General features: G+C 40.0%; 2 protein-coding genes and 2 long non-coding RNA genes across 5 annotated transcripts; 3 read left to right on the top strand and 1 right to left on the bottom strand.

The window, feature by feature from the left end:
- The first annotated feature begins 18,814 nt into the window (after positions 1–18,814).
- CHN2 (chimerin 2) lies at positions 18,815–184,610 on the top strand. The gene is made up of 13 exons (XM_083823554.1): positions 18,815–19,248; positions 85,350–85,388; positions 92,046–92,101; positions 110,453–110,484; positions 113,600–113,713; positions 116,681–116,966; positions 159,175–159,252; positions 165,880–165,964; positions 168,824–168,997; positions 170,843–170,920; positions 177,530–177,667; positions 178,917–179,022; positions 182,746–184,610. The coding sequence occupies exons 1-13, from the start codon at positions 19,200–19,202 to the stop codon at positions 182,915–182,917; spliced, it is 1,407 nt and encodes a 468-aa protein (XP_083679680.1). The 5' UTR covers positions 18,815–19,199; the 3' UTR covers positions 182,918–184,610.
- On the bottom strand, positions 183,966–191,368 carry LOC310893959. The gene is made up of 2 exons (XR_014579430.1): positions 191,235–191,368; positions 183,966–187,207 (listed from the first exon to the last, which is right to left on the bottom strand). It is a non-coding gene; the product is annotated as an uncharacterized lncRNA (long non-coding RNA).
- A 257-nt stretch (positions 191,369–191,625) lies between these two features.
- On the top strand, positions 191,626–196,172 carry PRR15 (proline rich 15). 2 transcript variants are annotated; one of them, XM_083823556.1, is made up of 2 exons: positions 191,626–191,766; positions 191,920–196,172. In XM_083823556.1, exon 2 carries the CDS (start codon positions 191,933–191,935, stop codon positions 192,284–192,286), a length of 354 nt encoding a protein of 117 aa, XP_083679682.1. In that variant the 5' UTR covers positions 191,626–191,766; positions 191,920–191,932; the 3' UTR covers positions 192,287–196,172. The 2 variants fall into 2 exon arrangements, with proteins under 2 accessions (XP_083679682.1, XP_083679681.1); XM_083823555.1 differs by having other exon boundaries at positions 191,632–191,766; positions 191,917–196,172.
- Positions 196,173–220,891: 24,719 nt separating this feature from the next.
- Positions 220,892–222,729, top strand: LOC310893487. Its single transcript, XR_014579010.1, has 3 exons — positions 220,892–221,273; positions 221,592–221,664; positions 222,209–222,729. It is a non-coding gene; the product is annotated as an uncharacterized lncRNA (long non-coding RNA).
- Positions 222,730–227,384: the final 4,655 nt, after the last annotated feature.

Here is a 227,384-nt window from a genome sequence, read left to right as displayed (position 1 = left end):
ACACAGCTAATAATGTCACAGGTGAACGGAAGGTTAAAAGCACACTTTGTTTTCAAAGTTCAAGTGAGTGGTTAAAAGTCTATTTTCTCTTTTGACAGATCCAAGTAAAAATACACTGAATATGATGGAGTAAAATACTTAATATGGGAATGTGGGAAGGGCAGGATTCTAGCTCCCCAGAGCTCTCTGAACACCTTTCCCTCCCCCACTGCATCAAGGAATGCAGGACAGGGAGCAGAAGACCTGGTAAAGCTGTGCTTCCCATTACTTTGAGCACACATGGTGAGCCACGTGCTGCATTACTCTGCTGCACATCAGGATCTGGCTATTGCTTTTCATAATTTGTCTGTCAGAAAGACCAAATTTGGCTATCTTATAGTGGCAATGTAAAATTCATTTGTTGTGCTGACTTCAGTTAGAATTCATCACTCTTTCAGTACAGTTGCCAACACTCAGTCATTCTTACTGTATGAGTTTCCCAAAGGTTTGCTTTTAAACTGCATGTATGTGTATCCAGTGCTTATTTTTGTTCTTCTAGGCATTTATTACATTCTCCCCCAGTTCAGCACTGTAACACCTGATGAAAAGCAGGTGGGCAGAAGGCTGTTCAAACACCCCTTGCACAGCTGTGCAACAAGGCTGTGCTACTTGTAGTCTTCTGCACATAAAGGAGATGAAACAGAAAATAATGCTAAACTGTGCTTTTGCAACAAAATGAGAATCACATTTGTTCCACTCAGATAAAACCAGTTGACCTTCATTGAACAGACTGCCCATCACTGAGAGATTTAAAATGGATTTAAAGAAGGAAACAGTTAGCAGGAAGGCTAAGGTTTGAAAACACAGATTAGTGAGTAGACAACCAGGGCAGCCCAAGGCCACTTCCAATATCCAATACCAGTGACTCACTTCTTGAATTTCTTGACTTCATTTTATATGGTGCAATACAGTCACTATATTTCACTCAGCTAATCACTCACTATGCATTGTGCTGGGCATAGTGCTCCCAAAAGCCTAGGATGGTTTTGTTTAATGGCCTTTGCTTGGAGACTTTGCTTCTGGGAGGGTCAGAATTGTGCCTTGCACCACCATCCCAGAGGCACACATCTGTGGAAGGACTCACCAAAACCACAGCAGCATGCTGAGGAGGGAATGAATGAACCAAAACAGCAATTAGGGGCAGTACCTTGCTCGATCAATGCAAATGTGAGAGCTACTTCCTTTTAGTCCATTTGATGCTACTGCCACTTTTTGACTTGGGGAAAAAGGATGCAGGAAGTTGTTTCTGCTGAAGTTGTTAATTTTTATGAAGTTAAGACTCTGATGCAAAGTCAGGGAAATAAGTGGAACTTACTTCAAAATGGGATCTTTTGGTTCAGTCTGTCTAAAGATAATCTTAGTGACATGAGTAAAACCTGTGTCTAATATGTCAGCTTAATATTTTGACAGTGTAGTGTTTATGTGTTTCTTGGTAAGCTCTATTGTAGCCATCTGGTAAGCACATTAATTCTTCCAGAGAAGGGAGAGTGACAAACACGGCACAAATTTGCTCAGTTCACATGAAGGCTTTAGACCCCACTGTGAGGTCACAGCACCCTGCCTCTGGAGCAGTGCTCAGCAGCAAATACCTTCACATCTGAGAATGCCAGCCACAGCCCTTGCACTCACAGGGACTGTGTGCCTTCCTTTCAGTGGCTGACTTCCATTTCTGGGAAGTACAAATACAAGGAAAGTAACCCCTAGCAGACTGCCTGTGGGACGTGCCATCAAGCCTCTTGGAAGTGCTACTGCAGCACTCCACTATGTGCCATTCCGGTGCCATCACTGTTTCCACAACATAGCAGGAGCAAGTCACAGAAAATTGTGTTAAAGGAGTAACAGCATGCAGAGGACACCAAAAAACAGCTACAACTTGGATTAGTAGAAAACAATTGAAATAAAAGCTGGCAGGCTGTATCCAGCAGGGTAGAAAACAGGCAGGAAAGGTGTGAGGGAACATGACTTCCTTTCACAATTGTTGGTTCCCCTACCTTGGCACAAAAAGAAAGCACACAGATTTTGTGTTCTTCAAGGTCACTGGAACAAAGTACTTCCTTTCATTTTAAACAGAACTGCTAAGCCGAATTCTGCTACTCCTTCCATAGGTGCTAGTAGATGGGCTTTCCCATTGCCAGCTCTGAGATGTTCAAAGAGGAATAATACATCAGGCAGCACAGCTGGGGATGACAAAATCTCCACCTCTTTTTTTTTGGCAATAAATATTTCTGTCATCCCCTGCTATCCTCATTTAAGATTTTGTATGAAGCAAAAGGATCAGTCCTCTGACTATTGTCATCCTTATCTCCTTATTCTCTTCCATGCAGGTAAGACACTTCAAGTCTAGAGTTGTTAAGCAGGTCAAACAGGCTCAGGTGTAAAGGAATGTGCTTCTCACCATGGTTTGTCATCACTTCCAGCTAAGGCAATGGTTGTTTTTGGCAGTGTCCCTTTAAGTCATCAGAAATTTCACCCCATTTCAGCAAAAGCAGACTTTTTTTTTTTTTTTTTTTTTAAGGTGCTTCAAGATGACTAAACTGTTAATATTCAGGTTTCCACATCTAGGAGTGCAGGTGCCAGATGGTCATTAAAGAAGGATCTTTTAACTGACTTTCAGAAAAAAATGTTTGGATGTTTCCTATTGCCATTAAGTGAAGTGTAAATGCTCTGAAGCTTGGGTGGGCAGCAAGCTACAGTTTAAGAAAAGGATAAAATTCCTCTAACACAGGTCTTTCAGATGAGTGAAAAACAAACCACTTATTAAGATAGTAGGTAAAAGGGCCATCATCACCTGTCCAAAGTGACCGTGCTAGCATTTGTATTCCCAAAACTTTACATTTAAAAACTGTTGTTTTCATTGTTGTTATGTTGCTATATAGAGGGATGGGAAAACAGCCTTGGGGTGAGTGACATGTCTCATGAGCATTTCTGTGAAGGTGAAGAGGGTAAGAATTTGGCATCCAAGGCTGTTCTAACTTTACAGCATATTGCAAGATAAGGACAAGCCAAGACACTTCTTATTTATGTTGAAGTTGTTTCTCAGGAAATAACTAAAGGCAGAGGTCTTGCTGGTTTAAGGAAGTTCAGATTTTCTATATCTTTCGTCTACAAATAATAAGCTCACAGAGAAATCCTCTTTTTTTCATGTGAATGACGGACTGTTAATTTTTAAAATGAAAGGTCAGTTTGGAGTGGATCTGACACAGAAAAAAAAAAAGAGAGAGATAAGGACTTCACCTTGCCATCAATTCACAGCTCTGGCGTCAGTGCTATTCCATTCACTTTCACTCACAGTCCTAAATAATACAGAGAATCCAGCTTGCAGAAACTAAATCTGTACTTAGTTAAATCCGCAGCCATGGAGTTTGACATTACACTCAAAAATGATTTACTTCCTTTGGGTAAAAGCAAAATATGGAAGTTTCATCATACATGTTTGTCCCTGCAAATGAACTACTATAATTAAGGAAGGAGCTTGTGGTTAAGACATGTGACTAAAAGGCAGCAGTGACACAGGCTGTTTACAGCAGCACTACAGTTTACATAAGTTGTGTTTTGCATCTGTAGAATAAGGATAATTTAGCCATAACATAAAATAGTCAAGATAATGTTTATTAAAATCCTTCTGCAGAAATAATTCATAGGCGTGCTTTATACCATATGCAAACACAGTCATAGTGAGAAACCATATTTTAATTCATTGAAAATGCATTTTGCACATTTTAATGAATACTAAAAACATCAAGAAGTTCAAGTTACTTACACTTGATCTTCAAACTTTCCTCTAATATTGAGAGTACTTGATTTAAAAAGGAGTTTTGTTATGCAATAGGCTAAAAAAGTTTATAGCACCACTGATAGTAATTAATACATTCAGATTGTGGAAACCTCAGGTTTCAACACATGCTCAATAATCAGAAGGGCAATATCACTTCTGAACATCTTTCATCTGCCCTCACAGTAAATCATCAGGTTTTAGAAGAACAGAGGTCAAACTCAAGATTTGGTTATCAAACAAAGCATACCTGGTAGACAAAGAAGAAGTATAGATTAATTCACAATTCACAAAAGGAAAAATGCTAATCCTGTCCTGCATAATGTACTCGGCCCATAGGCCTTTCCTTTGAACAGCTTTAGCCAGAGGAATTCTGTATTACTCCCATACATATCAACTGTAGAGAATCAAGACTTGCAAATTAGAATTTTATTAGCCCTAACAAAGTTAAGAAAATAATCTTTCAGTATATTTAAGCATCATTTATTCTTCCATTTTATCTGACAAGAGCTCTTGGTGGCTTCAGGAAAGACTAAAGTAAGAAATTAATCACTGCTAGTGGTCACTATCACCAAACGTGGCCAATTATTATTTTTGAATGAGGAAGTCACAGTAGCCAAAAAAAATTATTCATAAACACAACAGCACAGCTTTGTGTCCTCAGCATAAACCTGAAAGACTTAACCAATGAAATTATTGTATATATTTTCAGCAAAATCTCCTTCCTGATTAGTTTTGAATGAAAGTCTCAATAACTAAATAATTCACCCCTCAAGGACAACTGATGATATCATGTTCTTATCTGCTAATCTGAGAAGATTTCTCATTTAAAAGGTCAGAAAAGTACATAGAAACTTGCTTGTAGGGGCTGCAGCTACAACTGGGGTTGTTATCAGTGCGGAAAAAAAAAAAAAAAAACAACAAAAAAAACAGTGACAGTTCCAAACAAAATAGATAATCAGTGACTAAGCCAGGTGCTTGAAAGATACCAATACAAGTGTTTGGTCTTAGAGCATAGAACAGGCTGGCAGAACAGCTTCAGCTCCTGTGGAAATCTCTCATTCTCTACACTGAGCTTGTACCCACTTTCCTTTAAGAAACTTAAAAAGTCATTTTGGACGGCACGCTTTGACAGAAAAGACCTTATCAATGAGTGGTTTATTTTAAGGTCATCAATTTTCTACAAATTCCAGTATTCTTTCCTGAAAAGTGTCTTGAAAGTGACATTGACAGAGAGATACCACTCTAGCACCAGCTTAACTGGTGTTTTTTCTTCTAGACTTATTCCAGCATATCTTTCTGGTAAACTCATTTGCTGGCTCTTTTTGCCAGGGGAGACTGAGACAATACTCTCCCCTTCAGACTGTAATAGATTTGCATTATGGGATTTATTTGCAAAGCTAATTCCAGCACAACTTTGGTTAGGATTCATTTGTCTTCTATTTTGCTTTGAATGCTAAAAGTAAAATTTAAGATTCGTTAATTTATTGTTTCAGTTTGGATGGTAGAAAAATAAAATAAAAAATCTCAGGGAGCCAGGACTAGAACAACAGTGTGGCCAGAACTAAAGTGGAGGAAAGGAAGTGCCTTCTCTTACCACACGTCTAAGTGAGAGAACTCGTTGACCCAGGGAGCTTCACAAAACCTAGAGAATACATTAGAAAGTCTTTTGCAATGTCTCTGTTGCAATGACATTGAACTAGACAAGGCTGTCTTACTTCCTCTAGTCTAATGATCTCAGCCACTGTAGGATCCCATTTCAATGTATGTAATATCAATCCTTATATTCACAGACTTAAATAGATTAGGATTATTCTCAAACATGCAAAAGGCTCAAGTAGGGGCAATAAGACTGAATAGAATAGATATTACCTCTGTGATGCTGAAACCATCGCAATGCTCTTGCCTGAAACAAGAAACATGATTAGTAAAGAGAATAGATTGTCTTGCTAAAACAAATTCCTCATTCTAATCCCTGAAAACCGAGTGGACAAAAATCAGTAAGGCAGATGTAATCTCTCTGCACTAGAAAATCTGACCTTTATTTAGGTGAAAGATTTAGTAGAACATCCAATTTATGGAAACTCCAGGTGGGATTCATTTAATGGTTGGATTCAGTTCCAGCAGAACAGAATCTGTTCCTCACCCTAAAATAGACACCTATGACCTGGTCAGCTGAATGGCTTTTTAAGCTCTGTTGATGATACTGACAAAATCTTGACTGACTATAAAGGGATCTAAATAACTAAAGTATCTAGGTGCCTAAAAGTAGATGTATTGATATAGTAGATCCCACCCTCTATGGGGTGACTTAAATAGTTCTTCTTAGTCATATTCTCACAGACAAGAACATCAAGGACCCAAGAAGGTATCTTGACCTTTGTAAAGCCTGAAAGAAAATCAGAAGTCAAACCAAGAAGCAAAAAGTAAAAATTAAATATCAGTTTTCCATATCTGCTTATTCACAAGCTATAGTTTTGACTTTTCAAGATATATTGAGATAAATTACAGCAATTAGAGAGAAAAATTGAAAAAAGTTCTGAAATATAAGTACAACTAGGCATCAAATAGATTGTATCTTGTTTCAAGGTCATAAGGACATTCTGAAGCATATTGAGTTTAGAACAAATATCTACAGCTTGGGAGAGCAAACTGTAGTTTTAAGAAAAAAAAATGTTTAAACAGTTTATGAATTGCAGTGAAAAACTGCTGCTCATGTTAATAACACTAAAAGAATTAACACTAAAAAAGAAACTGATTCTGGATTTTGGTAAAATCATTTACTGTTTTGACACCAGTTCTTCTCTGATGATTTGATCATAATTTATTTTCTCTGAAAATAGCGGCTTGATTCCTGGGTTTACTAACTTCAGTGACCTCATCCCTTGACTCCATCCATTACACAGGTACAAGTTCTTCTGGCTTCTTTACTCTTCTTAAAGACAAGTTCACACAGATTTTATCCAATACCCTTCTTCCAAAGTATTTTCCAAGAGCTTATCTACAACAAGAGTTTTCTTATACTGTGGTATCTTCCAGTTTCTCATGTTGTAGGGATTCACCCATCTTGCATCACTTCTAGAACAGGTAGGCAGACATTGCCAACACAGTATTCCTCTTCCATTTGCAGTGGTAGCTGCATCTCTAGTTACGTCCTATGAAGTTATAATGCTTAATCATTCTCTGCTACTGCAAGATCCATAGGAAGTGCAGTTTCTAAGAAGATAGTCCAATTTTTTTGATGTCATAGTCCCTCAGGGAACTGCATTTACGACTGAGTTGAATGTTAATGTTCAGCATTCCATATTCTAAAAATGTCAAAAGGTCCACTGAATAATCTCTGCTGCTATTTCTTTGATGCAATGTCAAGGATAAATATTAATAGGTCTGCTATAAATATAAGCTTTTGTCCTACAAAAAAACACTTCAAAGAGTATAAAATCCGCCCCAGAATCTTACATATACCAAATCATGTACAATAATGATTCGTTGTATAATGATGACATTAAAGTGCAGCACAGAGTCTTGTCAGTAAAAATTCATTTAGCATTTTTTACTTACAGGCATCAGAGGGAAATGAGTTAAGACAGTCCCAATACAGGCTGTGACAGAAGCATTTGTCTTCCAATGCTTGCAAATAAGAAAAAAAGGAAATAGGAACTGATTGAGAAAAATTTCACCGGATTAGTATGAAGCAACTGTAACTCATAATCTCTATAATACACCATACTTGGTAGAAAGATTTTCCATCCAGCCTAAGAATGAAATCAATAGTCATAAAAGCACAAAAAAACTGATGTTCAGCTATGCACTCAAGCTCTGACTGAAGCTTTTGGCAACTAGTTTCTGGTTCTAGAAGTAGGGTAAGGTATTTTATTAAGAGGGAAAATAATTTAAGATTCATTTAGTGACTAATGTTCTCTATTTCCAATGCTATGAGAACAACAGTGTGTGAGCTAATTTTAACATGTGGAAAGAACATTTAATTTTATCAGAAGGAAACAAAGAAGAATCTAATTTATTCTCCACATGTGTGCATAACCCCCATTGATATTAATAAGAGTTAAGCAGCCTATGGAGAGGAGAATGGGCCCCCAGATGTGGCAAAATGTTTAAAGAAAATTATTTGCAGCTTTCTAATGACCACAGAAATGATTTCTTCTTCGGTACCAGTGGAGAGAGAAAACGGGCTTCATATCCAGCCAGTTATGAAAGGTTTCTGGATTTCCCAAGGCTAGATATATGCAAGCAGCAGTATACAAATACACACAGACAATCACAGATGTGTATGCGGGTGGTTTCTCACATTTTCATACAAATGCATCCTTCTCAATCATTGCCACTTTCCAACCAGGCTGGTCTATGGCATGTGATGTCTGAAATTCTGCCGTTCTTCCCACTTGCTGTTGTCTCCCAGTTAGGGATGAAAGGAGATAAATTTCACTTAGTTAATTTGTTCTTTGAATCTGAGTGTTCTACACGCTGTCAGAGGTAGCTGACAGGACCAAGAAAGGCTGGTAAACAATTTTATTTGCCTTGTGCCCCATTGGGCCCTAATTCTACTGAGTAGCATCATTTTGGAGGGTTGAGCTTAGTCAGCAGCAAATTTCCTCAGCTGCCCAGTAGCACTTCTGCAAAGGGATGTGCTTTGACTTTGTCCTTCACATTTTTACCAGACATTTCAATTTTGTTTTCTGGATGAGCTTGGTTTTAACAGACAGATTTTAACTGAATGACTCACAACTTTCTTTTCACAATACTGAAATACTGCATTGCAGGTTTCTTGTATAGCCAAGAACTTAAGATCTTGAACCAAATCATCCTCAACACCTTCCATTCTACCCAGCTAGGCTCATGATGGGCCAATATTTTTGCACACATATGCTTATTTACAGCTCTTTCACGTACCCTTCCCCTAGTTTAATGTTTAATTTGATGTGCAATTCTAGAATCATATGATTTGTGGCACTTGCTTCTTAAAAAATTCTCTAGAATTTGCATTTCAATGTGTTTGCATGTTTCCAAATGTCAACATAATAATGAGAGCAGGACTTCTGAGCTTTATTATTATTTTTATTATTATTATTGATTTCTGTGGGAGAAAAGGCAGATTGGCCACGGACACCTCTGTTTGCTTTACTTTTGAGTTATGTATGACAGGACTTTCAGTCACTGAGGAAAGCTCATTTGTAATCTGGATGTTTTTCTGCCCTCTTCAGCTAGTTTTATGTATCATACAAAATGTTTATTCAACATTCAGCCAATCAGGCATCAAAGGGAGGAAGCTAAAGAACTAGCTTATCCAAGCATTTTTTTTTTCCCTAAAACAAATAAACAAACAAATAAACAACAACAACCATTTAAAAATAAGTAAAAAGCTATTACAGGTATTAAAGGTAGGTTCCCTCCCGCCTTGGCTGTCAGGAGAAATTGGTTCTCTTCCTGGTATCGTGGTATCATTGTTTACCTCTGATGTTGATTTTCAGTTGGAAACTTCACTTCTCCTTGGTTTTCTTTGTCAGCCATTCCCATTGTCATCCTTACATATTTATTTATCAAATTTATGGTATAGACCATGTACATATTTATGGCAAACTATTTATGGTATAGATGTATTCTTTACTACATTTATTAAAATATTCCCTCAGTGGTGCTTTTATCTTTGCAGACCCAATGTGCCCTCCTATATTACAAATAACAGGTTTTGAGATACAGATTTACTCAAGGTATTACTGTGAGTTTCAAGGGAGAGGTTTTGATGGCAGTGCATTTGACGAAGGTTTGGTTTTAAGTGCACTGGAACCAAGACCTTCGGAATCAATGGGAAAACAAAAACCACCACCACGGCAACAAAAAGCACAGGTCAAATTCTGAATAGCTGGAATAGCCATCAGAGGTGCCTACAGTGTCAAGGAATGCCTTGAGATCAAGAAAAAATCAAGTAATGTCTAGAGTTGAAAAGCCTCAGCTCCAAGAGAAGGGAGTCACAGGCACTCTGTGTGGAGGGGAATGAGCTCTTGTCTTCCCTGTTTCACCAGAGCTGTTTCCCTTCAGGGTCAGGGCTGTCTAATACTTCAAACAGACATGACTCAGGAAATGAAAGGGGCCCAGCAGCCCAAAATGTTAAGAATTCCCATCCCTGTTGCTTGGTGTCTGTGTACTCTTTAGTGTCTACACACTAGATAATTATACACATTTCAAAATGTGAGGTGAAGCTTGCCTTTTTTTCCTGGAAGCTTAAGCAACAATTGGTTGGAGCATACAAGCAGTTTTATCATTAACGTCTTGGTAGAACTCCATCGTATCACCACTTATTCATTGATTTATCTTTTTGACTGGATGCTTAGAGCTACAGCAAGGGATCTCAGGCTTAGGATAGATGCTTGGGAAAACTGAATTAGATTAACAAGGTACTCCATGATGTTGTGATGTCTTAGAATAAAATTGAGGTCTGGGATTCCCAGCACCTAAGAAATGCAGAGCTTCTTTGGTATTGATCCCTTTCTTACAAACCCATTACTGCTCAAAATCTCATTTCTAAGCTTTTTTTTGTAGTTGAGAAATGATAAAAGTAGATTTGTTGGTAACTGTGCTTACTTGACAGCTGCCTTTTGTGTAATGGTACTAAGCAGGAATTGGGGGTTTTTATTACTCAAAAGGATGTATTTTCATTTATAAATACAGCAAAGCTCTGATCTGGGTGAGCAGGAACATTTTTCTCTCCTAGTTTATTTTCTCCTCCCACTGCTACATAAGAATATATAGAGATGTTGCCTTTTGGCATTACAATTTTTACTGTGGTGTATTAGAGTTTCCAAAGCACATTGTTTTTTATGATACATGGTAGCTTGAAGGAAAAAAAACAGTATCCAGCAGGGAAATGAAGGGTGAAACACTGGCCTCTTTGAAGTCAGTGAGAAAAACTATTACTGCCTTCAGCAGAGGCAAGGTTTCATTCCAAGCATTAAGGGACAAACGTGGAGCCATATATTGATTTTATCTCTTAGGTAAAACTGTAGAGAGAGAAATGCCTTCATCTGGAATCTAGGATGCTTAATATCAGTAGGCCTTCAGGAAATTGCATTATATAGCTGAATGGTACATTGGTCCAATGAAAAATCCAAAATCTCTGCATTTGACCTCTCATTCTATAAATGAAAAATAAATAAATAAATAAGAAAGAAAAAGAAAAGAAAAAAAAAAAAGAAGAAAAATGAAAAAAAAAAGAAGAAAAAGAAAAAAGAAACTAACAACTACAAAACCATCATAGTCTGTTAGATTTCTGTTTATTTATATAATACAGAGTATCCAAATCTGAACATATCTGAGAATAAAACAGCTGAGCTTGTGGTTTATATTAGTAAATTGCAAAGTGCACAAAAATACATCTAGACAGAATTGTAATAGAGGCAGAAAACACTTATTAAATCAAAAATGCATTAATATGGGATATCTCCTCTAGTAGCTGCCCCCTATCATTTAAAATCTTTTTTTTTTTTTTTTTTTGCTAATTAGGAGAATTTGGTATCGTAGTTAAACAGGGAAAATAGAGAGATAAATAATTCATGAACATCTGAAGTAAATAACTTCTAAATAGATATTTTGACTAATTTACTTTTAACAAATAAAAGAGCAAAGCTTTGTTTTTGCAAGAGTCTGATGAATGCGATTTTCAGTTCTGTAGCTGAAATAAAATTTATTTTGGGTAACTGCCCATTTAGTTTCTACCGGCTCGTAGCACATGACTTTTAGATAATAAATCAAATAGCTCCACCACTATTAATGAATTTTGAGTATCATAATACATATGTGCATTAAACAGTTGTCAAACAAATGCATTAGCCAAAATTTGTCAGTATAAAGAAATGCAGTAAGGATGCTGGAATGGCAAATTAATTATTTAATTAAATCTTTATGGGTTTGCATACAATTCATACATGAGAAAAAAATGACAGACCAGTAAAAACTGTTCTGCTCTGAGCCTCATTCTTTTCTCCATCCTAATGAAAGAATAAAGCTGGAGCTTTGATATCACTGCATTGTCATGGTAATTGTGAAGCTGTGAATTCAACATGATGACTTTACTATAGGTTCAAGAAAGAAGAAATTTTGAACTATGAGAAAAGAATTTATTTAAATGTCAGTCTGGATAAAAGGACAATGTTTAATAGAAACTAAGCATTGCACATCATAGAGCTTCATTTTATTTTTAAGTATAATCTACTTGAAACAATTCCAAAAGAAAATCTGAGCTAGTAGCAGTACATCTGTATTTCATGTTGAGTTGGTTAGCACATAGTAACATGAGATCCAGAGTATTCAGCAAAGTGGACTGACTGTTAAGTTCTTCAACATCATTTCTGTTCTTCTTGTTCCACCTCTCCACCTACATCAGAGTCTGTCACAGTGATACCATTTTCAGTAATTACAGAAAAGAGGTTGAGAATAGCTTATATACAGGCCTGACCTTCACACTAAAATGTGATTCATTTTATTCAGAGAGAGGCACTGCAGAAACATGGAGAAAAATCCTCTTTCCCTATCTATGTGATACTTGTCTGATACCTGTTACCTGGAACAATAAAAAGCTTCACTAATGAGTTCAAAATTATGAGTATTTATGGTTCATTAAAAAAGAGAAAAAAAAAACACCTTAGATACAATTTAAGTATGATCTCTATAACAGATTTTTACTTTTTAAAATTGCATGAATTATATAAAAAATTAGATATCTACTTAAATATTTAGTAGCCTCAGGTTCCATTGCTGGAAGAATTTAAAGAAAATGCTGTCATGCTCCAAACTACGAGTAATTTATTACTCTGTAAATGATAATTAGTTTGGACTTTTAAATTCTCTTCTCCAAGGCAAAAAGGATTTGAAAATTGCTGCTTATTATTAAGAAAGGACAAGCCCACTAAAGTTCAATTTCACTAGAATTTTTTTCTGTACACTTTTTTTTTTTTCTGATCAGGTCTAATGGCAGTTATGTAGTTGACTCTAGTAATTTCAGAATCTTCATCTGCTTCCAATTACAGTTTAGAGCTTCTCTGTATAGAAAAACTTTGAAAACAACATAATAAGGAAATTCTCTGCCCCAGTGAACTCTCAATCTGAGATTTAATTAAAATAGGATGTATGAGACAGGAAGAAAGATGAAAGGACAAATAGGATGAACATTCATAAATTAGTCATGGCAGCAGGTTTAGCATTCACGAGTGATGACCAGGTTATTTGCTACTTTTTTTTTTTTTTGGCAGAGCTAATAAAATTCGATAGTTGTCTCTAGTTTGTTCACCTATTAAAGATGCAGAGCTAAAAATTGCACTAGGTCTCAGGGGTCTCAAACCTTACTCTTTGGAGTACGAGGAAAAAAGTGAGAAATCACAGAGAGTTTTGAGCTACATCACCACCTGCTGTTGCAACCATTATGGCTCACATAATTTATTCATACAAAAATGCAGTGTGCATCTGCTATTTACTGATATTTTGGTTTATGTTTCTTATTATGGCTTCTGCTTATATTGAGTAAAATTTTCAAGTACCATGGAAAGTATATAAATATGGATTATATATTGCTTATAAAGGTCTTTCACTTTTGTAATATCAAATAATGAATAATGCATTTCCTCCTATTCCAGCTAAGTAACATAAACATCAAAAGAAGGATTAGCGTTTTAGGTCTTTAACAACACTAAATCTTTGTGTCAAATGTCTTGCTGTCTTGTGCAGAACATTTATATTTCTATACCTATTACATAATCAAAGCAGTGGGCCAAACATCTTTACTTTCCTCTAATTTACATAATTAATTAAAAGCCAACATTTCTTGCCAATATATCTACACTCACACTGAAATAATAAATGCCAGTTTTCATCCTGGAATACATTTGCTAACTAGGTTTCAAACTCCCATCCTCCCCAGAAGGCGAAAGTTTATCATGCAGTGTAAGTCATTGCTGCTTTCTGATAATAACCCAGCCTTCAGATACAGTGGATTATGCAAGATGCCATAAACGTAATCCGAGATGCCATGACTGCAAAGCTCGAAAGGCTGTATGGATCCTACTGTGGTGGTCTACAGAGGCTTGGCTGCCAGGAGTCAACATGAAGCTTGTCTGTTAGCATTGGATGAGGGGGGACTCATGACTAAGGAGACTCAAGGTGCACCGATTGCAGGCCAGATTCTTTTAGAACTCTTATGAAATGGCTCCTGTGTAATGGAGACTTCAGCAAGTAGAAGATAGTGATATAAATGTTTGTTATAGATGAACTTATTTCAGACTGACTAAGCCAGGCTGATGCAGAGCTTCATGTCTCTACAGGCCCCATCTAGTGACCTACCTAATCAAAAAAAAAATTTTTGTCTATACTTGTATTTCAGACCTCTTTCTCTGCAGCTAAGCAGGAAGCACTCTGCCAAGTCATTAAAATGAAGGAAGTTCTAAGCGGAGGTCTTTGCCTCCCCAGTGAAAGTGCCTACTTTGTATAAAGTTGAATGAGAGGAAACCAGGATGTTAAATATGTGTGAATACTTAGATATGCAATATGCAATTTAGTTAAAAGGGAAAAATCTCTGGAGTCTGGAAGGAAAGCAGCATAGTTCTGCCCACTTTCCTTTATTTGTTATTTTTAGGTTTTCATCCTGCTGTTTGGGGGAAGGGTGATATTCTGTTTGCTTTTCTCTTATGGAAGCATAGAAAACTATCAGGTAGAATTTGCCTTCTCAACTCCACAAAGTCATTGTAATGAGTTACCTGTGATACTAATGACTCTGTGTGGTAGGCAGGTGGTCTGTCTGCAGAGCCTTTGGAAATAAGGACACTAACCAGGCTGTACCAGTTGTCTGAGGAGCCAAGGCCACTTCTGAGGCCACCTGATAGCATGAAAGAAATATAGACATACCCTCATCTGTCAAAGTCACAATGGTTTATATTGATGGATCTCCAAATGTAGGCCCTTATCCTGCTCATACCTATAATTTTACTAAAATATGCCATTCCACCAGATATAATGGGAAAATGAAATTATGTGCATACTTGCACACTTACAGATTCAGGACTGTACCATGAAAGATAATTCTTTCTAAATGTATCACTTAGGTTTTTGCTGGGATCAATAGGTCTTGTGCTACTTGCTGCAGTTCTATAGTATTTACTCATTATTGGTTATTTGAGAACAAAATGTGCATAAACTCTGGTTTGAACAGGAATCCTACCCTGAAAAAGTAAGACAGTGGATAATTAAAGAAAGGTACAGAAATAACATAATGCACTGACAGTTTGGAGAAACTTTTTAGATATTTTCATAGATTTCTTTGGAAACAGCAGCAATACTTCAGGGTTCCTGCAATATTCCAACTATTACTTTGGGCTTCCCATGTCTACTAGCTTTTGGAATATGTTTCAACAGCAAGTTTAATGTTATTTTAAATATTATATTGCTAGCTCAGGCAGACGGTCACTTCTTCGGAATTTAAGTAGAGTCCAAGAGCTGATTTGGTAAGCTTTCTAATCCCTAGGTAAGCGCTCTCTCTCTCTCGCGCGCTCTCCCTCTCCCTCCCTCCCTCCCTCCCTCCCTCCCTCTCTCTCTCTCTCCCCCTCTCTCTCTCTCTCTCTCTCTCTCTCTCTCTCTCTGTATATGTTGAAACTCTGTCATTAAAAATTGCATTGAATGATTCTAGAAGCAAGGCTACCTTCAAGAAATCTTCCCCAGGAATGAAAACAGAGAAGCCTACAGATCGTTCTCACTTGTAATACAAAGCATAGATTTGTATTTCCCCCCTGCAAGTCACTGTTAATGTCAATGGCAATGTCCATACATGTGGGGTTTCTAAGATCATATATAGGGAAAAGTCATTTTACTGAGTCACCCAAAACTTCTGGATTATGGGGCTTCTCATGAAAGTTCAGATATGCAAGCAGACAGTATAATCAAATGCCATCAGGAGTGTAAAGAGAGAGATTTTTATCAGATTTTTATGAAGCATACAGGTGCAGAAAGCCTGTGGACAGTCTACATCAAAGAGAGTATCCAGTCTACAGTTTATAGTTTATTCCTGTTATCTGAGTATTCCCACTTCTAGCAATGGATAAAGCCAGGCTCTGCACTAATTAGATGAGGACAGAATCTGTTCACAACTTCTGCAAAATAAAACTGGGATTAAACTACACTGCTTTAACTTTGCACTTGTATACTTAACAAGGCTACTTTTGTTTCTTTCAGATTTGCTTTCCCTTTCATCTAGTAATTTCCCTCTAATTTCATGGCTTTTCTTGTTCTTTGCTGCTCCCAAGGAAAAGGCCATCCTATCTTGAAATGTAAAAGTTTCTTCTAATCTACAGGACATTTCACTTAACTTTATTAATTTACCTCTAAATGTTGCAGAAATTGAGGTTACCTAACCTTATGCCTGCTATTATCACAAAGATACCAACATTTGCCTATCCTTCAAAGGTATTCAGGTTTGTAACCACACAGTTCCATACTCAAGGACTTTGCACAGCAAATACTTCATTTGTATTTATTGGAATACCCGGAGTAGTCATTTTCTGGCAAAATTTCTCTGTTGCTTTGTTCAGATTTATGGCTGGAAAGATCATTTAAAATTAATCATGAAAATTCTTTTCTCTCTACAAAATCTCAGCAGAATGATTTTTTCTCTTTTTTTTAAATATTATTTACCAAATTACTTAAATATTATTTACCAAATATTTCTGGTCTAATATTTAGCAATATGATTAAATTTGGGGATCAAAATTCACTTTATTCTGAGTGAATAGATAGGTTCCCCTGTAAGGATAAAAGCATTATCTAGAATCAGATCTCTAGTGTAAGTGATCAAAACCAGGAGCATGAATATTCAACTAATATTCTCTAACACCTGCTATTTACTATTGCCAGGAACAGTCCACTAAATTTTATCACCAGAACATTGACAATAAGCAAACTCTTAAGCACTATACATTCAGATGGTACAAATGGAATATAGTTTTGGAGGTAGTATGCAGGTAGGTTTATTTTTGCAATATTCATTCAAAGTAAATGTATACATGTATAAATATAAAATCACTTGTTGAGGTCCTTCAATATCTACTTAGCTAGCATGCTCCAGTTAAGAGGTTAGGGAGAACCCTCTTTCTTTTTGTCTGTGGTATCTTTCCCACAGATTCTATTAGTTTTGTTAACAACTCTGTATGTCCCCAATCCTATGACAGTTTTCTGACTGTTTGTGGAAACAGATGAGGGCAGGATTATGAAGAAGAAAAATGAAGACATGTAACAGACTATGAGGAGGCAAATTAGAAAGAAAGATACAGCAGGAGGAGCAGAAAAAAATAAACATGTAGGAGACGAGTGAATACTACTTCATAACATGATGTACTGTATGAGTGAACAATTTACTATTACAGTCTTGACATTTACCATATTGCATAGCATACTACAATATTTTTCTACATCCCAGGTTTCAGCCAGCTTTTATGACCTAATCCAGAAGACAAAAGAACCCTCTGCCTTTCTCGTTTTTTTCTCAGCATTTAATCTTTAAAACGCATGACACTAAATATTTGGCCAAGGACCAAAAAGCAGCGACGCGCCTGTAGTGTTTTTCTGTACGTCAGGTGGTAATTTACAGATTAATAAGAGTTAGCGCCAAAGCTGGTTGTAAAGGTTTCTGCATCTCACATGGAGTGAACTATCATTACAAAAGCAAACCTGGAAAAGCAAGTTGCACCAGACACGCCCCCGAGCTCCGTGCGGGACTCCCGATGGGGTCGGAGCCCCGCACCGCTGCCGGCCGGGGCGGCGGGGATGGCGGGCACCGGCTGCGCGCTGGCCGCTAGAGGGGGTCTCGACACCTTTTTTCCCGAGGAGACAGGGGACCCGGCTGCCTGGTGCAGCGAGCACGGGTTTTATTTTGGCACGAGAAGGAGGGGAAGGGGCTGGCTGCGGGTTACAGCGAGGACACGCCGTTTGCACGATCGTTCGAAAGCTGTGCGGCTGGGTGGATAGGGCTTAGCTTGCCGGAGAAACTTGAATGCGATTCCTCGCTCGTCCCGAAGTAACTTTATTTTATAGCTTCTCTGTTATGAAACATGGAAGGCTTTCATAAATCATCATCAAGGCAAATGGGTTAGAGGCTTCTTGCAGATCACATGCCAACAAGACTTGCCATGCCGCTCAGCTTTTGACAACCATCTGACAGCTGACCACCTTCCTGCTGCCTTTTTGCCCTCATTTAATAAAATGAGATGGAAGCTTTGGCTGGTAATAAAGCGCTATGAAGGAAACATAAAGAGCGGTCAGCAGAGAGGAGCTTTCAACTGATGCTTTCTTGGCTCGTCCTCTTTGGAAGTCGCCCATTAAGAGGCAGGCCAGTGCCCTCGGCACGGCTGCCAGGCACCTCCGTGGGGGGCCCCACGGCCCCCACCCGAGCCGCCGGGCCCCAGCTGCGGCCGGGCCCCCCCACCGCACCACCTGCGGCCCCTGCTGGGCTCAGGGAGAGCCCAGGAGTGGCAGGGAGAGCCGGGGAGCTGCAGGGAGAGCCCGGGAGCGGGAGGGTGTTGGCTTCTTTTTTAAGAAAGCGGAAGCCATGTGCGGAAAAATAATTTAAAAAAAAAAAAAAAGGGGGGGAAGAAATGTGAGGGTGAGAGGTGCCAGGCGGAGGAGGAAAGCAGCAGGCAGACAAAGGGCTGACACATGCCCTGCCCCAGGTGCGCAGCCCCGCTGATGGGGGCGCGGAGCCCCCTCGGCGGCAGAGCCGTGCCGAGTCGCTCAACAGGCTCCGGCGGGGGCACGGGCACCGGTACCGGGCAGGAGCCGCTCTGGCCACCAGCCCCGTGCAGGACTGGGGCTCGGCAGCCACTCGGTGGGGCCACCGGGGCTCACCGGAGCGGGACCCCCCCTGCCCGCCGCCGCTTTCTTTGTGTGCGCGGGGGGAGCGGCGGCGGCGGCGGGTCCCCCCCGGCGGGCTGTCAGCGCTGCCCGCCAGGAGGCGGGGAAGGGAAGGGACGGGAAGGGAAGGGAAGGGAGGAGGAGGAGGAGGAGGGAAGGCGAGGCAAGGCAAGGCGCAGGCAGGCAGGGCGGCTCTCCCGTCCCCGCCGCGAGGTGACCCCGCTCCCCGTGCGGAGAGGGGCGCTGGAAGCACCGCGGGGCCTTTTGCCGGCCCCTCTGAGCAGCTTCGCCCAGCCCAGCCCCGCGGCGCGGCCGGCAGCGCCCCGGCGGGGCTCCGCCGCCTGCCGCTCCCCGGCGGCGCAGGAAGCGGGGCGCGGGCGGTGGCATTTGGCCATGGGCTGGCGGCAGCAGCGGCCGGGCGGCAGCGGGGCACCGCGCGGGGCTCGCAGCTAAGGGGCGAGGAGGAGGAGGAGGAGGAGGAGGAGGAGGGACCATGGCAGCATCCAGTAACTCCAGTCTGTCCGGCTCGTCCGTTTCCTCCGGTAAGTTTCGCCAGCGGTGTCTCCCCTCCCTCCATTTTTACCTGTCCGCAGCTCGCCGTCCCGCCTGCCCCGAGCTCCTCCGCGGTGCCCCCCCTGTTCTCCCCGATACCCCTGCGGGGGCGGCGGGGCTCGGCTCGCCCCCAGCTCCAACCCTTCCCCTCTGCCTTTGTGTGGGGTCAAGGAGGGGGGTGTCAGCCACCCTCTCGGCAGGTTACCGGGAGAGCCCTCCGGCTCCCACGGGCACGTTTTGGGGGGGCGGGGGACATTCGGGGACCGCCTCACCCGCCTGCGCTCCCCCCGGGCACAGCGCACCCCTCTCAGGGCACTGCCGCCGGGAGTGCCCCTGGCTGCGGGTCGCGGCACCCAGGGCGTTTTGAAACACTTTAGAATACCCGCAACTGGTTCCCGGTTGAAAACGAACTCAGTAATTAACTAAAAACGTTCCGGGTCAAAATATAAAATAAATTACACGCGCGGGGGCCGTGCGGGTGGCTGAGGATGCGCTGCTTGCCCTGGGGATCGGTGGTGGTGGCATGGGGCTGGCATCCCGCCTAACGCCGGGAAACAGAAAAGTTGCGTCTGTGAGCGAGGCGGTCTGAAATGGAAAGCCGTGGTATAATAGTACCGCCGTCTGCTTCTTACCTCATTGAGTTGTTATTTTAATGCGTGAGTGATAGTAGACCAGAAGGAATTGGCAGGGAGCGTATCCTCAGCGTTATCCTGGTGTTTATTGGGCTGAAGAAGTAAATAGAGGGATGAACAACTTTGGGGTTCAAAGGACTTGTGACTCAGTGTTTTATGTGAGGTGCCAGACTGAGAATTTGTAAAAGCTCTTTTTAAACATAGCAATATGTGCTGTGAAAAGCAGACAAGCTCCTTTGGCTATCAATACAACTGTAGAAAATATAAATAAATTTAAAAAGCAACGAGCAAATGTTTCTTTTAAAGATGGTGTATGACTTACACAACTTACTATATGTGTCCCTGTTCCAGTATGTGCCACTTACAGCCAGATCCAAAGAAGGAACTGGCTCCTTAAAATACATATTTATTCCAAACCTTTTAATAGCAAACACTAACACTGCAAGCCCTGACTGCCTAAACTAGAAAGCACCTAAAAGAAGTAGGCATGAGAAATTGTGTTGTGTTCACATTCATGATGCAAGAGTCGCAAGACTGGAATGAAAACAAGCAAGAGTCTACCCAACTCAGTAGCCTACTAGTTAAGGTCCTCATCCAGGCAATGTGACTTTTATTTGATGGATTGTGTATATGATTTTTACATCTCAGTTATGTGAAAAACACAGAAATAACCCTAAAAAGCTGGACTGGAACCCATGATTCTCCTCCTTGGTGATCTAAGCATTAAGCTGCAGAAGCATGTTCCCTGTGTGCTTAGCTTCTGTACTCTGTGAGTCTCCAAGACTTTCTGGCACGTTGTGCCAGCCTCTGAGAAACATTGCTCAGCACAGGCTTCTGAATCCCCTCAGGCTGTACTGAGTCAGGCCCCAGGATTCATCCGACACTGAACCCTTGCAGTCTGGGTTCAAATGCCTGATCTGAAAAGAAGAGTGGGAGTTCAGAAACATGATAAGTGTGGGCATTTGGTATTGGCTAACTCGAGGTGGCTTCACCTGCAGTTAGGTGAATCCAGCGCCAAGCTTAGCGTCTAGCCTGGGAACTGAGCTCTGAGCAGATGCACATATTTGAAAGTTAGGGGGGCTGGCTCTTGACAGCTCTCTGCTTTGTATGAAGCCCTTTGCTACAGCCTTCAGCAGTTTGTGGTCTATATTTTGGTTTGTATTTTTTTGCAAGGACAAGAACAGCTGAGCCTTGGCCCACGCTTGGGGCTCTTAGATGCCACAGTAATGCAACTAATAAATATTGTCAAGTGCTTCATAAAATAACAGAGTGCCCTTCACTTTCATACTTTACAATGTTGGAGTGCTTTTTTTTTTTTCTTCCCAGTGCATTCAGTCTGTGGTGTGTTTTTTTTTTCTTTATATGTACTAATCAGAAGTTAAATTTGCTGCAGCATGCTGAAGTTTCCAATATTAGCAGACACACCATATCTGACTATGTGCAGCTGTATTTTGGCTGTCTGTGGTTTCAGTTCTCAGAACTCAGCAAGTCTTAGAGCATACTTTTTTACATAATCTAACCAAACAGTCTTGCTTTTAAATTTAATTTGGTAGAATTTATGTGTATGTTTAACTTACCAGTATGAAGACTTCCAAATGACATAATTATTTCTACTCAGGAGAAGAGGGAAGATTATAGCACTACGCTACACTTTACTAATAGAAATAAAGTTCATGGCTGATGGCAGAACACCAAGTTGCAGTACTCAGCTGTACCACTGACTTGATGCTTGGCCTTGATCAAGCTACATAATGTGCTGCTGGATCATTTGTCCATTTCTAGGAGCAGTGTAGTGTTTGTCCACCTCAAACAGAACTTCTGAAGCCAAATTAAAACATTGCTCATATAATTCAGATCTTGAAATAATCTAGGAACAATTTGAACTATACTATTAGACTATACTTGCAAATGCATTTTTAGCTTCAGCAAAAAAAATATATATATATATGTGTGCATATATATGTATCTTAAGATACACCCATACACAAACATTCTGAAAATAAATAGGACTGTTCTTCTTGAGAGCATATAAATAATTCAAATTTGAGAGCACTGCCAGAGTTTGCTCTTGTTTTGAGGTAACAACAGAAGTCCAGAAAGTAGTGTCTATAACATCCAAATATGTGGTTAGTTTTGAGCACTACAATGTGATAGTTAACAACCAAGTCTTCCTTAATTTCTTCTGGGTACTTGTCAGGGTACTAGCTAGTAGGAAGGGGGCATATGCGTGAGTACATGTTGAGCTGATTGATAGCCAGATTCTGGTCCATCTGAACACAGTGTGGTGCTGAGCATCTTAAGGTTCTTTCTAAGATTTCGTTTAGGCTCTACTACCTGTATGGAAAGGCAAGGGTTAGCTAGAATCTGTCTTCTAAGAAGTAAAAGGTTTTATTGACTGAGTGATAATAGTGGGAATTAGCGTTTGAATGGCAGATGGGAATTTTCATTCCCCTTTTTTTTAAAGGGATGATTTCTTCCATCTCTTACATACCTTTCTGAAAATACAGATAGTTCTCCATTCTTTAATGTTCATCTCTACTCTCCTTTTTTAAAAACAGACATTCATTATTCTGGTAAGCACAGCTGTATTGTAGGAACAAAGTAGCCCCATGAAGCCCTGGGCAGGGTGAAAAAAGTTAGCTCATGAACACTGGTGCTGAAACATGGGAATTTGTTTCTGCAAATGACCATTTGCCTTGTCATGTTTCTGTTTTGATTCCTGCCAGTTCATGTCAATGAGAATGTTCAACAAGTCAAAATGCTAAACAATTCAAGAACATGTCATGTGAGAAAGCTGGCCAAGAATTTTATGGTGTAGATATTTTGCCTTCCCACCTACACTTCTGTAAAGGTGCAAGTGGGATTTATAGCCTTCACTTGAACTTGTGTCTGTGTAAAGACCAGAATTTCGTTCTGTCCTGGAGCAGTCATTTGTAAGTACTGCCTGCAAAGTGGCGTGTCAGGGTGGCTCATTGTAACTGTAGCAAATGGGCTGCTGACATGTCTGAAGACCTATGAGATATAAACTAATGTTAATGCAAGTATTAGTACTTAGGGATGTGTTACTCCTTTGCTTTCACAGCTTGATACCCTGTCTCTTCTTCAGTTAGTGGTTTTGGTGTTGGTCCCAAGAACAGCTATGAGGAGGCTAATCGTAGTTCAGGAGCACTAGGTACTCATCATGGGGCCCATCTGACTGGAATCTATGATGTTTTTTTTTTTTCAGTAAGCTAGCAGTTGGTGACAACAAAATCTACAGGAGAGAGCAGTGGATATTTGTGTTGCATTTCTCCATATATAACTCTCTGCTTTTGGAGACAGAACCTATGCTGCTCTTTGGTTACTAACACTTGCATTTAAATGTGTCTGGGGGAGAAAAGGATATACCGTGCCAAGGGAAGAAGGTGGATCTGCTAAGCAGTTAAATTAAGTACTCTTCTTTGGACCTTGGGTAAATCTGCAAAGCATACGAACTGCTCAAATTATAATTACTTTCACTGGGAATTCCACTTCATTTTCCCACAATCTCTTCTATAGCAAATGCCCAGGTGGTCTGTTAGCTTTATGCCTTGCAAGCCCCTTAAATTTTGTGATTTTCTCTAGCTGAAGTGCTGATTCAACCACAAGTGGCATCTTTTTTTGCTATCCTGTCCTTGAAAGAGGACTGTACATGTTTCTGTGCTTTCCTTCATGCTGCTTTCTCCTTAAGACAGACCTATTCCCTTGCTGCTCCCCATCTTAGTACTGACCCTTATTCTCACTCATTTTGATCTTTTTTATTTTATTTTATTTTTATTTATCTATTTTTGAAACTTCTCATCTTCTCCTGTCAAACCTTTTACTTCTCGCCCTTCATCACCAGCTGTCTCCAGTTTACCCAGCAGCCAAATACTGATTGTTCATGACTGATGAACTTCAGGCTCCACTTTGTGGAATTTGAATTCAGTCTTGCTTGAAGATACCTCTGTACCTCTCCTCTGCTTTTCTGAGGAACAAAAAAATCCAGCATGCTTCCCAACCTGTCTCCATTTATGGGTGTCAGATGTCTCAGCCTCCTCACTGTTGTGCCATCCTAAGCTAGCAAAATGGCTGGAAATCCCAGCTGCCTTCAAGACTTTGAGTTCTTCTGAAAAAGAGCTCTGTGTGAGAAGCCTTCTGCCAGATAGCCTCCCTGTAGTGGGCAGGAAGGTTAGAGAGCTTGGATCTGTCAGGTAAGAGAGATAGTTGCATCCACACCAAAGGCAAGTATAAATGCAAGTCTGCTAGAGGGTAGCGTGCCATTAGGCTTTCTCTTCCAGCAGGACTCAGACTGTGCCAAAATCTTTGCCTTTACAAGGCAAATATAAAAATATGTTGTTGGTGTACCCAGAGCTCCACAGATAAATTTTCAGGTGCCAGAGAAGCCATGGATGCTGAAGGGATAGCTGTGCACCTTTCCACTTCCCACCTGAGCCGATGCTTCTTCACGTGCTGTTTGTGTCCCAGGTAATAGCTGTCACTAGGCCATATGACTGAGTTGGAAACGCATAGGTGAGCTTTCTGCTGCAGGCCTGGAGATGGGCTTGTGTGTCTTGTCTACATATTTTTACTTTTCAGCTGTATAGAATAATTAGCTGCTCTAAGATGCCTATTCTCCCTACAAACCTCCAGCTTTTGTAAACTCTGATATCTATATAAAAGATGACTGTTATAAATTCTTCTTTTAAAATCGCCAGTTATTGGTGATTTTTTTTTAAATTGAAAATCGAAAACTATAATTTTCTGTCCCGAAGCTCACGGAAAAAGGCATTTAAGTATCATTTAACCAGTGATCCTAAATTAATAATGAAGTTTATGGTTTGAAAACTCATTCTTGTCATAAATTGAAAAACGACAAATTGCTTTTTTTCATAAATGAACAGAGGTATGTTGTTCAAAGGCAGCATAGTTCTCAACTATGTATTTTCACACATACTGTGCATTTCAGGATAAAAAATGGCTTACTGAGGGAAGAAGAAAAATCTTTGATGGTTCTGGTAACTTAACAAGGTCAAAATAAAATATTAAAGGCTCATGACTCTCTAGGGGTCATGAAGGTGCTATGATGTGAAATAGGCAGATATATTGTAAAAATGAAAGTCAACACAAGCTGATTTTAATTAAGATGCTAGCAAGTGAGAAGAAATGAAATTACTGTTGTACACAGATTCAGAGAGATTCTAATTGGGGAAAAAGATTAGTAAATGAAAACAGATGTTTATTCTCAATGATCTAATAGAAATAGTGTTGTGAAAATGGTACATGAAAGCTATTTAAATAACGCTGCCATTATGCTGATAAGGTGTTACTTCTGATTTTTAAAAGGGCAATAAGAGTGGTTTTTTTTATTCCTTTTTTTTTTTTTCTTCCTGTTCCTTATGCCAAGCTTCTGCTGGCCAGGGTGTTCTTGCTCTAAATTAAAGCTGAAGTCTTTTGTATTTGGTGATTATAAAAAAACTCACCATTCTTATTAAAAATAATGAAAATTCAAAAGGGAATAATGGCAAAGTACCCCATCCTGATGTAATGATTGATCCAACAGTTAGCTACTGAATATGTAGGCTGTGATTACTGAGAATAAAACATACTGGAAACTGGTATAATACATCTCTGCTTCACAATTTAGCTTATATTTATACTTGGTGAAGCAAAAGTCTTATTTCTCTTATGGATATGCTTGTTTCAGAGGCATATGTGTAGGATCAGACAAACAGTCTTTCATGCTGTCATGATGACCTTTTTGGATACCAGTTCAGTTGACTAGTCCTTGCCTTCTGTTTGATGGTTTTAAGAAGGTTTAGCTATGCCAAACACTGAGCAATGATAGGAAGGAATATTTTAAAATATGCACAATCCTCCTGTACGGCTGCACCCATAGTGTTTCACAAGGCACTTTTCAAATTATAATCATTTGGCTACTATTGTGTGTAGGTAAGTTTTTAACCTGCTGTTTTAGGTGAAGAAATACGGGTTTTTTGAGTCACTTTGTTTATATATACAACCAAAGCATCCCTTTGGCTAAAGGGCAGCCATAGCAGGGTTTGCCTCGCTTGCAAGGCTGAGTGCTGGCAGAAGGCATTCCCATGCTGGGGAGCCAGTCTGTTGTCGTTTGCTCTTCTCTCCTACAAAACAAAGAGGTACTTCAGAGATTAAATATTTGGAGAACTGTGTGTTAAGGAATGGCACATTAATATTGCATGAAGAAGCTTTTGTTGCAGGGAAATGTAGCAGGATTTATACAAGAAGCTACAAATCTGTAGTTCTGTGTATGTCACATTCTTCACAGGTGTAGTCACAGTTTGTCTAAGAATTACATACAGTAGCTTGTGTAAACATATAGCTTTAACTGCTAGGAATAATAACCCATTCTTGCTGTCTTTTTCTGACCTTTGATTATGAGAATGTAAATTCGAGTTTTATATTTGGAGGTAGTTATTACAAACTATGAATCATGCACAGTTCAGCAATAATAGTTTTATCACCCTGTTTTACTCAGCAATAATCCAAATCCCGGGGCTGGAAAGTGACTGTAGTTCTGGTACCAGAAAACTGATGCTGCAATAGTGTCCTTGCAACACTGATGTGCTTTAAAGTTTGCTGGTGATGGGGATGAAACTAGGTCTCATGCATTTGGTGAGGTAAGGACAAGTTAAGGGGCTTTTAAAATGCAGAAGAATGTGCAAGTGTCCCTTGCTTCACTCCTGTTGTTATTGGTCAAGGTCATCACAAAACAATTAGTTCAGTAAATAAGACATCTCTTCTGAGGATATCATTATCTAGCAGTCTGATTCCCCCGAGACAAGGTGTCTCAGTTATAGTGTTGGTACTGACAGTATGGAAAGTACTATGTGGGCCCTTTCTTACCGTCAGGAAATCACACGTCACCTACCATGACCTACGTGTCAAGTCATATTTCTGAATTTGTTCTTACAAGCTTGTCATGTAGCTTTTCCTCTCCTTTCTTCTCACCTTCTTGTGTTTAAACATTGCTCTTAGCTTTAAAAAAAAAAAAAATAAAGTTATGAAGTGTCTTTGTGGTGGAAGTGTGTTTGTGGTGTTATGGTTTTTTATTTCATCAAAGAAGAAAATCAAATGCTAGAGTTAGAGAACTTAGTTTGTAAATGAGATTGAGCTTGTTGAGCAGATGTTTAATTGCTAAAAATTTGTCTTATCTTGACAGATCAATTGGTTAAATGTTTGGCTTCATTTTATGTCAAGAAAGAAAAATGAAAAACACGTGTCATCGGTGTGCATACTGGGAATGGCCATTGCAAGGGCAGGCAGAAGTTCCTGGGAGAATATGGTTCTCTACCAGCAATATTCTGGAGGGCCTATGCTCTATTCAAAAGCAAAAGGAATCCACCAGCTCTTTAAACATTAAATTTTCCATCAAAAGACACTGAATCTACATTGTAATATTTTCCTGCTGTGTGGAGCTGCACTGAATCCACCTTAATTCCCTAATAAACTAGATCAGTGTGCCCCAAAGCAATGAGGAGAGGATGAGGGAATCATCCCTCAGGCCCAGGCAAATCCTCCATTTTCAACTTTTCCAAGGAATATACATGGTTGCTGTTAAAGGCAGTAGTATTTTTGTGTGTGGCTGAAGTACTGCCTCGTTCAGAATGAAATATATTTAACCCTGCCTCTTGAGGGTGGCTGGTCCTGCATCACCTTGTGGAAAAATGTGTACAGTGAAACCTGAGGAGTGCTGGATATCAATTCAGGTTGAATACGGAGTAGGTAGTGTCTACATATCGTGTGTGAGAATGTGTAGATTAATAGTAAACATCCCAACCCGCATTTGGGAGTTCAGGGTTGGGTACTGCCTAGCATAGAGGCATATATAATCCATGAAACTCTTTAACACATAAAAATAGAGATGCTCATGACTGATGTGGGCTTTCAGCATGTTTAGATGACTTTATAGGCCATTCATCCAGTGCTGTTAAGCACAATGGTGTATCATTTCTGTCTAAAGTCCCTGAGCTGTATGTAGGCTGGGAAACTGCACTGGTGAGGTATATACACTATATGCTTGCCATATCCTCTTACTCTTCTTTAGGTATCCACTGATAGTCACTGTGGGAGATAATCTACCCATCTGACCTACTGTTGCTGTTCTTACAAATATAGCGGGTAGAGTTACTGCTGAATCAACACTTCTAGGTCATGCTTTCTACAGCCAACAGCTTCTGAAAGATAGGAGAAATTTGAGGGTTGAAATATGGGGTGCTGACATTCATTGCTCCAGATTTAACAAACAAACGGAAAAAAAAAGAAAAACAAGAAAAAAAAAAAAGAAGAAAAAAAAACACCAAAACCCCCACACCTATGTTGCAAAGAGTTCTGATGGGAAGATCTTATTAAGGGTGTGTACTACATAGAGCCGTGTATAGAGTTAATGACACATGGAGCATTCACCTGTTTCTGCCTTGGCAACTCAGAGTAGATCAGGGAGAAAGTTGTCTAACTTCTCTGTGCTATGTTGTTAACTCGGTGCACAAAAATCAGTCAAAGAAGTCAAAACAATCAGACTTGTCTAAAATCCTCTTTCTTCTTCAGAATGAAAAGCTTTTCCATTCTTCTTCATTGCTCTATGAACATACAACCCAGCTGGATTTATGATCCAGCTCTAGTTTGATCACATTTCAGTCTCTTTGATTCATTTATTAAGGCTAGCAATTAATGAACCTCTAAGAGCTAGAGCAGAGTTTTTCATATAAGGTTCCAAGATTTAGGGCTTTACAAAAAAAAAAAAAAAAAAGTGAATGTTGCAATCAAATTTCTGTAAAATCCAGGACTTTTTTTATTATTCTTCAGTGCATGGAAGTGTCATAAAGCTGAATTAATTGTTTGTAAATGATTTTGTTTTTCAATGAAAACCCCTTTATGAGCACAAGGTATTCAGTCCTGACCCTTCAAGCTGCTTGGTACCTTCTGTTCCCACTGCACTGAGGTACTAAATCAGCAGCTTGCTGGATTGGGTGGTTGCTTATCTGAGTATTTTTATGCATTTTCCATTAAAGCAGCATCTGCTGTTATGATGGGGCAAATTATTATAGGCTGCACAGGAAACCTCCCCTCCTCCAAGTACTGGTACATAACATATTTAATATTTGGTGCATTTATATCATAGATATATAATATGTCAATTCATCGATGACGAATTTCCAAGGATTATGTACAAGACTTAAATTATACATAATTTGTATAAATACCTGTTTCTCGAGAGAGCATGCTCTCCATAACTCCTGATCTCTTGCCAGGCAAACCAAGATGATGGACAGCTTTTGGCTTCATGCTGTGATAGCTCTCTGTTTTATTTAGCAATCTGAAACACACAGTTAGGTTGTTCTGTGTTGACAAAATTATTTACTGAAAGAATATTGACCTTTTTGATGTCTTAACAAAACAGAAGGACAAATTTCAATTTTAAGCTTCCTCTGACCATATCCTCTAACCTCTATCCTCCTTCCTCTAACATATCAATATGTGTTGGAAATTTTGCTTAAGTTCAGAGAATAAAAATAAGTGATGACTTAAATAGGAGTGGCTGTCGTGAATGAAACTGCAACATTCATGGGTGAGTGTCTGGGGCTCGGAGACAAATTAAAGCTATGGAAATGGTGATTGACAAGCATGTTTTTTTTTCCTCTTCAGTTATGACACTAACAGCACTAAACCTGTAAACCCCTGAGAAATAAAACTGATGAACTGGAGAAGGACTGAGGCATATAGATGTCCAACTAATTAGGTTTTTTGAAATTATGCAGACGGGAGAAGGGGATATTTTGACTTAGGTTGTGTAGACTGAAAAGTAGAGATTTCTGGATTCTCTTTACAAAGTGGGCTGCTGTGTCAGACCAAGGCATTGAGCAAGGAAGAAATCTATAGGTTTTTAACGTAGGAAGTCCAGGCATTTTGGTAGTAGATAAGTACATCTCAGCATGTTAAAGAGAGAAGCCCTAGGTGCACTGATGGTGTGTTAACAAACATTGTGTCATTAGTCCACATTGGGTTCAGGCCATATCAAGCATTTCTGAGGGAGCAGACAAGCAGAGGAGGTCTAAGATATATCCAAAAGCGTCACTTATTGGTTGTGGAAAAACTAGATAATACCTATTCTTCCTGTGATTGAACTAAAAGTTGACCCTCAAATTGAAGAAGCATCCTATGCAACAGCAGCATTTTAGGTACATATATGATAGATAGAATGGGATGTCAAGGATAGGAGGTTTAAGGTGGAACTCCAAGAGCTGCGTTTCCATCGGTGCAGCTCCTGGTGTGATAGCCATAGTGGATTTCTGTATTGCAGTTTGTGATTTCTCATGCAGTGTGAAAAAGTATCACGAACACAAAAGGAAAGTGTTTTCTGTGCATGCTGTTGGGTAATGCTATGTCACATTGCTAAACAGTTGTTTTATTTCCTTTCAGAAGTGATGGATTATTTGATTTGATCAAGAAAAAAAAATCTCCCAAATCCATTACATTGCTTTATACCATTGGTTTTAAAAATAAAGCTAAAAAAATAAATTTTAAGTGCAACCACAAAGGGTTAAAGGTATTATTTTTAATGATTAATGTAACAGTAAAGCTTTAAGCACTGGAGACTTAAGAAGTCAATGCATACTGTGCAATTTCTGCTAGAACTACAAAATTTGGCAGGTATGTACAGTTTATATATGGGTTTATTTGCACGTTAAAATTATTTGAACATACGGTCTTAAGAGCTGTAATGACAAAATAGTGTTCAGACACAGAAATATTCTGGAATAACTATCCCTGACCACTATTCTGTTAAGTTACAGTAATGTAGATCATCAGCTTGAAAGGTGTAGAAATATAGCATTAATTATACTCATTTGTCAAGTAACACTAAGCTTCCTTTTTTATTCTTTTTGCCTTTCTGCTGAACATATTCTTGAAGGCTGGTTGCTCCCTCCTTTCAGAGAAAGAATACATTTCTGTCATCAGAGACTTAAACCTGAATCTGAATTTTCAAGTTTTTTTTTCTTCTTTTATTTAGTTTGGTGTTGTTTAGCACAGGACCCGAACGTGTTGTGGTTAAACAAAGAAAACAAATAATAAAAGGGTAAAACAGCATGAAGATAAGCTGATTCATTTCAGTAAAACTTTGTGAAACAAAACAGCTTGTTATTAGTTAGAAGAATTCCTACCATGCATGTAAAAAGTACACTCAGGGCTGGAGGTCTACATTGCTGAATGTTGTTAAAACATATATATAATAATTACTGCATTTTTATTTATGCTGAGATATTTATAAGGAGACAGTGGCTTTTCCATGAAAACAGGTTGGTGACTGTGTAAATGCAGACTAGATAACAATTTGGGGTCCAAAGTCTTGTAACTTGAAGAATACTGGAAGCATTATCATAGTTGGTGTAAACTCCAGTCAAAAGGGTGAAGAATTGACACTGTTATTAATTACATGTATTGAGTGAATGCATGTGTAAGTTTAAGAAAATATCAGCAGGAATGTTTAGGAAAATAGCAGGAATGCGCCCCCCACTCCTTCCAGCCATTTCTTCTTTAATTCTGTTAACTAAGGAGGAGGCACGTTGCCTTCAAAGAGCTGCTGTAGAGGGCTTTGACTCATGAAAGCCTTCTCTGTCTTGTATTTGTTTCACTTCCTTTGATCTCTTTTGGCTTGATGAGTACGTGTCATCGCTTGGTTTTGCAATTGCTTCCTCTTGTGCAGATATGACAGTAATAAATATATTCACTGAAGGGTGTAATTTAAAATTTATATTATTCACAGTTATTGGCAAGTACTTTAGCCTAAATGGTGAAAATGAGGGGCAGTTTGGTTCAGTTCAAGTTTTTAAAATAATTGATCAGTCTTATCAATATGCATAATAAGCTTATCAAAACAGACTTCTCAAAAATTAAAGATGAAAAAACTCAATATAAAATGATTGTAAGTGTAATTGAGTAGTGTAATTTACATTCCTTTTACAGGAAAAGGCTTTCAGCTTCATCTCTTAAGCAGCTTTAGAAAACTGCATGCTGACTCCTGGCAGTAGTGTATTGATTGAAAGCTTCCAGAGTGTCTAGAAAACAGAAATGTACACAAATTAGTCTGAAAGTGATGTGTCTTACAGAAAGTCCATCACTGTCTATGGTTTGTAAGAAATATGTTAACTTCAGAAGTACTGGATTTACTGCTCTTATGTAATAATCAAGAGTTTATTATCAGCAGGATTTTTTTAATCTTTTTTTTTTTTTTTTGCATCATTCTGTAAATCCTTAACTAAGCCTCACAGTGCCTGTTTCATAACTGGGGGACAAAAATGACAGAAAAATGAAACCACTTATTTACTACCAGGGGCTATAACTAAAATCAACATGGAGTTTAAAAAAGAGATTTTTCAATAAATATTCACAATTTTTTAGACGGTAACTTGGGGTGTTTTGCCCATATAAGAGACATATTTAGAACATTTTTTCCCTTTTGTTTGGTAAAATACAGTGTCACAAATTTCCTATATGTTGTGGTTCCCTTCATAAAAGTAGTTTAGGGAATGCTTTGTCCCACTACAGTTGAATTACATTTCTCTTTGCTTTTCCCTCCTTTCTCATATATACTCATTCCCTCCAAATGTAGATATGTGCTACGTTCAGGCTTGGGGTTAGAATAGAACTATGCTTAAACCAGTGAAGTGACTCCAAGTAACGTCAGTGATGGGAGCAATTTTATCCTGCATTTGTGTTCCAACAGTTATTTAGTCTGATACTGACTTTCCCCATCCTTGATGATCAGACTCTTCACTAGTAAACATTTCAGAACAGATTTATTCATTGATACATACTTGAAGAAGTTGATGCTGTTCATTTCTGAGGCTGTTGAGTACCATTTGGAATAGCAGCTGCTGAGGTAGTGATTTGGACGTGTCCCCTACTACCATTGAAAGGAGAAACATCGTGGGCGCACAAAACCTTTCCAAAGTATCAACGACATGCAAGTCTGAAAGCATTTGCATATTTTAACAGATTTTTTTCCCCACCATGAATGTATTTATCTTGCTTGCAGATACAAGTCTGATAGTTTGATGTCAAGCAGAAATGACTTCAGAATTTTTTTGTATATCCAAGCCTCTGTAAGCCTATGAGTAAGGGCATTTTCTTTCTGATCATCTGCCAGGCAATGACAAACTTAAGGAAATGCGATCTTATGGGTAGGACTCCATAGTCAGCTCAGTTTACTGTATCCTGTGATTTAGCAGATCCTGCAGTCCATGTAATGGGAGATGCCAGCTCCCATTTGAGGGAACTTTAAGAAGGAATGAGGAGCTTACCTCCAGGTCTGCAACAGCTTTCTGAAATACTAAGAAAAAAGAGTTTTGTAGTGGGGTTATTATTTGAAAACAAACAAATTTTAGACCAAATTTTCAAGCTTCCACAAGTCAACAAGCTGTGCTGACTAGCCTATATATCATATTATCTGTGTGTCTGGTAGTATTGTTCGTTTTAATAGTTTCTACCAATTTACCAAGTGCAGTTGTCAGGTAACTGGGAGTTTTTTGTGGAGCCCTTTATAAAACTGACAATGTTAGCCCTCTTCCTGTCCTCTGATAATGAGGCAATTTTAAGAGACAGTCAAAATGCTGTTTCACCTCTAAGTTTCTTATGAAGTCTTTGATAAACGTCTTCTGATCCGTACCATTTGTTACTCTTCATGTGTTTGTTCCGTAAATTACACAGAAACCTCAGTGTGAAATGTATGTAGTCCCTCCTAAAGAAGTGTTCTGTTCTGGGGGCTTCCCTGGGCCCTGTGTTCTCTATGTGCACATCTCAAAATACTCAATTATTTTCTGCTGTGGCCTGTGAGAGCTCCTTTTATGCCTTGATCATCTATTGGCCAGAGTGGTAGGCTATGAATTCAAACATGAAAAAGGGGTTGTTGTTAATTCTCATGTCTTCTGCAAGTCATTTCTCAGGCTGTATTTTGGCTTGCTGTATTACGTTTTGAGTTTGCTTTGGATTTATGGTTGTTGGTTTTTGTTTTGTTTTGTTTTTCATCTAACCTGCTGTAGTTGATGAGTCTTTCTACTTCCTTCATTTGGACATGACTCCAGCTTCCAGAAGGATGTTTCCTTGCTTCCAATAACCCCTTGTGTACTGCAGTTTAGCTCTGCTGTCTTCCTTTTCCACTTTTTGAAATCTTTTTTTGATAGGTGACATATATTTGCTCTGGGCTCCAGTATGGTATCTCTGTTTACCATTCAGCCTGGAAGGGTTTAACTACGTTAGCTTCCCCATTTAGCTTCCTTTTAGCAAGATTTAATGTATCCTCCAGGGTGACTTATAAATCAGATTTCAAAGGTTTTATCAGTCCTGTCAAAATTTCATAGTACATGTATCAACACTACCTACAGTTACAAATCCATTAAAAATGTCCAAACTGTAAAAACCATGTGTGAATGTGTAAGCACGCATGTCTGCGCATCATAGATAGGGAACAGATAATAGTTCCTGACAGGAAAAATAATTTTAAATGTAGAATCTGGGCAGTCAAATCTGTTTTCTGTTTGTTTTTATCAAGTTCTAAAACAGCAGAAAGTGTTACTTAAGGTGTAACATCGCCTTCGTCAGCTGACACCGCCTTAGGGATAGCCCAGCTTCTCCTGCGTCTAAGGAGTCTGGGAAGTAAGGTTTCGGTTGTGAGTTATTGCAGTCTGGAATTGGGATCAAGATGGTTTAGCATGACAACCTGTACAATTATAAATCTCATTTGGAGCCAAAGTACTCAAACATTTATTCCTATAAGCATTTGGAGCACTCCCCCCAGCATCTCATTGTCACAACTGACTATGGCAGAGCTAGTGGGTGGTGAGTATGCATCAATGGGCCATAATAAGTATGGACTGAAGTGGTCTAAACAAGCTTAATAAAGTCCTGACACTTAAATGTTTTTTTTTGTTGTTGTTGTTTATTTGTTTGTTTTCTATGAAAAAGCTTTTTAGAGACAAAAAAAATAAGGGCGGGGGGGAGGGTAATTAGATCACATCATTGTTGACAGTCTGATCAAAGGGAGGGAGGAGCAGGGTTAGTCATTTTAAAATATTGTAATAGAAGAAGGTAAAAGACTTCAGAAACAGTGAAACAAAGAGCAGACACATGTTCTTTAAATAAAAATGATGCATTTTGCTTAAATTTAATAGTAGAGTGGATATACATGTATTCAAAAGCTCTCATGTTGATTCTGGCCTATTCCAGGCAAGGAACAGAGTCAGTGAACTTTTTTCCTTAACCTTCAGACATAAGCTCCATTTATGACAATACGGTATTTTCCACGCTGTTTCTGAATCTTTCTGTATGTGTTTGCTCTTCCGACACTGACTGAGCTTTACCCAAAAGTGAATTTATTTTTAGAGCTTGCAAGAGGAATGGCTCGGTGGCGTGAGTGAGGTTCAGAGGCAGAGCAGCCTGGTGGTGCACCTTGCTGAGAAGCTCCTCTCCTTGCCTGGCCAAGCCTGAGCAGAGCCAGCAGCTTGTTGCTACCTCAAGGAGGGCTCTCAGCCCACTGCCCACACCCAGTCCCTGCTCTGGTGGTTCTCATTGCCTGCTCCTGTGAGCTGGTGGAGGGCATGGGTTTAGAAACAGGGCTGACAGTGAAAAGCAGAAATATCCTTCTATAGCATGTGCTGGGCAGGGCGCTCTGCTCATTATTCCAGTACCTAAATCTGTTTTTTCCTTCTCATGGCATGTCAGTCACTTGTAACAGCTGTTACCCTCAGGCTTTACGAAGTGCCAGTTCCCTCACCAACCGCTCATTTTCTGAGGGGAAAGTGTGTCCAAAGCTTCTTTTCAGTCCCTCTTCTTGTCCCCATTTGCGTATATGTTCTCATTAATGCCTTTAAAGTCTCTTGATGCCTGTAACAAGCCATGGCTTTCATGTAAAAAGAAATATTAGTTGTATGTGCATTTTGCTGATTCCTTATTGTTTGAGGCATTCTTAGGTTTTGATAGAGCACTTCTTTTTTTCTTTTTCTTTTTTTTTTTTTTTTTTCTGAATTTTAGCACAGCAAACCATACCGGGAGTTTTCTAATAAAGAAGGACAATATTTGGTATTAAAAAAAAAAAAAGAAAAGAAAAAAAAGTAAAATGAAAAAATTTGTACTAATAAGAGCCTATTACCAAGTGATAAGAAGCCACAAAGTTCCAAAGTTGAGAGCTTTGAAGATGTACACCTGTACATCTGAGAGTTGAGATGTACACCTGTACCTCTTCACAGGCCACTGTCAGCATCAACATTTAAATGTTATTGTCAGCCAATGAAACACTTTTTCAAAAAGCAAAATGTAACATAGTTTGTGCTTACAATATTGGCACCTCTCTGAAACACTGTTTTGTAAGGTGTGTGAGCTGGAATTCAAGAAAGCTATTTAGATGAAACATTCTTATCAGACAGAGGTGGCAATACCTCTGTAACACCAAAGAATTAGGAGAAAAAGGGTTGGGCAGGGCAGAAGTGCACTTGTGCATGAACATTTTAGAGACCTGTTTTGCCATCTGAATGAGAACACTTGATTTATTTTTATTTTTTTTTGCTTATGATGCAACCTTTTTTTATATATATATATCTTATTTTTCCCATTCCTTTGAAGCAGCAAACTGGAGACTGCAGTGTCGTGTGACCCCTTGTATTAACTTGGACAAATTCCAAGAAAACTTTTCTGCTGGGAGAAGTAGTGCCAATTTTCAGGTTCAATATTTCCTATTACCTGGGTTATAAAGATACTGTGAATTTCTGTGCGGCTGACAGTTTGTCTTTCCGATTCAATAAAGCAAATACTTGCAACTTGTTAATTATTAATCCTTGAATTCAAAGTTTTCTAATCCTTTCACTTTCTGTTTTCTAATCTAAACTGTCCTCTTGCGCCACTCTAGATAAATAACACCTGCAAGATATTATAGTTTACAGTGAGAATTTTTAAACTGCAGTTTTCAGGTGAAGAATTAATTTAACTTTCATGTGTAAACTATTTTACAATTGAGACTAAGAGAATTTTAAAAGCAGAACAGTTACCAGAGTCATGTTCTTTTAGGAAGTGTATTCTAATTTAAACACGCTCCACAAACATTTTTTTAACCTGTCAGTAACTTGACAAGTTTAAATTTTCAGATTCACAATGATCTTAAGTGACATAATAGATTAAAGTGAGGAAAATAAAACCTTTATTTACATGAAACACTTTGGTTCCATTGAGATTTGGGAAAAAACTCGTTATACATCAAATAGCCTCATAGAGAATTCCAGAGATTACATATATGTCAATTATACTTTTTGGAAATATATAAAAGTGTTTGAAAAACATAAACTTTTATATCTTTTTAGCAGGAAGTAAATGCCCTTTATACTTAATTTTCTGGAACCTCTTAGGTGGAAGAGTAAAAATGCTGTGGAGAATGGCAAAATGGAATTGGCTCCATATTTCAGCATATTTGATCCCTGCAAATGTTCAATAACATATAATGAGGGTAAGTGAGAAATCCAACCAGGAGTATAAAGAGAGGCTCATTCTTGCAATGAGCACCATATGGATAGACGTTTCTGCATTTGCAGAGCATCACTGCTATCAGCGGGTCCCTGCATAGTCCATGGGTCAACAGCATAGAGCTGACTGCATCATCAAAATGAAGTGACAGCATGTCTCAATTGGTTGGCTAAATGTTGTGTGATATTCTTGATAATGAGGATGAAGCCTGTGATTATTTTGTTTCCATTAGCTGTTTCAGCTGTGTGCTTCATGCAGCTATTCTGACAGTCTTTATTTACTGTCTGGGATAGCACAGGCATAGGCTTGGATTTGGATTGAAACCGCCTAGTCCTAGCAGCAATTAAGGAATGTCTGGTGGACAGCTCGGGGGAGGGAGGGCTACAATAAGGAAATCTGTGACTAGAGGGGCATCTTAATCCCCTTTCCTTTATCTTGAGTCCTCTGAACTATCCATATCCAAAACATCAGGTCCCAGTTACATCCTGCATGAGACTCTACCTGTAACATTCCAGGTACTGTCCCTATCTGCCTTTTCCATGCATTTGCTCCTATCTTCCTTTCTACCATGACTTCCTGCAACACTCCCTAGTTTCTTCCACTTCTTCACAAATCTGTAAGCTCCCTGTTGCAATACCTTTGATATTTATTTGCTTTCTTGGTTGTCCAAAAGCCACACTGTCTTTTGGTTACTTTGTAGTTATACATGTGCTTACTGGCAAGTAAATGTGTGCTTGCTGAGCAGGTGGGGTGTTTGCAGGGTGATATCCCCTGTAGGGATTTCCCATTGAAACCCATCAGTAGCGTTGTAGCTTTGGCTTTTGAGTTCTCCCTGTCTATTCCTCTACACTGAGTCTCTGTCCAGCTGTGGGATTCCACCAAACCTGCAGGAACTTAATGACTTTCAGATCTCTTTTGAATGGAACTGGGCAGCAAGATCAGAAGTTACAGTAAGCCCTATTTGCCTAAGGGAAAAGCTAAATCTGCCATTTCAGAACATATGCTAAGTGAAACTCAACTTTCCAGAGATCTAAAAGCTAGTTTATTGTTTCTGTTTGAGTGACAGAATGTTATGCCTTTCAGTTTGACTAGCTACATACTTCCAAATAAAAGGGGGGGGGGGGGGGGGAGGGGAAGTATTTATTAGAATTTGAAGCATGTCTATGGATGAAACAGTATCAGTATTAATGAACTTTCTGATTAATTAGAACACTGAGAAAATTCGTCTTCCTGTGACTTCAAGTCAGAATTTTTCCCTTTCATCTTGGAGCCTATCCTAGCAATAATTGCTGTATCTTTAAATTATATCTGTTTAGTAAAGAGATTGCTGTTAAATCCTTCCATTCATTTCCAAGATGGTGCCTGTTCTAGGGCCAAGTCATGTACCACCGCACGGTTTGATTGATGGCACTAATACCTTATGCTCATGGAAGGCACAGAAAATTAAGGAATACACTATAAAAAGGGTTTGGGGGGTTAACTCCTGCTGCAGCCTTGCAGCACAGAGCAAGGTGAACAGGTTGGCAGGGGAAGCTGGGAAGTATTTGCTGCTGCAAGGGGGATTTGTAGGTAAGGGGGCTGTAAGTGCCCCAAGAGGAGCTTGGCGATGATGCTGGAGTCATTGCTGCATCTGCTGTAAAATAGGTCATGAAATGAAACCAGTGTGCTAGTTTACATCTTCTTCTAAAAACTGACACTACAGACAACATGTCTTTCCACGCTGTGCTGGGAGATCAGTGCAAATCCAAGGGAATATCTTATGGTCCCCTTCAACCCAAATGACAAACCGGCTCCTCCTTCAACCCAAATGACAAGCTGACTTCTGAATGATCACTTCTCAACTCTAGCTGTTTTGTGAGCAGCTGTACTACCATTAAAGTCTATCATACAGTAGCTACATTTTAAGAGTCCAGAATGCGTTGATTCATGCAGTGGAAGTTGAATCTACTTTATTCTGTCTAGACGTGCTTTTAGCTGCAGTGTCTTGAAATAACAGAATGTAGTTTTGTAAAAATAGAAATATGGCAAGTAGTGTCTGGATATAAGTGTGGGAAGGGACTACATTACTGTTTGATTGTGATGGTTACACGTGAAATCAGAACTTGTTGGCTGATGATAATGAATGGACTAACACCTTCCCCCGCAGTAAAGCTGTGATTTTGAAAAAAATACTTCTTGCATGTAGCATGCATTTGAATGATACACATGGACACGGAAGCTCCCAGTTGCTCTTTTTACATACATTTCTGAACACTTCACAAATACACTTGAAGTGCGATGTAATAGATTTCAGAGAGGTATTATTTATTCTGAAAAGGATTTGGCATGTATCAGTTGGGGGGTAGGGAGATGAGGGGGTCCTTTTTTTTTTTTTTTTTTTTTGCTGCTCTGTAAAGTACTAAGTTTTCACTAACAATTTCTGCCTTCGTAACCGACATGTGGAAAAGCCACAATGTTGGCATGAAGTTATCTCCCAGTAATAGTGCCAGCGGGGTGTTACTTCGCTGTGTTGTTTAATGCAGGAAACTACTTTGTGTTCTGTCTGTAATTTCGGCTTTTCTGAATGTTTATTTTTGGATTCATAATGCTAATATTGACATTTTCTTCTGCATTTTGAAATGCCTAATATAAGGGATAATGATATCATGTAATATTTCCTATTGATCTTGTGTTTTTCTTTTTGTTTTTAGTTCTGTCTCCTTTATGTATCTGTGATAAGTTTTTTGTGGCAGATATTTAAGAATAACTATTCTAGGAAAAGTTGCAATACAGAAATGCCACATTTTTATGTCTGAAAGTCCTCATTTGTATTTTTCAGATAGAATTCCTTGAAGTTTTGTATTAGTGTTAACATTAAGATACATCTTAGCTGTGTAACAATGAACCTGGTGCTTCTCTGTTACCACAGAAAGCAAAGCTGTCAGTTAAGGTCAAATACTAATTCTCTACTAAAGGCAGTGATAGGCAAGATGGGAAGAATGGAGTGGGATTTTCACATCCCACTTTGTTTCCTGGCTTACTGACTGAGCAAATTTGATTTGGGAAGTAACTGAGATGAAGTATAAAGGCTTCAAAGTCTTTTTAAATAATAATAGCCAACATTTTTCTAGCTTATTGTAGATAAAATCCTGGCTGTGTTGAAGTCAGCATTAAAAGTCCCACTGACTTAGGCAGAGCCAGGATTTTATAGACAGTGCTGGTAGCACTGTCAGGATGTTCATTGATTCTTCATGGCCTTGTCTAAGAGATGGGTAAGTTTTGTTACCTCTAGCTTGCAGACCAAGATAGCAGGATGAAATAACTTGCTCCTGGCCTTGCTGAGAGTTGGTCAGCACTGGGACAGTCATTTTGGGTTTCACAGGTCTCAATAGTTGTCAGTTCGTGCCTGACACCATCTTTTACACGGAGCATTTTTTGCACTGTGTCCCTACATATTAATTAGATATTCCATTCTTTGGCCTTGTTTTTTTGCTTGCCCATCTTTCTACTAATGTTTTCATTTATCTTATACTTCAGCAGTTTTTTCCACTCACTAATTTACCGTGGTTCTATTTCTGGCTATGAGATTTCCTCTCCTCCTTTTATGGCCATAACAGAGCCCACTTGTAAATCATCCCTCGTACTGCACTGGCTGCCTTCTTTCTGCAAAACGTGAGCAACTCTATCCTGTCACTGTTATGTACTGACATTTAGCAGATGTATTTTCATTGTTCGAGAAGTACTATTTTCTTAACATTTAAAAATGATTTTGTTATTGTTAGGTGCTTAACTTCTGAAAATAAGTTTACTAGCCTTCAATGTCTCTTCATAAGCTTAGTAGATGTATTCTAATATATGTAAATATTTGTTCTGTTTTCCCTTCATATGGAAATAAACTGTACAAGCTTAATTTTTATATTGCTGCCAGTTGAAGACAATTCAGTTGGGTGATGTGAAATTCATTTATATCTGTCCTGGTTGTATATTGTATTCTACACAAAGCCTTAAATTACTTTCATAACAAAGACATCATCTGAACAAAGGTGGACAAGCCTGGTATATCCAACATCTTACACTGTGCTTCTGCTATCTTTCTAAATTTCCAATTCATTTCCCCAGTCTGTTACTTGTTGTGCTTGTTCCCAGTGTAATGCTGGCTTCTTTCCTCTATCAAATTAGATCTGTTGGAGTACCGTGGCATGTATTGTGATTTAATAGTCATTAACTGGTTTTCTCAGTGGACAAAGGAAGGCTGGCACATCCGAACCACAGGATCCCTCTCCTTTCTCTTCTCCCCATGTGCTCTCCTTCAGCCTCAGGCTTTTCACCAGCTGGGGTCTCATCCGCGTTCCCTGTGATTTGGCACGCAGTTTTGTCACTCAGTAAAAGAAGGTATCCATTTCTTCCACAACTGTGGTGATTTTGTAACGGTGTCAGATGGCTTGGGGTAAGTGTTCTGAATCAGAGTTTGAACACAATTTGTCAATATAAAGCACCCTTTCTATGTCTGTTAGTCCTTGATGTCTTGTTTTTCATGTACACAGCAAAGTTATGCTGAAATTTGCAAGTTTAATTTCTTTTAAGAAAACGCTAAAATGTGCCAACTTGCTAAGTAAATTGTCACTTGCTTTTTTCTAAGCATTATAACCAGTTCTGGTCCCAAGCTGGAGCCTTGTGCCCAAGTACTCCTGTGTTTTTGTCTGGGAAAAATCCAAAATCCAAGTAGTGTATCTCTCTTGGTCCCGGTTGGGAAATCATCGATCTTTCCTCAGAGCAGTTCCTTTTTACCCAATTTCAACAAAAAAGGTAAAAAAAAATCTTTGGAACAAATAATTCTCTGTGATTTCTGCTAATATGGTGGCAGCTGTTTTTTGGAATTGCTGCCTTTGCTAGCACTTTGGGTTGTTCTTGTTTCCAAAGCAGCTGCTTGGCCCATCCCTAAGCTCCAGTCTAAAACTCACCAAAATCTGTACCCAAACTGTGTGTACCTTTGCCTGTGTCATCACATCACTGTTGATCTCATATATTTCCAGAGAGGAAGGGAGGGAAAGACAGAGGAGGTACTGCCATATGTCTGACCAGCTTAATTTAGTATACGTTCAGTGGCTGTCCCGGGCTATTCATTTTAAATGCTATTATCTACTGTTCATGGAGGCATAGCTGACGTACTAGCACTGGATCACATATATTTAAATGCTAATAGTTGCTAAAAAGTACTCATGAGCTGTGTAGTTTATTACCGGAAGGATCACATGGATTAGCACTATTTCCTTACCTGTATGAATAATCTATAGGTTGCTTCAAATAAAAAATGTGAATATACTCTTGTAACCTAAATATGCCTAGGGGAATACCAGTCATGCATTCATCCAGAAATTTTGGAAATGCATCCAGATAGGTACAAACCATAGTATTCATTGATTCCTCAGGTCCCTGAAATATTGACTAATACGTAACAGAAGGTGATAGTAGGGTTCATTCAAGATTTTTGAGTATTCCAAGGTGCTTGATTCTGTGAGTCATCACTGAAATCCAAGGGTACTTTCTTTTTATGGAGGAATTCAGTATTACTGGAAAACCATTTCCATCAGCTCTCACTCTTCCTGCATTGTGTCTGCATTATGAACAGGCCAGATGGTGCCTTGCTGCATGTGAGCAAAGCAATAATTGCAGTTCTCAAAGTGAATGACTACATTTTGCAGCATGACACCAATTTTATATGAAAATGAGGCCCCATTTATTGACAGACACCAGTGTAGTGAAGCCGTGGCCCACAGAGTGGGAGTGGACTTGCATTCTGGCTATTCCCTCTTATTATTACTTATGTCCATTAACAAATGTCTATGTAAATTAGGGCCGTTTGAGGAGATGTTGGCTTTCGGTGATGTTTCAGAAATTATTCCCCTTCCCCTCCAAGGTTGCACATTTTAGGATTCTGACAACTTGCTTACAGTGTTATGAAAAGGCATTAAGTTTAGTAGGTATTATTCTGTGTTTTGAAATAAAAATATATATATATATTGGTGAAGCTGGAGAGGATTTTCCTGCCATTTACCCTTTATCATCTATTCCAAAACATTTGCTTCTGAACTCTACACAAAGTTGTTTCCAGCTCCCAAATAATTTTACCAGGTTTATTGTTAAGTACATTCTTGCTCCCCACATTCCCCTCAACAGCTCTTCTGACAGAAGTCTCATTACAGATCTGTTTAGAAATGATTAAGCAGCTGTCCTCTTCTCACTTTCCTTGCTCTTCTCTTTTCACTTTGCACTTCTTGTCCTCTTTTTCTACTCTTGCCCTTCTCTCTGAAATCACGGTGTTCAGCTACATGTTCTCTCTGCCACCATCTCCCCGCACTTTCCTTCCCCAGGTCTCGCTTTCTTGAAGTCCAAGCCCTTGAACTTTCATCAAGGGGGAGGAAATGGGGAAGCAGGTTGTCAGCTCCAGCAGGTCTTAATAGGAGAGGGATGGAAACTGGGGAGGGGAAAAGGGCTAGGGGGGAGAAGGTTGCTAGGGATTAGGTTTCCATCTGCCACTCTCTCATCTGCCCTTACTCAGGTCCTGTGCTGCCAGTGCTCCCTTCCTTTTCTGATGTAGTCCTGCTGTTGAAAAGAAGGAAGAAAGGGTGGGCTTTCGTTTGTTTAAAAGCATAAAAGCAAGAGGGAATTAAACTAATTAGTCCATCCTTATTAGGCACCATTGACTGTAGGGAGTAAGCCTGAGTAAATTGGAGCTAGCTAAAAATCATTCTATAGCTACATTTACATCCAGGGGAAGCTGAAGGTCCATTTTTCCATTTTGCAAATTCGAAAAATACAAAGAGATGTTTTTACCTCAGTGTCAAAATTGAAATCTGTCATGTGAACAAATAATTGTATCACCAGTTGCTTTCTTCCCCCCTCCCTGATTTTCCAAAGAATGTGAAGACTTCTTAAACAATAATTTTGATTCATGCTTGGCTCTGCTTTGCAGTGTGTGTTACAGGTTGGGTTGCATGTTGGAGTATGACTTCTAAGAGAAAACTTGTTACTGTATGTAAGTTTTCTGTTACTAACAGAATATCACCTCAAGAAAACAGTAATTAGTACATTTATAGTGTATTTACGTGTTTTATGAATATGACTGGTTTAGAAACAAGAGTGATGACCATGCTGGGAACATTGATAATATTACTAATGGATTGGAAATTGAGGCACAGGAGTAGTCCGTGGTCTGCACATTGCTGAGACCAGAGTCAAAGTGAATTCTTGTAAGCCTCCACCTCCCGCTTCGCTAGGACATGGCTGGACAGAAGGGGATGTGTCCATATTGTAAGTGATGCCAGACGCTTATGGAAGTACACATATATACCACTTTCTCCAAATACTTCAGAGCATGACAGCCACACACTCTCAAGCATGACAGCAAGCCCAGGAGCATTTGGAGGGTTGGGAACATCTTCCAGACCATAATCCCTCCACTTGCCCTGCCTGTTAGACTAGAAAAGCAATCATGCAACTTGATTCTGTTGTTCTGTGACTGGTGGTGTCTTCCAAGCTGCTGGCAGGCTTTTTCTCTGGTGTGTGTATGTGGGAAGCCAATTTGCATCAAAAAATGCTGTTAACTTCAGACAGCAGCAGATGCAGGTGTTCTCTTGCATGTAGGGCACATAGAAAAGAAAAATGTGCACTAGATTTCGTTCCATGGACAGCACTGCAGTTTTTCTCTCCTTTTGTTTTGAAAGTAATCAGTTTGAAAAATTTATTATAAATGAGGTAATTGCTCCTGACATTCTCTGAAATTATGAGCATGTATCATTAGTATGTTTCTCTCCGTGAGCTTTACCATATTTTTAGATGATTTGCTAGCTCTTGAAGAAACCAGTTTCGGTGAAGACATTTTCACACAGGACAGATAAGAAAAAACAGTTGTTTACAGTACTTGTAATAACACCTTCACTGATACATCTCATTTTTGAGTATCCTTTTATCTACATGTCTAAAATTAAATTAGATCTCCATTACTAAAATTACACAGAAGAGTCATTGGATTAGAAGTGCTTTCTTTCTGATCCTTAACTGAATGAAAGGAGCTTCTTTTGATAGAACTGTAATAGAATTAAATGTTCTATGTTTCATCTCCTGAAATCTTATGGATGGAATATTAACTTTATTATATCCACCATACTAACAACACCTTAAAAGGTGGGTTGGAATTTTCTGGACAGGGAAATAAGGTTAATGTGAATAAGAGAGATTAGTCATTCAGCCTCACATTACCCTCACATACTGGATTTTTGTTCAAGGTAGCCCTTCATTTCCGCCTTACACAGACAGAGCCCCTATTGTATTCAGCACAAGTTTTGCTTGTTTCAGGCAGCATGCTTGCCCTAAGCTTCAGTGGATGACGCTGATACTTAATACAAAGCTTGTGCATAAGTATTTTTGCTAACTTGGCCCCATTGCATTCAGCATCACTCACCTCAGGCATCTGAAGAGCTTCAGGATTAAATCTACTTTTTGGCACTACTACGCAATGTATGTGTTTTGTATGCTTAAGTATTTGTATGTTGCTAAAATGATTTCTTTTCCACTCCAGAAATCATCCATAGCTGAATCCCAGCCAGGTTCTCCTCTGCTGATGTCTCTGGCTCTGAAGTGTTGACTGAATCCTCAGTAGAAATTATACAAGGGAAGGGCAACAATCCCAAGAGCATCTATACTTTTAACACATCTGAGCTTGAGCATTGAACAGAAACATCAGAAAATAGAATACAAGACTTACATTTCACAGTGAGATATATCCTGTTGCTGGCAAATTATTATTCTAGTATTAAAAAACCAATTTCTTCTTTCTTAGAACCATAAAAAATGGCTATGTTTTCCCACAATTAAAAAAATAAAAAGATCAAATGCCTTTAGAGCAGTTCAGGATAGCTTGCAGTTGGGAAAATTTGGACCCTTCGGGGTTGTTGCAGACGGCAGATTCATTTGGTGTGAAGCCAGCTCTCCACAAGGGCTTTCCCAAACTGCTGAGGCTACTGGGAGGTCCTGGCCAAAGGATTGAGATGTGATTGAAAAGTGGCTTTTTTCAAGCAGCTTGATTCACTGCCTATGCCAGTCCCATGCTCTGAGGTTACCTGTGGCCTGCAGGGGTGCAGCAGGATATAGGATGGGAAGGAGTTCTCTCCAGAAACAATTTACTTATGGCTCAGGACCACTGTTGGGCACAAATGAATTTCATCTGAACAGGGTCTGATCAATTTTCTGTGTATCCTAACATTCAAAGATTAAAAATAAAAGAGAATAAAATGTCATTTCTTTGCCACCATTTTAATAGTTGTGTTTTTGTTGGGGAATGATATTTACACCTCTTTGAATTTATCTGTGAATTTATCTTTGATATATACAAGCATAAACAGCCTTTGCACTTCTTTGGAGAAACTAAGTGGCATAGCAGAGCAAGCTGGTGTTTAAATTTCTTTCCCCATTTTCACCAAGAAATTTTCCAACTGCACTGAGGTTGTTTTAACATGATGCAATGTATTCTGTAATGTGAGCAATTCTCTTTCATGTCTTATGTGTCATTTTTAGAAACACAACTGTAGAGAAGTATCTTTAAAAATGTTAAGATATTTGCAGTTTTCGTGACCTTTTGTCAGTGGCTGTTCAGGCTGTTACATCTTTTATGTCAGCAGTTCCCAAACTTCTTTGGACTTTTTCCTTCCTTCAAGCCTTGAAGCACAGTTTTCAGCGGCAAGTTTAAGTGCTGTTCTTGAGTACAACAGCCCTTGTAACCCTGTTTTTGAGTATCAAGATCTCATGTGAGCTTGTGCACCCATATTCAGACCTGGTACCCTGTGCAGCCTGGCCTTGCTTTTAGCTGTCTTTCATAAAATGTGAAAAACATGAGGTTTACCTAGCATTAAAAGGTTCAGGCCTGCATGAAGGTGGCAATTTGTTTTCAGAGAGACAACGGATATCTGCTAGGAAGATGGAGGGTCTCCAGGGTTCATGGGGAGGCATTGACTGTGCAACACTGTCGGTCTCTTATGGGAGAAGCCTAGAAGAGAGCATGGATCAGGAGCTTTGAGGTAAAAGCCTCACCTACAGCAAGATAAATGAACTATGGACCAAAGATGAGGAACTAGCGAAGTTGTAGAAGTCTTGCTTCACCAACTAAATAAAAGAAGTCTTCAGAAGGGTTCATATGAAAACACTTGTGGTGGGGAATAGGCTTAACTAGGGAAAGAGGAGGCATGTAGAAAGCAGGCAGACCTAAACATAGATCAAGTAAGGTGTCCTGGTTTCAGCTGGGATAGAGTTAATTTTCTTCCTAGTAGCTGGTAAACTGTCTTTGTCTCAACCCATGACTTTTACCTTTTTTTTTTGTTCTTCTCCTGATTCTTTCCCCCATCCCACTGGTGGTGAGAGAGTGAGCAAAGAGCTGTGTGATGCTTAGCTGCCTGCTGGGTTAAACCACAGCATAAAGGTAGTATGCAGGTTATGTAGGTGGAGCGTAATATTAGATTTAATCTGTCTTAATTTGAATTTTATATTTGGTTTTAAGAAATAAGATCTTGGACAAACTGTTAATTACTGAAAGCGAAATTGTTCCTATCATCTCTTTTTAGGTTGTAAGAGACTTGAAATGGTAAAGGATAGTGAAGTTCACAGAGAGACAGGATGTGACTGGAAACATTTCCTTGTGCACAGTGAAGCACTGATCTAAAAAGGAAGTGTTTGAAGGGTGGATAAATGTCTGCATGTATATTTAGCCAAAAGCTCCCATTACAAAGGGAAGCAGTGACTGGAAGGATCGCCAGGATCTGGACGCGCAGCAGTGCCAGCGGAGAAGCCAGCTACCTGCAAAGGGGGAACACCCAGCCTTCTGTCTAGGCTGAGCACAGGCAAGGGTGGTCTGGCCCGAAAACATTTCTCTTATTTGCCTGGGGTCATTTCAACATCAATATAAATCATCACTTCAGATAATTCTATTTTTCACATGCTTCAATGAAAGTTTTCAAAGTATTTTGCAAATAGTGTTTTAATGGAATTGTGTAATCTGTGAGGTCTGTACATATACACCTATTTTAAAGATAAAGTTACTGAAGCTTATAGATGTGATCACTATTTGAAAGAAATGAGTGGTGGAACTGTAGGAGAAATTTAAAGACCAAACACAGTTTTGTTAATCTGGGTATATAAATAGGGCATCCCAAGAGAAAGGGTTAAAATTCACAGTAGCCTGTGAATTAAAAACTCTTTTTACAAATATAATTTTCTGCTTTTTATATATGAGATGTATTAAAAAATATATTTTCTGACTTTCTGGGTTTTTATTTGAGGGCAAGAAGGTAACTTCATCTTTTTAGAAAATGCAGTGTTTTCCGGAATGCTTGATCCAGAATATATATATATATTTTTGTGACGTTGACTCCACTTAACTCCATTAAAAGAAATTTGTGCATCTGACATTGTAATAATAAAAATCTGTACTGCATTTCTCTTCAGAATGCAGCTGAACATATTCTTTCTCTTGATATTTCTGATTAGTATGTAATAGCTGTATCAGTATTTCTGTGTTACTTATTTTGACGTATTAACTTTTTGATGGGAATTTTCTATTGAGTGAATATTTTTGTAAACAAATAATAAATTAAAAGTTTACTATCAGGCAGTGATGACTAAATTACAGTGTAGGAAATATTATTCTGACAATAATTCAGGTATCTTAAGAGTGATTTGAGATTGTGGTCTCTTTACACAGCAAACCGGCTGAAGAACAAACAATCCATCTCCTCAGTGTGTTTTTGCCAGTTTACAAAATAAGTAATGCCAAGTGAAGAACAGACTTCTGGTTTCTAAAAGCAGCTTTTCCCTCCCATAGAGAAAAAACATTTTTGGAAAAAAATAAAAAATAAACCAACCTTTAATGTAACTAGTATATCACAAAAGAAAAGAAAAAAATATATATATCCATCAGTATTTCTACTAGTTTGGGTTTGGGTCTTTAGTCATTTGTTGTCTTTCAAGTGTCATTTTCCCCATATCAATGGAGATCATTTCACTTCTCAGAGCACCAAGAATGTGTATATGCTGAAGGCAATATCTGACATATAAAATTCAAGTGAGGAGAAAGGAGAGAAAAAAAAAAAAAAGGCAAATGAAACCAGGGCTTAGAAATGCTGAGGAATGGTAATGTTTCGTTACACTTTCAAAACAAAAAGAGTTGTGTTGTTTATTAATAACAAGCATATGTCAGACAAGGCTTTTTTCCCAGTTAAAACCTACAGCAGGACTGACAGAACAGGTAGTGCTGTTCAAGCAGCGTATATGCTAATTTCTCAATGCTTGAAGTTTATCCCTTTTCCTGCTTGTTAAATCTTCTAAGTTGATTAGTAATAAATCACTTTTAAGCCAGGGCACAGGGGAGTATGGTACAGAAGAAAATGCAAGGATGACAAGTTCATTTATTGGCTTAGCACACCAACATCTTGGGCATATTGCCATTAGTCATCTTGAGTTTGGAGTTCGGTTCAAAGAGATGCTTGTCAATGAATTTCCAAAAGGATGTGTTATTCATTTACATAACGATGCTTGTGGTGACTGCACACTCCATAGAAGCTATGAAGAAACTGGAACTTCTTCTTTGTTCTTGCTCTGACATGGGAAATATGGTGTATACAAAGTAGCTGCTTTGGTATTAAAATTAATGAATAATTGTACATTGTTGTCTGTCAAGAAAAAAGTTGAAAGCACACTTTTAAAAACTCCCAGACTTTGCCAGGTGTCTTTCTGTGCGAACAGTTGTTCTGCAGTTCTGAGGAGAACGTGCCCTGATTTGTTGGGTGGGACAGTCTCATATGAATGGACTTTCTGGGGCTACAGCAGCTCAGAATAAAAAGAAAAGCAAGGCTGAGGAAGTCCTGGGCCCTAACAGATAGCACACACCCTGACATGTCTGAAGTGTGTTCACATCTGTCCACCACCATCCTTAGTGCTCTCCTTTGAAAGAAGGGCGGTGTCAATGAACTGTCATTGAATAATAGCTCTTAATAAGCCTTTACTGGATGACAGTTTTAATGGCTGTCTGTATTTAAATGCTTCTTCTCACCCTGTTATTTAAATGGAAATTATGTCCATTTACCAAGTATTTTAGAACATTAAGAACAGCAATAGTGAAACAAATATTACCTTAAGCTGTAGCCAGGAGGAGGAAGAACTGCAATCTTCACACGTGAATGTATCAGCAGATAAATGCTGTGGCTTGTCTCTTGAGATGTGGAGTAGCTTTCTCTATGCAGATACTGATTTTTTAACACAATTTAGAAAATGGGTTGGTGGCCATTCCTGTCTCTTGTAGGAGTAAGGCCAGAAGGTGCCTTCTCAATGTCCAGGGCTTCCTATTTTGGTTGAGTATGATGGAGACATGGTTGTTGTGAGAGTCTAGCTATGGATGAATCCAAGGAAGTCTTTAAGGATGTTGGCAAAGCCCCTTGACTGGACTGTAGGTTAAACGGAGGGAAGAAATGCTCTAGAAGGATATCTGAAGTAAATGTAAATGCACGTCATAGAAAAAGAAAGTGAAAGCCCCAGAATATGAATTTAATCCTATCACCTGGGAGAAAATCTTCTATTTACTTTTCTACCCCACTTGGCAGCATAAAGTATTCTGATCATCCTGCAGGAGGTGGATAAATCTGCCTTTTAAAGAGCTATTATGGTCAATGACAGGTAACAGTGATGTCATCAGAAAGCATTTAGAAAATATTCTTTCAGAAAAAAACACATCTTTAATTTCTTAGAAGGAAGATCCTTGCCAGTGGAGAGGAAGGAGCGGCTATTGACTGAGTAGACATGGAGGAAAAATCCTCATGAAATCCCCACTGTGTTTTGGACATTTTAATAGGTCTTATTCAACAGCTTCTCAGGTTGCTGTCTTGCATGGCCATAATACCCGTTGGAAATTTGGCCTTGGTGCCCCGAGTATTGCTGTGTGTTGGAAGTGAGCAAGCCTGTATATGCATTTTACATGACCTGCATTGCATAGATTCTACTTTAACAGTTCTACTATATTTGCAAGAAGTCTTGCTAGATGAAGTAAACTTTCTATTACTTTTCAAGAATGTCAGTAAAACTAACTCTGTCAAAAACAATTTCTTTTTAGATAAGATTCTCTGAAGTCTTTTTTTTTTCCAAAGTAATTGAAAATCAGAAAATGGTAGCAAATGCTATCTTAATCTTTATACTTAACACTTTGTATTTTACTTTATGTTTTGAAATCAACTTTTTAATACCAATGAGTCCAGAAGCATTTGTAACTTCCCTAGCAAAACTGATTTCTCCTTCTGATAAAGCAGAACTGTTTTCTTTTTTTTTCTTTCTCTTTCTTTTTTTTTTTTTTCCTGTAGAAGCACTTAATCAAAAATTGATTATACCAAACCAACTAAAAATGTCCAGGGGAACTTGAATCTGAAGAATTCCCAATACAGAGAATGAAAATCAAGTGCAGCTGGATCAATGTGATTCCTGTTCTTAGTTATTTATACAAGTAAAAGGAACTAGGCTATGCTAATAAGCAAGTAAGCCTTTGAAGTACAAAGCATATGCAAATGTGTAAGCCAAAATTTGGAGTTTGGAACATAATTAAATGAGCAGAAGAAATACTGAGGATGGAGAAAAGTTACTTAGTGGACCACTTTCCAAGTGGAATTTACTGCATTTTTTGAGTCTGTCTTCAGGTCCCAAATCGTTTTCATAGTTCTGATTGTAATTTCTGTTGTTAAGCAATACTGTAAGCTATTTCAGTTCATGGATAGACCTTTTACGTGTTAGCATTTATACTTCTTACCTGCCGTTTATGTAAATAAGGGACTTTTACACTTAGCTTTGCAATACTCAGATTTTAACAAGCACAGCAGTTTTAGGAATGCCTAAACTTATGTAATTTTGCTTCTTAATTTTTCATAGATTCTTTCTAGAAGCAGCACTGAGCCAATATACTCACCAGCATTAAGGGAAAATTAAGGATTAAGGGGAAAGGCTGGCACAGACCTAGAGGTATGGAAAAGTGAACAATGAGCACATGGAGTTAGAAGATCAGGAAAATGGGAAGAAAAAAAAAAAAAGAAAAAAAAGGACTTGTGAATAGATATAACTATTTGAAGAAGCCAATAGAAAGGGTATAGAAAAAGGAAAAATTGCAGGGCAAGAAGGAATATTTTAAACACTTGAGTGGTACAAGAAATGAGTAAATGAAATTAAAGAAGAAACCTATAATTTTAATATGTAAAGTACAGGTATGTACCTTCAAAGCATCCGAGGCCCATGCTGGCTTTTTTTGTTTGGTTGGATGGGTGTTTTACATTTTAGCTGTCCTTTGAAATCTGCAGGTGCTTTAGCTGAACGTTTTGTGTGCTTCCTAGTACCCTATTATGAATTTTTAGGGAGCATGCTCCAAGAAGTAGTTACCAAATGGCTCCGCTCTCATAAATAATGAAAGTTAATGAATGAAGGTGAGTGCTCTGTAATGTGGGATAGAGCACATCCCACATTATCCAGAACATGAGAGAAGTTGTTCTGGGAAAATGGTGTTTGTAATATGCAGTCCCACTAATGGTATTGCTCACCTGGACAGGTGTTGCAGCATTAGACTGTATAAATATAAAATCTAAGTATTAGGTCTTAAGGAGTAGTATTAGAGTGGTACCAGAGTATGTGCTTGGATGCTGATATACCACTAGATTTCTTTAGTGCATTCACCAACACACCACAAGAGTTTAGTGACAGATTTTGAAGGCAGCACCTGATTGCAGTGAAAGGAATGTCTGGGGAGAAGTATGTTTTCCATATATTAGTCATTGTTTTGCAAGACTGTTGGTGACAAAATATTAGCTTTTTGGTTTACACTATAAAGTTTCTTATATGACAGATGGAACTAAGAACAACAACAATAACAACAACAAAAGCAGAAAGTGCACTTTATCTTAGAGGAAAAAGCTATGTAGAATACCTTGATACTTCCCAATATGTGTGCTCTTCTGCATCTTGTTTTCTTGAAAAAACTGTCAAAAGAAAGTTGAAACATGGATTAGAATGTATGTCTCATTTATATGTGTCCAACTTTTTAAATAGGAGAATATGCAATAGTTGTAACAGTATATACAGTAGTAATTGTGCAATGTTAATCTATAGATTGTTTCAAAAGGGAAAATCCTCCATAATGAAAAGAGTCTTCAGAAACATGTCTGGTTTACTGAAATTTAATTTTCAGATCAAATTCTTTTTTACCTCCAGAGGAGTCAAATGCTCCAAATTCATAATTTTTAGAACAACTTCAACAAGTATAGAAAACATCCAAACCTAGAAATCTCAGATAGTAGAAAAGCATTGATTTTGAATAATATTGAGGGCAACTTAGAAAATACTGGTATCCAAAATAAATACATTGTTTTTTGTGTACATTATTAAAAATATGCTTTGAATTCTACATGTCACAGCTCTTACAAATATTTCCTACTTCTGATTCCTGCTTAGCACAGGTCACAGAAGTAGTTGATAAAGACTGAAAGGAAATGATTTTTCAGCGCTGCACACTTGCAGTCTTCTTATAAACTTCGTTTGCATCCTGTTTTTTAAACATGTAATGACTGAATGTTTCACATCAAAAACAGAACTTTGAAGATGTGATATTTTAGATTCTCTTTTCTGGGACTGGCAAATGTTTTGACTAGACATGTCTTTTATAGTCAAATTTTCTTATTGCCATGCTGCCCATAATACTTGAGCTCATGAGGTAATCACTGCACAAACAAGCATTTGCCACTTCAGAAAGCTTTTTCATTCTTATTCTATGTCCTACGTAGTATAGGATACTTTTGCTGCCAGAAGTAAATGTGTTTAAAGATTACCCTTTTTATGAAATTTCTTACTTTCATTTACTCTCTGCTCAAAAAAGTCATCTGGGTGTGCATTGTACAGTGTGGCTTCAGTCATAATTCTTCTGCTGAGGAAATTTACCAAAAGGTGCAGGTTTTTCAAGAATGCAGCTAAATACGTTGAGATTTCAGCTCACATGCACAAGTTATATATTATTCCCCCTTGGAAAATGAGATTTTTGCATGTTAAGATGCTGTTTAGAAATGGCTTCTGTGTTTCCTGAGTTCCAGGAGTAACTGCTGGCTCAGGCAAGCTATCTAGTCCACGTGGTTGGTATTTAGATGGTATTTAGTTTTTGTTTTGTTTTGTTTTGTTTTTTTTTTCCCCAGATATGGTCTCTTGGGGGGAAAAACGTTAGTTCGGCTTGATGTTGTCAGATAATTTGAGATTTAACAGAAATACAATTATTTCTGAGAATGTTTACCTGTGTCAACATCTCATAGCAATAGTTAAAATGCTGTTAGAGGATGAAGGGCCAAGATGAGTTATTATAATTGTCCAGCAAGAGGTTGCTTGAACATTGGATACCCCAGGGCACTCCAGAAAGCTTTATGCCATGGCAGCCATGCTCATATAATCTAGGTAGACCTACAGTTGTCAAATAGATCAGTAACAGAGATGGGAGCTGGTGGGATCTGGAGAATGATTTTTATCTTTTGTTGAACTAGAGATGTTATGAAGAACAGCAGTGCATGAAAACTGTTTGAACAGGGGAAGACATAGAAATTGCCTCCACCTTTCTGAACTTAAGTGATAGATAAGGTAGTGGGTAACACTGGGAAATGACAAAAGATACAGAACAAAGAGAGTTTAAGAGACATGAGTTTTACATTTCAGAACAGAAAGGTCCTTTCTGAATATTAATTGTCTTTTGGGACCTGTTAGAACTGGATGCGTTAAAGAGTCTATCTTTCTTTTAATGAATTAAGACCTGAATGTTTTATACAATAACATATATTTGCATGATGTGGAAAGTGATTTTTTTTAATGTTACATGTATTTATTCTGTAAGTTCAGACAAATGCCTTAAGGAATGAGGCTGGTATAATCAACTTCAATATTAACAAATTTTTCAGCAGGGAGAGGCTGTTAATACAAAATTAAAATGACAGTTTAGAATTCTTTTTCATAAGAATTCATCACATATTGCACTGCACATGTTGCTAGAAAGTTACATAATCTGGATAATCTATATTATAATAATTTACAAAAACTAAGTCACGCAAATTCTGGTTTACCCCTTTGCATAGTGTTACTGCAGGAGTGAAGTTTTGATTTCCCACCCATCTTTCTATGCAGTGAGGGGAATGCTTTTTATAATGGATTGACCTCTAGTTCCATGCCCCTGTGCAATAATCATTTACATTTAAGTCTATAATTTGTTTTCTGATGTCTGTTACAAGGAAGCAAGGCATGACTATATGACTGTGAGAGATCAGAAGTGTACAGTATTGTGAAATAACCAACCCAGCACTATTGATTGCATTTCTTTCTGTCATGCTTCCTATGTTTTTGGTTTGTGCTATGCATGAGGATTTTCTAATAGGAAGCTTGATTCTGAAAGCAGTGGAGCATATCAACAATGAAATAATTGTATCAAGGCTGATAGCCAAAATTTTACCTACATGGTTTTTGTTTACTTTATGGGCTTGATGCTAGTCTAGACCTGCCTCTAATGCTACTAGCTTCAAAGCTTCTTAGGTACAAGAGGAGCCTCCCTCTGCCTTTTTTTCCTCCGGCAGCGTGGTTGTTTGAAGCTGCTCTTTGTTTTCAGTCTGTAACATCATAATGTTAGTCTGTGTATACCACAGCCATTCAAGTTCTTTCAACTGTATGTAGTAATCGCATTTACGAGAAAGCTGATGGGTTATAGAAAAAATGTTCATTGATGGTGTAAAAAAAAGGTGTTACCTTATCAGTAACTTTCAAATCACCTCTTGAAGAGTCTTGAATGGTGGAGAATGTCCCTAGTAATTCAAAATATTTGAAATGCAAAGTTGAAAAAAAAAAAATCAAAGCCAAATACAGAATACATTTTGAAGACTAATTAACTATACTTTGATAGTGTGGAGCATCCAAAATGAGGCATTTGGTGACCCTGCAGAAATCCTGTTGCATGGGTGTTTAGAATAAGTAGGCAATTGAACTTCTAGGAACATCACCATGCAACAAAACCTCAGTGCACAGAACTGAATGTATGTGAAGACTTTCTTTTGACAAAAAGGAGATAAAGATTTGAGATAGAGCAGTGACATAACTAACAACTGGTGAATAAGATGTGCTGGTTTTAGTTGAGCAGCTCTGAGAGCAGCTGGTTGCACCTTTTTAGAGATGAAAACTCTAGAGATGAAAAAAAGTTGCAACATTCTAGAGACGAAAAGTTAGGATTCAGAGTCTACTCTTTTGAAAACATGGCCAGAGTGCCAGCTTTGCCACAGTGCAAAGTCCTTAGCATTTGAGAAGTGTAAACAGTTAACATTGTGCTGATGAAGACAGAACTGGGAGAAAAGACAACCTCATTTTAAATACTTGATACTTGAACACAAGCATTTACATGTATTTTGCTAAGTAAATGCACATTCTTTATAACACAAGCTTTTTGTTGAATGATTTGCATGTTGCTTTTCCTTTTATTTGGTTCCAAGTTTTAATTAATTCTTAAATGTCTTATAGTATCTGATTCAGATACCCTGTTCTGTCATAGGATGTTGACTTAGTATCTGAGTGTGATAAGAGTCACTCTTAATTATCAGGTGTAGGGTAAAGAGTATTTGGAATACCATTTGAATTTAAATATATGTTCTGTATGTATCTTCATTGCCTGAACAAAAATAAATAAATAATAAGAAAGGAACACGGCAATTTCTAACAATGAGTAACATGGCTGGCAGGTTAATTGCAGGCTTAGGCATGAATATGCAAAGCTTGAGATGATTCACATTTGCAGGAATAAAGGGACAATGAATGAAGTCTTTGGCTAGATGTACAGTTATGCCAGTAAGGCCTGGCACCAGAGAGGATGAATATAATACTTCCTTGATAGGGCAGTCACCATGATCAAGAACAAGTTTTTCTATGAGCAGAACTGAGTTTCCTATGGGTTTATAACACACTCTCTGTACTGCACAACTTTGCCTCCTCACCATGTTCTTCACCACAATATCTGCAGCTGCAGTTCCCATGGTCTTCTGTGGTCTCTTGCCTCAAAGCAGTCTCCTGTGCTTGCCCCAGCCATAACACTGCCTCTTCCCCTTGTGGTCCCTTAACTGCCAGCTGGGCAAGGTGCAGTATATATTGCTCTTAAATTCACCAAACCAAACTCTTAAATCCCTACTGTGGCCATTCTCACATTGGTAAGTCACAAATTTTATTTTCCATCTTGAGAAAGCAGCTGATCAAATATAAAGGTAACCTTAAGGCATTGTTTAATTGAAAACAATATTGAGGTGTTCAAAGCTGGAATTCAAATGGAAATTTTGCAGCTTGAAACCATATTCGATCTCTGTTGGACTGTAGGATCACAATGGCTTTTAATGGTTTTTTCTAGTCCTTAGGATGCAGAGAGGCTTTTGACTAACTCTCAGTTAACTCTCACCAACTGAAGAGAAAACTGAACAACTACCAGTTCCATCTGTTACATATTTACAGACGAGCATTTGAGTTTTACCACTTCTTCAACAGAGGAGTAGCCAGCAGGTTGAGGGATGTGATTGTCCCCCTCTACTCTACCCTTATGAGGCCCCAACTGGAGTGCTGTATCCAGGTCTGGGACCCCAGCAGAAGGCTGTGGACCTGATAGAGTGGGTCCAGAGGAGGGCCACGAAGTTGATCAGAGGGCTGGAGCACCTCTCCTGTGAAGAAAAGCTGAGAGAGCTGGGGATGTTCAACCTGAAGAAGAGAAGGCTCTGGGGAGATCTCATTGCACCTTTTCAGTACTTAAAGGTGCCTTAAAAATAGATGGAGAGCAACTTTTTGCTCAAGCAGATAATGACAGGACAAGGGGGAATGGCTTTAAATTAAAAGAGGAGAGATTTAGATTAGAGGTTAGGAGGAAATTCTTTGCTCAGAGGGTGGTGAGGCACTGGAACAGGTTGCCCAGAAAAGCTGTGGATGCCCCATCCCTGGAGGTGTTCCAAGGCCAGGTTGGACGAGACCCTGGGCAACCTGGTCTAGTGGGAGATGTCCCTGCCCATGGCAGTGGGGTTGGAACTAGATAATCTTTAAGGTCCCTTCCAACCCAAGCCATTCTATGATCCTACGATTCCTTTGCTGCGTCCTGGATTAGGAAAGTGTGTTTAATATATCCATGCTGAATAATGGGAATGGTGCTCTGTTGTGGTTTTACAACCAAAAGGATCTGCAAAATTTGCAAGGTGACATAGGGTACTAAGATGTATCTGAACAGCCTTCCAGTACAATGTGTTTTTAGCTGCAGCAGCACTTCACAGCAAACGCATAATGAAAGGTAAAGTACTGACTGTATTTGTTGATTCAGAGCACTACAGTTGCACTAGTGTTTCCCCCTGGTTTTGCTTTATGCTCTGTGACAGCTGAGTCACTTGGTGAGTGTTGATTAGCTCTGCTTATTTTGTGTGGCTTTTTCAAATAGCCAGAGTGATGAAAAGAGTTGGAATGAAAAGGAGCACTGGCAATAGTTTTGTTTCTTTGCTGGTTTTAAATGCTGTAGGATTTTTTCTGTTTGGTTGTGGTTTTGTTTGTTTTGGTTTGGTTTTGGTTTTGGTTTGGTTTTTAGTTTTCTGGACAAGCAGGGCCAATTCAAAAAACCACTTAAAGTAGTTTCTTCTTTAAAGGGTGGCTACCAACTGACTGTGTCGGAATGGGGTTACAGTGTCTCAGAAAGCAGTGGCAGGTATTTTTTTGAAGGGCCACAGTGAGAAAGCAACTCAGGAGGGGCCTCCCCAAAGTGAGCCCCCGAGCTCTGAGAAGACCAGGCGCTAAGGGTTGAGAGCAGACCAAAGACTTTGTGCTGTGTGTGTCACCAGTGAAACTGAGACTAGATTGCAGTGGCCATCATGTTAATCTCCTTGGAAAAGGAAGTTGTAAAACTGAACAACAAACCAAACAGCCTGAGTAATGCCCTTTGTACAAAGAAATGTAAAGAACTCATCAGGCTTATTTTATCAAAAATGAGTTTGAGAGAGATCTTGATTACAGTGTAGAAATTCCTTCACAGAGAGGAAATGGGGTGTGCTAAAGACTTTGTTCAGTTAGTGGAAAATGAATAATAGAAAGAGAAACAAGATAAAGTCGAAGTAGGAACAAGGTACTCATTTTAAAGTGAAAGGATGAATTTGTGATGGACTGGTGCAGTCCTTATGCCTTGATTTCTTCTACTCAGCACTGAATGCTTTTCAAAAAGGTATGTTTCCATCAAACAATAGTAAAAATAATGGTGTGATATATAGGACTTTGTAAGTCTCAGGCCTGGTGTTCTGTGAAACTTAATAAAATGCCCAGATCACTTGGATTGAAGCCACTAGTGTAGCTGTTAATACACCAGAAGAAAGTGTATTTCAGGTGCCTATTATACATGCTGACGCATTTCAGTGCAAGTACTTCAATGGTTAAGCTCTCGGTGTGAATTAGACACAAACTTATTTCAATATAATGATTTCTGTTTGTCTTTTAAGCCTCTTATCACCTCACAACACTTTTATTTGTAGAACAGCATTACTAATTAGTATACACATACTACTGAAAACAGTGGTAGGCAAACAGTGATGGAGAGCCAAGAGAGGAAGGGTAAAATATTGTTTTATAGGCAATTCACAATAACTGCTTGTTTTTCCTGAGTTGAATGAATGGCATTGACCTTGTGGATATAGAACAAAGTATATGATGCCATTTTTCTATAAGTTTATTGCTTTAGCAGTATCTCAGTTGGAGAAGGGGAAGTAGGAGGGAGATGGGATTTTCAAAAGCATTAGGAAAAGACATTTGAAAAGGTATGCTAGAGTTAGACAATGATAGAATTAATCACTGGTGGTTGTTGAGACAACTGTAAGAACTTTTAAAATTATCAGTATTTATTCAGAGCTTATTTTCTTCTGAAGAAAGTTTTTAGGAAGGATTGCAGAACTTTGGGTTGTAACTTGATGAAAGGTTCCTATACTATTTTAGAAGTTAAGAAGCCTTTTTGTTAGCTATGCAGTCTTCCAAGTGATTTATAAAATATAGTTTAACTTTATGTTGTTGGTGGTTTCTTTTGGCTTAGCTGTATGGCCTTTTTCTTTCTTGAAAAGGAGCTGCATGGAAAGGTCAATGAATACAGCTGATGCCTGCTGGGAGGGGAAGTAGCTTGGCATACAAATCACCTGGTGATTAGGACCCTTCTCAGAAGGATCTGAGTGCTGTAATTGAAAGCAGTTTTGTATTTTGTACACAGCTTCAGTTCTGGTAAGCACTAAGTACCCTCAATTTTAACTGTACTCAGATCTGAAAATGTTCATCTGGGGGTGCAGTTCATGATCTTATACATTCTAGACCCTGAATCTTGTCGATCTCTTAATGAAATCTTGTCTTCCTCTTGACCTGTACCCCTTGCACACTGGTCTATACAAAAAGGACTGAAAGTCTGTCCTATTTAATAGAAAGGACAGCAAGAAACCGAGGATGAGTCTGAAAGAAGAGAACTGTCAGTAATACATGGGATTTGATTCAAGATTAGGTACAGGGCTCTAGTATTTGATTTTCTCTTTTTTTTTTCTTTTTTTTTCTTTCTCCAGCTGTTCTACTGTGCCAAATGAAGCTACACATCATTGTTCTTATTTTTGCCATCCTACCATTTAAAGCTAAGTTTGGGTCAGGCGTGAGAATGATGTTCTGTTTCCTTCCCTGTCATTAGAGGGGCTTTGGGAGCTGAATGGCTTTTCAAGAGAGTTATGCATTTCCTTTTGTTTTTCTCCCCAGCGCAGCAGGATAAGCTGCAAGCTGGTGAATTTTATTTCTCTGAAGCATTCCCCTTGGAAACTAAAATGAAGATTGTGCCACAAATCCAGCTCCATGTACCAAGTCTGGGGAAGGGATACCATCCGATAATGCCCTTACGGGATCTGATGGGTGGTACGGCAGTTACCGTCTGCTGGAGCCATCTCCGTGATGGTAGCCTGACCCTTTGCAGACCTGGGAACTGAGATGAGAAAATCTGCACGGAATGGGTATCACAGGAGAGGAAAAAGCAAAACTTCAGTGTTGTCACAGTTCTGTTCATTTGAGGAAAAAACATGTTTTAGTATCAAAATCAGTATTGCTAACCAATATCTAGTGTCACCTTTTTGAACTTCCTCTGCTGAAGCACGTGCCCACTAAGGAATGTTGATTTTTATTCTGTCTCTTGATGGAAATCTTAGGAAAATAGTGAGAGCTTGCATGTGTGTGTGCATGTAGAAATAGAATCCGCTCTTAACAGGGAAATCCGTCATCCATGTCTTATTAAAGTTAGATATGGCAAACATTGCTTCAGGAGCCCTAGTGTCTTCCATAAACTCTGATGTCTAACTTTCATTGTGTTACTATTTCCCTACTAATGGTTGTAATAATACAAGCCCAGAATAAATAATAGATAGATAGATAGATAGACAGACAGACAGACAGACAGAGTTAGAAAAAAGGTGAGCAGATCAAATAAAAGAAATAGTGTTTTGCATTCAAAGTTGAAGGTGAATCCTCACTTCATTCAAAGCCTTCAAAGAAGTCATTAGGAAAGACTAGACATATTTTACAGAGGAAGAAAAAACTTAGCAGATCATGAAAATGCATGTGCTCCTGAGGCTAAAAGTATTTTTTGACAGTATTGAGCTTCATACAGTATCATCCCTAACAATAGATCTAAGCTGAACAGGTGATGTTCCTGAAAAGACCTACAAGAAGGAGAATAAAATCCTTATTATTTAAAGGATATAAGTATGTATTAAAAAAGGAATGAAGATTACAAACTATTAAATGTGATTTATTCAGTTGGAGATTATCTGGAATGCACAGTGACATTAGAAGCTTCAGCCCTTGCAGGTTTCCATAACTGCACAACAGCTAGAACTCTCTGTATACTTGATAAAAACAGGTCTACTTGCCAGCTAAGCACAACTGATGTTTGTGGTCTGCAGAGAGGTTTCAAGTAAATAAACTTTGAATTTTGAAGTTATGTTAACATGGTTCAAATGGATGTAACAGAACATGTGGAAGATGTTTCTAAATAATAGCACAGGAATTTTCATCGCCCTTCGATGTTCATTTTTGGAAAACTTGACCCTCACAATCTAACTGCAATAGGAAAACAACAGCAACAACAAAAGCCACAAACCTACATTAGGAACTGAAATTTTAAACTGCAGATTCTCCGTTGTGCTATTGTAACCTATAATTTAAAAGTGTATATTTTTATTGCATGCCTGCAAGAGAGTAAATCATATTAATGCTGGTGTTTAAATAGCAGTTTCCTGGGGTTTGTTGCAAAAAAAAATACCTAACAGTTAAGCAGATCTTCACTTTTCACTTAACATTTGTTTAACGTATGCAGATGCCTTTGGAATGAGCCAAGACAATGCCTCTCAAATGTTCCTTATGAAGGAAACTTCTTAAACTCAGGATTTAGAAACTAAAACAGCGATTTCCTGTCTCTGTGTCAAAAGAAATCATTTTAATTACTTACAATTCTGTTACCATTTCCTACCTTTGTTTTAAAAAGTTTGGAAGTATTCTTAGTTGAAATAAGTACAGTTACAGCTACTTTTTGAGCAGAACTGCAAAACAGCCAACATCTTATTTATAAAAGACAGAGAGTGGGGCTGGGTTATAGAAGGCTTTGGGAGTTTTTCCTTATGATAGACACTTAACATTTTAAGGTTAAATTCCTCTGTCAGGAAAAAGTGGTACAATACTTCTTCACATTTTGTACAGCCCTTAATAACAATAGGAACTTTGTCTATGTAGCAGCAAAGTTTGTAGCAAAAATTTATGCTGTGGATTGGAAATTAGTTCTCCTGTGGTGACTTCATGTAAATAAAAACTCTTGAGGGGCAAATTTTGCACTCTGCTGAAATCAGTTTGATGTGTGTGTTTTCACCCAGGGATTGAAATTGATCCCATGAGATCTTTTCTCTAACAGCATTCTCTTAATTCATTTCAGCAGTAGTATTTCAATTTTAGGCAATTGGAAGTACAGCCTAGCTCTGAGCTATAGAGATGAAGTCTGTGCATATGCATGCATGTGTTGTACGTCTCCTTTGTGCACAGACACATTCAGGACCTCTTCATAACCTCAGATGAGGAATTCTTAACTTCAGATTAATTGCCCTCCCAAAAGTCTGAAAAATATAGTGATCAGGTTAAACAATATTTTTATCTGGTATTTCTCTGCTCTTTTCTTCGAGCGCATAATCACATAGCAGATGCTGTGCTGCAGAGGTAAAGAGGAAAATCCTCTCAAAATCTCCACCATGATAGACTACTTTTGTTATACTGTTCTGAAGTGTCTTCTTTGTGGTAGGAGTGTAGAAATGTAGCTGCCTTGGTGGGAGGGCAATGGAGCACAAGAGGGTTTTTATTCCATCCATCATACAGAGCACTCAGGCTCTCTGGGAAGCATCTCTGTAGACTGACTACTAAAGTAGCATAAATGACTAGCTAAGGTTAGATCCACAATTTCTAGAAGGTTAACATGAGAGAAATTCCTAGAAATATAGTCCCTCTATACAAGCTTTGGACAATCTTAGCTCTGATGGAGGGACCAAACCAGTTTGTCTCAGCAGCTTTCCAGTATTTATTGGGTTGTGCCCAGCTACCCCAATGCACAAGCATGTCTTAAATGTGGTAGAGATTGGATCAGATTAATATAATCTGTTTTAAGTATAAATTACATGCAAGTCTGGCCCATCATTTCTGTGGCAGATTCATGCAGAAGAAGACAACCCTGATTTTATCTTCTCTGAAAAGAATACGTCAAGTAATTCAACCTGTGGTAGCCCTGACTTATTCTTTGTGGCTTTTTAAAGGCTTTCTCCCACTGGAGTATCTCTGCCAGTGCCATGCCACCAGAAGCTGATTAAAAGTTTAGGTTGTACTTAGCTCTTCATCCACCATCGTGACACCATTTTATTAGCTTCACACTCTGTATATCTGTGTGCACTGGATCTTGACTAATCAGCTAATTGGCTGGATCTTGATAATCAGCTTCTAATAAGCTTTTATTGGAGACTTTTGGCTGAGATTTTAAGACTATGTTCAGCATGGCTGGCATTTCTGTTTGGGTGTAGCATGATAAACTTTGAAGTCTAAATCCGACGAGTTTCACTGTTTGAAAAAAACACCATGTCAGTGGGCTAGACCTGCCCATCTGGTTGGAAATCAGGATAAAAAGAGAACAAGACATAAAACTTTTTGCAATTGTTCATAGAGTCAGTGCTGGGAAGTGAGGAAGGTAAAGAGTTCTTGGTGTGCTCAAGGAGCTATCCTGGCAGAAGCTAAGAAGCATGCAGCTACTTACATAGCAGCTATTGCCAACACCAAAATGTGTCATTGCAGCTTTTTCCCAGCCCATCCTCAGTTGCTTATCATTGCTGTCTTGCTGTTCTCTAAGATTTTCCCACAGATATGCTTGTATAAGTTATTTTCTGACCTTGTTCTGATCAAGATGAGCTTGGTTACTTTACACAGCCTTAAAAAACAGGACTTTGATTAACCCTACTTGCTACATTTCTGCGAGGTGGGACATCTGGCAAGGGGGCTGTGCAGGGAAGCTGAGCAATAATCTTTTCACAGAAAAGTTGGTCGGAAGGGACCTTTGGAGGTCTTGAATCAAAGCCATAGCCAGCAGCACATCTGGTGAACCATGGCTTTATCCAGCTCAGTCTTGAACACCTTCAAGAACAGGGATTGCACCAACTCTCTGGGCAGCCTGCTCTGCTGCTGCCCTGCTGTTGAGTTTTGTTTAATCATGTCCAATCTGAATAATCCATGCTGTAGTTTGTGGTCATTGCCGCTTGTTGCATCGTCTGCCACTCCCCAGCAGAGCTTGACTCTGTCACCACTCCAACTGCTCTTTAAGCAATTGTAGGCTGCTGTTAGACTGCCTCTTGGCCTCCTGTTTGCCACATTAACAAAGCTCCCTTAAGCTCTTATGTGGTTAATGTGCCCTCTGTATTATTCATGAAGAAAACAACATGAACATTATTCATGTTGTTAGTTCATGTTCAGTCTGGAGTCCACCATGACCCCCAGGACCTTTCAGCAAGGCTGCTACGCAACCAGTCAATACCAGTATGGAGTTAGCCTGCCGCAGGCAGAAAACCTTGTACTTCTTGTTGAACTTGATGAAATTTCAGTTGCCCCAACCCTCAGTTTATCAAGGTCTTTCTGAACTGAATCTCTCAGGGAGAAGTTAAGCCAAACAGTAATTTCCTATTGTCCAAAAAGTTGCTGAGGAGTCTGTCTTATCACTCAAGTAGTTGATGAAGATACTGAACAATATCAGCCCACTGTTGATGTTGGGGTACTCTGCTTAGTACCAGCTGTGAACCAGTTGTAAAGTCATTGATTTTCACCCTTCAGGAAAGGCAGTATGACCAATTTTCAACTGACCTAAAAGTTTGTTTCCAGCCTTTACCTCTTCAGCTCCCAAATGAGTATGAGGGGGGACACAGTGTCAAAAGCCTTAATAAATCAAAGTATATTGCATCTACCTTTCTCTCTTCATCCACAGAGGAGGTCATTTTGTCACAGAAAGCAATCAGCTCAATTGAGCATGCTCTGCCTGTGTTGACTGTTTTTGATTGTCTTCTTGTCCTTCATGTGCCTGGAAGCGGACTCCAAGGAACACATTCCCTGTCCTGTCCAGGGAGTGGGGCGAGACTGACCAGCCAGTTGTTCTCTTGGTTCTCCTTCTTGCCTTTCTTAAAACACATAATATCCGTATTTTTTGGCAGTTGTGAACCTACCCCAACCGTGCATTTTTGCATAGAAAGTGGTCACACAGTCACATCAGCCAACTCTTTTGGCACCCTTGAATGTTCCCCATGCAGTCGCAGCTATTTGAACAAATACACCTTGTTTTGCTGGTGGGTCTCTAACCATTTACTTCCCCACTGCCAATTGCCCATCTCTTTCCCAAACTGCAGTGGTACATGCAGAGGTCTGGAAGCAGGTTTTTCTGTATTTCCTGTCAGTGGGCTGCCTACCCCATTCATCAGTGAACCCACATTTTCCCTGAACTTCCTTTTGTACTGGCATTATTTGTAGAAGCCCTTCTTGTTTCCCTTCACGTATCTGGCTAATTTAGCTGTAGCTGGCTTTTGACCTTCCTGATGTTAACCCCTAGTGACCAAGCAATGCATTTATACGTCTTCTCTCTTGCCTTTTTAACCAGCAAACTGCTACTTGGAGAGGATGTGTATCTGCAGGTTGGGTGTTCATTAAAGCACACGGAAGCTGGAAGCGCTCAGGCAGTGTTCCTGTTGTTCTCCCTCCAGGGCAGAGGAGTGTCTGTTAATGATACCATCTTAATATTTACACCATTTCAGTCACCTGCTTTTGTACACATGTAGTAGGTCATGAGAAGCTATTACTTTCCATATCCCTAATGGCTATTTACAGTATGACTAATTTATCTCACCAGGCACTCTGTTACAAAATATCTATTATATTAAGATACTAGCATAAGTGGCCATGTTGTTCAAAAGAATTGCTATGGTTCAACATAATACTTTTCCAGTTATGCTACAGTGTTACTGCTCTTGATTTCAGCTGAGTTAAAGTGCCATAAAATTGAAATATAGAAAGTGAGCCTGCCTACAGTTTGTGTATTTTTTACTTCAGAGACAAAATAATAGCAGCCAGCGATACTCTGTATTTTAGAGTTCAGAAAAAGTAATGCATCCATATATTTTCCTTTGGTTATTCATTGTGGGTACTGATGTATGTTGTGGGATTGTGTATATCCAAAGCATGCTAGAGTGGGTTAGCATGCAGCTCTGGTGCTGTAATTTGGGAAGGAGCCTCCTCCAGTTCAACTGACCTGCTCTCATGCTCTTTCACTGGGCAAATGTTGCTGGCCTTTAGTAGAAATAGCATGTGGCCTTAGACAGACATCTGATCTTCCTCTGGTTTTGACACTTCTTTTTGTTTTTACAACTTTTTAGAGGTGATACTTTCAGCTTTCTCTCATTCATAGGTAGTTGAAGTGAAATTGGTTACATTTTATTAGTAACTAGAATTTTTTGATGGTGTCACTAAATAATGTTATGGAAGCTTTTTTGAGTCAAACTTTTGGCATATCTGTTTGTTTCATTATGCAGCATTAATAGCACAAATATGCATAGTTTCATTAATTGTATTTCTTATTTAAGCTGAGTGTTTTATCCATGGGCTAGTTTCTACTCCCAGAGTGTAACAAAAGAGCAGTTGACCTTGACCTTAATTCAGTTTAGCCAGTGTGACATCAGTGTGTAAGGTCTGCTGCACAATTGTATTTCAGAATTATGTTTCTTTTAAGAAGACATCCCAAAGGTCACCAGAGACACTTCTCAAAAGATTTTCAATAACAGCTTGTTTGCAAGGTGAAATACCAAATCCATAAATGAATAATGAATAGAGATGGAATTGGATATATAACAATAACTTTTAGAAGAAGGCAAGGGAAAAATGGCCTTTTCCAACTTTAACAGGAAAAAAAAAAAAGTACACTACTTGAAACAGAAGAGACACCTGGACTATGCAACTATTTGAGATTTGGTTTTTTGTTTGTTTTGTTTTTCTGCATAATTTTATCTGTTCCATTCTGCTTGGATTTTTCATTTTTGTTTGCTGAGAACTTTTGTCTCAGTACTTCAGTTTCTTCCTGTGCTTATCTGTTCCTTCGTGGAGTTAGGGAGTACTCAGTTATTCATGAGGAACTAAATCAATCATCACTTTCTCATGTCATCTTGCATTGCATCAACTTCCTTTTTCAGATGAAATGGATGGGTGTAACACGCTATGGCGTCTAGCAGTGCTCTTTGCTGGCCTGTTTTTTCAGTGGTGGTTGCTCAATAGTGGTTTAAACACTTAAACATTGCAGTTAATTTATGTTTATCCATGCCAGTGCAAGGCTTGGATTTTAAGCACCACTGAGGTAAAGGGGCATTTTTACTGCAGTGATGTTTCACCATTATCCCTACAGTCATAATTGGAAAGATTTGCATTTTTAGTGGAGTTGAGTAAGGATTAAGAGCATAAGCAGGAAAGAGGTGGGTTGTAGAGATATAACTGAGAGCATAATTTGTCCTTCCAGCATCCCATAATTGGTAATGATGCCTTAGAAGAAGTAAAGAACTAGGGATTTTTGTCTGCAGGACTGCCAATTAATTCATTTACTAGGGGGTTGAAATAATATTTTATGGTGTTTGAGAGCTACCACCTAGCAAAAAAACAAAAACAACTTATCATTTAAAGTTTACTTTTCAGTCTGGAGCTGCACTCAGGTTTGAGTACAATTGAGATTCTATTGAAACAGAAAACAGAGACTGCCTCCAGTGCCTGGCTGCGTGTGCTCTTCCACCCTGATTTAGTTCCCCGATGGCATAAGACTCTGCTACCTAAGTTAGTACATTAATATTCATTGGGTAGATCAGTATTGCACTGTTGGAGCCAATAAATTTTGGTTTAGTTTAAAATCAGAGATGATATTTTATACATTATGTTAGCATACAATTTTTATTAGCATATCAGACTTTGAAAGAGTGATGCATTGCAGCAAAAAGCCAAGTATTTCAAGTAATTGCTATTCCATTAAGTAGAAGTGGCGGTTTCAGCTTAAAAGAGCGGGGAGAAATGTTTGGCTAATGAAAAGAGCGCTCAGAGTGATAATAGCCTTTTGATGTAGTGAAGACACCGGTTGAAAATATCCACCTCCGTGGTCAGGATGCAAGGCCCTGAGCAGCAGGCAGGGACATGCGAACAGGCTGGTCTGCAGAAGCACCTACAGAAGGAGATTGGGAGGCCGTGGTGCCCTCTAAGGCCCAGTCCCACTGCAGAAAGTAAATAAATAAATAAGCAGCAACCAAGATAAACACTTAGCAGCAGGTTTGTCTGACCTGACCTGCTCTTTTTGTGTTTTTTTTTTTGTTTTTTTTTTGTTTTTTTTTGTCCAGAACAGGTAGTGCGAGAGAGCAGAAACCACATGAAAGCCTTGGGTTGGAGGGTTGCTGGTAGGTAGAGACGTGATCCAGCAAATTCTTCTTCTGCTGCTGCGGCTCTGCTCAGCTGGAGCGGTGCCGACGAGTGAAGACGAGAGGCTCTTCTCACAGGAGCCATGCCGAGGGCAGGGAATTTGCTTTCCTCGTCTGCTCCACCTCCTGTGGTGCTTTGAGCAGGTACAGAGCCGCTGCTTTCTGGGCCAAGCACAGCCACCCAAGTTCTTTCTTGATTTCCTTCCACTTTCACACTCTGCAACTTCTTCCTTCCTCTGCCACGGTATAGGAGCAGCTGCAGGCTGAAAGCAGAGGGGAGACGAAAGAGATGTCTCCCCTGTGAGGCTGGGGGAAGCCGGCTGGAAGCCTGCCTCCCTGCTGCCAGTGCCACCGCCTGCTGCAAACATTGCACTTCGGAAGCGTTGAAGAAAAGCTCCTGAGACGCATTTCAAGTCATAATGCAACAGCAGTTTTCTTGCCTGTATCACTCTCCAGTGATGCTCTCAGCAGCTATGATTGATTTCTGTGCCCCAGATGGAGCACTGCAACAGTACCGTGCTATTTTTGTTGGATTAGAAATATTTACTCCACTGAACTTTGCCATGAAGATTGGATTTGCTTGTTTCTGTGTCCCTCTTTCTATCCTACCCCTGCTTTGTGCTGGTGTAGAATGGCTTTTTTTTTTTTTTTTTAATGTGCTCTAGTATTTGTGGTAGCACAAGTATTTGTTGCTCATTTTACTGCAATGTCTAAAAGCCAGGTTTGAAGTGGTGTTCTGCTGCTGCACGGGGCTCAGGGCAAGGTAGCTCAGATGGATGCAAAGCTGTCTGCCCCAGAGAGGCTGGAGGAAAGACTGTGTTGGTCTTCTCTGTCTTATAGGGATGGAGAGTAACACAGGGAGTATTTGGAAGAGACTTGTACATTTGTATATGCTGGTTAATGTATATGAACATATTCAGAAAAAAAAAAAGAAAGATGGACCTCAGTGAAATTTTTTATCTAAATTAGGATATATCCACTAGAACTCATCCATTTTTAAATCTGATTACTGGTCTTTGGTCAGGGATGCTGTGTTTTACTTTTGTAATAAGTAAAGATACAGGTTTCAGTTTTGAAATAAGATTGTCTTCACAATGTTTATGGGTAAAGGAATTGGATTTAAACAGGATTTGAATTAGTGTTTCATACTGCCTCTAGCCTGGGATTTTGGCATTTTTTAGCTTAATTTTTAAAGAGACAGGATTTTTTCATCAAATTAGATATTTATCTCAGTGATCAGCAAAACCTGTGTTCAGCTGGTGGATAGTTTGAAGAGCATACTTCTGTATTTCTGATACGTTAATCCTGACTACTTGAGCAGTTCATGTAAACTTTGATGAAGGAGAAAGCTTCTGTAGTTATGGATAGGGATGCAAAAGTCAAGTGCCTTTTCAGTGGCAAGAGTTCTGGTCTTTAAGGGATAAATCAGAGGGTGGTTGGTTATGGCTACTGTTACATCCTGCATGAACAAAAATATTATAATTGATAAATATAAGTTCTTGTTCCTTCAGTGTGGAGTAGAGTACATTCCAGTCATTGATACTGAGCTTACTGAGAGGAACCTGAGAACCATCTGCTAAGTTAACCCCATAACCACTGGGACATCTGAGCCTAGGATGCTTATATATAATTCTGGGCAGCTTTTTCACTGTAATAAATCACTCCCACCCTACTGAAATCCATGGAGCAATGATAAGTTTTACAAGCCAAAGTTTGGCACACTGATACTGAATTTTTTGCAAAATTGTAGTGTCATGGGGTATTAGTCAGTTGTAGCTTGTATTCATTTTTACCTCCTAGAAGATTTGCCCTTAGCAGTGGTTGTGTTGCTTTATTCCCACTTACATTCATTTTCTGATAATCTTAAAGCTAATACATATTTTGTAGTACCTTTTAAGTAAAGCATGTAAGCATTTTTCAGCTGTTGTACAGAGGACAATAGTGACAGTAGTTTGGATGCAGAACAAGTGGTGTGGGAATGTAGTACACTGGTCTAGGATATTCAAAAAGCATGCCTGCTAGGCTAATACTGCTGTACAGCAGCAGCAGCAGTCAGGGCAGAGCTCTGAAATCACAGTTTTGATTTTGAAGGATGTAGCAACTTAAAGTTGAATCTGTTTTAAGAGAAATTATAAGGGCTACAAAGGCTTTCTTCAGAGCTGGCATCAAACCACTTTGGCACCTAATCAGTCATTTCTTCCATTGTTCTAATACCATTGGAGCATTTTCAAGTGAGTCTTTTGAGATTATCATTGGCATCTCCTGCTATATTAAAGATGCCTGTAATACATTTCTTGAGGAGGTGTGCTTTGCAGCTAATGATCATAAAGCACAACCTCACCTTGATTTTTTCCTTAGTGCTTTTTCGCAAGACCAGTAGGTCTTGTAGCTGGAAGCCCACATTTTACATCTCTTTTTAGCAAACTGTTAGGTCATCATAAATTGTCTGTGGCAGGACTTGGCGTTCTCCTGAATCTCACAGTCTAATGGCACCAACAGTGTGCCTTGTCTACCTCATCAGATATACATGACTGCTTTCAAATCTGGCCTGATCATTCCAGTGGGGACTGATTTTTGGACCTAATGAGTGAGAAACTGGGAAGAAATGTAGTTCTTCTAGACAATAAATTAGTTTTCAGAATACATAAAAGAAAGAAGCATTTCTCAGTTGAAAATGTTTACTGTTTGGGGACTCTGAACTAGACTTTGCACAGCAGCAGCTTGAGTAAATTGACTGGCATCAGATAAAATGATGCACTGAAATCCAACTGCCAAGTAATAGGGAGGGTACAGGCATGTCTTTTAAAGTATGGTAAAGTCAGGTGCTATTCTCTGGTGCACCTTAAACAGGGAAGGATATGCTCACAGTGAGATGCAGTTTGCTTTTGAATAATTCACTCTTCAGGAGAAATAAGTTATTACAGAACTTTGATCCAGAATAATTGTATTATTTATGTGATGCGTCACTTCAATAAAAATGTATCATGAATGCATTGAGGTTGTTTTTTCTCAGGCTCTCAGAAGGAACTAAATCTCCACCATTTTTCTTAATGTTTATACGCAAAGCTTCCTACTGTAATAATAAATCAACTGAAGTTATCCCTAGTGTGTTTGTTTGATGCTCCATGGTTCTTAATTTTTTATTTTTGGTTTTAACACCATCTTCTTCTGTTTTCTAGCTATCTCAGTGTTGTAGTCAGATTAAACTCTTTTCTTAATAGTTAGGGGAGGATGCACTGCTTTGACATGGGTAACCCTCCTGTTACCCTTTTGCTTTTCCATCCCTTTTCCTTTTATCTGTTGGATGCTTGCTGCACACTATAATCACAAGCACTTTTAGGTCATCAGCTGCTGTGTTTTGTTTTCAGACTGCACTTGTTAGCAGTTGGACATAACACCAAACCTGATTTGGGGCTCTAAATGCTACCATAATGGGAATATTTAATGATAATAAAATGCTTTTCTTTTTGTCTCATATGGAGTTCCACTTAATCTGACTAAGCAGTCAGCAGTTTCTAGGCAGATCTAAATTAAATATTATTACTCTATAAAACCATTTAAATTTGAACAGCCTTTTATTTAAGATGCATAAACATTTCTCAAATATTCCATCTGTTACACAAATTATATGCTGTAAAAGAAGCATTTACTGCTTACTTGTAAAAATAAAATATAATATTGGTAAGTCAGCTGGAAGCTTGTAGATATTCTAAAAAGATGACAAAGCAGATAAGCAGTAAAGCTAAGCCGAAATTACTGTAGAGGTCTTTCTGAATAGCTGTCAGTTTTATGTTCTCCTAACACAATAATGGGCACTCCCAGGAGGTGTGAGTCTCATGGGATAATTATTCTTCTGAGGTTTAGATGGGTTTTGCTATGCCTTTTCCACAGATGGGTAAGATTGCCGTATAATTATTCTCCTCCTCTTTCAGTAGATTTTTCTAATGTAGAAATTAATAGAATTAATTCTGTATACATGCACTATACTTACATTACCTAGCATATTAATGAATTTCAAGCAATATTGAATGATGCTATCAGATGGCAATAGTAAGTGGTCTGTTTAGCCTTTATCTTACAAATTGGTTTTAAGTCTCACTGTACTTGCCTTTTGAGAGGTGTTTCTTTTTAATATTCAGGTCTATTTTCTGCCGTCATCTACTCTCAGGATGGTTTATTTTTAACTATCCTTTAAAATAAAAAAACAAAGAAGTAAAAGTTTAAAATAAATGTATATTCTATAATAGTAGAATATTTTTATGGTGCCTGGTGCACAAAGCTGACACGGTTTCTCAATCTCTCTCTCTAAGCATCAAATAATGTTGATGAAAGGAAGCAAAAATCTTAGCTTCATTGGGGTAGCTTGTAGGGCAGCACACTGTCAGTCATTAGATACAAACCTCTGGTGTTGCCAAATAAACCTGCAGACGACCAGCAGCCTCAGCCACTGGATTCTCAAGAAGGTCTGCATTTGGGGAGGTTTAGTTGCTAGGATGATCTGACAAGCTCTGACAGGCTTTCCTGTATGATATAACAAACACAGAGGAAAACCAAGAAAATCTTTAAAAATGATCTTTCTCATTCATTGGTGTCTTTACAAGATTACATATCCACAGTAGCTGTAGGGGTGTCAGAGATGAGAGCACTTGCTCATCCTTCACCCAGATTTCCTGTCTCCTAAATGGGAGCAGGTCTGCAGGACAGCAGGCACTAGTAAGACTTGGAGCTCCTGCTCAGCACAAACCATTCGCTTCAAAAAATAATAAAAAATGCATAATATCACTTTGGAGATTTACCAGATTTTCAAAGGACTGACTGGAATTTGTTTTGTTATTCCTTCTCTGAGCTCCTGAGTACTACTGGTCTAACTAAGCTGACAGTTTTGAGTCTTTGAGCATGTATACACACGTTTGTTTTATGTGAATAAAAGTATTAATAATTGAATCTTGTTCTGCTAGATGAAGACCAATATGTTATAAGAGGAACAAACCTCTCTTTAGTTACATGGTTAGGAAGCAATTGATATAAAGCATCTTTTGTGTGTCCATAGCTATTGATCTGGTGGCCTACTGATACCTCTGTACATGCTCTGGGAGTTGGGGCACAGAGACATGGCATCTCCAGTAATTCTGCAGTACATTTCGCTGGGTTTCAGAGTTAAAAGGCTGTGATTATAGCAGAGCATTTAAAGGAATTCTGACTCATTTGCTGTTCAAAGGAAAGGCCATGCTGGTTCAGAAAGATCCTCTACCAATTTTGGTCCATGGGAAAAAAAAATAAAAGAAAAAAAAAAGGATATGAGGATATGTGACTTCTGAACTTCATCATCTGGGGGGTATAAATCACAGTATGAAGTATTCTTGATTACTGATACTGGATTGAATATTGGTTATTGCTTAACTGCTGTAAGCTTATGGCAAATATATGTTCTAAACCTTTGATTAATATTGCTTCTTTTCCCTCTGCTGTAAAATATTATGCATTTTTGTGCCAAAACCATAACCTTATTTATAATTAATTGACATTACACAAACTGTTTTAGTGGGACAAGCTAGAGGATTTGTTTGTGGTACCTGTGCATATCTTTAAAAATAGCTTAGAGGAAGAGGATTTTTTTACTTACTGTCCTGATTTTAGGATCATGGATCTAATGGATGAGCTTTCAAGTACTGGCTTGACTGTCCTCTGAGTGTATCTGTAAGATAAGTGGGGTATACAGGAGTGAGAAACAAATTTTCTTTTTGATTTCTAGAAGGGCGAAAAACAATTCCAAAGAAGTTATTGAGAAAAATTGTGGATTCTACTTCCTTTGCAAAGATAACCAGCCTATCTCAGATGATACAGAAATAAAATCCATTTTTATACTGGGAATTCTTTCTTTCAAAGTATATAATTTACTTATCACACACAAAGAAGCTTCATGTGTTCTAAGATACTTAAATGAAGTATTTTTTTGTTTTATGCATCTTCCAAATTTGCAGAATAGGAGATCTGGATGTTAATCAGACTACAGTTGCATTTTCCTTTGTACATCACATGTGGCTGAATTCTGTCCTCCCACTCAATGCTGCTGCAGGCACTGGTAAAACCAAGGCCCCCATCTGCCCTCTGAGCACTGATGTGGATATGTTCTGGTTTGATGATTGAAACATTATAGAAACTGGGGGTTTGCCTCATACAACACACCATTAACCACAGTGCTTCTATAGAGAAAGTGCAGCCAAAGTTGCCAGTTGCAAAGCAAAACTCCTCTATGCCCAGGGTGTTTTGTAGTGCCCTGGTGGTTGGTTTGATCAAACTTATGGAAGACCTAAGCATATTTTAAATTTTATAGCGTTTCATACAATGTATTTGGAACCACATGATACTGTAAGAACTCATTATCAATTGTGAAAGTGCCAGGCAGTAGTAAAAAGCTCCTGGAAGAATTACAGACTTCCACAAAGCAATTAAAATTCCTCCTGAGTTAGGAAACAATACATAAATCGTATTCATCTGAGGGGGAAAAAAAGGTCTGTAATAGTTTTCTAGCAATTTTAAATATTGGTACTAACTGTTTTATTGCTAAGATTGCAGGAGAAAAGTGGAGCTTTTATGACATAAGAACCTTGTCAACATAAGCGTATTATTATGGAACTTAATTTAAAGAAGATAAACCTTTCACTATTAATCAGATCAAAATTAATAACTGTGAGAACAGCAGTACTGGGGTTTTAGTTAAATTGTGGGTGGCGGTATTACATAAAGTCTTGTGAAGTATTTGCCTGTTTGTACATATTTGAAAAGGAGGTGGGTACTGCAGGAATATCTGACATCGATTAATCAAAGCTATTTTTAAAAAAAAAGTTGAACATCCGGAAAGTAATTTCACATATTTCACATAGAATAATTCTATTGGTCTTGAATGTAACTGACAAACTTGAACAAAACTACCCACCAAGGAATGCAATTAAAAGGAAAATGTTTTTGTTTTTTTTTTTTTCTAACAAAGTACACAGCTATAGCATTGCTTCTTATCCTAGGAGTGGTGATTGTTCAGAGTTTTATCAGAAAGTTGTGGGAATGATTAATATGCTTTGCAGGTGGGTGGTGTTTTTCCTGTTTTTCATGCTCTAATATAGTATAGAAGCAAATATTGCAGCAAATGCTGCAGGAACTATAAAGGAAGCCAAAGAAAGGTCTATTTGCTAACCTGTTATTCTTCTGCAGGTCCTTACGTGTGCAGGGTAGTTCCCGTCTCTGATGTTCAAGGCCTGAAATTGCATGTAGAGACCAGAGTTCAGCAAGGTCCCCAGTATCTGAATAAACCTTGTGCTGAGTACAATGTATTCTGAGATTTTTGTACGTTACCAACTTAAATTCTCTAAATCACACGGCTTTCCTGAGCGATATGAATTACTAGGTTTCCACTTGTTTCTGAATCTGCAGTGTTTGTCTTTAAAAATACTTGTATTTCTACATCCAGAGAGGTGTGAATGCAGGTGGGAAAGACAGATGAGTGCTGGGAAGCTGTTGAATAGCATCCACAGTCAACTGCAGGGCTAGAACCACTGGTGCCCTTGAATAGTCAAAAGCAAACATTTGTGCCCTTGGTCAGAGAGATGATAAAAAGACACATGTCAAAAATAACAGAGTTACCAAAAGCAATGATTTGGATTTTGCTAAAGGTTAATAACTTTTCAGGGAATGTATTGGCTCCTTTGACAAGCCAGATAAATGGGCATCGTGTCAATTTATGAGTGCATTTCTGGAACAGGGAATGTGCTGACACTATTTCAACATAAATGTTCTAATTGAAATACCTCGCCGTGATTACAGTGACCCTTTTAATGCCATTTTTTGGCATTATTGTGGTTATTTCAGTCACATGCTTTTTCATATAATGCATGGATTGCTTTGCTGAATCCAGGGATCATTGACTGAGAGCTGGGGAGAGGGTTGTTGGTTCTGTTGTATTTGTTGGTTTTTTTTTTAGATTGCAATAAGTAAATGACAGGAAATACACTGGCACATTCTGCACAGTGATAAAACTACTTCAGTGGAGCTATTCTTATATATGCCAACTGATGATCTGGTCTTGATTTTTAGCCAGGAACTAACTGGTCATTATTTAGACACTAAAATATATCTGAGTAAGATACGAGTTCTGCTAATGTGATGTGATTTAACTTATGTCATGTGTTTATTCCTACCAAAGAGATGCCAGTCTCTCAGTCAGGCACAGCCCCAGTTGTGCCATTTTCATTTGTGGATACCTCTGGTTTCTTGATTAAACACATGAAAATGTGAAAATAACTATTACATGTTAATTACATTGGCTTTAAATTGAATAATGGTAACAAGCACTGGAGCTTAATTTTTAGTGACCAGATTAAATTTAATGGCAGCCATTAACTAAAACAGATTTTTGGCAGTCAAGCATGAAGGAGATATTTTGTGACTTTTTCTTTTTTTCTCAGCATCTTCCTTCTTAGTTTTTAGACACAATGCTGTGATGACTTGAATGAGGAAATTCTTAATTGTTGCTCTGTGAACAAAGTGCTTCAAAGCACCTCAGTCATGGAGGCTTTTAACTGGCATCTGAAGTCAAATAGTTTAAATGTGATTCAGCATGAAAACAGACCTACCTGCCTAAGATTAGCTAGTCTGGATACTGTGCTACACAATTAAGTCATATAGATTTCCCAGAAAATATTTAAATCATTCAGAATATTCACATCAGCTAATTTAGACCCCTCTAGGTTCTTTGATTTGCCATCTGGAGGAATGTCTTTAATTGTATTTCTTGGGCCTCACACAGTATCCCTGAAAGACTGGTCTCCTCGAGGGACTTCTAAAAGTGGAGTTGTACAAATACTCCTTCCTCTTACAGTTTTCCTATTGCTGTTGGGAACTGTATATATTCCTTCTGTCTATTTTGAAATTTTGAAAGATAGAATTCTAACTTTCTGACTTGTTCTGGCACGTTCAGTTATAATTTTCTTTAAAACATGCAGAACAGAAAGGCAGATGTTTTAATTGAACAAAATATTGCTACAGTTGGATGGTCATAGCTGTCTGAATACTATTGACCAATTGAAGAAGATGTCTCTTCAAGCTTTTATTTCTTCATGTTTAGCTGTGGGTTCAAATAATTCATATCCCTTGTGATTTGTTGGAGCAGGTCCCTCACAATGCTCTTATGTCACCATAGTATTTCCTTTGATACTTGATAACTCTTCTAAATTATTACATTTGCCTATTTGGGGGATCTTTTACCTGCATTTTAGGAAGGCAGATAGGTGCATGAAACAATTTTTTCCATGGACTGACCACCTGCCTACCAGTGAAAAGATACTGTTTTGAAGTCTGATGCAAAAGCAAGAGAGAGCACAATTTAGGAAGACTCTGATTTGTAGAATGGACTAAATGAGCTACATTTATAGCAGTGGTTTCTGATAATAAGTTTATGATAGGCAAAAGAAGAAGATACAAAATAGCTGTCAATTTATATTGTGCTAATTAAAAGCTTACTGTTTCAGCCTAATTGCTGTGCAGGATAGAACTCCACCCCTTTTGTGAGCATTTTTTGACATTTTAAATTACACACTATCACTGATTTTTTTAAAAAGAGAATAGCACAGCAGGAAGCACCCACAATCTGGATGAATATACCAATTATAAAGTATGTTGCAAATAAACAATTTGATCATTTCTGTTGCTGTGCCTTACACTGGAAGTTGAAGTGTCTCATTAAGGCAAAAGTTGAAGTATGTTTCCATATTCTAGTTGTCCATGTGCTGGCAAAGAGAAAGTTCAGCAATAAAGCTGGCAACTACTGGCTGCTTCTGCAGGCAAATGTGTGTTCTGAATGAAACATTAAACAAAGCTTTTGACACACTGAAGTGTTTCAGGAGCTACATCACTAATTATTAACTGCAGGAGAATTAATTTTGCTCTTCAAAGGAACATTGACTTTTTAGGAGTCAAAGAGGTGCTCGTTTGACAGTATGATTATTTGCAACTTAGAAAATAAGAATATTCTTTCTCAAAGTGCAGTCAGGCATGCTTGTAAAGGCAGTTCCTGTATGGAATAGAAGTAACCATAACACCCAAATGTATTTGCTAAATGACAGTCAAACATAAAAGTGTCTATTCAAAATAGCCAAAATTGCTGCAATGTGAGATAGTTGTGTATGCATATATATTAATTTACAAGAGGGTAAAACAAATGAAAATAGCTATTCACCATCTAGTATATTGGTCATTAGGGGACCAGATAAGATGAAAATGAGCCTCTATAATTGTTAAGTTTTAAGCACATAGTGGAAATTAAATAATGCAGTGATGTTTTACATGTTGAAGAACTGGCCTTAGCAAAGAAGCTCCCTTACTACGCTTTTCACTTTAATCTCCATCCAGCCATAGATGCTGGCCACCAGCCAGCTGAAAGCAGCTCTAAAGAAAAGGAGCTGGGAGTCCTGATGGACACCAAGTTGAACATGAGCCTTCCTTGAAGATAGCCAAAAGCCATCTGGATCTGGTCCTAGACAAGCAGTTCTAAGCCCCCTGTTTGATCAGGGGGCTTGGACAAGGTGACTTGCAGAGGTCTCTTCCCACCTCAGCCATTCTAGTCAATTGTATAATACAATCTTAACTGTATGAAGAAAAATATAAGAAACATACACGTGCCTTTAAGAATATAAATACTGTTAATCTTTCACATGGCATTTTACTCAACAATTACATGTTATTGTTATAAAATTACATATATATATAAATAAGAAAAACATATTTAATAACATGCTAACAATGTATTGGAAACAAAGCTATCAAAATGGAAATGTGGTATATGGTAAAAATGTGCAAAATCTTTTAAAGGGAAATATACAAAAGCCATTAAAATACTAGTAGTTTTTAGTTCTGGTCCTGAAAATAAAAATAGAAGATGAAAAAATTAGCAAATAGACTTGTAGTCCAGTGAATCATTTACCTGTACACTGTCAATAAGCCAGTCCCTTCCAAACTGGCTCTTCCTCATGCATAAGGGTATTTTCTTGCACACACAAGTCATAGTTTTAAAATTAGTTGTTACTGGAAAGGAAGTCTGAAATTCAGACAATAATAGCAGAAAATCCAAGCTTAGGCAGTGCTTCCAAAGTGAAGTACAGATTTTTTTTTTTTTGATTTTTTTTTTGGTAATATTATAGTAAGAACAAAGGCAATAAATAAATAAATAAATAAATAGTTTTACTCCTATTTTGTACTGCTTCGAAGACACTAGCATAGTAATGGTGACCCTTTGATAGTTGTCTTTTGCTACTAGTCTTTGTAACTCTTTAGCACTACAGAGGTTCCAAAAAGTACTGATTCCTAAACTGGGCATGGCACATAGCTACAGTTTGGAGGTTTGTTACTGTTCCCCTTATAATTAGAAATTCCACTTATAAGTCAGAAATGTTTGAATTGTGTGATGTAATTTCTGATCTTTCCTGTAAAACAGTTTCCTCTTTCCAGTGTATTATCCGTCTTAGTAATCAAAAGAATTGGAGTTTTTGCTTAATTAGTGTCTTAGTAAAGCTACTTTTTCTAGGTCAGTCCCAGTGTTCGTAGTATAAAAACACAACTGTTGGCATTACTGGCATTACATTGTCATCCTCACAAAGTACAAGGAAGTAGTAAAAAGCAATTCAGACATTCCAGTATCTTCACAGCTACTTCCAGAAAGGTGGCACCTTTGGTACAGAGCCAGGCGTAGAGAATAACAAGGCTTGAAGTACATGGATAACTTTACTTACTATGTAATTACCGTAAGCCTCATTTCTCAGAAATTGCTTAAGAACAGCTCTAAGTAAAGTATTAACCATTTATCATGCATCAGTTACAGAAATAGTCTTCTACTGTCATGTTTCTTAAAAAAAAAAAAAAAAAGTCTTGTGTAGTTTTACTTTTTATTTGACTGCTTAAACTTTGCCAACGTTTCAGTACTAACTTTACGGTACTCTCTCCACACTTACTCAGCTCTACGGTGCTCCATCAGATTTATGAAATAAAATTTATTCCTAAAAGCCTTTCCATTTTCTTTTTACAATGGGAAGAGTAAAGCAAACTAAGTGAAGAATTGATTTGCCTTTCCTTATTCCTACTTTCCAATTCCACAGTGTTATTTTTGGTTTGACACTTTTCTGTAGTATCTTCTCCTGTCCAATATAACTGTATTAGCGTGCAGTGAGAAACATTTTGGTAGCTGTCATATTCCACAAGTGTCAGCTTTCACCATTCCTTTTGCCTTTCTGTTTACAAATTAACCAACTATTAGTTATTTTTTTAGTCCTAATAACCTTCTTGACTGTTATGTTTCAAAGTGTTTAGCTAATGGTATTACCTGTAAGACTTCATGTAAATCTTTCATGCCTTTTTTGCCTGTTTGAGTTTTTCCGGTTTAGGAGAGGTGTGAGGACACCTTGGTTTTCTATTTTTTTAAATTTTTTTTTTCATTTCTGTTACGGTAATGATATTAAGACTTGAAATAACAAAAATAACATAAAGTTTTGGGTATTGTGTAGTTTTAGTGAGGCACTGGAACAAGTTGCCCAGAGAAATTTTGGATGCCCCACCCCTGGAGGTGTTCAAGACCAGGTTGGATGGGGCCCTGGCCAACCTGATCTAGTGGGTGGTGTCCCTGACTGTGGCAGTGGGGTTGGAACAAGATAATCTTTAAGGTCCCTTTCAACCCAAGCTGCCTATGATTCTATGAAAGTCTCTCTAAAGTCAGGCGTATAATAGCTGACCCTGTGACATTTTTTCAGAACTAATACTCATTTTGTGCTTTTGGTTTCTCCTGTCGTGACTGCTTTCAACTTTGCTTTTAGCTATCTTACTTTCTGAATTTAGACCTGTCACTGTTGAAAGCTTGAAACCCTCAAGAAAACAGCAGTAGGAGAGATCCTGTCTTATCACCTAAGAATATGTCAGTGAAGCCCTTTTTCACACTCTGCCTATCACAGTTATGTTAAGCACTATGATCAAAGTTCACATTAGGAATATAATTTAACGAGATAGATATCAACTTGGAGCACTTGTCATTTGTGCTGAGTGAGATACATTTATTGACTGATCTTGGCCAAGAAGATCAAAATTGAGGTCTGTGGTCCTTGCAGAGATTGTTACCATGTGCAGAACTGAAGACAAAAGCTATGGGAGCTGAAGTGTCATATACTAATGGAGTCAACCACCCAAACAAACTATTAATGGCAACTTCAGTGAACATGCTGTATTAAGCCTAATGATAGAGAGTGAAGTACAGTTGAATTAGTAGAGCTACCTTAGAATAAAAGAGGAATAATATATATTAAAAAAAAAAAAAAACAACAAACAAAAAACATGGCCCATGCTTGCAGAGGGGCCCAATGGCCTCTATCCATAGAGGGAGCAAGACATTGATAACTGGGCTCCATTAAACATTTCTCTGATCCTTAGACACAACCTCTCTTTCCAGGTTGTATTTAAGGTAATTGTTCTTTATTTCCCTGCATATGGATGCCATCAAATGTCAGGCACAATAGCCTGACAATAAACAGTGATAATAATACCACATGTATAGTGTTTTGTTCTCTACACTTTAAGAAGATGTTATCAGCTGTTGGCATCACAGAGGATGCTGTGGTAGGTAAAGGAGAACATGGAGTCGGTGACCTGTGTTTTTCCTGAGAGTGCTGCTCTTAAGAATTATTTTAGCTATTGAGGAATGGTTTTGTCCGCTCTTTCCTGGGCCAACAGATTCATAACCGTGACTAATATAACATAATTATCAAGAGTTTTGTTTTATGAGTATCTCCAAGATGATTGTTCTCCACCTAGACTACAGTATTTCCGCACCATCGGTCTGTCTAAAGCTAATGAAGCACTTTATGGCCACTTGTAGATCAGCTTTCCTTGTTCAATTTACTGTGCTCTTTCTAATTAATTTGGAAGATTATAACAACAACTGAAACTTGTTTTTTCATTGTTTTTCCGACAGTTATTTCCTTTTCTGAAGTCACAAGTACAGATAATCTAACATTTGCATTATTTCAATGTTTCTCCTATTGGAAGAAAGCTATTAAGTTAACAAGCAAATTCAGAAATCCCGTTGCAGTAGTACAGAAGTATGGCAGAGGAATATAATACACAATATTATGGTTTTATGGTAAACTATATAGAGAGCAACAGATGCATAGAAAAAAAAAATGAGTAATATATTACCATTATAGTGTGAGAGGAGAAAAAATTAGCCTGCTTTTGCATGAATAAATTTCACTGGTCTCATGAATAGCTTCATATAATTTAAAATAATCCTTCTGTATAATGAACTTGCAAGCTAATTACTCTTGGATTGCCACAGTACTGTATGACTCTGTCAGTCTGGAAGCGTTTTAAATTTTGCCAAAGTTATGAAGTGGATCCAGCTGAAACCGAAATTGAATGGGTTTCCCAATCAATATATCCGCAAATTGTTGCAGCATATTATTCCAGGCAGTAACTGTGATAATTGCTAGGTTTTATCCTTTTTTAAAAACAATGGAGTTAAAAGTGGCAGATGGTAGTTTAATGATTAACATTCCTAGTAAACAAACTTTTGCATGGATATGTTTAAAGTGGTTGTGTGTATATAAATAGACAGAGAGCGTGAGCCATGCAACTATAATTGAATTGCATTAGCATAACTTAAGTAGAAGTTTGGTAAATACCAAACACCTTAATTAACTTGCACAGTATTAGGAGATTAATGATATACCCCCTATAAATGCCTCTTCAAAGTGTTTGGCAACATGGCAGTTCAGAGCCAAACTAGTTCTTGGTACCCCAACCCTTTGTGGTTGATGTATGGCAGCTTAGTTAACTCCTGCACTTCAAGCTTGGCCTCTGCTGGGATTTGTGGATGTGTAACAACAGCCTTTTTTACCAAGAGCTGGAAAGCTACCTGTGGTGTGAGGTTTGTGGGCTCATGTACTCAGCATGGCCCTCAAGTGGTGCCAGTCTCCTTTCCAGCCTAGAGAGCCTTCTGCACCCTGAGCTTTCAACATGGTTTTATTTTAGCTCAGGCTCTACAAGCTTACACTTTTAGATAGAACCTCTGTTCCCTCTGCCAAACATTTACCTAGTATTGTTGTATAACTCTTCCACTGAGAGAAGATATCAACTCTTTTTATGCCCTGTCAATTGATAAGGGCAGTAGCCATCTGTTTGCAGTTTTTGCAGTCTCTTTCTAACTTTTTTATTATTATTTTTGCTGATGCAGTTTCTGAAAAATATGCAAATTACATATTATAGACAGTTCAAGAAGTGTAATTGAATCTCATTGTTGGAACTGTCAGACCAGTGCATTGGAGTCCAATCTGAGCTGTGCATCTTTTTAGCTAAGGCCTATATTAGTCACTGATACTTATTCTAAATTCTTAATAGTGGGGTTAGAAACCTGATTGAAAACCAGTAGTGATTTGTCTCTTTATCATGCCAAATAAAGTAAATAAAGAATGTAGTTACCAGTCTAGTTAATTATTATAGAATACTGGTGAGTCAGGAAACTATGCAAATTGGTAAGAAATTAATTCCTGATGTATTTGAATGATTTGGAAAGAACGCATTGGATCTACAAGTGGCTGAAATTTATATTCTTCTCTCACATAGAAAACTGTACTGTAAATGAGCTAGTATCTCTCTTGGGAAAGAAATGTGAATTTTGCTGACAAGCTGAGGACTCTCAACGGAAAAATGCATGCTGACAGGTTGAACCAGTGGCCAATTGACTGATGTCTTTCTCCCTTTTTACTTCTATTTCAGATGCTGAAGAATACCAGCCTCCAATATGGAAATCATATTGTGAGTATACTAGAAATAGGAGTAATCTTAGTACTTTGCCATGGTGTCACAGTTACTTCTTTTCTCTTTCTTTGTTAAAAATAAATAAATAAATAAATAAATAAATAGATAAATAAAAGACATAAATGTACTAGGTTAGGTGCCTGTAGAAATTACTAAATTGGACAACAGTGAAACTTGAACTGTTCTGGGTCTCTACAGAGCAAGACTCAGCAGTGTTAAGAGTCACAGCTGGGTTGCCTCACTAATGTGGAAATCCTGGGTTTCATGGCTCCTACATTGAGATTTTCAAGAAGGGCTCCAAAGGTAGAGGTTAATGTTTCATGTGTTTACTAAAGGTCAGACTTGAGTATACTTGTCTTCTTATATGGGTCACCAGCTCACTTTAAAACAATAATATTTTTGATCCTTAGCAATATAAGCTGATTTTTGAAGTGGTAGTTTAGAAGTTGGAGACACCATTATCAGTTCTTAGAACCTTCCTGTCTGCCATTAGAAAAGTGATTTGGAGTGCAGAGCGGAAGTGCATGTTTTATGGTTTGGGTTTTTTTTGGTGTTGTTTCAGATGTATTTTCTAATAAAATAGCACAGATCTAAGACAAAATACTGCCTTTTAAACCCTTGATCTTTTTATTTCAAACACTTACTGAAGCTTCAATGAAACTGTAGCTTTGAATATTTTTCCCACTGTTTTTGGATACAGAACTATCCCAAGCAAAAGCTGAACCTTTTATTATGGCAACTTCAAATACAGTACAGTACCATTACAAAAATGGAAGTACAAAAAGACAAGGATCACAGTAGTTACATGTGTGTACATGTATAACTTTAAAGACTTGAGTAAACTTGTTGGCTTCACTTATATGCACATTAAACTACCTTGATGGCTTCAAAAACATCTACATGAGAATGGCAATCTGCCTCAGAATGGACTAGGATTCTTTCATCCAAAATTTGAGTACAAAACTAATTATCGATTGCTTCTTAGAACAGTTTTCTAGAGACTTATTTTTGTTGATGCAGTATTTTAAATATATGGTCAACAGGAATGTATTTCTTTTAGATGGACAATTCCAGTGTACTTTTTAGAGCACTTGGAGAAAAGTAGACACTTGAGTGTATTCTTTTAGAAGAGAAACCAGGCTTAAATCAAAATCAGTGGAAAATATCCTGTTGACTCTGACAAGACTAGGATTTGAAATAACAGATGTTTCCTTTAAGGAAGTTTTCATTTAAAAAAAAAAGGGGGGGGGGGGGAATATGCACATGCCTTTACTTACCTTCTCTTAGTCACCTCACTAGTGCAACAGGCAGGTCAGTGCATGCAGTGAAAAAGTTTGGTTAATTTTGCCCAAGAGCACACACAGTTCCAGGAAACTTAAATAAATAAATAAATAAACTAATAGAATATGAATATATAATTTTCTATTCACATGTATGTAGGATGCCAATATTGTGGTAGTGACAACATCATAGCATCAACATCTCAACCCCATGCATGAATGACCTTGGAAAAAGTTACACAGCTCCAAAAAGCAGATAGCAGTTTAAGGCTACAGCTAGCAGTTTAAGGCTACTGCTGAGACTGCTTAGCCACAGACATATGTTTTTCATTGCAGTGTTTGGTAAAATATGCTTCTTTACCCTGCTAAAAAGATCACAATCTGGTAAATTAATTATAGAAATTATGTCTAATGATAGCATTCATCTATGATACAATCTACTCCTGTATCTCATCAGTTTTAAATTAGTTTGTATATTTTACTATTGGCAATTTATGTTTACTGCCTATTTAACAACTGTTTTAAATGTATTTTAGCTAGTAACTTTTTATTTTTTTAACATTTTCTAACTTACTTTTAAGATATTTTGCATACAGTTTTGACTTCTTTTTAAACTGATGCATAAATTTAGATGCTCTTTGTGGTATTTTATTGACATAGTAATCAATGCTTCAAACCTAGCTTTTCAACAGAGGCAAATTTTCCTGGTTTTGCAGGTGAAGTATTCAATTAAACAGTATTCCGCAAATCCATGGGCAAATGCTGGTCAAAGTGGAACAACTTTCAGAATCCACATGTTATACTTGGCATAATTCACAGGGTTATTTCAGCTGGATTTGGAAAAGATGGATTCTAATGTCAAAGACCTTCACTTGCTTATCAAGGCCTGTTAGAAGGCACATAGGTTTCACAGATCCATATTCTGGAATGAAGCAGTGTGGTATCAGTTGATGCCATGGTTCAGCTCCTTGTAAAGTTCCCTTGCTTTCTTCCTTCTTCAAATAATATGCACAATGCGTGAGACTCACTTTTGTTAGAAATTAAGGCCTTATTTCAGCCATGCACTTAGGTTCCTAATTAAGCTATGTGAGTAATTCTGCAGAAATAGGACAGTTCATATTGTTCAAGCTGGGCACATGGATAAATGCCTGAATAAGATGAGGACAAACAGGTAAGACTAAGGAACTCTATGAAACACTCTCAGGCAGAAGGCAGTGTATTTCTTTGCTGCTTTATAAAAGCAATGATAGGATTTTTTCCTCTCCATTGGAGCATCACTGAGCAGTAGTCACAGATGAGTTAAAATAGAAAGCTCATGTTCCTGGCACACTGCAGATTGAAAAAACAGTATGAAGACAGTGGTGATAGTCCTTCTTCCCTGGCAGAAGAGGAGTAAGTGTTGACTTTCACGTCACCCCTTTGTTACCTACACAGAGCAGATTTCATAATTAGACAGTTCTCTCTAAAATATATTGTATAATTTGTCTTATTCATTCTGGTACACAAGTCTCATCCTGTAGCTGGAACAAAAGAGAGAGAGAGAGATTCCAACTAGTTACTTTACATCTCAAAGAAATATTCCCCTAGAAATTCTATAATCAATTAAAGTTTTGTTACCTTTATATGCTCCTCGGTGATTATGATGCTATGAACATTGGCAAGATATTTGAATTATTAAACTGATAAAGATTGTTTAAGGGACATTTAAAAGATGCTTGTTTTTTTCCATTGCACTGCTACATTTTGGTCCAAAATTCTGTCTGTATTATTACTGTGCATTTGCTTCTGATGCAGGATTGAAAAGCTAATCCTGGTCTGGTGCTGTTCTCGAAGCAGTAATAATACATTTTCTTTTTGCATGCAGTTGATTTTTTATGAAGTTAATTTTCTCAGGGCTAAAATAATAGTGCATCATTTCATTCAAGTGTAATCTTTTTTCATAACCAAAGTGAGTTTGTCTCTAACCTGCCTCTCAGTTCTACATGCTGAGATAGACTGGATCAGATGTCAATTGCTGCTTACCGCTGTATTAAATAAGTATGTTTTTGTATTATTTCAGTCAACCATATCCTTATAAATTGGATTCTGTTTTAAGACTTTCAGCATCAATGAGGGGAAAATGAGGCAGAAAGTTAAGGCTTGTTGTCATTGGAGCAAGTGAGTAAGTAAGGGTCAACTGCTTTCTGAACTTCTGACCATCCACTGGACTCGGCTGAGGTCTCAGCAGCATCAGCCTGAGTGGTGAGCGCCCAGCACATATAATGAAATCAGGCAGAGCTCCAGGATGTTCAGCACTTCTGAAAATGAGGTCACTTAATGAGGTGTCTATGCTCATTGGAACTTAGCTGTAGGGCACATTTTTTTTTGAGTCACCTTAGCCATAATATTTCACTTGTATTCGTACTCATCTGCAGACTTTCTTATAGCAATCATTAGAAGCAGAAACAGGAGAGAACCTTTCTAGAGAAGAACACAGCTTTCGGTAGCATCATACTTGCTTTCCTCCATAATACCTCAGTCTGTGAGATACTGTCTGTTCCTAGTTCTTCGCTTATGTGGCTTTTCACTGCTCTTTTACCTTCCCCATCCTTTCCCTGCTGTGTGTCTTTTCCAGGTATTCTTGTCTGCCTGTCTGTCCCTGCTGTTTCTCTCCCATTGAACCGCTTGCCTTCTCTCACCATCATGTCAGTGGTGATTCTCAGCCCTTTCTTTCTGTTCCCAGTCTGTCTTTTCTCCCTCAGTCTAATGGTTCTGCATCTCTCTGTAGCAGTTCCACTGGGCTGTCTGTTTGATGTCTTTCCATTCAAAGCTAATATGGCCAAATCTGAATGTTTTATCTTTTCCAGGAAATCATTTCCCATTCATGATGTTTTCTGTGATTACCACCATTCACAAGCTCAGACATGCTTGTTACCTGGGGCCATTTTATCATCCTGCACATTTAAGGCAGCATGTAGAGTATTATTATTATTATTATTATTATTATTATTTATTTGTATGGTAATAATCTTATTTTATTTTCCTGTGATGTATTTCTAAATCAGATGTCTTTCTCGATGCAGATTATTGTGCAGATTAATTACTCGTGCCTCTCTGAGAATGACAGCAACCTTCTATAGTCTATTCAAAACACAGTTGTTAAGATGATTTGTCCTTCTAGTACTCATCATGAATCCCTGCACTGATTCATCCCACTGCATCCTATCAACATACAGTTTTCTGTTTTTGCTTTCAAGTCTTTCATATAAATGCCCTCTCTTGTTAGTCATTTCCTCCTTTGTTTTGTGAAATGCTGACTCTTCTCCCCACCCTTGCTTCTGCAGTGATATCGGCCTCACTGATCCTTTTGGTCATTTCAAAGAGCTCTTTACTTTTTTCATTTCTTTTAAATGCAACCTATCACAAGATATAGGCATCATATGTGTTTGTCAGACTAATTTCTTTTACACAGCAGCTATCGAGGTTGTTTTAGAAACAGCTTTGTTAACTTAATTTGCTACGTCAGTTAATGGTTTTGATTATTGAAAAACAGGATTTTTATGAAGTATATTTTTTCAATTAAAATTTAAATGAATAAATAGGGGAAATAGATCTTTCGCTTTAAATGGTGAGGAAGCAATCATATTCTTACAATATTTTGAATCCATAGAGTTCCTTTTCTCTACTGGAAATGCATGGGGGAAGAAAAAAGTTACTATTTTCTCCTTTAGTATATTTAGCATTAAGCATCAGTACCTTGCTGAATTAGACATTATGCTGAATTTCAAACATTCAGAAACGGCCTCTTAAAATCCTGATACTGGGCTGCAGAACAGATAGAGTTTTAAGAAACAGTCTCTGATTTTTGAAGCAAAGTTTTCATGCTTTGCTTGACAACTCTTTTGGATGCACATTTCATTCGATCAGAAAAGTGTAGAAGGAAAGTTTTGAATCTTACTCCATGACACAAGTGAAAGAGGTAAGAAAGACCACTAGTTATCATAAATCTTGAGCAAAAGTAGTGGTAGGTCTGGCAGTGCTGAGTGAAGCAGGTTAAATCCAAATTCTTAGTACAGATTCTGAGCTGGAATACGTCCATATGCATTAAAACTGACAGGGGATATGAGGAATTATGAATTCTCTTGATATGTCCCTCTTACGAACCAGGCATAAAGATTGGCTTGGGAAAGGGAGAGGATATGGGTTTTTCCCTTGATATTAGCCTTTTTCCTTGATATTAGCCTGGTCCCCAAAGCTTTTGTATTCCCTAAGAGACAAACTTGGGTGCAAGCTGAGGACTTCCATGCTTCTCAGCTTTCATTGCAGCTTCTCCTAGCCCCATTTGAAGAGAAGGTGCTGAAGGGAAGAGAAGGTGCTGAAGAGTAATACCTAGTATTTCCATTCCCTTTCTGGAACAGGGCTCCAGCATTTATCAAACCAACCAGCATTTATTTTCCTCCCATAATCTACCAACTTTCAAGACTAAGCTTCACAAGCATAATTCTGAGCTTCACAAGCATTATGAAGAACCCTGTCCTAGAAACTTGGTCTTCAAAAAAAAAAAAGAAAAAAGAAAAAAAAATCATAGACACAACATGATCTTTCCAAATACAGCATACAGAAGGCCTTCCTCAAGGGAAGCAATCCAAACCTTTGGGATTTTTACTGGAGTTATGGAGAGACAGTCTGTCTGCGCTGGAATTGATTACTGTCACTGTATGTCAGCTCCCTCTCATGACTTTTGAGTGGAAAGGAAGGAAAGGATCTCATTAAATACAAGAAGTGAAGAGGCTGGGGGCCAGGGTTCAGCGGCTACCCCTGGCCTCATCTCTCTCTCCTGAAGTCCTCAGAAGATTCACAAAATTGATCCAGGGCCATTTGAATGTGGCGTAATTGCTCTGAAAGGAATGTTCGCTTGCTCATAAGTAGTTGCCAGCAAATTTTAAAAAGAAATAAATTATGAGATTGTGGTGAGGTCTTTCAAATAGGCTGAACTTTTTCTTGGCCTATCCAAAAAAAAAAAAAAAGAAAAGTGCGTTGCTAGTAAGCATTCAACCACTCTGTTCTTCAACCACAGTATATGCAAAAGTGAGATTTAATCTTGAGAAACACCTAACAAATTCTTCAAGCTATTTTTCCCCAGTATAGACACAGAGTAACAAGTATAAAAGGAGATAAGGATTCTAAGGGTTAAAACAATAATCAGTTTTACTAGTTTGCAGGTCAGCACCCAATTTTCATGTAAATGACTTACATAAACCTAAATACCTCAGTTTGCTGTCTTTTCCTTTGCATTTGCATTTTTCTCTGCAGCCTCTGGCTAAAAGACACATCTGAATAAAAGTTTGTGTATGTTGCAGTCTTCTAATTATCTGTACATTTTTGTCTTTGACAGTGTATCAGTTACAACAAGAAGCACCACGTCCCAAGAGAATCATCTGTCCTCGGGAGGTCAGTTCCTCTTTCATTGCACCTTGTTAAATCTGATGAATTGTCAGCAGAGTATTATTACTGAAAATCTTTTGTACGGTCTGGGTGTAGTATTCACTTTAACTTTTTCTAAGCCATTATTTTAAATAATCATTTTCCTTAAAGTTCATTAATTGAAGCAGTTTAATATTTGCTAATTAGGCATGGAGGCCTGATTCTACCACTAGGAGCACCTTCATTAAAGAAATACTCATTAATCATTGCTTACTGTGGTTTTCTGTATACTACCTCAAGTTTTGTATTTCTTTGTCAAAATGGAGCAGCAGAAGGTGTATTTTCCTCCTGCATCTGCATATTAAAGTATGCACGATGTGTTTCAACACAATTCATGTAGTTCCAGTTTGTAGAATACATTTTGCCAAAAATTAAGTTCAAGTTAAAGTGAAAAATAAGTTCAAGTTAAAATAGATAGCTGGAGAATTTGGTTCTGTCACAGAAGCTTTAAAGATTGAAAAATAATAAAAAATACATAGGAACAAACATTTTGCTGGGTCATCTTGTCTCCCTGTTTTCTTTTACTGTATTTCTCCATCTCTACTTAGTTAAATATGTTAGCTCCTCAAACTGCCCTGCGTAATAGTAATTGAAAACATATGTAGGCTTCTCTGCTCAAACAATAAAACTGTGATAGCCTTATCTTCTATAATGTCAGGGGCAAATTTTGTGCAGATAGAAATGTAATGCTAGTAATAGAAATACTGAACGCATGAAGTGATTACACGAGGTATAAAAGATTATGTGAAAGGAGATAGAAACTGACGATCATGGGTATGATATATAGCTCTTTTCTCAAATATAATCCTGAGCTTTGACCTGCTTCCCACACTGTGTACCCACTGAAGTAGAGCCCTAGAAAAATGCCCGTCAAATATCAACAGATGCAGAATGAGAGCAGTTTTGTGTGGAGCAGGAAATTTTGTACCAAGGCAAGGGTAGATTAAGTGAGTTGCCCAGGGTCATGAAGAAGAGACATTGCAAAGCCAGAAAATGAATCCAGTTTTCCTGAGTCCACCCAGTACCTTCACTAAAAGGGCATTGCATTCTTTTCTCAAGTGCCATTTACTAATTGTTTCAGAGTAGGGTGAGAAGGATCTTGGCCTCAGACTAAAAGCCTTCAAACTCTGTCAGTTCTGGATGTTCCCAAGACACGTGTGCAGGATGGTCAGAAGGGAAAGCAAAACATGTGAGTGGGTGAACCCTCGTGTAATTCTTTCTCCCTGTCAAAAACAAAGATTGGAAAGAAGGAGCAAACTGTAGCCCTGTGGGACTTCAGCACACGTGTGCTGCACAGTTGTAACAAGACTTTCCTCTCCAACATTCTCGTGCAAAGCAAATGATAGGTAGGTCTCCATGGCCATGGTATTTTCAAAAGGAAAGAGTGTTAAAATTTTTGCTGAGTATCGCATAATAGGTATTAAACTATTAGTGGTACAGCTGAAAATAATTAAGGCGAATTATTTATTTATTTCCAATGCAGCCATAGAGGAGTTTCTCACTTTGTATGAGATAATAGTTTATCCGTTATCTTACTTATCTTTTTCATACTGGAAGTACTTTGAGGAAGAATTTGTCTTCAGAAAATCTGAATGATAAGCATTGACTGCTGAGGAACCTTGCCTACTACTTCAATTCATCTTCGTGGGAATACAAATGACTTAGTCTGAATTAATTTAAGCTAAAATTTGTTATGCTAACTCTAATTAAAACATTTTTAGCTTGCCTACATGAATGAAAATTTGGATGAAGGTAGAATGTGATTTTAAAGTGGAACAGCAATTATATTTTTGTTCTAGAAAGAGGAGTATCTACATAAATAAGTGGAATAGATGTGCAGTTGTGAAGTTCTCACCATCATACTATATTGAAATTTAGTTTGAAATCTAAGTTTCCTTAGATAAAAAAACATGTTATATACAGCTGAAGTTACCCTTTGCTTCCTTTTCCTGATGTTTAAATACCATACATTATTTAGTTCCTGTTCAGGACATTTCTAAAGTTCTGCAAAAGAAAGCTTAGATCATATTGTATTAGCCAAACAAATAAATAGTTGTCAAAGCACTGCATAACAAAAAAGTAAAAAAGATGTCTGATTCATATAATTTGGGTTTGTTTGTGACTAATGAGCCATTTTAGTGGCTCACTTTGTAGACTGAAGACAGTCCTATTTTGATTTGTTTTGATTGTTTGTTTGTTTGTTTTAATTTAGTTAAACAACTGAAAATAAGAAGCTTCATTCTAAAGCAGTATGAATTCCCACAAATGTGATCTTTGATTGATTTCTATTTATTTGGATTTTGAATATTTGTATAGGTCAACTGTATGAGTTCATAGACCCGACTGATAGAAACAGATTCACTAGCCCTAAAGCCCCCCCAAAAATCATATTAGAGCACTGATGATTTGCTTCATTTTTCCGTATTTATTTATATGCTGGGGTGGCATCGTGATGTTTAGATTGTTCCATGAGGTTCTTATTATTCACTCTATATAAAGTAAAGCTACATATTGGTGTTACAGAGCATCACAGATTATTTTAAAGGGAAAATTCAGCACTGTATTCTCATAGCAACAGTTAGCTTCTCCTTAATATACAGATTGTAGGGTGGGTAGTTTTAGAGTTTTTCTTCGTTTTAGTTTGACTTTAGTGTATTCTAATGAATGTATAGGCTTGCTTCACTAAAGGCTGTGTCTTATTAATGTTGGATTTTGGTCGGTTACATAGGAAAATCTGAAAATCTAGTTTATTGTCATCAGTGGGAAAATATAGTAATTGGCAATATGATAGATATTTAGTATGCAACATAATGCTCATCCAACATCTGCAGAGCAGGACATCTGCAGAGCAGGTGTCAGCAGGATGTGTGAATGACAGTGAAAAGATTTCTCTCTCCATGTGAATATAGGAGCTGGACTTTTTGAGGGTGTTCTCTTGTGTAATTTAGGATTCAAATTACTTCAGGCAAATGTGGTAAAAATTGCAAATTATTTTAAATCCTTCATGCTCATGGGAAGATGTCTTTCATTCATAATTGCTGAATTCTGCATGTTCTCAAGGAAATTCAAGCATTTTCTGAAAACAAAATCTGTAGCACCAAGAGATAAACTCATGAAGGGTTGGTTGTTTTTGCTTTCATCACTTGGCACTTTCATCATTCCTCTATTTTTTCTACTGCTGTCTTCCACATTGTCTGCATTCATTTGCTACTCCGTTACCTCTCCGTTGCTCCGTAGTCACAAAGGTTTTAGGCTCAGATCTCTGCATTTCTACCACCTGATTTGTGTGGGTTTCCTGATTAACTATACTGTGGAGACAGAAATCACCTCTCCCTGATATACAACCACACAGAATAAAAAGTGGGACTGTAAATAAAACATGAACATTTATATCTTTGTGTTTTTGAGCTCTGCTACCATGACTTTCTTTTTCTTTTCTGCCTGCATAAATATATTGTCAGCAAAAGCAGGTCGTTCCTGCAATGGGAATCATATTGAATGAACTGTTAAGGCTTCAGGTATCTAACGGCTTTTAATTAATCACCACTGGCAGCATGAGTAGTGTGAATATCTACCTTCCCAATAACATTGGATTTCTGCCAATATCCTCATTTGTAGCCATATTCCTTCCAGCAATGTTTTAATGATTTATTTTTTAAATAGAAAAATTTTAGTTTAAAAGCACCATTCAGGTGGAAAGTAGCTCTTAAATATTGTGCTTGCAGATGCAAGTGTGATGATAGGTGCCAATGAATCAGATTCATTTTATGAGGAAGCCATATTATAAAGCATCTTTTAGGACTTTGTCTACAGAAATGATCATCAAAAATGGCATTCACAGAAAATAATTCAATTGTTCGACTTCCTGTTTTTATTCTGAAGTACCATTTAAAAAATAGTTTTAAGAAATAGTTTAGTAGTATTGTATTCAAAGTTAAAATATCTTTTAAAGAAATTGAAGCTTCAACAAAGTAAATGAATGAAGGAAGGATGGTGACATTATATGAAACATATTTGGTAACTACTGGTAAACAATAGGCTTGGATTACATGTGTAGCATCATTCAGGTATTCATACCTGTGAATGCAACTCCTTTTCCAAGCAAGTTTTAGTTGCTGACAGCAGTTTTTGAGACAAGTGAGTTTGTCTGCTTTAGACCTTTCATGTTCCTAGCAGTGCTTTGGCCAAGCCAGTGTCAGCAACAGTGAGAAACTTGTCTGAATTTCCCTAGTGTAGGCAAAGCCTCAGAGCCTTAACTTATATTATTATGTAGAAAAATGTCAGTTAATTGCCTTCCTCCTTGTTCTGAATTCCAAATAGGTTGTGTCAGAAGCAGAAGTGATTTTCTCTGCCTTTAAAGCATCAAAATTATGGTTCCTTGATTAAAAGAAAATATGATTACAAAAGGGGAGTCTTTCCTTGAGAAAATAAAAATAAAATACCTTTTTCTTTGCTTACATGATTCTAAGAAACAAAATACTGATGACATATTTAGACTGTGAATCTGAGAATCTTTCACTCTAACCATCCAGAGGGTCAGAGCTGTTTTGACCCTTTGGATATCCATTACCCAGATTCATCAAAACAAGTATTTAGTTAGTGTCATTTCATAGAGCATTACTGTTGAAATGGTCACTAACAGGTTTATAATTATATTGCCACCTTGTACGGTGCTAGCAGAGAATATACAGGATCATTACACATCTCCAAAATTGACCCACTGAAAATTGTTCTTTACACAGTTATCCTCAAAGAGTCTTCTGAAGCATGGGACCTTCAAGCTAATAATAATACAATTAGCAGACTATCATTTAAATAATAGCAATATTGAAAAGTTCTTTAAAAGATGCTAGTTGCTTTTTCTAACTCCTACTTTCAGGTACAAGAATATCTTATAATTGTACGAAAGAAAAAAAGCTTTTAAACAACCAGTTCCAGAATCAGGTAAGCTTGAGCAAGGTCATTGAATTTAAGCCTTAGTAAGATGTTTGCAGAGCATATCTGACTGGATAATAAGTATTTAATTATTGCAATAAGTCTTTCATGAATTCCCTTATTCTGCTCACTTAATGACCTTTACAAGCTGAATATTTTCTTTTTTCCTCTGCCCTCATATTTCTAAGAACAATGTCCATACTGCAGTAAAGTACTAGTGAGCTGTAATAGGCATTGAAATTGGCCATAAAATTGGTGGTAAATAATGAGAGTAAACGGGAATTTTCATGGCACTTGTTCAAATCACTCTACTGCAAAAAGTCAGGCAGCTTAAGACTACAGTATCATGAGAAGGTGTCTCTTACTGTCAGTCCTGAGTGCTTATCTAGAATTATTCATAATATTATATTATCTTTTTCTTAGAAATAAACCTCAGAACACACACAGTGACACACCAAGAGACCCCATTAGCCAGCAATTAAATGAAAATGAGCATAGTTTTTCCAAAACCTATTTTCATTAATGAAAATGTTTGTACATATAAGACTTAATGGAGCCTATATCTTCAAATTCTTATAGTATTGCTGCTGCTTTAATTGTGTTTTTATAATCCTATCTTTATGACAGAAACAAAAATTAACAAGGAGGACACAGCAGTAGTCTGTGGGTTGCAAGTGGAGCTTAAGAGCAGTTTTGAATAGACGTTGATTGTGGGGAAAGTTTGTCAGCTGAAATCTGTTGTTAAAGTAGAAAGCCTGGCTGTGCTAGAAGGGACTGAAAACAGTTGAAGGCCACGAAATGTGTTTGGTTAAACTGGGGTGGAGAACCCAGAGAATCATTAAATGTATTGTAACCAACTTCTCTCCAGAATGACCACATGTAGGTTTTCCTACTATGTATAAATTGTGGGATTTCACCCAACTGTATTTTTCTATGGTATCTTCATAGTAGGTTTTGTCCCACAGAATGCCTGTGATTTGCAGTATTGGATGAAAGAAAGAAGGGAGGCTAGACTATTGCTTGCCCAAAATTCACTTGTATTCATCACATCAGAGAAAGTTGCCTTTCTTTTTTTTTCAGGACACTTTACAGACTGACAGGAAATCTCTTCTCTCCTAGAGTATATCAGGTCTCCCCCCATAGCAGTAGTAGGGTTGTGGAACATTCAGATGAAGGCACATCATCTTGACTTCAACAGTCAACTGATTACTGAGCAGAGGAAAGTTTGCTAAGTGTTCTGCAGATGTGATAATTAATTTTCATTGAAACATAGCTAAAACTTATAGAATAGGTTTGTCTATTCCAACTGAATTTCTTCAGGCTTGATTTACAAATGTTCTAGGTTACAACTTGCAAATTAGTCTGATGTTCCTCTTTGCCAGAGAAATACAGTATGAATCAGTTGGTGTGGTTTTTGACCATTATGAAATAGAATAGGTAAAGCCATCTTTTTGAAAGACAAGGTGGCAACTACTGCTTAATGAGCAAAAGCTATATCTAGCTGTCTTTATGGACTGATGAACTTTCTAATTGTCCCTCTTGTTTTGATTGAACATTTCCTTGGGAAGTTTCTCCCTCCTCTTCATTTCTCCTTGACAGTGTGTGATGCATGTGTGGGTTTGTGATTTTGCTATTCTCCTTTTTACTTTTTTATTTCCTTTTATCTTTGTTATATATTAATCTTTTCATCTGGTTTTTTTAGTTTGGCACGATGTCAAATTTAAGTAGTTTTCAAATAAAAATAAATGAAAGTTTGTTCCATAGCTCAACTTAGATAAAGTTTATCAATAAGCCTATGTGTAGGAGAAAATTCTGTGTGCTTGTATAGATTTACATATCTGTTCCAATTTAGGCCAGTATTCCTTGTGTCTGGTTAAAATAATATGTAGTAGGGGTTTCACTGTGTCTGCTCTGACTGATACTTTGTGAGATGTCTGATGTCTTTTTCTAGATTCAAGATTAGGACACAGAAAACTGAGCAGCTGGTGAATTCTTATTTCTTCATATGAATGAATACAGAAAATTTACTTATTGTCTGTATTCATCTGTGTATCTTACTTCCTATCCTGCCACACGTGTATATATATATACATTGTAGGGAGAAAATTTGTGTGGCCAAAGTCCAACTCGAGTTGAAGCTGGCCATGTCTGTGGGAGACAATAAAAAAGGTTTTTTTAGATATGTGAACAGAAAAAGGAGAACCAAAGAAAACGTAGGTCCGCTACTAGATGGAGAGGGTCTCCTCACAGACAATAACATAGGCAAAGCAGAGACGTTTAACGCCTTCTTTGCCTCTGTCTTCAACACTGATGATGGGCTTCGGGACCCAGGGTACCCTGAGCTGGAGGACCATGACAGTGGGAATGACAAACTCCCAACTGACCCTGAACGTGTGCGGGATTTGCTGCTCCACCTGGATCCATATAAGTCCATGGGTCCAGATGGGATTCATCCCAGGGTGCTTAAAGAACTGGCTGATGTCATCGCGGGACCTCTCTCAATTATTTTTCAACGATCTTGAGAATCTGGAGAGGTCCCATTGGACTGGAAGCTGGCAAATGTTGTGCCAATTTTCAAGAAGGGTAAGAAAGAAGACCCTAGCAATTACAGGCCTGTCAGTCTCACATCAGTGCCTGGTAAAATTATGGAGAGGATGATCCTTGAAGTTATTGAAGCGCACCTGGGGGACAATGCAGTCATTGGTCCCAGCCAACATGGGTTCATGAGGGGTAGGTCCTGCCTAACAAATTTGATTTCTTTTTATGATAAGATCACCCATCTAGTCGATCAAGGAAAACCAGCCGATGTAATCTTTTTGGACTTCAGCAAAGCTTTTGACATGGTTTCCCATAGGATCCTACTGGACAAAATGTCCAGCATACAGCTAAACAAAAACATCATACGATGGGTGAGCAATTGGCTGACGGGCAGGGCTCAAAGGGTTGTGGTAAATGGGGCCACATCTGGCTGGCAGATGGTCACTAGTGGGGTCCCTCAAGGCTCCATTTTAGGGCCAGTCTTCTTCAATGTTTTTATAAATGATTTGGATGTAGGACTAGAAGGTGTTTTGAGCAAATTTGCCAACGACACCAAACTTGGAGGAGTTGTGGGCTCGGATGAGGGTAGAAAGGCCTTGCAGAGAGATCCGGGCAGATTGGAGAGCTGGGCGATCACCAACCACATGAAGTTTAACAAAAGCAAGTGCCAGGTCCTGCACCTGGGACGGAGCAACCCTGGCTATACGTACAGACTGGGTGACGAGAAACTGGAGAGCAGCCCCGCAGAGAGGGATCTGGGGGTTGTGGTTGACAGCAAGTTGAATATGAGCCAGCATTGTGCCCTGGCAGCCAGGAGGGCCAACCGTATCCTGGGATGCATCAAGCACGGCATTGCTAGTCAGTTGAGGGAAGTGATTGTCCCGCTCTACTCTGCACTGGTGCAGCCTCACCTCGAGTACTGTGTGCAGTTCTGGGCACCACAGTACAAAAAGGACATTAAACTGTTGGAGAGTGTCCAGAGGAGGGTGACGAAGATGGTGAAGGGCCTAGAGGGGAAGATGTATGAGGAGCAGCTGAGGTCACTGGGCCTGTTCAGCCTGGAAAAGAGGAGGCTGAGGGGGGACCTCATCGCAGTCTACAACTTCCTCGCGAGGGGGAGTGGAGAGGCAGGTGACCTATTCTCCGTTATCACCAGTGATAGGACCCATGGGAACGGTGTTAAGCTGAGGCAGGGGAAGTTTAGGCTAGACATCAGGAAGAGCTTCACCGAAAGGGTGGTCGCACACTGGAACAGGCTCCCCAGTGAAGTAGTCACTGCACCAAGCCTGTCTGAATTTAAGAAGAGATTGGACTGTGCACTTAGTCGCATGGTCTAAACTTTTGGGCAGACCTGTGCGGTGCCAGGATTTGGACTTGATGATCCTTATGGGTCCCTTCCAACTCGGGATATTCTATGATTCTATAAATATATATACATACACAGAGAATGATCATATCAGCCAGTTACACACTTCTATTGTAGGTATGATCGTAGTGAAGTTTGTATTGATTTCAAACAACGAATCCTGAATTTCCAGGGTTCAAAATGGAAATTCAGAAGGTTTGCAATGTAAATTTATATGTACCCTTTGTTTCCAAGATATTTGCATATCTAATTGAAATACCATCATGACAAAATAATATGTATTTCAACTAAGTAACGTGTGTGTCTGTGAGAGAGAGGTGTTTTTTCCGAACACTATATCTGATGGTTATCGAACTATTCAGCTTTGTTGAAGTGAAAGCATCTCTAAATTGCCCGATTGCTCATCATTTGGGAAATACTCTCCCACTTAGTATTTGGCAGATCTAATAAGATCTCCACCTTTTTCAGAATTGGGAAAAGTAGCTAGCAGTAGCTGAACTCCTTTATTACTGTTCAGATTTTGTACGTAGCCTGACTTAAGAGTGGTGTCAGCTGTTCCCAAGTACAGAGCAGAAGTATTCATGAAGTCAGTGACAGGAGATTAACTGAATGAATATTCTTCTTTCTCCCTGGATTTTTGCTTTCATCCTTCCAGTGTCCCCATGGACAGATGTTCTCCTGGTGTAATGACGTAGCAGTACATATCACACCCCAAGATGCTAAACAGGGGCTTAATCAAGGCCCTCTCTTCCTACCCCACTCTCAGTTTTGATGTCCCGTTTCCTGATTTTCCTTCTGCATCCCCTCTCCACACTTGAGTTTCTAATCAGTCTGCAGCAGATTGGTTACAAATGCTCCTTTGGTAATTTGCAATTACATTCTCTAGGCCCCTTGCTGGAGGGACGTATTTTTACATCAAATACTAACAGTGGCCTGGTTAAAAAACATGGCTTTTGGGGATGCATCAGGGCAGGTGACATAACACAGTGTGTTTGTGCAGATGTACTGTGGACTGTTTTGGCATGTGTCATGAAGGTTTTTAGTGCTTCTTACTGGTTACAGAAGTGCAAGCAGCATTTATAGCACTGATGGATTGCTGCATTTATCTGCTGCTGTTGGGGACATTTTGCCTCCCATTTAAATGACTCAACATATCAGTCTTGGAAAAAGGGAGCATAGTTTAAATACTATATTTAAATTTTTCATCTAACATTCAAGGTAACATTGATCTTCCTTTTTACATTTAATGATGCCCTTACTGTGTAAGTGGAAACTGCATAACAAAATAGATGACTCCTGCTTTTGCTATGGAAGTTGTTTGAACCTGACCCTGTCTCTCCTGACTGTTTAGCAGCAGCTTCCTTGATTAAAATTTATTTCAATTTATTTTAGCTCATATTCAGGAGCACATTATTTTATTAGGTCACAAAATATTTGTGTTGTTGTTTTTTTTTCTTGTTCAATTATGCTTTTCCCTGTTAGAGCTGACTGTATACAGAAATGTATTCTGTTTTACTGACTATAGCAGATGTCAGTGTTGGGGAAATTTTTATAACCTTCTGGAGTTTAAAGTGTTTTGTCTGCTGTATTGATTATTGTATGCTGGACTGAGGGAGCTTGCTCAAGGTCATAGATAGGAAACTAACTCAAGTTAAAAATACCCTCATACGAGATGCCTTAGAGCAGCTCTTTTGAAAGTTTCGCAAGCAAGCAAACAAGCCAACCCGATCCTTGTTAAATTCTTTGTCTTCAAAAATGATAGAAATAACCTTGATAGAATGGAAATCAGCGTTCAGTAAGTGCCACAGAAAGAATCAGAGCTGCTGAGCTTCCTGCATTTCTTTGTGATGCAATGTCCTTCCGAGGAAGGATCATTATGCATCTTACCTTCTCCGTAGGTTACAGCAAGCCATCAGACCAGAGAAGCTGTGCAGCTTTGAACAGCAGTTAATAAAAACATTCTTTTGAGTTCTTCACTTCTGTCATTCCTTTTGCATTCTCCCTCACAGTGAAGCATTCCAGTCCTGTATCCTCCCCAGCTGTGTAAGTTTTACAGCAGAATGTTTCGTTTGAAGATATCCAGCACAATTTGGCCCTTCACTGTGCTTGACAGATCTAAACTGTTTTATGCTATTTAGGTTAGGGGTGACATCACCTGACGGCCTGGCCTTCTCCTCTAGAGCACTCCCTTCAGTCCCCTGCCTTCTCCCTGCTGTCCTGAGAGCCTCACAGAGGTGGGCACAGACATTGTCTTGCGGTGGTTTTATGTGGGATTTATATAACCTATTCAGTCTGCTCCTTGTTAATCTCGATTTCCTGAGAGCAGGCAGAGATGAGGAACAGGCTATATCTCATATCTTGTCCCGAGCAGACTCGAGAGTTTGTCATCCAAAAATCAAGAGGAGGTGTTTGCATATGTTCTTCTTAGAGCCTTCCACAGTTGAAGATTTAATGATCACCTCTGATTATTTTTTTAGTGCTTAATTATTTTTAACACTTTCCTAAGATCTAGGCTCAATCATCCTTCTTGCAGCTTTACTTCTTGCCATGTCTAGCAAGCATACACAGAGCAGATTATTTTATTTCCCCTTAAAGGCTGCCTTTCTCATACCTGTCTGCTACAGCCCCTCTCTGTCTTCTCTTCCTTAAGCTAGTCTCTTTTCATGTCTTTCACATTCGCTGAATCCCTGCTCGTCCGGTTATTTGCTCCAGTCTTTCTTGAGATGTGGTGCCCAAAACTACACTCAGGGTTCCAGCTAGAGGCTTTCTGAGTGGAAATTGCAAGGAGAGGATTACTCCAAGGTGTCTTGTTGGCTGCACTCTTGTTTTCATATCCCAATGCTTTGAGTGGCATTCTGGTTTTGGTGTTTTTTGGAACAGACGCATCACTGATTCATGTTCACGTTATGATTTGTAATGATGCCAGGATGCTTTTGTGTGGAAACCTGTCTAGTTGTTGTCCCTCTGGTATTCTGAATGTTTTTGACATATTTCTCCCAGCTACTCTCTTGTCTCAGAGGCTCCACAGTCCCTCACCATCATGTGGCTGTATGTGTTTCCATCGATTGGCCATAACGCGGCTATGTGACTAAATGACAAAAGAAGCTGCAGACTTCCAAAACTGTTCATGTGATTTTTCTTTCTGGAAAGCCTCTGAAACATGGACAGTGCACGCATAATATGTTCTGGTGCCTTATGCAGAGTTGATTTCTTTCTGAGGAATGTCTTTGTTCCTCCCTCATTATGTAGTCAAAATATATGAACATACTCGTGAAGTTATGTGGCCCAGAGAGGCTAGTCGTATGAAGCCTGTCCCATCAGTCATACTGAATGCCGTTGACTGGAAATCTTTGGGGAAAAGACCAGCTTTTCATTAGGTATGCACATACTAACTGCCTATAATTGGCCTGTCCTTGGTTGGGGAGTACAGATGTTAGTTACACTGCTGCTACTTCTACTGGCAAAATTATCAACAGGCTGTATGATGTGAGGCTTTTCGCAAGGACAAGAGTTGCTTCTCTTTGAAAACATTGATGGCAGCAAGCCTGAAAATGTAATAGCAAGAAAGTAGGCAAAAGGTAATAAAAAGGGGTGAGTAAACGTTTCCTTGCAAAAAGAAATGTTTCCCAAGTTAAATTTCTTAAGAGGCATTGAAGTAAAATAATTTGTCCTATTTGGAGGGAAAGTTAGACATGTAAATTGATCTAAACAGAGATTTCTTTTAGAAAGATGGGGAGGCAAAAAAAATGTTTTAAAGAAGTAATAAAATACGGCATAGTTTCTACTCCAATACTGTTTTTACTGTTAATGAGTGCTTACAATTTTCTGTAATCCTTTTCTGTTATTGATTCTGAGGCAATAGTTTGCACATGGTTCGTGACAATTATGCCAAAAGCTGAACAATTCAGTCTATGTTTTCTTTATAGTCTGGGCTTCTTTTGAAGACTTCTCTTCCAGTTCTTCTATTTCTATTTTACTGAGCTGAAAATGGTATTTATGGCTAGTTAACTAGAATTACTGAAAAATAAATAACATTGTTCCAAACAGAAAAATGTTTAGATTAAACTTCCTTTGGGTAAATGCCTCACTGCCTGCAATAAAGTGACCACACTGACATTTTAAACTCTTGGATCTTGTGTCTCTGCTCATTCTGTACAATGGGGAGATGAACAAAAAGCTATACATGCACCTTATTGTTTCCTTTTCATATTCTCCATATAGTTGTACTGAAGCAGTGGTTGAAATAGGTAGACCTACAATGCTATGGCGTGCTGGCCCTTCTGAATTACAGACAGATTGCTGTCCCAGAGAGGGATTTTGGATTTCTTAGTTTTCATTCCAACATTTCCATATTTCAGCTTTGGCCACTGGATAAAGAAATATGTCTTGTGCAATGAAGCTGAAGAGAAATTAAATTTTTTTGGAAATTAGAGTTATCTTATTTCTGTGATAGTACTTTGGCAGAAAGAATTCTTCAGGGCATCTTCAAATCTTCAGTGCAGTGTGGCTTGGATGTGGATGCTTGCAATGAAAATCTATCACATTAGGGCATACTTACCTCCTGCCTGCATGATTCCCAGTAGTTTTGTGATGAGTTATCTTGCAGAGTGGTGTAGGATTTTAATACAATAATCTGTACATTAGCAGGAGTATGTCATTCCAGGGTGAAACCATCCTGGCCAAAAGAGGAGCCACAAATCCCAGGGCATTACAATTCAGTAAACTTCAAAATTATGTAAAGGTAATATATTGGATTAGCTTAGATAGCTAGTGTGTTTTTATGAAGAAGGCTTACTTCCTTCTCATTGTTGTGTTTAAACCCCAGTACAACTGATTCCACACCTTGAATATGCTGTAATATCGTAAAAAAAAAAAAAAAAAAAAAAAAAAAAAAAAAAAAAAAACTTATAAAACTAGACTAAGTGTACAGGTGAGTCTGTTTTCTGGGATGGGGAGAGGCAGGCTGGTTTGGCAGGCTGGGAGTCAAGGGAAGACTATGCAGAGCCTCTCAAACATGCTCCTAAATGCTTTTGGAGAGAGCTGGCAGAGCTGTGCCGGGTTTCATTTTTCTTTGAGCATGCTTCAGGATTAGATGTCTTTGAATGTTGCTGGTTTTGTAGAAGTACTGAACTCCTTACTGAAATTAATGATTTAAGGCTGTTTTACCATACTGTACGCTTCCTGATCAATATGACTATAGTTTTAAACAATTTTGGCATTCACTGATAATTCATAATTCATACAACTATACATTTCAGTAGTAATTTTGAGTGTTTTCCACTGAGTTTTTGGAGCAATTGCCATAAAGGCTTGCTCTGCAGCAACATTTTTGGTTTGAGATTGGCAATAATACCTTTTTCTAAGCCTGAAAATTGCCAACTCACATTTAAGTTGAAAGTTGTCACTTACTTTTAGTGGAGACAGAGAATCCATTTTATTTGCTCTCTCTATGGGAGTAGTAAAAGCGCGCTGCAGAGCTCTTTAAGGCAAATATATGTTTTCACAAGTTAAGGCCTATTATTTGCCTTACATAATTTTCTTCGGGTTTGTATTTTGTTTGCGTCTATCTGTGTAAGAATCCAAAATGATTCAACCCCTCACAGTTCTTCCAGTGCTGAATATCTAGAGAGACTGGCCAGGATGATGTATAAAACCACCTGGGAAATGTGGTCATTTTTCAACAAGGAAACTGTGAGATTGTGAGGGCTATATGAAAAGTGATAAAAGTGTTCTTCATCACCCATTATCTATTAAAAAAGGAAAAAGAAAAAAAAATGCACATGTCCTCAGAATAAATTTGCTTATTCTGGGCTCGTGCCACAGGGAAGCAGTCACTTGTCTACCTGTGGATTCCCTGTTCTGTCCCCAATGAAGGATTCTCTGCATCTGATCTGTCTGACTTTGTGTGCGTGCATGAGAGCCCATTTATAGCAGGAGAGGAAAAGCTAATCCCAGCTGAATTTCAGTCACCTTTGCCTTCTGGGATATATAGGCTTTCCCTTGAAGTCTGTACAGAGTCTGCAGTTGGTGCAAAGCAGAACTACTGGCTGCTTTGATACTTTTAAGCTTCTGCTCCATCAATTGTGTAGGCTTTTGGTTTATTTCCAAGTTCAGTCCAACATTCTGGTTTTGATCTAGAGACCCTGATGTTATTTTGATCTTTTATCTTGCTGTAACTTTGTTTCCTCGTGTTTGTTCCTAGCAGTGAAGTTGGTTAGGAGCTTAATGATTATTTCAGGCTAAAGGTTGCAGTGAGCAGAGAAGAGAGGTTTTCGATTGTGGTACACCGTAGCTTGCATTTATTTTCCTGGATGCTCAGGCAGATCTGGAGCTTCACTTCACAAAATACTGCAATATCTTTCTTGCCTAAAACAAGGCACTGACATTTGTGGCCATTTTAGACACCTGGGTACTAAAAAGGAGTTGAAGAAAAGGAGTCTGTTTTATGGAGAGGGCAAGAAGATAGGATTTGGTGGGCTTTGTGTGGATATTCAGAAAAGCAAATCTTTTAACTCATGAACAGCAGGAAAAACAGAAATCACAGTGTGCAGGGCATTCCAGTTGGTTGCTTGCTAAATGACAAAAATGTCACAGACAAATCTGGATTTTTGCATAAATGGTGTTGTGAGAGGGATTCAGAATGTACCTCCATTTGCTCAGGGAGGTATTTCCAGAATTCTTTTAAACTGTTACTACATATTTTTTTGTATTTGTGAGGGAACTTGTGCTTACAGGCAATTTTGAGGGTGGGTGCTAGTACTGCTAACTCATCTCTGTATTTCTGTAACTCACCTCTTTGTATTTCTGATGTAGATGGAAAGTGGTGGGGTTTACTCTGTGTACAGAATCAAAGCAAATGTATTTTTAAAAAAGAAGCAGATTCCAAATCCAAATGAAAGTCACACTTTACCTTATGTGCTGTGAAGGTTTTATTTGGCTTACTGTGGGAATGAAGGTTCCTCTGTTTGTTCCTTGTCACCATTTTCAATGTATTAAATGGCCTTTTTTTCCCATCATGGAGAGGATTACATGTGGTGGTCTCATGTAAACCTAACTCAGCTTCTGATGCCCATTTTTTAATTAAGTTCCCAACTAAATATATACTTCGGAGGGTCACAAAGGTCTAATAAGGGTGACAGGTCCAAGATAATAAGGTCAGGTCAAGCTACGCAGGATGAACATATCAACAACATCCTCATTCTGTGGTAAAACAGCTTTTTTTTTTCTTGAGTTCTTTTACTAGTGAAAATATGGCGGTGTTCAGGAGTATGACTAGGCTGGTTTAAATAGTGACACTTTTAACAAAAGACCTCTCTAATCTCTTATAATTTCTGTGTGATGCAGATGACTTTTACATGAAACCTTAACACTCCTTTCAAATTTCCAATGTTCATATGAAAAGTGAGCTAGGAAAGTTTAAAAAAGAAATTGAATTCATATGCTGTCATTTCTGCGTTGCCGTGTATGCACACAGAAACACAGCACCTGTAGGAACTGGCAATTCCTCTGATTTTGCTCTCTCTTCTCTTCTGTGTTTGCTTTTTCCTTTTATTCCTGCCCCTCAGAGCTCCAAAATGTTTGCATCAAGGTATTATTCCCGGGCAGGAGTTTCAAGCGTTTGATACTGCTATTGTTAGTGCTGTGCTAGGAAAGAAATGCCGAGCTGGAAAAGAAGCACAGTAAGGACTTGATTGAACTCCCATAGGACTTCCATTGAAGATTCTCATTATCTTGTACAGACTTTAGCTCATTTTGCACTGTATTGGTGCCTTAGTGACTGCAGGGTACAAAGGCGGCTGCTTCAATTTAGTGCATGGTGTATGGATGATTGAATCAAAAAAAGTGACGTTTATGCATTTGTTATTGAGAAGTAAAAGGCCTTCATCAATTCGAAGTTTTTATGAGTGAAATAATGAGATTTAATCAAAACAAGAACAAAGGTCCTTATTGATTCTATGATTCTAGTGAGATAAAGTGGTGAAAATTCAGTGGTTTTATCCTAAATAATAAAATAGTCCTGAAACCACAATTTTTTTTCATGTGTGTGTTGCTATGTATGAAGGAGTAACTCCATTTACATGGGCAGCTTTACTCAGGTATGCACTCACTCGGTTTATTTTAATAATTGGGAGACTTTATATATATATATCTTTTATTGAGTCCTGCTGCACTTGCACATGACGATGCTGGCTGAAGTTGCAGTCAGGTGGATGACATTATTGTTAAGCTGAAGGGAGACTAGAGAGAAAAAGCATCTCCTTATAACAACACTCGAATGAATATATATATCTGAATGCTTTAAAATCTGAAAATGAATACGTAGCAATAAATTACGTACTAATTGAATCGGTTTTTGCACGTGGTAAGGTACCAGTGCCCCAGCCCCTGTGTGAAAGCTGGGGAAGACGTGCCCCCTGCTGGCATCCTCCTCCTCCTGCTGAACAGCTGCCGGCCTCCCCGCCGGCCTCCGCCAAGATGCAGAGATGCAGATTGTAGTTCTGCTCCCTGATTTACCTGTCAGCCCTCTCCAGGAGCTATGAATTTCTTGGAAATATCCTCACTTAGCATCTTCGCTACATTCAGTAAGTTAGGGCACGCCACAGCAGTGTATGCACTGCATCGGGGAGGTTATTTGTCGATGACAGCATATGCAGCAATGTAAATCTTCATCCAGAAAGTCACGGTGTGGTTGTCCATGGGTTGGTTGTATGCAGAAGGTGCGACTGTTGAGACCAAGTAGACAATCTAGCAATCAAGGCAAACTGAAGTCAGAGGCTGTAGAAGAAATAAGGGGTTATGAGGCTGGGGAGCTTGGTTTTTTAAGAATTTACCAAAAGTGCTTGAGTAAATTGGTGCTTGAGAAATGAATCAAAGAGTCAGACTATCCCAAGATTCTGTATAAAAACATTACATTCCCAGAACTTGGTTCCAAGCTCTTTAAAATAATTGGGAGTTCTTCCAGCAACTTCAGTATACTTTGGATGAGGCCCTCAAGTTCTTGAGACTTCAAGGAATTTAAGACTACATCTAAATCCAAAAACCCAGTTTTTCTCAAGGATAGTAATTTTTTTTATCTTTGGTTGGTTGCCATATATAGGCAAAAAATGTTTTTAGGAAGCTAAAGGATGTATAACAAAAACAGTCTTATTTTATTATATAAATGTTAGAGTGGCAAAAAATACAGTAAACTAGCCTTTATCTATTTGATCAGATTTTATGCAATTACGTGTAGTTCCATAGGTTTTTTTCACCATTGATACATGCTATTCTCTCCAGAAATACATCAATAAAAACACCTCTTCTTGTTTCATTTTTCTGCTCTTCTGTGGTGTCATGTTCCAGTCACAGTTTTGAATCTGCAGAATTTCAGCACTTAGATGGGTGCAGTAGTATTCAATAACGAAGCACAGTTTATGTTTATGTTTCTTATTTAAAACCAAGTGTGTTTAAAATATTTTTTCTTTTCTTTCAAAATTTAGGTGGAAAACAGACCAAAGTATTACGGAAGAGAGTAAGTATCTTTCTCTTTTAAGTATCTGTTAGCTGTATCTGGAAGTTGTAGTACTAGAATTAGAAGCAAGCAAACACACAAATAAAAAACACCACCACAATGGCATTCTGAAAAAATATTTTCAAAATATTTCATTTTGCTTTTTACTTCAGCTGAAAGCTAAATACCGTGAATGCCAACTATTTTAGGGGTGTTACTGTCCAGTACTGCTGATCACAATCCTTGAACTGTGCCATTATTGCAGCCTGCGTGTTTGTGTTGCTTTTCTTAGGACAGTTTGGGAAGGAAAAAAAAATGTTGTCTTGAGTGTTTTTTTCCTTTTATTTTGGTTGTCATTTTAATCTACCTGTGGTCCTGCATTGGGCTGGGGAGGAGAGAAGCATCTTGTCTCTGTCCCTGCCTTATGAAGTGTGTTCCTGTGCTTTCTCCACCCTAACACCCAGCCCTGGTTATGGAAGTATGCAAGTATGCTGCTGTGTGACAAAATGCTATTCTCCCTGGTAAAGTCACAAGGTCCAAAATACCCTGAGAGCTGGTGCATTTTCTATTCTAAGACAGATAAAGGAATCACTAAAGTACAATTCCTTCATGCTCAGCAGTTTTCTTGCCTATGAGTAGGTTTAAAGGGGCTGGATTAGGTTTAAAAGGCACTGGCAAGGAGCTCTGAGCAGGTAGAGCTGAAGGGAAAAGCCACTACAGCGGGCACCCAGATCTCCTGGTTACACACCATTTGCAGAGCTGGCATTTGGCCTTTACTGCTGAGGCTTAACCCCTTATTGCTGGAGAAATTGCTTAGATCCTGTGTTCTATTTTTCTTCCATCCCAGACACATCATCTGTGTTTAATGATCCTTTCCTACTGTCAAAAAGCTCAAGAGCCAGCAGCTTGCCCCTAATTACTGTAGTTTCATTTTTTAATGTTATCTTAAACAATTGGGAACTCAGATCTAGCCACCAAAGTACAACTGAGTCAAAGATAGTAAGTACCCAGCTAAGTAACCCATCATGCTGTCTTAGGCAGGATTTTAAAACTATTACCACAATCTTTTACCGAGGCAGCTCCCATCCTGTTGGCATGCTGTAGGTGTGTGGAGCAGTAGCGCTGGCAGGAATTGCAAGAAATCACCTTTGTGAGATCACATCAGTTATTGCCACTCAGAAAGAAGATTTCAGAACAGCTGACAAGTAATTGACTCAGTGTTCAGTAGTGCTTGGAAAGAGAGTCAGGAATTTCTAGGTACAGAAACAGAAAATAATAATAATTAAAAAAAATATTACTGTATAAATCCATGGGGTGGCTTCATTTTAGGTAGCGCAGGTTGTTCCGGTTCCTCTATCCTTCCTCCCTCCTTTTTACAGAGGGTATAGAAAAAATGAAAGGCAGAGCAAAGTGATGGGCAGCAGCACCTGCCATATGAGGAAAATAAACAGGCCTTCCTCAGTGGATGTCCAAGAGAGGGACATTCAAGGTGTCCCTCTCATGCTCATTGCACAGGATGCTGTGGATGCCAAAAGCATAGCAATATTGAAGGGTTTCCAAGTGAGGTTCTCCGATTCATGAAGGGTAAGGTCACAGCTGATCAGACACAACTTCTGGCTGAAGCAGTGATGGACAGACAGGGATGAGAAGTGAAAGAAGTATTTCACTGCTTCCTGCACTCTTTCTGTGAGCATTTATTGTCTGCTGCTGTCAGAGGCAGGAGACTGAGTTCAGGCGATCTTGTACAATGTACAGCTGGTTTATGCCCTTGCATACATATACAAAAACATCTACAAGAAAGCATGGATTACCCAATATTTAATATCCATGGTTAAAGAAATTTCAAGGTGCTTCAAGTATCCTGTCCCAGTGGTTTCTTATACTGAGCACCAGGTGAGCTCTTTTACTGATATCTAACCTTTATTTCATAATGAGCTTCTGGTGACAAATAGCCTGTGCTCATTACTTTTAGCTAGGCATATGAATTGCCGTGAGTTTACTGGTAAAGACCTGCTTAAACTATTTCATCTAGGGGATGCTTGTTTTAATTTGTGTGTGGCAGAAAATGAATGTGTCCCTACCAGTACAGAAAGTATGAATCAGTTTACATCTATTTTAGTTTAAAGTCACTATGGAAAGATCACCTAAACCTAATACTTCCAACATGTATTAGTTGTGAAAAGGCGACTTAAGAGAACAGAGCAATTGCATTTACATCCAATGTGGTTTTTTTTCTCTTTCACTACCATACCAGAGACAGTGTTAGAAACATGCCACTTCATATGTATTGTCAGGAAAGAGAAAGTGCTTAAGGCCAGTACGTCTTAGTGCTGTTTTTCAGAGACAGCATCAAAAATAGAAACTTTGAAAACCTCTGAGGAGACCCTCAGAGAATTATCAGCCAATAAAATGTGTGTAGGAGTTAAGACTTGAACTGCTGTAAAGCCTACATTTATACTTAAGGAAAGATCACAGTTAAATATTGATTATTGTAAGGTTAATTGGGCATCCTAGGGCCTCTTTCTTTCTTAAAATAACAATGGCAAAATACCATTTTGCTTTTTTCCAACACTGAATGAGGAACTGAAATAAAGAAAACAGAATTGTTCTCAAGGATATTCTATATCTTCTTCTACTTCAATATGTACATAATAGAATTTTGAGTAATTGTTGCCATTTTTCTGCTCAGTTTCAGCTACAAAATTAGGTAAGCAATGTTAATATAAGACCTAAAGCAAACCAGTAATAAGAATGACCTCTTATTTTAATTTTGCCTTCTCCATTTTCAATAAAAATGATACCATTATTGCCCAATTTTCTACTCTGTCATAAAGCCTCTAGAAAGGAAACAAGGAAGAGACACATAGACTGGTAGAGGATAAAAGTTGTGAAAAGATGGGGCATTTATGGAAAAAAGATCTCTGGGGGACACCAAGCTGTTCTTTGCTCTTCCCTCTTCACTTGCCCAGTCCTTGCATTGGAAGCAGGGGTCTGGTGTGAGGCTCAAATTATCACAAAGGTGTGAGACAGTGGTGTGTCCTGTTGCATGATCTCAGTTTTCCAATGGTTTCTGGGGTAGAGGGAGAGGCATTTCTGGTTGGATTGTTTTGAAAGTCACGGCAATGTCTTTTCTTAGGTTTCATGGCATCATTTCTCGGGAGCAAGCAGATGAGATACTTGCTGGCGTAGAAGGAGCATACATTCTTAGAGAAAGCCAGCGGCAACCCGGCTGCTATACACTTGCTCTCAGGTAAATGCTGTTTTAATAGAGGCTTATAGTTCAACTGTAAATGTATTTAATGCAGGAGGTTTTGTGTCAGTCCCTTTTGAGTGATGGCTGTGTCCATGCCCACTGGACACTTCATGGTGTCGGGTTGGTTTTGCACCCTCTTGTCAGCAGTCTGACTATTGCAGCACTGCTATTATTCAGTCTGTGCTTTAGCACTTGTCTAGGAAATCCCTTTTCAGAAGCAGACTATTCCCTTTTTCAACATTTTTGTTACCTAGAGTTGAGTGTTGCAGTGAGATAAACATGGAGCTTCTCCTTGAGAATTTTATGAGCTGGAGGTGAGGACAGAAGGGGGAATGTCCTGGCAGGGGACACAGACAGGTTGTTATCCAAGCTCTGTGATGTGTTTTACACAAACACCAGCAACAATAGGTGATATTTAAATAATCAGACCCTGGAAAATCCTCAAGTCCAGCAGCTGACCAGCTGTCAAAGGCAGCATACCAGACTTGAGTTTTCTTCCCCTAAGTGGAATTCAAGCTTGCTGTAGAAATACAGTGTGAACCATGGGATGCTTTTGCTCAAAGGTGGAAGACACTGCTACTCACCTGAGCTCAAAATTCAGGGAGATCCCAAGCTACAACCTCACTGCCCTTCACAGGTGCCTTTCCTTGAAAATACAGCTGCTCCTGATGTAGCTGTACCATTCAAAGCCTGCCTACATGACAATCTTAAAGCTGCTATGAGTTGGTAGGAAAAGGACTAGATATCCTGTTATGTTTTAGAATCATAGAATCCTAGAATGGTTTGATTTGGAAGGGACCTTAAGGATCACCTAGTTCCAGCCCCCCACCATGGACAGGGACACCTACCACTAGACCAGGTTGCCCAAAGCCCCATCTAGCCTGGCCTTGAACACTTCCAAGGATGGGGCATCCACAGCTTCTCTGGGCACCCTGTTCTGGTGCCTCACAGCCATCAGAGTAAAGAATTTCTTCCTAATATCTAATCTAAATTTTCCCTCTTTTAGTTTAAAGCCATTCCCCTTCGTCCTATTGCTACACCCCTTGACAAAGAGTCCCTCCCCAGCTGTCCTGTAGGCCCCCCTTAGGTACTGGAATGCCACTGGAGGGTTTCCCCAGAGCCTTTTCTTCTCCATGCTGACCAACCCCAAATCCTCCAGCCTGTCTTTGTAGGAGAGATGCTCCAGCCCCTTGATCTATCTTTGTGGCCCTCCTCTGGGCTCGTTCTAATAGGTCCATGTCCTTCTTATATCGGGGGCCCCAGAGCTGAACACAGCACTCCAGGTGGGGTCTCATGAGAGCAGAGCAGAGGGGGAGAATCACCTCCATTGCCATGCTGGCCACGCTTCTTTTGATGGAGGCCAGGATACGGGTGGCTTTCTGGGCTGCAAGCACTCATTGCTGGCTCATATTGAGCTTCTTGTCAACCAACACCCCCAGGTCCTTCACCTCAGGACTGCTTCAATCCATTCTGATCCCAGCCCTTGTTTGTGCTTGGGATTGCCTGACCCAGGTGCAGGACTTTGCACTTGGCCTTGTTGAACCTCATGAGGTTCACAAAGACCCACCTCTCAAGCCTGTCCAGGTCCCTCTGGATGGCATCCCTTCCCTCCAGCATGTCAACTGCTCCACGCAGCTTGGTGTCATTGGCAAACTTGCTGAGGGTGCTCTCAATACTTGCTGAGGGTTTGACAAAACAAACTCCTTAGCAATATGTTACAATGCTTATAGCATTATTCTTTCTGTGGGACATACACAAAATAAAACTGTTCATTTTCACCCTCCTGACGGTAAGCCAGTAGCAAAGATGCTCTAGGGAGTTATCCCAAGTGATACGGTGCTGACATCTTCCTCAGAGTTCATATTGATGTGCAGATGGTAGAGCTGGAAAAGCTGGTGAGTCATGCCAATTACAAAGTGTTGTAAATTAAAAGCAACTTTTGTCAGCTGAAAAAGAACAAATGTAATTTTTTAGGGTTTTTCAAAGAGATTTCAAAATAAAGAATAAAAAGATCTACAAAAGGATGGGGATTATGGCAAATTCCCTGCTGTTTTGACACAGCAGCATGATTTCTAAGTCCATTGGGATAGTTATTTGTAGACTCAAAAACTGAATTTGATTATAAATTGGGAATTCATATGAAAAATGTGGCTAAAAAGTAAGAGACTTAAACAGTTTGATTTGAATGCACAACAAAGTATGCAGAAATATGCACATTTGATGCAATATAAGGACCATTTAACCTAACGTCATATCTTTGAATCCTTTAGTCAAGAGTAGGATTCCACCTTGGTGTTGTAGCAGAATGTGCTACTATATCACTTTGCCTTTTAATCCATTTTTTTTAAAAAACATAGTTTGCACCTGCCATAAATAGCTATGTAGGGCTAGCGTTACCCCACAGAACTTGAGGCATCTAATTGTGCCTGTGATTTAGGAGCTCAGTCTCCCTGCCTTCCTGTCAGAGGGTGGTTCAGACCCCAGGGGTTTTAAGTTCTTTGTTAGAGGTGTCCACCTCTCTTCAATGAGAGATGTAAATACACCCATGGTGATTAAGATTTTCCAGTTTCTGCACCTCAGAAACATTTCAGGATGGAACAGCCCTTAACACAATTATGCATCCCCGTGTAAGGTCATGTCAGTGACAAGACGCCTTTCTGTTTGCTGTGGTAGTCCCTTTAGAATTTAGATTAAACCCTGTTTAAACCCTGTCATGTGCGTCATGTGGCTTGTTGCAGACAAATTGGCCTCAGGTCTGTAGCCCACTCCATGTGATGTAGTTAGGTTCGGGTGTGAATTTTGGTTGGGATACCACAATGATGCAGTTGCACCATGTGCATATTCCATATGCAATCTAGATACGTAGACTCGTCATCAAAATTACCTCCTGTGTGTTTTGCCAGTGTGAATTATTTCTTACACTTCTTTCTTCTCTCCCTCCTTTTTTTTTTCTGGTATATGCAGATTTGGCAATCAGACCTTAAACTACAGGTTGTTCTATGATGGGAAGCATTTCGTTGGGGAGAAAAGATTTGAATCAATCCATGATCTGGTAACAGATGGCTTGATAACACTGTATATAGAAACAAAGGCTTCGGAGTATATTTCCAAAATGACAACCAACCCCATCTATGAACACATTGGATATGCCACTTTGCTTAGAGAGAAAGTGTCCCGGAGGTTGAGCAGAACAAAAAACGAATCAAGAAAAGCAAGTGTAACAAGTGAAGAAAATACCCCAGTTGAAAAGGTATGTATTCAGTTTAACATTTTGGCAGTCAGTCATTCTATCAAATGTAAAAGAAAAAGTCTTTTGTCTAAAGACAATTTAATATATATTTTTCTATACTTCATCAAGTATTACTATCCCACTGAAATGTTTATATCCTGGTAATGTGATCTTGGCTCCCAACTAATATTTGACTGGAGCCTATGATGAAAGCTTTCTAACAAGTACCAAATGCAAATGTTTTCATTGTGTATATAAATATATATGCATATAGATATATATACTGGCTAACTGCAAATGAAACTGTTCACAAGTTACATTTCTTCGTCCATGTATACTCAAGCATATTCCACAGTAGGTCTCTGATTATGAACCTGGTTCCCATCAACCGTTCACCATAGCTCAAGTTTGTTATCTTTCCATTCACAGTGCAAAGCTCCTCTCTTCTGCCAAGGCCTTGGTGTGTGGGTCTGAAATTGGGGTGTCACGTGTCTTCCTCCTCCTCTCACTTTTCTCATTTGAAGTGGGCTTTCTTTGATATCCTTCTCTCATGCGCTCATATTCCATAGCATTGTATGGACTAGGACTTACTTATATAATAATATATTGGGAATCTCATGCAGTTAGCATCCAGCTGAAGATGTAAAATTAGAAGTTCTTTTACATATGAGAAATAGTCTTCTGTCTACACACAAGACATGGATATTTTCATTGCCCATGTGGCAGGGCAGTAAGAACTCTCAAACAAAACTTTTTTGGAGGCAAGCGTTCATGGTGGATTAACTTATTGATGTTTGTGAATATATTCCTCCTGTATGACTGATGATTTTAGTGTTCTGTGTGTTGGCTAGCTAGCTGGGAACTAGAGCTGGATTGTATTTGGGAATCAAGGGAGGAATTTGCTGTCATATATTAATACTGATAAAAAAAATCTGCTTTTTTTTTGTGTGTGTGTGTGTATCCTCATCATTCTAGGACATTTGTAGCATAGTTATTATCTGTTGGGTTCATGTATCGGCACTGACTGATGATATACTGGGTTGGATTTCTCAGTGGTAGCAATCGCTCCAGTAACTGACCTGGCATGTAAACCTATTCATCCTCTGTAAGAAATTAATTCCATTAATAATGACATTTTTAAAGAAAGGTGTACTGCCTCAGGGAAATCCTTTGGAGAATGGACAGTACGTTTTAGATTCAATGGCATTGCAATTTGCAAGGGGAGTGGATACTATACAGGGACAGGTTTCCAGTTTATTTGGTTGACTCCTGCATTTGAACACTGGTTGTGAATGCTCTAACATGCACAAGAAATTGAATTTTGACTTTTAAATGACTAGCATAATAAAACAATTGTGACCGTTAACAATCATGCTATGTTCTCCAGGAAATTTTTGCACAAAGAAAAACAAAAGCAAAGATATTCAAAATTTCAACATTTTCTTAGTTTTACTTACAGTTCTTGCAGTTGAGGACTAATGGTCTTTTATGTACTGCATTGCTCTCAAAGACTTCAGAAGGAAGTTTTAGTAGCTTGTATTTCATAACTGATTATGTGGGGGGTTTTTGTGCTGGGAGTAGGATGTTGTTTTTCTGGTTAGGCAGTTTGGGGTAAGTACTGTAAAAACACTTCTAAAACAACAGTGTGCTAGCTGTTGTGAAAGAGCCCCTTCCCTCTCTCTTTCACCACCTCCTTTTTGCTGACATATAGTTTTATGTAGCTACACAGTAGGTGACACTAGAAAACTGCTCCAGATTAGAAGTAACTGAGCTGTAAGGTGAATTTTCAGCCAGATTTGATACCCAGTCTACCTCATGTGAGTGGAAATGCAGCACAAAGGACAGGACGATACTTTCATCTGATACCAGCTCAAAAAAAAAAAATTAATAATAATAATAATGGCTTACAGTGACTAGAAAGCTCCATCCTTATTTCTGGGCACCTGTGCTCAAAAATACCACATTTGGACCTGATGTAGCTTCCACTGTTGATTATAGTGGAAATACACCTCTGGATCTCATTAGTGGTTGGATTAGGTCTTTTCGTCTGTACTTCAGCTGAATGAAATTAAAATGTTTAAAGTATTAGTTACCTCGGAGGTGATTTGTGGTGCAAATGGCAGTGCCTCAGGTCCTTATCCTACAAGCACTTATCTGGATTTTTGAACAGTCAGGCAGTGGCAGCCTGCAAGCCTGCACTCATGTAAAAATAGCTGGCTTCAGTGAAGCCATTGCATTGCTGGCAACTGTCTCTGCCTTCCTCCCACTGAGGGAAAGCAGCAGAAGGAGAAATAGCAGCTGTTTCTAACACACTTTCCTTGCCAAGAGGAGTAGGAGCCATCACAGCTACAAGAGGAGCAGGGCTAAGTAGGCAGGGTGGTGTGCTCACATGCCACATCAGCTAGGGCCTCAGCACTGATAAGTTAAGAATCCCAAGGCTCTTCTTCACTGGTACCTGTAGTTTTCCATCATCTTGTGGAAATCCATGTGAGAAAATGCTGCTTTAGCTAATTTATTAGCAGCTGAAAGAAAGTTACAGAAGTCTTTACAGTTCCTACCATGTTTGCTTTTGCTTTATATGTTCCTAGAAGCTCAGGAGAGGTTTGGAGAGCAGGCAAAGATGCAGGGATATTCCATTCCCCTTTCTTCCCCACGGTAACCTCAGATGGAATATATCATTGAAATACTGATTGTTTGTTAGTAATAGCACAAAGAGACAGAGGAAGCTAAAGGGAGTCTGATTCTTGTTTTCACACAAACTTTAGATGTCTTCTAACATACAGTAATAAAACTGGGAAAGTGGTAGTTCAGAGGTATTAGTATCAGATTTTTGCTTGTGGTTGTCATGTGTTGTATAGCATTTCAGACAAAAGGTGTGCTTTGCCCCCAGATCAAAGCTTTTGCCTACAACAACTACTCCAATAAAACTCATTCCACTAGAACTAAATGTATATTCATGATGTATATTCAATGAATATTCAGTCTGACATATTTCTGCAAAGTAACTTATTTGTTGCATGTGTGAAAACATAATTGAATTCCTTGTAAGCTGTGTTTTCTTTGGCTACTTGAACAGGTAAAAGGTAATTTTTCAGTAATTGACCTGGTTTATTTGAAAGTGCTGCCTGGAGTATTTTGAATGTTTCAGAAATGATGGGGGGTAAGCCTTACACGCAGGACAGAAACTTGCATTATTTCTCAAAAGGAACAGGAGAATTTAGCACTCTGAGGTTAAGCATCAGCGCTTCTGTTACAGATTAGGCTTTTACAAGTGAAATTTTGTTTTATACTGAAACCAATTCCAGAGTGTGAAACTGCATCTGAAGGCATTCATCCCCTTAGCAGATTTGTTACACCATGCCGGGAATCAGTCCCTTTCATCGTGTCCCATGTTGACAGCGGAAATTACTAAATGTCTCAGTCATTGCGGAGCTGCGGCTCCCCTTTGGGTAGGTCGGGGGAAGGTTGTCACCAAGGCACGGGCTGGCAGGGGAAGCACGCATTTGAATGAAATGTCTTGGTGCTGCCTGGGGTATCTGTCTGTTCCCATAATTACAATTTCTTGGAGGTTGTAATTAGTGGAGTCATGCCCATTCCAGAAGGGAGGTGTGATACGAGGGCTGGATTAAGCTGTTGTTGTTCCTGCTTTTTTACCCAACATCTTTTGTAATAGGCCAAAGAAAATGTTTGTTTTAAGATACCTAACGCTGATGTCTCATCCAAAAGTTATTTCTGTCTAACTTTGAAGAGGTGCTAAATTCATAGATACAGACTCCACATTTTAGTCTGAATTGTTTAAAAGATCTTTAATCTAAAAGGAGCCACAAGGACTTTTAGGAATAAAGTGTTGCAGGAGAAGAGCATGCTGCAAATATTTTCTTAGCAGTGCAGGCAATTGTCCTTATAACACGGTCCAACATTAAAAAGGATTTTGGATAGGGAAACATTTTTTTGTACGTTTGAGCACTGTATGTTGCCTGGTTAGGGCTGTGACTGAGGCTTGGGCAGGCCGTGATCCCCTGCTTCGTGCTCCGTTCGTGGAACACCGTACTTGGGGAAAATCAACATGCAGTGGAAGGTTTAGGGCAGATAAGGACCTGATGCTATGAAGGTAGAAGTGTAACTCGCTGCGAGCAATTAATCCTTGTGTAGGAGAGAAAAAATTGCCATAGTCACTCAGTAAAATACGTCATTTCTGAAGCGTTTATCGCTACCGTATATCACTTTATCATGAAACTGCTGCCATTACTGCGTCAGCTGTCTTTATATCTCTGGCAAGGAGAAAAAAAATCTTTCTCTTTAATCCTACAGCAGCAAGTGAAATTTGGGAAAATATATTCAAAAAATTGAAATAATGGAAGTAAATGCAGCTGGAGTTTTGGGACTGTTCTAGGCAGGTAAAAGCTGTTGTTGAAAATAAACCATCCTGGCTTTCTCTCTCTCTCTTTTTTGTTTTTGTTTTTTTCGAGTCTGGTCTTATGGAAGAGCATTTCATCCGTTTGGTTTGCCTTGTAGCTTCTCAAATATTTATGGTAGCATGGGGAGAGAAATGAGAATGGAACAGTGGAGTTCAAGAAAATCATTGAGAGTGGTTGAGCTGCAAGTATTTGCAAAAGGGTTGGTCTTAACCTATCTGAGGGAGGACAAACTGCTGGTAAACGCAGTGAAAATTAAGGAAGGTTTTGTCAGTGCCAGGTCTCCACTCACTCACATCCTGGCAGAGCTCCCGTCGAATTCTCTCCAAGGAGGATCTGGCTCAGTCAGTTCAAGCATACCACTTGCACATGAAATATGGGCGTGCTTGGAGCCGGGTCTGGAGTGCCTGTTCTGCTTTCTGGTTGTGAGAGCATGCCAGGAGCAGCAAGAGGCCTGTAACAATGACAGCCTAGGAAGAATCGTGTAGCATTTTGAGCTCACCCAAGAAAGAGCTGCATGCGGAGACTTGGCTTAGCAGCAGGACAGTGCAGACCACTGTGTATTGCTGCTTGGCATGGTGACCTCCCAGTCAGTTGTGCTGGAGCTCCTTACTTTACGTGCATTTATGTTCAAATGACAAATCCCATTGTTAATACCATGGCTAGAACTAAGGAACTGGAAAGATAAGCATATTACAGAGTCTGGAAGGTTGTAGATTTCCTCGGCAGAAAATCCCACGCAAATAATAGATAAGAAAGCTATTCCTATTAAGGCAAAGGTGACAGAAAAGGAAGAATAACTTTGCTAGAAGTAGAAATTGGTATTACTGTCCTCATTAATCATGCTGCTCACACACAGTTTCCCACAGAATGAATTGCAGGACTTCCAGGAAAGACTGTTTTCCAACATCCCTTAATTGTAGATGTAATCTGGTTATGGAACTAAATTTTGTTAGGGGCACTACAGTTTTCCTTACATCAAAACTGCGCAGGAGATAGCCAATTTTAAGAGAATCTGGTTTGGTTCAGTTTTTATAAGTATTTGCACTTCTGCATTTTTATTCACACCACGTTCCTTTTCGAAGGCCTTTCAGCCTCATCCTACCTCTCCATCTTTTGTCTCTTCCCTGAATTTTCTCCAGGTGCTGCTGTTAGCCAGTGATAAAGAAATCTTTTAAGTCTTTCACTTATTCATTATTCTTTCCATTCTGCAGCTCCTCTAAACCTCTAATGATCCCATTACAGGTTACTAGCTAGTATTTAACTCTCTGCTGAGATGTCTACCCAGATGTTGAGCATTTCCTTTCAGGTGAGGGCTGCAGGGTACAGCAATGTGCTGGCAGCAGATCAGGGGGTTAAGGGGAGAGTGAGCAGAAACATCTGTTCATGCAGGCTCTGGGCTAGAACCGCACTGATAATTTGAGCTGGTGTGTTTTACATTGCTTAGTGAGAGCAAATTAAAATGCTCTCTTCTATGGGGACATTAACACCCCCCCACCACCACGTTCTTTTATTAGGGGTTAAGGTCTCACTCCTGTATGAACATCCACACAGTTCACAGGGGATTCTCCATGGCAGTACTGATTTTGTGTGGAAGATGTTTAGACACCACGCTGATAAGCAGCACCATAAAGCCTGCACATGAAGATGGCCGCCTTCTGCAGATTCCAGTAAGACACGCAGTGATAAAAGGCATGTGGCATTTTTGCTTCTACAAGCAACAAGCTTACACATCAAAATGTCTTTGGAAGTAATTAATTCCTTTCATCAATCACTCTGGCTTGTCCTGAACAGCAGTATTCTGTACACACAATACCCCATGTACGTACTGAACTGTGGCATGCCCTGACACAAGTACTTAGCTACATACCCCACTGTCTTCTTTAAATAACTGTTAGCATTTAGTATTGATTTAACCCAGAACACTCCTTGGTATTATACTACAGTGAGGAGGAGCTTATAAAAATACAGTAGATCTGGTGGTAAGCAGATTTATATTTGGAATGACAAATACCATCTTCCCGAAAATTTAGCTGCTTGATGATTTTCTTTTGCCTTTTAATGTTGGCATTCTTTTGTATTATCCAATGTGTTTCATTGTGCCTCTTTGCAGCTTCTTTTTTTCTTTAAAGCATCATAAATATGAAATAGGTAATATACAAGGGATAAAAATAAAAGCTACCAAAGTACAATCATGGAAAATATCTTTTTCTATTCTTCCCTCTGACTATCTATATTCGTGCACGGGAGAAGGAACATTTCTTTGTGGCACACCTAACCAGACTAATACCTAATGTTTTGCCTGATTAGGAAAGGTTTTTTGAGAAGAATAATTTGGGCTCATTTTAACAGTAATGAAAATTGGTAGAATCAAGAGAAAGAGAGATTCCATTGCAAAGTGTTTGCTTACATTGCTACTCTGAGCTGGTAACATCTCTCTAGGTTACTGTGATTTGTTACATTAATACCATCAGCTGAGGATTCATGACTTTTGCCTTAAGCGTAATCAGTGATACAATTATGCCTGAAGAGAGCTCGTAAGTTGTAGGCAACACTAATTTACACAGACGACATGATGTGACAGATATGATCTGATCCAATTGCTACTGACATTAACGGGAAGACCCCCAGTGATTTCACTGGGTCTTGGAGCAGTTCAGGGCACTACAAAGTATATGTAGCAAAGGTGAATATGACGTTTGTTACAGCTGAAGGATTTCCTTATGCAGTATTTTGTAAGGGTAGCCTAGTGGAAACCGTGCGAAAACTTCATGCCTGAATCTACAACTCCAGGTGCAGATTCTATCTACAGCTGTAGATAGATTTTCTCAAATGAGAATGTCAGATTAGTACCAGAAATGATTAAATGCACCAGAAGTGTTTATAGTAGTGCTAAAGCAAATGCGATTTGGTTCTGTATTTCTTCAAGTGCAGTACTGTATCTGCAGCTAGGCTCTGCTGAATACATAAATTAATCTTTTCCTCTTGGGTATTTTCCTATTATGAACTAATTAGTAATTTTCATAAAGCTAGATGTTTGTTGCATAAAAACATGCCTTATTTGATATATTACGAATAAAATGTTTATATGAGGGTGTTTTTTTTTGTCTTGACTTTTATACTCTTTAAATAGTTTGATGGTATTAAGTTAGTATAAACAAGCTTCCATAGGGATTGGGTTGGAGCCTTCAGTACAAACATTGCATTTGTCTAATCACTGGAAAATAAAATTCAATTTTTAAAGTAAAAATCCATACTTGATTAAATCACACAAATCTTGGAACAGGGTGTAGGAATTGGCAATAAATTCTTACAGGTGCCTGTAAACTGCAGTCATTTGATCTTGGAAGACAAGAGTTTAACTTCTTAACAATAAGAAAGATACTGATTTCTGTTAGTGGAGGATTTGGAATTCATGTCAAAAGGGAAATGTTTAAATAGTGACTGGTATTTATTATAATAAGTATTTATTATAATTAGTTATAATTTATTAAAATAAAAAATAAAAAATAAAAATATTAAAATTTATTATAATAAGTACTCATAATAAGTATTTTAGTTATATTGTTGTTTGTTTAGGTCATGCATTTTTTTGGCTAATTCGAAGGAAAACAATAATTTGTCCTCTGTGTTCATGCTGGACATGAAAAGAGATGACAGGCCTAAAATACAGTGAGGAACATTGCAGGTTAGATAGTAAGGGAGAAAAAATAAAAGAACATTGAAATGCTGTCATGGAGTGCCTGAGGGTATAACAAAATCTCCCTTGTCTGATGGCATAGAAACACATTAGAAAATATCTTTGAGAAATGGCATAGATATCACTGATACCTGAGGTATGAGGAAAACCTGTTAAGGTAACTTTTAGTCTTACTTCTCTGTGGGTTTCTGTGCATGAAAAAAAATATGTTATTTAGGTTCTGATTCATCCTATCTAGATGAACACTTCTTACAAACCTAGCTAAGGAACGCAGTGATTTGGTTCTTCCCTGTGTCACTCAGAGGAGGGTATATTCCACCTTGCCTTCTGAATTCCCACTTCATTAGTGAGGAATTGAGTGTAGCTGCGATTGTGATGTCCAGCAAAATGCTTAACACTAGCCAAGATATGCTAAGCTCTTCCTCTTCCATATCCTGTATGGTCTGCAGATCTTCAGCCAAGGAATGTCTTGCCTGCCTTTTGGCTTTCTGTCCTCACATGCTGCTTGGCACTTGTCCCATCACATTCTAGATATTAGCTTTTCTGATCATACAAAGTATGTCCAGGCCATCAAGTCCACTGAGTGTTGTCCTCTGTGCCCGGGGTGCAGGAGGTCTCACCACCAAGCCCTGTGCACACTCAAGTGAAGACAGTTGCAGAGGCCAAGCTGATACCTTATCTTTCATCTGGGTTCTCACCATGGGAAGCCAGTGTAGCAGCGCACACCCTCGCCCCAGAGATGGGAATACTGGGAACCCAGTTGGGGGATGTGCCTGCTCACCCTTGGGCTGAGCCAGCAGCTATCAGGTAGCCGCAGTGTCAGCCACAGGGCTGGTGGAGCTCACGGGAGCTGCCATGCAATGTAAAGCAGCAGATTTGGCAGGCGTGGGCAGGATGGCAACTAGTAAATGGGAACAGCAAAGGACCCGCTATTCAAAGTCTTCTCAGTTGAGGCTTGACGACAAAGATCAGGGACCCAAGCTTTTTATAGCTGTTAATATTTGGAAAAGAAGACACTGTGGTGTGAAAAGTACAAGTTGTAACAATGGGCTCTTTTTTGTAATATATTCTCAGCCCTGTAGAACAGTGAGACTATGCACAGTCGTCAGCATGGGTTATAAAGAATGAATACCGCCAGTTAGACTTGATTGCCTTTTTGATAGATTTACAAAAGTATTGAATGAAAAGAATGCAGCAGATGCAGAATAATTGGATTTTTACCAAAGTAGTACAATGTCTCTTGAAAGCATACTCTTGACATTAATTCAAATTGGTTGGTGCATGAATGTGGTCACATGGACTGAAAATAGGTAGAAGAGTTTCAAGCAGATTCTAGATAGGCAGCAACTTCATACGCTGGGGAAAGGTAGCTGATGAAGTACTTCAGGGACTGCAGTTTCGTTTAAGATTTTTATTGATTGGGAAAATGTGTAAACAAGACATTACCAAAAACTCAGGATGGTTTGTGCTGTGATGCTGCTCAGTGTACAAACCTAATCCCTAGAAACATAATGAGTGGCCATGGCAGAAACATCGAGAGAATTTAAGAAGACAATTTGGCATGTTTTGTGCACATGAGAAGGAGTCAAGCCACATCCATACATAGAGTATCTCTTCTGTCAAGAGTCGAGGGGGTTGTGTGCATTTAAGCCACATGTGCCACTATCCAGCCAGTGCTAGAGGCGAGGAAGAACATTATCATAACCTCAGGAGGAGTTCTGTATCTACTAAATGTCAAGAGAAATAGTAGTTGTTACACTTCGAAAGCCTCTTTGCATGATTTTCTGCTGGTTCATCCATCTATCTAAAACAATACCTATTGATGTGGTAACATATTGTCCCCAGCAAGCTATTAGCTGGGGACAGTGCTTCAGCTTCTCAGAACAATTGTACCCAGTGCCTGTAGGCAGGGAGATGCAGGAAGCCCTGCTTCCTTCACTCTGCTCATGTGCTGGACCAGGTGCCATTTGGCTGGTGGTACAAGTCGGCTTTTCCTACATCCATCAGACTGGTTTGGGATCTTAGCACTGGGAGAGATCCCCAGGTCAGCTCCCAGTGCTGCCTGGATTGCTCACTGCAGTCTGAGGAGCAGGCTTCTCCAAAGGGCAAGATGGGCTGGAAACTGAGTTTGCCCATTTGGCAGAGTCTATCAGGAGCTAAACAGTCCCAGGGGATGAAGATACTTCTTTCACAGGACTGCTGTACAGTGGCTTTTTGTTTTTTTTGGAGGGGGGTAGGCAGCGAGGGAGAAGACTCCTCAAGATATCTCTGCTAGACTCTATACCATGTAGACTTGAAGGAAACAGCTTTGGAGGCATCAATTAAGATGATTTATGAATGAAATTGTCCCAATTAAACACTAGGTGGCATATTTACTTAAGAGTTTCCAGGGACCATATTACAGCGTCTTCCACAGCTGACACCCATTTGTGCTGGTGTGACGGGAGGAATACCCTGGTGCAGTTTCCTGGGAACAGGACTGCCAGATGCCTTTTTTAAACAGGCATTCAGCATGTTCTTAAAAAATGAGACACAAAGACACAATTGCTTACTTCAGCCTCAAAGTTATTCTTTAGCTGGAAAAGTCACTTGTATATCAATGCTTAGATTATTAAATGTAGTGTGATAAGGTGTAGATGTACATGGCAATGGTCCTATGGAAGGCTCTAGTCTTAGAGAAATTGTATCAATAGTGATGGGTTAAAATGCAAACATGTTTGGGTATGACTTACTTATTTTACTTGTCTGAAAGGCTGAATGTAGGAATAATTAATATGTTTTTAAAAATCATATGAAGGAAACCTAATATTTCTCCTCATGTAAAGGCAGAGAACAGTTTTTTATCTCAGAGATGGCATTTTAAGGTAATAGTGTCCTGTGGTTAGGGCAAAATAGTCAAAGGCAGAACATATGCCTTTCTTCTGTGTCTGTGTGGCACCTGTTAGCTCAGCCAGGCTGCAGTTTTCCATATGCTGCTGCTTCTCCATCTGTGGGAAAATAAACACAGCGAGCTCTCAGAAATGCCTTTTCACACAGTTCATCTTTGAGAAACCCCAGTACCACAGCCATTGCTGGGGCAGAACACTTAGCCTCTTCCAAAAATGCCATATTTACCACGTCTGTTCTAAAAATTCTTCATTCTTACTCTCAATATTTTAAGAAGACAGCTATAACCTTTGGAGTAGCTGCAAATGCCCTGGCGTAAAGGTAAAGTTCTTCAGAAGTGCAGGAGTTACCGCAGTGCTTTTTGCACAGGTTGTTGCAGCTTTCCCTGGAAGGAAGGGCATTGTAGGTCTCCAGCTTGCATCCATCACCAGCCGGGTGTCTGAGACCAATGCTGTCTTCCATCAGTCTGCCCTGTTGTAACTCGTATTGACCTCTGATTCAGCACAGCTATTTATAGATATTCAATTCTAGCTCTTACAAACAAAATGGGACATATACGAAGGGAGCTAAATATGTAGGTCTGAACTGGGTTGTGTTCGTTTTGCCAGTGCTGAGAAGTTTGGAAAACAGATCTTGCTATGAGAGCAGGATTACAGGGGCAAATCCTTTCCCGTCATTCTGCCTGATATTGGCCATGCCCCAGACAGACCAGTCCTCTTCACAGGGAAAGGAAAGTCCCATTCCCCATCCCTTTCCTGTCCTCTTCTCACCCACACGAAGCAGGCTGTAGCTATGGCATCATTTGATGCCAGGGGATGCGGTGGGGCAAAAGCTGAATGTCCTAATAGCCTTAGGACATGGAAAATTGTGTTCAGAGCATCTGTGCTCTGGCATTAGGAGAATCTGTTCAGGTTTGTTTCAGAGATGAATTTATGCATATTTTAATTTTCAATAGAGTATCTTGATGCCCATATTCTGTAAGTTTTTTATATCTGTTATTTTCCCAGCTTGCAGGAAAATACTAGTAGACCAGGACATCACTTGGACAGTGAAGTGACATCTGCCCCCCTGCACACAATGGCTAGGTCCCTAACCACAGCTGGGCTGTATTTACACGGCTGTGTTTTAAAATATAAGTAGAGAGAGGCCTGGGCAACTCCAACTGCCTCAAATAAATTAGTGTTATTAATTTATATTTTTTTAGGAAGTAGGGGAAAAATAATTTCCTTTGATTCCCCTCTTCCCCTCCCTTTGATTTGATTAATTCAATCAGTGCAGTTTCCTAAGTCCATCTGGTCTATAATGCATTGTCAAATATATCAGGCCAAGTGAATTTACAGGCAGAGCTCAAGGCACTTCTAGAAGGGATGAAAATGAGGTATACTGGCGGAGATTGGAATAAAGAGAGTGTATCTTCAAGGACATTGTTCACATTACTTGGTTTCTTGTAGACCTCAAAGTACTAGGAAGTTAAAGAAAAAGGCTGGATTGTGGTTTCTTTGTGGGCTGGCAGAATCCAGATTGAATAAAGTCAAGTCATCATTTGATATAACTTGCTTCTTATGGGACATTGCGTGCAATGTGGGATTTGTATAACTTCCATATGACACTTTGTGTAGAGAATTTTTGCAAGTGTGGTTTTTGAATAAGCTCTCAATTCAGTGGCCTGTTCATTCTCCACATGTGAGCTGTGTATAAGCTCTGTACCATCCAACTGTAGACACTGAATTCCATGAGAAAACACAAAAGCTTCTGTACTTCCCCTTGTCCTATTCCTCAGCAATTTTTATGTTGCAAACTGGAAAGGGAAGGGGAAGGAAGGAAGGAAGGAAGGAAGGAAGGAAGGAAGGAAGGAAGGAAGGAAGGAAGGAAGGAAGGAAGGAAGGAAGGAAGGAAGGAAGGAAGGCAGGAAAGTTACACTGTTAGGGTATATATGTAGCACTTGCTTCCTTTGCTGTATGCAGTGGGCAGGTGACAATGTATCATCTACCACAAAGAGCAAGCCTGCATAGCCATGGGTTGAGGCATGTTGGGGTCCTTGTTAGGGCTGCCCAGAACTAGAAATGTGGATAAGTACTATGTGAACCGGCGCAGCATGGGCAGCTTGTACAGCAGTATTTGGGCTGCTTGTTTAATACAACAGATCAATGAAGTACGGTTCACAGTGCATGGGCTACAGCTCTGACCAGGTTACCTGGAGATCTTGGTACAGGCATCTCACTAGATAACAGTAAAGGGGAGACTAAAGCACCACACAGTGGAGCACTGCTGGAGTTGAGACATCTACCTGCTCGGTATCTTTTAAGTAGAATTTTGTGATGGGAATAAATAAGTCCAGTTAGTTCAATTTAGTATCTAGAGTTTCTACAACACAAGAAGAATCCCTGGAGCAAAATTCAAGATCAGACTTGGGAATGGAGTACTGTATCAGACAGTGCCAGAACTATCCATAGAGTAATAAGTGTTCGTAACTTCTCAAATTCAGAACCACCTTCTTTGGTGCAAACAAATGAGGATAGCAAATTTGATTCTTCTGCAAATTATGTTTAAGGTAGAAGAATGCAAATAAAGGGACAGTGACTGAAATGTTAATGCTTTCTCATTATATTGCCTTTCTCAAATTCTTGAATAAAGATAAGAATCATGACATTAATAAGAAAGAGGAGGCTAAGTATTTCAGCCATTGGCAGCCTTTCTGATTGCATGTAGATTGGGTTAACAGTTGTGCAGGTTTGCATGTAATAACAACACCTATTTTTATCTTGCCAGGTGTTGCTAAGAATAATTTAGTATTTTGAGTAGTTATGTTTTTATAGACATATACAAGAATTGAGGACAAGTCACTGAATATTTAATATTCCAATAATCAGATTTTAATAAACAAGACAATTCAGTATTAGATAGCACTTCCAATCCAACATAATATAAACAGAACTAATTGAGAGAATAATATATTCTTATAAACTTTGGATGTTTTTTCTTTCTGTATAAAATCAGCAGCTAAATTTGTGCATAGAAAACAAGTCACAGTATTCCCAACCTCATACTACTTCAAAAAATGCTAGTGCTCAACACTAAGTTCTGCATCTTAGGGAGAAAAACAAAATAAAGCAAAACAACAACAACAGATACAACAGAATTCAGTACCACTATAATAGAATATTCATTTCAACGGGGGAATGTATTTTTCACAAGACTTCCAGTATCAAAATTATATTACAAATGGGGGTTGTCCCTGCAAAGCAGAGATTGGCAAGTAGTAAACTGTTCTATAATAATCCGTGTGGGACTGTGGAACATTTTGGATTAGCTATGTACCACAGGTAATACTAGTTTATCTTTTTATTATTGTTGTTGCTCGGCTTACAGTTCAGTGTATTTTAAGATGCTGTCTGTGGCCTTTTGTGGTATAATTACATTTTTTGCTTGATCTGTAATTTAGTAGCTGGAACAACAAGACAAAAGGTTATTTGGAATCAGAGCTGACAGCCAGGAGGCTGAAGTGCTGACATTAGTCTGCCTCCTGACAGGTCTATACCTCACAATTCGTCTGTGCGTGTGTCTGTGATATATTTAAAAAGCGAGAAACCTGGCAGAAAGGATTCTCAGCCCACACAGAGGTGCAGGCAAATGGCACAATAATGAGCCTCAAACTGCCTGTTTTATTTTCAGTATGATGCCTTTTTTTCTTGGCTCTGCACCTAATGAAAATAGTTGTCACACACAGCATAAGAGGATTTTTTAAAATTTTTTTTTACTGCTGGAAAGGATGTCATTGCTCTCTGTCCTTCTCAGTTTTCATGCCATTAGTAGTACATACTCTGTTGAACTTGAGCCCGTGTTGCTGAGCTGATGGTCTGTATCACCATTTTACATAGAGCAGTTGGTTCTACAGTGATCTCATTGTCTGGTGTACTGAGAACCTGAGAGTTGCTGTTGTGTTCTGCACTTACTAGCCAAAAACACTGTATGTTCCTCTCTATCTGCCATTCACCACCATAGGGGTAGATGCCGTGCCCAGTTGAATTAGCCTTTGTATTCCAGAAGTTGGTGAAGTCCTTTCTTTGGGCTTCCACCAGGCCCACATCTCAGCTTCCACTGCACATGAAATGTTTTGCACGAGTGGCTTTACTTGGGGGTACAACCTTGCTTTGATTCACAGATGGGAAGGCTGGAAAGTATATATGTGCAAAGATGCAGAAACAGGGAAAGTAGGACACGAACGCCTCTCTCCTCCATAGAATAATGCATGCCTGCCACACCTGTGGTAATTAAGGTTGTTTTGTAAAGACGTTATCATGATGGTCTATTTACAATAATAATACTGAGGCACAATGTATTTTCTATACCTAAATTCCCTCAGAAGTCAAGTTTTTAAAAGTAGAGGGTCTGGCAGGGGTGATGTTAAGGACTGGCTATGGCTGAGTTTAAGGCCCATTTGTGCTAGTGGAACTGTCAGTGAAGGTCGGGGTGGTACTCGAGCATGTGTCCGTGTGCAGGAAGATGAGACTAGGCAAGATTTAGCATTGTGGTCACAGCCAGTGTGGTATTGCAGCCAGAGCCTGGGTTAAATCCCAAACAGAAGAGTAAGACCTCCAATGTGTTTTCTTTTAATCAGCATCTCCTTATCGATTTCAGTGGCAAACGCAGAAAAGACAGCTACTGTGAAGAAACTACAGAGCCATGAGTGACAGAAACAGCAGAAACAGCATTAAAACATTAAAAAAATGTTTACTCTTTTAGTCATAAGTCCTTTTCCTTGAAGATTCTTCTGATCTACAATATCAAAGACAAAACACTTTGCCTTAACAGCACTTTTATAGACGATGTCTTGACAGTTGAGTATATCTGTTCTAAAAATTGCAGAATTTTTAATGCATTTATATAGCTAGTATTAAATACAGAAATTATACTTCTAGAAATATCATCAGTCTTCAAAGTCTGAATTTTCAAATACCATAACTTTAATGAATCTACTCAGATGGGTAGATAAGCATATGGCTTGGATCTAACCATAGCAACATGGGCCTAGGATGAGCTATTAAGTGAATTGACAGTCAGCAGTGAAGTAGAGGCAAAGGTTAGGTTTGAACATAGCAGGTTTTGGCTCTTAGTTCACCCCTCAGTTCCATAGGTGCCACTGCCTCGCTTTGCAACTCCAAGTTGGACTTCACAGTGTGTGTTTAGAAGAGACTTCCTAAGCAGGGTGCCCTTTTCTCAATTAAACACTTCGCAGCTCTCTCACCTATGACTTTTTTAACCCCTCATGGGTGTTTTTCCAGTAATGGTGTTTCAAGCTTTACCTTCCTTAGCTTTGGGCCCTTCCATTCAAACTAATTTTTTGTTTTTACAGGACTCTACTTTTTCTCTCAAAATCAAGCTTGAGAACTTTTGGTGACGGAATAAAGGAGTCCAGGGACCTTGTTTTGGCAAAGGAGACCATCCAAGCCAGAAGCTGATGAGAGAGGTGTTAAAATAGAGCCTCTAAAAAAAAAAAAAAAAAAAAATGTTAGCATGGTTAAATCCAACAGCTTCTGAAGCAGGCACTTCAAAGCAAGGAAGCACTGCTGAATCTGACCCTGTAGTTCTGTAAAAAAGTGTATGCCCCATCCCAGTAATCATTTTTTTTCTCTATTTTAGATCTGTATCACTGACTTTTTAAAAATCCAGGTGCTGTGGTGTCACTTCAGTAGAGGTTCAAGGAGAGCTCAGCTCAACTCAGCCCAAGGGGAGCAACAATAAAATTTGACATTGTTGCCCAATACTGCAGTCTCCTCCAGCTACACCGCAGCCTCTTTCCCTTCCACCAGACAGGAGGGATGTAGGAGTCGGTGGTTTGTAACTAGCCTGCCTCCACTCCTAAGCCGGTGAGCAACAGGAATGTGCAACCAACAGGTCTTTAGAAAGCCCTGTGCATTGGCTGCTCCAAACAGTCACCACCAGTTTGCCCCAGGGTAAGAGACAATGAGTTACTGCTTTCCCTGAAGGGAAAAGTAGCAGTGTGCCCTTGGAAGCTGCTATTGCTACCCTTCAGCAGAGGGATACTCCAGCAGCAGGCCATTGCTGATAGAAGAAATTGAAGCCTCTTGGGAAGAGGCAACACTAAGCTCTGTTGTATGATCTCATCCTTTGCTTGTCCATGGGATGACCAAAATCGATCAAGATCATTGCTGTGTTGTTGTATCTATCCTAATCCTGGGGAAGGAAGAAGCTGTAGCATCAGCTCTTATTTATAGCTCTTCCAATTGGATATTTGTAAATCTTTCCCACCACTTGTATACCACCCTGAAGGGCAGGAGGTCAGCTGCTGTCCCAGTTCTGCACCTGGGGTGAAATAACAAATAATTTTTGCAAGAATGGAAATGTAGATTTACCCAGATTCTCTTGCAAAAAGTAGCACATGACAGGAAATTTAGGTTCCTAATACTACTACTGAGAAACACAGCATTAATAATTTCCTTTGACAAGTGACATCACTTCCAGAGAAGCAGTAAGGGGAGAAGTAAACATCAAAAAAACAAAACAAAGATCTACGCATTGGCCACACTTAGTTCTGTTGACTTTGTTTTTCACTTAAACAACACAGACATGTTTCTAAATAAACAAGTGAAGTTGTGAATTATTGAGGATTTACAAATGGTGAACAAAGAAATTCTTTTTATCTGCTGAAGTCAAAGCAAAGAGTGAAAAGAAGTCTTCCAATGTCACAGCAAAATGCCCATACCTTACAGATATCCCCTATAGGTTAAATATACATAATATGTAATAAAGGCCTGGGCCCAGCTAACATGTAATACTGAGCTGCAGTATTCATTTTCAGGAACAGGAATTTAGATTTGGAAACATTATTTTAAGGTCATGGTAAATATATATATATATATATTCTTATTACAATACTTTTTAAGGAATTCCACCTCCCTAATATTTTTCTTTTTTTCTAGAAAAACAACCATTTTTTTCAAGCATATATTCAGGTACACAAACGTGCAAGGAAAAATATTAAGCTATCATCCTGAAAACCACCCTACACCACCTTTATTTTTCCTCATTATTTCCCCTCTTGCCTTCCCAGGACAAGAAAAAGTCTTTCTTTTGGCTTGTTCCCACTTTATGCTTCAGAAACCCCAACACAGATACCCTGGTTTCTACCTATGGAGCATCGGCACAGCAAAGGAAAACAGTCACCTTCTGCCACAGCACAGAAGATGCGAGAAGGACCAGCAGCAAAGGGGTTAAAGGGAGTCCCATAGCAAAGATTTGCAATGCCTTCAAATTCTAAGCACTAAAATCCATGAATCCCTAAGAGAATAAATCTTTGTAAGTCCAGATATTTCTGGTTGACACAAAGCACTTGGGGCCAGTTACATGGGTTAGTTGTTTTTTTTTTTTCTGTGAAGAGTGGAAATGGTGATGCCTGGCTCCTTATTGATTTCTGCTCTATCTTTCTGCACTCCTTACTTCGTTAAGCCCAGCAATCCCTCCAGATCTCTGGCTCATCCCTCCCTCACCCCATTCCTCCTGCCTTCTTCTCCCTTTGACACCTCCTTTTCGCTACCTGCCAAGGAGGCAGCAGCGTTGCAGCTCCTCAACTCCACTGCCAGGCCAGCCAGGAGAGCTCAGGAGCTCAGGCTGCAGGCTGCATTTCTTGCCTCCGTCCAGCTACCAAATTTCATGGAACTCAGACATCTGTTCCTCTACCAGCTTCAGCTGGAGTCTGGTCAGGGGAATCAGCGTGACAGATTGGCACATGCTGCAATTCTGTGATTTCAGGCTAATTTGAAGCCAACATTGCCTTTTTAAAAATAATATATTTTCTAAGTTCCACGGGTGCAGTTTCTCACAGCCATGGTTTTTTACCTCAGTGTAAGTGTAGATGTAGTAATAAGACCCACCTCATTGCAAACATGCCTTCTCTGCAGCATGCCTGGCTGCAGTGGTTCTGCTGCTTTCCACCACTGCCATGTAGATGGCTTCTGGGGATTTTACAAAAAGGTACATTGGTACATTGCAACATGCCAGCTTATTATATCCCACAGATTTGATTCAAGTAGTTTTTAAAATAAAATCCCAAATTTTGCCTTCCCCTGAATGACATAGCTATAGCTGACAGCAATTTCCACTGCTTCCTGGCTGCTAGGAGAAGATGTGGCTGTAGGTGAGTTGAGCATCTCACTGACAGAATCTAAGACCTACATGTTTGAAACTGGGAGATGGGTGACTACTGCCTCTGAAGAAAGTGGCTGGTGTTTTTGTATGGGATGGAAGAAAAACAAGTTTACTATTCTGTAAATATTCTTCATGCTTGAGAAACATGTAGCTCCCAGCCTTCTCATCCCTTTTTAGATGGACGGAAGCAAGGAGAGCAATTGCTGCTATCTTGAGCACCTGAGAATAGCAGTTTTGGAAGTGTCAAAGTGCCCTTATCTGTAGCTAGATAGGATAAAATGGAGGGAATCTCCTTCCTTGTCCTCCTCTAGCAGAGATGCCTGAGAAACTGTCCATTTTTACCTCCATCCCAAAAAATGAGAGCTCTGGGCAGTGGACAAGGGGCATCACCCTTCCACCATCTAGTTAGGTCCCTGGCTAGGGCCTCCAGAGTGGGTCCTGTGTCTTTACTTGAGTAGACACTGTACCATTCAGGACAATATGCTTTGAACCCTTTTGCACCGTCTAGTTTCCATGACTTTGCTTGGGATTATGTGTGCTCAGCAATACTAAAACATTATCTTGCAAAAATGCATATTGAGTGGTCTCCTCTCGTTTGGTTTGCTTTAACTCTCCAAGTAGGCAAGTTCTCAAACATGTTCTCCAATTTTCTGACTGCTCTGGTTCCAAGAGAGATTGAATTTCCTTCACTTCTTTAATGAGACTCTTCCTAGTGAATTTGTCTTGGGTGTACTGAGGGATAAATGCCTGATTTTCTCCCTTTGGAAAAGGAAAAAAAAAAAAAAAAAAAAAAGCTTGCAGCTCTGCTCATCCTCAGCCATTTGGCTGGGAGGTTTCCATATCATATGTCACGCAGGCTTTTCTTCTCCAACTGCAGAAAACTGCACAGATGAAGTTGAAGGAAAGTACAAGGCTTTTTGACAGCATTTAAAAGGTTCCAGCTAATTGAGTTCACTGGGAATTTCTCTACGCAGCATTTTTTCTGATGAAAAATGCCAGCTCCTTGTGGAGGAGGGTCAGTTCCAACAAATTACTCACTTCAACAGAGACAGCCTGAAGGAGCCAGAGGTAGAAGAGGCCAAGCTCCATCTGGGCCTAGAGGGGTGGTGTTTGTACCCTGTAACATTATAGGGCTCAAAAAGTCTGTGTGGGAAGTCTCATCATTGTCCTGTTGTCAGCAAATAATTATGAAAATCCAATTGTCTCATGCGCTTCCCTTGACTGACCCACACACAGCATTATGACCTGCTTCATGTGCTTTGGTTTGTAAGCTTTGGTCTGGAAATTGGGGAACGCCAGAGGGTTGTCAGCACAACCCCAGCTGTATGTTTACATGATGGTACAATCTTTAGTTAAGTGATCCCATTTCTTTTCCGTGGGGCTCCAAGCCTCACTCAGTGCACCACAGAAGCATTGCACAGCTGAAGAAGCGTGGTTACACAGTTGAATGTGATGTTGTCCATTGATTACATTCAAGTGGTTTAAAAACAAAAAAAGTATTTCTGACTTTTTCCTTTCCCCAAATGCCACAGTTATAGCTAACTACAATTTCTGCTATTTCAATTTCTTGATGACTGTTAAGTGATGTCTGCAAGTGAGTGGGTGGCTGTGGTTGAGTATCTTTTCCTTGCTATTTATGGAAGTGAAAGGCATGTGACAAAAAGGGAAAAAAAAAAAGAAAAAGAAAAAAAAAAGGCCACTGCAGTGATGAGACTGGTTGAAAGTTGCACAATGGGCTAGATTACGTCCCTGCCCAGAGCTCTCATTTGGTTTGGTGTTGGCAAGTAGCTCAAACATGTTCAGAGACTAATGAGGCTACTTCTGCTGCTGAGGGCACAGATTAGATTCTGCACAAGTATTGAGTAAATGCAGGTGAAACTAATGGGATCTGTTCTCTGAGTATAGAAAATAATATGGCGTATTAAATGTTATTAAAAAAATGCAAGCTGCCACTCCAATTAGGTACCAAAAAGGAGAAAAGATTAATATAATGAGTCAGCCTCTTGTCAATGAAATGGTAATAATACCAGCCTTTCCTCTAGCTGTGATTTGGGGAAAATTGTTGTGCAGCATCCAGACTCTGCTGCATCCCACTTCCCCGGCGAGCCAGGGGGTGAGGGAGTGGAGTTAATATTCAGGATTCAGCAAAGAACTTGAGAGGAATGTGCATTAGAGAAAAAGAGTCTGCGCTCATGTAAACACAGACAGAATCATAAGACTTAAAGGGTCAGAGCTCAGCCTGAATTAAGAGAGCTCTCTTTTTTAACTTTTAGCGTTCAGAAGATGCCCTAGAAAAATCAGTTTTAAAATTCTGCTAGATGCTGGGATTTCTCTTTAGAAGTAAATTGGGACATTCTTTTCTTTTACTTTCTTTGCATTTCAAAGATTTACATGCATAGGCAGTGAGTAATCATCTTTTCACTGCGTGCAAGTCAGCACAATGGAAAAAGAGCCACCAGCTTGCTCCATAAAGTCATGGGAAGAAACAAGTAAAACAAATGGCGCAGAGAGGGTTTGACTTCCCGAGAGCACAGTGTGGCTGAATAGAGCATTTCTTACCACAACGGGTAAGGCAGTGGTCTGCCAGCTTGTGGTTGGTACAAGCAAACCTTTTAGTCACAATGTTGTAACAGAAAGGAAAGGAAAGCAAATTAATCAGACATCTTTTCCAGAAAATGCTTCAGAGGCTTTCTCCCAAGACCACGCTTAATCCTTCAATTGTCACTTGCTTTCTGTCACCCAGAAGCAAGTCTCTGCTCATCTCACAGATACCCTGAGGAATGCTATTAATATTTTCTATTCTTACTACTATCTGTTCTCCATAAAAGCACCAATGTGTACTAGGCACTTTAAGGACAAATAAGGAAGTGAGTTACTTTTCCTAGAAACTTGCAATCAGTAGGGCTTTGCCTGAAGTAGTGTAAAATGAATATCTCTAGGCTGTATTTATTTATGTGTTATTTGTAATGATTTATCTCGCATGCCTGGCTATGACAGCTCCTGTTTTACAAAACCCAGGAGTACAGTAGGTGATCCACAGCAGAACTTAAGCAGGACCTGCAGCTGGAACGGTACTCCAAGAAAAAAAAGATAATAAAAATTAAAAAGAGCAGGTTTGTGGATCAGCCTTGCCTGGTGCTTTTTCTTCAGTTTCGCTCTCCAAAATCTATCCATCTCAGAAACTGAGCCAAGTAGTTGTTCCCATATACTGCCAAACCTGTATGTTAGAAGGAAATGGGAGAAGCCAAGTTCCCAGCGCTGATGGAAAGTCACTGGGCAGAAGAGAATGCTGTCCAGTTGGAGTTCCAGCCCAAAACTAGGGTCAGAATATTATAGGTGGTTTTCTTACGCAAAGCATCAGCACACTCGGAAAGTGAGTGGGGACAGTGCAGGAAGGTGCAGCAACAGGGACTGCAGCATGATGCTGGGTGCTCCTAGCATCCCAGGAACCTGGTGGCTGCAGCCTATGTCATGCAGAGCCCCTGGAGACTTTGACCCTAAACAAAGGATGTAGTAGTACTTCATCCTGTAGGCAGTCAAGCAAGACTCCTGCAAAGTCTACATGAGAAAGAAAAAATTCATGTGTTGTCTTCTTATGTGATGTAAGGCGCTGTAATCTTGTCCCTGATGGCTGGGAAGGAACGTTGGCCCAAATAACTTCTGCTAGTTGCTGGTATCATGTTAGGGAAAGGTGATTTACCTTCCCTTAGTAAATAGTTCAGGTTCTTACTTACCCACCACACTCACTGACAGTTCCAGATAGAAAGCTATTTCAATTGTATACTTTCTAGCACAATCTTTTTTCAGCAATAACGTTTGAAAGGCATGCAGGAAGATGGACAGGTGATACTTTTTGCTTGAAATAAAAGCTTTCTTATCTTGATTATGCTCTGAACAGAGGTCCATGTTAAAAAAATAAATAAATTTTTTCACTCCTTCTAACTACTGTACTTATTCCCTATATGTCAACTACTACAAAATTCAGTAGGGTGGGACTGTAATACCCAAAACTGTGATTCTGAAATTCCAAATATTTGCATATTTCTAATGAAACATCCTGATAATTATATTTTACCTGTAAGCAATTTATTTTCTGTGGTTTAGAGACAGACTTTTGGTACATGAGTGTGGTGTTTACTGTGCATGGCTCCACTTGGCATGCCAAGTATTTCTTTTGCCTGTAACACATTTTTCAAATACAGCCAGCTAATTAAATTTAAATATAGAGATGCTTATATATTGATATACATATTATAAGCTTATATATTATATGTGAATAGCATATCAAAAAATATATACATATGCAGATATACTGAAGATAAATACAGTAATGTTGTAGTATGTGAGTATAATAGATTCATAAATATGAAATACTCCCACTATTCTTTGGTTTCCATGCAAAGTTATTGTCTATCAAATGGATTAAAGCCTGTGGCTGCTGCATAGTGAAGCAGGCAGCTGCTCAATATTTATTTTTATCTTCGTTGCTGAAAAAGTAGATCCACTGCTCATTAAATTAGTCCTGGTTCTTCCAGTTAGCACAGTCTATCTTCTTCGGCAGAAGGCCAGGTTAGAGACATTTGGAACTTCTCCAGCAATGCCTAGTTTTTATCCTTTTTATTTTTCAGAAAATGTACATTTAGGCTTGGAAATATTTCATTAAAAAAAAATTAATAAAAATACTTTACTAAATACATATTCACACATCACACCTACATCCTCAGCACTCACACCTTGGCACTTCCTTGGATTTTTTGGGGTGTCCTCAGCCTTGATATAATCTGCCTGATAAATTGGCCAATTATGTTGGAATTTAATCATCCTTGGCCCTTAGGCAGTCTGCCATTGAGCTGGAAAGCCGAAACACAGTCCCCTGTCTGGCTCGCAGATCCTCCCCAGACACTGCAGATCTGAAACACTGTCATTTTCCCCAGAAAACTACTCTCACCAAATGCCTACCATTCCCCTGCATTTTAAAATTTGGGAGAAAAGACAAGAAATTTTAGAGAACAAAAGCCTTGCTTTTTGGATACATCTAGTCCACTTACACTCTTTGATAAATCACCATATTAATCCACAACACCTTGTTCATAATATTTGCCTCTTTCCTATTATGTCCATGGAATGGCAGACTCTATAAATACAAACACATACGCACACACACATATATATAGAATTAGACAAAATATATTGCCTGTAAGTAGGTAGGTTCTTGTTGTGCCCAGAAGGGCAGTGCTGGAATTTTTCAGATAGTTCTTAACTTTGGTATTTCTTGGCTCCCAAGCATTTTAGTTTGCAGTCTATTTATAAACTTAGGAAGTTATTTTAAAGATGTATTTTAAATGGAAAGTCTAACAGAGGCTCGTTTAGAGCTAAAATGTTTTTAATTTTTCAGTAGATGTTCTAAAAATATTTCCTCTGTGTACAAATCGTTTTAGTTGTGTATGTGTTGTGGACTTAAGACTTTTACTATAGCAAAGGTTGGTTCTCAGGCAGACCGGGGCTTGTTGGAAATTACAAAATGGAGTATCTGGTTGTAAAACAATCTAAATCCCAATATAATAATAATATCCTATATATTAAAATAATTAAAATAATAATATCCTTGGATATTGGTAATATCCAAGGAAAAATCTAGGTTCTGATAAGTATTGAACAATTTTGTCCTTTGTACTACACATTTCTCTTTTGAACTTGTGCCAGTTTGTTCTCTGAAGAAGCAGGGGAGCTGGTTATTCTGGGCAAAACAGGGACAGCAAGGAGAAAAACCTGTAAAAGGTGTGTTCTTAGCGAACTGGAAGGAGGCTTCCACTTCTCTCTTCCTCTTTGTTTGCATGTTAATCACTAATTCAGCATTTAACCAAAGGAGAGCCAGGAGCTTTAGTACTTCAGGTATTATATGTAGTGCACTTTTAAAACACTCAGGCAATTTACTGTTGGGTCCTTGCTCCATTATTTGTGAAATCTTCACAGCCTTAAAAATGAGTGTCTTTTTCTGTTGCGGTTATGTTCCATTTCATAAATATGAAAGAAAAAGGAATTGTTATGAAGGTGGGGCAGCTTTCTAGACTGTAAGCTCTTCAGGGCAGGGAACAATCTTTTCCTCTGTGTTTGTACAGCATCACTGTTGTCTTGAGCTGGCCGAAGGCTCAAACTCCTGTGCACTATTGCAATGCAAATAATAAACACTACTGAAAGCAAGGAGTCTGTCCAGTCAATGGGAGTCTTCACCCGAGTACGAACACAGGGAAATGAGGTGCCAAAGTCAATGCTCTCTATTATGTGCTATTTAGCTCATAGTAACAACTAATTAAAACATTAATTAATTTTATAAATTAGCCATGCAGCTCATTGATACTTTGCAGACTTTGAAGATTTGCTGATGATAAATACAGTATTTCTTATTAACAATAAATAGTGATACTGTGCAGATTTACCAAAGAGAAATTCTTATTTTGTGACTTTACTGGTTTTAAAAAAAAAAAAAAAAGAATCCTAAAAGGTTCCTGCAAATATAAATCACTGTAAACTGCAGAATTCCTAAGGCACACAAGAAAGTACTTCTGCAAATCTAGAATGTCTGATCATTCAGTTCACTACATGAACTACAATATAGTTAACTGTAGAGGACATTTCATTAAAAAAATAAAATAAGAAAAAATATGTTTCTCTAGGCAATGAGTTAATATATATTAGTGATTCAAGACATCTTATGAAATAAAAATGAAACTTTACCCGTGGAGTTAATTTAGGAAATATTTTTTCTTATTCGATGCTGCATACAGTTATGAGAGTCATCTCAGCTGAATATGAACAGGAAATGACTGGAATATTGATAATATGGATGGCTGAAGCAAAACTGCACTGAAAACAGTAGCCCAAGTGCATTCAGTAGGATGGTTGGCCCACTTCTAGCATCAGACAGGCAATTACACAAGGGCAGGAAACAGGTGAATAATACACAGGGTGAAAGGCCGTCATTGTGAGAAAGCAGAGATCCCTGCTTGGAGCTGGTGCCCACCTACAGAAGAATCTGGAGAGGCAGAATTTTCACTGAATTCTTCAAGGGGAGCTTTTTATTGTTCAACAATAAGTAATAAAAGTACTACAGCTATAAGTTGTCTTTGATGTCGTACCTTTGGAGGAGGAGTGCTCTAAACAGATTGCTCTGGCTCCTCAGAAGAGTTTCCTCATTGCCCAGCTGTTGTTTTTCTCATACGTTGCTGTAAATCCTGCCAGATTCTGCACAAGTCTTTCTCACCTGTAGTATTAACTTCCCCTGACATTGTTCTGTGCTAAACTACAAAGTTAATCTCCTTATTCTGGATTGATCTCTAAGGCCCTTTTGACCTCATTTGGTGCTAAACACCTCGTATGGTTTTTAAGAAGTGATGCTCCCACCATCCCATTCCTTGGCAGACAATGTGCCACAGCCAGGTTACATGGCCCTTACTGGCTGGGTCTACGTAGCTGGCACCTGGATGGTTCCTAACTCTTCCCCCTGTCAGTGAGCACGTATGTTATCTCGTGCTGCTGAGACCATCCTTGATCAGTATGAACAGCTGGGAAGACAGCTATAATTACTTTTTAGTGGCCATGTCATTAGCTGAGAGACACCACTTGTTCATTTCCAGTTGCTGCTTCTTTGTCCCAAGGGCTCCCTGGGACAGATGTTCCCCATGCCTCCTCCCTGCAGAGTCCATGCGAGTGCAGTTACAGGGAGGTGTAGGACACTTTATCTTGCCAGCTCCCATGGATTTGCTTCCTGGGGGTAGCAGCAGCGATGTGGAAATCAACGGCTTAGTCACCACCTAACCTTGCCAAGCAGCTCGGAAGAGGACTCTGTTGCCTTCGCTGAAGCCCTGGTTCCCAGCAGCCTGGCTGAAGCTCTCGATCAGCTGGAGCCGAAGCTGGGTGACTTGATGAAGCAGCCTGCAAGTCTACTGGATCACAGCTGCTCCTTCAGGCCAGGGTGTTTGCCTGGAGTTTGTTACTGGAGCCAGGGGTGTTGCTGCTCTCTGGCATTTACATGCAGTTGTATCTAGTAAGGGCTTTATTACTGTTATTTATTTCTTAACCCGCATCTACCTGGGGCCTGTAGTGATTTTCTTTAGAAGCAGACGTTGCTGATCTGTCCCATTGCTGTTACTTAGCTGCATGTAGGGATACTCCTAAAGAGCAAGCTAGAAACTGGTGCTAGAGCAACAGACTCTTCAGTGGATCATAAGGCATGTTTTATCTATTAGTTTGCAAACAAATTTAAGATGTTGCGTTCTGACCTGCAAAGCTCTATGGGATTTGTGAACTATCACTTGTGGAGATAATCTTTCTCATCACAACATATTGCCACTGCTGAAGTTAATGAAGATTAGTAAGGAAGGAAAAAAGTCCCCTAGTGGGAAGGGCTCATCCTAAACATCACAAAAGCATCCAAATCTGTTGATCTGCGGAGTATCATCACTTCACCATGCAGTAGTGAAGGCTGTGAAACCGGCGTGTGAATGAAATGTGGAGCACAGGGAAAATAAAAGCAGCTGAATTTCTTTCTATGCCGATCTTGTAATTATGTTAAATTACAAAGAGTCCATGTTGGCAAGTTGCAAAAAATTGCTATAAATTAAAATAAAACAAGGGCAGGATGCAATCATGATGATGCTGATAGAAGATGGCAGTTCATTTAATGAAGTCTCTCTGTATCACAGCAATAGTAAGCTGACTTGTTAAACCTCTTAAAGCAAATTAGATGATTTTAAAATGAAGTGAAAATGCATTTAAGTGATAAATTAACTTACTTTGTCTGAATCTGCAATACAAACAGTGCTCAGCCTGTTTTTTCAAAATGTAGAGCCCAGGAGCTGTTATTCTTTATGTTACAATTTTAAAATAAGTTAAAAGTTTTCTCCTAATTTGGAAATTAACTTAGTATAAATGGAAGAAATTAGTGTGGTGTGAAAATGTACTACCCAAAATGATATACATGGAGCTATGGTTTTCTTTCAGTGCAGTGAGGCCTGATTTTAGCTTTTGTCTTGTGCTCTGGAAAGTAATTTGTATAAAATGGGGTTTAAATCGCGTCATTGTGTGCTTCTTGCTGAGTAAATCCTTCATTAATGCCATCTGTATTAAGCATGTCTCTCCGCTCCACCAGGTCTGAAGTGCGATACTTTGCAAAGAGCTAAGTCTTTCCAAGGCATTCCTTCAGGGGCGCTTCTCTTGAATCGGCCTTTGCAAGGGCATGGCTGTGGCATGGCTCCTTTTTTGTGCTGCCGAGGTTACGTCTGTCTTTCACTTCAAGTCCTGAGAGAGCAAAAATAAAAGTAGAAAACAGCAGTGATTCACACCAGACTGCTGAAGACATGATTTTCCTGTTATTCCTCACTTCAACCATGAGAATTAGGTTCTTTTCTGCTTTAAATTATAAAGTATTTAGAGATGTGCCTTTTGTTTTAGTAGCAGAAGAGCCATTCTCAGTGGGGTTGAAGCTGTCACTGCAGATTAACGGAGCTCTGGGGACCAACAGATAAACAGAAAGAAAAAGAATGCAAAGCCCCCGTGTCTCTGCAGTGAGATTGTCCAGGGGAATACAACTCTGCTCTCATAGAGCATCTCCTTTGAAACACACGTTTTATCAAAGCAACGTAGCGGAGGGGTGTAGTAGCAGTGGGAAAATTCTACACTTTTATTTTGACTTCATTCTGAATTGTGATAAAAGTAAAACACTCAACTATTTATGAACTAACACTGAGGAAACAGGATAAAATGCAGAACAAATTTTGAGTTAGAGTGGCTGAACCTGTTCCAACTGCTTTTCATGTGTTATTAACTGTTTTTAACAAAACATTTCCAACTGGAAACAGAAGATTCCTCGCTAAGGTATTTCAAACTTCAATGTTTCCACAGGTTAAAAAAAAAAAAAAAAAAAAAGGAATGAAAAAGGGAACGTGGGTCTTGGTCAGAACTTCCTTGTGCAAAGTTCCCAGCCTGATGAGTCACATATTCTCCAAAATGCTGCTTCCCTGAAAATCCCCCCCACAAGTTCAAACATGCTGACTAATGCACAGTTCTACTCCTCAGATTAGTGAAATAAAACCCGATGATATTTGATGAAGCAAATGTGTCCTCCCCCTGTTCTGTCACAACCCCTGGCCCAACTCCACGGTGTGCTGGAAGCCTGCAGCTCCAGCCAAATTAATGGCAGTGGAAGATGTGCAGTACAGCACCAGTTTGGGCCCTTCCAGTATGTGCAGTTGTTACCATCAGCATTGCTGAGACAGTGAAAATCAGAGTGAGTTTGATGGCGTCTGTTATGTCTCTTGTCTCATCAGCATAATGGTTTTCTGCATTCCCATCCACTGGTCACAGCTGTGCAAATCCACTGAAAGCCGTGGGTTTATTCGAGAAGTCTCGCAGATAGAGCTGGTTTGTACAGCTGTGCCGGAGGGAATAATTTGAACCTTATTTTGTGTGGTTATATGCAAGAAGAAAAGGCTTAACTTGGTTCTTGGGGCAAAACCACACAGAGACAGTGACGTCTCCCATGGAACCTGATCTTTTTATCAGCAAAAACATCCTCCTGGCTCAGGAGCTGGGGCATGAGCTGCCATGGGGCACTGTGGGTCCCAGCCTCAGCTTGGGCCATGCACAGAAGTGGGTCTGTGGTGTCCTCAGTCACTCAAGGAAAGAAGAAAGACCTCGATGACAGAAAGTGCTGGGGGCTTTCTTGATCCTGGCAATGCTCCAGTGTAGAAGATGCTCAATACCTTCCCTGAAGGAGCCTTTTATTCGTGGTGGAATGGTTTAATCTTCACACGTGTCTGTCAGTTGTTGCATAGGGAAGGTGAAATAAAGCAGATTGGAAAAATCATTTCTGATCCTTTTGGTAATGTTTAGTGGTGGTAACATAAACATCACAGCTGGTGATAGCAGCTGTGAGGCCACTTTGATGATCATCTTCAATGAAACACACCTGAGTGCAGTGTAATCACTTCAGTGCAATAACACACTTAACACAGTGCATCAAAATGAACATTAGCATTTGCCTGTTTGAGCTTTATTTTACAAATGTTACCAAAATATTACTATTCCTTATAAAACAGTACTTCTGTTTCTCGTGCTATTCCCTCTAAACCCTAACAGAGGCTCATGAGTACTTACATCTTACAGAAGCCCGAATACCATAGGCAGGCTTTTATTTTGTCAGTTTTACAGCTGGAAAAATGGAGGCAGAGAAAGGTTAATTATTTCATCCCAGTCTGTGTGGTCAACAGTGTAACAAGCAGAAATCAGAAATCCTGCTCTGGTTGCCAGGGACATAATACATATCCATGACAGTTATTTTTTAAAAAATCACACTTTATGTATACTTCTAGCTTGTTTCAGGGATCTTTCCACACTTTGGAAAGATCACACTATTACTTCCATGTTGGGACTTTCATTATTTTTATATGATTTTGCTAGGAACCTCATCTGTTGCAAAGCAAAAATCTGTGCTCTGCAGAAAAACATGATGGTAGCAAGCACCACATGCATTCAGAGGCCAAGTTTCCCTGATCTAAACAGTAATCAGATAATCAGGTGATGTACAACTTCAGGTAAATACTAGCCAGGTACACCGCAGAAAATACTTTAGCTGGATGAGATCACTGTACATGCAGTCTAGTTTGGGTGTTCTCCTGAGTGTCTGTCCTGGACCACCACAACTGCTGCCATCCTTTGGTATCCAGTGATCAGAAAGGGAAAAATGAGAGTGATTTCATAGATCTGGAGCTACATTCATGGCAGAAAAGTGACTACAAAACTAACTACTTCCAGAACTACAGTGTTGTGCTATTTAATTCCTTTGACTTAAGTGGGGCTATGAAATATGGATGAAATCCTTTACAGAGAAAAAATATTCTTTATAACAGCAAAGCTAATTTATTCTGTGTTTCCCCAACCATTTCTTATGAACTCCTCATCACAAGCAAAACAAAATAAATAAGCTGTAAGCCAAGTTGCTGCAGTTGAGCTACAGGCATTGAGAGAGATAGAATACAGCATCAGTCTTGCTTTTTGAGAACTTTAAAAGTGCTGCTGCTGATAGGACAGTATCTATTCAGATTAATTAAACAGCTGTAAAAGGATATAAATACAGAAGTGCTGGCAACTGCACATTTCAAAAGAAATGCATTTTGTGCTGCGAAATACAGACTTTTTCCTTTGAGTGGGCAGGCTCAACTGCATTTAGAGTTTATGCTGGTGGTAGCCCCATGGGTCCCATGGAGTAAACCCCAGGCTGGGCAGTGATGTCATTCCCTCCGCTCTTTTTTAATCTCCTTTTTGTGTTGAGAGCAGCCATCTGTCCCCCTCCAAACAATGACGGAAGCAGCTGTGCAAGTTGTGCCATCGACAACAAAAGCTGCCATTTCATACCAGAGGGCAGCGGGCCGGGGGTCACAGGGAGCTGTAAGGATATCAGGGTCAGGTGACACCTGATGCTGCGCCGTACAGGAAAATAAAACTGGGATTATACAGCCTTTGTGTTCTCATTCACTAGCAGAGAAGTAGGGTCAGTCTTTGTCTGAGTTTCTGTTTAATGGCCATGGGAATGAAAATGTGGTTTCAAAGGTAGGAGTACCGCTACTTGCCCACAGAGTAAAAGTGGAACAAAAACAGCTTCAAGCAACAGGCAAAGCAAACATGGCACGAAACAATGCTTTTGAAGGGAAAATAAAACAACTCAAATACATTCTGGTACTTTATACAAGTTCAAAGTGTAGGATCTCAAGTGGTTTGAGTATCCTATAACACGCCCTTAGAAAAGCCCAGTGAACCGTGCTTTTTCATGTCTGGTCTGCAGCATACAGTAGCTCCTTGCTTCTGTGTGGGAAAGGAGAAGCTGATCAAGGACCTGGTGCAGATCAGAAGCTGCATTCAGGAAAAGAAGAAGCTGGTGATGCACCGAGCTGCTTTTTTCTGCAGAGTGGGCTGGAAGGAGCCAAAGCAGGCTGCCTGCTCTCCAGAATGCAATTGCCCGTTCCTGCAGGCAGCTTTCCACTTTCCAACAAATGGATGAATTCCTACCACAACAACTTTATTTCCATGTGTCCAAGTGGAGAACAGAAACTAATGCAGGCTTAAGCTCTAGAAATCTTTCTCCCACACCAAGGAGGAGTGCAATGTACAGGGTAAACTTCATGCATATAATGAAATAGGTAAAAATTCACATCTGAGAGCAGAGCTTCCTGTCTCTTCTTTAACCCCACGTCGCTTTTCTCTGCATGGATTCCTGCTCTGTTTCCAAGCAAAAATGCATTTTAGAGCCATTAGTGAGAAAAATACCAAAGGTTATACAGCCATGCCACTAGTTTTGGGATGACAGTCAAGGATTTGACCCTGTCTCTCATGAGTGACATTCCTTGAAGCTTGATGGGACGGAAGCACATATATCACAATCGGATAAGCTGTAAACACCATATGCTCCCACCTCAGGGGAACTCATGTTGGGATGTGGAAGCATTCATGGATGTACAGCTCAGCTCAGACTAGCCGCAGCTGGCCCAGCACCAAACCCAATGATTCCTTCCATGCCCCAGTTCCACTTACTCATGTAGGTAGTGGGTTCTTATTGCCCCCTTTTTTCTTTTTTTTTTTTCTCCATGCCATCCATGAAGGATACTGGAATACAAGCTTGCAGTCGTAAAGCACAACATTTTCATAAAACTAATATTTCTCTCCCTCTCTTTTTTTTTTTTTTTTTTGGCTTTCTTGTAAAATGCAATGGCTTAGGATTAGGATTGCTAAAGCATTCTTTCAACCTGAAAACATACTGTTTTCTTATTTGCTAATTGCCTTCTTTGTGTCCTAAATGGCATAAATCATTATTTTCACCTTACATTGCCTGCCCAGTTTATGCGTTATTACAGGAAGAAGTCACAAGATATGGCAGTAAAACAGGGCAGAAGTATTACTGATGATAGAAAAACAGATTAGTCCATTTCTAGTTCACTGCACTGTATATTTTACCTGACAGTGTCGTGACTGCTGAACAGAATTATAGCTCTGTCACGCTCTTTGTAAGTTTGAGACTGAAGCTTTAGAGTTCCTTCACAACACCCAGAAACTGTCAAAACGGGAGAAAAATCCTGTTTGCTGCTTATTGCTGATATTGGCACTGTCTTCCCTGCAAATTGCCTATCATCTCCATCTCCCCGTGAGCTCTGAACGAACAGAGCATCACACTGTTGAGGATCAAGTCCCGAACTGTTACTTTCCAGGAACAATTATGTTTTAGAGATTGCCAGCTTGTTAGACAAGATGATCACTGGTTCGCAAATCACTGATTCACGAATTATTTGTTCCATTTCGCTTATGCACATCTCTTCTTCAACACGCATTAAAGTCTCTTGTTTTAAGCTGCCTTAAGCTAGGGCAAAGCTCGTGGTGATGCTGCTAGCTCCTGAGACTGCCACAGCATACTTTACATTCTGGCAGCTCTCTCGGCATTGCTCTGCAGTCCCTCTAGAGATCAGCTGGCTCTGCTGAGCGGTTAGTGGCTCAGAACATAAATGCCATTTCTGTCTGATTCTGTGGTTTCTGGGAAACTTTCCTGAAAACTATTTTGCTCTTTGTTTTGTCATGATCCCAGGGGACTAGAGTTTTGCTCCTCTATATGAACAGAAGCTCTGACTGTGGTCCTTAGGATTCAGCCCAGAGCATATGCAGCTAGGTATCCCCCTGAAAGAAGTTTACTTCCAACATCATACAGTATCCAAACTCCAAGTGAGAAGCAGAAGCAATTTCTGTATTTTATTTTTTGAATTTTATTTATTTTTGTACATTTGGTTTCATTGTATTTGGAGCAGATAGCTTGTTACTCTATTGCTTTGAGATAGCACCTGCTTATAGGGCATAGTACTGTTTGAGACACAGAAATGAGAATTAACCTAAAAGTGAGTAGGTAGGCATGTTTTTATCGTGCTATCTACATGTTTGGGTGTATGGTGGGGCATATGGCCAAACATACAGGCCTTATGCCCACTGGCTATAAAAGACAGTAGCTATACCGCACTGGGATTTTCTATCAAGTTGACTCATTTAATGTCCTGACATTAAACAGACTTAACAACATCTCACAAAACATCGTTCTCGGTTTAACCCTGTGATTTAGAACGGCACCCAAGCAGCTCCTGCAGTGCAGCAGCAGCTACGCTCAACAACTGCACTAGAGCAAGACCAGGGCCCCAAGGAGAGGATATCTGTGCTCATGGCACCTCCATCCTTGTTCCTGTCCCTCCACAGGCACTGTGGCACACTCACATACATTGCCTTACTCAGGAGGGGAAATTCTTGCCTTCTTTTCCGTCCAGACTGGGAAGTAGACGTGTTAACTTCTCCACTTCATTATGGTAGCTCAGCAGGCTTGGCTTTCGTTCAAGCTCTGCAGTCTCCTTGCAGGGAAATGACTGTTTTAATCGATGGCAAGCTGGCTTTCCTAAACAAAGTGCTATTTCTTCAGAAAGGAAGAGCTTCATAGCGAAAACATAAAAATATGGACAGGTCAAGTACGTGTATAACTTATATGCTCTGAAGCCAGTATCCACTGAAGGTCTGGATAAAAAACTATGATGTTTATGATATTTTTTTAAATCTCTGTCTCTTGACTAATAGCCCCATATCTTGCAGACAGCATGAGTCACTTCCCTCGCAATTCAGAGAGGCCATTTTATATCATATTAAGTTCATTATGTTGCTAGGCTATTTCCTCTGTGGGTGAAATGTCAAAATGCTGGCTACCTGTATAGTCAGCATTAGAAATTTGTATTAATTGCATACTGACTCCTCCATAGTTATACTTTCTGAAAAAAACTTCATCCAATGAGTCCAGATAAACTTATACATGTAGCTGAGTAACAAATGATACAGTAAACTGTGTAGCCCCTGGATTCAGAGCATCTTAGCCATCGCTAAAGTATGGGAAGTATTAATATCCAAAACAAAGTTCAGTTATTATTCTATAATTACTCATAGATTCAGGCCGATAAAACAAAGGGTACCTTATTCAATTTATTCTAAAATTGAATAGATAGTAGAAAAAATAGAAATAGAAAAGAGCTAAAAGAGAGATTAATCTTATGTAATTTTAGGTAGCTTAAAGTAAGCTGTCTTTCTATCTCAGTCATCTAATTTCCTTATATCATCCATAAAAGATCTGCAAGCACAACCATTTGAAACTTGGTGTGTCTTAGAAGAGGATGAATCATTGTCTGGAGGTTTCTGTTTTTCTCCTTTGATTATGGAGAGAGCCCAGATAACTGTTTTAGATTAGATACCTGCCATCCATCCCTCCAGTCCATCCTTAAATGTCTGTTCTTTAGAAAAATACTGTGTTAGTTTTGTTATCTGAAGAACATTATTGATAGAATAACAAGATCACTGCAGATTTTTGACAAAGATTGGGATAAATATTATGTTTAATTTTGATCTGACTACAGACTGGATCTTATCATAGATACTCTTTATGATTTATAGGTGTGATAACAGTACTTATTCACATACATTGCAGTCAATCATATGTGTTGCGTTCACAAAGAGAACAAGAAGTAATTCAAAAATAAATTCAGCGCAGTTTCCCTTAGAAAGCCATCTTTGCAAATGAAGTGGTTCCTGCCAGCCCCACTGTGGGGGCCTTGGTGCTCCTCTTCCTCCATGGTGACAGCAGTGGCATCGGTGTCTGGTTCTCCTCTCATTTGCCTCACTTAGCCTTCACCCCCTGCCCTTTCATCCCTTTACTTCCATTTGGGTCATGAATACTAAGCACAGAGGAGAGGCTCATGAACTTGGCCAGGAAGACGTCATTAATAACCTTGACAAGTATGGAGATGGATTGGAAAGGATAAAGGAGAGAGTGGGAGGAAAGGAAGTCGAGGCAATAAATAGGCCAGACCTGCTGTTACCATGATAATCTCTACAGGGTTATTTGGGGGAAGAACTGAATTAGCTCATCCTATACCTAGAGCCTTGCTTTATTTCTGGACTTATTTCTTCCTTGATACCCATCGACTTAAAATACAGTATATATTTATAATAGTTTACAAAAATGAGAAACATAAGAACTATTTTAGACATATTAGGTATAATGGTGGGCATGGAATGCACAACTTAGCACGTTGTGATCCAGTGGCCTGTATACAATAAAAGGTTTTAGCCCACCCATTATTTTTAATTGGAGATGAATATGTAATTGCATGCCACTTAATGTAACCTCCAGTTGTTGTTCCAAAACAGACAATAGTTTAGTATATTAATACTCCATAAGAGGCTTTCATCAACTATTATTTTTAGTAACAGTCTCTGTTGCCTTGCTGAATCTACAGCATTTCACCTCTGGTTTGCTACATTGTTTTGAGAAAAATAATCATGATATGTACAGAAAAATCTGCTTGAGAAGGATTTAAAAGGGGGATCTGAAGTTTCAAAGAGATTATATTTCCATTTGCTGTAGGTAAATTATGTCTTTAATCTCCTTTATCTGCAGGGGAAGGGACTGAGTACCCTGTCAGAAAAAGGTGGATATAAATGACAATTGGTCACTGTGATGCTAATAAACAATCACATTATTTTAGGAGAGGTGTAAAGATTTCAGTTCAGAACTTCAGAGCATTTACTGCAGTAGTCCTTGTAAATGAGAACTTCTCTTTTCTCTGAACTGTGTTGTCTTCAAAAGAAAAGGCTATCAGTGGGGGCACTCTCTCCAGTACGGTGACTTTAGGTTCACCAAAGCAAATGGCACCAGCAGGGAATTGCTCTTACCTTGTCCTTAGTTCATGTTGAGGATTCTTGGGGCTGCTTTGACTTGCAGATCCTCAAGAGACCTTCCAAATATCTATCCATGAGTCAACAACATACCTCTCTTCTCACTTCAGTGGTGAGGAGCACATATAAACCTAGTTAGTACAATGCTACATGGTGGGATTTAGTGGTGATGGAAGTGCATCCAGGCTCTCCAGAATAGTAGCCCAATGTCAAACATCTGCTGCTATAAACATCTACAGAACACCGTTGACAGTTCTTCAGACTTAGGATGTACAGAGGGACTGGTTGTCATTAAAAAAAAAAAAAAAGTGCAACTGAGGAATAAAAAGCAAAATGATAGATATATCTTGATCCTTTAAAACAAAACAAAACAAAACAAATACTATTGTGTTTGTTGTTTTGTTTTGTTTTGTTTTGTATTGTATTTTTTAATGGGGCCAGACCTTGACAATGTTCACTTTACTGAGCTGTGGCTCACCTGAAAGGAAGTCGGTGGTGGAGACAAGAGACTTGGGTTTTTATTGGTAAAACTACTTCCTCGATGGACCTGTGTTCAGGGAAAGCTGTCGCTCTTGCAGCTGCAGCTGTGTGGAACAGAAAGTAGCAGACATCTAATGTCAATTATTTTGTGTGTGTTCACTTCCTGAGAGCGTGTGGACTGTGTTCCCCTCAAAAGCAAAACTGAGAGCAGCATCAGACCCATTTCTGTGTGGTCTGGTTCCTTCCTTAATGGTGAGGTGTGTGTTGCAGAACTTCATGGTCCTGCACACCTTTGTCATCTGTGTTCACCTGATACACATCAAGAAACTTGCCATGAGCAGGGTTAATTTCTTAGGAAAGTGTTTTTTGCAAGAGCAGGTTTGCAAGTGCCACTCTGCAATCGTTGTGCTCTGCTTTTTGTTTAATACATCTTCTGCAGGGATCTTATTTCCTCCCACTGTTTCAACAGTAGAGAAGCCTTTTGGTGTCAGCTCCTGCTGCTGTGGCAAAGGGAGGCAAGGCACAGGCTGGACACAGTGCTGTCACACAAAGGCCTTTCACAGATCGACCTCTATGCCCGTAATCCTCCCATGCCATGTGTTTTGCTAAGGGTGCACTTAGACTGCAGCATTACTCACTGGCTTCTTTGGAGTTGCCTCCTGCGTGCACCGTGAGAAGAGCTTGGTGGGAGAAAACCAGGAAAAAGTCAATAGCTGCAAGATTCCTGCACCGTGTGTCATCTCCATGTTGTGCTTGCAGTTGAGCAAGCGCAGTCTGTCTGGCAGATTACTCAGTGTGCCGTGCCTGTGAGGAAACAGGCCTCCCTTTGACCTATAACTGTATTTATGTGTGGCGTTAGATGTATTTAGTTAGGGATCAGCCACTGGTTCGTCACAATTCCTCATCACGCAGCAGGCTTCCTTTCGATGGTGGTCTTGTCCAGGAAAATGTGCTAAGCGGCTCCTCTGCTCGTTGTAGTTGTGTCATTGCCTCATCCCCACCAGACACACGCGTGTGGGTGGCAGCAGCTGGAGGAGGCAAGCCATGGCTCTCCACCACACCTTTCCCATGTGCGTTGGAAGGCCTGCTGAGGAGTAGGCCGCCATTTGCTCCCCCGCACGCACATGCAGGACGAGACGCATCTTTCTTTCAGCCAGTCCTCAGTGCTGCCCACAGGATTAAAACTGAAATCATGCAACATGTACAAAAATGAAAGCTTTTCATGCTAAAATTTATTCTTTCTTGCCCCCGAGGCCTTTGTTAGCAAACAAGATGGCAGTGTTTTAGGGAAGAGACAATTGTGCAGTTCAGCTCGTTCTACAGAGGCGTGCTGGAAATGTCACAGCAGCTGAGTTGCACTCTCCCCCCACTTTTAATTTTATTATTCTAGTTCAGTGACATTTATTTTGCTGTAAATGCTCAATTTGCTATACAGTACTTGTGTTTTACAGAGAGACTGACAAACTGAAATCATATGTTACGCAGAAATCCTTTGGTCTGAAAACGCAGACAGACTGTATTTGCCTTTCAGTCTTTACTAGTTCAGACATTTGGTCACAACCAGCAATAATATTTTTAGCCACTGGCACCTCTTCCTTAGCTGCTGGCTGACTTGTTAACTTGATCAAGAGATACTCTTTAAATGAGCTGACACCATGTTCTGTGCAGTAAATTTGCATTACGAGAAAGAAAATAGATAAAAGAAAACACTTCAGCTACTGGGGCTGGCCTAGGGTATCGGTGCCTTAGAACTGGTTGCTGGTGAGAATTTGATGTTGCTGCAGTTTGATTTTGATTTAGAGAGGAAGGGGTTGTATTGCAGTCCAGCTCATCTCAGTTTCACAGCATCATTTTAGACACCCAACCTGGTCGGGCTTTGTATGACTAAGCTTCTTAAGAGGATGCACTCATGGCTGGCCTTCTGTACACATCCCGTGTTTGCAAGGGATCCCATTAAACCATCAAAACAGGGCCCAAGCAGGGCAGATTAAGTAACCTAGTGGATAAAAAAAAATAAAAATAAATCATATATGATAAACAGTAAATACTCATCTGCCTTAGTCATATGAACTAGTTTGGCTGTTTTCCGCCTCCAAGTCAATTAAGTTTAATGCTTCTATGCAAACAGTCAGAGTTTCCATTAAATACAGTACTGCGTGTTTGATCCCAAGATGACACTCTGATATTCCAAAAATAGTGTAATTCTAAGACGTATCATCATAAGCCTGATGCTTGAGTATCCAATCTGCAATGTTATGTAAAAAATATTGGTTATATAATGGGATTTTTATCAGTTCAGTGACATAAATACAAATATTAGAGCATTATTAGGCAACCGACCTCTCTGTGACTTTGGATCTGTTATTCTGGAAGTCAGAGCAAAAGTCATATATTTTGGGGGATTTAGGTGCTGTAGCTCCAGAGGTGTCTGGAAACTCAGAGCTAGTTGGCTTTTCTTTGTTACAGATGAACATAAATACATTTAAAATGGTACTGAGAACAAAAACAGTGGTGTGATGAGAACTTCAAGCTGCTCTGAAGTTTCTTTCCTGATAACCCATACTGAAGCCATTACCTCTGGGGATGGGGGGTTGTCAGGGATGTCCCTCAAACCAGAGCTCTTCATGTCTTGAAGCACATTGAAAGGAATCTGGGGGAGAATAGTCTGTCTTCATCTGCTAGAAAGCAGATAAAGGTCCTGAGCTGGCAGAAATCAGGACTTACTAGCGGGAGGACATATGGAAGAGCAGCAGGGATTTCCTCCAGGCAGAGCAATATTAATACATACATCACTGCCGCTTGTCGCTGGTGGTCAGATAACAGTGCCATGTGCTGGGGAAAGGCTGGGCAAGCAGCAACTGCTCCAGGAGTAGCAAGGCTGTCTGGAAATCCCACCTATGGGGCAGCAGAAGCTTTGCAATATGATAGCTCATAAAAAGGAGTGCTATGAGTTACCCAGCAAAGAAAGGAATTATGTTGTACGTAGAAATAGGTGCATCATTTTGTAGCTGAAAATCTGATTTTGCTGGTTGCAGAACTCCTTGAAAACCCTAAGTAGGGCACTATATGAAGTTGCACAGCCTGATGTTACCAACAGCCGACCATCTGTCCCTACGGACTTTCAAATCAAGAAAGCATCCTTTCTACTAAGAGTAGGCAATCTATAGTGTGGACGTTTTAGTGAATTAGATGAACCTTCTGACTTTTCAGCCTGGGGTAAGAGCAGACTGGAAAAAGAAAAAAAAAAAAAAAGAGGCAAGTTCAACTTCACAAGTTAACATGAGTAAATTAAATACTTTAATTTCACGTGATTTTTGGGTAGGTTGAAGTGAGGCAGACTGTGAAAGGCTGATGTGGTCTTTGGTGTCTCTAGCTCAGGGAGGCAGTTTTCCCAGGAGCACTGGCAAACCCTGGTTTGCTCTGCCTCACCTTATCAAACATTAGACACACCTCAGAGAATTACATCTCCCCTTAAATGCTGTCCTTCTCTCATGGTTGGAGGGTGGGCACGTTCACTAAAGGAGCAGAAGAGAGGAGATGGAGAGAGGGAAAGGGAGGGCTGAAATTGCTGCCCAGGGGATGCTTGATATCACACGTCTTCTGTGTCCTGGGGAGGGGACATACCTGCCCGTAAAGAAATAATGCAGGTGCCTAAAGTAGCACTGCAAACTCTAGTGCAGGCTGGTTAGTCTTCAGATATCTGCTGTCGCAGGGCTGTAAAGTCCCTTCCCCTCCCCGTTCTATATATGTATGCAAGCAGAGTAAAGGACAACAGCTCTTTCTACCTTGCAGGTACTGTTCTGCAAACAGGGTTGTGTCCATGGGCTTTCTACAGCTGCCTGAATTCGCCTGTCCACACTTAAACACCGAATGGGGTTTCAGGGCTTCCTAGCCTGCATCCCCCCCAGCTGAATTTCCAACTTTCTCTGACAGTGAGATCGCTCCATACTACTAAGCACACTCTCACAAAATATTCTGATTTAAAACATGACATCAAAGTGCTTGGAGTGCTGCTGGATTTCCCCCTATGTAGAGGATATGAAAGAAAGGAGAGATTTTTAGCCCTGTAAGATTAAACAATCATCATGGTTTTAAGGGCTTAATCTGCTGGCATGCAGGCTGCTGGCTTATAAATCTCAGAGTGTAATTGGATGCAGCATCGGATTCAGTTGTGTGGGCTTCTCCGGGGCTTTTTTGTTTGTTTGTTCATTTCCAACAGGCTGCGGAGCAGCAGCTATTTTCCCCTTGGAAGGCGTTTGGGCGTGAAGCCATAAAGCCGTGCCCCCGGCCGGTATTTCAGCAGCACCTCTCTGGATCCCACTGCCTGGGGAGGGAGGGAAGGGGGGGGCTCGGTGCATGAATTCAAGCTATTGTTTCAGGCGCACATCTGCCTTCAGAAATAGCACGGCACAGGCCGTTACTTATTCAGATGCAGAAGCTCCTTCCGTCCCACAAGCCGGCCCATTCGAGTCACATGCCAGAGGTCTCGGCAGAATGGGCTGCAGCTGCTTCAAATCTGCTGTCTAACATCAGAAGCAGTTGGACAAACTGTGCTGTACTGACGGCAGCGAGCCTACCAGGCACCAGGGAAGACAGGGAAAAGATCTGGGACCCGAGCACGATGTTCTCGGAGGATCTGTGGCTGGAAAATGAGAAAAGCTGCGCTGTTGTTCACAAGTCGAAGCGAGGAAGGAAACGCCAAGAGCTCCTGGCTGTGGCCCTGGGGGTGAAGGTGGGAGTCAAGGGGGCACTTCTGTGGCAACCTCTGAAACTCTTTGCCTATTCGCAGATCACCTCCTTGGTCAGGAGAGCAGCCTTAACTCAAAATGACAACCATTTCAACTATGAAAAAGCACACAATTTTAAGGTAAGCATGACTTCCTATTATTTTCGGCTGAAAAGTTCTGTTTCAATGCCTTGTGTTTTATTTTTTGCTGCGACTGTGGATTTGCAGGCACCCATTTGTACTAGCTCTGAGAATAACTTGGAAAAAAAAATTGTTTCTACTCTAAGTTCCACTGACTGCATTCCTAATGTGTCTCTACATAAATACTTAATCCAAATAATGTTTTTGCTACTTGCTAGACTACTTAATTGGTATTTTAGTTCTTTTTGCCCAGATTCAGTTCTTTTTTGTTGTTGTTCAGAAAAAAAAAAAAAGGTACTCCATATTAATTGTCTTTACCTTAAAGTGTATCCATTTTTAAATGACAAAAAGGCCGCTTTCCAAAATCCAACTATTATCAGAAGCCACTAGCACCAGCATAGCCACAGCAAACATTTTGTACCCTTTCTGCTTTCAAGAAGTTGAGAGCGCTCCGGTGCTCACCAACAATACGGCAGAGTGCAGCGGTAGTTTTGTCTCCTAGCTTTTGTTCCAGCACCATATGCTATGGAAATGCTCTTAAGAATCCCCCCCAGCCATAGGACCTAAGCTTATACTTGCTTGTCAAACTAAAGCAAATAGCTGGACAAGCCCAGGGATGTTTAAATGGATCATTTTATTGCTGTCTTATACATGCAAAATCAGATTTTTAGTTTTTTTTTCCAAGTGCTGTGTCTGGCATGCTGGATAAGGGAAGTGACTCAGCTTTGGAAATGGACCTTTCAGGCACCTTGGGCTGAAATGTGTTGCCAAAAGGACAGTGCTCGTTCCGGGGTTTGCCAGCCAGTTACCGTATCTAATCTTGTCAATTTGTGATTTGATGGTTATCAGGGTGGATACAGAGGGAATAAGAGGCGGTAACATGACAAGAAAGGAAAGCATCTCAGCTTTGAAAACTCAGTTTGCTTAATACTCCTTGAAGATGCTGATCTGGGTCACTGTCAGAATATTTCAACTCATTAGCAGAGAATTTTCTGATATTCATCTCTGGCGTGTGAAAAAAAGGAGAAGCACTGATGAAAATGATTTCACTGATTTTGTGGTTTAGTAGAAAAAAACTCTACTTCTGTTTTTTCTATATATTCTTCCATGAAGACATTGCTCTCCTCTACAATGCTTCTTCTGCAGCTGGTAGATCGATAATTTAATATTAGTGAGCAAAGCAAATAATAGCATCCCTCTTCTCGTTCCTCCTCCTTGACCCTGTGTACAGAACAATCAATATTTATCTCACTGATCAGCACTGAAGGATATAGGGGAAATATGCTGTGTTTTCTTGCTTGATTAAAACATCTTTCATTCTTTCTGGGTTTTGCCCTCATTATCATTTTAATATCAAAACTATTTTAGTTTAACAAGAAAATATTTTCTCATGACTGAGACTTTTTTCCACTTTGACCCATGCATTCTTTCCTCTTCAAAATTCCCCTTGTTTTGGCTTTGATTTATATTTGGAAATGTGCCCAGTTAACTTTGCGTTTGCACAATCTAGCTGTTGTACAGCCTCTGTTCCTTTCTGTTTCAAAAGAGTCATAGTTTTAACTGGAAAATCACATGATTAAAGTATGTATGTATTTAAAAGCTTGACAGCAGAAAATCATTTTATTCTAGTAAAGGAAATAAAAAACTTAAGAAAGAAACATAAAAAAACTATGTTGTCCATAAGGAAAGGTTAGTCAAAAGTGTAACATTTACTTAATGAACAAAAATCTTCACTATGAAAATGTAGTTAGTTTTCTAAAGGAATATATTAAAACATGTCTAGCTGCTGAACAAAAAATGTGGACAGAATGCTTAGAGTGGAATATTTGGATTTAAACAACAGCTAAATTCAAGTCTATCTGTAGTAAAGTCTGATATTAATTATGAAATATGTTAAGAAATTATTTAAAAGAGAAAGAATGGCTTTATGGGTTTTGGAGCAAAATTCTTAATGGCTTTTGACAGCATTCAAGCTATGACAGTCTGAGATTTTTCTGTAGGAGAATGCTATTTTTCAGACATTCAAAGAGTTGTCTTCTGGGTTTTTAGGTGAATACTGACATGCATTGTATCATTCAGTTCATAGGGACAAAGGTTACATGTCACAGTATTCATCAGAATCTTGTCGTAGGCTGTTCTTCATGAACAAACAGAAGCTTTTTAGTTACTTTCCTGAAAAATCTTAAAGATGGGCACAATTGTAGTGAAACTGATGAGACTTTGGTTGATCTGACACCAAAGTTCTTAAAAGATCGACTAGGATCTCCCTCCAGCCTTTCCAAATCAATATAGAAATTAAAAAGGACCACTGGAGTTTGGAGGGTGAGGGCACCACGTTATGCCAAAGCATCCCTGCTTTCTCATTCAGACTCTCTTCCAAATTTCAAGGCATTTAGGGCAAACAAACACACACACAGAAAAAAAAAAAAAAAAAAAAAGATTTAAGATCGAGTCTGATTTGTTAACCTAGGTTCATCCTGAGCACAGTCACATGGGTTTAGATTTGGAGCTGGCGTCTGTCTGGCGGGACAACTTTGCATAAGCCAGTGTAGACATACCGTAATTCAGGAAGGAGAATAAATCTCTGAAGCCCTGTTCCGAAAAACACAGAGGTATTTCTGTAACTATGTGGGTTTCAGCCTAACTGAATTGCAAAGTCATCTTGCATTTCAGCACGGTTTGGATCCAGCAGACTTTGGCTTGTGCTTTACCCACCAGCTCGTGACAGGGTCAGGCTCGTGCCCAAGGGCAGCAGCATGGAGTAGGGAGATGCTCGACCTGTTTTGTTCTGGGTTAGGAGTTCGTGACAGGGCCTTCGTGTGCTTAAAGTGAGCAAATATAACTGAATAATATGCTGTTACCCCAGTATTGCTCCTGTTTGCCACAATAGCTTGGGCAAACCCCGCAACAGGATTTGCCTACTGGAGAGTAAAGGCAGCTGATTACTTGCAAGTCAGAAGCTCTGCTGGGAGAGAGGAGGCTCTGGGATAAATTTCCCCTTGCATTAATCACTGCAGACAAACACTGCTTCTGGGACACAAAAGCATTTGTGGGAGGCATTTTTTACAGGCATCATGAAGATTGTGTGTGTGTGTTTGAACAAAAATAACAGTGGAGACAGCTTGTCTGCCCTGCAAGCAGCCCTGGATCAGCAGGAGTCCGCAGGAGAATACAAATCCACATGTACTCAGGTGAAAGTCTGAGGAAATCTCTCATTTTCTTTGGCCGCAAATAGAAAAGTCATCAAGCACAGTCAAATGAACAACAAAACCATCTCTGAAGTAGCACCATATAACTCCTATTAAAACATACATTTCAATCCAAGGCAATTTTTAGTTTGTTTAAAGAGATCGTTTTGTCTTGTCACTGCACTGGAACTCCTTCACTTTGGTCTTAGTTTCTCCCTCTGTGAAGACAGCTCACGCAAAACTCCGGGCACAGACTCAAACTTACTGACATAGATTGTGCCCATAGGGGGAGCTCTTCCATTTGGAAACAGGGACACCAGAGGACTGAAGGGCGAAGGCAGGAGCAGAGGAAGGCAATAGGAACCGACACGCAGGGGAATATTGGGTGACAACCCCAGGGTGGCCAGCAGAGAAAAGACGGTGAATGTAAGGAACAACTTTTTGTTGAATGGTGTAGAGGTGGAAATGAAACAGAATGAAGAAGTTAGTTAGAAGGAGTTAGGCGATATGGAAAGAAAATAAATAAAGGATTGAACAATATAAGTACAGTGCATAGTCTGAAAGGTCCCACTTTTGGCTTATATGAAGAAATACTTCCCTGTAAATTATTGTTATCAGTTGCAATTGTTTGTAGACTGCACTAAAAATGAACCCAAGGCTGTTTTATATACACAGAGACTGCAGAATGGGATGGGAACAATTAATAGATCTTGATCATTTTTCCCAAAATCTAAGCTCAGTCAATTTGTAAAGATGCAATTACAAAGGATGAGGCAAAAACTAAAAACCCCTCTTAAAACTGTCAGACCTGCTGTTACCTCTGCTTGTTTAAAACAGAGATGAGATCAATCTTGCAGGCAAAATTCCCATTTACCACTTGAAAGGGGTGTATGGAAGCTTTGAGCTGAGTTCACATGTTGTGTTCAGAAGGGCAGGCTTCCTTCACTATTTTTGTAAAAACTAATGGCAAGACAAGAATAAAAGACTTAGTTCAAAACTGTATCTTAGGAGATTTTGCACCTTCATCTAGAAACTTCTCAAGGTCTCCTTTTTTTCCCTGTATTTTCCCAGTATTTCCCTGTTTCAGCCCGACCAGAAATCAGCAAGACTAGTTTTGTCTCAGGGTATTTCAATTGGGAACTTGCCATTTGAGCTAAAATGCAGAGCCGTGAAAAATTAAAGTGAATGCATAAATTAGAGCTAGCCCTTTGAGGGCCACCAAGCTGAAGAAAACAAGGGCCGGGTGCGCGGTCAGCACTTCTCAGATGGAGTGAGAGGTGCTTCTGAGTGAGCACTGAGGACTATTTCCCATTAATAACAGGAGAGATCAAGGAATAATCAGCTACCATTTTTCTAAATATGCTAGAGCGAGATCAGCTGAAATAAGCTTTATGTAAAGTGAGCAAGTAGGCCCCAAATATCCTAGCAACTGAGACGTCCTTCATGCAGAATGGAAATGGTGCAGTTTTTAAAATACCGAGTGAGCTTTTACAGCCACTTCTTGCAAGGTTAGCCTTTGTAAACCACCATAAAGCAGAAGAGGCAGAAGCTGTCTTCCCATAGCAGACGATTCTCACCCACAATTAAATGCAGGTGCAGACCTACTAATTATGTGGTTATCAGTCTAAAAATGGTAAAGATGGAGGCATAATTCATTTCGTCTGTAGTTTTGCATCCACTGAAGGTCACACAGAACATATGCCTGAAACTCAGGTCATCAGCTGGTGTTAAGTGCTGCCACTAAGAGCTTTGCCTGAAATTTTATGCTACTCCTCATTTAAAATAAAGTAAAATATTAAACGAGCAAGAAGCGTGTGTGTATATATGATAAATCTTAAACTCTTTTGCAAGGTGTTGTTTCCCAGAGATATACATTTTACTGAGAGGTGAAACAATGTTTTATAAAATTTGACCCAGTCAGATTTTCCAGCCAAGACCCTTTGAACATATCAAAAGGGAGGAAGAATTGACTGTGGGTAATTGGTCAGGAGTAATTTGTGGTCAGGCTCTTTAAAGTAAAAATGACACATTTTTAATCACTAAATGAGAAAGAGGGGTCCGTGCTAAAATCACAGTACTTTATCTTCCCTCTCGAGAGTACAGACTTGTTTACATGTGATCCTGCAGGCAAATGGGGCTAAAACATTAGTGAGCTAAATGCTTGCCTTAAAACTTTACAGAGTTTATTTGAAAAGGACAACAGCCATTTCTTAGTCTACAAAGTAAAGTCAAGAGCAACTTTCCCCATCCCACAGGGCGGAAGCGGCCTGTCAGCAATCTGCTCCATCGGTAAACACCAACACGTCAGAAGGAAAAGGAAGCATCAGCAGCCTGAGCGTGCATGATTTATGTTTTACTAACCTCAGTTAAGTCTCTGGCCAGAACTGGCTCGTACCATGTCCATTCACACAGGCGTAGGCCTCACTATTTATTCTTCTTTTCAATGAAAGTGAAATGCTTACTTTACCAGAGCACACGTCTTAAACAAAAAGCTTTTCCATTGTAGCCTTTGTAAATGCAGTTGAGGAAGCAGCAGTTGTGTGCAAAACATGGCTTAGGAGCCAGTCTGTTCTTTCAGCACCCAGGTCACTTTATTTCTCCTTATTTACTGATGTGAGGAGTGCAGGAAAATGACATTTGCTGTACCAAGAAAGGGCTCTGTGACATCTTTTGCCTATGTGAGTCCAATTTATGTACTGCAGTAAGGAAGGGTATAGTTTGCTTATATTACCAATGGACTCAGATGTGCAAAATCAGATCTTTACCCAACTACTGCCTGGAATGAGTAAACAAATCATTCCTTATCATCTCTAATGCAAGTTTGTAACAGTCACCTTGAGTTGTGGTCAGTGTTGTTGCACGTAGATGCACAGGTAACAGCATCATCAGAGTGTGCTTAATAATTGAGTGCATCGGTTTTGCACTAAATCTGTGGGTACACGGCTTTGTGGGAAATCAGAATTGGGCACATTTATAGGAATTTTCTGTCACTTCATTTCCCTTTCTTTCAAATAATCTCTTGAAGAATGTTTGAATCTCAGAAAAGTGCCCGTTTGGTTTGACCTAGTCAAATAAAAGCACTGACTGCAGTCCATTGGATTATTAGTTTTACTTTTTTTCTCCTCTGACTAGTGAACCTGGTTTCTTCCCCTCTACTAGAGCTAAAATGTCAGCTAGCAAAAATTATTTGTTTTTAATGTCGTACGCAGCCCAGTTCTCTGTTATGTTAAGCCTATTGAAAGATAAACTTTGAGATCAAAGCAAATTTCTGTTCCCATGGTTTATTTCATCTAGACTTTGGAAAGATGTGGGCACTGTGTGCTAACGATCTACTCCTACTGAGTCTTCTGTTGTTTATCCAGTTTAGTTGTTCCATCTGTCAGACCATCTGCCTCCCAATGACCCCATTTCTTTTTTCCCCCCTCCGTTTGTATTGCAGGTCCACACGTTTCGAGGTCCGCACTGGTGTGAATACTGTGCCAACTTCATGTGGGGTCTCATCGCTCAGGGAGTGAGGTGTTCAGGTAGCCCGCAAACATTTCGGTCTTTTTCATGAAGCGCTCAGGCATTCATCCCACCTCACCCCAGACTGCATGCCCTGCGAGAGAGAGGAGTAGGGGTCACTTCGCAAAACGTGGCAAGAAGGCCTGTGTTAACAATTACAGTAGTGTCATTGCCTGTCATATTCCTTGTCCCACAAAACATAGACTGGTACAGGCACTAGGTTTTAAACAGAAATCATATATATGCAGCATCCACAGTCCGGCTCTTTTGTTAGAAAAGGCATGTCTTTGATAGGGTGGGTAAAGAGCATCTCACCTTTCACATGTGAAGAACTAGTAGAAATGGGACAACAGCGCTCCCACTTACTATACCGGACAGCCTGAGTTTACACAAATACATGAAATGTACTTGGAAGAAAGCCTAAAAGTGCTTTGGAAAATTAACTCCAGCTTTTGAAACGCCACATTTAGAAGTTTTGCCCCTTGTGTTTTACCACATTGGCTGGTTTGGAAATGAATCCATCAGCCCTTCTGTGCTGAAGGTGACATCCATTCGGTAGTGTCTTGGTAATTCATGTGCATTGGTGTATACATTAAAAATTGTTCTTTATGGTGTCATTAAGTTTTCACCTGAATGTTTTTATGTCTTAAGAAACAAGCACTGGAAATGGCAGAGCCAGCCAGGAACTAGACTTCGTAGCTTATCTTTTTTGCCACCAATTGTTGAAAAGTGCCCTTGTCTGCAAAAAGACTATCACCTGTTTCCTATAAAAATACCATGTGTTGCTGCAAGCTTTAAAAAGCCCACCTCAAGGGAAAGCAAAAAATATGACCTTCATTTTCCCAGAAGGATTCATTTTTTGATGCCTCTATAACTGCATTAGCATTTTAATAACATTTTAATTATTTTAAATTTTTTCTCTTGTGAAAAATAATCATATTGAAAAAATGAAATAATCATTACATCGTGATCTTTTGGATTCAGCAAGTTAAATTATATTTGGTGTATAGCAAATGGGGTTCCTTTCTACAGACCTTCAGTTCCTCCCACATCTCAAGTGAATGTGATCTTTAAGGTCCCTTCCAACCCAAACAATTCTATAATATGCTTCTGCCATACCTCTCCCTGCCCTGACCCCTGGGTGTTCCTGAACTCAGACTGGCACCAAACACACTTGCCTTGACCTTTGCCTTTCAAGGCTGGAGGAAGTGATTGTTACACAAAATTTACACAGTGGCTCGAAGGATCAGAATCCCTTTCAGAAATGCTAAGTTTTAATAAGTGCATCTTCAGTGCCTGCTGTATCTTTTCTGCCTGTAAATGAATAGTGGTAACAGAAAGAATATAAAAGGGCATTAAAAAAGGAAGGAAAATGAATAGCAGTTTGCTTTTCATGCTGTTTGATCATAAACACAAGTGTCCAAAAACTGACCATCACTAACACATAGAGCTGTTTGTTCACATGCATAAAATATTAAACTTATGAAAAGGGTTATTTATCTAGTATGAAACATAATACTCTCCCTCATTAAATTATCAACATTTAACTCCAAGTAGACAGATGCATTTGGACTTAACTTGACATGCCTGGAGAACAGCACTGAAAACAGTACAAGGAGGGTCCTGACTGCAGCTGCTCACATTTGTTTGGATTTTGCACAATAATGTATTATATGCAGTAACAACTGTATGAAGAAAGACACATAAAAAAATCAGTTACATTAAATGTGTAGGTGTGTTTGCAGTGATGACCTGATTTTGATTGATTAATATTTTATCGAGAATAATACTAAAATGTGTTGCAAGTAGTAGGAACACGTTTACATTTTGAATAGCTTGGGCAGTAAATCAACAAGAAAAAACAGTAATCAACTTGCCAGTGATGATACTAGGCATTTTGAGTTAGTCCAGAAGGTACTGAGTGATAGGCATGCCTGCGAAAGCATTGAAACAGGAACCACATTTCTGTGAGATACTGTAACTCACAGTGGTGTTGTTTGCTTTATTGAGGCTTATAAATTCATTTGGCTGAACATTTGTACCTATTTGGAAAATTCAATTTCTGGAAATCAAGCAGAAATACTTAAGTTAATGGAAACCCACCAGTGCAACCAGTTGTTGACTCTCGAATAAAACACCAATATGAATCACTCTTGTGTACACCCTGCCTTTCACAGCATTTTATATGCTCAAACTGTTGCACAGACTAAACAGAGAGGTCACTTTAGTCACCAGCAAAGTGACAAGACATCGGTGGTTTGGCTGTAACTGATGAGCAGAGCAAGCCAAAATGCAGAGCTGCAGGGATTCAGAATGGGAGGTGAGGCACACTCACTCACAGAGCTGCAGAGTTTTAGTGCTCTGCCTTAAGTCTGTAGCTAAGCCACAAGCTGGCCGGCAGGACACTGTCATTGATGTGCTAATTTTATAAAATGCAAAGCTGAAACACAAAGAAGTTAAGTCCCACACTTTCAACTGCAACACCTAGAGCTGAGTGTCTGGCAGCGACCTGACCCAGACTTGGAAGTGGATGTCCCTACCAGGTCGGGGTGTGAGGAACACTCAGAGCTTCTATGGCTTTTTTTAGCAACCCCGCTGGAGTTCAGTTTGCCCACAAAAAGATTTTTACAGGGTATTTCTGTTCTTGGCCTTCTTGTCTTTGGAAATTCTGCAGCACTGTGTACTGTCACCGAGTCCTGTCACTGTTGTACATCGAGAGGCCAGCAAAGTCAGCAGAGGGTGGCATGGAAATATCTGATGTTTTCTGTTGCCAGCTGATGGGAAAGTTATGCCCCTTGCTTGTGCTAAGAAACCTAATTGATAGACAAAACCTCTCAGCATTATCATTAAGTAATGAACCTGGCCAACTTTGTTTACAGACTGTGGGCTGAACGTCCATAAGCAGTGCTCCAAGTACGTGCCCAATGACTGCCAGCCCGATCTCAAGAGGATAAAGCGAGTCTACTGCTGTGATCTGACCACGCTGGTGAAAGCCCATAATACCCAGAGGCCGATGGTGGTGGATTCATGCATCCGAGAGATTGAAGCAAGAGGTTTGTATGTTTCAGGATGTAGCAGGCACGATAAAATGGAGATGACTTGAATTACATGTTGAGATAGAACAGAATATTATGTTTGTGCACACTGAGGACAGGATGAGAGAAGGGTTTTTTTAGCATAGGTGGTAACATTGCTTTGCATCAGCTAGTAAAATTAAATCATGACATTTCATAATGCAATTTACTGAAATGCTTTCTGAAAACATGTCAAAACAGGTATTATGTTACACTTTTGAAAGGGGTGAACTTTAAAATGAACTTTAAGTTCATGTTTAAGTGTCTTTTTTCATTATTTTCTTTTAACATACCTACAGACACTTCTAATTTCAGAGTAATCAGTTTAAATCAAGCCCATTATTAATAACCTTTGAGGACATTGTGGGCAAGAGCACACAAGTGGCTGGAAATGACTCAGACAAATGAGGTCACAGACTGTGGCGTTTTGTGGTGTTTTGCAAACTGCCCAGGGTAGGAAAGTTTGCATGACACTCACCTACTGACTGAGGGATGCCGCAGCTCAGACAGCCTGCCACAGTCAAAACTCTAGTTTGTGACAGGCTTTTGCTACATGGAGAGGTATGCCAGATTGAAGAAGTACCACCTCTCCTCCAACACATCTGCCAGACAGTAATGATCACATATTTTTGCTTTGGATGGCAAATGTGTGTGTTGTGCTGCCCAATAAGCCAAATTTCCCTGTTAGTCGTAGCTTTAGCACAGAAATCTCATAATGTTGAGTTCATGGCATCACAGTAATCTGCATGGCAACACACTGATAGTAGCCAAAGGGATTTCAAAGCCACGCATCATCTCCTGAAATGAATCAAAGATTTACAAGTAAATCCCCTGCACTGCTCTGTAAAGCTCTCCCAGGATTATATCATCATTGCAAGGACAAACAGAAAGAATAGCTTGGACTAAGACAGAAGAGCTTTACTGAGATGATACAGCAGTCAGCTACATTGCATTTGAGATATAATCACTTACTTGTACATTTATTGATTAAGAGAAAATCTGCTGCCCACTCTCTGTTTTTTCAACATCTTTAAATTTCTCTCTCTAATTGCTGTAGAACTTAATTTTGCTTTTGAGACACTGATTTTATTCTTATGAAAACAAAGTGCAGGGGGTCTCGTAGGTAGGTTAGCACTTTGCATAGTCACAATAAGAAGCTCTGGGATTAAAATAAATAACATCAGTGTAACTCTGTGTGGTTAGCTGTGCCTGCTCTGCTGGGCTGCCCTTTGTTTCATCTTGGCTTAGAGTAAAGGTGGGAGAGCATAAAGCAGGTCTCTTGTGCTGAAAGAACTGCAGAAGGGATGTACTGACATGGAGAACAGCATCCATCACCTATATTAGCTGTGTATAAGTAGAGGCTGATGGCAGCACTGGGAACAAATGTGCTCATACGGAAAGGCAGTCTCTTATTTACATTGTTATTTATCATTAAGCAACCAGTAATGGCAAAGATAACCTCTAAAGCTTTATTAATTAGAGACAAATCCAGGAAAATTTCCCACATAAAATATGTAAATCATTATAATAGCACATACTTCACCATTAACAAATTGCAATATTCCAACATTATTTACTGTGTATCTACTGTTATTTTGTGATTGCAACAAAATCAGAAAATATAAACTCTAAAAATCTTTAATCCTGTAAAAACAATTTAAAATTACCTTGAATCATCCTTAAATGCTCCAGAGTTTCATATTATAATGATAGTTTGCTGCATTTATCCAACGTAACATTGTTCTTGCTTTGTTGCTTATGAGCCTGTTGCTTTTTAACCTGTTAGTTATTGAAGCAAAGTTAACCAAGAACTTTTTGTTTCAGGATTGAAGTCTGAGGGCCTCTATAGAGTCTCAGGCTTCACTGAGCACATTGAAGATGTGAAAATGGCCTTTGATCGAGGTACATTTTAATATTTTGTACAATTTTTATCTAAACTTTCTACTCTAGGACTTTTCAGTTCTTTTGTACTTATATGGGTATCGTGATAATGAAACTACCATAAAAGCAGAAGTAAAAGCAGCCTGTCTTTTCTGATTTCTTGTATTAATCTGTAGTACTTTTCGTAAGAAGAAAGTATATTTCATGGTTGGAAAGAAAAACTGAACAGTCAATAAGTAATGGCCGGCAGAAGGCTAAGTGCTCAGGGGTTTGGGTGATTGCTCAACCCAGCAGAACAGCCTGGGCTCCAAGTTCAAGCATGAGCCTAGATAGTGCCAGGGAAAGTTCTTGGTCCTACCTTTAGCATACTCGGTGCTTTATAACATGATAATGTTTATGAGTTTAAGAACCAGGAACTGCAACTGAGCACTCATTCCGCATGTAGCCTTGCAGAAAGCACCCCAACCACTGTGCATGTGATTGCCATTTCTGTGCCTGCACAGCCCGTGAGAGGCTTCGCCCCAAGTCACTGGGCACATTCCTGGTGGCATGGTAGGTCCAGGCACAGGCCAGGGAGTCAGCCCATGATTCATCAGGGTGCATGGCCAGGCACAGGCCATGATGCAGCTGGAGACAGGAATGTTGTTGCTCAGGCAGGGCCTGAGATGGGCAGGAGATGCAGGAGAAGGCTCCAGGTGAGACTGGTCAGGGCCAACAAGGTCTCTGGGTGACCTCAGGGCCTGGCACATACCACACTTACTGTGCCTGAATACTTCTTTGTTTGGGGACAGTTTGTCATGCAGACTTCACTGGCAAAAAGTCCAACTATGTAAGAGGGAATTTCCAATGACTGTTTTCATGCTATACCCAAACATCCAAACTTTAAAAAGTGATACCAAAATGTGTTGGATGCTGCAGTTATGAAAATACACATGGTCAGACATGGTTTGGGTGAAAGAGATGTAAAGTGCCGTGACTGCTGTCATATGAAAATGATGTTGCAGATGTGCTGTGTTAAGCAGCTTTACTGAGAGGGTCACAGACCCCATAGGTCCCACGCTGCCCCTCCAAGTAGGTCTAGCCTGGCAAACTCTTTTTTTTCTGTGTGTTAGTTCTCTTCTACATGTATCAACCTGAATGAAACCCAGCAGAGAAGTACAGGTAGAGGAGGGAAGAGTCTAATGAAAGCAGCCAGAAATTTATGTCTGAGGATGACTTGTATACTGCAGCTGATGTAGTTCCTTTGTAAATGCTCTAACCATTGGGGTCAGCTCAGTTTTACGGTGTATCCTGTTACTGTTGCTGATGTTCCAGTCATAATCTGGTGGCAATCCGCACTTGATTTTGACCCACAGCAAGGAAGAAAGTGTGATTTACTGGAAAAGGCAGCATCTGTAAACAGGAAGAATATAGTCACTGGCAGTATCAGATTTCCAAAGGAAAAAAGTATGGATAAACATGGAAGCAGAGAAAGCAAGAACTGAGTTTGCATACATAAGCTGTGGAGAAAACCACTGGCCATAAATTAATAAAAAACTATGTCTTCATTATCTTTTAACAATCTCACAAAGGAAGTGGGATAAGAAAGGAAAGAGAGAATCGTCGTGTTGCCATGAATAATGCTAAAAGCAGTGGAACAGTGCACAAATGCTTGTTATGATAATGCATGACTACAGTGTTGCTGAGACCAGATGCTGAAAACTTCCCCTTCCACTTCTGATAATGTTTCCTCCTTGAAATGAGATGGAAAGCAGAAGGATTTTTATTGTTGATGATTTTTTTTTCTTTTCAGAAAGGGATTTAAAGAAAACAAAAATAGATTTTTTAACTGACTTGTGTGCTGCACAGCTAGAAGGTGTTGTCAGCTGGCAGAAGGTTAAATTGGCAAAAGATTTTCAACCTGACAGCTCAGGGCTGTCTTCCCTGTCAGATCCAGGTTTAGAGAGACAGAGACCCTAGCCTTTCTTCTGCACCTCTTCCCCTGTCACCCTAGGAGCCAGAGCAGCCTGGAATGCAGTGTCCCAAGGGCATGAAATATCCCAAATCTCTTATGCATGTGTCAGAGCTGGGAGGGAAGGGCGCTGAGAGCCAGGTACAGGCTGTGATAGTCCCACATCCAGGAGTGCCTGGAAGGTTTTTGTTCAAAATTCATTTTCTGCCCAGAAAGTGAAATTTGTGGGAGTTTTACAAAACTGTTGTTTCCACATTCACTACAAGAAATTAACACAAATGTAGCAAAAAAATAAAAATAAAAAGAAGGATTTTTTTTTGTCTGAAATGTAAAATGGAAAATTCCTGATCAGTTCTGCTTAACAGATAAGTGTTGCAACAGGAGCAGCTGTACCTGTGGCCATGTCACTATGTCAGACATCCTGGAGCTTATTGCATAGCAGAAAGTATATGTGTTTTAAAAGAGCTTGGAATAGCTAGCTGTCAAAGCAGAAGTTGAGAGCAGAGGTAGGAACCAAAGAAGAAAGCAGTTTAATCTAACTGATAATCCAGGCACGAAACTAGAGGCTACACTCTGGCCATGAATAAATTTAGCTTGACAATTTAAAGGTCGCTTTCTAACCATCTGAAAGCAAGGCTCCCAAAGAAGCTTCTAATAAAAGTAGGGATAAAAACCTTAGCTAGCTTGAAATGGAAGTTGAGCAATTTATGGGAAGGATGGCACTGCGTGGTGCTTGCAGTGGCACACTGTGATTGCCGACCTCCCCCTCTCCTTTGTGTCTGAGCCACTCCCTGGGCACCCAGCTTGAATGCGCTAGTATGCTTTTGCATCTCTGGAAATACAGCTCTTAATAAGTGGTTTTGAAAGAAAAAATTGAAATCCTGTTATTTTAATACATGGGACACATAGTTCAAATAATGCCGTGAAGCTCTCTGGTTTCAGAACTTTTCTTCATCAAGCCATGGGGTAGGGAAGACAGGATGATGTATGGACTGGGCGCCCGGGGCTGACTCGGCCATAGGGCACCTCTCCTGTTGATTTCATTTGCAGCTGAGGGGGCACAATGGACAGAAGTCAGTCCTCCCCATGACTGATTGTTCCAGCCTTGTCGAAGGAACACTGGCTTGTTGCTTCCAAAGAATTACAGTGAGAACAGAAGAGCAAAGTCAGGCTTGAAAGTTAACGTCTCAGGAAGAGAATGGCATTCCATGGAATATTATTTTTGGCTGTAAAGCTGTGAGAGTTATTTTTAAAACTGGGAAAAGTTGGTCCTATCTTGTCTAAGCAAAGGCTGCCTTGCAGAGCCAAAGTGGTGTAAATATCCCTGCTGTAAGGGAGAGTTCAGCTCTCCGAGGCACCGACAATGTTCCATTTCAGTGATTTTCATAATGAGAATGGGGGGGAATAATGTGGATTTATTCTTGTGAATGTTGGTGCTGTAAAACAACAGTTGCTCTCTGTGAGCATTGTTGAGCTGTGGCGCTCTGACAGCAATAAAACACTCATTGTGTGCTTTACCCACAGAGCTGCCATTGTCATAAATGCATTCTGTCCTTCCACTTGTTTGTATGACTGGCTGGTACAATACACTTGCTAAAAATATTATGCTGTTAAATATTACATGAGTACTCAAAGGGATCTTAACTCATATTCACACTCCTTTGCTAGCGTGTCTGAAAACCTGTCAAATTCCAAATTAAAAAAAAAAGGAAAAGGAACTTAATTAGAAATGTAATTCAGTATTCAGAGGGCATAGTTGAGACTTTGAGAATGTAATACTTACTCCATTTCCTTCTTTAATAAACTAATGATATATTTCTGTGTATCCAAAGTCAACTGAAACCTCAGAAGAACAGAAAAAAAAAAGTCTTGAAATGTTCAGACTTCAACACCATGCTGCAGAATATGTTGAGAGTCAAAGTAACAAGGAAAGGGGGATGATGGATTTTGGGTATGATTAGGTATATTAAGCTTAAATTAACTGGATGTTTGCAATCCAATATAAAAACAAACAAACAAAAAAAAACATAGTATTAATATATTCAATCATGTGCAGTGTCTTTGCAATGATGCTGAAAGTGCTAAATACAATCTGCGGAAATTTACTGTATTGAAGAGTTAAAAAGACAACTGTGGTAATGCAGAAGGTGCATATAATGCATATAAAATAGATGTAGAAATAGATGTAGTTCATACAATGTGTTAGTGCAGATGAACCTCTGTAAAATAGGTGTTATGACTTTACCTGAAATGGATGAATTTTCTTTTCATAGTGCTTTGAATTTTAAGCACGTTTAAATAAAAATACAAATCCAGGAAATTGGTGAATATAAGACATAAGCCTGCCAAAGGACCTTCAGTGGCTGAAAATGAAAAAGAAAGACAATCCAAAATCTATTAAAGGAAGGGAAAATACATCTTCCCGTAAATACCCACTGCAGAAGTGTAGGTACATTATAAAATACATATTGTTATGCTTAGCAAAAATCTCAAAAAAAATCTTCAGTGCATTTCCAACGGATGTACGTTTCTCTCTGAAGTGAAGAGAAAAATCTTTGACTCAGGAATTAATGCATTTTTCCTGCAGCAACAGGTAAATAAGAGGTGTGTTTGAAGTACGTTGTGGTTTGAAGTACCTCTAGCTGAAGTGCCCCTTTAAGGAAGCGGGCTGGGCTGCTTTGCGAAAGTACTAAATAAATAACACTTTCATTTAGTGCACCGGCAACCTGGATAATAGATGCAACCCTCTGCTTTGCTATATCTGTCCAGATGCAGCTGCTATCTCCTTGAAAGTATCTGTTTCCAGTGGAGCATTTTGAGTGCTCGGTGTCCATCAATTAAAAAGGACTCTCCACACAAAGCTTTAGAGGACTAATGCTACCGGGCCTGGAGCGCGTGGATTAAACAAAAGACTGGGGCAGTGTAAACATTCTCCTAGGGGTTATTGATGCTGTATTAAATTAAATGCTGATGGATGTATTCAGACTGCTCAGCTGCATCAAGAAAGGCTGCTTGTTTTAAACACTTAAGCATATAATCTCCTCTTGATGAGAACATGTAGGGCTATTAGTCTTAATGAGAATTATGTGCATACATTGGACAGGACATATTCCTTCAAGATTAATGCCATAGGTTTGTATAAAACGTCTACAATCGATATAAACTGTTTTACTCTGCTGTGAAAGCCTTTATCACCATCTTAGAAGCAGTGTATCAAGCACAGCCCCTCATCTGTCTACATCAGGGTATGTCTACAAGCACCAGCTATTGTGAGACAAGCAAGGCAATGGATTTTCAGTGTGTCAGCGCCTCGGTGGTAAACAGTCCAGGCTTGTGCTTGCACCTCCTGGCAGACACAAACGGACTCACTTCCTCTGCTCAAGCGAGTCTAACTTTGCATGGCCCCAGCCATCGTGTGATCCCAAGTTTTTACTGTCTTTATCTTCACTGCCTCCTGTGAGGGAAGTGCTGTTATCCTCACTTGAAAGGCTAAAAGGTTTAACTTATCTCAAAGCAGCCTGAGCTGAAATTAGGGATTAAATACAGACAGCATCAGTCCCTGCTTGACCACTGCCCTATCCTGTCTTTCTGCTTAAGACCACCAAGGGACAGGCCCAGAGAGGAGAATGGACACGTCCTCCAGGGAGGGAATGACACCCAAATTTCTCAGAGTGGGGAAGAAAATGGGTGTTAAGGTACTAGATAGTAGAGAACAGACATAGTTATTTGAACCTGAAAATAATGTTGATTCATCCTTGCTGGTAGTTCTTGTAATTTCAGTCATTGTGAGCCATGCATTGGTCAGGGGCTGACCAGCAGCAATTGGAAATTTTAAACTTGTGATTAAAAGAGGTCCATAATGGAGTTTTGGGTAGCTGTTACAATATATTGGGGGGAAAAAAAAGTACGTCATTAAGGTTGCATAATTCATCTATTTAGTTGTTCATCCATTACAACTATCCATATTCATTTAACAAATTGGAATCCACATTTGAGAATAAATCGTGTAGCTAAATGCCATAGCATGTCTATTTAAATTCAAATCTTTGCTACAAATAAATAATTCAAGTACAAAGACATTAGAAGGCATCCAGAAAGTAAAAAGGCTTTCTGACTAGGTAATCAGCATAGATAGATTGGCGCAAGACTGGAAAGATTTGGATGTTTGCTCTGATTTTTGCTACTAGTCTCCTGGTGACATGGGAAATTTATGTTATTTCTCTGTGCCTCTGTTTCCCCAAATGCAAATAAAAATAGGGATTTATATTCCTATGCATTGATCTGTGGATACAAAACACAAAAGGAAGACAAGCTATTAATAGCTTAATTTCAACATTTAACAAATTGGCCAAATTCAACAAACGTATTATTAACATGCCTTTTTCATCCAACATTAAACATCAGATGTGAGATGCTACACTGCAGATATTGTCATTGCAACCACCAGCCTCACCAAAAGATGTCAGCAAATAAATTATTTACTAAATGATATGGAAACCACCATTCCTCATTCATCCACTGTGAAGTTGGTAGCAATATATTCTCATTTAAGCCTTCCAAATGCTTTCAGGTTGTTTTTTTTCTTGTCAGGTTGGACACAGTAAATCTGAATTAGAAGCCTTGCCTTGCTTCAGTCAGAATGAGACTGTTTTCAAAAAGATTTCTTCTTCCTCTTCTAGATGGTGACAAGGCTGATATTTCTGCCAGTATTTATCCAGACATAAACATTATTGCTGGAGCCCTGAAGCTATATTTCAGAGACTTACCGATTCCCGTGATCACCTATGACACCTATTCCAAATTCATAGAGGCAGCAAGTAAGTATTGCATAGTAATTGGTACTGTTCTTTAATCACATTTCCCATCCATAACGCTGTTCACATTGAAGGAAAAGACAGACAACAAATTGGAAAGAAGGGCATTGTTCTGTTTGTTACTTCTCAGACATGTGCTTCTTTTACACGAAACTCTTGCCTGATTGCTAATGGAGAAGGAACTTCATGCAGGTAATAAATAAATAAATAAATGCAGAGTAGAAACGTACCGATTGGTTAACAAAAAAATGTAAAGATGTGAGGTACCTAAGAAGTAGCACATTTTTTTCTTTAAAAAGTATCTTTCGTGATTTTGAAATGGCACACGGTATACCAATAAGCAAGATGTCTGCGTCACCATGCTGGGTTCCCTCCCTTCTGGCTCCCCCAGCCTTGCACTGCCCTGGCAGCCACAGGCACTTCTCTCTTGCACTCCTCTCTTTCTCCTTAGTCAGAAAAGTTAACCTTGCTTGCCACTTGTCTTATAAAGAATATGCTCAGGGGAAGCAAAATCGCAAATACAAAATCACAAAATGCAAAATCCCTTAAAAGCAGGACATAAAGATTCTTACTTTTCTAAAATTTCAAGCTCCTTGTGTCATTTTTATGAAAAGTCTTGGGAGACATATAACTGACTCAGTTAGGAGTTTAGGAATCTGTATTTTTCGTGTAAAACACATGTAAATCCCACTCATATTTTTAGAGAGATTGCCAAAAAGTCTTGAGTAAGCACTGATACTCTCACGTCACTGATACCTACATACTTAAATATGTTCAGCAATCTCACTTTATGTAATTCCATGTCACTTTAGTCTCTCCACCTAAAATTTAGCATAGTCCAGTATTAACAAGAACAGTCTCTAAAGCATATGCTTTATCCATGGTCCCGTCTCATTTGGGCAGCTAACGGAAGTATTCGTTCATGAGATTTTATTAAAGAGTCAGTTCCAGGCAGCGTATGAAGAGGCACTTAACAAAGCTCAGGTACTGTACCTATACAGACCTGTAGCTAGAGCTGCAGACCATAGTGATGACTATTGGGTGGTCTTTTTTGCTGATTTCTTTGCACAGCCATTCTTTTGAGGTTGCAGAAGTTGGTGATAAGCTTCCTGCTTATGAGTTTAGTGTTTATCCCTGCAAGCACAGTCAATGGCTTCAAAAGGACTCCATAATAATACCTTATCTTCCTGAATTACTGCTGTTTACAGATGAAGGGCTCTATTAACATTAATCCTGTTTGGTGTTTTTACAGAAATCTCCAATCCTGATGAACGACTAGAAGCAATACATGAAGTGTTGATGCTACTCCCTGCTGCTCACTATGAGACACTTAGATACCTAATGATACATCTCAAAAAGTAAGTTAATTGGCATGCGGGATAATTCTTGAAAAACATAACAATTTTCTGCTTTAAAAGAGCAATATTACAGAAAACACCAATAAAGCTTCCATTAAGGCACTGCCACTAAAACAGCAACATTACAAATAAACAGACAAGCTATATTTGTATAAATGACTATAAACTGTGTACATATATAGCATAGATCTTTTTGCTTGCAGATCACTGCAAGCCTTTGAAGAGTTAATTGAGATTTGTCACATTTCTCTGAGGCAGATAATACCTTAAAAAAATACTGGAATGGTAGGTACTTTAGAGATGTGTTACATGTTCTGTGGCAAGTCATTTGATCATGCGTCGCTTGTGCCTCCCCTCACCTCCTGCTTTGTCTTCCTGCACTATAACCCTAAAAGGAAGGAGCTGTCTGTTACTAGTTGTTTGCTCACATCATCATGAAACCAAGACTCAGAAGGGGCCTATTTTTATACTACAAGTAAAAGCAATACAGGCACTTTCCAGTTATTTCATGTCTCTTTTGGTTTTAAACACACACTGGCTCATTCACTTTCCAAAACTTCTTTACTCATAAGGAATGCCAAATTTTTGAAAGTGCCTAAATTTAATTTTGTGACTTGGGAATGTACTGCCAGGTTTTCAAAGTTTTTAGCTAGATACCTAGGAAAATTATGAAGTGCTCTGAAGAAGGATAGGATGTCTCATTCTCAGTAATTTAAAGCAAAAAAAAATTACAAATACATGCTAACTCCACTTTACATGCCTCAGAAAGCCTTGTTTGTAAGCTTTTAAAAACTGAAACTGAGTAAAGACTGACACTGTCATCTCAAAGTATGCCTTCATTTAAGAGCACATTGCCTGAGATATCCCTGTTCTGTTGTTAAAGTTTATGGTGCTATTTGGAAACAACAAAAAAGGGGATAAGGGAGGAATTCAACTACTCATCTTTTGAGAATTTTCTGTTTTTTATCTGCACTATCCTGCACTATTAATGCCAACATGAAAAGGAAGAGACCTCAACTCACAAAAAAAATTGCATCAGAGAGCTCGTGTGATGTGCATTTCATGCTTAATTCAGTTCTCATTATGCAAAGACTTTTCTTCATTTTGAATTGTCTCAGGTCATTACACTGAGTAGTTCTTCCTTTTGATGAGACATTACCTGGGCATGCAGGAGCTCCTTTGGACTCTGCAGAAATTAGATGTGTAAACACCCAACCTTGTCAGCACATCTGCCTAGACAATTGAAGATGAACCACATTAGCTTTTAAGAAGGCCTGTGGAGGGTGCAGACAAGCCAGGAACCTACATACAAGAGTGGTGCTTTCACGTCCTGGCAGTAGAGTTTTAATAGCCAAGAAGCCAATTTACTTGCCTTCATTCTTTTTCATGAACTGCAGTACAGACTTTTGTTCAGCTGTTGCGCTGAACTACTGAAGAGACAAAAAAAATCAAACAGCTGATTGATCCAACTCTCTGAATTACTTGCATGCCATGCAATACATTTGCTTTCCTTTTCCAAATTGTAGCTTTCAGCATCTGCACTGAAATCAAGCACAAGCCAGTTCCTATGGACAATTTGACAGTGAGATCACAAAGAGATAGAGGGAAGGTTCCTCTAGGTTCAGGTTGTGCTGTTCTGTAGGTTAAACATAGCATCCCAACTCCAGCTCCATAAAGTCCTTCCTGCACGAAGAAAACATGTTGATGTCAAGGAGTCTTTTATGTAAAGACTGCAGGGCCATAGCCTATATACCAGCACTCATTGTTAACGGAAAAGAAAATGCATTGAGTTGTTAGAAGCACTTCATATTCCTTTATCAAATGAAAGGGACACAAAAATGAGCTCAGGCAAAGTTCAGTGTGCTTTGTGTTGCTTTTGAAAAAAAGTAGAACTACCTTTCTAGTATCTATTTATTGCCTTTCTCTCTCCTCTCTTGAAATAATACTGTAGCATAGTCAGGAAAATCCTGCAGAGGATAATGTCAGCAATGAAGAATGGGCTTGTCAATCAATTAATTAACTGTTTTTTTCAATCAAAAGGGAATTTTCTTTCTGATGACATTTTACTCAGAACTGGAGGAAATACAATAGAATGAGCAGTCCCCCCTGTGGTGAAACTCCAACCATGCTGGAGTTTCAGTGAAGCTGAATCTCCTGGGCTCACCCCAGGCCATGCTGGCAACAAGCCCCATACACCTGCACAGAGGTGCTAGTAAGATGTATTGTAAGATGTATGTCATTGCATTGCTGTTCAACACCGTTGCTTCATACAGGCACTGGTGGAAAGCAGTGCTGAGCATATAATACTTGCACAACAGCAGCTGGAGCTAGGCAGCCTTGGTTTGCCTTTCCTCCGTGCAAAGCAACAGCTAACATATCTGTGCTAGATATGATACAAGGTGGTGACACAGCTGTGGGTAAGGGCACTAATGGATTCCTGAGCTGAAAGCAAAGAGAGAAGGTGGTTTTGCCTTGGCAGATCCACTCTTTGCAGAGAGGTAGTGGCAGAAGCAAAACCTGGTCTTTTATGGACCTTGCCAATGAGAAGACTAGAACGTCCCTTCAGGTTTTAGCCTCTTTGTGCTCCCCTGGTGGTATCCACTGCCCAGCTGCTCTCCAGCTGGGAATTGCTATGGCCAGGGTGGTCTCAGCTGTCGCCAGAAGAGCTGGCTCCTAAACCAGATGTGCTCCACCCTTGCGGAGGATTTGTGTGTGGAAGAGTTGTCCAACTTCACACAGGCTCTACTTAGTAACATCAAGTATCTGGTCGATGAGAGACCTCGGCTGTCTCTAAACAGCAGTGCAAGAGCCCTCAAATGCCAAAGGATTGCTGGGACAACACTGATGCGGTCCAGTTGTACCAGTGGAAGCAGACCTTGCATTTTCCAGTAGGCCTAAGGAGCGACTTCTCCACTGTCAGTGTTTGCTCCAGCCACATGGAGCCTATCTTCTCTAGAATTTACATCCCTGACCCATGTCAGGGAACAAAACAGCCTGGGATCCTTCTAGAAGTGCCTCTGGTCTTTGTGAAGGATAGATGGCATTTGTAGCCATCTGACTTCTAGCTGCATGGAGCCTGCCTGCACACAACAAAACACAGCAAGCCACCTTTCTGGACTGCTCCAGGTTTCAGCCTACTCCTAAATATAAAGAATAAACAGAATAACTCAGCTGTTGGTTGGCCTGAGATAGCCAGCAAGCCAGAAATATGTGATCAGGTTGGCTGCTGAAGGCTGGAAGCATGTCTGTGAGCAATGGGCCGTTGCCATTGGTCATCAAAAGAAATACTGGGTTCATGGTCAGCATCCATACCTGGCGTGACACACACCAAGCACAACATGACAGAGAAATGTAATTACTGTGGAGTAGGGGACTTCCCCATACATCACAATTTCAACCAGGATTCCGTTTTTCAAAAAAGAAATTGCCACTAATTTATTATACGTTAATGGGTAGCCATGTAGAATAATCACTCAAGAGTTGCAGGAGGGGTGTTTAAAGGCACTGGAATACACAACCCCACCACAATGGCATTGTACTTGCAATGGAAATAGTTACTGTGGAAATAGGTACTATACTGAGTGAAAGTAAAAATTGTTACCAAAAAAATGTCATTATCTGGCAATGCTTAATGTGAAGCAGGGCTGCAGGTTAAGATACAATATGTACTTTTCTTCTGGGAAGTGAACTACTTACCTTTTTATTTATTTTCTTCTATTTTAGGGTTACTTTGCATGAAAAGGAGAATTTTATGAATGCTGAAAACCTGGGAATAGTGTTTGGGCCTACTTTAATGAGACCTCCAGAGGACAGTACCCTGGCTACTCTGAATGACATGCGGTACCAGAAGCTAATTGTGCAAATTCTAATAGAAAATGAGGATGTTCTCTTTTAGACAAACATAGGTGCATCTTCAAAGCCATTTGTTTAAAAATAATTAGTTTGAAGGGAAAGCAACATTTCTTTAATTTTTTTAAAAAATAAAGGAAGAGTTCCTTGGCTGCACTTCAATTTCTGCAAAGTTGCAGATGGATGCCAAAATGTTTAGGGAAAGCCTATGTCTCATAGACATATGCCTCTTTGTAGAAGGGAAAAAAAAAAAAAAGGTCAGAAAAAATCCTCTCACCTTGTATCTTTTGCCTTGCCTGAGATGTATATTTGTTTTGAGAAGTTGCAAACAATTTTATTGTTAACTTATTAAGAAACACAAAACGTATTTTAATATGGCTAGAGAAGCAAAAAGGTACTTAATCAGTGTTACTTGTATACAGCTATACATTTCCCTCTCCATAAGACATAATTATATATGTCAATTGTGAAACAGAACCTATATTATAAAGATATTTTTACTTTACCTAGCTGAAAGAATGACATTTTATTTTAGCAAACTATAAATCAATGCGGTGCATTGATTATTTTCCATGTAATTCTTTCCTGCATTTTTGCTATGATATATTGAAAACAATTACCACTAATGCAGTATTATCCTGACATACCTCTTTCATGGCAAATGTTTTAAAGGAGAATCTTGTGTGTATTCCAACTTTCCTTAGGTTTCTTTGCATTTAGGCACTAGCATTCTAAGATTGTATACTACACTTCTAACCATTTCATATTTCCTGAAACATAGTATTTTCTCTCTCTTTTTTTTTTCTACTCCCATATAAAATATGGTATTGAGAATTTTTGAAAGTCCTGGTGGTAATATCAGTTTCACACGCCAGATTTATTTTTTTTTATTACATTAATTTGTAAGTTAAGTGATGCTGGGACACTGGATATTTTCTGGCCTTGTTGAAAAGTTAGCACTTTTTGGGTTAAGTATGAAGGATTTGTTTTTTTCTGTAAAAATCAAGCTATGTTTTGTCATGTTTCTGTATTTATAAACGTACAGTAAATCTGCTGAAAATGTAGGTATTTCTCTTGAATGTGTTTCCTGATGGTTTGTTTAAAAAAAAAAAAAAAGACAAAAAAAAAACAAGAATATGTAGGAAATGTGGAAGTTGGTAAATTTAATTATTACCAAATTTTAATATTTTTCTCCCCTCACAAACATTGACCTACAGAGTTCATAGTCTAACTGCAACTTATTCTTAATGTTAAAACTGTTTCTCAGCATGAGATGTTTCTGCAAGCATAGAAATCAGCATACTTTACTACCAAACTCAATTTTCAATACAAAAGAACTATAATAATTCCTCATCTTGATCATTTGTATCATATGCTTGGTAACTCAGTTTCCTGAATTATTTCAGGGAGCACATGTTTCTATTCAAATTGAAAAATATGTGTAACTATGATAATGAAGGGAAGTGGAGGGTATTACTGTAAATTTGTTGTCTTCTAGAGAAATAACTAAGGGCTAGATAGATTAACCCAGATTGCAGAGCAAAAGCTAAATAGTCTGAGTTCCCAATACTTCTATAGATCCTCCTGACTTGTACAGGACTATTTGTTGTAGGTTACGTACTACTTAATACTGTCATAAAAATGATCTGGAAATGGTTTTATTTTGTGAAGTGAAATATGCTTTGTAATTTATGATAGTGTAAATGGAAGGAAAATCCCATTAAATGTGTTAAAGAGTTCTGGTGTCTGTCACTGTCCACATGGCAAACCATTGAATGAAAATCAATCTCCAACTATCATCCTGACATGGCTGGAAAATACTTGGAAAACTTAGTTTTATTAATGCCAGCAGTTTCGGTGTTACTTGGGTGCCCGTACTACCAAACCTCTGTGCACGTGTATTTACCGTCATCACTCTGAACCACCTCTGTGTAAAGCTTCAAGCAAGCAAAGAATCAAAAATATCAATCCAATCAATTCTGTGCTCTCCAAAAATCAATATAGTCATAGCAATTTTCTGATCCCTTGAATGCAGACATTTGAGTAGCAATGATTTTATTTATTTTTTCCAGTCTGTTCAGTAAAGTGTTATATTTTAAAGGCAAAAAATATATATATTTTAGTACATTATTTTTATTTTCGCAGGAACACAAGCCATTCTGCTTCTGTTTCTCCCTTTCCTTCTACCATTAGCAATCTGGTAGTCTTCACATGTCTTACAGTCTGGGATCTATACCATATATACCAGCCTAAGGATTCAAAGCAGTATGTTTAGAAATACCCACGCATAGTGTCTTTGGAGGGGCAGCAGTTTCTCTTCTGTTCAGTGGGGGGAAAAATATGATTCTGCATCTCAAAGGCTAAATACCTAATGAAGCTTCCATGTGTGCCTTGGCTAATGCGTAGCCACCGTCCTCAGGGACATGCTTGCTGTGGAGGTAGAAGGATCCTGTCCCCGTCATTCCCTATTAGTGCTGCCTTGTGCTGCACACACTTGGTCTCTTGTGGCAGACATGCTGTGGCCATCGCAGCTGTACCTGGGTCTGAGCAGCATCTTCGAGATCTAATATCTCTGCTTCAGACTCACCATAAATGAAAAGCCAGCAGGGTTGTCTCCATAGAGCTGACTGTCAGTGCAAGCCTGTACTCCAGTACACAGAAAAAATGTTGTGTCTGACTGGGTTACATAACACCTTCCTTTTGCTTCAAAGCATTCAGCAGAGTGTGATGATCGATCTCACACCGGGCACTACAAGACAGCAGTCAGAGTCATCTGAAAGGTGCTCCAGGAGGTTCTGGTTGTGCTGGTGTTAACTTCCCTGAGAGGTCATGTCACCTAACGCAGCTGTACGTCCTGGGAAGCAGGTGAGATAGCTGCATTTTGGAGGTCTCTTCCAACCTAGATGATTCTGTGATTTCACTGCAGCTGAGTGTTAGGCAGGAGCCTTGTTCTTCTCCGGGTCCTGGAGGAAGGCCTTCATGCAGCAGTCATGCTGTACTGCAGCATCCATGCACGCTCCCCAAATGCCATTCTGCTAGCCCCATCTTCTGGTGTGATGGGTGCTGTCTGTACCCCGATACAGCTGGCCCTTGGAGCTACCATGGTGAGACAGCTCACCTCCCATAACGCAGAATTGTCTTAGCCGTGCGTAGTATAACATTGCATGGAGTTAATGATTTAAAGTCACGTTCGTACGTGCTGCGGAGCAGCAGAAGGCTCTTCTTCCTAGCTCTGTCTTTGCAAGACTCACTGCAGTATGGTTTAACTATTCTGAATCTGCTGGGACAACTAAGTGAAGGAATTTTTTTCATGAGAACAGTGTAGTCTGATATTTACAGCCTGTATCCCACACACCACACATCCCAGTCGTGCTCTCCCCTTTATGTCCACCGTATTCAGTTTCCTCACCTCCATTCTCTAGCAAAGTAGTTTAAGCTACAGAACAAGTCACTCAGTACCACAGTCATTTTAAGCAAAAGGTAAGACTGCGGTTTCCTCTGCACTTAGCAGTCTCAAAGCTCACACAAGGTTGGAGATTAATGAAGGAGACATCTGCAGAGATGAGTGACCTCAGATTTTGGGAAGGAGTACATCAGGTATGGGATCTCTTATGAGACAAGGTGCTTAAGGAAAGACCTGAGCAGTGTGACTGTCAAATTTAGGATACAGGAGGGAGGAGGGATTGTGGGTGTAGTATTGGGCAAAACCCAGGTGTTTTTAAGATCTGCGATGTGCCAGGAGTGCCTGTGGTAACAGTCAGCTGGGCAGAAGAAAGATTTGAAGTCCCACTGCCAAAGAGGTGAAAGTGAGCGTAGGTACTGAAAGCAGTTTGCAGAGCACGTGGAGCACTGTGTCTTTTGCGATAAGCTCAAACACTGCACGATGCCGACCTGTGCAACCAGGACACCGAGAGCTGACTAACCATGTTTGCACAGGGCCCCACCTAGACTCACACATCCAGAGGGGGGACACTGTCCGAACCCATCTTAGCTGCTGCTCTCCCTCCATCCCACCTCAGGACGAAGACAGCCCACAGCCACGTCAGTGCTGCCACTGTCGCTCCCCCCACAGCCGAGTCCGTGGCAGGACAGAGCTGCTGCCCTGCTGAGAAGGGGCCAGGTACAGCAGGAAAGGAGATAGTGGTGGGAGAAAGGCTCACTGATGTCTTCACGTGTAGGTTCTTCTCCAGCTGTTCAAGCTCCCCAAAGCAGCAGCAGCTGGAGAGGCTGACATTTCCCCCCGTGCTGCACTTTCCCCAAACCCTGCTCAATAGGCACACACAGCAAGGACCTGCCTGGCATCCTTCTTCTTTGTTGACAAATACAGGCTCTATGTCTGCAGAAAAGGGAGGAAGAAGATTTGAGTGCCAACAGACCCCATTGCTGATAAGCAGGAACCATTGAAAACTGAGCAGGAAGGTAATTGACAAACACTTACACAAGGAGAAGAATGCCATCTAACTGGATCCTCAAAGCAGAATTATATTGCCGTATCCCCTAAAGCTATCTAAAGGCAATGAAGAGACTATAGAGCTCATGGAGATAAGAAGAGTAAGAGCATCAATACGTTTTATGTTCCTTAGCTTGTAGAGATTCATTCCTTGATTAAAGCAATGATCATGGTTAAGATTCAGAAATCTGAGCCTTAAGAAACTGATTATTGCTGAATGCCATAGGGCTTGCATATTTACCACATCAGTGAGTCTTACTGGAACTCGTATCTTACATTCTCTTTTAAGGCATGGTCTTCTGGTTATAACTATGCTGATGCTATGGCTAAAACCAGGATTGGGAGTTCAAAGCCTGAAGGACCTGGATTATTGCAGGATGGTGTTTGGACTGCAGAGAGGGAGAAAGCATGTATCAAATGAGGCCCGAACCTTATAAGCTATCATAGAAATGAGCAAGGGGTTACAAGTGGGGAACCTGTCAGGGTGCAGTTTACATTGTTCTTGGGGATGTTATGAACCAAGCTTACCACTGGAAGCTGGAAGCTGCATTCACTGCATGGTCCTGCAGACCTCATGATGTGGGGAGGCTGAAGCTGAGAGGAATGAAAGTGTTCTCTTTCCTAAAAGTATGAGTCACTTGTCACTATGAAGATGAAGGTTAGAATGAGGATTAGGGTTAACTTTAGGGTTTGGAACTAGAGATCCTGAAGAACACAAATTTGAAGACACCTTATTTTCTGTTCTGCTGTAGGGCAGGTATGTGTATGACCAATGTGCATGAAGAAGCAATTTACCATATGCTGTTGCCCAAGAAGATTAGAAGGGAGCCTGGGGTCCATTGGTGTTTATAACCAAGGTAACACCACAATTGGTGTTTATTAACAAGGTAACTGTTAGGGTTAGGTTAAGAATCCAAATACTGAGGAACCTGTATTGTTCCTCAGGCTGCTGCACAGCCCTAGCATTAGGAACAGGCCTGAGGTCAACACGGGAGGGGGTTTGGGCGTGGGAGGTATGAGGGTGAGGGGAGTTGTGGGCATGAGTCTAACAGTTATAATTAAGGTAGGATTTAGGGTTAGACTTTGGAAATCTAAAGCCTAAGAACAGAATTGGGGTTAGTGCCAATATATCTGGAGTAATGGAGTATATATAAAGTAACTCTTACACTGCGTTGATAGGCACCAGTGCTTTACTGTCTTTTTTGATGAAGTCTTGACCCTTCATTTTAGGCATGGGTATCGTTAAGGGAAAGTTTCATAATCTATTGTGCTCTGAGCCAAATTTCTTCTTGAAGCCAAACTTTCCATTGAACGAGGATGATCACTAGCATTAATGCAAGTTAACGTCTTACATTCCTCTACAGGACTAGCTCCTTTCATAAAGGTACCATTAGGGCTCATGTAAGTAAAGATATTGTCCAGGCTACTGTTGGAGGTAAGATTAGGAGAGTTTAGACTACATCTCTGTCACTCAATAAAATGGGACCAAGGACCTCTCCCATGCCAAGCAGCACCAACATTCCCTGTCCATATTATACAGGACTTCCCTGAGGTTTTCTCAGAGGCCCATGGTATCTATCACCTGTGGCCTTTGAGAAATATTTTTTTTTTCTAGAAGCACTGAATCAAAGAATTGATTTAGTGTCCATAACAATGCAAAGGCCATGCTGCAGCCCATCAGACTGGTATTTTTATTCCCTGAGGCTGCGATGGTGTAATGCATGTTGCATGAGGAGTGGTTGTGTATTGAAATATTTGAGGGCGCAAAACCTGTTACAATAAATATTAATAAATTTTATTACAATAAATAAATTTTACAAATTTTACAACAAATAAATACAAAATAAATTACTGTAAAGCGGGAGGACTGTGGAGGGAGACAAACTGGTGTCATTCTGTCCATTCTGCCTAGGGGAATAATCCCTTGCTCTTACGGCCTCCAAACCATGCCTGAACAGTGGGTATTAAATAACATTAGGCCAAAATCACGCCAGGGTGTCACTACTGACAATATGGCTGACTCATGAGATACAAGGTTCAAACTCACTCCCTGGCTGTATTTTTTCGGCAGTACAGACATAGGCTGGGTGTGAAATGCTGCATTTCTTATTGGATACTGCAGTCCCACAGCATTTAGCAGCAATGCGGTGTCAAGAGGGAAAATGTTCCTCTCTACAAAAGGGTTGGATCCTTCACCATAGTTATGGCAAAGGCTGAGGTTTGAGATGCTGCTAGCACTTCGAAATCTAAAGCTTAACGAACTGAAATTATCACTGGTTTCTTCATAGCAGACAGCATGACATGGATGGGAGCCAATTCTTCATGTGTTTTTTTTCCTGTACTTATGGGACCCTTGGTTATAATTAAGATGACATCTAGGGTGTGCGATTTAAGAGTTTCAAGAACTGATCTTAATGCAGAATGCTGAAAGGCCCACTTGTGCCAACAGCGTTGCAAAGTTTCTTTCTAAGGGCCAATTGCTCAGTGGTATGTCAGGTCAGAGGTAAGAGTCTCAACTTGCAGAATCAAGTGTGCTTTTGAATGTCGCTGGGAACATGGGCTTACAAAGAGCTCTGCACTCTGTAGGTGCCAACACCATATGTTCTTTTTTACAGGAGGTTCAAACATCGTTGGACCCCCTTCATATAATTGTATCTGCATTTAATACTGGGGTTATAGTTATGTTATGCTTTGTTTTACTCTTAGCTTGAGAAATGAAATTAAAGTTAGTCTTTGGGAACCTAAATCTTGTGAATTCTAGTTCTGAATTTTGGACAACTTGCTGGGTTATGAAGTGAGCCGATGTCAGTATGGTCCAATCCTGCATAAAAGAAGCATGTTACAATATAGAAGAGACAGATTCCTTTTACAGTGTATTGGAGTGTCTGCTAGAATCCCGCACATTTACCCAGTTGGGACTACGAAATCATGTTAATTTTATCCTCTCTTTCAGCAAAGAAAGGGCAGAATTTAACTGCAGCAGTCTTAAAATAAATATAGTATTTAACTTCCACACATTGAAAGAACTATGTAACTGATTGTTTTGCTTTCTTTTTATATCAATTCTGTAAATACGTGCACACTGAAGGAACACAACGACTGCTTACTGTTGCAATAAGAAAGGGGCAGAACATACATTTTTCACTGCCAGAGCTGTTTTTATATAAACATTAACCTCAGTGACAATCTTGTGTAACTGTGTTGTGACTGATTCATAGCAGTGACTTTCAGATGCAGAGCAGGTTTTGCTGTTCTCCTGTGCAGCCGCATACACTCTCCCACTCACACCGCCTCTTATAAAATTTTCCAAACTGCCTGTCTCCTTTCAGGAGATCCTATTTTCAATAAAGTGCCAAAAGGGACAAATCTCCTTCATTGCAGGATTCTTAGACTAAACTGAGAAATGCACCGATTTGATGAAAGTTTGGTGTTATATCAGCTAAGAGGTCAGGTCTATGGTTATCAAATTAAAATAAACAAGTAATACACTGGCAAATGTTTTGTATAAGCCTGTAAGAAGAGTGGAAGCTATACATGTTAACCAATAATGTTGAAGTGTTAAAAATTGTGCTTATTTCTCCACAAACTCCCAGGCACTTTCGGGGGACACAAGATGAGGAGAAACGCTGGCGTTCCCTTTCTCCATAGATACAAACGTGTAGCACAGTGGCAAGTTATGCTCACTGGGGGAAACGGCCCCATGGTCTCAGAGCCCAATGCCTTGATGCTATGAATCTTGGAAAATGTTAGTCACTTGCTTGTTTGGAGGCGATGCAAAAGCCCTCTTTTCTTGCTGGAAATTACTGGTTTATTCCAGAGTGGAGACCTTTTTGCTGTTGAAATCAGTGAGCAGGACAGTTTAGAGTGCTTTCAAGTGTGTGTGCGTGTGCATGCTCCCCTACCCAGGGCTTACCTTTACGGGCTATTCAGGGAAGCAAGAAGCAGCAGTTGAACTGCAAAGACGACAAGGCCAAAATACCACCGCTCCCACCAACTCCTCCACAAGCTCACCGACAGCCTCGTATAACGGAGCGCGCAGCTGGTGGGTGACAGGAATCGCATGAATTTTACGTGTCGTGTTTCTCCAAAGAAATCGCCACTTTCAGGTCGGTCCAAGCCCACCTCACTCCTTCTTTGCGGCTGAACGGGAACAGAAAAAGACGTTTTGTTTTCCTAAAAACCCGAGGGCTGCCTCCCGCCCGCGGGCTGGGCCGCGGGAGGCGTCCAGGTGAGCGCGGCCGCCGGCGCCGCCGCTCCTCCCACACCTGCCCGCCCGCCCACCGGGGCCAGCCCCGGGCCGCCCGCCGCCTGTCGCCGCTTGTCGCCGCCTGTCGCCACGCCGCAGAGCCGGCCGGCCGCCGCTCGCCGCCTGCCATGGAGCCCTAGGAGCGTGCGGCGGGAGGGGCGGCCGCGCTTCCCCGGGGACGAGCACAGCGCTCCCGCAGGTCAGTGTCACCGCCCTCACTCGTCCCCCGGGACCCCTGCGAGGGCGAGGGGGCGGCAGGGAGAGCCCCCCGGGCCGGGGGTAGGGGAAAGGCAAAACTTGGGCATCTCCCCCAGCGCCCTGACGCTTGCCCCTCTTCGCCCTCCCTCAGCAGAGGCAGCGCCGAGATGGCGGACAGCGCCGCGGCCACCGCCGCCGCCCCCGCCGCTAAGGGCGGCAGCTCGGCGGGGCACTGGTGGAAGTCGCTGACCGGCGGCAAGAAGAAGCACAAGGAAGCGGCGGCCGCCCCCTCCCCGCCGCCTCCCCCCGCCGCCCCCGGCCCTCGGGAGGGAGCGACGCCCCCCTTCGGCAGCGGGGAGCCCCCGGGGGCTGGGGCTGGCGGCGGAGCCCGGCGGAGCCTCCGCGTGTCGCACTCGGGCCGCTTCAAGGAGACGCGCAAGGCGCGCGCCCCGCTGCTGGCCGACAGCCCCCAGGTCTTCAACGGCGGCGACCCCGGCCGCGCCGCCCCGGGGGGCCAGTAGCCACGGCGGGGGGCTCGCCCCGCCGCTTCGCCCCGCTCCTCGCCCCCCTCGGGGGTTGAGACGCGGCCCCGCGGGGGCTCCTCGGCACCCAGCGGAGGCTGCGGGGGGGCCCCCGGACAGCGAGAGGCGCCGCACGACCGACGCGAGGAGCAAGCCTTCGAATCAAGGGACGATGTGATTGACTTAATGGTGATAACGATGAACACCCCGCTCCGTGTACTGTGGTGGACAGGCTCAAAAGGTGCTATCCTGGGGTCTCTGTGCCTTCCCCGGCCCTCTCCGTGAGCCAGCGCTTCCCTGCTCACGCCTGCAGCCCAGCTTCTCCCCAGTCTCCGTCCGAGAGACGCTCACACGCTGCCTTTCGAAGGAAGGACTTCATTTCGGGGCCGAGAACCTTCCAGCGGTGCCACAGCTCTGTAGCAGTCGTCCTTCTGTCCTGCTGGAAGCGGGCACGCCGGCAAAGCCCTTCTTGTGCTGTGGGAGTCATGGGAGAGGCGCTGGGAGCCACAGGTGCTTGGATTCTCCCATGCCACACGTCGTATTTAAATATGCAAAAGGCAGGATTCTGCTGTTTTTGCCTCACTTAATGATAAGCAGGTGTTTCAGAGGTTGATCTCCCGTAGTTCTGTTACAGAGGGAGGCTGGTTATTGTCTAACAATTCCTGTTGTGTACCCAGGGAATGCATGATTTTTGTATAATTGGTGATAACTGGCATAGCGAAACAACGATGAAGAAAACAGGTGATAAGATGCAAATACTCTCCTGGGAGACAAGACTAGCCCTGGAGAGCATGGGCAGGGTTGTGCTCCAAACGTGGAAACAGGCTGTGGCACCACTGGAAGTGTTCTTTAACGTTTACTGTGATCAAGGCTCCTGAAGCAAGGTTAAAGATTCCCAAGATTTCTTTTGGTAGCAAGATCACACATTTTAACTTGGGCAGCTAGCTGCCCCTTCCAGCATCTCCTGGGGTTTTGGACACAGTAAACTATCAGCCAGATTTGCACTGGTGTTGTGCCTTACAGAGCAAACTCAGCTAAAAATACTGAGCAATTACACATTTCTTGACAGTAGACGATGTAGCTACAACTGCCTTATTTATTTTTAAATGAATTTGCAATATACTTAATATTGTTGAAATGGTTTTAGCCTTTTTTGAATGTGATACAAGATACTACATAATGGCAGGGACTGAAAATCATTTCCTAGCTATCAAGTATGATGTGGTTATGATTTTGTTCGGTTGTAATTATTTAAGGTCAGTTCATAATAAAAAGTGACCCAAAAGGAAAAAAATAGATGAATTCTGATTGAAAATATGGATTAAACTAGTCACTGACAGTCAATAAGATGATGTAGCAGACAGAGGGCGAGTGTCCTGTGGTTCACAGTGTATAATAGTATATACTGAAAGCTCCTGTGCAATAAACTGAGATAACCTAGCTGCCTTAGTTAACAATCCTTCACTCAGCTACTTCTTCAGACACCTAAATCCAAGGGCAAAGGGACCGAATCATCATAAATCTAGTTCCATACAAGCTTCTTTGTTTCCACCCAATGTGCAGACTTGCACTTTTTCCTTTCATTTAGTAAAGCTACAAAGCACTGATTGGTTTTGGACTGTCTTTTGTGTTTGTGATGATTTGCTGACAAAGCAGAAAGCAATGAGTGGGGGAGCTCTTGAAGACCACTGCTGTTTCTCCTCAGAGATGCTTTTCTTACCTGGAACCTCTTAAGTAAAGGGGCACCTGAAACCTTTCTGTGAAGAAGAAGCAAGTGGAACACGACTCATCGCCTATGAAGGGATGTGAGAGAGATGAAGGAAAGTTTAAAAGCTGGGAAGTGAGAGACTGACAACAAAAAAACTTACTTCAGCAACAGTTAGCCCAGGGGGGCTAACAGATCGGTGTTTTGTAAAATTCATGCAGATGTTTTTCTGAGTTTTTAATCCCTACACTGCTGTGAAAATATAGTGTATCCATTCCTCTGTAACTCTAAGCTACCTGTTTCTACAGTGAACTCTGTTTGACTCTTGGAAAAAGGTTCCCAGGTTCACTGGTTGAAAGTCTTTATCTAGGCACAAGATATCTACAAATTATGGTATTATTTGAGAAGAACTATGGTATGATGTTCAATGGTTGCTGTTAAGATTCTATATCAATGCAGGTTAATATGTGACTAAATATTAGTCATATCTTAAATCCTGATGATTGGTACTTAAAGCTTGGAAATTTGGTCCGAATATGAAGTCAATAAATACAGATAAAATGATTTGGTAGCAGGCATCCTCCATCTTTATCATGACCTTGAGCTGTGGGAAGGAGAAGTAACTCTATCTTCCTGCTCAGTCAAATCCTTGCTTCAACGAATTTGATAGCAGCTGCTGAAAAACTAGATCCATGAGAAAACTGGCTGACTGCCTTGTCTCACTTTCCACACCCTCTGTGCAATGGCCATGCAGCAATATCTTTGGGTCAGTGCTGACCCGTGTTCGACAGCTAGGCGTGAGAAGCCCCGTTGGCCACGACCAACTTGCTTGGCAGAAATAGCCCTTTTGTTTCTCAGCCTGAGCCTCAGGTGAAACTTTAAGCAATGTGTGCACATGTAAATGAATTAAACTGGTGCAGAAAAATAGTACATTTTGTGGAGCATCTGAATTATTTTTTTAATCCTTGAAGTAAAGAAAGGTCGAGCTTTCTTTTTTATTGGAGAATACTTGTTCAGTTATAACAATAGTGCAGTTCTATGCACTGAATTATTAAAAGGCTGTTGGCATTCTTCATACAGTTGTTGTCTTCATCTGGCATTCTTAATATAGCTATTTTCTCATCTTTATAAAGATAATGCATCAGAAAATAGGTTTAGGAAATGGGGCAACTGAGAAAGTAGTTTCTGTTTATTTTTAAAACCAAAGAGTAGCATATTTACAAAATAAAGAGAAATAACCAGATGAGGTGCAACCTCAGCTACGCCAGTTGTAGTGCAATTTTCTTAATATTATTCCAAATATTGCTAAGGGTTGCAGTTTTGGGGTAAAACGAAATATTTCATAAAGAGAGTGAACTTTTCAAATAAACTTGCAAAGTATATACCTGCTTATTCTTGCTCTTGCCAAAACTAAAAATAAAGCTTTGAGTAGCTGTCTGGTGAATCATTCCTTGCTATTGTAGGCTGGTCAGTCTGGTACTCCACGAAGATTATAGGGAGCAGGAAGCCTGCTGCAGCACCTGCAGAAAATGATCCTAAATTGGAAACGCTGGATTAAATGCTGGAATAAATGCTTGGAAAGCCTCAAGAGTTTCAACCTCAGATGTTAGGTCAGGCTGGGACTTAAACTGAACTGAAAGAATGGAGATGTCTATGTGAGGTCTTTACTGATTTATTTATAAAAGTTTTGTCTTTACTGCAGTGCAAACCATTAATTTTATATTTGAGATGTAAAACCTCTTGTCTGTTAACAAAATAACCTCACATGAGGGCTAAGATCTGAAGGACAGAACTCACAGCCTTGGCCTGGACAGTACATCTGGATGTTTCACTTTAAAGCCCGTGTTTAAATTTGCTCAAACGTCTGATATCTAACTGGGAGAAAAGCTGTTTCAAGTCCGGGTACAAACTGAAAGCTCATTTTGTAGCCTTTTGGGATCATACTTGGTAGGGCTAAACAAAGAAACCCAAGCCTGGTATTTTCTAAGGTGTCTTTTTAAAACTGGGGTGGGAGGGAGTCAATTATAGAATGATATTTGAGACCATATAATTACACCATTTTGAAAAACAAATGTTTCCCCTTCATCGCTCATTTATTGTAAATAAGATGGAAGACCTGCTGGTTTTGATTTTTCATTTCAGAATAAAACAGAAGGAATAAACTTGCTGTTTCATACACACCAGAAGTAGTGAAGTAGTTTATCTATTTTAGCCTTAAAGATGTCTGAATTTTACAAATAGCTCCAAGAAACAATATTTGGATGTAGTCTTCACCTAAAGCATATTGATTAGCAGCTGCAGCTTAAGAATTTGATTTAATGCTCATTTGATCTAGATAAAGCAATATAACATCAGATAACGTGTTTGGGGGATAGCAAACCACTTTCCATAATAGCTGCGAGGCCTGATTTTAAATGAAAAATTTACTCTGGTGAGTAATCTTCGTCAGAGCTAAATGTCATGTTTCATATGAGTAAATGAATTAGAATGTTTTTCAGGGTATTAGTTACCAGACTATCGTATGTTTTGGAAGGCGTGGAGTCACACTGATTCTCAGGTGCAAGCCTCTGTGCCGGGAACCTTCTGCTGCCTCTTTGCAATGCCTCAGGCCATTCCCCTTGTGCAAAATTGCTGTTTATTGTGGTTATTGATGCTATTATCCTTCTACACTAAGGAGGTTAAATGCATAATCTTCTGTGTTACTGAGAATGAGAACCACGCCTATGTTTGTCTGTTGAAATGAAAAATTAGAGGTACTGTGCACCCTTGTACTTCAGTGGCTCACATTTTTCTTTTGCCCTGCTGACTTCAGTGCATTTTACTTTCCAGGTCTTTGTTTTGTCCTCAGCCTGTAACTTGTAAAACAGATAAACACCGCTGAGCTCACAAGTGCTGCTCGGTGACGGAAGAGTGGGCAGCAGTTCAGCGGCCAAGGGAAAAAGAACATATATAGTAGGACTATTTCTGCATGTGCTTCTGGGCACCATCCCACTCAGCTTTATGATCAGGAGGAGAACTGAGCCTTGGTATTGATTCTGGAAACACAGCTACCTGAGAAACACAGTCTGCACATCCTTGGTTGAGCTTATCTCTGCGTGCACATCTGCAGCGATAGAAGTTTCCAAAAATCAGTCTTGGCTTACCTGTCCTGTTTAGCATCCTTAGGTTCAGGAGTAGCACCATGGCATAAACTTAGAAGGGGAATCCTTCCAACACTGCTTCCTCAAAATGCTATAGCTCAGGCCTCTGCAAGGAGGAGGAGGAGAAAAACCTACAGGAGCTGTATTTTCTGGTTCCTCTTTTTTGGGGATTCTTTTGTTGGCATACAAACACTATAGCAATGTCCTTGCTTGCTCCTAAAGCAGCTAGAGAAGTAGAATTTACAAAATCAGCACAAGTACAGAATACACTAGGACAGCATTTTGCACTGGTACTCTTTTAGGAAGAGGCAAACCAACACCTAGACATTACACTGAGCTTTTAAAGATAGTTTAATTCTTCCTGCAAGGCCAGAAAGCTATGGTTTGTTCCTGGCTCAGTTCTCAACTGGCTAGTGATATATGAAAATGTCTCCAGGCAATACATTAGCCATCGCAGGTGTTAATTAGCATCTGCTGAATTGCATCTGAAATGGAAAACAGTGAGAAAGTGAGGAATCACATTAGAATAACAGACATTGACCATGATTGAGATCGCATAAGCTCTGAAAAGCTGAGGTCAGATTTTAAATGACCAGTTGCAGCATTTAAGTACAATATTTTATTCTTATGGACAGTTATTCTTCCTTAGTTCATGTTTTTATTTTCCTGCTGTAATAATTTACCATACAGTTATCTGTTTAATGACTTATTTACTATGTATTACCTCTCTAGTTGTTTTTATTATGTTTTTTATTCTTATTATTCTGAAACAGAAATGTGTCTATGTTTGTCCCCTGCAAAACATTTCCACAAAGTCTGAAGATATTCCTGTGACCCTTCTCTGCCTAAACCTAACCTCAAGTTAGTAACAATACTTTGCAGTTGAGGTGCATTCTGGAGATGTGAGCTCAATGCTGAAGACTGGTCCTTTCACGTTCCTGAAAATAAGCATGCATCATTCCTTCTTTAAGGGTAGGAAATTCAGGATATAGGGCTGAAGTAAAGCTTGTGACTAAACATGTGAACTGAATGAAGAATCTGCTCTGAGACCAGAAATTAGGCCTTGTGAAGACTGCCTAAGAGAACCAAGCTGTGTTAAGTGGTGGCAAGAGGTTCAAATGGGCTAAAGATTTGCATCCCTCAGAGGAACCTCCAGATACGTGGGAGTTTAAATAAACACTTAAATAAACTTACACGTCATTACACAGCTACCTTGAGGACAGTTGCTGAAGTTGTGCATTGTAAACCGTGCCTGGGACGTTAAACAGAACTGAAGAGACAGGCAGAAGTTTCAAAGAATTGAAGTTGTATTTGTGGCATTGGCTGTGTATTTAAACCAGTGTGGTTGTGTTAGGGTGTATCTCCCTTCACCTAGCTGCAGATTTGCAGCATGGCCAAAGGGTCATATTGACAAAAGCATTGAGGTGTCCAATTCCACCTGCTTCAATGGTGTCTCAATACCTCTGTGGATCTACACTTCTGGGAAACCTCTTAGAGAAAGGACCGTAGTTACACAAAACTATCAAAAATGTACAAAGATAAGAATTTTAAAAGGTAAATTTCTGCTTTATTTACATGGGCAAACAGAGTTAACAGTACAAAAGGGCTGTGTAATAACAAAAGCACTTTTTACTTGTATTTTCAGCAGTTTGTGCTGAAGCAGTATAGCTCCTTTCTCTCCTCCTCCCTGGTATATTCGTGCTTTCCAGCCGCTATTTGATCTTTTCCAGTCTTGACTCAAAATTATTCCTTACAGAATCTCTCAGTGAAATGGCTCCAGTTCAGACCAGTATAACATTTCGGCGTGGCCATTGTTCTTTTGTTCTTATCCTCTAGATCAGCTTTTACTTCTAAACAGCTTCTTTATAAACCCCTTTGAAATCTCCCTTCTCACTTTTTGTGTGTGCTGAGGACAAGACCAAAGGTTGAGGACAGTTTTAAGTCCTGAGGTGTGCAGAGCCCCTGCTCCCTCCCCGTGTTTCGGTGTTGGTTACTGCTTTGGCCTTTCCCTGTTCAGCTTTGCCAGCCAGGATGGGGCACACCCTCACCTAGCACAATACAAACCCATTTAATTAAGAGCTATTCAAGTTCTTTGAAAAAAAAAAGAAAAAAGAAAGAAAGAAAGTTTGCTTCAACAAATGACCATGTCAAGCAGCAGTCATACAACACCTTTCCAAAGCTGCCCATCCAGAGCAGAAAAGAGCAAAACAATTTTAACTCGCTTGTAGGTCTGAACTGTCACCACAAATATCCACAGCTTGCTCCCAGGGCTGGGGAAAAGGTCGCTTGCCTTGGCTTTGCTGGTGTTTTCTGACATTTACATGCTCCATAACAATTTCTAGAAGCGCTATCAGGAAGTGTCAGCTGTTTGGGGGGAATTAAAATTGGCACTACAAATTGAACTTCTCGAGACTGGGCACTTTTGCACAATGAATGCCCAGTGTGCACTAGCAAACGTGGTGTTTTCAGAAAGTGTTTGGCACCCCTACGTGCCTTTGGTATCAGCGTGTAAGATGTTACCTACAGGCATGAGCGAAAGATTTGCATTTAGGCGTGGACTTGTGCAAATCAACATGCACTGTTACATGCAGGAAGCGTTTTGAAAATGTTGCTCTTCCCATCTTGCTTGGGGGTTGTAGCATTGGCTGGAGAGCCTCTGTACAGGTCGTGTGGCCTTGAACATGAGAAGACCAATTCAATGACACCTCCCTTACAGCACCTTAGTAGCCCTCAAGAAGAAACAGGGCTTGCTCAATCGGCACAATGGAAAGAAAAGCTACTACCAGAGGAGTTAATGTCACAGGGGTGCTGGAGGAGCACATCTTCACGAATCTGCTTTGCCAAATCAAAGCTACGTGAGCTTTGGCTTGTGGGAGCAGCATCGCTGCTGCCTGTTGCTGTGACAGCTCCCCAACCTGCTTTCATCTGCCTTCAAGCAGCACAGTAATGTTATCATCTGGATAGGTTTGACAGATGTGAGAAGGGGTGTGGTTCACTGAAGGCTGGACTCAGGTGAGAACTTGAAGGAGAGCTATTTTAATGTCATAAAATAAAGCTTCTACATTACCTAGTTAAATTTATGGAGAGGGATCATAAAATCATAGAACCATAGAATGGCTTGGGTTGGAAGGGACCTTAAAGACCATCTAACTCCAACCCCCTGCCATGGGCAGGGACACCACCCACTAGATCAGGTTGGCCAAAGCCCCATCCAGCCTGGCCTTGAACACCTCCAGGGATGGGGCATCCACAGCTTCTCTGGGCAACCTGTTCCAGTGCCTCACCACGTAATCTTTGCTGTGTCTCTGTCCAGAGGCTATTAAAAATATGCCTGAGGACGAAGATGCTTTGCTTTATCAGGTAGTTAGAGAAACCTGCCCACCTAACAGACAGGGAAGATTTGTGCCCTCAGGTAACTCCCCAGAAGGTGAGCCTGCTCAGGCATGAGGGAAACTGGATTGAGGTAGCCACCTTCCTTGGTAAGTGCTTTACATCTCAGGCTAGGTATCTCAGTGCTGATGAAGGGCCTCAAAAACAATTAGGCAAATTGCAGTGAGAAAAGTCCATCAAGAGCTATTAACACAAAGATATAACCCCCCAGATGGGAATTTCTCATCCAGAAAGCTTTGACCTCTTGTCAGAGGAGCATAGCAGAGGAAGCGTCCCGTGTCTGTCCTGTTCAGAAGAGTAAAGGGAACATTTGCTATCAGTTACTGACGGGGATACAGGACTAGATGAACATTTGGTGTGACCCTGTAAAAATCAGGACTTCTACCAGAGCTCAGGAGCTGAGCTTTGAGGAGTCCACAGCCCAGAACGGAGTCCAAACACCAAAGGTCTTTAGTGAATCTGGGCTATGCAAGCAGGCCAAAAGTCATGCATTTCATCCACACCAGAGCGAGGACCCTTTGCACAAAAGCACAATGTCACCCATTTGTCTGTGTTTGTCAGTGCTGATTTCTCTGTGGTTCAGACCCAGGAGGCACCTTTTGCAATTGCTGCAATGAGCTGTCTTTTTGCTATCTTTTATCTAACTGTGGCTGTACGTTTCACGTCATGTTCTCATTTCTACACAGAAAATATTCACCAAATGCTTTTGAATTCCTCTGCAAGGGAGCTGCAGGAGCAGAAGGGATGGCTTTCTGTTCCTAGGGGTGAACAAGTGCTTGGCAGGAGCTCCTGTGCCTGCAGCAGAGCATAAAGTATCTTTAAAATGCCTTGCCATACTCAACATCTGAAAAAAAAAAAAAAAGGAAAAAAAAAAGGAAAGAAAAGAAAAAAAATAGCCATCTCTACACGCATGCAGGGTGACATAACAAACTGGTTTTATAGCAGTTCAACTGTCCAATGTTCAAACAATAAAATATTCACAATTACGGAGCAATAGAAAATGGCCTACCTGCTGATGGGAGGGGCTGCTGTGCACAGCTTTTCACCCACATCCTTTGGGAGGAACTTGCATCCTCAGCCTCCTTCCTAAAGGAGATTCCCCTTCAGCTCCAGGGGCTTTTTTTTTTGCAGTAGATCACAGCTTTTACCACTCCTCAACCGTTTCTAATGATTCCAGTTTTTAAATTTATCGACCACTGGAAGTATTTTTATATTGCTTATGGCATAGCATTAAGATGATCTAATGTGTCCTAGTAAAAGTTTAATCTGTGAGAAGTGTGGAATATTACGTCTACAACTCCAACTGTGGAAAGCTGACCATTTCGTAGTTCCTTGTTTGTATATATAAAATTCCTTGACATTGATAATATTCTGGGATGGAACAATAGCTTCTTATAATTTATGTTCCTCAGCAACAGCCTCTGTCTCATGGAGAATGGCTTTGTTTTAACACCATTTCAATAAACCCCAGGAAAAATCACTAGAAACACTTCTGTCACAGGTACTTCAGGGTCTCTTTAAAAAATGAAGACGAGAGGACAAAGTATTTACAAGATTTTGGGACCTACAGCTTCCTCTAGAGCAGGGGCTATTTGCAATAGCTGCATGACCAACTGACAGCAAGGAGGTCAGACAATGACTGCTCCATACAAGTCTCCTCTGTTAACAGCTACTGAGATTTTAACTTGTATGAATTGTGAATCCCAGGTTCAATGTACTGCTCACAGAAGTTTTTTTCTCATCCTAATACCTGTTTGAAAACAGGCATTTTACAAGCTGTATTTGTTGGTCACTGACAATAGCCGCTGTTATTGATTCCAATCCTGCCAAGAGTGATCTTGTTCAGAGGATTTAAGATTTCCATAACACTTGAAGCTTCTGCTCTTTGATACATCCATCATGACTTTCCCTTTCCCCTCAAGGTTTGGAAAGACATGCTGAAATCACATATTGGTACTTTGAAAGGAAACACAATGATGGTATCCCAAGAGTTTTTAATCAGACTTTTAATTACATTAGATAGAAATATCCCAACGTCTTGATCATTAGGAGCAGAGGTGTAACTGTCAATTTTTCTGTTTGCAGGCCTTCCTCTTGACACTGGCAGCCTGACAAAGTCCAAAGGTTTCACAAGTTTTCTACAGTTATCTCCTACATATTATCAGCAACTAATAGTATATCGTAGGAATAAGTTAATTTAGCTTAAACTTAAGAGTACTGTGTATAACTAAGTCATGAGTAAGCCAGGCCTATGATTTTATTAGATTCCAGGGAGAGTTAATTTGATCTTCTGCAAAAGTATGTCTGAGTGCTCGAGACATTAAAATGAACATTTCACCTTGCCAAAGTGAAGGAGTAGAGAGCGTTAAGAAATAGCACGTAGTCCCCTCTCTAGTTCAATATATCAGCCTTGTTTTGTCTTGGGCCCGGAGCAATCTCAGTGGGCACCAAAATAGTTTTTAATCTCTGCTCAGTCGCCTTCCCTCATAACTTCATTCCCATCATGTGGTCGCTGCTGTCCTCTGCTCAGCTTTATGGAGCTTGTCAGGCTGGGGTGAAAGGTCCTTCACTCTCATTCTCTCCAAATCCTGCATTTTATGTAAGGCTTTTCCCTTTCCCATTTTCACATGTGAGAGGAGTTGACTTTTATTTGCTAAGTAGCTCTGCTTTTTGCTGGCTTAGAAAAACTGGTAAATGTGTCCCATACAGTACTCACGCATGCTGCCAGCTCCACAGAAAGTGATGACATGCTACACACAGCGAATACCCGCTCGACAGTCTGCTTTGGGAAATGGCACCTGAAAGTGGGAGCCAGAAATCTGCAGGGAAAATTCCCTTTCCACCCACCCGGAGCTCCTTCTTCATGCACTTGCCATTAGTGCTGACGGGTTTGAACTACAAATGCTGCCAGGGCTAAAAGGTTCAGAGAGTGGAAACTGAAGGAGCTGAGGAGTCGGACATACCGTGCTCTGGGATCTTTAAAAACGCAGCAGGGTAACCTTCCCACAAAGAAAAAGACATGACAGTATGTCTCCAGAAGCAGCAGCCATTATAAAGCAGTTTGGGGTGTAAACACTTATGCATGCTGTATGCTCGCAGATGGGCAAGCAGCCTGGTTTGGTACAGCCAAGGAAAATAGCCCCGTAACAAACCACGGGCAGGGCTGACACTCATCCTCTTTTATTGTTATGTGCCTTATGAGCATGACTCAGAGCTTGTTAACAAGTCCTTTATTTGAATTTTAAGTAGTAGTGCGCTAAAGATGATCCCGATCCTTGGCTGGTAGATGAAAGGACATTTAATTTCTCCATTGAGAAAAGCTGCTAAGGACAGAAAAGGTTTCTTGATCGTAATATTGATATCTGATATTCAGTGAGTATACCAGTAGCTCCTGCTGACCTCAACCACAGTCGAACTGTGAGGTTTTCCTGCTTTTTATATGTAGAAAAAATCTAGATTTCTTGCTACTTCTGGAAAACAAATGATTATCAGCAGACGTGGAGTGCTGTATTGTGCTTCTCAGACTATGGCACCACTGGAACGTACGACTGTGGTCAAACCAATACCCTAGGTTGATGTGCAGCAACCACTGTATGTATTTTAACATGATACATATTTGACTGTGGACTTGCTTTATTCTTACACTCCCTTCCTAAATGCCTGTTACTGACTGCCATCAGAGGCCAGCTACCGGCCTGGATGGACCTTTGCTCAGATCCAGTGTGATTGCTCTTATTCCTTGCTGGGCACCATAAATCTGCTTGGCAGGCACATACACAGAAGTGAAGTTCATGCATCAGACAGTGCTGGAAGATATGCTCTATCTTATGGGATTCCCATAAAAAGTATACAAGCAGTCTATAATACTATTGCTAATATATTGCTGGGGAGATATTATGACATGATGTGCTTGTTATCTACGCTCTATCAGACTATCAGTAGTAACTCAGTACAGTTATATTGCCACAGATTATATTATTTTCATAACACAGGTCATGGCAGAATCTTGGCGCCAGAACTTGTGATAGTTTAAGAGGTTATATCTCTATGAAAGTCAAATGGTTACTTTGAGATCAAGGTCTTGCTACCCATCAGTCTGGTTTAACAATAAATTAATATGCACCGTCTTAAAAATTAAGATATGCTTAAACTTAACTGTGGGGCTGAGACACATTAGAGTTCACAGCCTTAGATGAATCTCTGAGAATAAAACATGACTTCAAAGAACTAAGAGTTTACAAGATATTGTAAACCTAAATGAATTAATATTCTAAACCCATGTGTTCAAGAGGCCTGAGAAAAGTTTTTTTTTTATCCCTATGATTATAGAGAAATCCAAACTAAATAACGATCAGCCACATTTTCCCATCCATGTAGTACCATTCATTATCTGAAGAACTCAAAGTGCTGCTTTATAAACACTAATTTGCCAAGGGCTACAAAGTAGGCAAACACTGTACTACCGTTTTTTTAGAATGAGACTTCACTGCTGAAAATGTAAATGGCAAAAGGCAAAGAAAAAGTGAACTTTGCGAATGTGGCTTTCTCTAACATCCATGTCTCTGCTGCAATATATTTTGACATTATTTTAATATATTGTGCTTTGAATTAAGAAAACACGAAGTATTTACTAATGGAATATCTGACTGCCAGGTAGAAAATACTTCATTTTGTAGAAAAATAGACAGTTTTGTAGCCATGGCTGAGTCCAGCTGAACTTTCCTCTTTAAAGCCCTGTTCCTGTTTCCAAGCTCCACTTCTGCAATTGAATTTCCAATCAGTTTGTGACTCACGGCAGTGCCGCCATCAGAAATTGTAAGAGCTAGTTTTGAAATTGTTCCTTTAAGCAGAATATTCCCTGGGGATTAAGTTCGCACACCTGCCATAGCAAAGCCATTATTCATTGACCAACTTCTTGAAAGGGTAGAGAGAGGACGGTATGTTTGGGAAGCTGGAAGCTGGCAATTACTGTGGAGCAAAGACCGTGTCTGCTGCTGCCACTTTGCTACGAGCTACTGAAAATGCATGTTTTGGTTCACCTGCAGTGTCGAAAACTGGAGCAGGTTTAGCAAGCAGGCTTTGGGGTTGGAGACAATGAATCACTCCACTTTCAAAAAAAAAAGAAAAAAGAAAAAAGAAACAATGCCATGTGACCAAACTTTCCGCAGAAGCAGGCCGTGCCCCTACAAAATGGCTTCATAATGTAAACACTGTATAAAAGGAGGGCGAGGAGGGAGAGCTGGAGGAGAACGCAGAGATAAAGCTGGTCCTGTGCAGGCTCAGAGCTTCACCTGTGGTCTGCTGAGTTTTGCAGGGTAGGTAGGAAACACAGCTTCATAGCAAATGGATGGGATATTTCCAAGGGAAATTAAAAGGCAGTAGAAAACAATCCTGAACTTAACATTGAGAGGCAGAGAGCTGGCAGGGCAGGCAGAAATACTAAATTCTGCCTCTCTCCTGTCAGTTCTGGCTTTCAGGAAAAGCTGAGCTGCTCCGTGAAAATTCAGTCCCTTTAAATTAATTTTCAACCTGAGTGCCCAAATCATGAATCACCAGATGGTAAAATAAAAAAATAAAAATAAAAAAATAAAAAGAATGACAGTCCTTTTCAGGGTAGGTATAGGCACCATCTCCTTCCCTCTCTGAGTCATTTCGTGTCCCTGCAACACGGTGATGCCCATGTGCTGCTATGGGCCACACAAGACCAAAGTGCACCTTGTTTTTTGCACATACAGTCTTAGCTGTGGATTTCCAGTAAATCTAAACACATCTAGGAAACACATCCTGCCAATTATTGCTATTTACACTAACTGACTAAAATTAGCATTCTCTAGCTCCTGTTGTAACTTGCTTTTTCTCTCTTTTGCTGCTCCTGTCCAGAAGGAGCTTCTTGCATTGGCGCGTGACCAGCCCATGTCTGTATGTCTGTTTAAATGTCTTGGAATTGTGTGGGGTTTATTTTCCACAGAGCAGCAAGATATGTTTCAATAGCCTGTATTTTAAATGAAGAACATTTAAATGAAGAAAAACACCAGAAAAAAAATAAATAAATAAAAGCTCTCTTGGAGACGGAACAAAATGTGAATTCATCTCTCTTTAAAATCCTTCTCCTTTCACTGTGTGACTGCTTTATGTTCTCCATAAAATGAATTGTGGAATTACTCATGTGAGTAGCCAGAATGTTCAGAAATGAACCACAGTCTTTTCAGGGAGTTACAAACAGCACCCTTTAGGATTAAAAACCTTCTACAAGTAACAAGTGACCACTTAGGTTAAAGCCTTTCACTTATTTCAGAGACCAAATAGTGCTTCATGACTGAGCTTTACAAAATTCTTCTACAATTTTTTGAAAAATTGTATAGGCTTTAGACACACAATTTCTGCTGCCTTTCAGAGGGAAAGGGGGTGTGAAATTCCCCTTGCCATTCCTGAAATTTCCTTTCTAGGTCCCTAACCCCTCCAGCTCACCTAAGCAGTCTGTTGATCTTAAGGAGGTGAAGGAACACGGGCAGGAGGACAGTTGCTGGTTTGGAGGAAAATCGCCATCCGGAACTGTGGAAATATTGCTGTTAGGAAGAATTTCACTTTACTATGGAGCTTACCAGCAAAGTAGTGCAGGTGCTGCATACAAATGCCATGCTGCAGCAGCAGAACAACTAGGACAGCAAGAACTGCTGCAGTCTGAATAAACTGCATCACAGAAGTAACTCAATGAAAGTGAAAAATGACAGCAATTTACCAAAGAGTCTATATCCTTAATGAGCATAAGATCCTTATAATTTTACTAACAATGCATTTGATGGACTGTTCTCCAGTATATTGCAGAAGCAGGAGGAATTCTCTTTGAAAGCAGAACAACGAAATTAAAAATAATAATTAAAAAAAAGTCAAAAATTAATTGTTATGTCTTATGTGTCCACTCCTTTGAGTCCTTTTCTTCCTGAAGCTGAGTTCTGACCCCTGCAACCAGGAATGCCATATTGATACTTGGAGTCCCCTAAACACTGCATCTCATTTTTTACGTATCAACAATGCCATTGTCATTTTGCAGAAAACATGTCGAATCAACTGTAGTATGGCCTGGGAAGCACTGCTTCAAATCTGTTCTGCATTGATGAGATTGAAATTGGAGCACACATCCAGGTTTGAATCCTTCAGGCATTAAGAAGGAGGGAGAGTAAGCAAAGAGAATCTATGGGAGATGCTTCATATGCATGAGCAGAAGCTCAGAAAGCATGGGAGAAATAATGCTTGGCTGTCTCTGGTGGCCAGAAGGCTGCACAGAAGGAGCTGTGGAAATAAATTTATAATAAACTGATCCTTGCTGAAAACATTTGCTTGGTCCTGGTAAACATGCTGAATGATTAAAGGCCCCGTATGTACCTGTGATAATTCTGATATCAGCGAAGACCGTAAACACCTTTGCAGTATCTGTCATGTACTGTGGGGAGGTATGGTAATACAGAGAAAAGCCTCTTACTAGGGATGACCTTGGATCTTTCTCAGCACTAAGATTTGCAAGGGGCTGTATATGCCAAACCCTGGCCCCTTCCAGAATGACTCAGGCGAGCAGCCACCTGGCTCGGGGGAAGCTGAAGCCGTAGATTACTTCTGCACAGCGCATGGTAAAAGGAAGGGCCTGCTCTGATAAAGAGGCAGTAGACAAATGCTCCATAAGAGCTGGTCAGTGCAGGTTTTCCAGGGCCCAGAGCAAACCAGAGCAGGAGGATTCCAAATTTCAGCCCTGTGCTTTACTCTCCCAGCACCTTTCAGGCAGTGCCCACAAACATTTACCTTTTCCAGCCTGAGCCGAAGCCAATCATTCCTCAACCAAGCAGAAGTGCTATTCAGGTAGCTTGGTCTGCAGCTGGAAAACCGTAAAAGTAGCGTGAATCAACACGAGGGAATGCCTCAGCTCGGCCCCTTGCAGCAGTCCCTGGACGTTTCCTTCACACAGCAGGAACACGGTGCCTACCCTGGGGCTGCACGAACCCAAGCAGACAGAGCAAATATCCACGCTCACATCTGTCAGCAGAGAGCACAGCCTTGCAGCAGTAAGTCTGCCAACTCAGATCGGGGATTAGCAATAAAAAATTCACTGATTAAATAGCAGCAAAAGGCTTTGGCTGAGAAGTTTTGGAGCACGGAGGAAGAACTGGCGTTTGCCGGCCACCCGTTTGGTTCTGCGGGAAGTTCATCTCTTCACCTGGTGTGGCTGGGTCTCCCGACAGAGCGATGGTGAGAGGCTCTCACTGCGTACTGGCGAACGAGCTTCACAGACTCCTCACTTTTTTTGTGGGAAAAGGAGAACAGGTTGAAAATTGCCTGGGCAAATCTGTGTGCTGTCCAAATACCAAAATACCAGCGCCTTCAAAGAAGACTTCAAAATATGAGGGAGAGGAGCTGTTTGCAGCATTCGTGAGAGCCCAAGACCAAGCCAAAACTGTCAAGTGAGAGGGAGACTGCATAAAAGCACATCCCTCTGAGAAGAGCAGGGAGATCCAGGTGCAGACAGGCAATCCATTGGGAGCAAACCTCAAGAAGAAGAGGCCTCTCCTGGCTGCCCTCACTGTCGCCGATGGGGAGGTGGTCCCACCTTCCTGCTAGACAGAAGGATCTGAGCCCTGTCCTTGTGCTCGCTGAGCTACACCCTACACCTCTGCCTCAAGGGAAGACACTGGTTTTTGATGCAGAATCAAAAGAATGCAAAATAGTAATGTGTAATGCTATATTTTCAATAGCTACAACTTGACAGATCCAAAATATCATTGTCAGTGGGAAATAAGAGTGCTTATATTGCCAGTAAATCTCACGTGAATTGGCTCTTATTTCCATGTAATGTAATATTTTTTATCAGTGACATGGAAGAAACAGTAATTCCCGGTCTTAATGATTACTGAAATCCTCAGCTGACTCAAAGACTGGAGGTAGTGGGTACAAAATAAGGAAAACAGGTCGTGGATAGAGACCAGTCAGGATCTTCTGGTCACATCAAACAATGTGTACAAAAGAAAACAAACAGAGAGAGATCGTACGGCAACCAAGGATGAAGGGCAAGCCCTCTTTGTGAGCTTGCAGTGGCCAATTTAATATAAACCTTGATGTGTGAGAACAAGTGCAGAAGGCATATTGCCTCCATCTTTCACTGGTGTAGCCATTTCTAATAATATTTAAGTATAACATCTAGTTCATTTATCTGGGAATGATTAGAGAGAAGAATGATCATACAAGATCATACAAGAATGATTAAAGGACTGGAAAATATACCTCATAGTGTAAGACAACAGGAGTTCAATCTATTTAGCTTAACAAAGGAGCCACAGCATGACAAAACTTTGATCTCATGCTCCTTGATCTAGCAGACAAAGATGTAACAAGATCTGGGACAGGATGGCAGCAAACTCAGGTTATAAATAAGATGTAATTTTTTATAAACTCATTGCAATTTTAAAGTAGTAATAGAATTACTTGTAGAAAAGAGGCTCTAGTTCAAGCGAGAATTTGTTCATGGAAATGTCCTAATTCATGGAGTCAGTTTTCATAACTGAAGTAATCCCTCAAACCAGGTAATCCACGGGTTACTAAGATTTCCCATGACTATTGCATTATTCTTTCATTATATGTTACAAGCATGTCCGGAGACTGTAAACAACATCCACAGTTCTTTGTAGTCAATACTACACAGCTATGTCTTAAAATGAGAGTCTCTGCCCCAAAGGCTTTATAGACAAAATTACTTTATGCCCTATTTTGCAGATTAAGTGATTTGACTGAGATCAGATGGGAAGCTTGTGGCAGCAAATGGATTTGAATGTGCATAGTCCTTAGTGCTATCATAAAGAAAATCTTGTCCACATCCCACTGAGACATCTGCTGATGTGATGAGCTTTCAGAGTGTGTGCTCTCCTTGAGATCTTTGCAGTGTCCCTGTGCCAGAAGATGGTGATGGAGGAGTGGTGAGGAATACTGGCATGGGCACACGGCTCACAGGGCAGGCATCTCTACAGCTGCTTTGGGACAGTGCTGATGAGTTTCTGGATCTGTGTTCCCTCCTTTTATTTGAGCCTGCAGAGGACAATAAAACAAGATTCACATTGTGTGAATTAGCTATTAACCTGCCAATGCCAGCAGAAATATGGGCTCCTTCCTTATGGAGAATGAACTCTGCTGTGGTAGCACAATGTCTACATGCAGTCCATTTAAGTTCAGAGACTGAGAATGATAAGGGGGATAAGTACCACTGCAGCAGTCAAACCCACAGTCACTGAGCAGACACGGAGCTGGGCATTTGGGGAATGCAGGCCACGCTCCATGGGCACAAAGCTGAGGATACTTTTAGGATTTGCCCTGCTATGAAACACAGCAACCAAGTCTCGGCTCACTGTAACCACCACGGTGCTCTGTTTGTGGGGAGTCATTGCACCAGCCTGACTCTGCCTTGGCTTTGGTCGCACACTGGAGGGTGCCTCGTGGTCCCAGTCCCAGCCACATCCCCCAGCTCTGTCTGTGTGCACTGCTCCCGGTGCATCAACAATGCTGCAAGGGGATGGGGACAGTGGGGCCGGGTGCCCAGCAAGGACTTACACCCTTTGCCGGGCAAGGAAAATTGGGCAATTTTCAATGATTCTTCTCTGCTTTTGTTTTTGTTCTCTTTTTTTTCAGCCTTTGTTCTCAGACTGCATGTCTAATGAAGCACAGCATTTTGAGAGGTGTATTTCTGGATGAGGAAGCAAAAAAAAAAAAAAAGCCAAAAAAAAAAAACAAAACAGAAGTTTCATGTGAAAAGTGGAGGCCATTTTCAGAGAGCTCATGTACAGCTGGTATCAGAACATATATATGTCCTCCGGGAACATCAAGTCTGTAGGGGAGAATCAGTGGCTATTCCTTCTGTGGGGAGTTTCACATGTTTCACGGTGATGTGCAGAGTGGGGAAGAGAAGCCTTTGCTTGTCCTGCCTCCAGACACGCACGTGGACTCGCACGCACACATGCACGCTCACAGGGCCTTTTCCCTGTGTCCTAAAGATTCAGATCATGCTTTGAAGTGTTTATGTAACGCTGCCATTGCAGGTTAACGCATTGGAAATGCTGAGCGGCAATTAAATAGCAATTAGTAAGCTGAACACTTTATTGTGGTCATAATTCCTTTCTGTTTTATGAAGCAAAGGCAAGGATGCCTTGAATGCAAGCCAAGCGATTGCTCAGAAAGGTGACTACGCATTTCCACAGCATCCAGAGGGTTAAGTTTCCTGCTGAAACCCAAAAGCCAGCAAGGAAGAAGAAAGTGTGAGATGTGGCAGGAGTGACTGCTCCTGTAATAACGCGTTGCATAAGGACAAACGTTTTGGAAACAGTAGGAGATCTGCAAGTCTTGTAGCTGTGCTAGGGGATTTTTCTCCCCTTCCACAATAATGCTTGTATTGTTTCATACTATGAACACCATTGCATAAAATCCAAAAAATATGACACTTGTTTTCTTATCTCATTAAGATAAGCAACAGAAGAAAGATTGTGGAGATCCAAAGACCCTTGTCCACTCGGTTCTGTTAATCTATTCAGCACATCCTATGCCTGCAGGAAGGCATATCACAAGCTGTTCAGCTGTAACTAAGCTGACTTGGAGAAAATAAAAGCGCTAAGGGTAGCTGGGTGTGGTGCCAACCTTTGCTCATGTGCTTTTGTTTGCACTTGTCAGAGTCCAGGCTCAACCTATTTATTATATTCACTGAAAACCATATCTCTTTATTTAGTTCTCCTCGGAAGGAAATGGGCACATCTTGTGGCCCCTGATTGGGTTAGGAAAATCTAGTGGTCACGTCATATTAAAAATAATTTTGCCCGCACGACTTCCAACCAGGCCGAATGTGGAGCTGGTTATTGCAGGGGTTTTTGAAGTGTCTTTAAAAGCTTTAACAGAAGTGTAGCTATAAAAGTATTCTTCAACCCTATTTTAATATTCATCAGAATTATCCTTAAACTTCAGAAACCTTTTCAGATAGATGCGGTACAATAATGCATACGTCCTTGAGGTATCACTTTAGTAAGCCTTCTCATATATGGCAGGTTTCTTGCCTATAGATGCAAGGCTGGCTGCTAATTTTGTACCTAACCTATACCTAATTCTTATTTGAAACTCCTGTTAGCTCAGTTAGTTAAAAGAAGTTGGAGTGTTCAGCAGTGCTTCTGTGCTGACAGTGGCATTTTAAGGCTCCAGGTTAAACCTATTTAGAAATGATGTCTGTGGACAATGCATACACTCTCTACATCGAAACTCCTAATTACTGGGTTTCTCTAAAATGTTTCTCTATTTTTGTCTGCCTTGTTGCTAACCTTGCCTCCTCCACTTTCATAGCTCAGGACATGGTAAGGAATAAGTGCATCTGCAGAGCTGCACTTGGTATGCCATCACAGAAGGCAAAGCCTTCCTGGTGGCTTCCTAACCTGGGCAATAATCAAAGAATGTGAGGAAACATTTCTTTTAATCAGCTACTCCACTGTGACAGTTGAATGTAGAGGAGGAGGGTAAATAACAGGTACAGCAGCATTATATGTACTGAAATTATGGCCAAAATCACAAAGGCTTTGGCTTTTGTGAAGCAGCACCATTTTGTGAGAAGACAGTCACAGTTTGCTTTCATTGTTATAAAATTTGCAAAACTCTATAAAAGGAAAGACAAATGCAAAGACAGATTAACTAGTGTGAAGTTGTGCACCTAGAAAGCTTGATTTAATTTAGGTGTGTCTACATCTTCCTTTATCCTTACAATAAATATGTACACAATTGGGACTTACTGACATGACAAAGTCCCTCCAGGGCGCATGTAGGAAAGTTTTGCTTGTGTATAAATGTGTCCGGGTCAACAAAATCACACCCAGTGATCAAAAAGTAACTATGATTCACCTCCAAATGGATGTCAGTCAGAGAGGATTTACACCTAAACATTTCTCCAAGACTGCTAGTTACATCTGGATATGCAGAAAGCCCTTTGCTTCTTCTGAGCAATCAGAATGAACTGTGCTGCATAAAAATCCTCTAACACAGTTGATATTATAAAATTATTCTATTGTTTTCAATTTAGCCAGAAGTATTATCAGAAGTATTAAAGTCTTATTTCTGAGTTTTCCTTTCGTTAATACAGAAATTAAAAGCTCAGGTAAGGTGCTTTGAGCGTTCATAATTTTTAAGAGATCGCCACCCTGTGGCAAAAGGGAATTAATGCAATTTTTCAGCTCCCATAGGCAAAAGTGGTGCGCGTAGCAATGTTTAGAAATGGTTGTGCAGTCAAAATATCTCTGTAATAATACATGTAAAGCAAATAGTAAGGAAAATGTATTTTTTGTTATTATTTTAAAAGTGGATTCATGTTACTAGTAAGCTGTGGAAACAGGATTACTCATAGAGGGTCCTGGTGGACACCAAATTAATGTGAACCGGCAATGTGCCCTTGTGGCAAAAGAGGCTGCATTAGTAAGAGTGCTGCCAGCAGGTCGAGGGAAGTGATCTTTCCCCCCTGCTCTCCACTGGTGAGGCCACACCTGGAGTGCTGTGCCCGGTTCTGGGCTGCCCAGTACAAGAGGGACATGGAACTACTGGAGCGAGTCCAGTGAAAGGCCACAAAGTTGGCTGAGTGACTGGAGCATCTCATATATGAAGAAAGGCTGAGAGAACTGGGACTGCTCAGCCTGGAGGAGACTCAGGGGTAGTCTCATCAATGTGTATAAATATCTGAAGGGAAGATGGAAAGAAGAAGGAGCCAGGCTCCTTTCACTGATGCCCTGTGATGAGACGAGGCAAAAGGCACAAACTGAAACATGGGAGTTCCTACCTGAACATGAGGAAATGCTTCTTTACTGTGTGGATCACTGAGCAGTGGAACAGGTTGCCCGGAGAGGTTGTGGAGTCTTGATGCTTGCAGATACTCGAAAGATGTCCCCATGTAGTCCTGGGCAGACTGCTCTACATGTCCCTGCTTGAGCAGTGGGGCTGGACGAGATGGCCTCCAAAGGTCCTTTCCAACCTCAGCCACAAAATTAGTATAATTAGTTCTTCTATGTAGCTGACAGACATTTGTAACTCTTTTAGATTATCTTAAAGCTTGAGGTTACCAATAGCAATTTCTTTAAAGTCATCTTTAAATATTTTTTTTTCAGATCAATTTGATTCTGTGTTCCTCAGTACCGTTGGAAGGCTCTGCAATCACCAGTCTCTCTCTGGTATCACATTATTGACTGCTCATTAAAGTCAACTATACCTAAGGAAAACATGGTCCTCAGAAAATTTGGGTTTAGGAGCAGCTACACCGTCAGAGGTGGCCAGCTCCTGGCCCATGGTGCATCCCCCACCAATGCTGGACTTTGTGAGAAGTAATTTCACCCAGAATTTCTGCAGGCTGAGATCTGCCACCTAACAAAAGTGAGGGTGTTTGGGATCCTGCCCTTTGTGAAATGCAGTGCTTACATAATCATTAATCCTCTCCTGTTTATCCCAGTTTTTTAAAATGTCACACACGAGGTGGGGGACAAGTCTCTAGTTTCACATGATTTATTCAAAGAAAAATAAAAATGCCAAAGAGCAACTTCTTTCTGGGCACTTAAACAAAGAAAGTCTTTTATGTCTCCAGTGAACCATGAACCTTATCATCATGAAATGTTCCTGTAGGTAATTCATTGTGATGTGACCAACCGCATATATCACCCAATGCAATCAGCTGCAAAAGTGGAAACACACACACAAGATGGCTTTTCCCTCAGTCTCTGGAAAAAAAAGAGAGCTTCTTGTAACTGAGTCAGTGTCCCGACACAGGCTATCTTGGCTTATGTCTCAGCAAAGGCCATTCATCAATCTGGTGATAGCAACAGGCCTCCTGTTGAGGGCCGCTGCAAGGCCTCACCAGAGCAGACCTGAAGGAAATTTTACTAAGATGGCAGTGGAAACTTTATCTTTGAAGACAGATCTCACGCTTAGGTCCAACTTCAGCCAATTCCAGAGGAAGTTTAATCTCAAAGCAAGCTCCAGCCGCAGTCACAGCATAGGTATCAGAGCAGTGTCCCAGATGTGGCTGCTCCAGTGCCACAGTCGCACAGCATGAACACTTTGTGTCCTGAAGTTACGGTGACAAAACTAAAATACCCCGATGATTTATCACGCGTGTAGTTATACAAACGTTACTCATAGTTGGAATATGTTCATAAAACCGTGTTCCCAGGTACGTGTTTGTTTAAGGCCTGGGAGGAATGCCAGAGCTTAACGCTTCCTGTTGCTTCAAGGAACAGGGTGTAGCCGACGATTTGTAGTGTAATGAGCAGGGTGCAGTCACAAAGAGTGTGGGAGATGTAAGGCCCCAGCTTTCATGGGGTCATACAAATTGGTGAGGACTATACTGGATTATATTTTATATATATATATATATATATATTATATATATATATATAATATTTTTAATATTAATATATTATTTACTGGACAGGGGCCTTGGTGCAAATGAACACTGGTTGGGAATAAATTCTAAATCCAGGGGATTAGATCTGCCCTATTTTATCCAGGTGATGGTTAGCATGTATTGCCTTAACTGTATTTGGTTTTAAGCTGATATAGGTTATGTGGTACAAAATCTAGAGGTAAAGAGGGCAGCACCAGGGAATAATGACGCAAAGCACCTCAGTATCAGTGTATTATCTGTCCTCTGCTCATGTAGCTGTTGGTGAATTAAACTGCCTGATTTGTGCACCTTTTAAAAATTATGCTTGCAAATTGATCACACAATTGTGATTCCTTCATTAGTGTACAGCTTTGCTTAGTGGAGATGCTGTCCAAAGTTAATGCCCCAGTCCACTACATGGACATCAAAACCTGCTGATGCAGGCTGTCTAGGATGTGGTGCTGTCTAATCATATTTACTAGGCTATCTTCTCAATCATATCAAGGTCTTGCATGCAATTTTTTTTTTTTCCAATGGAAGCTTGTGTGCAGCCTGCTGTCTTGACTGATACACTGAGGAGTGAATCAGGGACCTCGGGGGAAACAAACCTTGAGGATCTATGTGCTGCTGCAGTATGAGCTGAAGAGTTACCACATCGCAGCTGCGAGCTGTAATATGCCTCTGTGAATCAGCACAGATGGGATCTATAGCACATACCGCACGGGGGTTTGCACTTCAGTTCAGCCAGACACGGCTACTTCAAGCAGATGAAATTTGGCCAAGGGATTGAACAATGAACTGGTGCGCTTAGACTTCTACTGGTTCAATGAATAAAGAGCTATGAACAACACTATCAAAATGATCTCTTCGTCTCTTTGCCTTTATTCTTATTTCTGCAGTAATTGCAATAGAAGCAGTGTCCATTTGTGACATCTAACCTTGGTGATGTGACTAGATTGTTAATCCTTTTGTCAGCCTGAGCCATGTTGAGAGACTGAAGTAGAAAATGAGTGTTTTTTTTTTTTTTTACCAGCATCCTCTTGTGTTTGTGTGTGTGTATACTCTGCTACAGTAATGACAACCACATTTATGTCAAACCAAATCATTTTCCTTTTTACATATTCATTTACATTCATGGAAATTTTACATGTAAAGCACAGATTTTATTGCTCTGTGTAGGAGAATATGATGAAAATAGTCACAGTTTTGGCAACTGTCTCTGAATATAAAGATCAGCTCATGGGTCTAAGGCAGCATTTGATTCCTTCCATTTAATCTGTGCAAATTCCTTGATTTTAATGTGTTTATACTATTTCATTAATGTTAAAGTAACAAAGCAGTCAAGCAGGCCAACTGTTCACAGACCCAATACCGCAATGAACAATCTGTCAAAGAAATAAAAACACTTACAGAAAGTAATCACCTGACTGCAGAGATTCAGGGCAGATTTTGTAGGTGTCCCATGATTGCACTAACCTCTTCTGAACATGTGGCAGCCTCCTGGTGACTTGGCAGGATGATTTTGCTGCACCCAGCTCCACCAGCCGTTGACAGGTGGTCTCATTCTTCATTTCACAGTAGGCTACTAAACAACTGCTGCATTTCATTACACAAACAGTGAGGGAAGAATATACCTAGAGTAAACTGCAGGGAAGACCCTGAGATGCAAAAATCTGATCCACGTTTGGTCCATATATAGCTCATTTTTGGAAAGAAGGTTGAGTTGGGAATGTAGAGAGGGATTGGATGTTGGAATTGCTTTAGCTCCATCTCTGTATGTTAGCAGGGTAAGCCAAGGCCCCATAGGCTAAAAACATGGATGAGAAGACATTGGTTTAAAACACTCCCGGTGATTTGTTTCAGACCCGTCGTGTTTCATGCCACGAGAACAAAGCTTTCTCGCCTGATTTCCTCCCACAGCCCTCTGCACCGGCTGCTCCCCCAAGGCACGCCTCACGCCCGCGCCTGGCTCTCCAGGGTGCAGCTGCTAAGCCACAATTGGATGCTCCTAAATTGATTTCAAATCCTATTTTTTCCCAGGAACCAAATTCACTCACAGCCTTGCTCCACCACAGAGCTCAACTTGACACCAGATTTATCACTGGGCTTACCTTATTAAGACAGGATAACAAACAGCAATGGTTTACTGTCAATCAGGCAGCGGCCTGCTGTCCAGCTACCTGAATCCCATAACCCTCAAGCTGCAAGTCCCTTTTATATTTATCTACTTATTTCCTTATGCCTTGTGGAACATTGCTGGGTATTTTCCCTTAAGGTGTGCTTTCTAAATGGTAAAATACTTAACACACTTAAGCTTGTGTAAGGATGCACACAAGCTCCAGGCCTTAGCAATGGTGGGTACGCAGGGCAGGCCATTATCTTTCAATGCTGTAGCTATACGTGTCCCAATCTACCGATGTGATACTAAATGTATCTTTTGTAGGCCATTCTTAGTACCTGGATGGACTAGAGACATTCTGCTCATTTGTCTGGTATCCGAGCCCTTCGTAGTCATACTCCTCTCTTTACTTCAGTTGCACAGCTGTAATAATTAGACTTGCTGTCTTCCAGGCCCTTTTTGCATTGCATTAACCTATTCCTCCCTGCGGAGCCTGCACCTCTAACATTTGCAATACAAATGCACCTGACACGCAGCCTGCAGCCCTGACTGTGCCTCTGACAGCCACCCCATAACCAAAGAAGGGCTGCACCGAGGCCACCCCAAAGCAGCAGGAGCCCTGGACTCGCATCTGTCAGGTGGCCTCATGCTCTTGGGTGCCCCCATTGTATGCCCCTCTTCGTCCATCATTTTTATCAGACCTTTGGAGTCTGACACATCAGCATTCAGGTAAGATGAGAGGTCTGTTATATAGCAGGTGCTCATTTAGAAAGGGATTTGCTGCCTTTGTGTACAGACTGGTTGGCATTCACTCTTCTTCTTTCTTTTTCCTGCACTGAAAACCTGCTTCTAACCAGACTATAATGTTTACAACAGACATCCACCTAAAAGTACGGTAAGGTATCTGCAGAGGCTGTCAATTAAAATGAAATAAAAAAGGAAAGATTTTAAAGTTTAACTGTATAGCAGGAGGTGATTTAATTACTAACAGGATGGGGGGTGTAGAGAAATAGAGAAATCAGTGCAACAGGAATAATGATACCCAGCAGCGTCCCAGGAAAGTATAGAGGAGAGATAAGCCCATCATGAAAGAGTTTTAAGATAACTCACATTCCATTGCATTTGCTGTGGGCTAAGCCTGAACACAGGGCAGTTGCCATGGCTTGACTCATGTGCAGTAACTTATGCTCAATCATGTGTGTAAGTCCTCAGGTTGCAGAAATAGACACCGAATAGATGGATCAGATTGGCAGAGCTCCATAAAAATATACAGAACTTTAAAAACTAGGAAAAGAAAACATAATTTGAATCAGAAGCAGAAGGAAAAGCACTTTCTTCTGTCTTTTGAAGGTCCAGTTCAAATTTATGCATCTGCTGCAGGGAACTGCTTCAATAAGGGTGGGAAGAGATGACATCAATGCATATCAAATAATGTAAAACTAAATATAAATCTCAGTTATGTGGTGAATGAGGTGAAAAGCAGAATGAAAAAAATGGATTTTTTGTGAGAATCAAGAATAATGCCATGCTTTGGGAATGAAGAATAACATCCAGGTTTAATGCCAAAGACAAGGCAATAAGACTTTTCTCACAGCCCTTCCCACACAAGTCCTTCATGCAGTTCAGATATTCTTTGGGCCAGAGCATGAGCAACAGTGCTGTTCGAGGCACTCCTCTGTGACTTCCAGTCCCAGCTCCAGTAACTGGAGTTAAATAAAGTTTAAGCCTGAACACAGGCTTCCTGAACCCTAAGTGAAAGCTGAATATATACCTAGGTCTCAAGTTGTGCCAGGGGAAGTTTAGCTTGGATCTTAGGAAGAATTTCTTCATAAACAGGGTGGTCAAGCTTTGCAAGAGGCTGCCCAGGGAAGTGGTAGAGTCCTTATCTCTGGATGTGTTTAAGAGATGTGTGGACATGGCACTTAGGGACATGGTTTAGTGATGGGACTCAGTAAGTCAAGTTGGTGGTTGGACTTGATGATCTTGAAGTTCTTTTCTAACTTAAATGATTCTATGATTCTAGGTCAGTTATAAACAGCACGGACTCTGAGAGCTACACAGGCAGCAGACATCCATGGCCTTGCTTCTCATTTTGTCAAAGCCAGACTGAAAACTGTATCAGGATGGTGGGTTAGGAAAGGAAATGAGCTATTTCAGAATGTTGTCCTCTCCCATTTCTCTGGCAGTAGCAAGTCCTGAACTGTCCTCTCAGGTCTTCATCACAGGTCTGTCCTTCCTCTCCCTCGCTCCTGTGGTAGGAAGACCCCAATCCTCTTCTACAGATAGCAAAATTAATTTCTGTTTACACCGCTAAGATGCCTTGAGCTGGCTGTGGTGTAAGCACAATGCTTTGCCTAATATTCTCATTTTATTCCAACCTGTATTTACTTCTACTAAAACTCACAATGAAATGAACCACCCTCCAAAATAAAGAAGCTGTGTTTAATTTAGAGTGTATTTGTGAACTGTTAATTAAAAAAGTTTTCTAGTCAACCCCAAAGTAATTTAATCTGCCTTTGCTACAAATACCAAACTAAAAACCCAGAAATATTAGGAAGAAGTGAAATAAGTGTGCAGTCTGTAACAGAGCAAAATGAAAAATAAACATACCTGACCTCAAAGATGTGTAGAGAAAGATCTGTGAAACACAGAGCATCAACTACATTAAAAGTGTTAGCTGTGGTAGAAGTATCTTTGTGTGAAACCTCTCATTTTTGTGAATTCTACATCCAAATCCCTCTTTTTTTTTCTTTTTTTTTCTTTTTTTTTCTTTTTTTTTCTTTTTTTTTCTTTTTTTTTTTTCTTTTTTTTTTCTTTTTTTTTTAGTGGGTACTTCAAAACTGGCCCCCAGCTGGAGAAGAGGGCAGTATTGAATACGATGGAGAGCACTAGAGGGAATAGAAAAGACAGAAATTAGCTGTTAAGACAAAATAGCTGCCTGCTGGGTAAAAAGAAATGTCATAACCGGTGAAGAGGTGGTGACCTTCTTTCCCGGAAACTCTCAAAGTGTGTTTTCTTAATGACTTTCCAGTTGGCCATGGACCTGGCAGCCATTGCAGGCCAGAGGTGTTGGCTGATGGCTAGCAACGCACCAGCTGCTCGTTTTCTCCAGGGTCATGCAGCCCTCTGTGCTGGGGCTGATTCAGCTGGTGAAACGGGCAGCTTTGGGTTTCTGCAGAGCACCCGTGGAGCTTGGCACCCATCCTGCTACAGAGGTTTCTAGAGGGAAGCGAAACCACAGGCTACGAGGGTGTCTTCTTGGGAGGACCTTCCTGTTCTGCAGCCCCCTCGTACTAAACGCTGGAATAATTAGTCAGATTAGTGCTGAGCTGTTCCTCTGCGCAGTGTGTTTTTGCTAACCTAGGAAACTCAATTAGAAATGATTTAATCTGTGCTTGTTTTGTTTATTTATTCATTTAGCTTTTTAGTTGAAGTGCGTGTCGTGCTTATGAAATGAGATGATTGGATGGCTCTGGGTACTGCAGCACTTTCTAAGGGAAAAAATATTCCTTTTTCTTTTTTTTAAACTGCAGCAATATCCAGGGTCCTCAGACAAGTTTCCCTGACCCCATCATAAACAGCACACTCCAGCCTCAGAATAAAAAGGTGAGCTCTGCCCTGACGCATTTAATATTGCAGTATCCCCTAAGAATGTATTCGTCTTTTTGACACATTTTACTTCATGTCCGTGTAAAGTTTCTTTATTTACCAGAGTTTATGTGAGGATGAGCATTTTGATGAGCATTTTTGATCAAAAACCAATGACAAAGCACAATAATAGCACTAAATGAAAGGGAATTTGATGAGAAGTTTGATGGGATTTGAAAGAGAAATTTATAATAGAGAAGTGGAAAATAAGATCTTGCCCCAAATTCTGTTCTTAGGTTCTCCACCTGTAGGATTCTCACATTTTTAAAAATTACTGTCTCCTCTGAAAAAGACTTATTAATCTTAATTTTCTTAGAGAGACATGAAAGTTATGGTGTTAATCATGCTGCCTTTTATTCAGAACTTCTAATGGTTGTGGCTATGTGGGTCAGTTTGCCACAGGTGGAGAAATCTGAGACTGAGAGCTGGGTTATTTGCTTTGTGTTTTGTCTCCTTAAACAGGATGGTAGCAAATCTTACAACAGCATTTTTCTCTTGCCAGAGATGAGGAATCTTTGTCTGCATCAGTAAAAACCGTAGTGGGTCTCTCTCGAGCTCACACAAACTCAGAGGAATCCATCTGTTTCAATACCACTTTCTGTTTGTCCTTCCATCCTCTAACTTCAGGCACTTCACAACAAGAAAAAGCCCACAATTTTATTTTCATCACAGTATCTGGAAAAAGATGAGTTGGCAATTAAGCCTTTTCTATGCCCTCCAGGGAAAGTGGATGCAAGCAAAATGAAAAAGAGAGTGTTTTTGACACACCGTGCCCTTTACAACACTTTCAGGACAGTTACTGCATGGCAATTGAACTCATTCTCTGGAGAATTTCATCCCAGACACTTCAACATCTGGCTTTTGATACAGAATTCATTAGCACTCTAAGTCACAACAACAGAAAGTGCATTGAGATTCTGAAACAAAAACAGTTGTTATTGCAAAGTATTAAACGTTGAGTAAAAGAAGCAGCTCCTCGGTGGCACGTAATAGTTCCAGCTCTTATTCCACAAATCACTTAGAGCCACTTATAACTACTATTATTAGCTATAAAAGCCCACTTGGGTTTTATGAACGCTGGAGAACTGAGACAAAAAGATTGCTTTGAAAAGAATGGCGTCTTGATCACCACAAGTCTTTTGGCCCCTACACAGATATGGTCAAAAGAAAAATGGAGATTTTACATGTCCAATCACCTAGAAAAAAAAAAATGTCTGAAGATTTAAATGCAATTCATCTAGGAAGATTTTATTTTAATTAGAACATAGCAGAATAACTGCAGCAACTTGCAGTGATATCACCAAATCAAGGCTGTTTCTATGGGAACGCCACCAACTCCCAGAAATTATCGTGTCAGTTTGCCATAAATAGAAAAAAAAAATCTTAAGAAAAAAAAAAAAAGAGAGAGAGAGAAAAGAGAAAGGAAAAAAATCAGAAGAGACTGAAGAGGAGAATCCAGTCTTCTCTTTTCGACGCTTATTGCCAATACCTTGTCGAGTTTTATTTTGAAAATAATGTGTTTCCATGTAGTGAGATAAAAATTTCAGTAAAATAGACACAGTTCCTGCCACAGATTTGAGGCCTTGAACACTTTTTCTGATGACTTTCTAAAGGGTTTTATGGGGAAAAAAAAGCATGCATCACACTGCTCTATATTGATTTCCCTGCTTTCTGTGCTTTCTACAGCACAATTGAACTCAAGATTGGTGTAGGAGATAGAAATACCTTTGTCCATAGATATTTGCTACATGTCTTCATTTCCACTTTTTTTTCTAGCTCTGTATATTGAAAGTCCAGTCTGAAAGGGATACAACTACAGAGCAAGAGATGTAAGCAGTGGATGTGACAAACAGAAGCTACTATTTCCCTTCGTCTGCTTATCTAATTCCTTCCCTCTTCCAACAACCTTCTTCCCAATAGCTGCCTCTGATATGGTGCCTTCAGCAACCACATATATGTTACATGCTTGTGTCCTATCCATTTGAGGCTCCAGCCCAACAGCATTTCAGTGCTCTGGTGCTCAGCAGGTTTATTCCTCCTGCTCTTCACCACCACGACACATTCCCTTTTGCTGAAGTACCTTTCCAAAGAGCCACCCAGGCCAGCTGTAATAGCATCTTGGCGCTCTGTTCGCAGCTATAAAATTCTCTCTTGCTCACAGTTTGTGACTCCTATTTTTCCACTTACAAGACCTGTGTTCTACTCTCAATGATTCTTATTTATTTCCTCCTCAACAGCCATTCCTCTGAAATTATCCATTATAATCTTCTTCAGCCCTGCCTTATGGTAGCTGGTAATAGTATCTGAATGTCACGCCACAAACTGTATCATTTACTTCATATTTGTTCTGAGAAGAAACTCTTTGCTTAGAAGTATTCCACGATAATAAATTATTATTGAATTTCATCTCATTGAATGACTGAAAATAATAATGTCATTTGGGACAAAACCAGAGGGAGATAATATCAGTAACTGCTGCTGAGAATATTGACAGTGAATGTGATGATAGTTGTTCAAGTGTAGTCTTTCTCCTCTAACAATTTGATTAAAAATCCTATCTGCATACAGTGCAGCAGAGGGCACTCCCTTCTTCAGATCCCCACAATGAGCCTGAAGTGCTTTAAGTGCTCTCAGGGGCTGGGAGAGATATCAGCTACACCACGTAGCATGGGGAATAAATGAGGAGTCAGCTCTTCAGGAAGGACAGGCAGGGGAGATGAGGAGGGAGCGTCACCCTCTATGTCAGTGAGCAGCTGGAGTGCCTGGAGCTCTGCCTGGGGGTGGGTGAGGAGCTGACAGAGTTTGGGGTTGGGATTACTTGAGGGCAGGGACAGGGGACATTATAGCAGGAATCTGCTACAGGCCGCCTGATCAGGAAGGCCAAGCAGATGAGGCCCTCTGTTGACAGACAGAAGCAGCCTCACGTTCACAAGCTCTGGTCCTCATGGGGCCTGGTCATCAACCACCCCGCTATCTGTTGGAGGGACGGCAGAGCAGGGCATAGGCAATCCAGGAGGTTCCTGGAATGCACTGATGACAAATTCCTTCTCCGAGAGGAGCAGCAAGGGGAGGTACTGTGCTGGACTTTGTTCTCACCAAGAAGGAGGGGCTGGTGGGGAATGTGGAGCTCAAGGGCAGCCTTGGCTGCAGTGACCATGAAATGGTGGGGTTTAGGATCCTGAGGGAAGTGAGGGCACACAGCAAGCTCGCTACCCTGGGCTGGTGCAGTCAACACACTGGAGGGAAGGGATGTCATCCAGAGGGACCTGGACAGGCTGGAAAGGGGGACCCATGTGAACCTCATGAAGTTCAACAAGGCCAAGTGCAAGGTCCTACACCTGGGTCTGGGAAATCCCAAGCACAAATACAGGCTGGGCCCAGAACAGATTGAAAGCAGCTGTGAGGAGGACTTGGGGGTCTTGGTTGATGAGAAGCTCAATATGAGCCACCAATGTGTGCTTGCAGCCTAGAAAGCCACCTGTATCCTGGGCTGCATCAAAATAAACGTGGCCAGCAGGGTGAGGGAGGTGATTCTCCCCCTCTACTCTGCTCTTGTGAGACCCCACCTGGAGCACTGCATTCAGCTGTGGGGCCCCTAATATAAGAAGGACACAGACCTATTAGAGCAAGTCCAGGACAGGACCACAAGGATGATCAAAGGGCTTGAGCACCTCTCCTACGACGACAGGCTGAGGGAGATGGGGCTGTTCAGCCTGGAGAAGAGAAGGCTCCAGGGAGACCTTAGTGTAGATTTAGATGGTAGATTTAGTTTAGAATCTAAATCAACAAATTTTTTTATAAGGAAGAAATTCTTTACTCAGAGGGTGGTGAGGCACTGGAACTGGTTGCCCAGAGAAGCTGTGGATGCCCCTTCCCCAAAGAGTTCAAGGCCGGGCTGGATGGGACTTTGGGCAACCTGGTCTGGTGGGAGGTGTCCCTGTCCATGGCAGGGGTTGGAACTGGATGATCCTTAAGGTCCCTTCCAACCCAAACCATTCTATGATTCAATGATAAGTTTCAAAGTGAAAAATGCCTTTAAATGCCTATAGAAATGTTGATAGCATCACTTGTAACTATATGTGGGTCCATGTGTTCCAATAGGACTTATAAGAATATTTTCTCATGCAGCAGACTGTAAAATATCTCAGATTTTCTTGTGAAGTATTGAAAAATTGAGTAGGTATTTACTAACAGTATGCTTAAATCTTGGTTTCAAATGAGGCTGTATCTTTCTTCAGACAAAAAGAGCCAATTATTTCAAAGAAAAACTGAAGTATTTACAATAAGATACCCACATGGAGAAGATGAAAATTTGCTTACACAAATAAGTCATGAGATCAGCTCCCTAGCTATCGCCTACTCTTCATCAATGTAGACCAATGCCTCTATAACAGCATGACTTTAAGGACTGTATAGTTGAACAGTATTCTGGTTTTACTGGTGGTGAACTGTTCAGAGAAGAAAGGAAGTCCAGAGACAGAGTATAAGCAAAATACAATAATTTGCTGAGAATAGTCAGCTATGTCCAAGTTACCATCAGGAGCAGTAAGGAGAACTGGGGCACCTGTAGCCAGGATGAACAGATACATACTCATACTACATTTAAACTATGCTAATATCTAAGCTCCATGTACAACATTAATAGCCGTGTGTGCCATCATGTAGGAGACTTTTCTTTGCAATTTGACATTCTGCTCTATGTAAACTCTGAGCTAAATCTTGTACTTGACATTAGTGCTTTAAGAAAAAAAGAAAAAAGAAAAAAATATGTTCAAAATACGTTCAAAGCCCAGGATATAGAAAAACGCTCATGCTGCTTCTTTGCCATGATGTGATGGCTGAAGCAAAAGGAATTTCAGGGAAAAAAATAAAATAAAATAAAATAAATTGCTTGCTTGCAAAGATTGCAAAGTACCTTTCTATTTCAAGAAATAGGCAAGGAAACCATCGTCTTCAAACCCAGTATTTGTGCCTGCTAATTGTTATCTTCGAGTACGCTCCCCCTGGTGGGGATGAAAAGGTTATGCTCTGAAAGGTGAGATTTGCAAATGGTATTCTGATTCTCTCTGTATTTCACTTCTCACCCTAATTGCAGCCTAGCACCAGGCATGCTTTCAGCTCATTATTCTCTACAGAGGCCCGCTAATGGCATTTCACCCACTGCTTAATTCTACAGCTTTAACATGGAAAAATTTCTTTAAAATTCAATACTGATCGAGGGAAAACAGTAGGTCGGCCTCTCTGCTTTTTGTTTAACTGCTCCATAACTGGATAAACATTAACCAGCTGGATAGTGCAATTATAATTTTTGTAAGGTACTGTAAATGCTTGCAGCAGCATAGTGTCTGGCAGCCTCACAAATATCAATGAATGCGTTCTTGTTCCACTCATGCTATTAAGAACGATTAAGTACTTTCGCAGAGGTCATGCAGAAAATGAATGGCAGAACCAAGCACTGAAGAAAATGCAGAGCTTTATTGCTAAGAGATACTTTTTAAGACACTCCACAGCACAAACAGAAATAAGGAAAAGAAATACAATTAATGGAAGGAACTGACAGTAAGTACTAATTATTTACTATGAGCCTGAATATACTTAGACAACATTACCAATGAACTCAGCAAACAGCTTGTTCAACAAGATCAGGAGTAAGGGTTTAGGATTTAGATTAAAAACAC

This window comes from Anser anser (genome assembly GCF_964211835.1).
Source record: "Anser anser genome assembly, chromosome: 2".
Classification (NCBI taxonomy): Eukaryota; Metazoa; Chordata; class Aves; order Anseriformes; family Anatidae; genus Anser; species Anser anser.
This window is presented reverse-complemented; position numbering and strand designations above follow the sequence as displayed.

Excerpts from the sequence above, each read along its gene's own strand:
- CHN2 (XM_083823554.1), top strand. The coding sequence starts at position 19,200 with ATGGCAGCATCCAGTAACTCCAGTCTGTCCGGCTCGTCCGTTTCCTCC. Across the intron at positions 85,389-92,045 it reads TCCAATATGGAAATCATATT|TGTATCAGTTACAACAAGAA; the intron begins GTGAGTATACTA and ends TGTCTTTGACAG. Across the intron at positions 159,253-165,879 it reads AAAAAGCACACAATTTTAAG|GTCCACACGTTTCGAGGTCC; the intron begins GTAAGCATGACT and ends TTTGTATTGCAG.
- PRR15 (XM_083823556.1), top strand. The coding sequence starts at position 191,933 with ATGGCGGACAGCGCCGCGGCCACCGCCGCCGCCCCCGCCGCTAAGGGC.